At 50.6% G+C, this 204,821-nt stretch overlaps 2 protein-coding genes across 3 annotated transcripts; one reads left to right on the forward strand and one right to left on the reverse strand.

Moving 5' to 3' along the window:
- The first annotated feature begins 20,492 nt into the window (after nt 1-20,492).
- LOC144937846 (steroidogenic factor 1-like) lies at nt 20,493-109,274 on the forward strand. 2 transcript variants are annotated; one of them, XM_078865365.1, is made up of 7 exons: nt 20,493-20,910; nt 63,131-63,249; nt 64,382-64,523; nt 67,935-69,118; nt 102,467-102,586; nt 103,436-103,583; nt 108,860-109,274. In XM_078865365.1, exons 1-7 carry the CDS (start codon nt 20,862-20,864, stop codon nt 109,141-109,143), a joined length of 2,046 nt encoding a protein of 681 aa, XP_078721491.1. In that variant the 5' UTR covers nt 20,493-20,861; the 3' UTR covers nt 109,144-109,274. The 2 variants fall into 2 exon arrangements, with proteins under 2 accessions (XP_078721491.1, XP_078721490.1); XM_078865364.1 differs by lacking the exon at nt 20,493-20,910 and adding an exon at nt 42,607-42,730.
- A 10,972-nt stretch (nt 109,275-120,246) lies between these two features.
- Nucleotides 120,247-200,984, reverse strand: LOC144937848 (adhesion G protein-coupled receptor D2-like). Its single transcript, XM_078865366.1, is given in 26 exon segments — nt 120,247-120,470; nt 142,623-142,708; nt 143,960-144,206; nt 144,208-144,321; nt 149,734-149,787; nt 150,675-150,716; nt 154,376-154,496; nt 157,407-157,522; nt 158,807-158,940; nt 165,542-165,695; nt 170,804-170,906; nt 176,125-176,228; nt 180,329-180,455; nt 182,256-182,311; nt 182,432-182,555; nt 182,692-182,815; nt 183,910-184,047; nt 184,495-184,609; nt 186,626-186,910; nt 189,191-189,276; nt 190,314-190,565; nt 191,769-192,009; nt 196,728-197,158; nt 197,328-197,612; nt 199,086-199,119; nt 200,551-200,984. Coding segments are annotated over 26 exon segments (3,966 nt in total). The 5' UTR covers nt 200,746-200,984; the 3' UTR covers nt 120,247-120,272.
- Nucleotides 200,985-204,821: the final 3,837 nt, after the last annotated feature.

The following is a 204,821-nucleotide window of genomic DNA, read 5'->3' on the forward strand; positions in this document are numbered from 1 at the left end:
GACAGCGATATTCGTCAACAACGCGTTTTCGATTTCAGTATGCACGTTGAACTTCTTTCGCACCGCACGTAGCCAACCGCGCTAATCGGCGATGCAGGGGAAGGGCAAGAAACTAAACACAAAAATCAGTTCCCAAGATATGAGTTTTGCGATCTAGATGATGATTTAAAAGTGCATAGCTCCGATGGCTTCCGATTATATTATCGGAAGGAAGAGCGTTCCAGACAGCCGCAGAAGCGCGTCTGAAAGCGCGCGATGCAGTGACCGTCTTGTTGGAGCAAGTCAACAGTGGTTATCATATGGATAGACTCGCCCCCCGCCATAGCAATGTGGAATTTCCGCCACGTGCTCTGCAGGGCTGTAAACAGGAGTTGAACACCGAAGTTTGCATTGCTCTTTTGAGCCGCAGAAAATCACTCTCGACTGATATTTACACATTTAACACCTAATTTACATTCCATACGTTGGTTCCCGAAATTAGTGACTTTGCCCTGCAGCGGAAACAATTCACCCTCCACCCTCCTCCTAAAATGTCGAAGTGCCCCGCGCGGTGAGGACATGCAATGTGTCGGATCCAGTTCCTCGACTCTGCGCGACACTTTGCGGTGATGTTTCCGGGCGGTTTCACGAAGCGATTCGCCTTTCCTTCGTGGTCAAATTACGACGTTGGTTAGCGGTTAGCAGCCGCGCGATTGCTTCTTGAAGTACCGACGGTTCAATTGTAATGTGCAAAGTTGTTGAGGGACGGTGCGTTGTTGTTGTTGTCTTGGTGTGGTCTCGGACTTTGTTGTTGTTGTTGTTGGTGTTTTTTCTGGTTTGCCCCAACTTTGTATTTGCCCCAACCAGGGGGCGCCACGGTGGCTAGGAGATGTTAACTGCCTCGCCAGATATACAGGAGGTCGTGGGTTCGATCCTGACCCTGACGCCTGCTGTATATTCACAGTTTGCACGTCTCTCTCTATCCTCGTGGTCGCGTGGATTTTTCCCTGGGTCCTCCGATTTTTCCCCTCCACATGTAAAATCAACATCACGCGTTTAGAGTATGTGGCCGCTATACACTCCACATGATGATGAGCCACTTCGTTAGCTATCATTTGTGATAGCCAGGTCGCTTTGATATAGTTCAGTGGGCCTTACCGAGTGAAATACTTTTTGTTAATAGTTTTTTTGCATTTGGTGTTGACAAATCGGTATGAATGTATGTACTTGTGCAGTTTGTCATTCTATATTATATATTCATTTATTTTGAGAGACTGGATTCCCTTTCCGCTATCTTGCTCCCATATCGTTGTTTGATTTGTTCGTTGATGGATCTGTGAAAAAAGAGCTTCATAGCTCATCGGATTTCTTCTCCGGCATAGGTAAAGATGATCATTCCGAAGTCATAGTTTGGTTTCCTTCTTCAGTTTTCTCTCTTGTAAATCGTGGTGAAGCTTTTTGGAGACCACATGCAAAGTGTTAAAATGTGCTTCGAGGCACAATTGGATACGTACGGTGCGAACGAAGTTCAACATACGCTCTATTTAAAAGGCATTATGCAGGGATAAGTGATTATGATGAAGCTGGTGAAGTTGATAATCCGGTAGCTGTTTGCGTTAGTCTGACCAGATTTGTATAACTCGATTGGCACACGACACCACGAGTTTGGGGTGCGTTTTACTTTTACTCCTCCTGAGACTCGGGTCCAACATCGACTACCCCCCGATCCCTCCGTACCCCACACCCCCCCCCGCCCCCCCTGCCCCCACCTCCTCCAAACCGCACCCCCCCCCCCCCTTTCAAACAAGGCCACGCCACAGGGTTGATCCAGAACTCTGCTGCGCACCTTCAATCGTCACGTGATGACGAACGTCCATCATCATCACCACCACCACGTGCCACTCAGCACGTCCCCCTTTTTGAGACAACCACCCACCCGGAAGGTTACCACCACCACCGTCACCACCATCATCATCATCACCACCACCACCACCACCTCCTGCACCAACAACCCCCCCCCAGTCTCTAGCACCTGCAGGTTGCAGGAGCCCCCCCCCTTCCCGCGCGGCCCCCCAGGGGAACAGGAGTTCCACAGCTGGTGGGAGGGTGGGTGCAGGAGGAGATTGATTCGTGGTGGTGGTGGTGGAGCGTTCATTATCTCACTCACTATAAACTACAGATATATATATATTTTTATTTTACCAGGTAAGGTTTCAATGTAGCTCTTTTTTTTCGGAAGCGACCTGGCCACAACTGATAGCTCAACCGAGTGGCTTTTCACGTGGACATTTATAGCAGTCAAACACTCGATAATTTTCGTAACACTGCTAGGCTGGCTTGGCGTAGAGAGTATTGGCGTAAGGCACTACCACTAGAGTACAAGGTCTATCGTACAGTGCGAATATCAACAATAATCCTCTATTATTCTATTATTATTATACCCTGTTTTGCTAAGCACCTCAAGGGCATCTGGTAACAGGACCAAAGACAGAGATGCCCCGTATAGCCTTAACAAGACTTTTGTGGCAAGTGCTGTTAGCGAGCACCTATCAAGGCCGGTACGGCGCACGAATACGTGGCGTGACCAGTATACCACATTCGCTCGTTGTTGTGAGCGTCGCTCCTCTGCCCTCCGTTGTTGCTGGAGGGCGACTGCCTCCAAACTTCCCAGGCAGCGTCCTTCACGAGCCTCCTCCATAGAGGCCGATCTTGATACTGCTGATACCAGTCATGGGCAAGTCCACTCAGCCCGACATCCTTCTGTACCACATCAGTACATCTCTTCTCTAGCCGGTGCCGCGCCCGTTTAGCCACCCTCTATCTGGCCGAAAAAAACAAGCTGCTGGGGATGCGGCGGCTGGACACGCGGGCTACACGAACCAGCCACTGCAGCCTCGCCAGCCGGAGGAGCTCGTCGATGGGACTGTGTCCAGATCTTTTGAAGGATCTACACACACCACCGAACACACAATCACACCACCGCAGTACAATATTGAGAACAAACTAAGGGCGCGATGGGGGGTGGCGTTCCGGACTGTTGCGACTGCAATGAAGCACTCAGGAGGAGGTTTGTAGACGAGCAGGTTGATGGAGGAGTAGGGGGAAGGATGGTTGTGGAGGAGGTTGGTGGATCAGCAGGCGGGCCACACGAAGCGCAGAAAGACAAAGCGGGCTGTGAGCACGCAGACACGTGCGTCTCCCATCGTTATCGGCGCCGGAATTAAATCTCCCACTAGCCGTGCGCTCTGCCGACGAAGATGACCTTCATTGTGCGGGGAGCCGAGGCTGGGTCCAGGACCGTGAAGGTCGTTGCGCCACGCACGCACACGCACACACGGACACACGGACACACGCACACACGGGCACACGCGCACGGACACACACACACACGGGCACACGCACACACGGGCACACGGACACACGCACACACGCACACACGCACACACGGACACACGCACACACGGGCACACGCGCACGCACAAACACGCGCACACACGACGCAGAACACGCATAAGACACGCGTACGCTCGAGACACGCATGATGCATCACACAAGAAACATCACGCAAGACACACAAGAAACATCACGCAAGACACAGGCTATACATCACACACGACACACACGAGACACATCACACAGGATACACATCACAGGGGACACACAAGGCACAACACACACAAGACACACACAAGACACACGAGACACACACGCGGGCGCGCGCACGCGCTCTCTGCACGTGCGCGCGCGTGCCCCACTCTGTAATCTGGAAAGTCATCAATCACCAATGCGGCACTTGATAAGGGCGCTGTTTGCTATCATTTGAATGTACTGTTTGTAGTAGGGACCGTACGCGTTGTTTTGAGAGCTGACAGGCGCTCTTTTTGGAGGTTCTTTGTCTTTGATTTAAGATCCGTCCCCTTTTTTTTTGCTTGTGGCGGTGGAAATAGTTAGGGTCGTGCACTGCCAAAGTCAAAAGTCAAAGTGTTTTACGTATATTTGTATGCTCGAAACGTAAGGGCAATGCGTCTTATGCGGGGATGATTTCATTTCACACGGAGCTGTCCGGGGCTGAACTCCGGAAAATATTAACTCTCCATCTAACCCCCCCCCCCGCCCACCGCTCAGCCACCACACTGCTCTGTCGGGGGGAGGTGAAGGGACTATGTCTGGGGATTTGAGGGTTATCGGACCGGGACAATATTCCGTGAGGATTACGCGGTGTGTGTGTGCGTGTGTGTTTCTATATCATCTCGTTCATCTCAGTCAGTCGACCCGTGGCACCTGGGTCTGCCTCGTGACCTCCTGCCAGCGGGCGTTCGACACTTCACGTGGCCTCAAGGTGCACATGGCCTGGCACAAGCGTCGTGGTGACGTCACCGCCACTTAGTGGCGAATGGCGGTTGTTGTTGTTGTTGTATATCCTCTATTTAACCCAGACTAGAGGCAATTGAAACCAAGAAGTCGCGTCTTAAAGGGAGACGTGGACATGGCTCTCGAGTGTGTAGGCTGTACAGCTGCATCGGGAGGGGCATAGGGCTTGAAGGGGCTTTGGAGCAGACTCTAAACTATATTAAAAAACATTTTACATTTTACCAGGTAAGGCCCACTGAGCTATGTAGCTTTTTTTGGAAACGACTTGGCCACAAATGTTAGCGCAACGAAGTGGCTTATCACGTGGAAATGTATCGCAGTCAACAAATACTCTACTCTTTGTTTTTTTCGGCAAAGTCACGTAGACAAAAGAATAATAGATCACGACGTTTCGATCGCCAGTCAGGTGGAGGACGACCGCTTGTGTGGCGATCGAAACGTCGTGATCTATTATAATTTTTCTACGTGACTTTACCGAAAGAACCAAAGCATATGAATCCCTGCAGTCACGAAAGCTTCAAATCAAGATTCAACAAATACTTTAAACGCATGGTGATGTTGATTCTAAATGTGGAGGGAAAAACCGGAGGACCCGGAGAAAAATCCACGCGACCACGGGGAGAGAGACACGCAAACTCCGAATAAGTTGAAAGTCTAACGCACAACTTGGGCAGTGACATAGCCCAGCCGCAGCGCGTTCGCCATTTGTTGCAGAATTTCGCGGTTCGAACCTAGCGGCCGCCCTGGTTATTACTGCGGTGGTGTGTATATGTGTATGCACCGTAATAATAACGATAAGGCTACACGCCGTCCGATTCGCACTGGACGTCAAAGAGCCCCTGGTGTAGTTCGCAATCGTCGGCCATTTCGTGCCGACGTCAAGGTCAAACATTTGCCAAACAATAAAAAATGGCACCAAATCTAGGCATTGCCCATGTGGGACTAATGCACAACAATGATCGGCCCGTGAATCGAACCGGGGATTCTGGGTTGCTGGTCCACTGTGCTGACCATGACACCGCCACTGTAGCAGGATGCCTGTATTTTATTCATTTACAATAATGTACTTTTAAAAAAATGTTGTAATTTTTTTCCTTAAAAAAAACATTTTAGAGAGTTTCATAACTTTTCTCCCGAAGGGCAGATAGTGAAGAATCTTATCCCGTTCGAGGAGAATGCTTCCATCCCCATCTGAGGGCACTCGCCAGCGACCTGCGGTACAGCCAGTCTCCCGTGCATTTGTGATTTGCTCAGCTTGCGGGAATGAAAGTAAGCGAGCGGCTTCAACTCGTGGATATCTCTTGAAAGCGCCTCGCTCTGGGGGGATATGCCTTTTTTCCAGCGTGTGTCAAAGTCTGTGAGCCTTTTCAGATTTGAGTGAATGAAGTATGTTGTGGACAAACATCCATCTGCGATTGTTGTTGTTTGCCTTGCTGTCTCCCCGTGTCGTTCCAAGCGTGCGGCATCTTCTCCAGCTCACTCTTCATTGTTTTTGTTCCACTTCCAACAAACACACGCGCACGCACGCGTACGCAGGCTAAAGACATCGTGAACCACAAACAGTCGTCCCCCTTTGAGAGAGAGATGAGAGGGTCATTCCAAGTCAGTCGGGGTATCCAGAAACGGCAGCCGTCTCGAACGGTGCGGGAGAGACACGCGAGGCCGCGCGCGTGTTTCCACGTGTTCCTCGTGCCCGTCTCTCGGTGTCATTGCGAGCGTGCAGCTCTCCATGCTTCTTTGCACACTTTTCAGATGTTGTTCCATTTTAAACGTACGCAGAAATGTAATCGTAATAACGTACTTTTGTAGAGCGGCGCATTTCATCCGTAGATCCGAATGGGCCCGGTCTGCAGAGAGCAGGGCATCAACAGACCCTGCAGGCTAAGCAGCCAGGACTAGTGGGGGTTAAAGGCCAATTTTACAGAGGTGAGTTTTCAAGACAGGACTGAAATATATCTCACGACTCGGATTGTCTCTATTAGCGAAGGCAAAGCTGCAATGGCAACAGGCCGATCACCCCGAGCAGGCTAAAGACATATCGTTCACACTGTTGCGAACTAGTAAGGAGGCTTGGTTAACAACAATAATGACGTATTTACAAAGAAGTTAAATAATCTGTAAAGTGTGCAATGGTTGGAATTACATTAAGAGCCACAATGGGGAACATGTGGATCTTAAAACATATGCAAGTTGCCTTGCTGATCTCATCAAGGAGCATGCATCATCACGCGAACTCCGATCATCCTCGCATCGAACATAAACGGTGGTCACCGTATCGCGCGCTTTCAGTTTCAGTTTCATTTCAGTTTCATGTATTAGGTATAACCCTGTGAGCCGTGCGGCTCTTGACTCGGGTGCAACCGCAACAAAACAAGAAATGAACAAGAAACATCTTAAAGTGACTACACAAACAGATGCGCTTCTGCGGCCGTCTGGAACGCTCTTCCTTTCGATGTTAGGAAGCTACTGGAGCTGTGCACTTTTAAACCATCTAGATTGAAAACGAATTTCTTTAGAACCGCTTTTTGTGTCTTTAGTTTCATTGTTTTTCCCCGGTTGTCTTCGCAGGGTGCGAAAGAAGTTCAACGCACACACGCACACACGTACACACGTCACGTTGTGACTGTTAAGGGTGGTGAGTGGGGACGTGTGCAGGACACGTGGCGGTCGACGATCGAGAGTAAAGGAGGGTGGGGGGGTGACGGCCAAGGGACGGGAGCGCACGTGGGAGAACGTCGGCCCGGGGCGAGTTGGAGCCGTGAAACTCGTGCTCGTGCACAGGTGCTCGGTGGACTGTTTGCTTGTGGATGCCTTCATCTGGCAGTGGATAGGTCATGTCTGGTGATGAACGATGAATGAGAGAGAGAGAGGCCACATTTTGTAAAACAACACGAATTTACGCGCAGACAATGCATTCGTCAAGAGAATGCGCGCACTTCAAACTCGCGCGCTTGGCCTACGCTCAGCACACGAAGGCGAAAAAACAAATCACAGACACACACACACATACACACACACATACACACACACACAGACACACACATACACACACACACATACACACACACATACACACACACACATACACACACACACAAGGCGGCATTCAAATCTCGATATCATTGCGTGTTCCATAATTCCAGGGGGCCGTGACTTGTGCAACGGGCGACTCGCGCGTAATGGAAAACGCGAAGTCTTATCTGCATCCCCCCCCCACCCCCCTTGTCAGATGCGCTCTGAGAATTTCGGTTGGTGGGCGCGAGTTACAAGGTAAACGCTTGCGCACGAGCCGTCACGCGTGTCACCCTGGGGGCTGTGTGTGTGTGTAGAGGGGGGTGATTTATCGGCCGGGGCAAATTGAGACGTCGCGCAGAAGGGAGAGAGAGGTGGTGGGCTGGGGCGAGGGGGGGCATCACGCCAAACTCGCGCCACGAAGATAGCGCAATGTCAGGGTCTCGTGGCACGCTGATTTACACGCGAGCTGTTCCCCCGTGCAGAAGATCGCCTTGTCAACGCGCGCGGGTTTTTTTTCTCTCCCTCTCTCCCTCTCTCTCTTAACTTGTTTTAAAGAATGTGTTTGTGTGTGCGCGCACTTGTTTACTGGCACTTGTGTCTGCGTGAACAGTGACGCGCGCTCCAGCCCCGAAGCCTGCGACGGGAGGGTTTGGGGGGGGTGTGCTGGAGTGGCTGTGGTTGTTTTTTTTAATGTCCTTTCCCCGCAGCCACCGATTAGCACGGTTGGCTACGTACGGTGCGAAAGAAGTTCATTATGAATACGTACACGTGGTGGTGGTGGTGGAGGTAGTGGGGAGCGGTAGTGTAGTGGTTAGCGCGACGTGCTACCAACCTGGCCAACACCGGTGACGATATTCTGAACCGGTTCTAGGTCTCCCATAGATTGACTCAGCCTCAAATGAGTACCTGGTGCGGCGTGTAAACATCGCCGCTGGGGAGACAAAGGCGGTCGGACGTGACGCTGGCCACCCATCCCCTCGTGTACCGTTCCGATAGGGGGAACTTTGTTTTTTTGTGTGTGGCTGGGGTGGGGAGGACTGTGGCCCCCCACGCCCGATCCACACCCTGCTGAATCTCCAGCCACCACTTTCTAAATGCTTGCAGTCGCCACACACAAGTTGGGACAATATTTAGCACCAGTGGCGCTTTCTGTCTTCAAGAGCCCCCACCGATTGCACCTCGCCTGTCTGTAAACCAGTCTGTTCACATGCAGGCTCCATTCGACGCTATACAAACGGTCTGCTTGTAGTTTGTAAGGGGGCTGGACAAATATATTTAACACGACAAAAACGCGTCGCTTTTTTCTTCTCCTACAAGCTGCGCACGTGGCGGATGGCTCAGCGCTTTCTGATTTGTATTTCGGAGCGGGCTGGTGGCGGTGGCGGTGGGGGCTGTAGGGGTTGGCGATTGTGAACTCCTCGACAAAAAAGAAACCGGGTGGGCCTGCCTAAAGCCAGAGTCATAAAATCATTACCGCGAAGTTACCCGTGAGTTCTGATGGGCGCTCTTGTTTGACTGCTGATTTTACTGCGCTCATGTGGCCAAGCGTTCTTGTAAACACAGGGCGGGGGTCTTGTCGGTGGAGGGGGGGGGGGTCGTTACTTTCACCTGCAGGGCTGCCCCCCTCACCTATTTCAGGTTCTTTAAAGGCGAGCACGCTTCGTGGAAACGACCGACACGAGGTGGTGCAGAGTTGACCGTCAGCAAAAAAAGTCTGTACTTTGAACTTCTTTCGCACCGTACGTAGCCAAGCACGCTAACCGGAGGTACGGGGAAAAAGACGACAAACAAAGACCACAAAAAAGCAGTTCTAAAGAAATGAGTCTGTCAATCTAGACGATTTAAAATGCACCGCTCCAGTGCCTTCCTAATATCGGAAGCGAGTGCGTTCCAGACGGCCGCAGAAGCGCATCTGAGCGCGCACGACGCGGTGATCGTCTTTGTTCGACGGCTGGCCAAAAACCACCGCTGCCAGGATCGCTTGGACTTACAATCTTTAAATCTCAGCCCCCCCCCCAGCCGCCACCTCTATCCACCCAGCGGTGTCATTGGGCACATCCGTTAAGCGATCCGGTGGGGTAAAGTGTGGGGACTTCCACCTCCTCCAAGATGCCGAAGCCAGCCTGGAAGAGTCGGCCCCCTCTCGTGGAGGCCGTGACATTAGCCGATCTGTCACGTGTCAGAGGCAGCATTTATAGTGGCGGAATCCGATGAGCTATGAAGCTCTTTTTCACAGATGTCCTGTAGGAACATCAACAGTTCGGTGGCGGTGCCGGGTGTGGTTGTGGCCGCCCTCCCCCTCGTGTGCCGCTGTCAGCACTTGCCGCAACAGTGTGTTGAGGTTGTACGTGGGCGATCTCTGGTCTGTCTTTGTGGCGGTGGTGGTAAAAGCGCACAGCAGCAGCAGCAGCAGAGATGGTGGAGGCAGCCCGACGCGTGAAAGATTCTTTAAAAAAAACACATTTTTGAAAGCTGCTCATAAATTACCGGCGTTGTACGGACGCACCGCAGAGACGGCTCGGATTCGGGCAGCCGGGGACGAGGCTCCCGCCTTGCGGGAGCCTTTTCCGTCTCCCGCCGGCCTTGCGCCGTCAGATCTGGGCCACGCCGCTGCCAATCGCCCCGTCTTCTGGACGACGCTCAAATAAGGACTTTGTTTTACGCACGATCAGCTTTAAGAGAACATGTTGATGGCGGCGCTTGGGATTTTTTGTTGGCATTGGGGGGGGGGGAGGCGATTTTTTTTTCTTCTTTCAGGGAGGTCACGAGAGAGAGACAGAGAGAGAGAGAGACAGAGAGCGAGACAGAGACTTTTGACTTCTAAATAACTTTTATTGCCGCCAGCAGCAACAGCACTGGAGGCGATTCCGATATGAAATGCACAGTCACAAGCAAACAACTGAAAATAAACGCTATAAACCCACGCGCTTTGGCGCTAAATGCACCGCGCACAAAACGAAAGAAAAGTCACGTGGTGGTGGTGGTGTTCATCGCCACGGTGACGAGCGAGCGCTTCAGAAGGTGACAGAGAGGGAGACATAGAGAGACAGAGACACAGAGATACAGAGAGACACAGAGAGAGAGAGAGTGGAGTGGGACGGCTGTGTGCGGGTGGTGCACCGTGCATGGACCAAGGTGAATAAAGGCGCAGCCCTGCAATTGCCCGCTCAAGTCACTGCGAGTGGAAGGGTCTCCGATAGAGGGAGATAGAGAGTACCCCCTCTCTAGAGTAGGTTTGGCCTACTCTTCCACGCTGACCAGATACACCGGGAGTCCCCACTTTCTTTAACCCCGGCCCTGGCGACCCTCCGGTCGACTTAGCGGTGGTCGACAGAGGCGACAGGAAGATTCAAGAAAACTTACACCCCGTTGCTTCAACGGCCGCGCCGGCAAAGATGGACTCGGAATCGAACCTGCAACCTCCAGTCCATTGCGATAACCATTAGACACCCCCCTCGCCCACCGTGGCAGTAACCCAACACGAATGGAGATTTAACAGAGATTGTTAAAGTTGACATTTACACCTTTGTCATACCACATGCAGTAATGTTTTTTTTAAAGTAACGGATCGGGAAAGAGAAGAGGGAGCTCATGGCTATTGAGCTGCCAGAATTGTGCACCTCTTCTGTACTTGCGCATGATGGCAATGTGGTTCAGCAGCTGCATGCCAATGTCGAGGTCTGAGGCTGGCCGCAACGCGAGGGGGCATCTGGAGAGAGAGAGAGTTCGCGTCGATTTGCTGTTCCTCCGTTGAATGAGCGCAGACCACGGTGGGTGTACTACGTGGTCCGTAGTTTGGTTTGGACGGCCAGAATCGCACTTTGGCTTGTCTTTAGCGTATCTCGATATGCATCTGTGTGTTTGTGTGTGTCTCAATTGATCTCGATGGGGTTACTCGATGGGTCCACAGTTTGGGTGTCGCACGACTGTGGGTAGCTTCTCTTTACATTTCAATTTCATCGAGATGTGCACGGATCGTCGGCCTGGTGATGGGGCCGAAATTTGTGAGAGATGGACTGGTGAATGGGAAGGTGTTCTAAAACACCAAATTTAATTATGAAGTCAAAATAATAAAAATAACGATACGATTTTCAGCCAAGTAATTCCACTGCTGGATGAAAGCCTCCCTCAAACCGTGTCATTTATTGGGGGGGGAGGGGGGGGGTTGTTTCACCATACGGACACAATACCATCTCTAAGTGATCTGCATATTTTTTTTTTCTCCAGCAGCCTATGATCCATTCCACGAAAATGTTTCGCAACAAGAATTTAAGTGGTCAGAAAAACAAAAACTCCGGGCCAGTTTCAACTTTCTGAGGCTCATCAGCAGTGCATCAGGCCCCGTTACACAATGGCCAGCTGGTGGTAGAGCGAAAGGGGGTTGACTCAAACCCATCACACCGCTGGGGGTGGACAAAGTGAGTATCATTGTGAGGAAGTCAACAGTGGTTGTCCTATGGAGACCCCCCCCCTCCCCGCCGCCGCCATAGGAATGTGGAATTTCCATCACTGGCTCGGGGCCGTAAACAGGAGATGAGCACCGCGCTTTGAGCAGGAAATCGCGTTGACGAAACAACTTGCACGTGCTGTCGTGATTCCAAAAAACAGGCGGACCACCCCCCCCTTATCTAGAAATGACATGGTACATTCCGCGTTGTGAGGCTGCACAACGTGCTGGGGCAAACCATTTCGATGTTAAGGGGGGGGGGAGAGGATAGAGTGGGGGGGGGGGTTGAGTCGGGGTGGAATTCTCGTGCCCTCTCCACACTTCCTCCTCCTCCTACGCGGGCGGCTGCTTGAAAGTGCTTGCGCTGGCTGCTGTCACGGCGATCTTTAGCACAGTGGGACTGGGTCTCCTGTTTCCATCCTGGGGCTTGACATTCAGCCTCGGCCGACTTTCCAAGCCAAATTCCGGCCACCATTTAAAAAAAAAATAAGAATTGAGAAAATGAAGCTGCCAATTGTTTGATGTTGTTGTTCGCTGTGTTGTGAATTGTAAGGAGTTAAGTGGCAAAGTGATTGTGCTGCCGTCGATACATAATTTACACACTGTTAACTAAGTTGCACTGATACGAAACTTACGGAATTGGAGTAACTAATTTATTTTACCCCTGCTCTGTTGCGTGCGTGTGTGTGAGTCAGTTTAACAATAACCCCCCCCCCTCAAATCTTTGCATCTGACGAATTAATGAGTTAATGATGACGTCACCCTGCTGCTGCTCTATATAAGAACGGGAGACACAGCAGAGCCTCACCATTCTGGCGAATTGCCCGATGATGCTGGATGCAATTACCAGCGAAACGTCGTACTCAAATTGTAAATGTTGTGGTTTCACGCTTCAACACACCGGTGGGCTAAAGCAGTGAACTATTTGTCTTTTGTCAACGTGACACTTTTTTACTGATTGGCCGTGTCGGGTGGTGGAGGGTTACGACACATTTATAAATAACGCGATCTGATCCAAAAACGTTGATTATGAAGTGTGTGTGAGTGTTTGTCTTTGTGTGTGTAGGGGCAGCGGTAGCACAGTTGGTGTCCGTACTGCGCTCACGATCCCGGTGACCTAGGTTCGATCTCTGGCAATGGGTAACATTCGTGGCAAGTGACAGATACCCTGAGCTTTTTTCGAGGTTGACTCAGCCTTAAATGAGCACCCGGTACATTGTTGAATTATCGGCATTGGGGAGACAAAGGCGGACCTGGTGTGAAGTTGGCAGCTGGCCACACAACCCGATCGTGTGCCATGCCACCTTAAATCGGTGCTCGCTAACAGCACTGTCGAGTACTTTGGAGATCAGTGAGGCAGTGGTTAGCTCATGGCCCTATGAACCGGCGACCTGAGTTCGATTCTTGGCCACGACTAACATCAGTGGCAAGTGATATCTGAACGTGTCATTGGTCCTCCACCAACCTGCACTGACCAGCGTGGTGAAGTATGGTCGAACAACCCCCACGACTGACACAGTGTAGAGAATCCTTCAATCATTTTTTATTGATACAGGACCGTACATTATAATATGTATTCATTCATAGAACATTCACATTGAGTGCATACGACTAATTAAGGTTATCTTTGTGTCTGTGCGCCCAGTGATTGGACTTGCCGATGGACCGGCGTCGGCTGTGTCGAGATCGGCCTCTGTGCAAGAGGCTCGCGAAGGATGTTTGCCGCTCGGCAGTTTTGGGAGGCAGCCACCCTCCAGCGAACAACAGCGGGCGGATGAGCGACGCTCACAAACTACGAGCGGAGCTCCGAGCGGTCGGGGGAGCACACAGGTGGTGCAATCCGTCTGCCAGTCATCGCGGCCAGTAACCCCATCGCGCTTGTTGGGTCCGTCCCGTGACCTCCTGAGCGCCGGTGTGAGCCTCCGACACTTCACAAGGTCTCAAAGTGTACTCAGCCCGGAGCAAGTACGTACTGCAGTGACTGCACCGTCATTTAGCGTTGTGACGTTGCTTAGGGACACTGTCTCGACGTTTCGTTCCGAGTGCCGCGGGAGCTTCGTCGGGAAACTGGACTGGGTAGGAGCTCGCAGCACGTGGAGCGAAACGTCGGACATCGTGCCGAACAACACACAGCGGCGACACGTTCGGGAAGACAACAAGGGAGCACGTGGAGTTTGTCGTTTGTTGTTGTTGTTGTTGTGTGCGTGCAATGCAGTTGAAGCAAAGCTTCAGTGGGCAGTTTGAAATGTGAACCCAGCAAAGCCAGTGTGGCCTTGTGTTTAAGGAGGGCGCATTGGACATTTCCTGTGCAAGGCATCGTCAATAAAAGTCCAAAGTGGAGATGAGAATACACGCAGTGCACCGCTGCTTTCTATGAGACCAACTGTGCGTCCGGTGGATGCGTGGCTCGGTGGCTGAGTGGCTGGGTGGCTGGGTGGATGAGTGGCTGAGTGGTTGAGTAGCTGGCTGGATGAGTGGCTGAGTAGCTGGGTGGCTGAGTGGATGAGTGGTTGGGTGGCAGAGTGACTGTGTGGTTGGGTGGCTGAGTGTTTGTGTGGGGTGGGGAGGCTGGGAGGATGAGTGGCAGGGTGGCTCGATGGCTGAGTGACTGTGTGGTTGGGTGGCTGAGTGTTTGAGTAGTTGGGTGGCTGAGTGACTGAGTGGTTGGGTGGCTGAGTGACTGAGTGTATGGGGGGGGGGGGGGCTGGGAGGATGAGTGGAAGGGTGGCTCGATGGCTGAATGACTGTGTGGTTGGGTGGCTGAGTGTTTGAGTAGTTGGGTGGCTGAGTGACTGAGTGGTTGGGTGGCTGAGTGACTGAGTGTATGGGGGGGGGGGGGCTGGGAGGATGAGTGGCAGGTTGGCTCGATGGCTGAGTGACTGCGTGTGGCGGTAGCCGAAAAGACAAGAGTGAGGGTGGATGAGGCTGTGGAGGTGGTAGGGAAGGTTTGGCGAGTTGTCTGCGCTGGTGAGTGGGTTCGTTGTATTGCACGGGGCACTTGAATGGTCCAGCTTATGCTGCGTGCATTGAACTCGCTATTGGAAGGAGTGTCCGGGTGGCTTGGCTGTCGGAGATACCTGAGCCAGCACGGCTACGATCCTGAGTTTCAAACTAAGCGTGTTCAAACCGAGTTTTACAATGCAGTATCAGCTAATAATTTCAGCCTGGTCGCCAATTGCCGTACAGAAGACGAATAATTTTAAAATGTATTTTGTCTCCCAATTGTAACGTTTTTCTCTCTCTTACATTTATTTTAGCATCAAGCGAGAAACACATGGACCGTATATCAATATAATTTGGCCAATTTACACATATCAAAATTTTGTAAACATTGGTATGACCGCTATGGGGTCAAACATTTCTCTGTCGTGGCAGGGCACGTAAGGCAGTGGGGTGTCACTTGGAAGGGATCTCAGAAGTATCTCTGTGAAGTCTCTTTCTGCAGGCCATTGTACCACACCGGGGATTTAGGGGCCGTCCATAAATGACATCACGCACCTAGGGGAGGGGGTCTGGTCAGACATTTGTGACAATGAGTGACGAGGGGGGGGGGGTTGAGAAATGTGACGTCACATCAAAATGCGCAAACTTAAATAAATATAGACAACACGTTCTACTTAATTAAATAGACTTTTTAACAAATGTTTTCTCCTACAACATCAGAGTGCAGCGCCACATTAAATACGCACTACAATGACAATAGTTTAAAGCGATTTGAAGCATGTTTTATTTTTTTTGGAGGGGGGGGGGGGCAGAGCTTTGTGACGTCATATTTGAGGGGGGGGGGGTCTGACTTTTTGTGACGCCGTGTGACGAAGCGGGGAGGGGGGGGGTCAAAAATCGTCCAAAATCGCGTGACGTCATTTATGGACGGCCCCTTATTCGCTGCACGTGCGAGGACTCCGAGTGAGCACTTAATCTCACACTATCTCAAGATACCAAGCCAATAGCACAATCGAATTAAAATTCGGGCTAAAAAGCAAACATTTACTTAAGTGGAAAAAAATAATGAAATTGCTTACGGCAACTGGAATATCAAACTAAAAGTCCCTGCGGGCACCGCTGTACCCCCCCCCCACTGCAGTGCCCTCCCCTTCACGGTTGAATCTCGCGTGGCTTTTATTATCGAAGGGCGTCTTCTCAGTTACTGCAAACTTGGAATAAACTGCTCCTATTGATTTGATAAATGTTTGAAGTGCATCTGTTTATGATTTAAAAAAAAATGTTTTAAAATAGTATACAGTAATAATATAGCAGCAATAGCGGTCGTAATTAATTTTTATTGTGGTCTCCTAACAGTAGCTCAAATGAAGCCGGGAATCGTTTTTTCGCATCGTGTCTGTCCTTCAGCGCCTGCTGCTGCTGTTACTGCTGCCGCTGATTCTGCTGCTGCTTCTACTGCTGCTGTTTCTGCTGCTGTTGTTACTGCTGTTGATGTTTCTGCTGCTGCTGTTTCTACTGCTGCTACTACTCCTGCTCATTCTACTGCTGCTACTTCTGCTGCTGCCGCTGATTCTGCTGTTTCTACTGCTGCTACTTCTGCTGCTGCTGCACCTGCTGCTATTTCTGATACTGCTATGTGGAACGTCTCGCTTTGACAGATGCGCGTAATCCGCCGCCCGTTCGCGAAGCAAGCGGGGAGAGAGGAGGAGGTTTGGGGGGTAACGCGAGCGCCAAAGTAACTCCGGCAGTCACTTCGGGTCCCCCAAGTTGATCCCCAGCCGGACGAGCGAGCGAGCGAGCGTTCCTTCCACCTCCTCCGACGATGACGACGCTGACCCTTACCTCAACCCGGGGAGAGCACACACACACGCATACACACACACACACACGCGCACACACGCACGCGCACGCACGCACACACGCGCACGCGTGGCCGCGCGTGCAAGAGTGGGGGGGGGGGTCCGTGTTTTCATTTGGCAAATAACTGCGCTCGTCTCGCCGCGATAGCCTGGCTCCGAGACTTCAAACAATGGCCCGGGCGAGGGACAATTCCTGCCACCGCAGTCGGGAGTTTTCGCGCGTCTTGGGATTTTCGCGCATCTTGGGTTCTTCATGCGTCTTGGGTTTTTGTGCGTCTTGGGTTTTTGTGCGTCTTGAGTTTTCGTGCGTCTTGGGTTTTTGTGCGTCTTGACTTTTTGTGCGTCTTGGGTTTTTGTGCGTCTTGGGTTTTCGTGCGTCTTGGGTTTTTGTGCGTCTTGGGTTTTTGTGCGTCTTGGGTTTTCGTGCGTCTTGGGTTTTTGTGCGTCTTGACTTTTTGTGCGTCTTGGGTTTTTGTGCGTCTTGGGTTTTTGTGCGTCTTGACTTTTTGTGTGTCTTGGGTTTTTGTGCGTCTTGGGTTTTTGTGCGTCTTGGGTTTTTGTGCGTCTTGACTTTTTGTGTGTCTTGGGTTTTTGTGCGTCTTGACTTTTCCTGCGTCTTGAGTTTTTCGTGCGTCGTCTTGAGTTTTCGTGCGTCTTGAGTTTTCGTGCGTCGTCTTGACTTTTCCTGCGTCTTGAGTTTTCGTGCATCGTCTTCAGTTTTTCGTGCGTCGTCTTGAGTTTTCGTGCGTCTTGAGTTTTCGTGCGTCTTGAGTTTTCGTGCGTCTTGAGTTTTCGTGCGTCTTGACTTTTCGTGCGTCTTGAGTTTTCGTGCGTCGTCTTCAGTTTTTCGTGCGTCGTCTTGAGTTTTCATGCGTCTTGCATCCTCGAGCAGGTTTTTCTTTTGGTCGCGTTTGCACCGCACGCGGCTCTTCCGCGCCAGCTCTCGTTCCTCCTCCTCGACCGATCGTTCCCCCCTGAACGAGCTCCCGCGTCGTCGGAGATGGCGACCGCAGCCGGTGCTTAAATTTTTTTTTCCGGAATTGTCCACGAACGCTGTTCACGGAAATGCTTTTTTTTCTGCTTGGGGCAAGTCACAGCCATCAGCCGTCTCGAGTTATTTCGTGAGTGCTGGTGTCTAATTATTTTTTCATGCATCCGTTCTGATGTACAGGAATATAACGGAACGACATAAGTACAGTTATCGTGGATTCGACGTACGTTGTGTTCTGGTGGTAGTGCCTTACGTCGGTGAGAGATCTACTCCAGGCCAGCTTGGCAGCGTTCTGGAAATTATCGAGTGAGAAGTTAAGCCCCCGAGTATGGCCATCATCATCATCACCATCAGCCTTGATCAGTGGCAGTGCCGGCCCGGGGGGGGGGGGGCTAAGCAGGAATCACCCCCCCCTGCCCCACCCCCCCCCTTTTCAGCTTATAAACTGCAAGTGAGATGTCAGATATATACAAGAGGTAGCGATGTGCCGAGGTGAGGGATGAGGGGGATGATGAGAGATGAGAGAGTCACACACACAGGTGAGCCGGGGACGCAGTCAACTTGTGAGAGATGTCCAAAGGGCACAACGTTGGATGAGAGAAGAGAGATGTAGACATGATAGGGATTAGAACAATACATTTTTCTCTGTTAACGTCAATTACGTTTTTCGTTCATTTGGTTCACTATTTTTCATTGATCAAAGGGCCACCTTGAGCTACTTGGGACGCTAACCGTGTGCTTGTCTTGGTTATGCCCAGTGCCACAGCCAGCCAGGATCAATCCACTGCTGAACGAAGGCCTCGCTGAGCCCTCGCAAAAATTCGTCGCGGTCCTGCGATGCGACCGACCGCCCAGCGTCTGCGCGTGATCCAACCTCACCGCTCCGTCTCCGCGGTACGGACGTTCAGCCGTGGTGCCGTGTAACAAGTAGGAAGTGCTCACGAAGCCCACGACAACCGGATTTAGGTTATCTGGAAGTGCTTGAACGTCGCGTGGGCTTGCCGTGCTGGTCATGAGCCGAACTCCAGCCCCTCCGTCTCGTTCCCAACCCTGGCTCCGATACGCTTTTGTAAAATTCCCTCTACCCCTCACCCCGCGTGATTGATCATTCGAATTTGAGATTTCCGTGACATTCAAGCGAATTCATGAACACATATCCTCATCGTTCTCCACCGCCGTGTTTGTGTTTCAGGGATGCGCCGCACCGCGTGTTTGTTTTCGTCACGATGTCCGACGTTTCGCTCCACGTGCACAATGCAGCTTCGGACGGAAGCTCCCGGCACGGTGAGCGTGTTGCGGAGCAACAAACAAAAAAAATATTTGTGGTTGCAAAACCTTATCCTGATGCTTTTGATTTTTTATTGTTGTCTTTTCCAGGTCCTTACCACGGAGATGTTAACACAACACCAGCAGCCGAACCGTGCATTGGCAAGGTAATGGCCTGCGAACTTGAACTCAAAAAGTTTGCAATTTCGCTTGCATGCACACACACTGGCACGTGTCCCCCTCTCCTCACGGCGATCCCTGGCGGGCCCTCCACGTGTCCCTCCACGTGTCCCTCCGTCGCCGTCCTTCCGTCTCTATCCCTCTACCGTCCTTCCGCCGTCACTGCGTCGCCGTTGCGCAAGGACGACCATGTCCGAGCTCCCCCAGCCGCGCGCCGACAGCCCCCAGCAGAATGTGCTCAGCACTGCAGCCTCGGCGGTGGCGGCGCTCCCGGCCACCGGCTCTGCCAAGTTCCTCTTTGAGCCGCCGCTCCCATCGTGCCAAAGTCCGGAGACTCCTCCGTACAGGAGCGAGGCAGGGCCCCCCAATCTCCCCCGCGCCCTCACCCCCCCCCACCCCCCCAAGGCTTCTTCTGGCCTTGCTTCCCTCTCTGACCCGCGAGCCCCCCCTGCCCGACCCAGCCAGACCGCGCGTCTCGTTCGGTCTCCCCCCAATGCGTCTGCCCCTCTCCGCGCTCCACACATCTTCGGCTTGTTTTGCTCTCCTGATTTATTAGATTCTTTTTTTTGTCGCACACTCACGCTCAATTTACTGCTCCTCAAGGCCGCTGCACGAGATCCCACGTGCGCTGTGCCTGCGTGCGCCGTGCCCACTCGCGCCGTGCCCGTGCGTGCACTGCGCTACAAATCCAGCTACCCCGGTTTGATTCCCGCTCACGGCTAACATCGGTGATGAATTTTCTGAGCCGGTTCTTGGTCTCCCCGAGGTCAATCTCGGCAATAAGTGAGTACCTGGCGCGGTGCGTAAACTTCAGCGGTGGGGAGACGAAGGTGGCAGAGTGTGGTGCTGGCCACACCACCAACCCCCCCCCCCCACCTCGTGTGCTGCGCCGTGGGACTTGACGGGTGCCCCCTGACCGCGCTTGCCGTGAACCTGGTGGTGTACGACGGAAAGAGCTCGGAATTATCACATTTGGTGCCACCATCTGAAAAAGAAGGAAGGAGTCCAAAGAAGATCAACACTTCCCTTCATGGGGGGGGCGTGGGGGGTGGCTTTAGAGGGGGATCTTTGTCTTTGTACGTCCACCAATCACCCCGGTGAGTGACACCTGTCATTGCACCTATTTTTTTTCGTGCCCTCCCACTCCCGACTCCTGATTCTCATTTCTCCCCTCCCTCTGAACGCGAGTTAATCATTGCCGAGGCACTATCTCAATAAACCCCGAGCTCTTATCATCTGCTCCCCTCCCTGCGTGACATACAGCAACACGCAGAGGGGGTGCGGGGGGGGGGCGGGGGGCGAACACAAGTTTTTTTTTATCAGCGCACGGGCTCCATCACGTGAAAGTGAGCCATCCAATGGCGAGGGCGAGGACAATTAGTCTCCCCCTTCTCCAGCTCCGATTTATTCCTGCAGTAAAAACATAAAATTCAGTTTATAACTGAGCCAGAGCAGCGAGCGTGTTTCAGACTTTGACCATCGTGCCGACTTCCGAATTACAGCACTTCGATTTTCTCCGGGCCACGCGTCCGTCCGCTCGTCCGCTAGTCTGCCCGTGCGGCTTGCACAGCGAGGTCTACGGTTAAAACTCGAGAGCACGTAGTTTATTGTTTTCTCTCACAAAAAATTGTAACTCCTCTGCCGGATTATAATTTTGCGCCGACACCGTTGGCGGCTGCGGCGGCGGCTGCCGGCATCGTCCTTTTCATCGTCCTCGCCATCGTCGCTCGAGAGAGAGAGACAAACCGTTTGGGTTCTTTTTTGGCGTCGGCTTCGACGACGTTGGCCCCCGCGCGCCGTCTCGCCAGCGATGTCGGTGGTGGCCACGCCGGGGGGCCTCGTGCCGGGCCTCTTCCAAGGTGAGGTTCTTGCCACGCCGCTGCCGCTTGACGGATCGGCGGGTGCGCCCGGGCGAGTCTCGCGCAGTAGTCGGGAGCACGGCGGGGGCGGGGTGACTGACTCTGTGGTCCACAAGCGAAGCAAAAGCTCGGGGCACCCAAACAGCACGAGGGGGGACGGACCTTCCTGATTAGCACGGTTGGCGACGCACGGTGCGAAAGAAGTTCAACATACAGACATAAAATATTTTTTAAAAGTAAGAATTAACTAAATATCAGCTCAAATTGAGAAGTGTAGAATTTGTACAAATATTTTTCACTCATCTTGAACCTGTCGGCAGCTCTTTTCCCATCTCACTCCAGCCCCCGCGTCTTGTCCACACGGCTCATGTCACTGCATCTCTGTCTCATCTGTGTCTCTCTCATCTCGTGGCAGCCCTACCTGTTTTCCTCATCTCGCTACATCCACATCTCTCGTGTACATCTCGTCCATCATCTCACGAGGAGGGTGGACATTGAGAGTGTGGTTGGGGGGCGAGTGCGGCCCCGAATACCCAGCATCACCACCACGAGGCCTCTCCACTTGTGTCACCACAATACCCAGCAGCACCACCACGACTCCTCTCCACTTGTGTCACCACAATACCCAGCATCACCACCACGAGACCTCTCCACTTTTGTTACCACAATGCCCAGCATCACCACCACGACTCCTCTCCACTTTTGTCGTCCCCCGTGGCCATCCTCAGGGGTCTGACCGGTGCCCTCGAATAAACGCCGGCACGCGCGAGCGCTCGGCCGGCCAGACCGCCGTGCGTATTTACTTTTTAGCGGTGGCAGTGCGGAGCGTGGGTGGGTTCGTACAGCAGAATGGACGGTGCAAACAAAAGTTTACGTTCGTCACGCGGGGCAGAATCGCTGACAGGGGCGATTTACGTCTTTTTGTTTTCTAAGTTCCGTACAACTACGATCGTGAACCACGAGAGTGAACGGAGAACTTAATTCAAAAGTTGTTGGGGGCGATGCTGTTGCTGCGTTGGCAGTGGTGCACAAGCACCGATTCACAAACAAACAAGCCACGAGAAAAGTCAACACGTTTGTCAACAACAACATCGTGTGTGGCGTAATTTTTTTAAATATATATTGGTGACGTTTTGGGGAAATTTCCCTTCGTTGACGCGCTGTGCAGAAAGCCCATGCCTGAAACGTCACATTTTTTTCCTTCATTTTATGGCCACGCTGTTATTGATGAATGTGTTGAGTTTCTTCGGAGAATGTAATTGTCCTGTAGCTTCGTAGATGAAATAAAAACAAATAATGAGGTGGCGATGAGGTTTCAAAATGTACCTGGGAATAATCGCCTGAAATGCCGGGACTGCGGAATGTTTACAAACGCACTTTTTTATCTAACGCGTAACGCCAGTCATTAAAAATACACACACACACATACGGAATAGTTAGACGTGAAGGTAATTATTATTTTATACATTTAAAGACGTTTTCTCCGGTGCTTCTACATGAGACTGGTGTGAAGAAAAAGCTAAAAATTGTCAACCCGCAAGACAAAAATGAGATTAAAAACGCGAACAATAAAACCCAAAACTTTTGCGGAATCACTGCAACTCTGCGGCAATCATTACACGTCCACAGCTAATAACACCCCGAATGTATATATATATAATTTTGTGATACTGCATTGGCAGTGGTGCACAAACACAACTAATAAGCCCATTCATTGGTAACGCAGCCCTAACTTAGTAGGAACAACAACAAAAAACAACCCAATCGGCGACGTTTCGGCCAATGGGCCTTCTTCAGAGCAAGGCGGAATGCGTTGAGTTTATCGAAAACAGAAACTCGGCGATCAACACGAAGCTGAAAGCTCAGAACGTGAAGCGAACGCCGACTTTTCCTGACCTCTTAGAAATTTAACAGCCAGGGCATCACGTGTTTGGGGGGGGGGATGATTTAATTTCAAGTAAACACGTTAAGTTTTTTGGGTTTTTACCAAAAAAATCTATTTTTCAAGAATTGTGGCTCTTCACGCCGCTGCCGCTGTTTATACAAAAACCACCGTAGCAGAGGCGCTGGCCGATGCAATTTATTGTGTCAGCATCCCCGAATAACAATACCGGGAGGAGGGGGGGGGAGTGCAAAGACGTTGGATGCCGGCAACCAGCGAGAGTTCATCTCCAGCCGACGGCCGCTAGCTTCAGGAAAAAAAATCTACGCAGGTTTGATTTTCTTTTTCTCCGCACGCGGTTGCGCCGTACAACTTTCTCCCCCCGATGTGGCATCGGGTCGTGCCGCGCGCGTGGTCCCCGACGTTCCGCTCCGCGGAAGGCGACGACGTCGGAGAGGGGCGAGGAGGATAATTATTTTCGCGTTTGTTAATTGGCTTTGGAGCGCCGCGGCGATCGCGCAAAAGATCGCCTGCCTCGTGGACGACGCCGGAAATACTGAGCGGCGAATCCAGTTTCCGCAAAGGAGCTCCCGGGGATGTTGGCGCGCATCCGAGGGTTTGTTCGTGACGGGCGGCGAAAGAACGGCGCGCTGGGTGGTTTGCCCGCTCGGCAAGTGAACGCGGCCGAGATGTTCGCCTCCCGTTCACAGCCCCTCGGCCTGGTGGTTACAATTCCGAAAGCCTGTGGCAGGGGCCCAGTTATTCCACAGGGCAGTCGTGTACTGTAGGATTCGTGGTTCTGTCCAACTTTGGGGAGCGGGAGCCTCGCGGTTCAGCGCGCTCGTTACTATGAACCCGGCGACCCGGATTCCCTGACGAATATGTGAACTGGTCCTGTGTCTCCACGAGGTCGGCTCAGCCTTGAATGAGTACACCAGTGTCATCAGCACTTGGGGAAACACAGACGGTCGGGCCGTGGTGCCGGCCACCTCAACCCCACCTTGCGTGCCGTGCCGGCCTTCAGAAGTTGCTCGCTAACAGCACTTGCCCCAACACCTCCGATGAGCGCGTTTGTCTACGTACGGTCCTAAAGAAGTTCAACATACATACAACAGCCTGTCAAAGGCTATACGGTGATAGGGGGGGGGGGGCGGTGTGGATCTTTGTACAATTGGGCCGTGTGGTTTTACCCTCAAAAGCCCCAGCGCGGCGGAGGCTCGGCAGTAGAGGGGGGGGAGCAGGTTGTTGCCGCGAGCCGTTGGAGCAGCGTGGGGTCGCGGGGCCGAGTCGAGCGATGACCTTACCCCCGGAGCGGCGCGCGCCGTCCGTGACGCTCCGTTGGACGTCTCCCCCGGGCAGAGTTTAAGGGCAGGGAGGGACCCTCGCTCTCGTAGCCTCCCTTTGGCGTACCCTTGCACGGATGAGGAGGAGTTACCTCCTGGAAATAAATAAACATATATACACGTGTTGACAATTGCCACTCAGCATCAGTGTCAGGCAAGGTGCGTCAGAATTTGTGAGTTTTTTGGTATCTGAGCGGATGCAAATGTCAAGCGCTGTTCATCGGGAAATGTTTTTTTAAGTTGTAAGTTTCACCAGGCTCCATTGTGTGAACGAGTGTAGTCTCCAACTCGTATTATCCACTCTGCCTCTCCGGCATCTCTGTGTTTTTTTACGGGTGCCACAGTGGCGAGATGATAACTACCTCGCTTGGTACGCAGGAGGTCATAGCTCCAGACCCTGATGATGCCTGTATATTTTGAGTTTGCATGTCTCTCTCCCCGTTTTTCCCTCCACATTTAGAATCAACATCACGCGTACAGAGTGTTTGGCTGCTATACATTTCCACGTGATAAGCCACTTCGTTGAGCTACCATATGTGGCCAGGTCGCTTCCGAAAAACTGCTATATAGCTCAGTGGGCCTTACCTGGTAAATAAAACAAATATTTCAGTTGTAATTTGTACGTGCTTGCAAGAAGGGCCATTGTGGTGAAAAGTTGCCCATCGCAAAATAAATGTTTCCTTTTAAGGCGGCATTTTTATTTCCAAATGCGTTGAGTTTCTCGTTGTTACTCGTGCTGTTTGTGCACCACCGGCATTTCGGCAGCAGCGTTGCCAAATATTTGATTCAAGAGTTTGTTAACTACGTGGATGACACAAGTCAAGTTGATTGTGTGGCTATGGATGGAGGGGACATGATGGAAGAACAAAAAACGATCAAAAGTGGAGTGTAAGGTGTTCTAGTGGAGCTAGCAAGGGTTATGTTGAAAATGTATATGATGTAGGTAGGTGCAGTGTATCATCGTTGGCAAAAGACAGCGTCAATTGAGCTTTCATTTGCCGTGCCTTTCTTTCTGGTGTTAGCGAGTGCCGAATGGCGTTGTGATACTCATCAAAGCGAGCCTCCCCCACCCCCCCCCCCCCCGTGTAAAAAAAACTCACCACCTTCGTCATTAGCAGTGCCATATAACGCACGGTAAAAACAATATACAGGGGGCTAACGCGTGGGTCCTTGGACCCTTCTGCAGAGCGGAGAGCACAGAGGGGTTGACGGATCGAGAGTCGGCGAACGCACTTCGCTGACGACTCTAAACAAGTGGAGGGGTCTGAAACGAGTTGGTGTGTGAACAACTTTGAATTTAAACGAAAAGAGTTTTCATAATTTGCAAATGATTATCATCATTAGCTAATTATGCTGGTATTGATGATGATAATCATCATCTATTTTACAAGAGACCTGTGATAAAATCAGCGGCAGAAAACTGATGCCGAGTGGCGAACCCGTGATGTGTTTTCGCTCCACGTGCTGATGGCTTCTTCAACAAAATCCGGTGCCTGAAGAAGAAGCTTTCGGCCCGTGGAACGAAACGTCGGACATCGTGCCAATCAACACGCAACCAGAATGTGCAGTGGAGAGCTGTGCATCAGCAGCAGCAGGGCAGCCGCCAAAATCCCACGCTTGTGGAAGCTCTCTCAAAACAAGCGACGTCTTGAATTGTTGCGGTGCTTATCCCTTCTTCACAGCCTCGAGTCAGTGGTGGAAATTCTACGGTCTTGCGGTGGGGGGGGGCGAGCCCATAGGATAACCACCGTTGACTTTCCCACAAAGTGCTATTCATACAAAAAAAAACATCGCTTTTAAATCCAAACGATCTGAACCAAAAAGTGACCTCCCATCGGTAACAGCCGCGCTCTAAAAACAAAACAAAATGAAATTAAATAAAACGAAACCTCGGCCCAATTCGTCGGATGTGCCGGTTGGCCGGTTTGTTGTTGCCAATTGGCGATCGTAGATTGCGTGGCCACTGAACTTGCAGTCCGCTGTGTTTACGGTGACGCACGCCACGGCCAAGGGGCCCCCCGGCACTGCGCCAGGCGCGGCGACGGCGGAGTGGGGGGTGGTGACCGACATGCCAGGAGGCGGGGGGGGCGTCAAAGAACCGGGGGGCTGGGTCCAGCCACGGGAAGACGGTGACGCGGAGCCGTCCCCTAGAGAGGGTACATGGCAAATTTGGGGCGACTGTCCTGGGCCCCGCGCTTTGGAGGGGTAGTCCCCCCCTCGCCCCCCGTGCTTCCACATCAGGCTGTCAGATGTAATTCTCCCGGTGTAGTTTGAAGGCGTTGCCCCCCCCCCCCGCCCATGGATATGCCTGCCCGGACGCGGTTATGATTGTAACAAAAAAAATAACAACCACCACCACCACCCACCCTGTAGGCCACAACAGCCCCTTCTTGGTCCACAGAGCAGGCGGCTTTGCTCCGAGTAAGGTGGATTGAGTGGACCAAATGGAACGGGTGAGTTGTTAAGATTGGGGGGATGATGATACGATTACAAGTGTGGATAGTAAATTGTTGCGACGAGGTTAGCGTGAGTTATCCTGAATATATATTTTTTGCTTGTTTGTGGGTCATGACGTTTTTCTTCTTCTAATGATTCACCCACCGGTATTTTGATTGTCGCGATTCCAGCAATCCCTCAATCATTTGCCCCTTCTTCACCGTGGCGAATGGGAGCGGCCGCTTGTGGCTGTCGTGTTTCCCCGCACCTCCGATTGGCACGGGTTGGCTCCGTGCGATGTGAAAGAAGTTCGCCCGTTACAACGTACGCATCGTACCGTAGGTTCCTAAGCGCGCTCTTTGCCGCACGTGCGAACGAGGTGCCGAAGAATCGACGTGTCTTTGTAAACTTTGACCGCAAGCGAGTGGCCATCATCTGCCACGGTCAATCCACTGCTGGATGAAGGAACGCCCCCCCCCCTGCCCTACCACCAAGAGATGAGAATGAGATTCTCAGCCGCTGATTTCTACATCAAAAGAAACGCATTGGGAGGAGTGTGCGATCCAGACAGTGTACACTTCACCATCCCGCACGCATTTTGAGTGTGGCACCCGAAATGCATACCTCTACACATATGTAGTAACGCTCACGACTCGTTCACACCGGAGTTGGAGGCACACTTGTTTATTTTACACCAACGTTGTGACATACACATTTGAGGGGGTATCGGCCCCCTCACCCGTCTATCTGAGGACACACCTCTCTAGCTAACCCTAGCCTGCCTCTGAGTCCTCCACTAATGGGCTAGGGGAGGCTATCTTGGCCCGACACTGGTCAGTCGGGCCCGGTACCCAGAGTCCAGACCAGCACTGGCTCTGGCTCTGGTACCACGCCACTGGCTCGAGCCTGCGCGGTCCTGATAAGGACGGCGTACCAGGGGGAGTCCAGGGCTCTATCTCAGACGTCTTCCGCCTCCTCTTCTTTAGCTAAACATCACTCTCGAGCCCTTCGATACAATCCCCTTTTATACCCCACCCCTCCCTGAGGGGTGGGGCCCCGGGGGATCATAACGACCGAATCGACCCCCCAGGGTGTCTGGCGCGGACGTCGCAGAGGGCACCTGCTTGTGCACACATGTAGCCCCGCCTACTGTGTTTGTTTACCATAGGCTGCCATGCATAACGGGCTCTCTCTCTAACACCCCTACATCACTCCCCCCCGCATAGCATGCAGCCGTCCCGGCTGCCAACATACAAAAGTTTGACAATAAAGGTGCCTTCACCCCCTGACCGCGCGTGTGCCTCACTATTTTTGAACAATAACAGGAACCAGAACAAGAACGCAACAACAAGATGAGAAACAACCCGACGCACCCCCCCCGAATAAATACGAATTCCGTAAAAAAAACAGCTTATATACAACCAGCAGGGAACCCACCCCGCACACACAACAAACGGTGAACCCAGCATATGTACATCCGAGGAGCGGGAAACACACCATCCACACAACACCCAATAAACACAACAGCTATGTACACATTTTCCGGCCTCACAACAGTTTGCGCATTTTAGCGCGCGTCCTTGCAGCGGGCCCCTCACACGGGGTAACCCCGCGTGGCGGACCATCAGGTGGCGACTGTCCGTCTTGAGGTGAGCATTCCTCTGACTCCGCGTGACCCTCGGCATCCGCAGGAGGGGTGATCGGGCGTGAGCCCGTCACTCCTGATGCTCCTGAAGGTGGCACAGCCGGCAAGGCATTAGGTGAGAGCGACGGAGACGGACCCAGCAAGTCGGCCGACCCCCCACATGTTTGGCCACGCGCGTGTGAAGTGGGGTTGTGTACCGCAGCGAAGGGTTTTAATCTGGAGGGGTGCACGAACCATCGCCGCTTCCCCCACTTGATGCGCACGCACTGCGGACGTAACACCTCCACCACTTCCACAGGGCCCCGCCACGGCCGCACAAGTTTAGAGGAGGTTGCCAGTGGCACCTGGGGGCAGTGCAACCATGCCTTGTCCCCCGGCTTCCACTGCAGCATGTGCGCTCGACTCAATCTGAGGCGCTCATTTGCCTTCTGACGGAGGTCAGAGTTTTGCATTGCAGCATCCCGTGCCTCGGTCAATTTGTCCAGATTAAATTTAACGTGGTCAGCCAGATTAGTTTTTCCCTGCGGCACGGGGATCCGCAACTGGGCACGAACAGGCGGGTCTGGTTCTCGGCCGTACATGAGGTAAAAGGGAGAAAACCCCGTAGCCGCATGGGGTGCCATCCGGTACGCCGCCAAGACCCCCTGAATTTGTAGGTCCCAATCCGTTTGCGAGTCCGAAACTTGTTGTGATAACATGGACGAGATGGTGCGATGCAAACGTTCGACCATCCCGTCAGTTTGTGGGTGATATGGGGAGGTCCGAATTTTCTTTGTGCCCAGGAGATCGCAGACTTGTCTGAGTAGTTTACCGGAAAAATTTCTGCCCTGGTCGGTCAGCAGCCTCTCCGGAGCACCTTTGTCCAGGACATAACCCTGAACAAAGGCCTCCACGATGGCTGCTGCCGACTGGTTGGCCAAAGGCCAGGCCATAGGCCAGCGTGTAAAATACTCGACACCCGTCAACAAATATCTATTCCCTCTGGGGGTGGCGGGGAATGGTCCCAAAATGTCCAGAGCGACCAGCTCGTTTATCCTGGACACTTTGATCGATTGCAAGGGCGGGTTAGACTCTCGTGCCGGCGGTTTGCGTTGTGCACATTGAGGGCACGATCCCAACAAATCCCCCACATCCCTCGTCATGCCAGGCCAGTAAAAATCAAGTTGCAGCAAGGCGAGAGTCTTTTGGGTCCCCAGGTGTAGGAGGCGCTCATGAGCGGCCCATACCACCCTACCCCGCAACCCAGTAGGGACAACCAGCCGATGTCGACGTGACTTCCCGTCCCAATGCATTAGCAGACCTTGGCACATTTCCCATGCGTCGGAACCACCACTTTTTCCCCCCGCCGCACCGCCAACGCGACGTCGCCACCCGAGGAGGGAGACATCCTCCATCTGGAGGCGCCCCCATTCAATGACGGGCAACCCCAACAGGGAATCTTTGCCCTGCTGTTCGATTGAATTTGGAACCATTGCATCGTCGTCGTTGGCGGCCGCCAAGACAGGTACCGATGTGTCCCCTGGAGGCCTGCAACGTCCAGACCCCAGGAGGCATGCACACTCGGAGGTGGTTGGCAAGCGTGACAGAGCGTCCGCGTTGGTGTGGCGAACGCCCTTACGGTATGTGGTTTGGAAATCGTAATCCTGGAGGACCTCCAACCATCGGGACAATTGTCCCGATGGCTGTTGAACCCTCAGGGCGTACTGCAGTGCCGCATGATCTGTGCGGACGGTGAAATGCCGACCGTACAGATATGGGCGATACTGTTGGACGAAATGGACAATTGCCAACAGTTCCCTACGGGTGACACAATACCGTTGCTCCGCTGGAGACAACACCCGACTGCCGTACGCAACCACATGTTCCACGCCGTCAACCACCTGGGAGAGCACGCCCCCAATACCCGTGTTGCTCGCATCGGTGTCGAGCAAGAACGGTTTTGAAAAATCAGGGTAAATCAGGGGAGGAGCGTTTACCAAAGCATCCCGAAGGGAGCAAAAAGCAGCCTCCTCCTCCTGACCCCAGCAAAACCGAACCCCTTTAGATGTTAAAGCATGTAGGGGTTTGGCGATAGTCGCAAAATTAGCGACGAAGCGTCTATAATACGACGCAAACCCAATAAAACTCCTAACCTCTCCCACTGAGGTGGGAGTCGGCCAGGAGCTTACACACTGCGTTTTGGCGGGATCGGTAGAAATACCTGAGCGCCCCACGATGTGCCCCAAATAACGCACCGACTCGCGTAACAAATGGCATTTTTGGGGCTTAAATTTCAAATTAGCAGCCCGCATCTTTAGGAAAACCGCCCGCAACCTCTGGAGATGTTCCTCAAAAGTTTTGCCAAAGACAATGACGTCATCCAAATAAATCAGGCACGACTCCCATTGCAATCCAGCCAAAACCAATTCCATCAACCGCTGGAAAGTTGCCGGCGCTGAGTGTAAGCCCATCGGCAACCGGTTGAATTGAAACAGGCCGTGCGGAGTACGGAAAGCAGTTTTAGGCTTTGAATCATCGTCCAGAGGAAGCTGCCAGAATCCCGAAAGTAAGTCCAATGTGGAGAAGAATCGCGCTCCCGCCAAGGCGTCAAGCGATTCGTCCATCCGTGGGAGCGGGTATGCGTCGGCAACCGTAATTTTATTAAGGCGCCGAAAGTCAACGCAAAACCGCAACGAACCGTCCTGCTTCTTAACCAGGACGATCGGCGCTCCCCAAGGGCTGTTGGAGGGAGAAATTATGTCGGCGGCTAGCATGTCATCAACAGCCGATTTGACATGGTCCTTTTCGGCGGGACTCAACCGAAAAGGATTTTGGCGTATTGGCGCGCTGTCACCCGTATCAATATGGTGACGCAGCAGATGAGTGCAGCCCAAATCGTATTTATCCCGACTGAAAACGTCGGAAAATTCCCTCAGTAGTGTCTTAAGACGTTGGCGCTCTAAATTTGACAGGTCCGTCGATCCCGCGCAAAGCGCCTCGAGCCACCCTTCATCGCTGTCTGAATGTGGTCGCGGTGCAGGGGCAGCGCCGACATGACTCGCGACGGGTTCCTCACAGGGCACCGGCGTTGCGTGAGCAAGCACGGTCCCCTGTGGGACCACCACCGTCTGCGAGCCCACATTGAGGACCGCGATGAAGGGTTCTCCATCCCCTCTCACTATGGTCTGGGCCGGGAGTAAATTAGGTCCACTGACCCCGGCCCTAGACGGTCCCAGCAAAACCCCTTGAGCCCCAATGCCCTTAGCGAAGGGCCGCCGAAGTCTCAAAGGAATTAACATTTGCGCCCCCGGAGGAACGCGCACCGTTCTATCTACGAACGCCGGCACCGTCGCGAACGCCGTCCGGCTCGTAGCGGGGGATGGCAAAAACGCCATGCGTCGGCCCGATGGGAGCTCAATGCATCCCTGATCGATTAATATCCTAATCGGCATTTTGGCCAGGAAATCCGTCCCCAGCAGGCACGGAACCGCCAGCGAGGAGGAAACAAAAATCGGCCCAGATAATTTAATATCCCCGACACAAATTTGGGCTCGAATTTGTCCGATGATGCCAAGTGAACCCCCGTTAGCAGCAAAGAATGGCACATTAACAGGCATCAAAGGACGGCTCTGGGCAGGGAGAATGTTATAAATCAACTCCGAAATAATGGTCGCCGATGCTCCTGTATCGACCAGGATGCGCACCTCGACCCCATCGATGTGACCCACAACGGCCGACGACCCCGATGACGCGGCTACAACCCGATGGGCCAACACGGACCACTGGCTGGGTTCAATGTGAGTACCCAGAGCGGTGCGTGTTGGTGCCATGGTACGCGATATTTGCCCCCCCTTCGCTGCGGTGTTCGAGTGTGTGACGGGCGTGTGCGTGGGCCAAACATGAGGGGTGCCGCGACTCGCCGGATTATGATGGTGGAGCTTGTGACGAGGGCCGGCGTCCCGTTGAGGTGTCGTTCCGCGCTGCCGAGGAGAGCGGCACCCCGAGGCGACGTGGCCCCGGATGCCGCAGTTATAACAGCGTGGAAGCGCTGGTGGCGACGATGGACGTTGTAGACGGCTTGAATCGGCCCGGTCCTCCCGCGCTCCCGCTCCGTGCTGCCGTCGATGGTTGATGGCGCAAACCTCTTCCGCCGGGAGGGTGGCCGCAGCGACGGCGCGCCCGCTCGCCGCCTTGCTGGCCTTCCGTCGTTGAGAGGACAGGTTTGCGTGGAGGAGACGGGCCGCTTGGAGGGAGCACATTTCTGCATCGTCCTGTGCGACAATGACGATGTCTAAGTCGTCCGCCAGCAAAAGTATCTTTTCTGTCACCATGGCGTCGATCCCCTCGTCGTCCATTCGTGGAAAGGCTTCCTTTGCCAGCGCCAGGAGGCTTGTACGGTACGCCAGGGGCGACTCCTTCGTCCCCCGCTGGCGATCGTAAAAGAGTTGACGACAGTCCGATGGTGGCCCATACACAGCGGACAGCACTTGCATCGCCTTCCGCAGCGTGGAACGCCTCTCCTTCGTTGCCGATGTTAGTGTGGCGAGGGCGTCGCTGTCGAGGAGTGCTGGCAGTGCTCGGAGAGCCTCGGCGTCTGTCCACTGTGCCATCTCCTGGTGAGCGAGGAAGCGCCGCTGGAAGCCGCCCCAGTCGCCCTCCTCGCCCACAAATTCTTTGAGCGGCGGCAGTCGCTGATGTAAGGCAGCGGCTGCAGAGGACGATCGCGCTCCCTCGTCTCCCTCACTCGACTCAGCGTCGGCCCGAAGCAGCGATGGCATCGCCGGTCGCACCCGTGGTGACGCGGCAGGCACTGTACTCCCGCCGTTGGACGCGATGCTTAGAGCGGCCACGCCCTCAACAGCAGCTGCGGCGATGGCGGGAGTTTCAAAATGTTGCTCCGTTGAAATGGCGGGAAGGCGCTGTGGTCGTTGGCTGCTGTCGCCTCGTGGCGGTCCCGCAGCCCCCAGCCGCGTGATGTTGTCGAGCATGGCGGCTGCGGCGTACAGCAGCTCGGCCAGCTTCGCGTGCGCCTGCCTCAGCCCCTCCGTCGACGGCTCCCCTTCCTCCAGCTGCTGTGGCGTGGGTGCACCCAGCCCCGGCTGCTCGATGGCATCTTCAGCCATCTCGGGCCCTCCGACTGCAGCGGTGTCCTCCGCCCCTGGTACTCCGACTCGAGTCGTCCGGCGTGTATCCATGTTCGTACTTTGTTTCACTTCTGACGCCAGATGTAGTAACGCTCACGACTCGTTCACACCGGAGTTGGAGGCACACTTGTTTATTTTACACCAACGTTGTGACATACACATTTGAGGGGGTATCGGCCCCCTCACCCGTCTATCTGAGGACACACCTCTCTAGCTAACCCTAGCCTGCCTCTGAGTCCTCCACTAATGGGCTAGGGGAGGCTATCTTGGCCCGACACTGGTCAGTCGGGCCCGGTACCCAGAGTCCAGACCAGCACTGGCTCTGGCTCTGGTACCACGCCACTGGCTCGAGCCTGCGCGGTCCTGATAAGGACGGCGTACCAGGGGGAGTCCAGGGCTCTATCTCAGACGTCTTCCGCCTCCTCTTCTTTAGCTAAACATCACTCTCGAGCCCTTCGATACAATCCCCTTTTATACCCCACCCCTCCCTGAGGGGTGGGGCCCCGGGGGATCATAACGACCGAATCGACCCCCCAGGGTGTCTGGCGCGGACGTCGCAGAGGGCACCTGCTTGTGCACACATGTAGCCCCGCCTACTGTGTTTGTTTACCATAGGCTGCCATGCATAACGGGCTCTCTCTCTAACACCCCTACACATATGTAGTAATGATAGTATTATTACCGTTCAACAATAATACGTTCAGTTATCAAATGCCAACGTATCCAGGGGACTTAACGGTGTTCGTGCACTGCGCACTGAGGAATTGGTCAAACGTTCCAGTGCAGGGCCCTCTTTAAAAACTAAAGAGTCTTGGCCCCCGGTGATATTTAACCGGATAATCAAACGGCATTATTGTAATAATTGCAGGTAACTTTTTTGCATAGGTGCACCGTGTAATATATCATGACAATGCTCATGACCGTTAATTAATATGGGTAATGATTCAAATTTGTGTAGCGGTACACATAAATTTAAACAATCACGCGAGCAATTTGGGGTTAATATTTGTTTCATGATAGATTCGAAGACAGTTGAGTTTAGCTCAGTTGTCTGCTTTGTAAGACGCTGCAGAGAATCAAGACGGAGCCGGGGACTTCTGCCCGGTGTCATCGTGAAGCAAATCTGGTCACGCGGATTGTGAGACGCAAACCCCCCTCCCCAACCTCTCGCTTTAACACCTTCCTGCGGAGGGAGCTGGTAGGAACGTTGGGTTGCTCGGTCAATGGCCAGGGTCAACGGCGGCGTGGTGTATTCCGCAAATATGCCCGACTGTGAGGGCGGGCACAAGCCGGCGTGAGTAGGTTAAACGTTGAGTTTTATAAGGGCACCACGGTGTGACCAGACCCTCCCCACCCCACCCAGCCCCACCCCTCCCACCCCCCACCCAGCCCCTCCCCACCCAGCCTTCCCCACCCAGCCCCTCCCCTGCCAACGCAGCCCCTCCCTCCCCACCCAGCCCCTCCCTGCACGACGGACACAATAATCCCCTGTGGGCTGGTGGAACCAGTGGGCTCCTACCAGTAAAACTGCAAGCGTATTTAACCAGACAGAGAATTCCAAAGACCAGGATGTAAAGGGTGCTTCAAAAAAATGTGAACACTTTCGAGAATTTGCAACAACACCACGAGACATGTGCCGCCTCCTGGCCCTGCAGAACACCTGGAGAAGATTCCAGGCAATGCGATGACAACGGTGGCGAACAAGTAGAGACTCTTTGAAGCTATTAACATTACATTTGTTATCATGCCACATTGTGCTATTATCCGTTATTTTTCCATTAAAAAAGCGATAGTCCCATATAAGTGTTAACATTTTTTTGAAGCACCCTGTGTGTGTGTGTATACACAGTCGTCTGATTTGCAGGAGCGACCAGGTGGCATTGATCTGTCTGTGGGGGGGCTGTGAGTGCTGCCCGCTGTCTGTGTGGCCCCCCCTATCGGGAATGCGATGGCCCCACTCTTACCAGAGACGTCGCGAGATCTCTTAACGTCCACCGCGAAGTGGACGGCGCGCAGTATGGGGTTAATTTGTGTTCACCCGCTCATGGTTATTACGCCGTACATCGGCAGTATTAATCAGGGCGGCTGCTGGTCCCGAACCGCGACGCTGAGCGATCGAGCGGCGAATGCCCAAACCGCTAGGCCGCATCACCGCCTCGGGAGGGGCGGGGCTTGGTGGGGGGCGGGGCTTGATGGGCGGGGCGAGTTCAAGGGGGGAGGGGCTTGGTGGGTGGGGGGGGCTTGGTAGGGGGGCTAGTTGGAGGGGGGGGATTTGAGAGGTGGGGGCTTGGTGGGTGGGGGGGGCTTGGTGGGGGGAGGTAGTTGGAGGGGGGAGGGGCTTGGTGGGGGGGGGGCTAGTTGGAGGGGGGGGGATTTGAGAGGTGGGGGCTTGGTGGGGGGGGGGGAGCTAGTTGGAGGGGGGGGGGATTTGAGAGGTGGGGGCTTGGTGGGGGGGGGGCTAGTTGGAGGGGGGGGGGGGATTTGAGAGGTGGGGGCTTGGTGGGTGGGGGCTTGGTGAGGGGGGATTTGAGAGGTGGGGGCTGTGACTTTTTTCTTTAAGTGAGAATCATTAACTCCTGAACTACAGCGAGAATGGCTTCGTCACTTCGTACAACAACAAAAAAAAACAACACACGAGCCGGCAAGAGCGAACCCAGCACGAGTCGATTATAAAAGCCACCTTTAGATTCACCGAGACGGCTCCGTGAGAGTGGACACCGAGCGCGTGTGTGGCCGTGTGTGGAGCTCATGCAGCGAGGTGCTCGCCAACAGCACTTGCCCCTACAGTGTGTTAAGGCTACACGGGGGATCTTTGTCTTTGTAGCTCAGAGGTTAGCGCGCTGCGGCTTACGAACCCGGGCGAGCCGAGTTCGATTCCGTCTGTTAAGGGGCCGTCCATAAATGACGTCACGCACCTAAGGGGGGGAGGGGGTCAGACATTTGTGACGATGTGTGACGAGGAGAGGGGGTTTGAGAAATGTGACGTCACATCAAGATGCGCAACTCTAAATACATATAGACAACACGTTCTACTTAATTAAATAGACTATTTTTTATAAATGTTTTCTCCTACAACATCAGAGTGCAGCGCCACATTAAATAGGCACTACAATGACAATAGTTTAAAGCGATTTGACGCATGTTTTTGGGGGGGGGGGGGCAGAGCTTTGTGACGTCATATTTGAGAGGGGGGTCTGACTTTTGGTGGCACCGTGTGACGAAGGGGGGGGGGGTCAAAAATCGTCCAAAATTGCGTGACGTCATTTATGGACGGCCCCTAAGGCTACACGGGGGATCTTTGCCTTTGGTTGCAATGATGGTGTGCACCGTGCGATGTTGGCGATGGTAGGGGCTCGGGGGTGGTGTGAATGTCTGTGGTCGTGTTGGTGTTCGTGTTGGCGGTAAAAGTGGTGGTGGTGGTGGTGACCGTGTTGGTTTGCGCAATGGGTTTCGTCTAAGGCAGAGTGAACGAGTGGGCAGGCCGCTACGAGCTGTCACATGCGGAGGGGGACTGGGGAGTGCAGGAAAACGCGCGGCGGATGCCGAGGCCACACAAATCCCATCCCTTTCAAATGCGGCAAGTCCTCGCTCAACGCCTGTTTTCGCCATTAACGCGGTACTTTCATTCCAGAATACTTTTCGCACAACGCGGAACGCGCACCGTTATAACGCGGAACGCGCGCCGTTATAACGCGGAACGCGCGCCGTTATAACGCGGAACGCGCGCCGTTATAACGCGGAACGCGCGCCGTTATAACGCGGAACGCGCGCCGTTATAACGCGGAACGCGCGCCGTTATAACGCGGAACGCGCGCCGTTATAACGCGGAACGCGCGCCGTTATAACGCGGAACGCGCGCCGTTATAACGCGGAACGCGCGCCGTTATAACGCGGAACGCGCGCCGTTATAACGCGGAACGCGCGCCGTTATAACGCGGAACGCGCGCCGTTATAACGCGGCTGAGCGATGTTGTGATACGGCACGCGCAATGATGCAGTAACGTGGCGGCGTACCCTCAGTAACCTGTCCCGCCACCTCACCTCACTGCGAGGAGTGCGTAGTATTACTGTAGTAGTTCGGCCGGATCGAGGGGGCTAAACGGGCGCGGTACGGGCTAGAGAAGAGATGGAGTGATGTGGTACAGGAGGACGTGGAGCTGAGTGGACTTGCCGATGACTGGTACTAGCGGTGTCAAGATCGGCCTCAGTGGAGGAGGCTCGTGAAGGACGCTACTGGGCAGTTGGAGGCAGTCGCCCTCCAACAACAACGGAGGGCGGAGGAGCGACGCTCACAACAACGAGCAGAGTGCCGGGTGGCTAAAGCACAGCAAGTTGGCACAGTAGGGAGCACAGGTGGAGCATCAGCCAGTCGTCTCGGTCATCTCGGTCAGTCGACCCGTGGCACCTGGGTCTGCCCCGTGACCTCCTGCCAGCGGGCGTTCGACACTTCACGTGGCCTCAAGGTGCACATGGCCTGGCACAAGCGTCGTGGTGACGTCACCGCCACTTAGTGGCAAATGGCGGTTGTTGTAGTAGTAACATCGTCCCTCGCCAAACTTTATCGGTACGTTATTTATGGGGGAAAGTGTTTTCGCTTAACGCGTTTATCGCTTAACCGGGCACTTTTCAGGAACGCATCTGCTAACGAAGAGTTACTGTACATTGAAGCATCCATATGGTGGCTTGTGTGCGTACACTCGGTGTGGAGTTATCAATGAAGATGTACCGTATGTCTAGACATTTTTTTACGATACTATATATTTTTAATTTTACCAGGTAAGGCACACTGAGCTATTTAGCTCTTCTTTAAGAAGCGACCTGACCATAAATGATAGCTTATCGAAGTGGCTTATCATGTGTACATTTCTAGAAGCCAAATACGTACGTTTCTAAATGTGGAGGGAAAAACCGGAGGACCTGGAGAATAATCCACGCGACCGTGGGGAGAGAGACATGCAATCCCCAAATATACAGGCGTCAGGGTCGGGGTCGCGATCGAAACCCACGAACCTCCTGTATACCAGGCGAGGTGGTTAACATCTCACCACCGTCGCGCCCCTGATATCGACGCAGCATGCTTCGTCCGCATCCACGTGAACTTAATTGCCACGAGGTTGCACCACGTCCTGAGTGGTGGCGTCTGTAATTACATGTACACAGATCTGGTCAAACACGCACACACCTACCGGATTTTAAGACGCACCCCGATAACTTTTACTTGAAAAGTTCACGGCCGAAAAAAAGTCAATGGGCCTATCGCTGATGCCACCGCAATTGGCATGAATGATAAAAAAACAATGCTTGCAGTAATTCTATTTGTAGAATACTAACGGCTCCTTGTTTGAGTGACTAATATCGGGCTGATCCATCGTAGTCAGCATGCCCTGGCTCCCGCCTATAATTTTAAAGAACGGGGAAACTTTGTTACTGCCCCATCATGATCACAAGAGCATTGAGTGTGTGACTCAAAGATCCTTCCTCTTTTGTTGGAGGGGAGGGGTGGTGGGCGGGGGGTGAGAGGGAGGGGCTGGACAGGGAGGAGTGGATGTGACTGCGTATAAACTAGACACACTTTGTACCTATATGGTTTTCGTAAAAACATAGTCATATATTTTTTGTTATTGAACGATGTTAAAGGTTTAATGTGTGGTGGATAATCATTTATGTACAAGAGTACTGCGATATTATATCGTACGATATTCGATCCACGATAAAACCGTATCGATCGCTTTCTTCATGTTGCTAAATATATATTATACCAATTCAATGAGTTCGATGCAAATTGAAATGCAAATTCCCGTGCAATTGACGTTTCGGCGGGTGACATGACGTCATCGTTTTCGGTTGTCTGTTGATTCATTAATCGAGCACTGTGCTGCGTGAGTGACCTGAGTTGGGGCACGTGCGTTCTAGATTTGCGCGATTGTGAGATCTTCACGGATTAGAAGGGGTACCCACGGGGCTTATGTTGACCGAGATGCAGTTAAGGGATTTTTTAAAGTACAGTACTGGACTGTAGTTACATTTTTATTTGCACTCGGAAAGTACAGCGCAAAAAACTAACGATTATTACAGTAAATAATACTGTAACATAATTGGCAAACATTACAAAGATTGCGTGTACTTGATATAGTGGTCATCGTGGAAATTGATATTGTGGGAATTATTATAGTACCGTGAAATATTACATCAAGTTTCTCTCATAACGTACGGTGTACTAAACGAAAACTATATATATTTTTTTTAACCAGGTCAGGCCCACCGAGCTGTACATAGTTATTTTTTAGAAGCGATTTGGCCACAAATTATAGCTCAACCAAGTGGCTATAGCAGCCAAATACTCTAAACGCGCGTTTATTAATACGGAGGGAAAAACCGGAGAAAAACCCACGCCACCACGGGGAGATAAAGACACGCAAACTACAAATATGCAATAACAGGCGTTAGGGTCGAGATCGAACCCACGAACGCCCGCATACCCGGCGAGGTCGTTTACATCGCGCCATTCCGGCGCCCCAAGTATCCACTCGGGGCGAGTGGGAGGAGGGGTATGTGGATCGGACAGAAACCCAGAAAGGAAAAGCCTTCTCAACTTTAACGGAGTTAGGCTTGCATTGTGTTCACAGCTATAATACTTTTGAGAAAAAATCGCATTGTTCCTTGGCCAAGGGTTGTCTCTCTTGAGATGCCACAGTAATGGCACAGCGACAAACAAAAAAAACCCGCAAGTGAGAACTGTAATCGTACCTCTTGACTCGGCAGCTTGCGGCTTCTTTCCCAGTCGCCCGTTTTATTTCTGACAGCGCGTACCGTGGCTTTCAAGTGTATTTTTTTTTAAATTGCTATTCAGAATCGAGATATTTATCCTGGAGGAATCCGATGAGGTATGAAGCTCTATTATTCACAGATTGTCCAGTAAGGGCGGGTCAGAAAGTTACAGCGACAAATAATCGGCATGAAGTGGCGGTTATTCCAAAGCAAATAAATGAGGGAAAGCCATAGGACCTATGAAACGGGTCAGTTAAAATTAATCTAAAAACGAAACTACTTTTTATTTGACCAGGTCAGGCCCACTGAGCTATATAGATCTATTTCAGAAGCGACCTGGCCACAAATGATAACCCAACGAAGTGGCTTATCACGTGACAATGTATAGCAGCAGAACATGCAAACTCCAAATATACAGGCGTCAGGATCGGGATCGAACTTACGACCGCCTGTATACCGGGCGAGGGAGTTAACATCTCGCCATGCTTCTCACAGACACGTTGGTAGCATATAGCTGTGTATGCCTAAGGCTTCATATCTCATGGAATACCTCATGAGGAGGGAGGGGAGGGAGTGCTAGGAAATATTTTCCGGAGCTCAGTCCCAGCCAGCTCCGGCTGCAATGAAGCCCTTTATGCGTCCGTTTGTCTTGTGTTGCTGTAGACATTTAGGACGCAGTGTCAAGTCAGAATCAGATTCTGTATTTACTGGAGGAATCCGATGAGCTATGAAGCTCTTCTTCACAGATGTCCAGTGGGGGCAAGTGGAAGTGTAAATGAGCTACACATCACATGCAGTTGAATTCGGAGACTACTTTAAGAACACCACTCGTGGCGATCAAAGTAAAACGATTCAATGTTCTTCTAATTCACAGGGATATTCCCTCTTTAACAACATGCCCTGGCCAGTGTGGTGAAGTATGGTCAAACAATCCCCATGCCTGACATTGCATGGGAAGGGAAGGCCTTCACCCAGCAGTGGATAGACACAATGGGAAGGTTGCGAGTTCAAATCCGGTTTGGGAGTTGACTCAGCCCATCATCCTTCCGAGGTCGATAAAATTGAGAACCGCTCCGTGGAAAAGTGAACAGCGGTTGTCCTCTTGAGAGACTCGCCCTCGCCATAGGAACGTGGAATTTCCACCATCGGCTCAGGATTGTAAACAGGAGATGGGGGCGGTCAGAGGGGGGGCGGGAGGCTTAATTTCCAGGCTCAGCTGACCCCCAAACCAATCCGGGGGGGGGGGGGAATGGGAAATTGATAAACTATTTTCCGGAGCTCAGCCCAAGAGAGCTCGGGTTGAATCACGTACGAAGTTGTCTGCAGTTGTTTAATTGGCGATGGAGCGTTTCCGATTCGTAAACAATCGCGACCCGTCCCGCCGCAGGTTTTTGTTTTGTTTTTCGGCAAAAGACACTGCACCGCACGCACCGACACAGACAAACCACCCCCCCTCCTGCTCCCCCCCACACCGCCGCCTCCGCAAAGTATCTTCTTACAAACGTCAACACAACGACGGCCACTAACAAACGACCCCTTTTGTCAGCGCGGGGGTCTGTTGGGAGGAAGGGCAACCCGCGTGGACGCAAAGCGGTGTGTGTTGTCGTCGTCGTTCGAGTTCAACGGAGCGACAGGGAGGAGGAGGAGGATGAAGAGGAGGCGGAGGAGGAGGGAGGGAGGATGGGGTTTATTATTTGTTTAGAATATATATTATTATTGTGTCAAGAAGCGTCGTCAAAGGACGGCGATGATGCCATTGGGCTAGCGGTGGCGAAACGCGCGACTTGCTCCGGTGAGCGGGGGCGATTGGTGGGAGCTGTGGTTGGAGGAGGATGGAGGAGGGGGGGGGAGAGGCGTGATTATTGAGGATGCAAACACAGCACGCGGGGGGTTTTGTGTGCGAGCGTGAGCGGACGAGTGTGAGTGAGTGCGGGGTTGGGGTGGTAGCCGACAGAGCGGCTGCAAGTGCATGGATCTCGGGACTGGCGCGTAGTCGTGTCGGGGCTGGCGCGCAAACGAAACGCAAGCGACGAGCGGTGTTCCGCTACTCGGCCGTCGTGTTCTTGACCACCGCAGATCCATCGTTGTCGTCAAAGTCATCAGCATCGTCGTTCCAATCATAATTGTCACCGTCATCGTCGTCATCATCATCCCAGCGCAGCAAAGTGCTGCCACCACCAGCACCACCAGCACCACATCACAATCATCATCGGAGCAACCAATCAGCGTTGTCATCATTGTCCGTGTCATTATCATTAACATCATCATCGTCGTCATCCTCCTCCAAGCGCAGCAAAGTGCCGCCGCACACCAAAGAAAGTTAGACAACGGCCCGGCACTGCCAGCCAGCGGCTGTTCACCTCCAAACTCACTGCGCGCGCGGTCCTTACTCACCATCCTCCTCCTGCACCGCTTCTCTCTGCAAACTCCGGCTTCGCCCACGGCCAATACCCGCGCCGCGTGTCGCCAGCAGTCGTCTCGGACCGCCCGTCTCCGCTGTCTCCGCGAGAGAACAGCCCCCCGGCCATGCTGCCCAAGGCGTCCGATTTGCACTGCGATTTGTTCCCGGTGGGCCGCGCCATGGACTCGCTGCACGGGCACTCGATGGTGGGACACAGAGTCGGTAAGCGGCGGGAGGGAGCGGCGACTGGCTAAGTGACCGAGTGACTGGCCGAGTGACTGACTGCGCGATTGGCTTAGCGGTTGAGTGACTGACTGATTGGCTGAGTGGATAGTTTGAGTTCGCTCAGCTGACTCGAGAGGTGCACATTCACATATATATTTACTCGAATACACACCCACACCGAGATGCACACATACTCGCGCAGAGATACACGCAATGTACATACATACAGTATACGTTCATCCAAAACAGAGATGCACTTACAGGAAGTCTCATTCACTCGCAGATCCACACCCATTCAAACCGAGACGCAAACATACGCAGAGATGCATTCACACACTCACATACAAAGACAACGATCCCCACCGATATACTGAACAGACTGTTGGGCAAAGTGCTTGTTAGCACCTTACGAAGGCCGGGACGGTACACGAGGGGGTGAGTGGCAGAGGTGGGACAAAGTCATTGTTATGCAAGTCCAAGTCGAGTCGCAAGTCATCAAATTCATGACTCGAGTCTGACTCGAGTCCAAGTCACATGACTCGAGTCCACACCTCTGGTGAGTGGCCAGCACCACGCATCGCACCAGGTACTCATTTGAGGCCGAGTCGACCTAGGGGAGGCCCAGGACCGGTTCAGATAATCGTCGCTAGGCGTTGCACTACCGCTCCCCCCCCCCCCCACACGCACAGATACATTCACTCATTCTCACTGGTTCGCCTGACCGCTCGGTCACTGACTAATCTTTACGAACGCTGGAGCGTGCTCGCGCACACGCGTGCACACGTGTGCGCATGTGAATCGTCGCTATTGTAACGCCAGACTATGGGGGGGGGGGGGGGGTAAGACTGTGTTTGAAATACGTTGATGAAACTGTGTGTGTGTGTTACATTATCTCGGTAGAGTAGAGGGAGCGGTGGTGTAGCGGTTAACGCGCTGCGCTACGAACCCGGCGACACGAGATCGATTCTCGTTCACGGCCAACACCGCTGACGATCATCTGAACCGGTCCTGGGACTCCCCTAGGTCGACTCAGTCTCAAATGAGTACCTGGTGCGGTGTGTAAACATCGCCACTGGGGAGACAAAGGCGGCCGGGCGTGGTGCTGGCCACTCACCCCCTCTCGCGTGCTGTCCTGGCCTTCATAGGTGCTCGCTAACAGCACTTGCTCCTTCAGTCTGTTAAGGCTATCCGGGGGATCTTTGTCTTGTCCCTGATCTCCACGCCTGTGAATCGTTAACTCAGTCGGTGTATGGTGCTTAGCGAAGGTTCGATTCTTGACTCCCGCACTCACTCAGATATTCATTCATTCAGGAACGATACCACACTGGCAGAGAGACGCACGCGGACTCACACTCGCTCAGAGGTTCCACTCAGAGAGATGAACGCACTCGGAGACCCCCACACTCAGGGTTGTACATCACCATTAGTATCGTGAGCAGAGTCAGGCTGATCGATGGTCCAGAACTCCACCGATCCACTCCGGCCACTCAACTCACTTACCGGCGGTCAGTCGCCTCCATATCACTCTTCTATCGCTTCTACCATGTTTACCGTTCCCGTGAACTTCACACTCGTTTGATTCCTCCACCCGTCTCGACGACTCGGTTCTACCAGACACCGCCTCCTTCGTCTCATCCACCACACTGTGTTCAACCACCAACACTGCAACATCAGTGACAACAACTCACTCACTCGCTCACTTATTCACTCACCCAGCCACACTCACCGACTCACCACGCTGCAGGTTTACAATCCTTCTATTTACGATTATACTCTCACCTCACACTTCTCCACTTTGGAACCCCCCCCCCCCCCCCTCCTATCTCCATCGTTTATTTTCCCATTGATATAATTGTCCTCCATCCAAGAAACTATTAACTGTGATCTTCTTACATCTTAAATAGTGCTGTGTGCTGTGGGCCGCTTGGCGTTTGGGCCTTTGCCCACGTGCTCAGCAATCGTGACTTCAAAGCGTCATCATTCATCACGTGCATAGCGTCATCATTCATCACGTGCATTGCGTCTTCCACTCGCAATCCTCATCGCTGACCCACCTATACTGGGCATCTGTGAAAAAAAGCTTCATAGCTCATCGGATTCCTCCAGTCTATAATAAACATTCTTATTCCGATTCATTGGCACACACAAGCACACACACGCCGGGCAGATAACATTGCCCCAAAAGTATTTCAAAAAGTACCTGAAAGGAAGGCTTGGGTCTGGTTGCAATTCTCTCTTTTTACATGTAATTTCCAATGGGACAGAATCCTGCACGCACAGGATGTTCACTTTATACACGTGCATGATATTCACATTTCCTCCCCATAAATCTCTGCCTAGGTGAACCCACCGACAAACACGCGCAGCCTCCTAAAGTTATTGCGCGCGCCCCTCTCCAAGACCAAATCACCCACAACACGCGCTCGATCTCGCACGCTAAGCGGGCGTTGAGTCTGGCCAGCGCTTGGATGGTTGGGTGACCACCGCAGGCGGTTGTGCGACGTGCTTGGGCAGCACAGAGGCAGGGCAGCCTCATCAATTGTTGTACCCTACCGCTGTGTCCCCGCGTCTATGCTCAGAGCTTGCATCAGCCTGCGCTGACTGACTACGCCTGGCGAAGCAGAGCTTTGTCAAATAACCCCCCCTGTGATCCGTGGCCCGTGTGTACAGCTTGCACCGGCAGTAATAACAACGATACTTTACCGAAAGAATAATAAGAACGTGACTTTACCGAAAGAACCAAAGAGTAACGATACTGATTCTTATTTACAGCCCTTTGTAAATCCATTTCTGTATGAAGCTCTCCCCAGGCTGTTTTTGACCATACTTCACCACGCTGGTCATTACGAGTAGGTGAAGTGAAAGGGCCCAGGACCGATTCCGTCACCGTTCGCCACTAATATTGATAGCCGGGTTCATGGTGCAGAGAGTGCGTTAACCATTTGCGCCACCGCTCCACCGCAGCCTGCAGTGTGCGCGTGTGTGAGTGTAATTCAAAGTCTTGTCCGTTCCACAAATGAGAAAACAAGAAGTGAGTGGAGTGGGGAAGCCCTCTCTTAAGTGCTCGGTGTGTGTATGGCTTTAGCACGTGCTTCGTGGAACCGTGCCGGAGAACCCCCCTGGGTTAAGGCGCGAATGAGTTGGCATCCGAGCTAATAATGGTGATGTTACCACCACCAGCGGCAACAGCAGCACAGGGAGATTAAATAACAAACAGATGGACGACATCGGATGGGCCGGCTGAGTCCACATTCAGTGGAGGAGGATGGCGACACGTGAAGGCGAGGAGTGGTGGATACGCAGTCAATGGTCGAGACTGGTGACGGCATCGCGGTCAAAGGAGAGGGGTGGAAGGGCATCCGAGAAGACGACCAGAGAGCGGAGATGGTTGGGATGAGATTGGGATGAGATGAGCTTCAGGTGCAGGGGAGTAGAGGGCATCGCTGTGCCGTCAGCGATGCCGACTGTGGGTAGGAGAGGGAGCCGTTCGTCCAGAGGTGGATATGCCACGGCTCACGACGATGATGATGATCGCATGTACACGTTGTGTTAAAGTGTGATGACACGGCCATATGCGTGCTGCACACGTGTATTCTCACGTGTCGGGACGGCAGTGGCTGAGTGACTGATGCGGGATTCTTAACGGCGTTCTGGAAGTGCTACAAGGATTGCATCTGCCACAAATGCAGCGGAATGTATAATTTAAAACGTTTCTACAATATTCACATGTCTACTCGTGGAAATTTTTGCGACATTTCTCGGTAGACTGACGTCATCTTACGGTCTGCATCAGCAGCAGGCCATGCTTTACCACCTGACGACGGACGCTTGTGTTGCGCCCGAAACGTGGTGATTTATTTGAGTTGTTTTCATTCATTTAATTTATTTATTTTACCTACGTGACTTTACCGAAAAAAAACAAAGAGTATGAATCCTTGCAGTCACGAAAGCTTCAAATCTAGAGTCATCCTACGGTTTGAAATTTCTACCGGGCTCGTAGCAAACCCGATTTTTGTTGGTTGTTTTACAATTGCGTCATCAGTGAGTTCGCCCCCCCATTCGTTGCGACTGTAAAGTCGCAATGAAGCGGCGAAACCCGCTGCTAATGCGGTCGCCGCTTGTAAGCGCATTATACGACTACGATACTGTGCAGTGTACACGCACGGTGCGATACGCGTGCGTGCTGTCCACATTGAAGGCACGCACGTGTGTAGAGTTTGGTGGTTAGCGAGCTGCGCTACGAACCCGGCTAGCCGAGTTCGATTCCTGCTCACGGCCAACAGCGGTAACGATTGTCTGAACCGTTCATGGGCCTCCCCTAGGTTGACTCAGCCTCAAATTTGAATTCTAGATTTGAAGCTTTCGTGACTGCAAGGATTCATACTCTTAGTTCTTTCGGTAAAGTCACGTAGGTAAAAAAATTAAATGAAAATTTATAAAAATAAAACAATAAAATCACGACGTTTCGGAGGCAACACAAGTCTCCGTCATCAGGTGGGACCGTCACAGCATCAAGTGATGCAGCAAATCTGGCTGTGACGGTCCCACCTGATGACGGAGACTTGTGTTGCCTCCGAAACGTCGTGATTTTATTGTTTTATTTTTATTTTATTTTTTTACTCAAATTTGAATTTGGTGTGCCGTGTAAACATCACGACTGGGGAGACAAAGGCGGCCGGGTGTGGTGCTGGCCACCCACCCCCGCGTGTGCCGTGCCGGCCTTGGCCCAATAGTTTGTTCAGGCTATACGGGGGATCTTTGTCTTTGTGTTTTTTTGTATATACAAAGACACATATATAACGCAATTAAAAATTTAAACCGCGTTTCATTATAAGTCGTTGCTCAGCACAGTACAGGGCCTTTTCGCTATGTTATTGCACCTGGGAATGGATGCCATTGCCAAGGGGATGGTAGATGTGGGGGTGAGTGGTTGTGTGTGTGGTGTGTGTTGATGCGGGGTGGGTGAGTGGTGGTGTGTGGTGTGTGTGGTGAGTGGTGGGTGAGTGGTGGTGTGTGTGGTGTGTGTTGATGCGGGGTGGGTGAGTGGTGGTGTGTGGTGTGTGTGGTGAGTGGTGGGTGAGTGGTGGTGTGTGTGGTTTGTGGTCAGTGGTGGGTGAGTGGTGGGTGAGTGGTGAGTGGTGGTGAATGTGTGGTGTGTGTTGATACGGGGTGAGTGGTGGTGAATGTGTGGTGTGTGTTGATGCGGGGTGAGTGGTGGTATTGGGGTGAGCGAGGGTGGGTTAAGTGATGGTGAATGTGTGCTGGCATTGACGTGGTGGGGTTTGGCGGTGTGATATGGGGTGAGTAGTTGGCGGTGTTCTGGTGAGTGCCTGGTGTGGAGGCTAACCCACATGTTTCTGGCGTTGTGGTAGTTGCGGGTACAATGGTGGTGTGGTTTGAGTTGTTGGTGGAATGCCTGGTGGTTTGGGATGAGACATGGTTTTTGGAATTCCGTGGTGTTAGGTGAGTGCTAACATGAAGTGAATCATGGTGTTGGGTGAGTGATGGTGAGTGGGCGTGGGGGCGGTATTGTTATTGTGTGAGTGCTATTGTTGTATGCGTGGGTGTGTCGGGGTGGGCTGAGTGACGGTGGAAGGTAAGTGGTGGTGGCAGTGTGCGGGACGCTTCCGTAATGCTGGCTGTGTCACATGAACTGGGTCGGGGATTGGCATTGTGTGTTGTTCTTCGCGTCGAAAACCCTTTCAGACACAGTGGCTTAATGCGCGTGTCGGTGTTTATCCGTGCACCCTCACTTTCACCCTAAATACACGGCAATCACTCCTAATCCGGGATTTCTGAAACGCCAGTCTCTCCGGGACATACACCACCACCACCGCTGCAACCACGAGGGCAGGTTTCAATATTGACTAACCATCGGGTGCGTGCAGCGTGCAACATAATGCTCTTTCTCATTGCGCTTGTACAGAATTGATGAATGTGAAAAGTAGAACCCGAGAGGAATCCTCTTCTTAGGTTTTTTTTCCTCAACATTCCGAGAGGAATGTTGAGGTTTAAACGCTAAACCACAAATATTGTTTAAAGTAACTCTTTTTCCCAAAGTTGGTTCCATAGTTGGCTGCGTAGGTGACTGGTTGTGAAGTTGGTTGCGTAATTGTTTATGCAGTATGGTGGTTGTGTTGCTTAGTGAACGTGTAGTTATCTAGTTGTGAAGTTTGTTGTGTAATTGGTTGCGTAGAAAGGTGGTTGTGTTGTTGGTCATGGAGTTGAGTGCACGGTTGTGGTTGGATGGAATCCGAATATGAACCAATACCACATCTCTGCAATCGTCATATCATCATCATCCCAACAGCCACAATGAAGTCCACGCAGTCCACTCATTGCGCGTGACAGGTGTGTGTATACATTGTGCTCCCAAATTAATCACACGCGGTGTTAGCCATCAATAAATTCGCACGTGGGCAGATTACACATTCAGTCAAGGCTTTAACTGAGCCCACCACTGTAATCGAGATACGCGGTAATTACAAGAGGGGCGTTGTTCGATGAGATTCTAGACTCGTTAGGACGCGGGCTAAGAAGCCACGTTGTACGGCATCGAGTGGCTTGTGGGGAGTGGTGTGACTCAAGAGAGAGAGAGAGACGCCCGCGATACCGTGCCCATCACGAATACAATTGCAATCTCGCCGCATGTTTGCATTGCGAAGATGGAGCGGTGGCGCAGCGGTGAGCGCACCCCATCTGTGGCGAGTGCTATCTGAACCGTGCGTTTTGCTGACCAGCGTGGTGAAGTATGGTCAAACAAGCCCCCATGACCGAAAAGGCATTAGGGAGGCATTTATCCAGCAGTGGATTGACAAAGGGCTGTAAAATGCTTATGATATAGGTGAGAGGGAGGGAAACTGCATCCGTACATATGGCAGGGTTGCGGTTTTTGGCGCTGATGATGATGATGTTGCAGCTTCAGCTGATGGTGGTTGGTCGTGATGGTAGTTCCCGTCACATACATCTGGGCCCCCCACAGTCTGGCAGACTGCCCCCCCCCTTCCCCAACTGCATAGCAAAGTTTATTAACTGCAGTGGAGTCCATCACTAAAAAGGATGTGTCCATTGTAAAGAGTGTGGCCTTGCAGTGCATTAAACTCGCAGGCACACTTATGCAAGCTGTGGTGTGTGTGGGGAGCGGTGGCGCAGCGGTTAGCGCGCTGCGCTACGAACTTTGCCAGCGGGTATCGATTCCCGCTCAGGGCCAACAGCAGTGGCAATTATCTGAACTGGTCCTGGGCCTCCCCCGAGGTCGACTTGGCCTCTACTGGACATCGGTGAAAAAGAGCTGTGTAGCTCATCATCGGATCCCCCCCCCCCCTATTCCCTTAGCATAAATACATCTTCTTATTCTGATTCTCAAATGAGTACCTTGTGCGGTGGGTAAATAGCGCCGCTGGGGAGACAAAGGCGGCCGGGCGTGGTGTTGGCCACCCATCCCCTCGTGTGCCCTCGCGGCCTTCATAGGTGCTCGCGAACAGCACTTGCTCCCACTGTCTGTTTACGGGCGACACGGGGAGGATCTTTGTCTTTGTGCAGCTGCGTGCGGCGGCGTGACTTCCAGTGTCCGACGCGGTGGAAGTCTCAGTTCTGAACTAAATATACACACGGCCGCATACCCGCACATCCCCATATGCCTACTGTATGTCCATATCATAGCCAATTTTATCAACATAAATACGGCGCAAACGTTGAGGACGGACATTGGCGTTGTGTTAATTATGCCGCGCGAAGGCCACGCTGGGGAGGTTGGTCGTGGCGTGATGTGATGGCCCTGGTGCAAGGGGTGAAATGAGGGCCGGGTGCTTGTGGGTCTGTGGATCTCTGTGCAAGTCTGTGGGTCTCTATCTAAGTCTGTGGTTGTGTAAGTCTGTGGATCTCTGTGCAAGTCTGTGGGTTTCTGTGCAAGTCTGTGGGTCTCTATGTAAGTCTGTGGGTCTCTATGTAAGTCTGGTTGTGTAAGTCTGTGGATCTCTGTGTAAGTCTGTGGGTCTCTATGTAAGCTTGTTAATCTCTGTGCAAGTCTGTGGGCCTCTATGTAAGTATGTCGGTTTCTGTGTAAGTCTGTGGGTCTCTATGTAAGTCTGTGGTTGTGTAAGTCTGTGGATCTCTGTGTAAGTCTGTGAGTCTCTATGTAAGCTTGTTAATCTCTGTGCAAGTCTGTGGGTCTCTATGTAAGTATGTAGGTTTCTGTGTAAGTCTGTGGGTTTCTGTGTAAGTCCAGTGGTGAAGTGTCGAAGAGATGCCGGGTAGGGAATGACCTCGCCAGACGCGACCTGTCGATCATAGGTTTGTAAATATACCAATTTATTCTGCTGGATGGTACAGGGTCTGGATTTAAGTGTGTGTGTAAACCTTGTGTGTGTGTTCGTGTGTGTTGGCTGAGTGGCGCTGTGGTTAGCGCGCCGCTCTACGAACCCGGCCATCCGAGTTCGATTCCCGCCTACGACCAATAACAGTGGCGTATATTTGAACCTTTCATGGGCATCGCCTAGGTCGACTCAGCCTCAAATGAGTAAGTGGTGCTGCGTGTAAACATTGCCACTGTGGAGCCAAAGACGGCCGGTCGTGGTGTTGTGGCCACCGGCCTTCATAGGTGCTCGCTGACATCACTTGCCTCAACAGTCTGTTCCAGGCTACACGGGGCATCTTTATCTTTGTTGGCTGGGCGGTGGAGAGGCGCGTCACTCTGTGTGTACACGGCTCCTCGTGTCTGCTCCGCTGCCTCGGCGCTGCTCGCCGTGTTATCTCAGCTCTTGACGCCGCCACGTAGCGTAGCGGCCTGGACACACACACACACGGCTTGGACACACACACACACACACTTGTTGCGCAACCACTAACAACCACCACCACCACGACCACCACTAGCAATGCAACGACGAGAAACACAATCACGAGCCACAACCACGAGCGACACAACCACCACCATAACATTCACGAGGCAACAACAAAAAACGACACTGGAACTAACAAACAATCACAACCACCACCTCCAAAAACAATGGGACGTGCCAACAAGGCAGCTTGTTTCAAACGCGTCTCGTCAAGATGTTGGAAGACCAGAACTGCGCGGGGTCGCTCTAGGAAAAAAAAAGTTTTATAGCGGCGTGTGAGGCTAATGCGAGGAACAGGGCAGACTTAATGAAACCCGCTCTATCCCATGCTGGGTAATGGGTCCGAGCTGACAGTGAAACCCAGTCGGCAAATTTTGACTTGATACTTTCGTGACTGCAGTAATTCATATTCTTGGTTCTTTTGGTAAAGTCACGTCGATAGAAAATAGAAAATAATAAAATAATTTTTTAAATAAAAAAACTAAAAAGAAAATAAATGTAAAATAACAAAAGGAAAAAAAACCCAGTGGGTTTTTTTATTCTTAACTGTATTTGTATTATTTGTATTCCCAGTAGGCAAGTTACTCGGGCAAGCTATAGGTGGACGGGTAGTAAGTTAGTAGTAGGTCAGGCAGGAGGAGAAGGGGCAGTGGATGCGGGAGGAAGGTGCGGGCGTTAGGGGAGGGGGGGTGGAGAGGAGGGAGGGGGGCTGCCCCCACTGGCCTGGGTCGTGGGACTCACAGCTCTGTGTCCCAAGGGACAGCTGTCTTTGCCGGCCGCTCTGTCGTGGCGGGGCAAGTGGCGACTGGAGTGGGTCTTCTATCGACCCAGGGAGTACAGCGGCTCACGCTATACTCTTTTCCGCAAGAGAGCCCGAGAGAGAGTGTTACAGGGTGGAGAGAGAGGAGGGGCGGGGGGTCCGGGGGGTGAATGTAGAGATGTACAGAGGCTGAGGAAAATGGGCAAAAGGGGTTTGAGAGTAACCTGGGTCCATGTGCGATGCAGATGCACCGCACTGCACTGAGGTTGGTGGCGATAATTTCTCTCGAGAGTCGGAAGCAATTGGAGCTGTGCGCTTTCACATCTCGACTGAAAACTCATTTCTTCAGAACTGATTTTCGTGTTTAGTTTGTTGGCGTTCCCACGCAACCTCCGATGAGCACGGTTGGTTACGTACGATGCGAAAGAAGTTCAACAGAGTGCATAATTCTAATAGTAGGGGGAGCGGTGATGCAGTTGTGAACGTATTGCGATATTAATTCGGCTAGCCAAGGTTCCATTACCGGCTACAGCTAACAACGCAAAGATCTGTCAAAACTTGAACCCTCCCCGCCTCCCCGTACGCACGCGGACTTTTTACCCCCCCCCCCCCCACCTGCGTACGTACGCATAACGCACCCCCCCCCCCCCGAATCCCATAGAATGGCTGATATTTAATCCACGCAGAAACGATCAAGGATTAATAACATTAACGTGTTTAAGCAAACAGATAATCCACCCCGGCTACATTAAATAATTAAGTTGCGTACCCTGGCCACTTATTTTTCTGAGCTGCGTGATAGGTGGCACACTAGTGACACCTCTCCCACAATCCCACCTCTCCCGGCAGGACTTGTTTGACAGCTGGAGACACTGAACTGTGGCTCATTTGAAGGCCAATATAGACAAGTTATTATCGAGGCTTCACCCCCCAGCCCCCCGGTTCCTATGCGTACATTGTCAGTAGACCCCCCATACGCAAGGGTACGCATTTGGGTTAACCCCCCTTCCATGCGTTCGTACTCAATGGATGGCCCCAAACCCGCTCTACCCAAACCGCTTATCATCAACCCGCACTGACCAGCGTGGTGAAGTAATTAGAACATCACACGGTGCGCGTGAAGTTTCAGTGCGTGAGGTTCTCTCCGTTTCATATCGAACATGCGAATCGCTGACGACCGTATTCTCCCGAAGCTAAACGCACACCCCCCCCCCCCAGTCAGCCCTGGATTTTAAAGCAAATGTTTTGGGGTGCGTTTTAAAAATCCCGTAATTGTGTGTACGCGTGTGTGTGTGTGTGTGAGTGAGACCAGATTTGCGTAGCTTTATTGATGCCTGGTACAATTAGGGGTGCGTATTACTTAGAGGCGCGTCCTATAATGTCAGGAGAATAGGTAAATAAAGGTCGACAATAAAGGACTCGCATCATAAGGGGCACAGAAGTTAATAATTATAACATTTGTGCCATAAATATAATAATCGTTCTTACACAACAAATCCGTGCTATGTATACACTATAGATGTACCTATTTAATGTTCGTATATAATAAGCCCCCCATTGATCTTGTAATTGCATTGCCATTGAATCTCAGTTTGAAAGTAAAAAAGAAATAGGCATAGGATCGGTGTATTAGAGGTGTTAAACTACTTTTGCTGTTCCAACTTACTCAGCCTCATGCTGCTGGCTTCATGTCACAAAAGCGACGCATCACGCTCATGCATTCGTTTTCTGACAGAGTAGTTAACACTCAAAGAGGCATTTTCAAAAGTAGCTGTAAACTGGTGACAGGTCTGTGTAGCATAGTGTTAAAAAGCTTATTTTACGTGTATGCAATTTGTATGTGGGGACCGGTGGCGCAGTGGTTAACGCACTGCGTTACAATTCCATGGACACACTCACAACCAATAACAGTGGCGAATGTTGGAACCGACCCTGGGCCTCCCCTAGGTCGACTCAGCCTTTAATTAGTACCTGATATTAGTAAAATAATATCATCATACCCCCACCCACCCCTCGTGTGCCGTGCCGGGCTTCATGAAGTGCTCGCGAACAGCACTTGCCCCAACAGTTTGGTAAAAGGCTATACGGGGGATCTTTGCCTTTGCATGCAGGCCAGTATAAAGGGGATCGGTTAATAGCACTTGCCACATGCAGTCTGCATGGCTATACAGAAGTGGAAACTTTGTCTTTGTTATGGAGTGTAATGAATATGCATGCGACATGTCGCGTATTATGTAATACTTTGTGTCGGCCTTGATCGTATGGGTTTATTTCAGTTGTGATGAAGGCCCATCGTGCAGAGAGACGACACTTACCAATACCATCTGTTAAAGCAGCAGTATGTGTTTATTAGTACTGCAAAAATGTCAAAACTGGTCCATAATATGCTTGCTTAAACAAATATTGCTGCTGGTTAACACGAAGTCTGAAAGGCCGCTATTTACACGGACGAACATCCGTTTAATTTGTTTTGCTGATATATTTAAGTCGTATTTATTTAAGCGAACAACGTTACGTTTTTATATACGTATACAATTGCAGTGTATACAATTTGAATGTGTGGTTTTGACATTCAAATGCACGCTGGCAATGCCTATACAGTCATACAACATATACTGTATAGACTGTAGTGAAAGCGAGTGTAATTATCGTGACAGATGCACAAATGTTAGACTTGTACACACTGCAGTACATACACTCTATAGACTGCACATTCTTTGCTATATATATTTTGAAACGATACAAAATGTATTACATACTGTCAAACTGGTGTGTGCGCACACACCACAGTATCCTAAGCCGGTCAGATGCGTGTATGTATATATACACACACACACACGTGGCTATGTACACATTTTCTATGTGGTTGCATTCATGCGTTAATACGTAGTCAATATGCACTGCAGTGTATTTTATCGAAGTGGGGATGGCATAAATTGCGATGTACATTTTTCTCTATCAGTCTATGAACAAAAATAACCCCCCAACAAGTCAACAACACCGCCTTTAAAACGTATAAAATATTCGACGTTTCGGGCATCAGCCCTTCTTTTAAGCACTTAAAAGCAGCTTTTGAGCTTTCCTGAGCACTGTTTTGCCAGCATCGTTTTTATTAAGTGGGCAGATCCTCCGGGCAGGTTTTAACTTTTCTAAATATGATCATAATCTACAATATGCTAACGTTAACATGCACATACTGTCATAAGCTAACAGGTCTACATGTGTACGCATGTGCACGCGCGTTTACATTCATACGCGTTTAATAATAAAATAAATAAGTTTACAGCCCCTTTTTGAATCCACTGTTGGATAAGGACGTCCGGATAACATTGTCGGTCAAAAGCTGTTGTTGCATTTGACCATACTTCACCACGCTGGTCAATGGCGGTTGGTGACGTTTACATTTCTATGCATTTGTTAAAAACGAGCTCATACATACGCGTATGTGTGTACAGTCTATACGTCGGTCTGTATTGTACTTGTATACACAGTATATATGCGTATACGTTCATAATTATGTAGTATACATACAGTATATGTATACTGTCATATAGATATTGTAGTTCACTAATAACCACATCGGCACCTGATCTCGGGATGCAGCAGATTCTTAATCTCTGCGTTCGCAAGTCGAGGCCATCCGGTCTACGTGTAGACTCTCTGTAACTCTCTCACCACGAGATCCCAGCATCTCACCGTGCGCGGGGTAGTTTCAAAGCTCGCCTTAAACTAAAAGTTGTACAGCGTACGGTCGGTCGACACGCTGCCGTGCGTCCACCCCTTCTCAGCGCCTTGGGCAAACAGCTCTCAGCAATCGATTGTATTATTTCGTAAATTTTTTGTACTTTATAAGTTGCACGAGATTGTTGCGCCGAGCGCGTTTGGTCCGGCGCCTTGAGATCCTCTATTAATGTCGCGCGTCATACATAGAGACATCATTCTGATTATATTGTGTGGGCGGAGGGGGTGGCGGCTCCATCCAGCAGTGGATTGAGAAAAGTCTCCGTTGCTTTCGCGAGGATGCGATACGGCCACGTGCGCAGCGGTGGTTCAAACTAAATAAATAAACGAAGACTTACTTACGGCCACCTTTCCAATCGTATGTGTCCCTCTGCGTACGAGCAACATACACGTAACGTCGTTTTGTTTACACATTCCGTCATCGAACGGCTGCACGGTATTTTCCGAGTGACGTATAACGTGTACTTTAATTCACCTTTATTTAACCAGATAAAGAAGCAAATAAGTCAGAAAAAATAAATCACCACACACACAATACGAAATAGTACAATTACAATATGAAACATTAAAAACAAGTCCAATGCCATTTTCTTCTATCACAGCTTTGAAATCAGACGGTGATAGCCTCTTCTCCACTTTCAAAATCCTTTGTAATTCATTGCAGGACCGAGGAGCATGATAGGACAATTTTTGTTTCCACATTTTCGTCGTTGCCCTAGGAACTGTTGAAGAGAGAACTTACTGAGAACGAAGGCTGTATTCTTGTGATGTATATCTATATTTTAGCAGCCATTGCTTTTTTTTAATACAAGGAAGAATTGTTAAACCGGTCTCGACTATTATTTGTCTCATCAGCAGTGCCAAGCCAGGCCTGCTGCTTGAACGCACGCTGTTTGAACTGGCCCGATGTGCTCAGGGCAAAATGAGGACGTTCCTCTCGGCTCGAAACGGGGCCTAACCTGCTTCAATGCAAAACAAACCAAAAACAACTGTAACGCAATAACGGCAAGGATCAGGCGTTCCGTCTGCCTATTTGATCACTTCAATTCTCTGCACCACGGACGCTCAATGATCATTACGTCTCTCTTGGTTACCGATTCTAATGACTCATCCCCCCCTCCCCCCACTTAATTGTTATTTATATACCCACGTTGCCCACCAGCCCCCACCCACCCTGCTTAATGCATTGTTAAAGGCTTTGGCCAGCGTGCCACGGAATAATATAGAGTGTCTGCGGCGACACGTATATCACGAGCACACGCATTGTCCCCATTGTGTCGCGGCCAAATGTATGGGGCTCGCGGGTTGCTTTCAGCCACCACAGAATAGGGACCCCGCGAGCCACTCTCTACTGCTGCCCTACAGCGGCACATTCTCTCTCTCCCCGTCAGTTTCCGTCGGCCGTACGTGCGCGTGTCTGTCCCCCGAGGTCGACTCAGCCTCAAATGAGTGTAAAACGTCGCCACTGGGGAGACAAAGGCGGCCTGCGCTGTGCGTGGTGCTGGCCACCCAACCCCCTCGTGTGCTGCGCGGGCGTTCGTAGGTGCTACTCGCTAACAGCACTTGTTCCAACAGTCTGTTTACGGCTATATGGGGGACCTTTGTCTTTGTTCGTGCCGCGGCCACGCCGCCTCTGTTGTGTGACGGGCAGGCCTTAACACGTACTCGCAAACAGCACTTGCCCCAACAGTCGATGTAGGCCACACGGGGGACCGTTGTATTTATAAATATACACGCATACTACCAATCTTTACCCCTCTAGTATACGAAAGGAAATAGAAAGTAATCATCAGCCATGACCAACCCACTGCTGGAATGAAGGATTCCGCACGCGGTTATTGGTCGTGGGAGATGTTGTTTGACCATACTTCACCTTGCTGGTCAAGGGGGTGGGCGGGTGGGGGAGTGTTTCATCACCGGTTATAACTATCTCTCTCCACTGATGGCAATTGAGGTCTATAACGCAGACCGCTAACCGCTGCGCCACCGCTCCATCCGTTCAACACGTAGGCGCATAGGATCTTTTTCGTGTCGAGTATTCCCCAGATGAATGTTTCCCCACCCACGTGGATTTGTCACGTTCGTTGTAATGTTCACTTCGCGTCGGGGGTTGTCGCACTGCGCAATGCGATGCACCTCTCTTGACCGACGTTCGAGTCGCGGCTAACATCGGCTGGCAGGTAAAGTCTAAACCGGTGCTTGGGGTTTACCGTTAGCCTTCGCCCGCCTGCATCGAGCAGCCGTGGTGAAGTATGGTCAAACAACCCCCAGGAATGACACGGCTTCGGTAGAGGACTTAATCCAGCAGTGGGTTGACGAAGGGCTGGACATCTATGAAATAGAGCTTCATAGCTCATCGGATTCTTGCAGTATGAATACATATTCTGCTTCTGAATTATTGTGCGCTTTGTTTAAATATTTTAAATGTTGCGAACATCCACTACTTTTCGGGACGTTTCACATTTTAATCTCGTACACAGTTGCCAAGAAAATCTGCACGGTTGTGAAGCGTTTGGGAATAAAATTATCGGTACGCGATAGTTGTGCGTAATAAAGTAAACCAATGTAACGGAATACTTCCTTGGTGGCGCGGCGAGCCCACTGGACTTACAAGCCCAGAGTTTGAATCTTGACTTAAAGCTTTCGTGACTGCAGGGATTCATATTCTTTGGGTCTTTCGGTAAAGTCACAGATAGCTTCTTTTTTCTTTGAACCTATCTCCGTGATTTTACCGATTTCTACCGAACGACCCAAAGAATATGAAAGCCAGAGAGTTCGCCTCTGGGTCTACCCACGGCGGTATGAACGGGCGTACAAATAGAGAGTGGGTCCCTCCCATCTCGTCCAAGACATCTGGTGGTCGTGACAACATCGGCCAAGATACTGCAGCTCTCGAGACTCTCCCTGGAGTGCTCTCTCGTATGGAGGTCCGTCCATCAACAGTGTCATAAGCAAGCATCTGCAGGGCTGCACATTCATTTATACACCCTTGGATACCAACACATTAATTTAAAAAAACTGTAAAACTATAGAAACTATTTATTTTAGCAGGTAAGGTCCATCTTCTTGGTTCTTTCGGTAAAGTCACGTAGAAGGGAAATAATAAAATAATAAAAATAAAACATAATAAAATACAATTCTTATGTTTTTTTTCCCTTCTACGTGACTTTACCGAAAGAACCAAGAAGATGAATGCCTGCAGTCACGAAAGCTTTAAATCAGGTAAGGCCCATTGAGCTATGTAGCTAATTTTTCAGAAGTGACCTGGCTCTCACAAATTACAGCCCAACGAAGCGGCTTGTCACGTGGAGATTTATAGCAGCCAAAAACTCTGAACGCACGATTGTAAATGGGGAGGGAAAAACCGGAGAAAAATCCACGCTAGCACGAGGAGAGAGAACATGCAAACTCAACATATACAGCAGGCGTCAGGGTTGGGATCGAACCCACGACCTCCTGTATACCAGGCGAGGTAGTTAATATCTCCTAGCCACCCCGGCGCCCCACGGTGGCTAGGAGATGTTCGTGTGGAGATATGAACCTGCGATGTGAATTATTTACATCGCAGTGGATTGATCACGGCTGATGACGATGATGTGGAGTTACGGAGAATACCCATAACGCTGCCCACTAGAAATAACCACTCGTCCGAGGCTCTATTAACCCTAATAACGTTTTTTTTCACTTAGATTGCGTCAATATAAATGTATCGTTAATCCATCACCACCCGACACAGCCAATTAGTAAGGTTTGTCACGTGACTGCAGGGATTCATCTTCTTGGTTCTTTCGGTAGAGTCACGTAGAAGGGAAATAATAAAATAATAAAAATAAACATAATAAAATAAAATTCTCACGACGTTTCGGCCACAACGCAATCAGCCGTCCTCAGGTGAAGAACAGGGCTGTCGGAAAGACAGCGTCCGAAATAATAAAAAAATAAAAATAAAACATAATAAAATAAAAGTCTCACGACGTTTCGCCCGCTGTCTTTCCGACAGCCCTGTTCTTCACCTGAGAACGGCTGCTTGCATTGTGGCCGAAACGTCGTGAGAATTTTATTTTTATAATTTTATTTTTTCCCTTCTACGTGACTTCACCGAAAGAACCAAGAATATGAATTAAGTACTACTTCAGCACGCACCGGTGTGTTGGAGAGTACACCCACGACATTTGCAATCTGAGTACGACGTGTCGCTGGTGATTACATCCGGCTTCATCAGGCGATTTGCCAGAATTGTGCCCAGTGAAGGTTCTTCATCACAAATGCGGCTGCTGCTGCGTCTCCTCCTCCGCGCCGCGCGAGTGTTTGCCGAGCAAACACGCCGGCGGACAGGTTGATAAGCCAACACTTGGCATTTTCCCCCGCAGTGTCAGTTCTTCCACCAGGGAAAGTTGACACGTGTTACTGGCTGCCTCAAACCCACACACCTCCCCACCCCCCGTAACTTCCTCCCAATCAGCCGAATCTCCGACGAAAAGTTCAATACGTGCACAGAGTGACTTGTTTACACGGTGCCCAGGCACCACATTTTAACAGCTAAATTGTGCACACCACTGCCAGCGGAAGCTCCTCCGGCTAGAGGGACAGAGTTGTAGAGAAGCCCTCTCGAGGGCACAGTTGGTCAGCACTCCCACGTTGACCAACAGACATCTTAGAGAGGGAGTGGGAGTACTCAAATATCGTACACCCACCCACTCGTGACTTGCCGACTCACCGCCGATGGACACATCTAACCGGCGATCTCTGGATTGTAAGTCCAGGCGTGGTCACGAATACTCCACCGTGGCAGCTTGTGGTACATAGCTAGACAAGGTGGTGGTGGTGGTGGTGTGGTGGTGCATCGCGCTGTGAACCCGGCGGGCGATCTGAGCTCGGTTTATATTGAGTATTTGCCTTCGATAAATGTCCACGCAATGACGAGCCACTTCGGTGAGCTATCATTTTGCGATAGCGAAGGTCGTTTTTGAAAAGGAGCCACGTGGATCAGTGGGGGGGGGGGGGGGGCTTACACCTGGTTAAAATAATAAACATCTCTTCGTTTATTGTTTAAGTTCCTGGCCACGGCGCAGATAAGTGGCGAGCGATATTCGAACAGGTTGTTTGGCCTCACCGTAGCCAACCCGCACCGACGTGGTGAAGTATGGTCAAACAGCGCCGTCGGGGAGGTAGTCACATGCGGATACACGGAGCGTTTTTGCCCTCAGCCGCCCCTGATGAGGTTAATGGCAGGTCACCGAGGCACGCGTTGATAATTTAAAAGTGCTGACCACGTGGAGGAGGAGGGGGGTGGGAGGGGGGGTGTGCAACTCGTCACACGGTTGTTTGCGGTCAGAGTTATTCTTTTACAAAAATTGCCCATGCTATCTCGGAGTCCCAAAAACCCGTGCGGTCAGGCACTTCCCATATTTACCAAGTTTCGGTTGATACGCTGAAACTGGATGGGAGTGTTGCTGGGGAATTGGGGGGGGGGGGGGCTCTGATGGGAGATGGGCGGGGGGGGGGTTACCCGGGAGAGAGAGAGAGTGGGTTGGGATTTGGGCCGGTGAGTGATGGTAATGTGAGAAATATCACCGCAATTAAACCATCTAGTCCCTCCCGCCACCCCTCCCCGACTGTCTCCCCTTCCTCTGATCTTCTCCCTCCGTGCCAGATCCCACGGGATTAGTCTTCACCACCAACTCGCACCTTCGTAGAGCCTCTTCGTCGAAGCCATGGCCCCTGCAGAAGTGTAGTCGTTCACGACGAAGGAGGCGTTATCGTAGCCACTCCACGCTGCCACTCCTCAACCACCTCGATGCAAAAATTGTCGCTGATGCTCCCCAGAAATATCGGCCACACAAAATAAGTTAAAGTCACGATCATCGTCGTCATCGTGATTATGATCATCGTCATCATCAACCCTCCCGCAGCGCTCTTCTGCGCGTTACTTTGAACCAACGCACCCTGTATGTGGCCATTCCGCAGGGCTCTAGGATGCTAAGCAGGTTTGAGCCTGGTTGGGATTCAGCGCTACTCGCATTGGATACTGCCTGAAAGTTGGCAGGCATTTGTAGCCTTGAGTAGCGAGGCAGTCAGGCGATTGCAGCGCAACAAATGATATTTGAATCTGTCTGGGCAGAGAATTGAGTGTTTATGCTGTTCTATAAGTGTTCTGGGTTTTCCCAGGGTAGTCCGGATTACTTCCCACTCCAAGCCAAACTCTCATTGAATGGAACTGGCCAACACATCCCAGTTTAGCACAGAACCCTGCTGACATAAACAAAAAAAGTCCTGAAACTCCGTAAGACCTTTCTAAGGATCAAATATAGGCACGTGGCATGTGTTGGATATGTAAATAATGACCCTGTGAAATCTGCAAACTATGCCACGAGTGAGTGAGTCAGGCCCAGAGTTTGTGAGTCTGAGTAAGCGTTGATTGTATCATAATTATTATAACCATGGTTAGGCTATCAGGGTAGCAGCGCTTTGGTGGTTTATCTGTTGCGCTGCACTATGAACCCAGCCACCTGAGTTCAATTCCCAGCCGAGGTTGCCATCAGTGTCGCAAGACACCTGAACCGATCCTAGTCTCGCCCCCTTAAGCAACCCGCACCGACCAGCGTGGTGAAGTATGGTCCAAACAACCCCCGCGACCGACGCAACGTAGCCACACATTCATCCAGCAGTCGATTAACAAAGGAGAATTATTATCACGTGTTTTTTACACGTGCTCAACTTTGAGAATATTTCTCAACACTACATCGGTATGTCGACACGTGCGCGCGCGTGTGTGTTTATCTTTGTGGTGTAGAGTCGTGCAAGCGCACCTAGCCTGCCACTTGGGAGTCTGTGTGTGTGTGTCTGTGTGTTTATGTACGCGCGTGTGAGTGTGTCAGTCCGAAATGAGTACCTTGGGGGAGACAAAGGCGGCCGGCCACTCCCACAACCCCCCTCGAACGCAATCGCCCGGGACTCAGCAGGCCCTCGCCAACCGCGGCACTTGCCCCAACAGTCTAATAATGCAGGCTACCTGGGGGATCTTCGCCTCTGTGTTTGCGTGCGCGCCCCACGCAGGCGAGGGGCACAAGGTGCGCGAGTTTCCCTACGAGGAGGAGCTGGACGAGCTGTGCCCGGTGTGCGGGGACAAAGTGTCGGGGTACCACTACGGCCTGCTCACCTGCGAGAGCTGCAAGGTGCGCACACACACCTGGACACCTGCGTGGGCCTCTACAGGGCGGCCCGTCCACCTGTATACACTGACACAGCACACCTACAGCCTGCACGACACACACCTGGACACCTGTGTGGGTCTCCACAGGGCGGCCCCTCCACCTGTATACACTTATATTACACACCTGTACCCTCTAGAACACACCAGTACCCACTGATTTAAGTAGCTTTACAAGCCATCACAACATATTATTGTGTACACGCAACAGTTTCTATGAAACACCTGTGACAGTGTCTATTGTGTACCTGTGAGAGTCTCAATGATACGTCTGTACCACCCGTGTCAGTCTATGGTCTCTACAAACATGCCTAGGCACCCGTATGCACCGATAAAGCAGACCCATGGCATCTGTGAAACACCTGTGACCATTGGCTAACTCGACACACCTGTGCACCAGTGACAACAACAACAACAACACATACACCCGGGTTTCCTTTACAACACACCTGTTCTTCTGTTAAGATAAACAAACAAAAATGCACACATCCATATTGATATCATTTACTTAAAAAATGTGTAGAGTTTCTCGTAATAAAGAGTGTGATATTTATATATTTTGCACCCCAGGCATTTCTTGTAGTAGAGGCCCACTGTCTCAATGTGCTGTGACCTGCAAAGGAAAGTTCACTCGCTGATTGATTTATCGATTGCGGAGATACATTATCTCGCTTACCTACGTGTGTGCGTACGTGCGTGTGCGTGTGTGTGGGCCGTGGTGGCGTGTGGCTGATGGGTTCGTGCGGGAGTGGTAGTGTAGTGGTTAGCGCGATGCCCTATGAATGTTTGTATGCATGTTGCATTCCTTTCGCACCGAGCGTAGCCAACCGCGCTAAACAGGGGTGCATCGAACCCGAGTTCGATTCGGCCAACACCAATGCCGATTATCTGAACTGGTCCTGGGCCTCCCCGAGGTCGACTCAGCCTGAAATGAGTACCTGTGTGGTGTTGGCCATGCCAGCCATTCAGAGGTGCTCGCTAACAGCACTTGCCCCAAAAGTCTGTCCTTCTTTCGTATGGTCTGTTAATACTCTGTCAAGGCTACACGGGTGATATTTGTCTTGTCTTGGTACGCACACGTGTGCCCGCGCCTGCAGGGCTTCTTCAAGCGCACGGTGCAGAACAACAAGCGCTACACGTGCATCGAGAGCCAGAGCTGCCCCATCGACAAGACCCAGCGCAAGCGCTGCCCCTACTGCCGCTTCCAGAAGTGTCTCAGCGTGGGCATGAAGCTGGAAGGTGAGCTCTGTCGCTCTCTCTCCGGCTCAACTCGGGTGCTGTTGCTTTACACGCCCTCTATATATATATAAAAACATCGTTCGCAAGTTTATATTTCGCCACCGCCACCCGACACAGCCAATTGGTGAGGTGTGGCGTGTACACAATGCGTAGCCAATGAGTTGCTACTTGGGCACACACACCGCCGGTGTGCTGGAGAGCAAACCCACAGCATTTACAAGTTTATGATTCAGAAATAAATGGATAGCGTGGTTTGCTGGACCACAGCTCCAAAAAGGCGTCAATGAAATGACAAGTGGCCGGAAGCAGACAGCACCGTGAAAGCGCGTGGAATAAAATAATTAAACGCGTTCCTTGACTTGAGCAGGGTTATTCTTGTTATTATTATTATCGCTATATATATCCTAAATAGAATTAGAATTGAAAGTTTCCTGAAATAGACGATGGCGGTGAGGAGGAGAAATTCCAAAATGGAGCAGTGTGGAATTAAGGGTGCAGGTAACAAGGGGGAGAGAGACAGAGGGGGAGAAATTTCCAGACTGCGGAAGCAGCATGAGGAGATGGAGCGACGGAGGAGCCGTTAGTGCTGGGATCCGTGCCGGACACTTGGGTTCAGCGTCGGCAATAGCGAGTTGCCTGAGAGCCATTCAGCCAGAGTGTGTCATCAGACGTAAGGTAATGCTTTGGTTGGCATTATTACAAACCCTCTTTATACGTGTGTAAATACGGCTCGGTTTAAATACACACACATTTATATAAATACAATCCATGGCACAAAAGCTTTGCCAATTATTCTCCTATACAAATGTGAGTTTTTCAGCGTCATTTTTTGGAGTCTCCACGCCACCTCCCCCCCCCCCCCCACATTCCCGCTCGCGGTCAGTTAATATCGGCTCCTAACAAGCAAACAAAAAAACCCTACCGTTTTGTGAAGCTGCGTTAATGCAGAGACACTCCTTTCTGTCCGGCCGTTAATTAATTTAGCGTGAGTGCCCGATTGTGCCGGGACCTCGACACGGTGATGATGAAGCTGTGCCTCCCCCCCCACTGCACAGACCCCCCCCCCCCTCCGCCCCCCCAACACCTCGCACCGCCGCTTTGTGTGTGCGCCGAGTGTACGCGTTGCACGAAAGCACTCGGCGCCGAGGCCTCTGCGTGCTATTCACCGATTGCCGAGACCACGTGTAGCACAGAGACAAAGATCCCCCGTGTAGCGTGAACAGACTGTTGTGGCAAGTGCTATTAGCAATTAGCGCCTATGAAGGCCCGCACGGCACACGAGGGGGTTGAGTGGCCAACACCACGCCCGGCCGCCTTTGTCTCCCCATTGGTGATGTTTACACACCGCACCAGGTACTCATTTGAGGCTGAGTGGACATAGGGGAGGCCCATGACCGGGTCAGATAATCGTCACTGGTGTTGATGGCTGGAATCAAACTCAGGTCGCCGGGTTTGTAGTGCATTGCGATAACTGCTACACTACCGCTCCCAACATGCATGCAGGCACACACAGACACGCACATTCACCCTCGCACACACGTCATTCAGCCTAAACAAACATGCTCTCTCTTGCAGCACGTAGGCATTCGTTTTCATAATTTGTGAAATGTTCCCGATATGCTGAGGTCTGTTTCCAAAGCACATGTATGGAGGACAATAATTTCTATATTAAAAAAAAATTGTTATTGTTATTATTAAGGCAGTGCATCTGCGAGGACAAATAACACATTCTCTGAATTATCTATTTTTTCTGCTGTATTGCAAAGAAAAAGTTGCGGGTGAGTCTCATTGTCTGGTAGGTGTGAGTGTGCGTGAGTGTTAGTGAGCATGTGTGTTAGTGTGTGCACATGTTACTGCATGTGTGTGCATCTGTGTGTGCTGATGTGTGTGTACTTATCATAGAATTAGGAAAATACATAGGCTGACGTTTTGGCAACTTACCCTTTGTCAGAGAAATTGGCAGGATCATTGGCCGACATGCAGTTGGAGATCGTACTGCACACTGTGGGGCCCTTGGATGCAGTTGACAAATTGTCAACATTGACAATTTGTCAAATGCTTTTCTTAAAATAAAACCACACAAACATTTCCATTTGTCGACACTGAATAGCAAACAATCCATTCACATTTAGTTTACATTTTACACGTAGGCTTTCACGACCAATATTATGTATCATTCATAATGTTTTTTTTTTAATTTGGGGTAGGTCTTGCAAAACTTTGTCCTAAACCCTCCGCCACCCGACCGAGCCAAACAAATGAAGTTGTCACATGATGGGCAAAAATATGCCAATACATTTGGAGGAATATTAAAAAGTGCAAGGCTTTTTGTCAATTCCATGCGTAGACATTTCACCGGCGATTACACCGAGTAACAGCAGCATGATCATCATAATCAGCTGTTGCCTGCAGCTGAGCTCTCGCCAGATTAGCTCCGTCGGGCGGCGGTGGCTATCGCTTAAAAAATCGCCGTCCGCACCTCCGCCACGATCAAACCCAAAACAAAACCAATCGCGAGCCTAACCTCCCGCGCTGCGAAGCCGCCACCGAGCGTGGTGAGCCACAGCAAGGGAGGCGAATGCCGCCGGTTGGGGAAGTTTTAAGCGCACGAGGTCCCTGGCTGGGGGTAGCGCTCGGTCGTTTTTTGCCCGGAGAGTCTCCGCGACGGCTGCCGACTGGCACCTGCGAACAGCAGCAGAGACGGACGCTTCGGGCCAAAGACATTCTTGCCATCCCCCGCCCCCTCCCTCCCCCCCCCTGGGGGGCCGTAGGATGAGCACATTCGAAATCGCGCAAACGAAGAGGCCCAATTCCCACGAACCACGCGGCGCAGCGCGGGAGCCAACGTTTCGTGGTACTAGCGGGGGCCAAGACGAACGATTTAGGATTGAGTGTGGTGGGCGGAGGAGGGAGGAGATGGGGGATTGCAGTTGAATGGAGTTGTGCGTGAAGCAGCGTTTCATATCTGCCTCCGCTGTGTGTTTGCATCTGCGTTCGTCATTATCGCGGCGCAACACAAGTTTGTCGAGTTTTCATTTCGCATTGAAACCCGCGAGAACAACATTCTTCTTTTTTCTCGGTTGCAACGCGCACACACGCAGCCACCCTCTGGGAGTCCGTGCAGATGGAGTGTGCGTGTGCTTTGTAACGGCGTAGATATGCAGCCCCAGAGCAGCCATAAAAATGCGTTGCAGCTCGAGGCCCCCCCCCCCCCCCAATCGTGTATGGCACATGACAGCGTTTGCGTTACATCGCACGCATCGCGTTCAAAATCGGTTTAAATCTAATGGATTCCCTGCCACGCGCCACGCAGCTGAAACCGATCGATCATCGCCCCCCCCCCCCCCCCGGCCTCTCCCCATCACAATGGCGTTGCCGCTCACGGTTGATCCTTTTCGTTGTTCCCGCCAGCCGTGCGAGCCGACCGCATGCGCGGCGGAAGGAACAAGTTCGGCCCCATGTACAAGCGCGACCGGGCCCTCAAGCAGCAGAAGAAGGCGATCATCCGTGCCACGAGCGGCCCTGGCATTCTCAAGATGGAGACTTCGCCGGAGCAGGCCAACCACCACCTACCGCCGCTGCACCACCACCAGAACCACAACCACCACCAGCACCACCAGCACCACCAGCACCACCACCACCACCAGCAGCAACAGCAGCAGCAGCACCACAACCACCACCAGCACCACCACCAGCACCACCACCACCAGCACGATGACTTTGAGCAGTCGGCGAGCGTGACGCCGCTGTCGTACGGCCACGGCTCGGCGCGGTGCGGCTACGCTTTCCCGGCGGTGGCGGCGGCGCCCCCGTCGGCCGGCCCGCAGTCGGAGTTCGAGCACCGGGGTCAGTTCACGGAGTCGCCGGGCGGCGTGCCGCTGCCGTGCTCCTATCCCGCGGCGTACGTCAGCCGCGGCATCAAGTCGGAGCACGGCGACCCATACGCCGACGGCTCGCCGGACGCGTACCTGTCGTCGGGCGTGCCCGGCTACTCGCCGATAGAGCGCCACGCCGACCCGTACGGCGTCCACGACCACGCCGCCGACTCGCCCGTCTACCCGGTCCTGCGCGTCTCGCCGGGCTGCGCCGGGCTGGCCGCGTCGCCCGCCTACCCGGGCGCCACGGTGTCGCCGTCCTACCCCGGCGTCGGCGCTTCCCCCGGCTACCCGAGCGCGGCGGGGAGCGGCGCTTCGCCGCTGCTGGCGCCGCCGCCGCCGGCGCCGCGGGCGCCGCCGCCGGACGCCGCGGTGCCGCAGCTGCTCGCCGAGCTGATGCGGTGCGAGCCGGACGAGGAGACGACGCGGGCGCGCGTCACGGCGCAGCTGCAGCAGGACGAGTGGGGGGTCGGCGGCGGGGTCGGCGGAGGAGTCGCGGGTTTGGGGCCTGGCGCCGGCTGTCTCAACGCCTTCGCCGGGGCGGGCGCCGTCGGCCGGGCGCGGCACGCGGGCGCGGCGTTGGCGTCGCACCACCACCACCACCACCTGCCCCGCGCCGACCACCCCTCGGCGTTCGCCCTCATGTGCAAGATGGCCGACCAGACGCTGTTCACGCTGGTCGAGTGGGCGAGGAGCAGCGTCTTCTTCCGCGAGTTGAAGGTGCGTGGGTTCACAACGCTGCGGTCATGCTCCACGAGGAACCGAATTCGCGGCACGGAAGCCGTCGATGCAAAACACGCTGGCAAATTGTGCCTTGTTCTGCTCCGGTTCGTGTGTCCCCGTTTTGGTGTGTGAACCTTCGATCGATCTGTCCGGTTTTCAGTCCCCGATAGCATTGCAGCTGCACAAGTTAAACTCACGGTGGATCATCACGGACGGATGCGATGCGTGGACGCTCGCAACCTCAGTTGGCGTGCGTTAAAAAATCCGCCTGTGTGCCCCCGTTCGTTTATCGTGTACTTCGTGCGGGGTTGCGTAGGCCTTGTTTGAAACATTCACAGTCGCTCGGACGCTTAAAAATACAAAGGTTACTTAGAGAGAGGATGTTTTGCACGGCCACGTGTCTCTAAAGAGTGGTTGCAGAGTTGTTCCACGGTAAAAGTTCATAACGGGGGCGGGGGGGGGGGGTACTGGGGGCGGGGGGGCTTGACACTCTTTCTCGAGCTCGAGCAGCGGAGGTTGTTCGCTGCCATGAACATTGCTGCCGAAAAACCCACTGCCCATATGTTTTTACATCCAACATTTACTTTTTTACCAGGTAAGGCCCACTGAGCAATAGAGATCTTTGTCAGAAGCGACCTGGCCATCACTGATGATAGTTTCAACGATGCGGCCTATCATCGCGTGGACATCTACAGCAGCCAATCACCTCTGAACGCGGGACGCCGATTCTAAACGTGGAGGTAGCAAACCGGAGGAGCCGGAGAAAAATCCACGCGAGCATTGAAACAGGCCTCAAGAGATCTGGGCCTCGTTTTGCCGCTACGGCGTTGGCCCTGTGCGCAGGTGTCGCCACCTCTGTCCTTTTATTTTGCCACCTTTGTGTTTAACGCGCCGACGAGATAAATACGTGTGTGTGTTGCGTGTTGCATGCACGCTTTGTGGAAACCGTCGACCCACAAGTTCAATTCCCGCCCGTGGGTCGCGTCGGTGCCGAGTGCGATCCGGACCGGTCCTGGGTCATTTCCCGCGTGGTGAAGTATGGTCAAACGACGTCGCGTAGTTGCCGTGGGTCCTGGTGCAAGCGATGAAACACAGCCCCCTGTCAAATGTAGCCCGGTGGCCCGCCCCCCCCCACCACTGCCTCCCGGTGCAGTTACACCGCCTGCGAACTCGCTAGCTAGGCCACCGAGGACGCGGCATAATGGAGACATTCATCCAGAAGTGAATTTACAAAGAACAAAATATTACTTATCATATGTGCGTGTGATATATATATAAAATAGTGTGCGTGGATTGTATCTGTACGCACACACGTGCGTGCGTTTGTGTGTATATAAAACATTGGACGGAATCATCGCGGATTCTCCCCACGGAGGAGACTTCTCGAGAAGAAAAAAAGATTCCCAGCGCTCCACGAAACTTTAAAAGATAAAACTTTATCACGTGCATTAATGGGATAAGCAGATATCGCGAGCGTTTTCTTTTTTTTTCGACGAAGCGGAGGCGAGTTACCATCTGCGTGCTCCCCCCACCCCACCCCGCCGCCCTCCGCGCGAGCCGCGCCTTCCCGCGCGCAGTGTGAATTGTTAACGAAATCTGCCTCTGGAGGCGCGGCGTTAAGAGGCGCTGGGAAACTCAGCTGCGATCGGCCACCGGTGCTCGGAGAGCCATGGGGCTCCGCGGCATGGGAAGCAACGGGGCGGGGTGGGGGGTTGGGGGGGGGGTCACCGCCGGCGCTGATGCGCAATGTGCTCCGGCAGACCCCAACGCACGTTTGAGATTTCTACAAAAAAAAACTGAATCCGCGGAAAAAGAGTTGCGACGTCACTCCAGGGCGGGCGGGGTGGTGGTGGAGGGGGTGGGGTGACGAGCGAACGATCGGATAGCGCTCGTGTCTCTTTACGGCAGCCAGACGCTAAAAGGGCCCCCCCCCTCACCCCCACCCGACCTTAGACACTCGGCTCTCGAGACTCCAAAGTTCGCACCTGGGCGGACATTCGCTGCGTGAACGGAACGGGCACGAGCGAGCGAGCGCAAGGGGCGAGGGATGAGAGTCGCTCGCCCCTGGGGCGTCTCGCTCCTCTGCACCTGTCGGTCAACGCCGCCGCCGATTCGAGCTCCGTTTCTCAGTCGCAGCTCGGAAGGGCGCGGGTTGCTTAATCGCTGTGTAGGTTTTCTCGGAGCTCGACGTCCAACGTTTCGCAAACCACGTGCTGGGAAACTAACTTCTTCGGGAACGTCGTTTGGATAAAAAAAAAACCCACCGCGGCACTCAACTCGAAAGAACACAACGGAGAGCGCTACGGTTGTTCACATTTTTAACGCGCAACTCCTCTGGCAGCTGTGTGGAGCCAGTTGTTACACAGGTAGATCGATCAGCAGTGGCGGTGGTTCATCGCTGGTTGTTTTGTAGATAACGGGGGGGTGGGGGTGGGGCGGGAGGGGTGGAATCGACTTCACAGTGAATTAGCACACAGAGAAGGCACGTCAGCGTTTCAGCGTTTGGCTGCTGCCTCCCTCTGTTGCGTCACGCTGAAGACGTGTGAGCGTGCCGCACGCGGCCGCGTTTGTGTGCGTACAGCACTTGTGTGTGTGTACGAGATTTGGGCTTTGCATTGCGCAATGACTCTGATTGTGACCGGTAGCAATCCGGATAACCGCCAGCTTCCTCTCCCCGCGGGGTGGGGGGGGGTGGATGTGGGGGGCGGTGTTTTTTTCTTCTGTCTGGTTTGGAATAAATTCTGCGAAATAAAGGATGGTAACCGTTATTAATTCCAATTCCATGAGCACGCTGCGCCACTTGTGTCTCCTGTTGATCATCGTGGCGATTCGGCTTCGTGGTTCGTCTCGACATCCACCATGACACCGTGACATCACCTCGCTGCTCGCGTGTGTGTATCTGTGTGTGTGTGGGAAGCGGTAGTGTAGGTGGAGCGGTGGTGTAGGGGGAGCGGTAGTGTAGGTGGAGCGGTGGTGCAGCGGTTAGCGCTACGCTGCGCTACGAACCCGGCAACCCGAGTTCGATTCCCGCTCACAGACAATTCCAGTGACGATTATCTGAACCTGTCCTGGGCCTCCTCTCCTAGGTCGACTCAGCCTCAAGTGATTACCCGGTGCAGTGTGTAAAACACATTGCCACTTGGGAGACAAAGGCGGTCGGGCGTGGTGCTGGCCACCTGCCCCCTCGTGTGCCGTATCGGCCTTCGTAGGTGCGACTCGCTAACAGCACTTGCCCCAACAGTCTGTTAAGCCTACACGGGGGAACTTTGTCTTTGCACCGCGGCGTTAACGATAAACATCCGATGTCGCCCAGAGCTGTGGCGAGTGCATCAACTCTCGTGGGGGTATATTCTGCGGCTCCCCGACCTCCAATTCCCCAAACTCCCTCGCCCTCCCCACTCTCTTCTCCCTCGTGGGGGAGGCGGGGGGGTGGTGAGTGGGGGGGGGGAGTATTTTCTCTCTGGAGTTCAGACCTGGACAGCTCCTGGCTGATATTAAGTCCCTGGCCATTGCGCAACGATGGACCGACCCACTGGTACCGAGGGGTAGGCGACCAAAGTGAACAACAGGAGCAATTTCTTGCGAATTCGGTACAAAATTAACCCGTAAAAACAAAGTTTTTCACTCTAAATCCTTTATATGCGTGGCGGCTAGAGTCCTCTCGTCCTCTGGCTTGAGATGGCTGCCACCTATGGGTCAGATGATTGTCTGCCACCATTAAGCAATTGGTCATTAAATATTTAAAAATGTTTCCCTAAAAAGTGTAAAATTTAGGAAACATTTTTTCACGAAAATTAATTGTCACGCACAACGAGTCTGTGTGGAAAATGTCAGCTCGATTGTATCACGGGAAGTGAGTTAAAAAACGACCGAAAGATTTGCACGGTCGTAAGCAAGCAAGCAAGCACGCAAGCAAGCAAGCGAACTTAATATAAAAGATTTAATAAAGGATTTAAAAAACTAAAAAACCTTCAATATTGCAAGAGCCACAATGCACGCGGGTGAATGCGAGACTGGCGGTCCTTGATAGATAACCGTCGCGAAGCGGCGGTCCTTAAGGAGCCGGGGCGCGGCTCCGGAGCCGCGGCTTTGCCGACCCCAGAGCACTAGTAGCACTGGGGCGTCGGGGCAAGAATGTGCGTTTGAGATAACCGGCGCGAGATTAGGTGCGGGCCAATCCAGTTTTTTTTTATTTCACGCACGCACGCACTTGCGTTTGCACACGCGCATGCTCAGCGATGTTTGTTTGTTAGATTTTCGCTTCACAAGCGGCGGGCATTGTGCGAGCGTTTCGCCTGCAGCCTTTGACGCATTTTGCGGGAACTTCACGGCACCGCCCGTTGTGCGCGATCGTCCACAACGCAGGCGAGCGAACGAGCGAGTGACCGAGCGAGGGTGGCGGTTCGAGATTGAAGGGGCGGAGGCCTGCGAGGTTTCATTCGTCGCCTCTGGCATGGTGAGCCCGTCGGGAAATCTCACCGCGCGGGAATCGTTCTCGCGCCTCCTTGTGCGGGCTGTCGCTACGATGCGGACGATGACTACGACAACGACGATGACGACGACGATGCGTGCCAGTTGCAATTGAAGAGGGTTGTGCCGCTTGCTTCCGGCGGGGCTTGGAGAGCCACTCGGAGCTCGCACTCGAGGAGAGTCGGAACGATTCTGTGCGGCGAGAGGAGGAAAGCGACCGCAGCGGAAAAAAAGCGAGAAAATTTCACACGCTGCGTAGTCCCTCTTCATGACTGTTTACTCGAAGCGTGGGGAAGTTCACCCCCCCCCCACGTGCCCCCTGTCCGATTATTTGATTCACTCGAGCACGATTCAGGATTGCGATGGCATTCAAGAAGAATCGTTCCTTTTTCACATCTATTTCATCTGTGCTGTCTAATTTTATTTTACCACTGAGCTAAATGGCTCTTTTGCAGGAGCGGCCTGGCTGTTACAAATGATAGCTCAACAGAAGTGGCTTATCACGTGGAAATTCATAGCGTCCAAATACTCTAAACGAGTGATGTTGATTCTAAATGTGGAAGGGAAAAAAACTGGAGGACCCGGAGAAAAATCCACGCCACCATGGGGAGAGACACGCAAACTCCAAATATACAGGCGTCAATAGGTCGGGATTGGACCCACGCTTTCCTGCATACCAGGTTAACATCTCGCCACCACGGCACCCCTCATTGTGGTGAACGAAACTGGTCGCTGGCTGCAGGAGGTCACATGAACCAACAGCATACAACTTAAATATATATAAACAATTACAAATTTAGATTTAAAGCTTTCGTGACTGCAGGGATTCATATTCTTGGTTCTTTCGGTTAAGGCACGTAGAAGGGAAATAAAAAAATAATAAAAATATAAAACAATACAATTCTCACGACGTTTCGACCGCAACACAAGCAATGATCGAAACGTCGTGAGAATTGTATTGTTTTATATTCTTATGATTTTATTATTTCGCTTCTACGTGACTTACCGAAAGAACCAAGAATATAATGATACATTTCTCACGTATTTAACCGCATTGTGATCCTGAGCTTCAGAAGAAATGTCGAATTCACGCACTGTGACACCTCTTATTAATGGCATTTACCGCAGACATCCACAGACAGCGCCTCCGGGAAATGGATATCTTGAGGATAGGCAGCTCCCCTGCCATTGGAAGGTGGAATTTATGGCACTGGCTTTGGGTCACCTCAGCCAGAGCAAGAGACATAAGCTCATTCAAGCGCGGTCACATTCGTCACATTTTAATTCCCGTGACTTGGCCTTTCGTTGAAATCTATCGATGAGGTCTCCGGCGCATGGGTTCCAATTGATAAGTAGGAGCGATGGCTCGGATTGTTTGAATCAAAACGTGTTTCGCCCAAATGGAATTTGTTTCACCTTCGAGGGCTGCGACTGGCGTCCGTGTGCTGTGCTCCACGCGCTGGTGTCACGGGAACATCCGGGTTTGCGACAAAGCCAAAAACAGTCGAAAGTTATTTCCTGCACAGATGGCTGTTCAAGCTGCACTCATCTCCTGTTTACAACCCCTGAACCAGTGGCGGAAACTCCACGTTCCTCTGCTGGGGGCGAGTTTTATCAACAACCCCCAGCCATTCAGATTCTGTCTTTCCGACAGACCTGGTCTTCACCTGAGGACGGCTGCTTGCGTTGTGGCTGAAACGTCGTGAGAATTATTTTATGATGTTTTATTTTTATTATTTTATTATTTCCCTTCTACGTGACTTTACCGAAAGAACCAAGAAGAAGGATCCGAAGTCTCAACCTTCCCGAGCGCGAGCCGCTCGCTCTGTCGCTCATCGTGGCTCGCGACCTCCCCAACGTGCGTTAGAATTATCTCCGGCACGGCGTCAACGAGGGTGGACAAAATGTGGATTGCGGTACGAGTTGGTAAACTTTCCACGTCCAAGGGTGGGAACAACGATGGGAAAGAAAAAAAACAACCACTTCACGATTGGACTCGCAATCGCCCGCACCTCACAGCGCCCGAGCTGTACACGTCAGAAATTGCGCGTCCGCCTTCGCGCGTAAACACGCGCGCACAGCGCCCCGTCGATGCGACTCCACGGCCAAACCCGGTGTCATCCTTCCTGCCAAAAAAACTCCTCTTAAGGCAGCTCACGGATTTCCTTCCAGCGACTGCAGCGCCCGGTGCTCGTCGACTCACATGATTTGACCGGCAGTTTCCCCCCCCCCTCCCCCCCCTCGTGCCCGTTGATGTTTTGGGCACCGCGTTTCTGGAGGAGGGCGCTTCCACGCGGGGAAATGTGCGCGCGGGTGCACCGACGTTGATCGCTCGCAGGAGAAACTCCCACAGGCGCTCTCACAACCGGCCAGCCGCACGGCCACCCATGTACACAGCCATCTACCCAGCCACCCAGCCACCACGCTGTTACCTACTCATTCACTCAGCCACCCTACCACCCAGGTACACAGCCATCTATCCAGCCACCCAGCCACCCTACCACCCATGTACACAACCATCTACCCAGCCACCCAGCCACCGCACTGTTACCTACTCATTCACTCAGCCACCCTACCACCCAGGTACACAGCCATCTACCCAGCCACCCAGCCACCACGCTGTTACCTTCTCATTCACTCAGCCACCCTACCACCCATGTACACAGCCATCTACCCAGCCACCCAGCCACCACGCTGTTACCTACTCATTCACCCAGCCACCCTACCACCCAGGTACACAGCCATCTACCCAGCCACACCGCCACTCTGCCACTGGGTACCAGGTTAAAGTTGTTTGCCTCAGGGACACCGAAGCAGAAAGGATCCTTCCCAAACAAGTTTGCACTGCTCTGTTTGGTTTCGTGAGACGCGTGTATATAGGCAGACTCCATTCGGTGTCTCCACGTAAAATAAGATAGTTTTTAGTCCATCAGACAATAGCCAACAGGCTGATGGACTCAAGCAGTGGCATTACTGTGTTATAGTGCATTGTTCATATTGGCTACGATGAAGGGGCATTGCCCAAATCGATTGCCTCGTGTATCTATTTTCCTCTGCCCAGCAGTGTTAGTGATGAATGAGAGTTTTTTTACTACTTTTCTTTCAACTAAATGTCCCGTTTGCACACCACTGCTCTACCCCACTCCCCCCGCTTCTCTGTTCTTTACATTTCTGTTTTATCTCTCTCTCTGCTCTCTCTCTCTCTCCCTCAGCTCTCTCCGCACTCTCTCTCCGCTCTCCTTCTCCCTCCCTCCCTCTCTCTCGTGTGTTTTTTTGCCGTTCTTGTTGGGCTACTCAGACGGCCGCGTGTTTTGAGACGGATTACCGGGCTGTACCAACAGCTGTCATCCTCGCTCGCAGAAGCGGGGAGGCTCTGAGTGACCTTTGTTTGAAATGGGAATTACGCTCCACTCCAGGGGGATCTCTGCCAACAGGGAAGTGGGGTCCGTCGTCGTCCGTGATGCCACTCACACCGCCTCTGCTGTTTAACCTCGTCGTGTCCTCGTCATTCCGGTCTAGTCGCCCCCCCCCCTCTGATGCCTCCCTCACCCTCGCCCCCACCCACCACCCCCCACTCCCGCCCACCCGCCCACCCACCCACCCAACCAACCAACCACCCACCCACCTACCCCCCCACCCACCCGCCCACCCACCCGCGCCCCCACCCACCCACCCACCCGCCCACCCTCCCACCCACCCAACCACCCACCCACCTACCCACCGACCCACCCACCCACCTACCCACCCACCCATCCACCCACCCACCTACCCACCCACCTACCCACCCACCCAACCACCCGCCCACCCTCCCACCCACCCAACCACCCGCCCACCCACCCAACCACCCGCCCACCCTCCCATCCACCCAACCACCCGCCCACCCGTCCACCCACCCATACGAACGAACGTCGAGTCGTGGACGATCGTTGTCCGTGAGTGCCGTCGCGTCGCGTGTCGCGTGTCACGTTGGTGGGCACGCACGAGCACAAATGAATGATAATGGTGGTGATGAGAACCAAAACAAATATTTTCTAAGGAAGAAGAAAAGAAACCCGATAGTGACGTTTCAGGCAATGCGCCCCCTTATTCATAGTGGAGAGATCGCGCCCTTTTTTGTTGTTGTTGCTATGACTCAAGAGCCATTTCCCGAAGCGTCCGCCTGTCACGTCTTGTTTCCTCTGCTAGTTCGGGATGTTGACGGCCCTGCTGGGTGTTTGCTGCTTTGCGTTTTTTTTTTTTGGGGGGGGGGGTCAGGGAATGGTGAGACGACGCTTTTAATCCGACGGCATAAATAACTCGGAGGAAAGTTGTTCGTGTGCTGCATCGCGGCGCTTTCAGATGCGCTTCTGCGGCCGTCCGGAAATTCTCTCCCTTCCATAGATCATCTACATTGTTTGTTATTCGTTTACCGTGCCCCCCCCCCAGCACCTCCGATTAGCACGGTTGGCTACGTGCGACAACCCCTCCTGCCTACGTCTGCCCAGCGGGATGGGGTGTGAACGTGCACGCGGCACATGGGAGTCGGTTGTTCCACGTGGTGGGGTAAAGTGTGGGGTCCTCACACCTCTTCCAAGATGTCCAACCGGCGTGTAAGAGTAGCATACCTGTCAGCTCCTTCTCGGTGCCCTACCTTATTACACAGACTGATTCAGACTCTATTGGTCACCCCGTGCCCTTAACAATCTCAACGTCCATCCTACAAAGCCCGTGTTTGAACGGCTGTACGCCGTATGGGCCTGCAAACTCTATTTCTCTGTACAAGAGTACGGGGTAAACTGTATGGGTCGACATGTATGGAGTAGGCCGAACACATTCTGAAGGGGTCTCCTCTCCAGAACTCAACTCAAGTTGGAGGCCCTTCTGCCAGCGGGCGGCGTTTTAAGCAAAGCAATTGCGTGGCTGCAATTATAAAAAAAACATTTCATTCTGCCGGGCTATGCCTGCGGGTTTCCTTCTCGAGTTTGATGGCAGCAGCCACGTGTTCAGGAGCTAAGTTCCAATCTGCTGCTGGCCACGACCCGAGTCCTTCGGGGGGTCGAGAGTTCGTGTCGTTTTGCTGCTCCTCCTCGGTTGAAGGACCCACAGTGGGTTTACAATCCCTGCAGTAATCGTGAGAATTTCCCAGCTCTGATCCTCCACCCTCATCCGCTGTCCCCTTGCATCAGTAAATACCTCGCCGGCCCTTCGGTTTCGCGCATTTGCCTTGGCGTGATCTCTTTGAAACGTGACGGGGAGCGAACGTGTCGTTTGGCAAGTTATTCTTTTGTTTTGATATGATTAATGCTTGTTCAGGGCAAATGTTTACGTCTTTATTGTGTTTTGTAGTTGCACATTTTAACGGTTGAGGAGTTTGCGCGAGCCCGCAAATTGCTTCGAGCCGAAGTCCGTTCATAAAACCGTGCGGTAGTCTCTGATCTCGCGTGCAGCGTGCTCGTGATTGTTCGGTGCGTGCACTCACACGGCTGGTGTGTAGGTGCGCGCGCGCACACGCGTGCGTTGGTGCGTCGGTGTGCATGCACATGCGTGCGTTTGCGTGCGTGTCGCAGTGTGAGCGTGCCTGTGTGGTGCAATGTGTGTGAACATCATCACTGGGGAGACAAAGGCGTGGTGGTTGGCCACCCCCCACCCCCTCGTGTGCCGTGTCGGCCTTCATAGGTGCTCGCTAACAGCGCTTGCTCGATCAGTCTGTTAAAGCTATTTGGGGGATATTTCCCTTTGTTTACGTGGGGCAGTAGTGGAGTGGTAAGAGCTCTGCCCTACGGACCTGGCCACCCGAGTTCGATTCCCGCTCGCAGCCAACATCACTAACACCTGAAGCGTTCCTGTGCCTCTCCGAGTTCGGACCCAGCATTGCACGATTTTCCTGGCGCGGTGTGTGAACATCACAACAGGGGATACAAAGGCGGTCAGGGGTGGTGACGGCCTCCATAGGCGCTCGCTGACAGCACCAGCAGTCTCTGTAGTTGATATGGGGGGGGCAGGACGGGGATCTTAGTTGGCAGAATTCCTGTTTCTCTCGTGCGGTGTGATCATTAACCTCCCTGGCTGTAAACGTCTGCACAGAGCCCCACAATGAAACGATGCGACCCCTTTGCATGTTGTGAGACACTGTGCTGTTGCCCCCTTCTGCTCTCGAGCCTGTGTAAAGTCAGCGACGTTGCGGCAGCGGCGGCGGCGTAAGAATAACCAACGTGGCGGAAGAGCGAACATATTTAGATCCTATTGCGAGCGTTTAACGATGCCGCCTAGGGTGAGGATGTATATCCTTTCACATCTGACATGGTCGCGTTGAGCCCGAGCGCGCTTTGCTAAACGAATCAGCGGTATGGAAGTGTGATTATAGCTCCGAAACGCACAGTTGAAGGAAGGAAGGCGGGCGCGCAGGAAGGAGAGAAGCTACGTTATGTAACTTCAAAAAACGAGAAAATCTGACGGATCAGCATCCTGAGACATGAAAGGCGCAGACGGATCACGGCGCACTCTTCGTTTCACAACTGTGCCCATCGGTCGGTTTCCGCTCGAGGAAATATAATTTCATATTTCCCATATTATATCCTACCCGCGCACCTCTGATGAACGCGGTTGGCTACCTACGGTACGAAAGAAGTTCAACATGCATGCAAGATGAAGTGTGCGTTCGGAACTGCGTGTTTAAAAAACAAATTGTGGCCCGCGGAAGGAAATATCACGGAACAACTGCTGAGATCCCTTATCTACTGTAGAAATCAGCATCATGACAGTCAGACAAGGATTTTTATGAATATTCGTAGAAATGTAATCAAATTGAAAGATGCGCGATGTTGGGCATCATTCTCCTTTGGCGCGCAGTCATCGTCGACCGGCCCTGAGGCCATGAAACTCGCCGCAACTTGAGAACAATCCGCTTGAACGGCGGGCGGCAGGAACCCGGCTGTGAGTTGCAGGGCCTCTGCAGTACCGGCTCAGGTCTCTGACCTCCGAGCCGTCCACCCCGCACCTCCACCGGCGTTGTCCGTTTCGCGGGAGCCGTCTGTGAAAACTTAAGCAAGCGCGCGTTTTTCGAACGCGCTGTCGTGTAGCCTTCAGTCGAATTTGCCCGCCCCCCCCCGCCCCCCCCGAAATGTCACCGCTGTCCATGATGCAGGTTTTTTGGGTTAGATCGCGTACATATTACCGTGGGGATTTGTATTGTTGTTTCATTGAATCAGTTTTTGTTTTGTTCGATGGAAAAATTGTCGACAGCAGTGACAGTTTAACACGCCGGCTTTTGCGACCAATATCATGCATAGTATAGGTTTTTTTTGGGTTGGATCGCGTAAATATTTTCCATCGAACAACATAAAACTGCTTTATGTAAATAAACCAAAAAATCCCCACGGTGTAAATAGCGGTATTCATTTAAATAGGCGGATGATTAAATAAATGAAGCCAACGGAACGTACATGCACACAATGAGCTGGGAAATACTGACATCTCGAGCCTCGCCTGGGACCCGTCGTTGCGTTGTGCGCGGTGCTGCGGCGGCGTGCGCCTGGAGAGGGCTCGTGCTTGTGAGTGTGTGCGTGAGTGCGTGAGTGTGTGCGTGCTGGTGTGAGCGTGCAAGTATGTGCGTGAGCGTGCGTGAGTGTGTGCGTGCAAGTGTGTGCGTGAGCGTGCGTGAGTGTGTGCGTGCTGGTGCGTGCAAGTGTGTGCGTGAGTGTGTGCGTGTTCGTGCGTGAGTGTGTGCGTGCAAGTGTGTGCGTGCGTGAGTGTGTGCGTGTTCGTGCGTGAGCCTGCGTGTGCACGCGCAAGTGTGTGCGTGTGCGTGCGTGAGTGTGTGCGTGCGTGAGCGTGTTCGTGCGTGAGCCTGCGTGTGTACGTGTAAGTGTGTGCGTGTGCGTGCGTGAGTGTGTGCGTGCGCGAGCGTGTTCGTGCGTGAACCTGCGTGTGCACGCGCAAGTGTGTGCGTGTGCGTGCGTGAGTGTGTGCGTGCGCGAGCGTGTTCGTGCGTGAACCTGCGTGTGCACGTGCAAGTGTGTGCGTGAGCGCGCCCAATTGGGGCAATCGCATGCAAGATGTAGGCGAACAATTTGGCCGAGTTCAGTGGCAGCGTGGTTTTTCCGAACAACGGAATAATTAACGATCGTGATGGAACAATTAACTCGCCCTGAGCGGTAATTACGCTTGGGCCGACGCGAGTGCCTTTTTGTGATGAATTTTGAAATACAAATTTCGATAACGGTAGTTTATAAAAATAGAAATGTGCGCGGCTGCTGCGGCGGCTGCAGAAATGTTTCCCGCCGATATGTCTTTGTTTGTTTGATGAATGACAAGAGTGAAACTGTTTACAACTAATTGAAAAGCTTTTTTGCATTATTATTTTTCAACAACATGAAAGCTCCGCTAATAGTGCGGTTATAACGTAACGCACTGGATCGTGGCCCCGACCTTTTGAAGTGAATGTGTTCTCAGTGTGCACAGTGAGCACATACGGAGGCAGTTGTGCAAAACGTGCATTCTAATTTGTGTTTCGGTAGCCAAATACGATAACGTAATTGTTATGGAAAGTGAAAATGTTTAATATATATAAAATATATAACTGAACTCGTTGTTGATATTGTTGTAGATTCCACTCCCCATTAGTCACGGCCGAGCTACGAAGAGGGGGGGGGGGTGAGATATGAGACAAATTGGGTCACCCCCCACCGCCCCCTCCCAAATGTCATTCTTCTCACCAGGGCCCATGCCAGCCGCAGCACCGCCACTGGCCACGGCATCGCAGTGATGTGACCTGCAAGCGGACACCTCGGCAGATTCATTCCCATATTCAGGCCCGTGTACGGATAGACAGAGAGGCGTCAGGGTGAGCGGTTAGCGGTAGGGGAGATCTGTTGGGGAGGTCGCTGTTCTCGATTTTGTCACCCGCTCTGTTCAATGTCATTGCTGGATAGTGTGTTCACGGCAGGGCGAGATGTGTTCCCGCGATCGCGGTGTTCCAGCTCCCGGGAACAACATATTTGCTCAGCATCAGGGCGACCGGTGCCGCCTTTGTGGGAACTCGACAGCGGTAGTTGCCCGAATGGATTGCCCCCCCCCCGCCCCCCCCCCTCCCCCCACCACGGGAACGTGGAATTTCGCCCATCGGCCTGGGGCGACTGCGCAAATCAGCACGGCTGCGTGCTCGTTTTAGCGGGGGAGACAAAATGCACTTTATTTCGATCGTCTTCATCATCATCATCGTCAGCCATGATCGATGCACTGCTGGTTGAAGGTCTTCCCCCTCCCCCACCCCCGCCCCAAGCCGTTGCCATATCTCTCAGTCCTGTGATCGACGTAGCAATCGAATCCCTACCCTCAACGTTCAACTTCATCAATGGGACGACAATGTTTATTGGCAAGATCCTGCGGGGCAGGTGGCGACCATACAGCAGCAGCTGTACGATCTCTCACAAGTAATCATGACGGTCCTCTTTGTTTACCAAGAAAAACCTCAACTGAGTCTCAAGACCCCCTTTTTTATTGCAGGAGTGTCCTGCATTGGGACGTTTGGCTGTGCCACTTACTGGCCGATTAGCCGCACGTGGGAGGAAGTCCGGAGTACATTGCAAGCAATCCTACAACAACGTCCGTGATTCCCAGGCAGTCCCCAATCCAAGTATTAGCCAGACTTTGGAGCTCTGACAGAGTGGGGCGGGTGATGTGCTTGCAGAGGGAAGCAAGCGATGATGAGGTGGTGGAGGCGTGCGTGTTCGTTCGCGTTGTCTCAGGCTTGGTGGTGTCATCCCATTGGGGGCTCCGTAGCAGAAATAACTCCTTGGTTGCCTCACGCGACTACAAGCGTTCTACGCTTTGACAAGCTACGACGTTAAAACGTATGACAGTTGTGTGAAAGCATCATCATAATTAGCAGCAGCAGCAGCAGATTTGGTCAATCCACCGCTGGAGGAGGGACTCCCCCATGCCGCTGACAGCTGTCACCATCTTGCGATGTAACAATGTTGAACTGATTGACTTCGCTTGACCTGAAGCAATTAAGTTCACACACTAATTACACTACGTTTTAATAGTCGGATTCAAATGATCAGCGTCTTTTATTGTTTCTAAGAATCCGAATTTAGAGATGACATTTGGTGCACGCCTCTCTCTTGGTGAGGCCCTCTTTGATCGACTCGGGGCTGTGCGCGTGTTTGCTCAGTTTGCTCGCGCCTAGCATCACCCACCACCGCTCATCATGCCATCACTTTAGAATCGACACCACGAGGTAGGGAGCACACCACGGGGGGGGGGGGGCGGGGGGCTTGGCGAGACGCGGAGGTTGTGCCCGCGTGAGGCCTGCGACGGCGGCACGACGGCCGCGGGAAGACGGCACAACTCCTCGTGAGGTCCCTTCCGCCCCGGGGTCTCCGGGGTGCAATGAAGGAAGAGGGCTTCTCTGTAAATCTTCACCCCCCCCCCACCCCGAACCGCCCCACCGCTCCCATGCCTGTGAGCGGACACCAATCAGGAAGATGCACACGAAACTCTGGAGCCCAATTTTATACCATGGACGGATGCGCGCACGCACGCCGGCCGGCATTCGTTTTTAGCGCGGCTATAAATATGCACGCGTTGGCGGTGGTGGTGGTGGTATTTGTGTCAAGTGATTACACAGGCGCACACCTGGGACCTGTAAAGAAAAAAAAAACATGGTTTAAGGTCAAGCAACTATAGATATGCACGTGCGTGCGTGTAAATAGATACTCGCGCGCGCGTGTAAAAATATACATCACGATTGTTGTTATAAATACGTGCGCAAAATTACGGCGGGCGCGTCCGTGCGTGGAAAGGTACTGATTAGTCCCTCTCGGGAAGGGCAATCAGGTTTTGAAAATTACGCGAGAACCCTTGCGTCCCTAGAGTGCGACATCCAGAGGTCCACCGGCTTCTCCGAAGAGACGGTGCGATTCTTGAGATATTTCTATTCGACTTTTTTTTTATTGCTACGGAGCTCTGCAGAAATTTCCTCTGCTCGTTTTTAATATTACGCGGAGGGAAAAACCCAGAGAAAAATCCACGCGGCCACCACGGGGAGAGAGAACATGCAAACTTCAAATATACAGGCATCATCAGGGCCGCGATTGAACCCACGACCTCGATGTATACCAGGCGATCCAGTTAACATCTCGCCACCGAGGCGCGATCAGCAATTGGTCGGTGCTCGGTGGGCTAAGGATGACGCGTAACACGCCCCGGGCCCGTGTGCGTTCACACGGGCAGCAGGAGGCGGAGAGGCAGAGAAGCGAGGGCCTTGCCGAAGCTTTAGGGCTAAGCCAGAGATTGCCCAAGCGCTGTGGTTCTCTCACGCCCATCGGCAGACGCGCCACCGCACTCAGCCCCCGGCCCAACCCAGTCGCGCAAGCCAAGCTCGCTCCCCGCCTGCCCAAAACCGTTACGCGAATTGAACAGCGAAAGCCTCGCTGAGTCTCGCGACCCAAAAGTGGCAGCAGGGTCCCGGGTGTGGCTTGTTTGGCCGATTGCTTTCACGAGTGTTTGGCTTCAAGTGAGGTTAACGAGGCGTACCTGGAGGTAACCTACTTGGACAAGGTGGTAACGCTCAAAGGTCTGCACAGATAGTTTGAAGGATCCATGTCTGGCCTGGCAGTTCCCTGGGCGAGTCCCAATGGCACCATGATAACGATGATGTTACGGGTGGCAGAAATCAATGTGCGATCTGACACTTGTTGTTTTGTGACTATAAACGACGAAATTAATTGTTTCAAATTTTAAAGCACGCAATGCACATTCAAATAGTGCCCAAAGAAGCGTGAAGACTTTGGACATTTGGAATTACACTGAGAGACAGGAAGAGGAACACGTGGGTCAGAACTCATAGGCAAGCTAGATACGCCATAATTACTGTTTTGAAAAATATTTGAGCCTGGGCAAGATACATAGTTGGAAGGGTGGATGGCTGAAATCGTGAGATCAACGTTAAAACGCGTGGTGCATTTTCGCGACGCTGCCCTTCACGGCGGGGACAACTTTTGACGCGGCATTAAAGCGCCGCCGGCTGATCCGCGCGGAGACCTGTACTTAAGAAACAGAGAAAGAAAAATAACTCGTAGCAAAGCTCCCCGCGCACCAGAGGCAAGCCCTCCCTGCCACGAACGTGATATCCGGGCCAATTTTCGTGGCAGCGCTCAGCAGAAAGCCACCCCGAGATTACTGGCGGCTGGACCCGAGGGTACGCGATCGAGCGGTCGTGGTCAAGCCGACCGCCCCCCCCTCCCTCAGGGGGACGGAGATTCCTGCCTCGAGGGTGGGCCGACGCTAAATGCAGGGGTATCGCGCACACTTGCACTCCCGCGCCCTTCATGGCCGGTTGTTGGGGGTCGACCCGCTTTCGCTTTGCCTGTCTGTCTGCCTGAGCTGCGCAGGGTCTGCCGTCCTTGAGGCCGACAGACGCGCTGTGGTTTCACAGGCAGGGGGCGTCGGCCGAGACCGACATCTCCATTTCTCGCGACGTGCGACGCTGAGTGGCGCCGTGCTGCAGTTTTGCCTCCAGCGCGCAAGTTCCACGGCGAACTTTTAAGTCGCCAACAACAACAACAACTTCTTTCGCGCACCGTACATTGGTCGAGCGTGCTAGTCGGAGATGCGGGGGATGGACAGCGAACTGAAAGCAGTTCAGCGAGTTTCTTCTCGCGAGCGTCGTTATGTCAATTTTAGCGGCCACGTTACATTTCGTGTAAATCGTCCGGGCTTTTTATTTCTCTCTACTTGACCTCGTAAAGCACGCCGTGTCCCCCCACCCCCCCTCCCCCCTTTGTACTCTCCCCTAAATCACGGACATGTGGCTGAACGACGAACTAAGATTACCTCTGGGAACGTGGTAACACACACACACACATAAAACCCCCACACCTATGTATCCCACGCTCAATTAATGCCGGCGACATAAGCTGACCATGTTCACAGCCAAAGCGTACATCCACGGCCCGCTTGCGCGCGGGCGTGCGCTCTCCCTTCTTGTCGGATACGAGAGGAAGCTGTCGGGCACGGCGCGGCTCCCGTCGCGAGTAGTCGGGGCTGCTTGGGGAATCTGCGCGGGATGGGAGGTGGGGAGTGAGGTGGGGGTAGTGGGGAGGATCAGGGAGGGAGGGAGGAAGGCGGAGGAGCTACCGGACCTAACGTCTGTCTCTCCCCCGGTTACTTTGATTGCAGGGATATCCGCCCTCCGTCATTAACATTTCTGCCGTAAGCTGCTCTTTCTTGCTCGGAGCCCCCCGCACCATATCTCTCTCTCTCTGCGTGTCCATCTCCTCCCCGCCCCAGCTACTCTTTGGTGCCTCGCCAAACTTGTCCGTCCGTGCGTGCGCGTTCGTGGGTCCCACAAACTGGCTGGCTCCAAACGGAACCAAATAAACCTGTTGTTTAAACAAGCGGGCTACCCAACCCACCCCCCCCTCTCTGAATGTACCCCACCACCACCACCACCACAGCCCCGCCATCCTTTAAAATAAATAACCGTTTGAAACATTAACAAACAACCGCAAACGCAAACAAACGCACTCGCGTGCGCCTTCGCTTGACCAGCCGAGCCAATTCATTCGGAAGATCCGTCCTTGCGGCTGACGGTCGTTGACGATGACGTGCTAATTAAGTAATCAATGAAGTATTTGCTCGTTTACGAATTGTATCGGGCACTTCTGGAAGTTGAGTCCGTCTAGTGCTGCATTCACTAAGGTCAGCGAGACGGCGCATTGATGCATTGGTTAATTGCATCCAAATGCACGGATAATGTGCGATAGTAAAAAAAAACGCACCCTATACTTTTTACACTGACTTCATCATCATCATCATCACCGTAATCATCATCAACCCAATCGGTCACGGTCCATCAACTGCTGGATGCAGCTCTCTACAATGCGATGCCGCCTCTCACGATCGTGCGATGTGATAACAAAGACAACACAAAGATCCCCCGTGTAGCCTTAACAGACTTGAGAGGCAAGTGCTGTTAGTGCGTGGCGCTGATATAGCCTGCTGCCAGCCACTGTCACTCACTCATTAATTTCCTTTCAAACGCCATCGCTGTCTGAACTCGTTGATACACCGTACGCACGTTGAACTTCTTTCGCACCGTGCGTGGCCAACCAACCGCGCTAACCGGAGGTGCGGGATTGTGAGAAAAAGCAGTGACGAGAGGCGACCGATAGTTGATGTGGAGCGGCCGCGTTCTGGCACGGCCAAGCGAGTGCAGCGGGTGGCGTGGTGCCAGTTGGATGCCCTCCCGTGCCCTCCCCACATCGCAGGCCACTCGTCCCCTCAGCCCTCAGCCCGCCCGCCCGCTCACCAGCCGGCACTTAGCACAAGAGCCAAGGGGGTTGTTCCGTACCACTTGGGGTGGCGGATGCTACCAGTGTCCACCATGGGCATTGTCCACCATGGGCATTGTCCACCATGTGCATTGTCCACCATGGGCATTGTCCACCATAGGCATTGTACACTATGAATATTGTCCACTATGAACATCGTCCACCATGGCCATTGTCCACCATGGGCATTGTCCACCATGGGCATTGTCCACCATGGACATTGTCCACCGTGGGCATTGTTCACCATGGACATTGTCCACCGTGGGCATTGTCCACCATGGGCATTGTACACCATAGGCATTGTCCACCATGGGCATTGTCCACCATGGGCATTGTCCACCATGAGGCTTGGCGTATATCCCGTCTCTCTTGTAGACACGCTTCCTGTTTATGTCCATGTCCCGTAGATGTTTCACATCACATTCGTTTCCTCCCCCCCGACCCCGCACAAAGAAACCCCCAATATTCTATATCAAACTTACTACAACACCCTTACAAAGCTACCACGGAGACCTTGCTATCATAGACCATAATGTTCTGGAGATGAAATGCTTCAAGCTAATCTCGGGTAGCATTGGCCACCCTGGGTGGTACCGACAGGCCGCTTATTGGGCCGACGTCTCAAGGAAAGCAACTTTGGCCCAGCTGTTCGCACAAAATCTGTCGGCGGCGGGAGCGGGGGGGGGAGCTTAGAGGTCTCGGCGAGAGCGAGAGAGCGATCGGCTTTAACAGCGGCCGCCGGGGGGGGGAGGGGGATCTCGGCGGCTCTCCCACCCGTGTTGCCCGCCCCCCTGCCACCTCTGCGGTGGCCGATATAAAACTGTCAAACAGCGATTAGGGAGCGTCGTTTAGGGGGTGCGCATCAAAGAGGCGCAGGAAGCCGTGGAGCAGCACTTGGCTATGGACCGAGCAGTTCCTCCTCCTCCTGCTCCTCCTGATGCGTTCGCCGATGTACTGACTCGGTGTGTGTGCGCGTGTTAGTGGGGAGCGGTGGCGTAGCGGTTAGAGCGCTGCGCTACGAACCCGGCGAACCGGGTTCGATTCCCGCTCACGGCCAACACCGGTGACGGTAATCTGAACCGGTCCTGGGCCTCCCCTAGGTCGACTCAGCCACCAGGTACTCAAATGAGTAGGTGGTCCGGTGTGTAAATATCGCCACTGGGGAGACAAAGGCGGTCGGGCGTGGTGCTGGCCACCCACCCCCTTGTGTGCCGTGCTTGACCTTCGTAGGTGCTCGCGAACAGCACTTGCCCCAACAGTCTGTTAAAGGCTATACAGGGGATCTTTGTCTTTGTGAGCGTGCACGAATGCATGTGTGTGTATGAGTGTGGGAGCGGTTAGTGTAGTGGTCAGTGCGTTGTGCTACGGACTCGGGAGACCTGAGTTCGATTGCCCCTAACGGCCAGATGATTATCTGATGCATTCCCCGTCCTCACCTAGGTGGATTCGGCCTCAAATGACCACGTGGTGCGGTGTGTCAACATCAGCGTAGGGGAGGAGATAAATGCAGCCCGACATGGTGCTGACCATACCAACCCCTCATGTGCCGTGTTGGCCTTCATAGGCGCTCGCTAACAGCACTTTCCCCATCAGTCAATGCAGATTACCCAGGGGACCTTTGTCTTTCGTGCGCAAGTGTGAGCACACTCTGCAATGCGCAGGAGCAGGAGCAGGAGCTGCGGTGTCGCGGTTCGTGCATTTACGTGGCACGGCCAAGGCTGTAGCGAGCATCGGTGGGGAGTGAGTGACATCTGAACCTGCCCAGGATCCCTCGCGGTTCGACTCGGCCTTAAAAAAAAACACGACCGAGTGCAGTGTGTTAACATGAAGCACCATGGGGAGGAAAAGGCGGCCCGGATGTGGTGTGCCGGGATACACCAAGGCCCCCACCCTCAGCCTTAATAGGTGCTCGCGAACACAGCGTGTGTCCGAAACCCTCCGTCTCGTCTCCGTTGTGTGTGCGCGCGTCACTGCACGGTCAGGGGTTAATGCGTACGTAGGTAAATATTACGTAAAATAAATGAAAACAACTAAATTAAATCACGACGTTTCGGGCGCAACACAAGCGTCCTTCTTCAGGTGGGGACAACGTAGCGTGTCAGCCACACTTCAGCGGTTGTGCTTTCGTATTTATTTTCTTTTATTTTTTACCTACGTGACTTACCGAACAAAATAAGGAGCATGAACCCTTGCAGTCACGAAAGCTTCAAATCTCGAATTAATGGAATGTTTACTTTTTCTATGCGATGCTTGTGGTATCATTACAACGGTGTTTACATTTTTTTTTAATATAAATAAATGAAATATTGTTTTATATATACATTTATATATCAATTATCTAAGTTTTATAGAAGTGTTATATAAATTAATTATATATGAATGTCTATATTAATTCTCACGGGCTCGTTTTATTCTGAGCAGAATTGCAAGGTTGGCGGTTCAGTGCGATGTGCGTAATGCACTGCTGGACAACAGGGGAGTGCGATGTGACGCGAGATTTGCAAACTGCTTTGCCACGAAATGAAATCTCACCTGAAGCTTGGAATGAACGGACCGATGCAAAGGGGCGGTTTTTCTATTCATAGCCCATCACTGAGAGGCGATCCACTGAGAATCCCTGTAGCATGAAAGAGTAGAGTCAGGATTTAATGATTTGTCGGCTGCAATTAAACTATTATATCGTGCACTACAAAATAATTAAAAATTACGTTTAACAATGTAAGCCGCGGTATTTTCTAACCTGAAATTTGAAATACCATACAAAAGCACGTCCACGTTTGATGAAAAAAAAAACGTGTGTACAGTGTCTCTTCAATGTCACGATCATCATCAGCCATCGGCAATCCACTGCTGGATTAAAGTCTCCCTAAGCCTCCGCCACCTCTTCTTCGTTCTTTCGGTAAAGTCACGTAGAAGGGAATGCGTTCCACGGGGGGGGGGGGCAGGAAGGTCACGAAGACGACTGGATGCGTGCAGGAGTACGTGCAGTAGGGGCGCTGCGGTGGTGAGATGTTAACTACCTCGCCTGGTACACAGGAGGTTGCGGGTTTGATCCCGACCCAGACGCCTGCTGTATATTTGAAGTTTGCGTGTCTCTATCCCCATTGTGGCGTGGATTTGTGTTTGGGTCCTCCACTTTTTACCCTCCGCATTTCGAATCAACATCACGTGTTTGGAGTATTCGGCTGCTATACATTTTCATGTGACAATAAGCCACTTCGTTGGGCTATCATTTGCGATCGTCAGGTCGCTTGTGAAAAAAAACAGCGATATATCTCAGTGGGCCTTACCAGGTGAAAAAAAATCGTTTTCATAGTTTTAACATGACATCGTTCCGGACGTGGCACCCGCTGGCAGATCGACAAAGCGCCGCACGGGGGCCCGCGTCAAAAATCACTCGCGAGCGACTTTAAAATAATCTGGGGAAGAAACACGTAACGGGGGCGAGCAGGGGCCTCGTCGGAGGAATGTTCCGGCCCGTCCGTCGGGAAAGGGAACGTTTATTTTGGCCCGCTGCGGCGAAGCATTTGTGCCAGAGTGGACCACAGCGGCCAAGTGGTGTGAGACGAAGCGCGCGCAGAGGCTTGCTCGGGGAGTACAAGGAAGCGGACAGACAAGAGAGAGAGAGAGACATTATTATATTTTTATGTGTTTTTTTGGTTTTGTTTACGTGGGCGGCATAGTTTGCCGTGAGGATTTAAAAGCAAGCCAGGTGGCCGGGTGACTCGGAGGTCAGAGCGCTGAACTGGCGCTTCTGTTATCCTGGGTTCGAATCCAGCTATCGGCCACCTGCGAATACAACTGGGACTCGCGCGTAATCAGCTGGCGGTGTTGGTGCCTCGACGCCAATGACTGCACAATAAAAAAAAATCCATCGCGTTAATATTTGGTTCTGCACCTTATTTGGCCAAATTCCACCTCTCATAATTAACATATAGATGAGAAATGTTCTCTCATGTTCAGAGCGAGTACAAAAGTGGTCACTTGCAAGGATCTCAAAGGTAGCTTTTTGATATCCGCTTCTGTGGGCCGTTTTACTTTTTACATGGAGGGAGGTTCGCACTGCTGTGCCAGAGATCGGGATGGATTCTTCAGCTCATGGCAGAATCGGGAAGGAATTGGTAGAAAATGACAAAGTAATCCAACGTATCTTCTTTCAGAAATTGGCTTTGGGCAGCGAATGCCGGAAATTCCTTATTCCTTTTGCTGAGGTCAGGCTGTTCACGTAACGGCCATGGATAAATGTGAGGATTAAAAGTAACAATCTCCGTTGAATTACATCTTCTCAAATGTGTGCTGCGCTTGGGGCGAATTAACAAAGTCTATATTTAAATGATGTGACTCAATAGCGCACAATCCAGGCGGTGTCATGGAAAAACTTGATAACCTACACTTCATTTGTTATGTCATATTTAAAAATAAACCCAACTCAAAATGACACACGTGGGCTTCATTCCACTTGTGAGATGTTTTTTTAAATGGAAAAATCTCTCCACACGTGACCACATAAATGTGCTTAATCATTATTATCATTCTACCGAATCCACCTACTCCAAAAAACAAACCATATCTTTTGGGACGGTGGTTTGTGTGGAGTTAGCTCATCACTGCTTGAATGAGTCAGCTGTGTAAACTCCTTACACGGTGAAGTTGCCGCCCGCCTTGGGAGGTTTCACCGCTTATTTTCACACACGTGTTGAGTGGCGCTGCAGTGCTTAGCGCACCGCCCTGTTAACCCGATGACCTGAGTTTAATTCGTGGCCACGGCTAACATAAGCAGCTATTAATATCTGAACCGTTCCTTGGGTCGTCACCAAAGCCTTTGACCGGCTAATGGTCAAACAACCTCCACCACTGGCCCGGCATTGTGGGCCCAATAGTGTATTGATGACGGGGCAAACATTACGATTGTGTTTATGCACATACCGGACTTTATTTTAAATGAATTATATCACCTTAGGGGAACGCTTAATAATATGCATGCAGTATTCACCAGGTCCTGCATCTTTCTCCCCACACACACATTGACCGCATTGGTCAAACATCCGAATGAAGACGGGCTTGCACAGTGCTGCACAATGCAACACGCGCGGCTCTGGTGTGTCGATCCGCTGCTGGATCAGAGGGCCTCCTCATGCCATGTGCGGTCATTCGCCCCGTGCATCACCACACCGCTGGTGTTTCGTCACTCCGTCTCTCGAGGTGGACGTCCACCTCTGGGTGATTAGCTGTGTGTATGGTGCGAAAGAAGTTCAACGTGCATGCACGCAATGGCAGCGTTCTTTCTGTTGACCGCGCCACTAATAAATCCAGCAGTCGTGAACCCTTTCAATTGCGTTGCCTTGCTCGCAGCGGGCACAAACAGCTGTACGCTTCCAAACGGTGTGGGCTCGGTTTGGGTGCAAAAACGGGCAGCACGTGAAGTTTCAGTTTCATTGATTTGGAATAACCCTGTGAGCCACTCGGCTCTTGATTCGGGTGCAACCGCAACAAACAAAACAATTACACGATACATTGAAAGTTGCCCAAACGACCAAAAAATAGTGGGCGCTCTGCCGCACTGCTGCCGATTCTACGCAGCAGATTTATTGAGACTCGGTGTTCCAAGCTTTCCTGGGCCGGACTAATGAAATCATTGTGAACCCTTGAAGTCGGTGATTGTTCGGAGTGTGTGTGTTAACAATCAGACAGGAAGCGCTCCCGTAGCCGCCGCTGCTGCTGCTGTTGTCAGCTTCCCTCGCCCCCGCGTTTCCACCAAACCCAACCACCCCCCCCCCTCTCCCCCCCCCCCCCGAGTTCCCTCCCCCGGGGGGGTCCTCCCCTAGCCGCCGGGGGAAGTGTCGTCTCGCGTGTGTGGGGTTTGCACAGCTGCTGATGCTGCTGCTGCTTCTCCGCTGCTGCTGCTGCTCAACTGCTGCTGCTGCTGCCCCCCCCCCCGTGACTCAGCGGAAAGGCGCGCGCGCATTTTGACTGCCTCGCTCATGGACCCAGCCCGCACCCGGATGGAAAATGTTGCGTTAACACACAAACACACGTGTAACACACACACACACGTGTAACACACACACACACGTGTAACACACACACACACGTGTAACACACACGTGTAATACACACACACGTGTAACACACACACAAGTGTAACACACACACACACACACGTGTAACACACACACACGTGTAACACACACACACGTGTAACACACACACACGTGTAACACACACACACACGTGTAACACACACACACACGTGTAACACACACGTGTAATACACACACACGTGTAACACACACACAAGTGTAACACACACACACACACGTGTAACACACACACACGTGTAACACACACACACGTGTAACACACACACACGTGTAACACACACACACGTGTAATACACACACACACATACGTGTAACACACACACAAATGTGTAACACACACGTGTAATACACACACACGTGTAACACACACACAAGTGTAACACACACACACACATACGTGTAACACACACACAAATGTGTAACACACACACACATGTAACACACACACACACACGTGTAACACACACACGTGTAACACATACACACACGTGTAACACACACACACACGTGGTGTACAACACTCCCACTGCTGCCAGGGCTGTCCATGGTGCGGGCGCCTTCAAACCGAACCGAAAGTATGACCACCACCCCCTAAGCGCGGGGCCCGGGGCGGCCGCATCGATTCGCCACACCGCCAGGGGATGGCTCTGACTGTAAGGGCCGACGTTGTTGCCCCAGCGTTGGCCAACGTTTCCTGTCTTCGTCTTGTGTTAAGATGCTGTAATGTCAATTACCGAGGAATTGACCTATGTGGCATATCAAATTTGCCGTTGTTTTTTTTGGTAAGAGTCCTCAAGGCGCACCGCGGCAGAGTTGTTGACGCGGCGTTGACAATGTGCGGCGTGTACGCGTCTGTACGCGTCCACACGTACATGGGGAGCGGTGGCGCAGTGGTTAGCGCACCTCGCTTCGAACGCAACGGCGACGCGAGCTCGATTCCCGCTCGCGACCAACAACCAGCGCTGGATATTTGAATTGGTCTGGGTTGAGAATAAACCTTAAAAAGTTATTTTACCTGGTGTGGCGTGTAAACATCAGCACTATTGAGAGAGACAAAGGCGGCCGGGCGTGGTGTTGACCACCCACTCCCATGTGTCCGTGTTGGCTTGCATAGGCAGCAGCCAACAGCACTTGCCCCTAAAGTCTGTTGAGAGGCTACACGGTGGGTCTTTGTATTGTGTGTGTGTGCAGTACATCTGCAGGATTGAATAGGCAAAACAGATTAGCCAGTTGTATCATTAATGTGGAATGCGGTGAAACATTTTAACTATTTTTATTTAAGCACATGTATCCATGTTTTTGCGTGTGAGATTCTCTGGCTGGCTTTCCCCAGAGCTCCCCATAGACACGGGGCACTCAGCGCTCACACACGTGCACAAAGACAAAGATCCCCCCTGTAGCCTGACCAGACTCTTGGGGAAAGTTCTCTGAGCGAGCTTCTATGAAGGCCGCCAAGGCACACGAGGAAGGGGTTGGGTGGACAGCACCACGTCCCCGACCGCCTTTGTCTCCCCCAGTGCCGATGTTTTGACACACAGCACCAGGTATTCCGAGTATTTGGCCGCTGTGAATGTCCACATGATGAGCCGCTTCGCTGAGCAATCATTTGTGGCCAGGTCGCTTCTGAAAAAAAGAAACATCTACGTAGCTCAGTGGTCTTTACGTGGTTAAATTAAAATAGTTTCAGTTTTACTAGGTACTAATTTTGGGCTGAGTCGATCTCGGGGAGGCCCATTAACCGGTTAAAATGATCCGCCACTGTTGCTGGCCCTGAGCGGGAATCGAACTTGTAGCTCATCAGGTTCGTGGCGCTACCCGCGCTGGTGTGAGTGTGTCTGTAGGGGGAGCGGTGGTGCAGCGGTTAGCGCTACGCTGCGCTACGAACCCGGCGGCCCGAGTTCGATTGCCGCTCACGGCCAACACCGGTGGCCATTATCTGAACCGATCCTGGGCCTCCCCTAGGTCGACTCAGCCTCAAATGAGTACCCGGTGCGTTGTGTAAACATCGCCACTGGGAAGACAAAGGCGGCCGGGCGTGGTGTTGGCCACCCATCCCCTCGTGTGCCATGCAAGCCTTTATAGGTGCTCGCTAACAGCACTTGCCCCAACAGTCTGTTCGGGCTATATGGGGGATCTTTGTCTCTTTCTTTTTATATGTCTGTACCCGTGTGCCCGACTGCCTGAATTCGGATTCCCGCTGAATATGGTGAACATCAGTGACGAATACCTGAACCGGTCCCGGGCCTCATCTAGGTCAACTCAGCCTTAAATCACTGGCTATGCCACGTGCCCGTGAGCCCTACCGGTCTTGATGGGTGCTCGTTAACAGCACTTGCCCCTAAAGTCTCTGCATGGCTATACGGGCGGGGGGGGGGGATCTTTTGTCTTTTGTGTGGGTAATGAGACGGTGTGGTTTTTTTATTATTACACGCTTTTATTTAACTCACCCTGTCTGTCGTTGTTGTTGTATCCTCAAATCTTGTAACTCAATTTTAACCCACTTCCCAATGTGCTATCGACTGCAAACTTGGTATACTTATGTCATACTGATGACAATACTATATTCTATCATAACAAATTAAAAACATATTTTAGAACATTATTTTTTAGATGTTATGTTTCGGCTTGGGTCTAATTGTCCACGGTAAACTGACGTTGGCCGTAAATCACCACGGCCCCTTACGTTATGGCAAGCTTCGGGGCCACTTCCAGAAGTCGTGGAGTTATTCCATTACTAGTACGGTACATTTAATTAAAGCGTGTTTTTAAAAAAAAGTTTTTAAAAATATTACTTATTGCATTGGGCGGTCCGGTCTAGTTTGAGCACACGGGTGGCAAGGCTGCAGTCACTGTCAAGAAGACTGCTAGGCGAGCACGATGAGTACGGTTGGCTACGTACAGTGGAGAAGGTTCAACAAACGTGTACACTCGTGCTGTGAGCAAGATACGATTGAGGCCGGCCCCTGCGCATCATGAGCAGGTGGCGTGGAGAGCACCGCTTGCACCGTGAACCATGAGGCTGAGTCGACCTAGGGGAGAGCCGGGATCGGTTCAGACGGTCTCCATCGATGTTAGCCGTGGAATCGAACCCAGGTCGCCGGGTTCTATGGCGTGGCGATGCGCGAATCACCGTGCCATCTCTACATACACACACAAATACACAGATCCCCCGTGTAGCCTTAACAGACTGTTGGGGCAATTGCTGTTAGCGAGCACCTATGAAGGACGGCACGGCACACGAGGGGGTGGTTGAACAGCACCACGCCCGGCCGCCTTTGTCTCCCTAGTGGCGGTGATTACACACGGCACCAGGTACTCATTTGAGGCCCAGTCGATACATACACACTCGCACACATTCACTTACACACACATTCATACGGACATACACTCTTGCGCAAGTGCTCCCACACAGACAAACACTGATCTGTAGCACTAAAACGCATTCCCTATCTTTTCATTACTACCATATATATGAAGTGTTAACGCAACTCAGTGTTGTTAAAATCTCGTAGACAGGGCTTCTTCTGATTATGGGTTGATTTATATGTACATTAATGATTGCTTATTATTCGTGTTAAAAAAAATACTCGTTGCTTATATATGATTGCAGCGGTCGTATATATAAATGTTCTGACGTTATCTCATAGCTCCGCGTAAATCTACAACAAACTTCAACACGATCATCAATAACACCGTGACCGTAAATGGTAAAGTGTATAGGAGGCGACGTTTCGGGCAACTGCCCTTTTCAGAGCATATCGAGAGAGAGGCCAGAGATGTAGAGTTGACTCTACACCCTCCCTGGCTTCCCTTGAATTAAATTACAGGTCAGCACAATTTTTTTAAAGCGAGTTTAATTTAAGATTTATTTTAATTGTATTTTTTCCCGGCCGCAGATTTTTTAATTTAAATTATTAACTTGCTTTATTTTTTTCACTACGATAATTTTAGTTCCGCAATTCCTGGAATAACTCTTGGCATAGTTGTGACAAATCCAGTACGGTCCACTTGCTGCCTCCGCCGATGTTCTATTGGCTTGGGAGATAAGGCAAAGCGAGCGGATGGAGGGAGAGAAGATCGGTGGAGAATGCGCAGATCCCCCAACTCAACGCGGCAGCCGTTGGCCGCGTCCTGTGAACTGCGTGCCAGATGTTGAGCTTCGATACGTATTAAATGGGAAGTTGCCGGGGCTTTTTTTCTTTCTGTGCCCGCTGATCAACGCTCAGCGGTGGGACCGGCTCGGGCGCTCGTTCCCCACCTTCTCGTTTCACGCGATTGGACCCGCGACTCGCCCGCCCGCCCGCCGATGCAATATCCATCTGCAGCACGTGCGCCGGGCAAAAAAAAACCAACACGGCAGGCCTCGCGGCAGATGTCACCTCTTTCTCTGGCTTTCTCTCCGCGGCGCGCTAACTGTGGGAAAGACGATTTTGTCATTCCGTTCGCCCACTCTGCCCGGTTTTGTCGTTTAACCCCCCCCCCCCCAAAAAAAAAAAACAACGCTTAAATAGCGAACCCTCCCCCACTCGCGCGCTATTGAGCGTTGGTTTGATTAGCGCTCATCTCCCCTGGTGGTCCTCAATCAGTGGTGGATATTCCACATTCCTATGGCAGCGATCAGGGCGCCCATTTACGATATAACAAACATTGCTTGGATCACCATATGGCGCTCATTTGTACCGGCCCCCAGAGGGATGAGGATGAGCCAACCCTGTTCTGGATTTGAACTCGCGGTCTCAGGGTTGAGGCTCCCTGCTGCTCTGTCAAGTGACATCATCGCCTACCGCCATGTGCAGCTGTAATCCTCTCTCTCGTGCACACGCCTCTGGCGTTCCGTCTCCCTCTTTTCCGTCCCCGTCGTGTGTGTGTGTGATCCCTTCTCTCGGCTGCCACTCGATTTTTTTTTCTCATCGGTGATTTTTTTGTTTTGACTTCCCGCGCGCAGCGTCCTTTATGTTATTTTTGAGGCTTGAAAGCGACGAACGGTTACACGGCGTTGCAAACGCCGAGACGCGCGGGCCGTCTAATTCATCGACGAGCGTTGCCGTCAGCCCGAGTCGCTGCTCTTAGACACATCCGCGGAAAGCGTGGCCGCGAAATTCTGAAAAATGTTGTGCTGAAAAGAATGTTCTGGAAAATAGCTGAGGATGTATCTGAGATGAAATAATATTTGGCGGTCGTTCAAAGATTGTCTTGGGTAAAGGAAAAAAAAACAATCGTTGGGTTTTAGTTTTCAACGGCGCTTTCTGCTTGTCCGGACACGCGCGGAGAAGTGCAACCTCTGAATGCGTTCACGGGAAGGGGGCGGGGGGCGGATGGCAGTGCAGCTTTGGAGAAAGGTCCAAGCATCCGCCCAGCTCACGCTTAATTAAAACATTAAACAGTGCCCCTTTGTCGGTCCGGGGTATGTCGGTCCCGTGGGGCGGTCGCGATGAAGTCCGATAAAGGCTACAAGCCGCTGATAAACGGCGCGAGGGAGACGCCGAGTGAATCCTGCAATTCTCTGCCGTTCGGACGCTTTGCGCCGGAGAGAGAGAGAGGGGGGTGGGGGGGGGCAGGCTCTCGAAGCAAAACATTGACAACGACGAACTCATACCGATGAGCATTCGGACAGGGCCGCTACTGTTTAAGCCCTCCCCACCACCACGCGCACCTGCGTTTGGGAGAAATAATGCTCTTAATCAGGTGTTTATTTTTTGCACTTTCAAGTTCCCCACACTTTCTGCGCCTATCTCTCCCGCGTGCAGGCCCTCCTCCCCCTTTGGAAACATTTCATCGCGGACAGCGAGTGCCTCCCTCTCTTAATTAAAGCCGTTCCCACTGACCCGCCGGCGCTTTTCTCACACGGAGGAGGCACTCGGAGGAATCTCGGCTCCGCGAGCCGTGAAAATTTGAGCTCCGGCCGCCAGTCGTATATTCGTATATTTCTCCGCTCGCCCGGCAGTCCCACGCTTCCTTGTAGCGGTTTTCGCGTTCGTCCGCGTAGGTTCGCGGATTGCTTCATTCGTTATCGCGCCGATGAATGTGGTGCATTGTCAGAGTAACGTTTCCCCACCAACAACGGATTCCAGGGAAGGGCACGCAAACGGAATGCTTGTCCCAGGCCCAACACTTTATATATTTAAAGAGACGTGACTTTTTTTTCTATTATGAATACAGGCCCGAGAATAAGCTTCAAATCTAGGGTTTTTACCCTTTTTTCTGGCAACAAAACAGGTGTTAAGATGTTAAAACACCAAACTGAAACCTTTTACAAGGAATCATGTCCGCATTAACCACAATACTTGTGGCCAGAATGCCTGTTTACTTGTGTTAGAATTTCTGCTTTGCTTGTTATGCGAACGTGTTCGAGTGCAATAGACACGTGCGTGTGTGTTTGTACGGCAGTGGCATCTAGCCATTGCTTACCGTCTAGCTACCAGCGTAAAAGACGTGGAGATTCGTGTTTGCATTGGAGTGCGTCCTGCCAGCGACGGTGGGGGGATTTGTGTGTGTGTGTGTGCATATGTCAGGTCGACTCAAACATCACCACACGGGAGACAAAGGCGGCCGGGCGTGGTGCTGGCCACCCACCCCCTCGTGTGCCGTGCCGACCTCCATAGGGTGCTCGCTAACAGCACTTGCCCCAACAGTCTGTTAAGGCTGTACGGGCGATGTTTGCCTATGTTTTTTTGTCCACCGTCAATGAGTCATTTCATACTCTACAGCTTCATTTGAAAATTCTAATTTGGCTCTAAAATAAAACATTTTTTTCCACAAATCGAAAAGTTGAATATCTGATACATTGTTTGAATCAGACACTCAAAAATCTAATATCTGACGAAATGGAAGTTTCCAATTTAACTCCCACGTTGACTTTGGTGCCAAGTTGACCCGTGCTCCCAACACAGACAGCGGGTTCTGCGCGCCCGCGGCTCGCGTGTTTGCTCCTCGTTGCACGGCACACGTATTGCCCGCTCTTGTGAACAATGTCACCGGCTATCGCTATGCCCCGGGACGCGAGCAGACAGGACGTACCCTGTGCTGAACGCCGTGCTTGTTTGAGAATGTTCCCGAGAGACACTTTGATCGATCACGTGGGGTCGACGGGCCAGGTCAATGGCCATCGAACCTTGGACTGGAGAGTCGCACGCGCACCCCCAGAATGTCGGGAACACCCCACTGCCACCGCCACTACCGCCACCGTCCACCGCCACTGCCCAAAGTGAATCAAAGCTCTGTGGCATAGCCGTGGCTTAACATGGATGGACTCTCGTTTCGAAATGGACAATTTTTTTTTAAATAGAAACGTCATCATCATCATCATCACCATCATCATCCTCGTCATCATCGTCGTCATCATCATCGCTGGCCATAGTGTATCCATCGACATTTTACACGTTGCATCTAGGACTCCATTTAAGGCTGAGTTGACCTAGGCGAGGTCCAGGTCAGGATTAGAAACCGCTTGCCACTTCTTCTTCTTCGTCTTTCATATGGCATTTGAAAACAGCAACAGAAATATAATTTCATTGTTGATTTTTCGAGCCATTCCACGGCATCCATGGGTAGCCGAGTGGTGTTGTACGCTCGTCCCACCCGAATACGCGTGGTTGTATTGGGGCAGTCATCAGTGATGGTCTTCAACCACCGCCACTGCCCAACTGGCCACTGTTGTTAGCCGATATCCGCCGGTGAGCAGCAGTCGAACTTGGCTCGGTGGGATTGTAACGGAGGGCGTGGGTCCCAGCGGCCGTGCCGTGATGCACACGCAAGAGCTCACGTGTACGTGCCACGGAGTCGGCAAAAGGTCTGAATTATATAAACACATTTTTTTTTATCGTTGGTCAGAAAAAAAAATGCGGACAATATTTCAGCTGACGTGCCACCTTCAAATCTTCCCGCTAATCTCCTCGAAAGACCATTCGGAGGATCTTAAGCGAACGTGTTTGCAATGTTTCTTTTCAAGTTGTGTTTACGATGGTAGTGGTGGTGGTGGTGATAATTATTGCAAAGGTGCTAAGAGTGGTAGTGATGATGATGGCGATGATGTTGTTGATGATCCATACAAAGGAGGTGATGGTGGTGACGGTCATGGTAATGACGACTCGATCGTGTGGATGTAAAGATTTGTCAGATGTCCTTATCTTAACATATATTAATACGTCAATATATTGTTCAGGTTCCATGCTGTTACATATTATTTGCGTGATCGGTTCACATGCGCATTTTGAATGAGTTTCGCTGTTGGTACCATGTGTTTGCTTTCTTAAACAATTACTCTTATAAATCACTGCCGGATGAGGGCCCACCCGCACCGTGGCGTTACGGGGCTTCCCAGTAAACGTGGAACGTCGGATAGAGCGCGGCCTGTCGAACGGAGGCCGCCTCTGTTCGCATTCCCCGCTCGCCACTGCCGTTGTCCCTGGCTGACGCGTCGCGTGCGTGGCGTGCGTGGCGTGCGTTGCGCTCGTGGGCAGGTGGACGATCAGATGAAGCTGCTGCAGAGCTGCTGGAGCGACCTGCTGGTGATGGACCACATCCAGCGTCAGGTGCAGCACGGCACGGACGGCGCCGTCCTCCTGGTCACGGGGCAGCAGGTGCGTTGCCCTTGCGGCGGAGAGGATGATGATGATGATGAACTTGATGATCATGACCTGGTTCAGCAGTTCTACTGCTGGATTATATTTTTTACTGCCTGAGGACGACCGCTTGTGTTGCGATCGAAACGTCGTGATATATTATTTTTTTTTCATTTTTTTTTCTACTTACGTGACTTTACCGAATAGAACCAAGAATATGAATCCCTGCAGTCATGAAAAGCTTTAAATACATTTTTTTTATTTTTATTTTCATTTTACAAAGAAAAGCCCACTGAGCTATGTAGCTCTTTTTCAGACGCGACCTGGCTACAAATGATAGCTCAATAAAGTGGCTTACCACATGGAAATGTACTCCGAACACGTGATGTTGATTCTAAATGTGGAGGGAAAACTCGGAGGATCTGGGAAAAAATCCACGCGACCACGGGGAGAGAGACACGCAGATTCCAAATATACAGCAGCAGGCATCAGGATCGGGGTCGAACCCCCCACCACCTTCGTACCAGGCGAGGGAGTTAACATCTCCTAGCCACCGTGACGAAGGGTGAGCGAGTTTGTGCAGGACGCGTCGTTCGAGGGGATAACAGCCAATGGCCGAGATTAACGACGGAGAGTTATAGCTAAAGGAGGGAACGCAGTGCCGGGGTTATTGGGGGGGGGGGCGGGGGGAGGTTACGCCCTGCGCGGAGATGGAGCGACAAATTCGGCTCGTGCACTTGCAGCCGGACGGATCGTCACGTCGCGGCAACCGTGAGCGATGGCTTGGGGAGGCATTAGTCTCTAGGGGCGTTGATCGTGGCCGATCGGTGACGGTGGTGACGGTGGTGACGGTGGTGGTGGTGGCAGGTGGACCTGTTCTCGGTGTCGGCGCACGCCAGCGAGGGGCTGCAGTCGCTGCTGTGCCGCGCCCAGGAGCTCGTCTCCAAGCTGCGCTCGCTCCACGTCGACAGCCACGAGTTCGTCTGCCTCAAGTACCTGCTGCTCTTCAACCCCGGTGAGCCTCCTGTCCCACAGTCCCCTCTCTCTCCCGTCCCACAGTCCCCCTTTCTCTCTCCTCTCTCTCCTCCCTGCCATGCAGCAGGGCCACTGCCCGAAACGTCGTCTATTTGAACGTCCGTTATGCCACTGTTATCGACAAAAAAAAATCTGTCGAGTCTTTTTTTTTTTTGACGTTGGGCCCCAAGTGCTGCTTTAAAAGAGAAAGAATCTCGTCACTGATGAAGTGAAAGCAGCGCCGTGGCCTCAAGGCTGCGTGCGGGGAGGCAGGGAGCCGGAGCAATGATCCTCTAAACTCCTCCGTGAGAGACCAAGTTTCCCAATTAACGTCCTGCACCTGCACTCTCTGCTGCACCCCCATGGGGGGGGCGGAGGAGGAGGGGGGGGGGGACGTTCTTCTGCTCGCCCTGAATCCGAGTCCATCTGTGCTCCCACCAGACTCTTCTTCGGGGTTTACGCCGGAGAGTTCACGCACGCACGCGCGCATTCACGCGTGCGTGCGTGCGTTAACGACGCAGCTGCCGTGTTCGCCGCGCGAAGAATCCGCGCGAACTCTCCGACGCGATTTTGGGGTCGGGGCCGCGCGTTGTTCGGCGTGCGACGTCCGACGTTTCGGTCCACGTTGCTGGGAGCTTCGTCAGGACTGGAAATCTGGAATTTGGCCCAGATATTTGGTGGAGGCTATGCTTGCAGCTTGATAAATACGAATACTACTCTGTTGAACTTTTTGGCCTACAAATAATCATGAGGTTGGGATGTCAATTTGATTCACTCGTAAGGCAGGGTCGAGTCAGCCTAAGGTTACAAATAGTCATTTGTCTCCTGTAGAGTGTAAGACTGGCATATCTGTCAACCCAGACGGTTCTTGTACAGGGAAATTAAGTTTTCAGGTCCATATGGCGTACAGCCGTTTCAACACCGGCAAAAAAATATTTTTGTCTACTTGTCCGTGTTTCTCCCTTGTGATGGGATTTTGTAGGATGAATATTGAGAGTTATAAGAGCACGGGCTGACCAATAAGGTCTAAATTGGTCTGTGGTAAGGTAGGCGCTGATACGTGGTTGACAGATGTGCTAAAGCTATGAGAAAGCAGCCAAAGCCCAATATTTGTAACGAGTAATTCTATACACATTCAAGATGTAATATTTTGTATATTTTCATGGAAATGTTTCACGATATAGCAAATGGGTATCTATTTTCAATCCACGTTGAAAGACAGCAGCTACGTTTCAAACCAGTTGAGCAATCATCATCATCAATCACCATCACCACTCGTGGTCAATCGACTGCTGGATGAAGGTGTCCCAAGCCACCTTCATTCACCTCGATGTAATAATTCACGGAAGCACCTGCACACAAACTGATTTCATCGCTCCATCTCCCAGGTGCACGCAATCTCGGATGCGTTCAATTCCTGCAGGCAATGTCATGTAAAAAAAAAAACATTTAAATAAAAATGCGCTTTATCATTCCACGCTAAGCTCTTTTGGCATTGTGCCTTTTAACCAGTGCCAGAAGTCCGCACCACATTTGAACGAAGCAGTATAAAAAAATATTTAAAAAATATATACTGAAACATTTTCGCTGGGCTGTTTTAACAGCACGTGTTTCAGGCACTCGCCACCCAGGGGCTGTGATTTATTCCAGACACGCGGGGCCGTCTTTTCGTCTTCGGCATCAGTGGGATTTTCCGGCTCTCCGACTTTAGCTCTAAGCGGTCGTCGGCGCATCTCTCTGACAAAACGGGCGGACGTATCGGCCTCCCCGGTCGCATTCCCCGTTGGCATCGTCTCAAACGCCGCGCCTACGGCTACCAATGTACACGCGCGGCCCTTTGTGTCAATCCACTGCTGGATGAGGGCCTCGCGTGCCGTGCGGGAGGCCCTGACCGTCGTTTGAGGGGCTGGGCTGTGCGGGTCGCGTGACCGCAGTTGACCACGCTGGTCGGTGACGGCGCTGGGAATGAACGCAGCGGCGTAGAAGTACAGCACAACGATGGATTTTATTTTTTCCCGCGCTCAAAACCTGCTGCCCACCGTTATCGCGCCGCAACCTATAAACCCTGCTGTGCACGGCGGTTGTCAAACCAAGCACGTAACATTGATGTGATTAATATAAAATTGTATTATATATTTATAGAGCGCATTTATTCCAGGCGCTTCACACGTACAAAAACGGTATGATGATCGAATTATTTAGATGGCAGAGGCGTGCATGGGCTGAGGAATGAGTGGCCGCAATAGAGGGGTACTTAGGGGTCATGATCGGCTAAGAGAGAGACCGCAAGGAGTGGAGGGGCGAGGGGAAGGAGAGGAAGAGAATGGGCAACATGTTATCATTTGTGACATCCAATAAAAGGCAATCGCCCAAGCATCGGCTTTTCTGCAAAATGTTGTCGACGGAGTGGCAGCAGGACGTCCACAGAGAGAGATGGAGCAACGGAATAATTGCGCGTGCAGGTGCTCAGGTGGCGGATCCAGGGAGACGTTCATCCAGCAGTGGATTGAGCATGGCTGATAGTGGCAATGACGATGAACACTCGTGTTGCGATAAAACTTGAATAGCGCAAATGCTCACGCGCGCAGCCGTGAACGGTCCCGACTCTCCTATGGGCACGGTTAGCTACGTACGGGTGCGAAAGAAGTCCCACGTACGTCCACGCGTACGTCTGTGAGCTTCTGCGTGAGGCCAATATCCATGCACCTGCCCCGAGCTACAGAGCCAACGCACTCCCAGTCGAGCCAGTCCATTTAAATATATATCTGCGTGTAGTTTACTTACTTTTTTTGTAGAAGTAAATTATGCTCGAAACGACTGCGCCACATGATTTTGCCATTAGGCGAGAGGTTTTGTGTTGTAATCCTGTTGGCCAAGAAATCTCTCCAGTTATTCTTTCTTTCTTTCTGATTTTAAAGTTTTTTTTTTTAGTTTCTTTTTCTCCCCTCATCTCTCCGGAGCTGTGGTGGGATTTGTCGGAAACTTCTGGAATTGTGATTAAGGCTCCTTGGAGCTTCGGCCTCGTGGTCGACCGCTTTCATGTCGCCGTTGCCGTCACGTGCGTCCCAGAGATGCAATTCTTTTCTCCGAAATGGAATTTCAAAAATGCGTGGATGCTTTACGGAGTGATGTAATGAGAGCGGGGTTTTTTTTAACAATAGCAAAAAAAAAAACCCGTGAGATTTTAGTGTAACAAAAAATATTTGAAATAAACTAGGGGGGAAAAAAAACTCGCTAAATAATTAGTTAAATAGGGTTCCTTGCCAGCTGAAAGTTTTGGGAAAATGTGGAACGCTTCATATTTAAACAAACGGCGCAGAATCAGCTAAGAGTGTTCAAGATATGAGGTTGTTGATTTTCCGCAAATGAAGCAAAACGTGCGCAGCACATTTCGCCCCCACGTAAATAAAGGCACCAAAAAAATAAATAAGGAAAAACGCTTTCCGTTATCAGAATTGAAACACGGGGGCGCAAGAAGAAGAAAAAACAACCTCAACAATAAAATGTATTCCTTACATGTGTCATGCTAGCTCGATGGCGGTGGGCACCAAGCGTGTTTGGATTGCCGGGCCACTGATGTTATGGGAATGCTGGAGATGCTCTCAACCGAGTTCCACAACAAACACTCTGGTCGGTAAACAAGTCTAGACCGATTCTTAAACAACGAGGGGGGATCGGACTGAGACGCTGGCAGCGAGCGAGAGCTGCGCACATCCAGTGGGGAGCTCTCCCCCAAGCGCCCTGCCTGTGTGCGGGTTTTCTTTTCGTCGTATTTTAATATCGAGACCGAGTTACAGATTGTTTATCGAAAATGTAAAACTGTCGTCGTCATCGTCAAGCTCATAGCTGGCATTCTCAAAACATCGGCGTGCCGCGGAGGGCAATTAGAATTGTGGCATTTTATTTCAGGAAGGGGGTGCGGGGGAGGCAAGGGGCTGTTTTTGCAGAGTCTTTTGCAAGTCTCACCTAGTAGGAGGTCTGTATTGTTGGGCTGAAGATTGGGAGGTGTGCTCTGCGTAATAAAACGTCTATTTGCCATCGGTCTGAATTGTGTTTGCAGTGCTGTGGAGAAAAGATACGATGGCATGACGATGTTTGCACAGGATATTCATTCGTTAAACTGGTAATTAAATTATCACGTGCACGGCAATATATTTATATGACCAGAGCCTGTTTTCGTTTAAGTTCTTATTTGACGGTAATTTAACCAACCGGGTAGGTGATTTGTGGGACTTTGACCCTCCGTTTGGGGTTTAACGCTATCGGAAATTCTTTGCCCTGTGGAGCAAAGCAGCGTTACTGTACTATATATATTTATATATATATATTTTACCGCTCTTTTTAAATCCCTCTTGCAGTACGGCCTCGCCGTTAGAAATGTGCAATTAATGAGCGGGGCGATCTCTTTAGGAGATTTTCGCCGCGCAGAACAAACACGAGTGACGGGGTTTAACGTGAGGTTAAGTGCGTCGCGTCGCGTCACCCGAGGTTTTTATTTTTTTTAGAACCCAACGATTGGTGTCGCGCGCGCATTGGCATCTACGGATGCAAATTATCATCACGATTCTTATTGTTGTTGTTGTTCGCCTTCGTTAAGACAAAAACGATTCGATCGCCCGCCAATGCCCCCATTCGGCATCACCCCACTGACTTGGCAGGGCCGATGCAGGGTGCCCGGGCGTGCACGTCACGATGCCTTGGCCGTCTCTTTGTCAGCAGCAGCAGCAACAGGTCCAAAGGTCCTCGAGCTTATCTCTTCGTCGCAAGAGGCCGCCCTCCGTTTGAGATTCTTGAAGGAGCTTTCGTTACGGTAGCCTCGGCCGACTGAAGAACTTAAGCGTTGGGTGGGGGGGGGGAGAGTGGAAGGGAATGGTGGGACGGAGGCGGGGGACTTCACCTGACCGGGTTCCCACATAGTCGCACCGACGCTGCAGTAGACATCTTCCCTTCTACGTGACTTTACCGAAAGAACCAAGAAGATAGACATCGCCTGTGATTTAAAATGTAAGCACCGCAGTTGTATTTTTTACCTTAATGTGGCAATTTAGGTGTTGAGAAGCATTTAATCCGTTAGCTGATATGCTGGTTGATGCGTCGCCTACATTTGGCGAGGTCACGTGACCTTCGCCAAGCAGATAACCTTCCACCTCCCTTGCGGTTGTTATTCTTTTTTTTGTTGCTTACAAAACAATTGTTGATTCGTTTACCTATTGACCGTGTCGTCCCTCGCCCGCCCGCCCGCCCGCCCGCCCACCCGCCGGCACCTTGGCGGAGCAGACGTCAAGTTCCTCGAGAACCAGGCGCTGGTGGAGAACGTGCAGGAGCAGGTGAACGCCGCTCTGCTCGAGTACACGCTGTGCCGCGCCGCTCAGCCCCCGTTGCACCACCACCAGCACCAGCACCAGCAGCACGGGGACAAGTTCGCGCAGCTGCTCCTGCGCCTGCCCGAGATCCGCTCCATGAGCATCCAGGCCGAGGACTACCTCTACTGCAAGCACGTGAACGGCGAGGTCCCGTGCAACAACCTGCTCATCGAGATGCTGCACGCCAAGCAGGCGTGAACGACGCCCCCCCCCCACCCCGCACCCCCGCCGCCCCCTGCGCGGCAGTGGCCCCCCTTTGTGCCGCCGCCGCCCCCCCCACTCGCGCCCCCCCACTCGCGCCGTCGTTTGCTCTCCCTGCCGCCCCCGCACGCCGGTCGGGGGGACCCGCCAGCTCGTGGCCGGGGAAAGATGGAGAGCCGCCAGCGTCGAGATTCATCCGGATGGCGGTGCTGAGACGGTGGTGGTGGTGTCGTCGTCGTCTGACGATGACGACGACGATGAAGGCGGCTGCGTGGGAGATGTCCGGAGTATGCCTCTCGGCGGGCAACACGGCAGAGTCGCGCTTCGCGAGCGTCGTTTGGTCTGCGAGGACGTCGCCCTGCCGAGGGGGGAAGGCCCCCTGGGAGAAGGTGGCGGTGCTGCAGAGTCCTCTGGCAAGGGGGATGGAATGTGACTTGAATTGGGTATCCTGGGAGCAGCAGTGCCACGTCACACAGTCTGCCCGCGGAGGTGGATGTCATTCACATTTTTGTTTTTTTTTTCCCTTTAAAGCCTTCGTTCGCCCTTTCAGTTTTTCGGTTGTCGCTCGAAGTTTTGCATCCGTCGGTGAGACCGCGTTGGCCTCGGCCGTGAAGAACTTTCACTCGTGAAGCTTTACTTTCTTTCCTTAGTCTCGCTGAAACGTATTCGAATGGATAGCTGGATTTTAACAAATATGTATACGTGGATACGTTGACCCGTGACGTTGAGAAGGACTGCACAGCTGCTGCTGCTGCTGTTGCTGCCGAGAGGCACCGGCTGATGGTTTCACAAATTTGTTTGTTTGAACAAAAGAGAGAAATACACTGCCAATACAACCACCAAAGGTCCACAGGCGTCAACCAATGCCTCGACGACGATGATGATGATAGCCGTAGCGGATAACTATTGCCGACTAGTGTTACTCAAGTATATAAAAGCACATGGCATTTAGTTAAGTATTTTTTTTTCCATTAAGGATGCCAAGTGTGGGGTGAGCAACGACTGCAAGCTTATCCTCAACACAAGCCGATTGTTTTTGTTGTTAGTCAAAACTCGTCTATCTGTGGATAGGTTAAAGGCACAGCCCCTGAAAGCGCTTGCTCACACCGACTGCTGCTGGAAGGGGCCTCCACTAGACGGAGCTCCAGAGAGAGCCCCTCTCGAGGATATTTGGCCTACTCTTCCACGCCGGCCAGACGTCTTTGGAAGAGGTGCGAGCGACCGCAAATTTACCCCACCGCACGCGATGCTGCCGATCAACCGACCGACCGACTTATTTATGTCGTTGCAAAAAGAAAACAAACCCCCTCCCCCCCACACACGGATTGGGTGCTCTGACTGTCGTTTGATCTCCTCCGTGCGTCTTATTGCAACGCGCTCTCAAGTACAGGCGCGCGCGCAGCGACGGACGGCCCACGCGGAATAGGTACGGTAACATGTGGGGCTCCCTGTCGACTTTGCTCCGGAGAGAGAAACGGTGACGCCGCTCGCGTTGGCGCTGGGGGGACGCGCCGGGGGGGGGGGGGTGAGCGGCCAAGTCTCGGAGCGAGCGAATGTAGCGAGGCGATGAGACGATCAACGCGGCGACGCTGCCGACTCGGAGCGACGAATCGCGGGCTGCTGTTGCTGCTGTTGCTGCTGTTGCTGCTGTTGTTGCTGTTGCTGCTGTTGCTGCTGTTGCTGTTGTTGCTGCTGTTGCTGCTGTTGCTGCTTTTGCTGCTGTTGCTGCTGCTGCTGCCGCTGCAGTGTCCCGACTAAACCGTTGCGTTTGCTCATACGGCGCGGGGGTAACTCGAGAATTTGCGACGTCCAAAGCGGTTGTTGAGTTTTCGAAGTCAAGTTGTTCACCTGGGGCAATGCTTTTTACAGTCACAAAACTCATTCAATCACCAATCATCATCATCATCATTTAGCAGTAGCCATGATCAATCCACTGCTGGATGAATGCCTCCAACAAGACGTCGGGCCGTCTTAATGGTCCCGCGATGCGACAAATGCACGTGGCAACGTGCACGGAGCGGCGAGGAGGAGGCGACTTGGGAGTAACAGCTGATCGCCACGGCGCAGGGTCCTCGTCCTCCTCGACACGGCAAACGTCGTCCGTAAGGAGGCAGCTCGTCCTGCTGGAGTGGGAAACGGATGTATGGATACTCATACTTTGTATCGCCGCCCCCCCCCCCCCCATCTGCAGGCAAATCGGCGTGCAAGCCGCCTAACCAAGTTGCATCGTCCCCTTTTGCCTCTCAATGGCCAAAGATAACAATCGTCTGAAATGAAAGCTTGCCCCAGAATTCAGCTGCCTTTTGGCCAGGAATCAAAACCCGGCACCTTTGAACCTCAAGTCCAACGTGCCAACCTTTGACCCGTGGCAGTGACTCCCCGTGGTCTTTCCAGTTTGGCTGCGAAAATCACAATTCGGGGATGTGTATCGACGAACAAATTTTTTTTACCAGATTTAGTGTGGGTTAGAAATGGAAGGCATCTCACCAAATGCATCTCGAGTGTTTTTTTTATTTTTTGAAGCAAGAAGTGGCATTCTAGGGCGCATCCCTAAGTTACGTGTGTGGAACAATCGGTTGCGACACGCGCGACAGCTCGAGTGTCGACGCGTAATCGTGCCGTGGCGTTTTTTTCCGTCGCGGTCTCTTTACTTTGGTTGTCTGTCGTTAATGTTTCGAAACCACCGAAAACAAATCATTCACTGTCCAAGTTAACGTGAAGTCGATCCTTAATTTATTTACAACGCGAAGAGTCACTTGTATTGGTGAATAGCGCTTGATTGACAAAAATAATTTCACTTTCAGTGTCCGCCGCATCGATGGGATCGTGCGTTTTCTGTAAAACAAAAAACCCACTTACGACTGCGCAATTTACGCCAGAGCACTGATTAAAATTGCTCTTACCAGACCCGCTGCATCTTCTCAGATACGCCGCGTATTAGGCCAGGCCAGGGGAGAGTGTTTCCTTCGCTGAAGGAGAGAGATGCCCCAACGTCTTTGGCGTAGTCTCCAGCCAGTCGAACGTTACGTACTAACGTAACGTAACGGTGAACCTCTTTCGCACCGTATGTGGCCGATTGCGCTATTCGCGAGATAGCCAGTTTAATTCGGCAGCCTAATTGCGGCCTCTCTACATCACTCGCAAGTCGATGCGGCCGTTAGCGCAGTGTGTGGAGCGAGCAGATGTTGGCGTGAGACGACGCTGCACACAAGAGCGCCGCAGTCGTGCGGGATGGGTGGTGTGGCCGCCCGATGAATGTTTTAGGGTTGTGCCGCGCGTTGTTCTGCACGACGTTTCGCTTTCACGTAGCCGGGAGCGTCTTCAGGAAGCCTAAATGTCCCGCGAGAAATTTCAGCTTGTGACGAAAAGCTCTTGGCGCGTGGAGCGAAACGTCGGACGTGCGGCGCAACTCGAAGGCGAATCGGGGGAGCTGCACGGAAGCACAACCGCTCGAAACCGACGCGGCCGTCATGAGTGGCGTGTTTCCCTCTTGTCCGTCTCACACACACAGGCCGAAACGTTTGTCGAGAATGTCGTTTTTATTGTTGCTTTCAATGCCATGCATTGTTGTTCCTCTGTTTTTTTAATGTTGAGCTCCGAGTCCTTTTCGTTTTAACGTCAAGCGTAAACGCGTACCAACCCCGAGTATGTATGTATGTTGAACTTCTTTCGCACAGTACATAGCTAACCGTGCTAATCGGAGGTGCGGGGGAAGGACAACATTTTAATCACAAAAAGCAGTTCTAAAGAAGTGAGTTTTCAATCTAAATTTGAAAGTGCATATAGCTCCAGTGGCTTCCTAACATCGGAAGGTAGAGCGTTCCAGACGGCCGCAGAAGCGTCTTTGTTCGATGGTCAGACAATAGCCGCCACTGCGAGGATGACCACCGGAGTTCGTGTCATGGTTTTAGTTCCTTAAACTCAAAACTAAGAATTTTTTATTTTATTTTGCCAGTTAAGGCCCACTGAGCTATTAAGCTCTTTTTAGAAGCGACCTGGCCACAGCTCAACCAAGTGGCTTATCAAGTGTCAATTTATAACGACCAAATACTCTTCTAAATGTGGAGGGAAAAACCAGAGGACCGGAGAAAAATCCACGCGACCACGGGGGAGAGAGAGAGAGAGAAAACATGCGAACGCCAAATATGCAGCAGCAGGCATCAGGTTTGGGATCGAACCCACGACCTCCTGCATACCAGGCGACGTAGTCAACATCTGGCCGCCGCTGCGCCCTTTGAGAGTGTCGGACGTGGCGGAAGGCGAAGCATCGCGTGAAGCTTTACCGCCTGTCAACGTGGCTGGCTGGGGGAGGGGGGTGGTGCTAACCCAATTACTGGCGGCATGCACGGCGTGGTCCCCGCTGAGCTATCATCGCGTGCGAGGGCGGCCCTCGCTATTTGTTACCCCGCGTGGCCATTGCGAGCGCGCCGCAGTCATCGGTGGCGGGCGGCTCGGATTCGACGCCTCCGGAATAGCATTCCGGCACGCGTTGACAGCTCCGGGTGTACAAGAACAAATTTCTGTGATGGAGCGCATGAAACGAAAATAAAATAGCTGTTTGTGGAGATGCGAGCACACAATTCCATGCTCGATGAAAAGTACCAAACGTAGTTTGGGTCTGCGGAAAATAGCTTTAACTGGTTTTTGTTTTCAGTCTGCAAGCCGTTGGGTGGTGTTAAATGTGAAATGTTTTTTTTTTAAAGTGAAATGTTTATGCTGCAAGGACGCTAAATGCCACACGGACGTCCGGCGTGTTACCGTTGTGGTCTTTTTTTTTAATGAAGGTTCTACGTTTTAAATGTCTTATTTTATAACCAGTACAAGTTCTTTTTCGAAGTCATTGTTGCGCGTCATCTATAAATCGTTACGAAGGGTAATTCGTGCTTTATTTATTAGTTTATTGGGCAAAGTGTACAGATGAAATGCTCAGCCAAGAGTTACGAATGGCGATAATGCAAGCAATTAAAAACCCAAACCAACCCTTTGATGAAACCAAATGTTTTCAAAACAAGTGGGCTTAAAAAAAAGAATAATGTAAATATCTGAAAAAAAATACGAAATTATACTTAAGCGTATATGTGATTACGATTTAAACTTTACGTCACAGGATGCCTTAGAAAAATACAAGTACGAATTGTATATTACGCGGCAGTAATTTTTACAATGTGTTCTTCTTCTTCTTCTGGTCGTTCCACGCGAATGTCTCCCAAGCGGGTTCTTCGTTCCACGCTGAAATCAAACCTCTCGCTCCGCACCGCGCCACCGCAGTGTTTCTTCAAGCAAGCATTTCGTCTTTTTTAGCAGAGAAGAGGCACGTTCGGCGCGGAACGTTTCCCCCCCCCCTCCCCCAACCTTCAAACTGTTCGCTGAGAATCGCCGCGATTTCCGACGCCGCCGTTACGACTTTTCTTGCGTGGAGGAGGGTGCGTTTTTTTGTTTTCGGCTGCCACGGACGGACGCTGTTCAGCCTCTACGTGGCGTTCGCCTATCCCAAATAAGCTACGGTGCGTGTCTTAAAACAAGAAATTGCACAGCAGGTCTCTTGGTTAAAGGTAACAAAGTAACTAGAACAACCTTATTTTATTCTCAACTTGCGCTGGCCACTGTAGATCTTTTTACAGCTTTTAAAAAAAGAAAAGCATCTCAGACCCAAAACAGTGTGTATAATGTAATTATTGATAGTAAATGAATAAAATAAATCGACGTGCCTTTAATCAGCCGAGTGGTGGTGTGGTTTTCTTTTTTCACACGAGGCCGTGACGCTGTGCTGCTCGTGGCGTGTGCGTGTGTATGGAGTGGTGGTGCAGCGATTAGCGCAATGACTGACGGGCAAGAGCAGTGGCGAATATCTGAACCGGTTCTGGGCCAGGGGTGGTGTTGGCCATACCACCCCCTCGTGCACCGTACCGGCCTCAACAGGTGTTTGCTAAGTGCACTTGCCCCAAAGGCCTGCAAGGTCTATTCAGGGGATCTTTGTCTTTGTGCGTTGGTCACATGTTGACCTTTGTCGGAAGGCTGCACGGGGTTAAGATTAATTTTAAAGCCAGTACTCACTACTTGGGCGTGATAATCGCGATTTGAATTTGGGACGTTTTACACGGTTGTTTATTTCAGTATGGGAATTAACAGGAATGTGTGTAGACAACCCACGCATACAGTAGGCCTCTATTCCATTCGGGTGAAAATTGCATTTATTTAACCTCGATCCTTCACAACGGAGCATAATGAGTTTACTATTTTGTATGTATGCGTGTTGAACTTCTTTCGCACCGTACGTAGCCAACCATGCTAATTCAGTTTTTTAGCACTTAGCCCCATTGTGGAGGTTGGAGTGCTGTTGTCAGTAACCTCTGGCAAACCGGCAGTATTTGTTTAAAAAGCATGACTCTGCTGATGAGAGTCAAAAGATCGAAACCGGTCCAGAGTTTGCGCATTCGAACAATTATTGCTGGGAGACATAGGTCTACAAGACCCAATAGGGCGATACGATTTAAGTATATATTTACGTGTAAATACGGGCAGCGGTCTATTGATCTATTTTATGAGTTTTAATTAGCCAACAATACCTACCCACCAAATAAGCTAAACTAAACTCTTTTTTATTTCACCAGGTAAGGCCCACTGAGCTATATAGCTCTTTTTCAGAAGCGACCAGGCCATAAATGACAGGTCAATTAAGTGGCTTATCACGTGAAAATCTATAGCAGCCAAATACTCTTAGCGCATTTTTATTAAAGTGGAGGGAAAAACCGGAGGACCCGGAGAAAAATCCACGCGACCACGGGGAGAGCATCCAAACTCCAAATATACAGCAGCAGGCGTCAGGGTTGGGATCGAACCCACGACCTTCTGTATACCAGGCGAGGTAGTTAACGTCTCACCACCGTGGCACCTGAACAGTGTTCACAGACAGAGGAAGACGCTGATTGCTGTGCTGCTGCGTGGACTTTCGCGGCCACGCTCTGCGTTGTGGCCACTCTCCGGCGTGTCATCAGAAAGTGAAACCTTCAGCCCGTCAAGAGGCTCCCCGGAACGTGGAAGCGAAACGTCGGACATCACGCGCGGAGCGGCGCGTGGCACGGCTCGAAAGCCACACCGGAGGGCGAGACCTTCGCCGTTGTTGTTCTCCTTCGAGAGACGCGCGGACGTAATCCGCACGCGGAACTCGATCCGCCCGACTTCATTAAACGCGAGCATTTGCAGGTAGGTGTCGACACGCACGCGAACAACACGGGGGAGACCGGAGCGCGCGGTGAGTCACGTGTCCGAGGCACGGCGAGTTCCACCGGGGCCAATCGACGGAACCCCGCGGGGGACGCGGTTTCATTCGTTGCCTCGTGGTTCGCCGTTAGAACGTTCGCGTCGCAGCGCAGCTCTGGAATTTTGCGGGCCTTGCGTGGGCTCGGCACCGCTACGAACCGGGCAGCTCTTCGCGGTTGTGACGTCACGGCTCTCGCACGCGCGGTTTTCGGGGCGTGCCGCTGCGCGTCGCACGGCACGAAGTCCGACGTTTTTCGCCGCGTGCCGGAGCCTGACACTTTTTCGCGTTACGTTGGACGCCATGCCAGCCACACAACCAGAAAAAATAAATAAACATTCGAGACATTGTAGGTTTTTTCATATATATTATTAACGACTGTCATTATTACTTTCACTAATGTTCTGTTTTTTGACACGAGGCCGTGACGCTGTGCTGCTCGTGGCGTGTGTATGGAGTGGTGGCGCAGCGATTAGCGCAATGACCGACGAACCCAATCGCTCGAGTTCGATTCCCGCTCATGGGCAAGAGCAGTTGGCGAATATCTGAACCGGTTCTGGGCCTCTCCTAGGTTGACTCACTGGGGGAGACAAATAGGGCCAGGTGTGGTGCTGGCCATACCACCCCCTCGTGCACCGTACCGGCCTCAACAGTTGTGTTCGCTAAGTGCACTTGCCCCAAAGGCCTGGAAGGTCTATTCCACGTCACCCATTGGATACGGAGAACGAGTCAAACTCCACTAAGTCGAGCGAGGGATAGCACACGAGGGCTCTGTTAGGACACTTATCAACCGTTCCTCTGGGAGATGAAAGGTACCACGAACCCAGTTTCAACTTAACGATGAACCAAGTTCGTGTTATTAGAGTGCCGGCGATAGGCGGTGCAACCTGGCCTGCAACTTGATGGCAAATGCTGCTGCTACGTTTTGGCCCCTGTCACCAACATGTTGGTGTTGATGGGGCCACGGTGGTGAGATGTTAACTACCTTGCCTGGTATACAGGAGGTCGTGGGTTCGATTCCCACTCTGACGCGTGGATATTTGGAGTTTGCGTGTTCTCTCCCGGTGGTCGCGTGGATTTTGCTCCGGATCCTCTGACATTTTTCCCAAGCGTTTCGAGTCTAGTATTTGGCTGCTATAAATTTCCAAACGACGATAAGCCACTTCGTTGAGCGATCATTTGTGCCCATGTCACTTCTAAAAAAGAGCTATACAGCTTAGTGGGCCTTACCTGGTAAAGTAAAAAGAGTAGATTATCGTACAATATCATCATCATTTTCAAGCTGTATATACCGGCGTCCATGCATGGCTCATCTCGAAACGTCGCTATGGAATTTGAAAGCCGCCCAGTTTTCCCACGGAGGCCTGGCGCGGGGAAGCCAGAACCGGCGCTTCCAACAGCGGCAATTGCCCGCGTTCTGTGGTTCTACATTGGAATGTTTGGCCGCCAACCCCGTTAATGAGTGTTTACACTCGTTGGTACAGAGCCTCAAACGGTGTTGCAGCCCTGGAGGGTTTAGGCAAAGGGTTTTGTTTTCATGATGTTTTGTCGAGCCCCATGCAATGAATACCCCAGCAGCCAGTCTCCCATTAATTAGCCTCTGGAATAGAAGAAAAATAACCCCACGGCCGTCCAGCGAGCCGCCTTGCCGTGTGTGAAAGGGAATATGTCACGGGCGAGCAAAAACAATTTTAATTTACGTTTATGCACGCGCCTCCGCGAGTCTGGAGGTGCGCGCTTGGGACGGCGACTCCAAAAAACAAGGAATTTTTTCCCCAAGGCCAAGTTGGTGATAATTGTGCACGCGAAGAGATGTGGGGGTTGAAGGGGAGGGGGAAACGATGGAGACTTGGAGACTGAAACAGGATGGTGCGGAGGGCAGCGGTGGCCAGTCCCTCCAGTGTGGAAGTCCGAAAAACTCTGCGTCAGGTTGTTTTACTTATCAGGCAGCACGTGCAGATAGTGTCATGGTGTTACTGCTACTACTACGTGGGTTGTAGGAGATTGCGATCCTTCGCTCGCTCTCTCGCTCTCTCTCTCTGCGTTGTCGAGTTGTCCATTCAGTTGCCGAAGAAGCTCCCGACGGTTGGCATTGCGCCAAGCTACACAACGGTGGGCGGTGCAATCCGGCAGCACGCACACGTGGAGTTCGCCGTGTAAATTGGAAGGCGACATCCGTGGCTTTGTCGTGGCTTCCTCCACGCGGTACAGACAACGGCTTCCCAAGAGAACCAGGCATGCCCATTACCGATACATTTTGGTGGGAAGTCGGCGCTGGCGGTTTTATGGACAGGATAACATCTGCCAGAGGAATGTTGAGTTTTCCAATACTGGCTCGGGACAGCTAACAGAAGTGAACACGAGCAAATTATCACTTTCATTTGGAGAAAACCTCAACTTTTATCTTGGTACGTGTTGCATTCCAACGCATTCCAATTAACCATCTGCACCTCTTGGCCCATGCCACTGGAATCTGGGCTGAAAAAACAAACTCCCGACCTGCAAATGCTTCATTTGCGTTGAGTTTTGATGAAAATGGGCCAATGGACTCCATCGCCAGGAATGGGGCCAATCCGTGACCTGGCCGGGTGGCTCAAGGGTCGAGTATTGAGCTGGCACCGCTGAGATCCTGGGTTCAAATCCAAGTCGCCACTCGAGATTACGGTGACAAAACAACTCAACACGTTCGTCGTTGGCAGCGCGTGGTCTGCAGCGGATGAATATGATGGGCGACGTATGAGGGGCTATCGCCCTTCTTCGTAGCAATGGAATGACGCGATTATATTCGGCGCTCGCCACGTGCAGCAGGCTCATGGATTCAGCATGGTCACTAACGACCGCAAAAAAAATGAAAATACCACGCATTTGGTTTTTCACCGAATTTGTCCTAAATGGTCGGTTTGTTCGACGCGCGCCGAAAACGTAACTAGTTGCAGGACATCACGAGGTTCATCTCGTGGAGGGGGAGGGGTAATAAATAAAAAGTAAGTTGATTGAAGTGACTTCGGAAGCAACTGCGCGTTGCCATCGCTCAAGGATTGGTCTCCGACACGTGGTGATGCACTGCTAAGATTGCGAGAGCTCCCGACGGCGACGTCGCCATCCCTACGGCGTGACACCAGTGAGCACAATTGTCAATACATTTGGGGAAGAGATGAAAAAAAAGCCACGATCGCAATTAAAACAAAGCGAGAAAACAATGTGTGTGCGCGCGCGCGGATTACATGACGCCTGCCAACGCGCGATTGTCTTCAGTCGAGAATGAATCGGCGGTACGGAAGGCGACGGACAGGTCGGCGTTTGGGCAAAAATGCATTTGGCTAATTTTCAAAATGTTACTTTTTACGCTGGCTTGTGTCTCACAGTTTTTCGGAAACACTTTGATCAAAGTGGCCAGTTTTCAACAACAGGGTGTTTAATAGCAACACAACTCTATGCTACAGGTCGGTTCATATTGGTTCATGTTCACGAGCGTTACAATGGTCCCAGCGCCCTCCCCGTGCCCCCATCACGGACGGACAGACAGACAGAGCTAATGGACAAACACTTTCAACCTTAGTTGGAAGGAATGAAAAACACAACGGCATATTTTCGCCCGGGCGCTCGTGGTCATTTCGTCAAGACAAGGATTTGCATTTCGAGGGGGGCTCGCTGAAATGCCTCAGCATCCCATCGCGCCTGACACATCCCATCTCCCCTCAACAACAATTGCAGCGCACCGCTACGGTCCCGGGGCCCTCCCAGTGGCAGCCGTCTCAGCGCGCGGCACGACACGTGAGTGTGGAAAGTCCGAGACGGTCGTTTGCCGTCGCCCATAAAAGCCGAGCCATCGCTCTGCCGCTGCCCGATGACAGCGTAGAAGAGCTCCTCACTCAAGGAAGGTGCTGCTGCTGCTGCTGCAGCGGAGGCCGGCGTCGTCGGCGGCGGGCGATGAGGAGGAGGCGGGAGATGAGGAGGAGGGTGATGAGGAGGAGGATGAGGAGGAGGAGGGCACCCAGTCGCGGTCTGAGGGCACGTGCAGGCTGCAGCAGGGACCCAGCACGCCGGGCAGAACAGCCTCACACACCTGCAAAGTACACGTGTGCACGCGTGGTGTGTGCGTGTACGTATGAGTGTAAAAAACATTGAAAATGTAAAAGAAACAGATGGAAGTGCAGGGAGACAACAGAAATATTGAAAGGTCTCATTCATGTATTAGAAGGCAACACTCACCCGCATGGCATGTGTAGAGAGAATGGTGAAATATTATTCTGCAAATTACCGCAATATGGAATATTTATCACAAAATCCATAATACAGGTTTTTTGGGTTCACCAAATATCGGCAGCGACCGCGTTTACACCGCCGTGTGTCAGGTCAGTGGCAGATCCAAGGAGGGAGGCGATGGAGTCGATAGCCCCCCCCCCATCCCCACCCTCTTCAGACCCAGAGAATTTGTATTCTATTGATATTTATGAGAGAAAATAATTTGTTTGTATTCAACTAATGTAGGGCCCTATTTGATTAGTTTGGCATTTCAGGACCGTCGCCTCCCCACCCCCCTTCCTTGAGGCGTTTCTGCATTCGCCTCTCTCTCTCTGTGTGCGTGTGTCAGGTCCGTAGCATTCAGCGCGGAAAGATCCAGGCCTGTGTTAATATTCAGAGACCAGGCCTGCATACATTTTAAACAGAGCAATTTTAATGACATTATTTCATTGGCTGGTAAAGTGGTTGGCAGGCTGAGCTACAGTGCTCTGAACCCAGTGGCCAGAGTTCGATTCAATAAATGGCGAGCGATATCAGAACCGAACCAGCCCCACCTCGCTCCCACAACTTGGCCGACTTGCACTGACCAGCGTGGTGAAGTATGATCAAGCTCCCCTAACCCTACCCCCCACCTCACATGTTCGACACTGCCTTCATCGGTTGGCGGATTTAGGGTGGCTGCAATTGATTGTTTTTATTATCTTGTTTTAAATGTATTACCCCCAATCACTTGTTGGATGTTTACATGTCTTGCATGAATGTGCCATATATTGGACGGCAAATCGTTTGAGAAAATCAGTTCGGACGCAATTAATGCGTTTTTAGTGTGTGACGAAAAATTATTTGGGGAAGTAGAGCCGCATTTCATGGATCCCGTCCAAATTGGTGGTTATAAACGGGACGCTGCTGTAACACCAGAGAATAAATCACAGCGCACACTCTGCCAGTAGCAACTGATGAAGTGAAACGCTTCTGTTTTGTTTCTAGGTAAGCCGTGTCACTTCTCCATCTTCTTAACTCAAAGAAAACCCAGCGAATGTTTTTTTTCTTCTAGATTTGAAGCTTTCGTGACTGCAAGGATTCATACTCTTAGGTTTTTTCGGTAAAGTCACGTAGGTAAAAAATAAAATTAAAAGTTAATAAAAGTAATATTGGAAATAAAATAAAATAATAAATCACGACATTTCGGAGGCAACACAAGTCTCCGTCATCAGGTGGGACCGTCACACCTTTTGTGTGCGAGCGATGCGAGACAATGAAATGTGGCGAAGGTAAATGTGCAGCCCTCTTGCATTTGCTTGATCACGCCACTGCTTCCAGAAGGGCCACCACTACAGGGAGCTCTAGGGAAAATATGTAGAGAGTAATTGGCCTACTCTTTGACGCTGGCCAGACGTCTTTGAACAGGTGAGAGTAGCCACACTTTGCCCCATCCACGCGCGATCTGCCGACCCACTCACTGCGGTGTACACGTTCACTGTAGACTGGTGTGTGACCTCTGGATTTCAAAATCCAGCGTCCTGACCATTACAGCACGCCAGCATCTCGAGACTTAATCTACGTAAACTGGTTTGTTCGCAGACGGCCGTCATTTGATATCACGTAATGAGCATTTAAGTGGTTCAATCATCTTAATATTGAGTGCTGGACGAATTGTCGCATCGCAGGACAGCCAGAGATGGCAACCGCTTGTGGGGGCCTTCATCCAGCAGTGGATTGATCATGGCCAATACCACGATGGATACGATGACGAAGGAGCACTTTTCCTGGACATCTGTGAAAAAGAGCTTCATAGCTCATCGAATTGCTCCAGTCGAGGTAAATATTCGAATTCTTCGTTAAAGCCACACCTAGCCCCCCATCCCCCCCCCCACCCAACATCTTTGCCAGCAGTCCCCACCCCACCAACACCCACCGCAACCCTCGATTCCCAATGGACAAATACAGCAGCCGCCGTTCTTTGACTTTCAAGACTCTCAAGGCACCGGGGCGCTAATGAACAATCACCACGCTACGCGGCTGCCGCTTCCGCTGCACGGGGCAACGCGAGGGCACTCGTAGGGGAGACGCCGAGTGGCTCGGCCAGAGTGTTTGCACGCACGCGCGTTTTGCCGTGCCGTGCGTGCAGGGTTGGCCGGCTGGCTGGCGGCGCGGCGGTGAAGTTTGTCCTGAACGCACGTACGCGCGTTGAACTTCTTTCGCACCGTATGCAGCCAACCGCGCTAATCGGAGGTGCCGGTTGGAGGGGCAGGGAAGGGCGTTTGTGCCTCACGGCAAGGAGGGGCTGCTGGGTTCGATTCCCGACCCGGGGCGCTCTTTGTGTGTGGGGTTTGTATGTTCTCCCCTTGTCCTGCCTGGGTTTTATCCGGGATTTCTGGTCTTTTCCCATATGTAAAACAACAACAACAGCAACAAACCATGCAAGGTTTTTTTGGGCCAAAACTCCCAATGTTCCAAAATTACCAACAAATCGCTCACTTGGGATTACACAGCAGCAGCAACAACCCTTCTGACAAAAAGAGTCTTGAGACAATGGTAGTCATCGTAGTAACAATAATAACAATAACAAGGGGGGCAATCAATCCAGTGGCAGAGCAAGGTCGGTGGGCCATGTGCCCTGGCGCAAGGAGAGAAATGAGGCCTCATCGAAACTTCGTCGCTCGACACCTTAGGGCCCAACGCCTCCACTCATCAATGCAAGTCACCCAAGAGTTGACACTTGACCACACGCATCATGAGCTGTTCTTGTATCAACGAGACCTGTTCAACGTGGGCTCAGAACGAGTACCTACAACAGCACTATTTCATCGATTTTTTATTTTTAACTCATTTTATAGGATGAGTGGCAGAAATGGCAAGGTTAAGGTGGGTAGGTGGGCAGGGATGCCACTGACCACGCGGTGGTGGTCTCACGAGCTCAGGAAATTTGACAAATTATTTGGCACTACGTTGGCAGTGGTGTACAAGCACGAATAATAAAAAAAATCTATCTACACATTCGTCATTAGCACAGCGGCCTTAAGTATATGAGAGGTGACGTTTCGGCCAGTGGCCCTTCTTCAAAGCACGTACATTAATTTAGGACGGAAGTCTTTTTTCAAACTGCAATGCAGCCCAATGCATTAATTCCATAGGCCAAAGGAGAAACTGGTATCATCTGAGGTGGTGCCAACTGATGTCTACGTCTAATGAGAATGCATTACTTGATAACCTCACTGATTTCAAATGGTCATCGCGCAATCCACCGTTCTCTGGCCGCGTAAAGGAACTGAAACCACGAAACGTTACGGTCACCGCGGGCTCGTGCACTAATTGTCAACACGAAAAGTGAGTGGGCCAATCTCTAAAGCTAACGTTCCCGCTGAGCCGAAATGATCGAACAATTCCGTATCGGAGCAGACCGCGCTTGCCCGTCTACTCGCGCTGACAAATCTCCATCAAGTGCAGGGCTTGACTGATTGTGTCAGGTAAGAGTTATTTTTCTTGCCGCGGAGAAAACTGCTTTTAGTCTCGCTCACGCAAATAAACGAGGACCCTTGAGGATAATTGCTTGGCACGTTTCACATGAATTGGGGCATCAGCATAACACACAGATGGTGCAACGTAATAATGATAAGAATGATATATACTTTTGACAGCCCCTTTGTCGATTCACTTTGACTGCTGGATAAGGGTCATGCTGTGTGAATTGTGCGGGTTGTTTGACCAAACTTCACCATCCTGGTCAGCGCTGCCCGGTTGCGATATCATTCGCCGCTCATGTTAGCGGTGGCTGGGGATTGGTTTACTCTTTCTTCTAAATGAAGTAAAGTGTTTGGTGCCGCTGTCGGAAAGCCTCACACGTGAGTCTCAAGACTCTTTTATGTTTTTGTTTCAAGAGGGTCCTGCCAAGGTATCGCAGTCGGCGGCGATGAAAGCCACGTGTAATCCCCGTGCAGTAATTTGCGGGTGAACATTTAGTGTTAATTTCCAGCACGCCGCCACTCCACCCCAAATGAACTCGACGTTGTTTTTTAACGCTTTTTTTATTTTTGTTTGCAAGTGGCACACTGGCACCTGGGCCGTTTCGCACGCACCCACGCCATGCGCGCGGGTGCGATCGACGACTCGAGCGAGCTGCGACCGCTCGTCGTTGGCGGCGCCAGCTCTGTACAGGCAGCAGGAGATCGGTGTCAGCTCGCGGAGCGAGACAGCGCATCGACCGGCGTGTAGGTTCTCGCGGTTGTGGGCTTGTTAAAGCTCTCCGGTGTGTTTTGTTGTTGTTGTTGTTTGTTCGGGCTTCTACCGCGTGTTTTGTTTCGCCCCACCTCCTCTGAGCTTGTAAGAAGCTCGGAGGAGAGGGCGCGAAACGTCGGACGCCGGACCAAAAAACACGTGCCTACAACCCGATACCACGTCGGAGAGCCGTGCTTCGATCCATCAATTCTTTATTACGTGCGTCGAACTGCGTATGTATGGATCGATATCTTCATGCATGTTGCATGTAATGGGTTCACATGATCCCCCCCCCCTCAGCCACTAGAGGCCGCTACATCGAGAACGCTCATTAAATCACTGGAGGAGTGAAATGGCATGCCCCTCATGTATACTACCCGTGTGTTTATGTTAAATAATAAATATTAGCAAACAGCCCTTTGTCTATCCACTGCTGGACGAAGGGCTCTCCTTCCCGTCTCCATCATGGGAGTCGTTTGACCATTCTTCACTACGCCGGTTGGGGAAGGGTTGGTAAAAGTTGGGTAGAGGTACAGCACCAGCTCAGATATATCTCACCGAGTCGACACTGATGTTAGCCGTGGCTGGGAGTCGAACCCAGGTCGCCGGGTTCATAGCACAGCGCGCTAACCAGTGAGCCACCACTCTTGCTCCACCTTATCACATCTCTGGATTCCTCCACTCGTAGGTGGCTGGATTTTTTTTTGGCCAGAAGCACGCCGTTTGGAAAGTTACTTGTTCGGCTAAAAATAGGCCTATCGACGACTCTCTCGCGAGGTTATAAATAAAGGGCGCGAGCAAATAAAGAATATAAGTTAATGAATGAATACATCAAACAACGATCTCACCACATGTTGTGTCTGCAAGTGGTGGGGCGTTAACTGTCAGTGGGGCGGGGGGGGGGCAATATGGAGCCTAGAATTGGAACATTTTTCCATAACTGCCCTCGGACCCCAGATTCACCCACCCAGGCAAACATTGCCTCAGTCTGTCTTCATCTCAAGGCGTTTAAACAATCATAGTTGACACTTAGAATCCCACCAAAAATCTTGTTGTCTCTCGCGTCTGAGTTTGCGCACCCTTAACTAACTCGTAAACGCGCTGCCGATGTAGATTGTCCCTTAAACAAGCATCCAAGCCGCCCAAGCTTGACATATTTAGCATTTTTAGATAACAAAAAAAACACACAAGCCTGGCTCCATAAAAAAAAGGAGTGGAACAGCCAGACTATTGTTGTGTTTTTTGGGTTCGGTATTTACCAACGCCGGCGTTTCTCGAGAGTGAGGCTCGTGCGAGCCGCGCGCGTTACCGCTGATGATGACTTCGTGTTTGGCGTCGACGTTAAAAAAAACGCAAGCGAGAGAGTTAATAGTTACAAGCGGCTCCGCAGTTTGACTTTGTAATAAATTCTTTGGCCCTATGTATTTTTGGCTGTGTAGGTCAAACAAGCGACTCAAGTTGGCTAACACGATGTAGAGCATTTATTGCATTTATCGAATTCTCGTTTTGCACCTACTGGGTCGATCGGCAGGTCACTTGCGGTACACTTATTCACAAGGCCACGTGACCAGCGTGGACCATATTTAATAGGTCCTCCTAGAGGGGTTTTTGTTGAGCTAAACCAAAGTGGAGGCCCTTCTACCAGCGGTTGCGTCAGCAAGCTATTGCAGGGCTGCGCATTTACCACCCACGCACTGAAGCTGGTTAAATGTATGTTGAACTTCTTTCGCACTGTACGTAGCTAACCATGCTAGTTGGAGGTGCGGGTGGACAACAAACTAAACACAAAAGGCAGATACACAGATGGTTTAATCTATAATAGATGGTTTAATCTATAAACGATGGTTTCATCTATAATAGATGGTTTAATCGAAGGCGACGCCTCGGTATTTTTTTATTTTCAATAAAAAATCACAACTTGGCCTGAGCAGGCCATTGCGGCCTTCATGTGGTCAGGATAATAATTTGCAGTATTATCTGCAAATACATTCGTGAGTCGGCGAATCACGAATTAACTTCAGATTCATAGTCTTTAATCCTAGAGCAATCCGACGAACTACGAAGTTATTTTTGCAGAGATTGAATGTGCTGGCTTAAAGTGGCCATGTTGGCCTCATGCGGCCAGCAATAATTTCAATCGGCCCTGTGAACGCTGAGGGCAGTAGTGCAACGTTGTCTCTTGTGCACGTCACAGTCGGCCACTCAACAGTGAACGCACACGTTGGCCTGAAACAGAGGGCCATCGCGGGCCACGTGGGCCACGTGCGGCCACGTGCGGCCAGCATTTTGTTTTTGGTGCAAAGCCAGGAGGCCCATGGCGCACACCGACGGTGTCCGCGAAACGTCTCGCTCGCACGTCTACGGACATCGCCGTCTCAAGAGGAGAGTTACCATGCTTACACTGGTCAACAAAAATTAAATTTATTTTTTCTGGCCTGGACTTTTGCAGCTGTTCTAGACTAATTTCTGGGTGCTGATTCCAAATCTGATCTCAGATTTGCTCTATCACATCTCATTTTTATGCTATCGGCATACCCCATTTTCATTAATTTTACCCGAAATTAACCCTGTCACTTATGATTGCAAGTTGTTGCGAGTCAGTGACTGCTTTAGTGTTAAAATATGGTGCTGTATTTTTAGGATAGTGTGTTTATAATATAATTTTATGTAGATATCCACATTTATTTAATATTTTTCTTCTGCAGTTTTTATTGAAAATGCAATATTTGATATCTCAAAAACCTGATGTGATCGACAAAAACTGATGCCAGATTTGAAATCAGCACCCCAAAATTACCTTAAAACCGTTGGAATACCTTATGCCAGAAAAAGTATGTTGACCAGTGTTATTAGTTATGTGCCCCCAAGCTACGGCGGGATATTCGAAACAAAGAGTGGACTGTATCCTGTAAGAGAAAGACACGTCCCGTGTAAACTCTCCCTGGGGATTGGGGGGTGGGGAGGCGGCCGATGCCCAACTGGCGGGAAAAGACAAATACATCGTGGTGCTTGTTTCGGTGTCCTGACGTAATTTTTGTTTTATTTCACCTTTACTTAACCAGGTGACAAAAAACCGTTGAGGTTAAACACCTCTTTTGCGTGGGGGACCTGGTAATAAGTCAGCAAAAATAAATCACCACACGCACACATACACACACACATACATACACACACACACATACACACACATACACACATATACACACACATACATACCACACACTCTGATACACAACATGAAACACGTGCCTGGCTCACGCAGACACACAGATACAACACGAACACAAGACACACCGATACGCAACATGAAACACGTGCCTCACTCGTGCTCCGTTGACTGCAGGCGTGGGACACGTGGTGTAAGTCCGTTTATGTTCGCCTCAGCCAGGATGAGAACGCTAGAGGCCAGGATGAGTCTCGTGCACAACGGCGACTTGCGGCATTAGCCTGCCAGTAGGGGGCGATGATCGCCGCCGTGTGTGCGATCCTAATTGAGTCACGTGCCAATCTCTCTAAGACTGACAAATTTGGACCGCGACGCTAGCACACACAGTGGCCTATGACGTCGGGGGATCTTTAAACTCCACCGTGAAGGAGACATTTCGTCGTATTGTCGCGAAGGCTCTTCGAGCCCGCAGTTGTTTCATCAGCAGGGCGGCCGCTGGGTTCGAACCGTGACCCGTCTTCAACAAGCGGCGAACGCGCTACCGCTGGGCCACGTTACTAAGGTCACGTATCGTGACCTTAGTAACCTGGCGCGGGGGAGCGGGGTGGAGGGGATGACGCATGGGCTGGTGGGAAGGAGGGGGGCAGGAACCAGTGGTCTTGATTGGGAGGCCACTCTACCAAAAATGTTGAGGACCACTGGGCTCATGATAGGCCCATTGAAGGTGTGGGAGGCCTGCAGCAATATGCCAAATGAAGCCCCCTTTGAGGCCCCCTTGGCTGTTAATGAGGCCCTCTTCACTACCCGTGGCCCCCATACCCTCCTGTGTACCCCCCCCCCTAGAACTATAAACTAGACATAAACTTGTTTTAAACCAGGTAAGGCCCACTGAGCTATGTAACTCTTTTTCAGAAGCAACCTGGCCACAAATGATGGCTCAACGAAGTGACTTATCACGTGGAAACGTATAGCAAGCCAAATACTCTAAAACGGCGTGATGTTGATTCTCAATGTGAAGGGGGAAAAAAAACCCGGAGGGACCCGGAGATACATCCATGGAGTGAGAGACACAAAAAACTCCAAATATACAACAGGCGTCAGGGTCGGGATTGAAACCGACGACCTCCTGCATACGAGGCGAAGGATTTAACATCTCGCCACCGACGCAGAGCAGAGCTCATGCATGGGGCCATTTGCACAGTGCGCAATCTGTGGTCCAATAGCGCAGCGAATGGAATGCCGAAAATTCGTGACGGCAGCTGGGGGGGGGCAGGGTGGGATGGTGGCAGGGGGGGGGGGGCTTTAAAGGGACGTTGAGCCGTCACGATATCGGGACAACGAACAAAGTCTGAAATAAGGTGGCTGTTTGTACAGCAGGTTACATGCATGTCGGCATGCTTGTGTAGAGAAAGATCCCCCCTCCTCCCCCACCATATACCCATAGACCGCTGGGGCGAGTGCTGTTAGCCGACACTATTATGGACACATTATTTGACGATACCGCGTGGCCAATGGTGCACAAGCGCATAGAACATCAAGCTCAGAGCATTTGTGTCAATACCACTGGACATCGTATGCTATGCAGAAGGGCCATTAGCCCCAAATGTCCCCTATTGTCAATATCTTTTTTTGGCGTTTAAGGCCACGGCTTTATTGACGAACGCGATGATTTTGTTTTTTTCTGCTCGGGACGGCACGGCGTACGAAGTGGCAGTGTGGCCAGCACCGCGCTTGGCTCGCCGGTGCCTGGCCCAGTGCTGCACGCTCTGCGAGCCCTATGGATGCGTGCGGGGAGCCTGCCGATCTTGATTCCCTTTAACCGCATTGCAAAGTTCCGAGGAAAAATGCGTTAGAAGGAAATGTCAATGTTCACGAATTGGTGTGGTTGATTTTGCAAGGCGGGTGGTACGCCGATAAAAAGTTTGAAAAGCGGCAGCTTACCGCGTAAATCCGCAGGGTCGCAAAGTACGATGCTGATGTTTGCAACAAGGTAGTCTTTTAAGGCTGAGTCAACCTAGGGGTAGCCCAGAACGATTTATAATACCAACGCACGAACCGCTAATCCACGGACGCGTTCACGCGCGTTTCATTTTGAAACGTCTCCCTCGCAAAGTGAAACTCGTTATCGCGACGAGTGTCCACCTGGTCAGACGTGAAGTCGAATTTTGCATCTCGATTGAGGATGTTGTGAGCTTTAGCAGTGGCGGTTGCTGCTGCTGCAGTAGCAGCAGCAAGATCAGCAGCCGTGTGCGCTTGTGAACAACACTCGGGGAGTGAATGCAAATCACCGGACAAAATGAAGAACACTGCGGTCAATAGACCTTCAACCGTACAACGCGGAAACGTTGACGATCACTCTTCTTCTTTTCCGAGCACTCAACGATTGCCTACTTCTTGAATTTATTCTGTTTCACTGCTGCAAAATAACTATCGCGGCCAGCGTCCAAAAATACGAATGCTAGTCACGGCTGGTTTTTTTGTGTTTTTGCGGGAACCTGCGAGAAAATATGAATTTAAATCGCGTGTGGATGACAACTTGATTTCATACATATAATTGTTTTGACATATCACCGACGCGGTATCTGGTTGAACCGCGTGCTGTTCGGGACGATGCCCGGGCTGCACGACGCTTCGCGTATCGCGAAACGTCGAACAGCTCGCGGTACAAGCCGGCAGCGCACCAGAGAGCGATGCACCAAATTCGTTTTTCCATAGAACTACTGCGCATGGGGGTGGGTCAGGAGGTTAAATAGCCCCGACGTTCGAATCGAACGTTCAGTGCAATACTTGGATGATCTCTATTTAAAGCTTTCGTGACTGCAGGGATTCATCTTCTTGGTTCTTTCGGTAAAGTCACGTAGAAGGGAAGTAATTAAATAATAAAATAAAAATAATGAAAAGCTTTTCATTCAGACGCTGTCTCCTCGACAGACCTGGTCTTCACCTGAGGACGGCTGCTTGCGTTGTGGCCGAAACGTCGTGAGAATTATTGTATTATGTTTTATTTGTATTATTTAATTACTTCCCTTCTACGTGACTTTACCGAAAGAACCAAGAAGTTGGATGATGTCGTCAAGGAGCATCAAGCATCACGCGAACTCCGGCCGCCTTCCTCGCAGCGGACAAAGACGACGGTCACCGCACCACGTGGCGCTTTCAGACGCGCTTCCGTGCGGCCGTCTGGAACGCTCTTCCTCCCGATATTCGGAAGCCGGAGGGAGCTGTGCATTTTTGAATCATCATCTAGATTGAAAACTAATTTCTTTAGAACTGCTTTTTGTCTTTAGTTTGATGTCATTTCCCCCACACCTCCGACGAGCACGGTCGGCTAGGTACCGGTGCGAAAGAAGTTCAACGTGCACACACACGCACACAACCGTTATAACCCCACGCAGTCGCCAGATTCTCTTCCGTCTCGCGTCGCCGCGGAGCTCGCGTCGGGGCGAGGAATAGGACGTCGCCCCTCCCCCACCGGCGAGCGCACGGCACCGCATCCAGTTACCTTTCTTTGCACGCAGACGTGAAACTTGTCACGCGTGCGCGTCTGCAAACAAAGTACAAAAGCGTCCCCGTTCCGCACACGCGTGTTGGGTGAAAACGAGAGCCGCGCTGTGCGTGTGGCCTGGTTTTTGCTTTCGTATGTCTAAGGCTCGAGTAGCTGGCCAGAGGTTGTTTTCTGAGTGTGTGTGTTTTTGTGTTGATGTGCGACACCCGTCTGCGCGTAGCGTTGTTGTGCGGGTTGGTAAGGGCCCCCTGGTGTAAGGAGTGAAATGGGGCCAAACTATTGTCCGATTCACGACCCCTCCGCGCCCCCCCCCCCACTGCACCCCCACCTCCTCGTCCCCTTCGAGGTAGCCCGGTGCCCTGGGCCACGTGTCCCTGTTGGCACCGGCGCAATTGCACCGCCTACACACGCGACATCCGGCGCAACTTATAAACGTGCGTTTAGAGTATGTGGCTGCTGCTGCTGCTATACATTTGCACACGACGATAAGCCATTTCGTTGAGCTATCATTTGTGGCCAGGTCGCTTCTGAGAATGACAATTATTCCACGTGACTTTCCAAAGCCCTGCCTCGCAATTACACTCCGCACCCTACTTCGCCTCCCGTTGGCTGGAAGCCCGTTTGCCCACGAGCCTTTCCCCGTTCAGCCGTTGCCGTCGAACGAAAAGACAAAAAAGACAACAACAAAAAAACCCACGCACGCCCTGTACACAAAGTCCATTTGCCACGTGGAGCGACGGTGGCAGTTTAGCGACGATGCATTACACGCAGCGGTTAAGAGCGATACCTCGCAAATACGACGCACATGCATCGTACCGCGTGGGCAATAATACGGCACACGTGATCCTTACAGCCCACTAGAGGTGCCCAGATTCCACGCGTGCGCACACGTGCAGGCCAATTTGTCAATCCGCCGCTAGATGAGAGAGCCCCCCCCCCAACGCCTTGCAGGCACTGAGGGTTTGTTTGACCACACTTCACCACGCTGGTCAGCGCCGGTTGGTGAAGGCGAGGTGAGTACAGAAGAACAATGGATTGTGCTGCCCTGACCTATCTTGCCCACAGTGCCGACTGCACCTGTCTTACGCGTGGTGGTCGGCCATCCAGGCTCTATCCAGGCTAAAGCCTGCTTAGCTTCCGAGGGCTAAAGAGGGATCCGGCGGGTTCCAGGTGATTTGGTGATAGGCACGCACATTCAATGCAGTACAATACGACACAACAAACACAGTCAATGCATAGGCATATTCAGTCGAAACAATACAACGCATTCAATACCTCGGCACATTCATGACAACATATACAACACATCGAATACACAGGCACATTTCATATATAGGCACATTCAATACAACACACTGAATACATAGGCACATTGAATACAAAGGTACATTCAACACGTAACAAAACATTGAATACACAGGCACATTTCATATATAGGCACATTCCATACATTGAATACGTAGGAACATTCAATGCATACACACATTGAACACAACACAATCAGTGCAACACCATCTGCATTTACGTAGCATCAACATGCAAACAACATCTCGAGACGCTGCAAAATGTGGTGGTGACACTTGCATCATCATTGGGAAGATTGTGTATCCAAATTATATGTTTTTGAGAAGCTGGTACCGGATATGAAAACAAACATCTGTATGAACACGACTGAACATGTTATTCTTACAGCTCAAGAAGCAGCAAGCGGGCGATGGCGCGAAGCAGACTGAAGCCACAGCAATAGCAACAAAAAAACCCATGGAATCTTGATCCGAATCCTCGCCGTGGAATGTGAACAATCATTAAAGTGCAGGTGTGGGGGCGGAAGGTGAGTGGGAGGGGGGCGATTTCAGCGACCATCCGTGGTGCTGAGAAAGCTCTCCGACAGGATCGTCCATGGGGGGGGGGGGGGTACGGGGGCCCGGGGCAACCCCCCCACTGTGTGGGCCCCTCCAAGGCCTTCTAAACTAAACCGGAAGTATCTGGCACTGTGACGTCGAAGCGCCGCCCCATACCCCCACCACCCCCCAAAGCGCGGGGCCCAGGACGGTCGCCCCCAATTAGTCGTGTACCCGAGGGTACGGCCCTGCTTTTGGCAGAGTTAGATTTTGAGCGATTTGTAGTTTGTGCACGGGGGGGAGGGGGGGTCGGGGGGGGGGGGGTGTTACCTGTCGCTTTGTAAGATGTAAGCTGCACAGCCTAAGAAGCAAAAAAATAAAAGAAAAAGAAACAAAAAAAGGAGAAAAATAATTAATTACAGCGGATGGAGGAAGCGGCGTGCAAACACACAAACAGACAGACACACACACATACACAGACACACACACACACAGACACACACACAGACACACACAGACACACACACATACACAGACACACACACAGAGACACACACAGACACACACACACAAATGATCGTAAACAATGAGGGCAAATTAGAAACGCGACAGACATCTGCGCAGCAAAACAATGGGCCAGCAATGCGGGGATATGAACACCGCTGTACGCACGTGGGCATGCTGTCTGTACGTGGGCATGCTGTGTGTACGTGGGGGTGCTGTGTGTACGTGGGCATGCTGTGTGTATGTGGGCACGCTGTGTGTACGTGGGCATGCTGTGTGTACGTGGGCATGCTGTGTGTACGTGGGCATGCTGTGTGTACGTGGGGGTGCTGTGTGTATGTGGGGATGCTGTGTGTACGTGGGCATGCTGTGTGTACGTGGGGGTGCTGTGTGTATGTGGGGGTGCTGTGTGTACGTGGGCATGCTGCCCTGTCGGCGCAATGGATAGCACCGTTGGATCTGCAACCCAGGGGCCCACGGTTCGATATCACGTGTTTTTTTTTTCAAGCGTTCCAACTGAGCAGTGTCGTATATGCGGGTACGCCAACAGTCGATCGGGCAGGTCAAACTCATGGGTACTCCCACCTATCGTGCAAGATATCTGGCCAGGGTGGAAGAGTAGGCCAAAAACCCCCTCTCTGGAGGAGGAAGTTTCTTTCGAGCTGCCTCTTCTCTCGAGAAGGCGTTTCTGCCAGAAAATAGGTGAGCAAGAAAACTGCAGGGCTGCACCTTTGCCTTTTTTCTGTTGTCGTTACACCACCTATATACATGGCGCGTCATCTCTTATCACGGACGGAGACGTGTGGGTGGCGGCCCACGTGTGCGCGTGTGTGGTTTCTTTTTTTTCCAGGGATTAGCAGCCTGTCCCACGGACCCGCTGGCTTTGCCGGCCCCATCGCTAATGAAGGGATTGGTGCGGCAGCGCGTACGGCGGCTACCCCCGTTGGGGGGGGGGCGGGGTGGAGCGGTGGATCGGTCACACGGCGGCTACGACCGCGAACCTCGCATCTGGCGCGGAGCTTTCGCCCGTGGGGTGCAAAGTGCGTGGATGGCGGACGCGCGAGATGGGTGCAGGAACGTGGCGCGGCCACAGCAAACAAACGACACACCGAGAGACACACACACACAACACGCACACAACTGCCAATGGTCACGTGGTACATGCCACGCAGGTAAATGGGTGGGTTTTTGTTTTCGCCACTGCGCTGAGTAATTTGGATAATGAAACTCTCACGGGCAAGTGATACGAAAGGTTTACGCGCTCCGGGATGAGGTTTTTACGCGAGATTATTTTCACATTTTTTGGGACTAAATTTTTTTTGCCACTTTGTTTATGCGCCAAATGCCATTATTTTAAATGTGAAAAGTTTTATTTTCAACATGCAGGAAAAACACAAAAGTGATGTCACAGCACATTTTTGGATCGTTCAAAAATGTCTATCGTGGTTCAAAATGTACGGATTTTTTTGAATCATTCAAAAAAAAAAAGAATCTGTACTATGCAGTCATTGGATGCCTTGCAAACGTTCGTGGTTCCAACCCAGCGGCCACCCTGGTTAATACTGTGGGTGTATTAACCACGCTGTCAGGGCGAACGTTGTAAACATCCTAGCGATGTCATTTCAAAAAGGATGCCACAGATTCCGCCCCAAATGTTGCACGTTTGACGATTTTGCGTACTCACAAATCACTTAATTGGGCAAAAATCACACAGCAACAACGTACCCGCCATGCTAGCAAACTCCACTCGTCTGTGCAACAGGGCGTCTCGAGCTGCCACCTTTGGTTCAACAAATGAACTCGATAGCCGTGACAGCCTCGAGCTAGCAGAAGGGCACGTAAACCAAACGGCACTTTTTGGTTTTCTCCTAGCCGTGGGCTTCTGCAAACGCAGTTCTTCCGTCCCTCGCGATGGGGTGGCGGCAGTCGAAGGGAAGCATCGGGGTAACTGGGGGTGGGGGGCATTAGGGTGAGGGGCAGTGGCGGGGGTAGATTTCCCTTGGGGGTTGAGGAGGGCAGCTGTCTCACCTTCTCCCATGGCACTACGCGGGACATGCCCCCCCCCCTCCCCACGCCGCCACCTCCTGCCCTGCGTGGCTGCCTCCAAGTTTACTAACATTGTTAAGAATACAGAAGCTCGCGACGCTAACCAGAAGCAGCACACGGACGAACTGGAGTTGGCTGATGACGGACGGCCGGCAGGCGTGCGTCTAAGTATTTCTGTCCCACGCAAGCAAAAACAAAACAGAGAGGCCATGAAGGAGCTATACCCCTTGCGCAAATCTCAATGGATGTCGAGCGAGAGACAACACTACGATGGGAATCTTCCGCGGGTTTAGAAACGCGTGCCACGCTTACCCCCCCCACCCACCCCGTGCCTTTGGTGGCATTTCCCCCTGCAAGTGTTGTGCCGCGTGTGCGTACGTGCACAGCCTCGTTTTGTCAATCCACTGCTTGGATGGAAGGGCTCCTTCCCGCAGCATGTGGTCGGTTTTAACAGTCGATTCCCTTTTCAACACTGCGGTGAATGATAGCGGCCTCTAGTGGCTGAAACGATCCCGTTTGTCAATCAACGACTGGACGAGGTCGTCCTCACACCTGGCGGCTCTTGGGGGTTGTTTGGCCGTACACGACCATGCTGCTCAGCAAGGGCTGGTCAAGGCATGAAGCCGCACTGTCCTCTGCTGGCCACAAGGTAGCCCCCATAGCCTATAACAACCTGTTGTATGCATGGCGGTCAGCCGTCTAAGCACAATCCATTATAGAGGGGCTCTCTAGAACTCCTTCTAGTGGTGGCCCTTCTGCCAGCAGTCGCAGTAAGCAAGCAGTTGCAGAACTGCACCTTTGCCTTTAACTTTTACATGACAATAACAACAATGGCTATTGTAAAAGTGATGGAAAAATCGGCCATTGCTCAGTGGCCAATGCTTAGTGACCGTGGACAGGTGGTGCTTCCCAGTCGATTTTAACTGGAATGAGAAACAGCAGAGAGACTCTGCTGTCTCTCTGCTGTCTCTCAATGCTGCTCAACGGACCAACAAAAATATCGTTGATTGCCATTCCGAAGAAAAGTAAAACAAAATAGCAAAACTTCCCACTTTCAATATTTTTAACGAGCCTCCGTAAAACGGAACGCAGCGAAAAACAAAAAACGCCACGTGCTGAAACAAAAATGGCCGCCCTCTGCTCACCTATAAACAAAAGCCACCAGCTCATTGTCGCTGTTTTAGCAGAGCTCCCGCTGGCAATGTTGGTAGGACACGTGGTGTGCACAAGCACTATGTTATCTCGCTTTCTTGAGTTTTGTTTGGGCTTGGGTGAAACCCGTGAAAGATTGAACGGCAAACAGAGATCGAGACTCGTTAACCACAGACAGACAAGCAAGCCATTAAAGGCTCAGAGCCAGCTGATGCCATAATAAATCCATTTTACATTATTGTGGGCCGAGTTTATTAGGGCCGTCTGATGCAGGGTTGACTCAGAATCCATGTCAAGGATGTTTGCTCCCGAGTTAAACGTTGCTGCAGGGGCAGCTTCGCTCAGACGCTCGTGCCCACCATTTGTGCTCCCTGCAGAACCATGGGTAGATGTATCCATCAATGACATCAGACGAGTGAGCAGGCACAGGCCGCTAGAAGGGATGACAGACGATGGTCAAGAATAATAACGGAGTGGCGGTCGAGCAGTGGGAAGCTTCCAAGAGGAAGTCTATTGAAGAGATGGAGCGATGAATTCAGTTCGTGTGCAGGTGCTGGGCGGATTGTTGCATCAAAGGAATGGTGAGAGGTGGTGGTGGTGGCCTGGGGAGGCCTTCATCCAGCAGTGGATTAACCATGGGTGATGATGATTATAATATACAGTGCTTTGTCAATCAACGCCTGGATGTTTCTATTCAAGAACCTTCATACTGCCAAAGTGCAGACTGAAAACGTTACTCTTTTGTGTATACAACTAACATTTCTCCACTCATGAACCTCAAACTATATTTGTGTGCTGTGTCGGTCATCAGCTGTTTGTTTAAACACATGTCACCATGCAGGTCAGCAAGGGTTGGTGATAAGTGGAGGGGGCACAGGAATTGTTCCGATATCACTCGCTGCTGATTTATCCGTGGCCGGGAATTGGACTCGGGCCGCCGGGATGAGAACCTTTCAGAATCAGAATTGTATTAATCCTGGAGAAATTCGATGAGCTAATAAGCTCTTTTTCACAGATGGCCAGTAGTCACAGATGTCCAATAGCGCGGATTATGGTGCGGTGCATGAACGACAGCCCCGTCGCTTGAAAATGTTCTTAAATTTGTCACCCGCGAAATATTTTTAAACCGTACATTTATGCGGGCAGATTCTGTTTTTGTGTGGAAGAATTTGAGGCCCGAAAATGTTGTGAGGAATTTTGTTATCCATACATTTTGTGAAATACGCTAAAACACGTTACCTAAGTCACAAGCGGTCGATTTCATTTAAGGTCAGGCTCATAGGCGATGCATTTATCTACAAGGTTCATGGGCTGCAAACGATAACGCGTTATTCCGCGCTTGTTTTTATGTCCCAAGCTGTTATGCAGCAATGTGTGTTGCGGTGGAAGAAAAATAGGTTAGCCTTGGCTGATGCAAATTATTTTATGAACCAGCAATGTGCAACCACAAAATTTCAAAAACTGCAATTCATGGCCTATAAATTGCTAAGCAAAAAAAAGAATTGACCGACAATTTCCCTTTGAAAGCTGTTCACTTAATTATTCGAAAAACTAATGAAGGTTAAATAACGAAAGCGAGATAGAATACGTGGATTCTGAAATAGCCCAAAGAGCTCAACTGACCGCATGTGAAAGACAGTGCTGAGACATTACAAAGCTGACCCTACATCCTGTCTAGATTTGAAGCTTTCGCCACTGCAAGGATTCATACTCTTAGTTTTTTTTCGGTAAAGTCACGTAGGTAAAAAAAATTATTATGATAATATAATAATGAATGAAAATAACTAAATTAAATCACGACGTTTCGGAGGCAACACAAGCTTCCTTCATCGGGTGTGAAAAAGGCACAGCAAAATAACTGGTCTGTCGTCTGGACAGACCTGTTCTTCACCTGAGGACGGCTGCTTGCGTTGTAGCCGAAACGTCGTGAGAATTATTTTATTATGTTTTATTTTATTATTTTATTATTTCCATTCTACGTGACTTTACCGAAAGAACCAAGAAGATGTAGTGAGAGTTATTTTTGATGGGACATTTATTGGCTCCTCCCCCTCCTCTTACCCTATATAACAAATGTCCCATCACAAATAACTCCCACTACAGTTATTTTGCCGTGCCTTTTTTACACCTGATGAAGGAAGCGTGTGTTGCCTCCGAAACGTCGTGATTTAATTTAGTTATTTTCATCTATTATTATTATTTTATCATTATTTTTTTCCTACATGACTTTACCGAAAAAAACCCCTAAGAGTATGAATCCAGTCTTCTAGGTTCTTTCGGTAAAGTCACGTAGAAGGGAAGTAATAAAATAATAAAAATAAAACATTATTATTTTATTACTTCCCTTCTACGTGACTTTACCGAAAGAACCAAGAAGATGAATCCCTGCAGTCACGAAAGCTTTAAATCGAAGTATGAATCCAGTCTCTTCGTCGAGCTATCATTTGTGATAGCCAGGTCGCGTCTGAAAAAGAGATATATACACGTGGTAGAATAAAAAAAAAGTTTAGTTTAGTCTCGGTTAACAGCATCGGGATTAACCAAACGTCATGCGGCCAGGTTGATCGATGATGCAGCACTCGCTAATTCACTCCTGTCGCTCGCTCGCCAGCGGTCAGTCACCTTCTCGTCACTCATACTCTCGCTTCACTCACTCACTCATTCCTCCACCCATCTTATCCACACAACCACCACCGCCGCACCGCAGGCCACAACGCTTTTCCTTCTGTTCCTTCCCTCGCACTGCTGCCCTTTGGAATGCCCTCCCATCATCGTTGTCTCTTTCCTCGAGCTCATAACATCGCAAAATTCAGGAAACGGGTTCACTCTCATCTATTACGTCGTTGATGGTGCTGTTCGCTGCTGGCCCCTTAATGTTTTGGGCCTTTGGGCCCTGCGCTCAGCAACCGGGGTTCGAGGTCAAAACCAACGCACCTGCAATCTCATCTGAACTCCAAGCAAGTCATGCCAAATGGAAGCTAAGCAGGTTTGAGTCGGGTCAGTCCTTGGATGGGGGTGGCCAGGGCTTGCCCCGGGCTTTGCCAGGTGTTGTAGGCATGGGGTTACGAGGTGCGGCCAGGAGATGGTGTGCGTGAGCAATGCCCCATCGTGCACCTGGTGGGTCCTCTCAGGTTTCTCCGGCCTCCTCCCACGTGAAAGCCAAATTCTCATTCACGGAGTTGAGCACAAGTCAAGAGTCGAAAGCCTCCTAGTAAGGAGGCTTGACACTCAGAAAGACTTTCTTGGGTAAATTAGTGGCGCATTATAATTATGATCACTCTTGGAACCTCATTTGGCAGTAAAAAATATGATAATTGTTTTTTTACCCTTTTATCTGGCAACAAAACTGACGCCTTTTTTTTACAAGGAGTCATGTTTGCATAGACCACAATACCTGCAGTCATAATGCAAACAAAAAACATAACTCTGATAATATATGCACTGTCCTTGAAGTTGATTGGTCCACACCCGAGACAGCTTTCCTTAGAGCCTAGTCTCACATGGTGTTGGACCAGATGACGCCAAAAGGCCTTTTTTTGGCGTTATGACTGCAGGTATTGTGGTCTATGCAAACATGACTCCTTGTAAAAAAAAAAAGAGGTGTCAGTTTTGTTGCCAGATAAAAGAGTAAAAAACAATCATCATGATCACTCTTATTAAATTAAATGGTCGCAGGGTGGGTGCCGTGCTAATGCTTGTTCCTCAAAGCAAGAAGAACCTGGGTTCGATGTCCTTCCCCCTGTTCTGCATGGGTTTGTTCTGTGTCATTTAGTTCTCTCCCATAGCTAAATAGAACTGGCATTGGCCACACATCCCAATGTTGAAATGTTACCTGCAAATATGACCTACTCAATTACACAGCAGCGACATCGGCCCCTCTACTGCAAACACATCACAGGATCCCCCCAGCAAAGAGTATGGAGACTCAATAAGGCTTTCTTGGCTAAACAAGTGGGGAGATATAAACCAAAATTATAATTTTATTGGATCAACCTAGCGGTTTGGTAAATAAATACAAATGCATACCGTGGGTTTTATGGTAACAGAGTAACGTATGCGAATTTCGCATGTAATCACACACCGGTTGATTGCTTAAAGTAACTTCTTATGCTCATGATACGTGCATACAGCGTGGAGTGTGCATGTTCATATTATTTATGAGCTATGCAAAACAGGGCAGACGACTAACGTGCATATTCGTAAAGTTGCGTTGAGGCTCATGGAGCGAGCACAACTTTGAAGACGAGATGGAAAGAATGAAAAAGACTACAAACTAGACGGTAGAAAAAAAGAAATGAAAGTAATGGATTAAAAATAATAATCTTAAAGTCTGCCTGTGGGGAGCAGGGTGATCTGATCCATGCCTAGTGTGGATGTTGAGTTTCAATCCACTGACGTGCATTGCATGTGCGTAGTCATTAAACACAGCAGGCTGGAACCAACTCCAGTTGACAAGGGTTGGCCTGATTTCCCCCAACATTCGAGTTGAAGGGCAAATTGGGGTGGGTAAAAAAAACGTGACCATTATATAATATCTCTAGTTGCTCGCGTGGTCATGTGAGATGGGCACGGCTTTCCCAGAAACACTTCTGAGATAAGACTTGTCTGGAAATTATCGCGAGTTAAAAGCCACGACCGGGTTTTCTGCCATTTTTTTTTTCACGCCACCGCCGATTTAGGCACGGCTGGCTACGTACGGTGCGAAAGAAGTTCAGCTCACATGCATACGTAGATCTGGTGATGTCAATTGTTAGGCCAGTCCCTGAAACGACACCGGCCCATGGGAAATTTGAGCTGGGGCCAGAATTCACGTCTGACTCTTGTTGACAAAATATAAAAAAAAATAATGCGTAAATGTGCCACTGGGACGGCAGCTCAAGCTCAGACTCGGGTCACGTGGCTCATGGAGACCGCGTATTATTGTTATTTGCGTCGAGGATTTTTTTAGATCCACTGCTGGATGAGTGCCCTCCACCCACGCCGAATAAGTTTCACCTGGAAAATCCCTTGAGGTGGAAAATCTCATTTTCAACAATGTCCAAGGTGTCAATTGACGCACACATAGCAGGCACGTAATGACACGTATATAAATATTGCGTGGGGGTTATTTTACCATACTTCACCACTCTCGTCGTTGGGGGTTGATGGACGTGAATAGCGCAAATGTGGGAGCATAGATGTGCAGTACAATACCTACGCTGTGGCCAGCAGTGAGCTCTCTATGCTCTCCACAGCATGGGTACGAGTTATCAGTGGTGATGAGCGATCGTTAGCACGAATCGTGTTAATTATTTCATTCTTCACCTGAGGACGGCTGCTTGCGTTGTGGCCGAAACGTCGTGAGAATTATTTTATTATGTTTTATTTGTATTATTTTATTACTTTCCTTCTACGTGACTTTACCGAAAGAACCAAGCAGATGAATCCCTGCTGTCACGAAAGCTTTAAATCGAAATTATTTCATTGTTTAAAAAAAAACAGCTCTTACGAATCGAGTTGTAATAGTGTTTCGGGCTCTGTGTGTGTGTGTGCGGTGGCACGCACCTGTTGTGAAGTGTCGTGGCTGGGGGGGCTGTAGGCGGAGGCTCCGCCGGTCCCCGTGGGCCCCAGGCTGAGCGTTGACACCTGTCCTGAAAATGAAACACGCATTGGCGCTTTCAGTCTTAGCGGAGAGACATGGGAGAGACAGAGGAGAGACAAAGGGAGACAGAGGAGAGACAAAGAGAGAGAGGAGAGAGAGAATGAGAGAGGAAAGACAGAGAGAAAGAGACAGATGACAGACAGAGAGAGACACAAAGAGAGAGGAGAGACAGAGAAAGAGAGACACAGATGACAGAGAGAGACAGAGGAGAGAAAGAGAGACACAGATGACAGAGGAGAGACAGAAGATAGACAGAGAGAGAGAGGGGAGACACACGGACAGTTCCACCACACTTCGGACACTACTTTTGCGGACGCTTTAAGGATGTGAGTAATCGTACGCAGTCAAGAGTGATTTCCTGCTCGAATGACTATTTGCGGCGAAGATCATCTCCAGCTCACAGCCCTGAGACGAGTGGTGGGAATTTCACATTTCCTATCGTGGGGTCGAGGATATCCATGGAACAACCGCTGGCGACTTCAGCCAAAAAGTGGTACTCATTTTATTGAATCCAGCGGAATGATGGGCTGCGTCAACCCCTCACCAAGATTTGAACTCGCAACCTTGCGATTGCGAGCCGCTCGCTCTGCCCTCGAGCTTGCGTTGAGAAATATGTGTGATACAGGACAGAATTGAATCTCGTGGCAGATTAACATCGAATTCATGATCGATCGGGACTGCCCATTTCATTTGTACAGAGTCTTTTCCAGTCAGCTGGAGCTGGTGAGCTGTCGGCAGCAGGATTATTTCACGCAATTTAATCTTCGCTGCATAAGCACCGGTCACTGAACGAATCAACAACAGAGAGACAAGTTGCGCGGGAGAACGCCTCTTCCGCGCTCCGTTCTTATCTTCGAAAACTTCCGAGTGCGTAAAAGCAGAATGTCTGCCCCTTCTCAGATGTGCGCTGAGCACATGATGGAAACGAACTCCGCACTCGCGTAGACTGTCCTGAAATAACAATTGGTTCACACAGACACCCACAGATGAGGATTTACGAATGAGCACGCGCAAGGCACTTGCTCGAATGCCTCAGAAAGCCACGGCACCTCGCATCGAATCAACCCCGCTGCAGTCTAGCCAAGGGGCCCCCTTAAGCGGCAGCTGCCTCTGTGCGGCACGAGGTATTACGCCGCGGCGCCGGCTTGCGAAGCGTTCATTGGTGGGGGGGGGGGGCGTGGTGGGGGTGGTGGGCGAGGAGGGGAGCGGTCACCGTTACCCACGCGGCCGCGCCACTCACGCTCCATGACGGGGTTCTCGTAGTGGTGGCGGCGCCGGGGGCTGTCCTCGCACGCGAAGCCCCCGCGTGGGTCCAGCGCCACGTGCTCCGACAGCCGCCGGATCGACGACGGCGGTGCCAACGGCGGCGTCGGCCACCGCTGCTCCTGCTGCTGCTGCTGCGCCGGCAGCGGCGGCGGTGGCGGTCGCGGGGAGGCGGCGGGGGGGAGAGGAGCCGCGGGCGGCCGCTCCGAACCCGCAGGGGGGGGGCAGCTCAGGGCTGCGGGCCGAAGGCCTCGCGGCGCCGTCGCCGTCCGGGCCGGGCGCCGTGGTGGGGCGCGAGCTCGTGAGCGAGCTGGAGGGACGTGAGCTGGCCGCGCAGTTCTGGAAAGCGATTCGATTCGTTCATTAGAATTTTGGTTTCGATGGCGTCCACCGGCGTGGCAAGTTATGGGTGCCGGGAGGCTGCACACTCGAAAGCAGTGGTTCTTAACCTTCACTGCAGACTTGCACCCCTTTGGTTCTCAATCGTAATTGTTTTTATGTTCACAAATACACAGGGGTTTGATGAAACAAAGCAGTTGAACTCACATGCCCGTGCTTAACCCAATGTTAAAAGACCTTGCATCTTGAAATTTAGACTGAGGGCATCGCTAAGGTCACGGAGGTCCTGGAGCTTTTCTCTGAGAATCAGATCAGAATCATTATTTATACCGGAGGAATCCGATGAGCTATGAAGCTCTTTTTCACATATGTCCAGTCGGGGCACGGGGTAAGGACGTCACGTGACCCCGTATTTGAAGTGCAGCAGTTCCTACAACCTCGTCTCCCACCGCCGCCTTGTAGGAAACATACAGTAGAATGTCTTCGTTAGGACAGTAAACACTTACCGTTGTTATAAGACATTATTATTTAAATTTACGAAATAGTGTTTACCATCTGTATTATTAGCACTATTACGGATGCCCCAATGAAGCCCGAGTATATTGCTCATACGAAATAAATAACGCTGTCGGGAACACATCCCCATATAAGCAATGATATAACGACCCCTTTTAGCGCTGATTCGATTAGTGCTCACTTCTCCAGGAGCGCATCTTGAGCGCTAAGCGAGGTGTGCTTGTGTATGTATATGTTTCGCAACAAAATACGATTTCTTTCTGCCACTGTATAGCACGCGTTTGTCGTGACTTAAAAGACCCCCATCAGTAGCAGCAGCAGATGATGATAATGATGATAAAAGCCTAGCGTTTACAGGCCCCATGTTTCGGCTATGATACGTTAATTAACTCTTAAACTGCGGCTTTTCAAAGTCGACGATTTTCGCAACGTCTTTCAGAGATGACTCACTGGGAGAGGACAAGAAAAATGTAAACGATTCTACGATGACCACCGCATGAGTTCTTTTTAGTTTTGGGTTCCCACCACACATCTGTCTTTTTTTTGTTAATTCCTGCACAATTTCTTTTTTTTCATCTGAAACGCACGCGGTGCCGATAAACATCGCTGTGGCTTTTTATTTTGAAAGGATTTTTGGGTGAAAAAAAAATGCTGCGGTCTTTAGTTAGTTACGTGCGTGTGTATAATATGCAGTGTAATGACTGTTTATAGCAATGTAGTAAAACGTTACGGATGAGAATGTTTTAACATTATTGTTAGGTTTTTACTTTTCTTGTGGCTGCAAAACCCAAACGATGTGGACCATATCGGAAACCCATAGAGGTACAGGTACAGAGACTCATTGAGATACATAGAGACCCATAGAAATAAAGAGAGACAAATAAGGACCACAGAGACACATAGAGACCTACAGAGACACAAGGAGATACATTTAGACCCAGAGGTTAACATAGAGACTCATAGATATACATAGAAGCTGGAGCTGTGTTTGGCTTGCTGCGCTATGAATCCAGGCGGTCCCGAGTTTGATTTCTAGCCGTGGCTAACATCAGCAGTGAGTGGTATCTGAACCACCTTTTACCAACCTGCATTGACCAGCGTGGTGAAGTATGGTGAAACACAGCGAGGTCCATTCAGTACACCTTGAGCTGCTAGAGCTATGGAGCATTTGAGATCATTATCTAGGGCTCAGTACCAGACGCACACTCAATCATGGTTTCATGTCCAGGAAATGAGAAAAGTCATTCAGGAGTGGATTGAAGAAGGATGGTAAATTGTTATCACTATTATTATTATTACTACTATGTAGAAAGCATTCGGCTAATTGAATGTGCAAGTTAATGTCAGCGATGAGAATGCAGAACTGGAAAGTGCAACACGTGCATCCGAATATGTCCCGTACCCGTGTTCTCCAAAGCGTTTTTTTTAACTGCTCTCCATATGCATGTAGGCAGACGCGTCGGCCATCAAGTGAACAATGTTGACGCATCATTTCCACAGATGCATATCGCCTTAAATGTCTTATCTTGCTGGGTGTAACGTGAGTGCATCGTCGACAAATCAACACGTGCCGGACATAATACATCTAAACGTATTTTGAAGGGGGAAACAAAATGAATTATGCAGATGCAGCGCTCGTATATATATTTTTTTGCCGCGTAAAGATAATCCCAATATTTCGTGGAAACTGCAAACAATCCTCTGAACCCGGAGCCCGCATGCAAATCCTGTTCTTTCCTGCAGTTTGGTGAGTCACGGAAACCAACGCTGGTATCAGCTTCAATAACAAAAAATTTAGCCATCACTTTAAACGGGAGCCTTTCGCGGCCCGAACTGTTTATAAAACATTTCCCTGCAATAAAATCTGAGGGAAATAAAAAAAAAGAAGACCACGGGGTAGATCGCCAAAGAGTTGCTGCAGCTGTGAATCGCCCTCTTTTCGTCGGCTAATTATTTTTTTTGATCCGAGGTGCGTTTCTCTCTCCCTAACGCGAGACAATGCCGCCTGTTTGTTCCATCGCTGCTCACACGCGCACAAACGCGCGCACACGCACACACACGCGCGCGCGCGTCCGTAGACCAAACAACGCGTTGGGTTTTTTTTGTATTTCCGCCGCTTTGGTCACCCGCTCGCCGGCCGGCCGTGGGAGCCACTTAAACGTGAACACCTTGTTTTTTGTGCCACCTTTGACCTCTGACCCTTGAACTCGCGCCGGACACGCGGCTTGCCCAGGGATGGAGGCTGCTGTGTTGGAGCGACGTACACCTTTCGGAAGCATTTTCTACGGATGATGTTACAATAAAAAAATAATGTTCTGGCAATACTCGACGTTTTGTTTATGCAGCCGCGAGATAATTAATAGCTCTTAAGTAAAAGACTTAAAACAAAAAATACATTTCTCGTGTTGGCGTTTTTAGTCATATATTGCAATTGTTCTGTGCCGGTGCATTTTGGTTTAAATGTTTTATCCACTTTGAACCATATTTCCATTTTATGTCTTACTATTGAATTTGCTCACTTGCTGTGGTTAAACTCTAAATGATTCAAATTTGTATCCGCGTTATATGATGTACATAGTTATTCCTCTACAGAGTCTAGAGATGCTCCCAGTATTAAGACGCTACATCAATTTAAATTCTCATTCTCATATACATCACCAAAGCTTGTGTCACATGCCTCATTCATGTCATCATTTTTTTACTATCAATTAAAATATTTCTCACATCATTATTTTCTCTCTCTCTCAAATTAAATGCACACAAACCCAAATGACACTTGCGAGTACATTACAGTCAACATTTATGCAAACAGACCTTTAATCAGCCTGTCCGGAATTTGATTTGTCTCAGTGCGAGACAGCATTTGCAACTCTGTCACATGTTTTCCCCAAACAAAAAAAAGCACCAACGGCCACAGAGTGCGAGAGAGAGAGAGAGACGGAGTAAGAGGGGAGGGGGGAAGAAAGAAGCGGTGTCCATGTCAGTAGTTTTTGCGAACACACTTCACATATCTTAACATCATTAGGATTACAGCAGCAGCAGCCACCACATAGCCAAACATAAACAGTGCGCTGCCAGGCTTTGCGTCTGTTAAGTTACTAGCATCTGGGAGTCAGACCACACTCGGGCGGGTGGGGGAGATCGCATCGGACGACACTTCGCTCGCTAAACCCGATCCGTCGATCCTTTCTTCCCTCCCGGCCACCCCTTGCTTGGTCTTTGAGCCATTGCCACCGAAAATAGATTATTGGGTACCACCCAGGGAGGCAAATGCTTGCCATGATTTTCTTGAAGCGTGTCATTTCTAGATCACAAATGTCTATGCTAGCAAGGACACCCCAAGGGCAACACAGTATGTTCGATTGAGAACACTATGAAGAAAATACAACAACAAAAAACCCCGAATAAATATAGAGGTGTGACTATAAAACAGACACTTGGCTTTCTTCCCAAAGTGAACACTTCCCATGGTGAACACTGCTCGCATTCGCCACTCCAGGTGGTTCCGACCCCCCCCCCCCACACACTGCCCCCGTTTCATGGGCTACTGCTCGGCCGCCACCCAGTGCTTGCCACAAACACCCGCACCCCCACGACTCCAACCCAGACCTCCACATCGCCTCCTCATCCCTGCCACTCCCCCCCCCCCACCACCACCACCACCACCCCCCGAGCACAGCCCACCACATGCACCCTCCCTGGGGTGCCGCGCAGGCCGCGATGTATAAACTTTCGCTTCCGAGTGAAATTAGCGGCGGCGACAGGTGGCGGAACTCTATTCGTGCGATGAAAAGCGCGCGCGCTCCCGTCGGTGCCCTCTGGGGTATTTAGCCTGTCGACGATGACGACGACGACAGGACCGGGGGGGGGGGGGGGTGGGAGAGCCGCAGCGGTGGGGGCCTGGAGGATGAGCGGTGGCCCGGGAGGGTCGTGGGCAGCCACCGGAGGCCACAGCGCTCGTCGGAGTTTCATGACGGTGGCGGCCGGGGGGTGGAGGAGAGGAACGATGTCTTGCCGACGGAGGTGCCGGACCAACAAAGTGGCGTCTGGAATGAACTCTTTCGTTGAAAATGAATTATTTTATTGGGAGTAAGTCACTCAGTAATGCATTCCAGTCGAAGTTTAAATTGAAAATTGATAGGATGGACTGTAAACATCCTGTCTAAAGGCGTATTCGACTTGCGAGCAGAATGAATATCGGTACATCCTTAACGGTTCAGCAGAATAAATTGATTTAGATTTGCGGCGAAGAGATTTGAATTAGAAAAATGTCACGTGACCGATTCCGTCCATGCTCTGTCTCCTGCTGGATGAAGGCCTCCCCAAGTAAATCGCCACTCCCCTCCCCCCCCATTTCCCCGGCAACATCACGGTCCATCTCACTCCTGCACGTGAATTGATTTCGTAGCTCCATCTCTCCACACCGAATTTCCTCTCCGGTGCACACAACTCTCTCTCTCTCTCCCTGCTGGCTGGCTGCCCCCATTCCATCGGCAGGCTCGTTCGAGCGGCCTCAACTCTCGCAGCGAGTGACGTGTCCTGCCCCCCTCCCCTCTCTGCACACTTTACTTCGCTCACCGCACGACGTCTCCTGCTTCGGACGCCTTCTCACATCCGCGTCTTTCTCTTTTCGCGAAAATGGAACGCGTAGGCTCGAGGAGCGCGCAAAGAAGCGAGTGGGTGACACAGAGAGAGAGGGGTGTGCACAACTTGGAATCGTGCCAGGCAGCGAAACGGGGAACGCACGTGGCCGGTGAGATTGTAGCATCGCACGACTTGTGAGGGATGTTTGACGACTTAGGCCTTCATCCAGTTCGTGGATTGATAATGGATGATGATGATTGATTGATGGTGATTAGGTTGTTTTATAAATAAGTTAACCGGCGTTTTACTCACCGAGAAGGAGAGAGCTTTGCGTCTTTCCTTCATTCTCTTGATTGTGTTCCGTACCTGTAGCAGTAAAGTCACAAACATGAAGGCATGTAAACCCCGCCACCACTCCACGTAATTGAAACTATTTTAACAACTTTGCATGGCCCTTTAAAAAATAACCTAACATTTCTCCCAAGTTGAGATATTATATTCATTATGATTTACAGGTTAATCTTCTACATGTTTCGACCATTAACAAACTTTATTGTTCCTAGCAAGAATGTGGATTCATAAAAAATTGGCATATTTTCTTTATAGAGTTGGCAAATGTTACCCTCTTTGTATAACGACTAGGGTGGAGTGGTGACGCAGTGGTTAGCACACTGCCATATGGATCCAGCAAGCTGAGTTTGATTTCCAGGGATGGGGTTGAGAAAGTATATACATTATATCGAATAATTCAATAGGATATAGCATTTGGATGGTTGTCTTTTTTTTTAAACCATGAAACCTAGGTTAAAAGTCATAGGTTGTATAACCACTCATGATGAAAACCATGGGTTCCTGATTCCTTCCGGTTAGAAGGGTACCCTCATTCTCGTTTGCACGATGACTGACTCACCGGTGGGCAAATTAAGTTATAAAGTAAAAGTGACACTGCATTGGCAGTGGTGTACAAGCACAAATGACAACAAATCAACACATTTGTCAATAAGACTTCACTAAAAGTGATGTTTCAGGCAATTGCCATTGTTCATGCCATCTATCAATGGCCTGTTTTCCTCGAGTCTCTCTGATATGAAGGGCCATTCCCCGAAACCATCATCCATTACATAAATTTTTTCGCTTTCAAGGCAGTAAGTCTTCTGATAATCGAAATGTAGACCTGGGCAGTCGTTTGCCATGGGTTGCCCGGAGCCTCGTTACTAAACACGCGGCAAGCCCCAGACCGCTCACGCACTCACCTCTGTGTTGTACACTCCGTAAATGAGGAAGATGAAGAGCCCCTGTGGTGAACAAAACCAACAAGAACCAACAAAGCATTCTCAAGAGATCCGGTGATAGGGTTCACAAGAGCGGACCCGTGTCTGTCAGGGCAAAGGGCTCAAATTCACAAATCCAATAAAGCAGTCAAATTAGTAGCACACGACGTATCATTGTTTTCTAATGCCAGGGTTGGATGTTATTTTTGTTGAATGCGGTCAGGTGCTGATACAGTTCAGCTATTGATCTGACCCTGTGAAATTAGCTGCACGAGTCTCACAAATCAAACTTCCCCTGCCGATTTCGGACATTGCGGTGAATGAGATGCGAAAATCTCTCCGGTTCTCTCTCTCTCTTTCAAGGGAATACATTCTCTTCAAAAATAACCGCTATGGAATTTGGATGCGGAAACAAATTCCCGCTGCGAAGTGTCGCCGTGGGTGGTTGCCGTGGGGCATAAAGGCAGTGGGTCGGCACGCTGGACTTGCAATCCGGAGGTCGCCGGTTCGATTCCGTCTCCCGGCGGCGCGGCAGTCAAGGCGACGGCGTCGGTTTCTGAACTCTCCCCACCGTCTCTGTCCGTCGAGCCTCATGAATGGGCTCGCCGCGGTTCTAGAATCGGCAGTGCGCGTGTGGTGGGGTAAAGTGTGGGCACTTTTGAACCTGAGATTGAAAACTCATTTCTCTGGAACTGCTTTTTTGTGTTTAGCTTGTTGTCCTTACCCCCCCCCCTGCACCGCTGATTAGCGTGGGTGGCTATGTACGGTGCAGAAGAAGTTCAACATACGCACATACCTACACACTTTCATTTGGCAAGCGTGAAAGAGGAGGTCAAATACCCCGTAGAGCTCTTTCTGCCAACAGTGGCGAGAGATAAGAGATTCGTAAACCGCACGCCGACTCCTGCTGTCAACCGAGCGAAGTTACAAATCAGTGTCGCGAACTTTATTTCAACATTATTTTTTTTGTATTCAATAAAAAGTTCACATTGTATCTCTTGTTGTTGCTGTTGTTGAAACAAAACAACGTCGTGCGCTTGAAATGTAAAAATCGCGCGCGGCGGCACAAAAGGTGTTATTTTTCTCTCCTCCATTGAAAAACAAAACATTCAAAATAAACGTCGCAATGTCATTCGTGCACACACTCGCCCGTCGCGTGCTGCTCCTTCGTTGGCTGCCTTATCACGGATATGGGATGCCGCGGGGATGCGAGAGGAATTCACGGATCTGACCATTAATATTCATCAAGACGCTCGTCTCGGCCATGCCAGCAGCGGTGCATAAAGTTACGTGGGAAAGCTTCAAATGAGATCTTGCCTTGTTTGTCGCGAAGACTGAATGTATGCTGCCTCGTGATTATGAGTTGTAAAGAAGATTGATGGTGGCGCTTGTGGTGCTTGTAAGTAAATGTAAAGCATTAAACATTTGTGCGTCGGCAATTTAGCAACGCGAGTGAAAGCATACAGGGGTAATCTGTGGGTTAGTATACAGTCAGTAATAACATGAAACAAAACCAATTCGTTATACAGAAAAGCCCCGCCGAGTCTCAAGTGTGTTTTGCAAGAAGCGTCCTGCATTGGGATGTTTGTCCAAGATTATTGATGGCAGTCTGGCTTCATTGTCGGAGGAAACCTAAGAGTATCCGGAGAAAACCCACTCATAAGAGGGGGGTAACACGTGATTATGTTCTCATTAGATTGAGGGAAAGAAAGAGAACAACATGGGGTGATGAAATCAGCTCGTGTGTAGGTGCTCGGCAAATTGAGATATGGTAGGATCACCAGAAATGGCACGGATTGGAATGGCCTTCATCCAGCAGTGGACTGATCATTACTGATGATGATGATGATAATGATGATGGCTACGAGGGGACAGGCAAAGTGTGGAAGCAAAGCACTACGTGACCTCAAGCAACAGGGGCCCCAAACACAGAGACGCGAGGGGTCACGGCTCGTGGGTGGGGGTCACGTGGATCTCTGTGTGGCGTGCTTCCTTGCCAGAGCACCGTCGCGGCTAATCCGGCTAGCCGCAACCCAAGCGCGGCTCGTCTGTAGCCCGCGATGCCGGATTACTGCCGGATTGCTGTGGGATTCATTGTAAGGCGGGGGGGGGACGCCGTGGCCTAATTAACCGGCCGCAGTTTGTTTTCACCGCCGTCGATGGGCCCGTCGCGTGTGATGGGGTTACGGTGGCCGACCGCGCCGGACTTGCGAGTCAGAGGTCGCCGGTTACATTCGAATAATCTAACCCTGCACAGGAATTGAAATAACGAGGCAGTTTTTTTTTTGTTCTGTTTCTTTCAAATGCCTTCTCTGCTGTCCACACGGCAGTTTAAACGGGTACGGTGCAGTTGCTCAATCGGCTGGTCATGTGTGGTGGGGTAAAGTGTGGGTACTCGGGACCTCTTCCAAGGCATATTGCCAACGTGGAAGAGTAGACCAAAATGCCCACTTAGAGGGGCTCTGTGGAGTTGTGCGAGTGAGCGGTCGCTGCTGTTTGGCTCGCCATTTGTGTTTCTGTTCCAGTGAAGTTATCATTAAATACGTTTCACAGACGTTTCAACTGCACTTTATTTTGTGTGACGCAGCCCTTCACGCCGATTGGGGACAAAACTAAAAAAGTAACAATTTGTTGGGAAGCCCAAATTGGTTGTTCTATAGACTGAGCCCCACCATAAACTCCGTGGGTACTCCACCGCCACTCCTGTGAAGGTTCTGCAAAATCCTGCGAAATGTTGGGATCGTGGTCTGGGCGGTACGGAGACTGAACGGATTTATTTATTTAAATTAGTTTTCTCTAAGATTATTTTTTTCTTGGAGTGTGTATTTTATGTATCCCTTTTTTTATTTGCTATGTAGTAAGGTTTTGTATCACCTGTGTACGGAACTGGATAATTCGTGTGCAGCGTTTTGGGATGCAATTGCATGAATGACCCTATATAAAATGAAATTATTACTATAGCAATGTGGAATATCCACCAGGGCTGTAAACAAGAGATGAGAACATATGCTTGATTTTTTGTTTAAGCAGCAGGTCAGCCACTTAGATTTTTTTTTAATCTGTATGTTAAAAAAACGTCCCCTATTCAACGGAAGTTTCTCCCCGACACAGGGCAATAGCGTCAACAGCATCTCGAAACGCTGTTGACGCTGCAGCCGACGTAATTTACCAGCAGCGTGGGCAGGTAGTGATGAGCAACACACCCATTGCTTTCGAGGCGGGCGCCTGCAGCGCCGACAAATCTCGCAATGACCGCCGAGGTAGCAAGACGTTAACTACCTCCCCTGGTATACAGGAGGTCGTGGGTTCGATCTCGACCCTGACACCTGCTGCTGTATATTTGGCGTTTGCGTGTCCTCTCTCTCCCCGTGGTCGCGTCCCTCCGGTTTTTCCGTCCACATTTAGAATCGACGTGCTGTTAGGGTATGTGGCTGCTATACATTTGCACAAGATGAAACTCCACTCCGTTGCGCTGTCATTCGTGGCCAGGTCACCTCTGAGCTACGCAGCTCTTGTTCAGACCACGGGGAGAGGCAGCGCGCAAACTCCAAATATACATCAGGTGTCAGGGTCGGGATGGAACCCACGACCTCGTGCTTACCAGGCGAGGTAGTTAACATCCCGATAGAGAGAGGGGGGGGGCGGCGAGCGAGCGAGCGCGAGTGAGCACGCGAGCACTCTACCTGAAGCGAGTTGAGAGCGATGAACAGGTAGGCGAGCGCGGGCGCCAGGTGCACGAGCACTCCGCAGAGCCACGTGAGTCCCAGGATGGGCAGCAGGACGATCACCGCCTTGATGGCCGCCCTGCGCGCACGTGACAGCGGGCACAACGGAGCCCTCGTCGTCCGTCACGTGACAGGGCTCAATGCTAAGGTGTGTGCGCGTTATAGCAGCACGTGGCCTGGCACACGTATTGGAAAACCTCTGTTCTGTACTCGGCAATGCACAGGTTCACTACCCCTTGTTGAAAATAAATGCACTATTTGTGGCTGATAGCGTGAAATCAGTTTCCTTAATGTGTTATCTAAAGCGCCGTAAAATAATTATTTAAAAATATAGTATTTTGTTTGAACTGCCAATAAATTAAGATGTGGGATAGAAGCAATAATGCGGTGGTTAGCCCACTGTGCTATGAACCCAGCAACACGCGTTCAATTCTCTGCCACGGCTAACAACATCTGTGGTGAGCGATATCTGAACTGGTCCTGGGCCCACCTCCAGTCTCACCGCTCGCCCCACTCCCCAACACAGTATGAGCCCGGCCTACATTCAGCAGTGGATTGACAAAGGCAATAAATTATAACCGCATTCTCTAGATTGCAGGAACCACTTTCCCCTCCCTGCATTTCAAAGCGGAAGTTTTAAATCGTAAGTTAAAGTTTGAGAGGTAAGTGGTGTGTGTGAGAGTCTGCATTTGGCGTCACAAGTTTCAAGTGCGGCTTACTTTCCAAAGCCTCTTATGATCCAGAACATACTGCACACTTAGTTGTATCCCAACACACAAGCCGCACGCTGTTGTTTTATTCAGTGCATGCTGTTTCTTGATCATTTCTGCCCATGTTTAGATTGGGTTACCCTGCTATTCTGAGATGGTGTTTTACTGCCATCATGTGGTGAGAATGCTCATAGACACTCTCTCTGACCCTTGACTGCAATTGCTAATGCTGTACGCTCGCACAATTTGAACACTTGCATATATCGTCACTTTTATAGGTGACCGGTTAGAGCTGGGGTCGGCAAGCTACGGCTCCGGAGCCGCATGCGGCTCTTTACGGGCTGCTTCTTGACGATATGTACGTATGTACATAGATGCATTGCGGCTCTTGAAATACTGAATTTTGTACCGAATTGGAAGGAAATGGCTCTTCTTGTTGTTTTGGTTGCCGACCCCTGGGTTAGAGTATATGGTGGCCATTCTAGCAGCGATAGTGGAAGTGATGCCTGCGGAAAAAGCGCTGGTGTTGGTATTATTGCGGTGATTGTGGCGGCGTTGTGGTTGGTGGTAATGTTATTGTGGTGGTGGTGGTGGTGGTGTTAATGTTGGTGGTGTTCATGATAGTGGTGGGGATTGGGTGATAACACTGGGAAGCAGTGACCGTCGGGGTGCTGTTCGTGTACGTGGTAAATTGATTTTTAAAGTGCGGGAGCGGTTGGGAAACCATGGCGACTCTTGTAAAATCACCCAGCAGGGTTCCAGAGGGTTACGGAACACGGATTGCCTCTCATGTTCAAAAAAATATTTGCACACGGGGAGGGCTGCCCTCCCTGCCCTCTGTCCCCTGCCCAATTTTCCCCCATGCTCCTACCCTGCCACTGACTTTAACTGCCCCCCCTCGTCCCCTGGCTTCTCTCTCGTTCCCCAGTGTCTCTCCTCGTGCTCCCCTTCCTGCTGCCCAGTGCTGCCCCCTCCCGCTTGCCTGAGCTGTCTCATTGCGAGCTGTGTCCTCCATCGGCCATGAGCCAAGGCGGATTGGTCGGTGCCACCCAAGGGGTGGGACATGCTGCGAGTCTCCACCACCACGGGCAGAAATCTTAGCATATATCCTCTCTGTTTTATAGACACAATTCCTCTTAATTTTCATATTCTGTACACGTTTCATATCACATTAGTATGTGCTTTTTTAAATGGAGAATTTATTTTACATTCTCTTTCAAACGCACCCCGATACCATTTTTATTACATTTCATTTTCTCACAAAAAGCTACCACCGTGACCTTGCTATAGTATAAATTTGTGATCAAGAGAAACTAAATGCGTAGAGATAATGACAGAGAGCATTTGCTACCCTAGGTGGTACTGATGAGTCGTTTTAGGGGCCAATGGCACACAAGAGACCACTGTGCACTGTACTTGGGGCGGTGGCCAGCCATCAGATCGGGGAGAAGAAAATTGCCTCTAGACCTATGGAATACATTATTTAAAATCCGAGAGACATCATCGGGATTGCAAACGTTGAATTGCTTAAGTGACATCACAAGAAATCAGTTTCCCATGCCGTGTATTTTGTTATATGGTTATATCAGCAGAACATAATATGTCGCATTTAAATAAATGCTCCGCGTCCTAAGGGGCATGCATCTCAATAGACTTTGACCTGATCTAAATAAAGGACATCGAAATTAACCCATTCGTGCATTAATTGTCAAAAGCAAAACCAACTACGGTATAGATTTGGTTAAATGTGATTTTTAAACGTCAGAGGAAGTCATGCAAATGTGTTTTCAAATGTTTTACGAGACTCAATCGCCGTCAAATAATTCATAGCAGTCCACCACAGTCGACTTGATGCACGAGAGGAGTACACACAGGCAATGTAGTCTGTAAAGAGGTTGGTGTACTTAATTTTTTTTTATCTGCTCTATATATTTTTAAAGAAAGCATAAAAAAAAATCAAAGCAGTATAACTAAAAATATACATTCAATTGTAAGGATAAAAAAACAGACTGTCGCAATTCGCCAGCAGAAAATATTTCTTATAAAAACAACCCCCCGCTCGTTTATGAACTGTAAAATTTTAACGAACATTAAAAAAACCTACCCAGAAAGCCCTCTAAATCTGGAGGTAACCCCCTCCCGCCCCCCCACAAACCCTCTAATCTCGAAAGCCTGTCCGTAGTCGTGGCAGCTGTCAGCCAATGACAAAAGAACCCTTTAATGTACTCGCCGGTCGGTCTTGGTGGCCCTGGCCGTGCACACACATGGCGAGGCTTCACCTTATTTGATCGTAGGCCTGCTCGCTGGGACCACTGCTCACGGCCAACATGATGGAGCGCCGCTTGGCCGTTGCCATGGTGATAGCCAGGACCCGACCCAGCACGAGCACGTTGACCTGCGGCGAGAGGACACTGGTAGCAGTTGGGGCAGTAGCAGAGCCAGCGTCCCGATCGGGCTCTCGGCATCGTGTCATAAATCATACAGAAGGAATTGCAAGTCGCTCACGAAGCCGCGCAACCCTTCGCCTCCAAGGAACGGCCCACGAAAGTAGATTTCACAGAGCTATCTGCGAGACCTCTGGCCCACGCAGAAGATGTGACAGCACTTTTGAACGTGCCCTTCCACACAGAGTATTTTTTTCCTCACATGGCAATCAAACTGATATTTAAAATTCGCAGAACTGGAATCTCACCAAATCAAGCGCAGGACCAAATTTAAAGCGATGGCTTTTGTGTGCAATCATTGGTGACCGGGGCTGAGAACATCAACTTTCTCCACGCAAGAACCCAGTTGAATCATGGGTATCTGCACCATTGTTTGCACCTAGGATCCTAGCGGTACTGCACGAAAAGGAAATGTTAAAGTTTTTAGTTGCACTACTCTGTTCTTGCGTATGATGGCAATCTATTCAGGAGCTAAATGCCAATGTAGAGCTTCAGGAGAGAGTACGTATAATTGTGCTGATCCTTCATTTGAAGGAGCGTAGCCTACGGTGGCTTACGATAGGGTCCACAGTTTGGGTTGCATTGCCACGATTGCACCGTGGTTTGTCTTTAATTTTACATTCATGAAGGAGATGTGCGCACCGGCCTGTTGACGTTCTAATGCGGTTGATGGCTACACCACCGGTGGCTTCGAGGAGGAATGTCAAAGCCAGGGGGTGCGACATTTGGGTCCTCGAATTTATTTTCCAAACCACGGCAGTGAGACTTCACGCGAGAGCAGAATCAACATTAGAGTTTATACTGGAGGAATTCGATGAGCTGAAAAGCACTTTTCAGAGATATCCAGTAGGGGCGGGTCAAAAGTTTACAACAAACAAACAAAACAAGAACACAATACGAGTGCAAAGTGGAGAAAAGGTAAACAAATCACAACAACAAAAATAAACTAAACTATTTTTTTCATTTCACCAGGTAAAGCCGACTGAGCTATAGCTTATATTTCAGCAGTGACTTGGCCACAAATGATAGCTCCACGAAGTAGCTGATCACGCGGACATTTATAGTAGCCAAATAATCAAAAAAATAATCTAAACGCGCTTTTAGTCATCGGGTCTAACCACGGGGCAACTGAAACCTGGATTCGAACCCAGCTTCTCTCAGCGGTCCCAAGCTCCTAGCGACGTGGCCCAGGCGAGGCGCACCCCCCTCCCTCCCATCCCCAACCTCGGGCTCACCGCGATGATGAAGAGTACGGGCCCCACGAAGGCCCAGATGACCCCGCTGTGCACGTTGAGCCAGCAATGACGCGCGGCCGTGTAGTCCTCGTGCGCGGCCGCCAACGTGATTGCCACGATCAGCACCGGGATTCCTGAAGCGGTGAGGCCGGGAGGGTGGGGGAGGGGGGTGGCGCAAGCAGAATGAGAATCGGAATCTTCCTTTGTGCTGCTGGAGGAGGAAATGCGATGAGCCATGAAGCTCTTTTTTCACAGACGTCCAAGTAAGTGAAGGGGCGGGTCAGAACGTTACAACAACAAACGATGCCAAAAACGTGATAGGAGCGTAAAGTATGGGAAAGGTAAGCGAATCACTCGAAACAACTTTAACAAAAAATCTTACCAGGTAAATCCCACTGCGCTCTAAGCTTATTTTTCAGAAGCGTTATTGAACGAGTCATCATTGTTCATTTTTTGGAACGGTGTCTGTTCACCTATAGGGATGTGAAAGCTGGTAAATTATACATACTGTACCCTACCTACAAAGCAAACTCGAAGCAACATAAATTATTTTTTATGAAGGTTGTTAACAATCTTCTTGGTTCTTTCGGTAAAGTCACATAAAAGGGAAATAAATAAATAATAATAATAATAAAAAAAATACATTATTTTTTATTTCCCACCTGATGACAGACGCTTGTGTTGCGCCCGAAACGTCGTGATTTATTTTTTTTATTTTACTTTATACCTACGTGACTTTACCGAAAAAAACAAAGAGTATAAAATAATAATACTTAGATAAAGGCAAGTTAGATCTATTGGACATGTAATGGGAAAACAAGCAACTGAATATGAATGTGCTTTGAGTAGGAAAATGCGAGGTACAAAAAACCGGGAGAAGACAGCTAATTAAGTAAATAATCAATTTGAACAATTAGATGCAACGGGGAGTATCTCATGCAAAGTTATTGGGTAACATCACGGACAGAGATCAATGGAAGGCAATGCTCACTGACGTATTTGAGAAAGGACGATGGCTCGTAAGATACTTTATTTAATCCGTAGTCTTAAGCCGGGCTTCCGTACCGGAGTTGAGATCGGTTGAGCGACCGAATTGCTCTCGAAATGGCACGACTGGATCACGTGCTTATTGCATATCACAGATTCAGAGAGTCGAGTCGCAGTGATGTTCCTATTTAAATGAGCCCTGAGGTTGGTGCTCACCACCCGTTTACAGCCGTGAGACGTTGGCGGGAATTCCGCGTTCCTATGGCGGGGACGGGTCTCTCCGTAGGCACCGTCGACGATTTTTTTTAAGCAAAACGCTTTTTATCGCGTTCATTTTTTTCTCTCTCTCTCTCGATAATTTCGGGGGAAACAAAAAGTTGTGGAGCAGGGTTGGGGGGCTGGATAGAAGCGGAGTCAACGCAGATCTTGCGTAAAACTCAGCGACTAATTTACGTGTTTGGCAAAATGAACGAAACGTGACACTTTTATGCAGATTTAGCCCATTTAGCTGTTGAAAATTGATGGGAAAATGTTTCCTGCCGATGTGTAAATTAGGTCTTGAGCCCTTTCCGCATGAAAGGAAATGCACGTTTGTTGACACTGTTTGGAGTACATTACCAATAAACGGCGAGTTAAAAACAATTTACCGTTCAAAATGTCGCATCAAACGTATCGTAAGTTTAAAAGGGGGCAGTTTATTTTTTGGGAAAGTTTTGGATTAGATTTTTTGCTCTTAACTTCTAAACCAGGACAGAAAATGAGCTGGCATCACGCAAACCAATTTTTTTTTTAAAATCGCATTTATTTTAGATAAACAACTTTAATATGATGGCCAAAACTGTTCGGCTCCAGCCAGTTTATTTTCCGCTACATGAAAAAAGGGTCTATATCCAGTGAACCTCATGACCAGTATATAGCAGGGTCACCAGGGGTTGTTATGAACAGAGACCACAATAACCCCACTATGCATCACTTTTGAAAGCTCACAGCACGTTGAGAACAAAATAATGATACCGTTAGCTCACGAGCCCTCGCTGACGATCCCGTTACATATCGTACAAAGGATGGAACATGTACGGCGACGTGAATTTTGCGGGCGGTACTGTGTGCACGTGTGCTACTTTTATTTTAATTTTTTTTTATAAAGAAATGTTTCAATCGGCGTGTTTCGCATACTTCAGGCTGCTGCGTTGTTATGTGCCATTCCTGAAGGTTTTGAGCATTCATCATCGGGCCCTGGGCGATGCGTACTTCCAAGTGCCACCCTGACTATCACTCCAGAGATGTTGCGTGTGAAAGGGAGGACGGACAACCAACCGAGGTGTTCCCTGCGCCCGGCAATCAATCAAGCAGGGGGAGGGGGTCCTAACGCGAATGGCCAAATTTGTCCGACAACTCGAGTATATATATTAAAAAAAGTACCTATCAAGAATCAGTGGTGTAGCCCATGCTCTGGAAGTTATCAGAATCTTTAATTAGGCTGGAGGAATCAGATGAGATATGACGCTCTTTTTCACAGATGTCCAGTAAAACAGATGCTGCTAGTGACTGGTTCCTGGTGGTAAGTGGATAGATTATAGACAGTAGCTGCGACGTTGACTCCCCAATTAATCACGGATAAGAGCAGTCCCCACTGCACTACGATTGCTGGAATACTGACTCGGTAGCGAGTCTACAGTCCGTGCACCACCGGATGTATCTTACCAGGGTCCGTCAGCAGCCACAATCAGCATTTGCGTCACCTCGTTGCAGGGAGGAAAACATACCTTGAAACCTGCACAAAATATTAGCCATGTCTAAAACAAATTCTGGGCGATCCCTATCCATATAAAAAAAACTATTAAACTATTTTTTTTATTTTACCACTGTGCTATTTAGTTATTTCTCAGAAGCCACCTGACCACAAATGAAAGTTCAATGCACTTGTTTATCATGTGGAAATGTATAGCAGCCAAATATTTTATACGGATGTTTCCAGGTGTGAAATGAACTGGAGAAAATTCCACGCGACCACGGGGAGAACAAGCAAGCTCCAAATACGCAGCAGGCGTCAGGGTCGGGATCGAACCCACGACCTCCTGTGTACCAGGCGAGGTAGTTAACATCTCGCCACCGTGGCATACACCGTAAAGTATGTATATAAGACTACGTGGGTGTCTCTGAGCTACAGCATCGGGCAGCAAAGCGCAGCGGCCGCGCACTGCGCGAGGAATCACCAACAGCCGACGTCACGGCGAGAGGGACTGGGGGCGAAGATAAGGTGGGGGGAGGATTTTCCAAAACAAGGAGAAAAAAAACGAAAGTCTCCACCGGTGCAACAAAAAAAAAGGAGGGAACGAAACCTTCCCTGACCGTCCGCTACGAACACGTGCACGCTCTGACACCGACACGCGTGTGCCACGCGTGACCCAGCACGAGGTGGGGGGGGCGGGGGTGCCTGTTAATCCCCAATGACGCGTGGTGTGAGGAAAGGAGAGAAGAGGTCGTTGGGATTTGTGGTTCTCCTTGAGGTGGTGTGTTTGTTGTTGTTGTTGACAGCTGCAAGTAACTAATAAGCTCCGCCAGCAGGGGGAAGGCGTTGGAAAGAATCACGGCGGAGCGGGGATGGCTTAACGACGACTGCAACAACACTGGGGGTTGGGGATTTGTGTTTATGTTGGATCAAACGTCCATGTAAATGAGTGAATTATACAAAAAGGCTCAGTTGTATTACTCTGGGTCTGAACGATGATGCGGTGACCGGTACCGCCGTCGTGGTACGAACCACGGTGACCCCGAGATTCGATACCCGACGGCTGACGTCCGTAGAGTGACAAACACACCGGGCAAATATCATGGAAAGGATAATGGAGTGTGCGAGTACCTCGTCTTGAACGGTGTGTTATCACGCGGCTGACAATAACTGGGATTTGTGTTTTTAATGTCCCGGGAAAACTGACAGATAGCCCAGGAAAGCGGCTACCTGGAAAAGTAGAGGATTCTGGGAGAAACCAGTACAGGTGGCGACCCTCAGGTATCACGTGTGTCGAACTTCTTTCGCACCGCACGTAGCCAACCGTGCTAATGGGGCAAGATACACAATCCGTTCCTGGGTGGGGATGGTGCCCCCCCCCCCGCCCCCCCCCCACCTTTCACCAAACCGGCACAAACGAGCGCGGTGAAGTATGGTCAAACAATCCGCTTGTGTGTCTGTCTTTGTGTCTCCGTGTCTGTGTCTTGTCTCTCTCTCAAAAATGTCACACTTAACTTCTAATTTAGCAAGCTTTGGAAGAACGTAATCAACCAGGCTATGCGTTAATTGTGTGTTGATCGACTCTCTGTGTTGCATTGCATTGCATTTCAAAATTTTGCTAAGTTTGTTTGATTAAGTGTGTTTCTCTCTCTCTCTCTGTGTCCTCGTGTTGTAGTATTTCCTGCAGTCACGAAAGCTCCAAATCTCTCATTGACATGCTAATTTCTCTACCCCCCCCGCCTCTCTCTGCCCCCCTCTTTCTCTATTTAAGGCCTCGACACAGAGGCGTTGTTTCTCTGTGTGCCTGTGTGTCTCTCTTTGTGTGTATCTGTGTTATATCTCTCTGCTTATGTGTCTGTTTGTGTGTCTCCGTGTCTGTGTTTTGTCTCTCTCAAATTTAGCAATCTTTGGAAGAACGAATTCAACCAGGTAGGGTGTTGACTGTTATGTTAGCCGACTCTCTGTGTTGTATCGCATTATATTTCCAAGTTTACTAGGTTTGTTTTCTCTTTCATTTGTACCTGATGACGATTGCTTGTGTTGCAATCGAAACGTCGCATGCTATTATTTTACTTATTTTTTCTTTCTACGTGACTTTACCGAAAGAACCAAAGAGTAATCCGCCAGTAGTCGACGCGGCAGTGGATCCACGTGATTCTCTCGACCGACTCGTCACAACCCCCTTCTTCCCCTCCTGCCTCACATTCGGCCCGCGTCCCGTACGCCACCGAGCAAACACAACTCGGAAGCGGGCGGTTCTATTTTTTTTTTCTCGCTGTAAAATTTTATTTGGGAGTCTATGAAGGGAGTCTACAGTTGGTGGATCCTTGACCTTCCGCAATCACCTCATCTATATGCAGAGCACTTGACCTGCGCCGCGTGCGACGAGGGGAGGGCGTGAGTGCGCCGCTAAGATTGGGGTTATCCGAAAGGTGCTCGGGGTTTTGACACTTAATGTCCCCCCACCACCACCAGCCCCACCACCAGCCCCCCCCCCCCCCCCCGTGCCGTTCAATCGCGGCGTTTTCCGAGTCAATCCCCTCCGTACTCTTGCCGGGACAGACGGAATGCGCTGGGGCGTGTTTCCAATTACTCTGCCCGTGAGTGTGGAGTGTGTGTTTTAATAGCGCGCACACACACACACACAAAAATCAATATATGCTGAGAATGAAAAACATGATCGCGTGCGTTCCAGTTGACGGGCTTTCAGGAGAGCTTCAGAATGTACCGGTATAGGCTGTCTCGATGTCTTTTGCACTCTTCATGGTTTCCTTTTAAAACATTTGCGGATTATATATTTTTATTCTTGTGACGTATGATTGATTTTTTTTTTATCAAAGAACCCGCTGGAATGTTTGTAACGAGAACTGCACACACCGATTCTGCTAACATTATTAAGCCATCATTGGAACCTCCTTTGCCAGTTGAAAAATATGATAATTGGTTTTTTACCCTTTTATCTGGCAACAAAACTAACACCTTTTTATTTTTCGTGAGACTAGGCGCTAAGTAAAGCTGTCTCGGGTGTGAACCAATCAATTTCAAGGACAGTGCATACATTATCAGAGTTGTGCTTTTTGTTTGCATTCCGACCGCAGGTATTGTGGTCAATGCAAACATGACTCCTTGTAAAAAAGGTGTCGTTTTGTTGCCAGATAAAAGGGTAAAAAACCAATTATCATTATTAAGCCAGTCACCGATATTAACTCGTGTGAGTAAAGCCCTTTGCTGCACGAGTGGCTACCCACAATGTATTGGGTGTCGGGGGTTGTGTGACCATACTTCACCACGCTGGTCATTGCGGCTTTGGTGAAGAGTGGATCACCCAAGGACCGGTTCGGATATCACTTGCACCTGTTGTGAGTTGTGGCCATGAATGGAACTCAAGCTACCACGTTCATGGCACACAGTGCGCTCGCCATCGCAAATTAAATTGTCACGTGGTCTATTATAGTTTCCGCTCACTCAACCGTTAAGCTAAAGAAGGATTTTCGCAACCAAGTGTAGCAATAAGATACGACGTTTTGCTTTAAAGCATCGTCAGGACAAGATCCAAGCGGTCATAATTAAAAAAGAGTTAATCAGAATTCTGAATTCACCGAGTGCCGCGGTAGCAAGACGTTAACTCCCTCGCTTGGTACTCAGGAGGTGGTGGGTTCGATCCCCATCCCGACCCTGACACCTGTACATTTTAAGTTTGCGTGTTCTCTCTCCCCCGTGGTCGCGTGGATTTTTATCCGCGTCCACCGGTTCTCCTCGCCACATTTATCATCGATGTGCGTTGAAGAGTATTAGGTTGCTATAACTTTCCACACGATAAGCCACATCGGTGAGCTATCAATTGTGGCCAGGTCGCTTCTATAAAGGAACTATACAGCTCAGTGGGCCTTACCTAGTCAAAAAAAAATAGTTTATAGTTTTTAAGAGTTAAAGAAATAACGAGGCGACGTTTGTCGATGCCGTCGACTAATGCGGTGGGTGGGTTGGGGTCGTGGTCGTTTTTGGCCCAGGCTCACCCCAGCCGATGAGGTAGTAGTGCTTCATGCGGCTCTCCTCGCTCAGGTTCACCGTGACCACTTTGCTCCACAGGAGGAGCCCCTCCACCAGCATCCACATGAACGCGGCCATGAAGAAGAGATGGAGCAGAGCCGTCACAGCCGTGCACGCCACCTACAGCCAGAAGGGAAGGCAGCGGCACGCGCAGAGGCACAGGTCACCCGTGTAGCCGCGGTGGCTAGGAGATGTTAACTACCTCGCCCGGTATGCAGGAGGGCGTGAGTTCGATCCCGACCCTGACGCCTGCTGTATATTTAGAGTTTGTATGTGGCTAGGAGATGTTAACTACCTCGCCCGGTATGCAGGAGGGCGTGAGTTCGATCCCGACCCTGACGCCTGCTGTATATTTAGAGTTTGTATGTGGCTAGGAGATGTTAACTACCTCGGCCGGTATGCAGGAGGTCGTGAGTTCGATCCCGAACCCTTGACGCCTGCTATATATTTCGAGTTTGCGTGTTCTCCCCGTGGTCGCATGGATTTTTCTCCGGGTCCTTTGGTTTTTCTCTCCACGTTTAGAAACGTGCATTTCCAGTATTTGATTGCTATAAATGTCCACGTGATAAGCCACTACGTTGAGCTATCATTTGTGGCCAGGTCTCCTATGAAAATAAGCTTTTTAGCTCACTGGACCTGACCTGGTAAAACAATAGTTTGTTAAGTTTTTAGTTTAGACTTTAGACTGTTGGGGCAAGTGCTGTTAGCGAGTAGCAGCTACGAAGGACAGCACGGCACATGACGGGGGTGGGTGGTCAACATCACGCCCGGACGAATTTGTCTCCTGAGTGGCGATGTTTGAGGCTGAGTCGACCTAGAGGAGGCCCAGGACCGGTTCAGATAATCGTCACTGGTGTTGGTGGTCATAAGCGGCACACACACAATACACATATCCCCCTGTTGTAGCCTTTCACAGACTGTTAGGGCAAGTGTCGTTACCAAGAACCTATTAAGGATCATAATGGAAAGGTGTATGGGTGGGTGGCCAGCACCACACCGGGGCCGCTTTTGTCTCCCCAATGGTCATGTTTGCACACCGAACCAGGTACTCATTTAAGGCTGAGTGGATACGGGAGAGGCCCAGGAATGGTTCAGGTGTTTGTCATCGATGGTGGCCGGGAGACGGAATCGGACTCGGGTCGCCGGGTTCGTAGTGCAGTACACTAACCACTGCATTGCCGCTCACAGTACTTACACGCTCACGTGCACAAATCTCGTGAAAGCATTTTTACCACTCAGATTGGGGGTGGGTGTGAGTGGAAGAATTCTCATTTCTGTTTTACAGCTCAGGCAGTGGCAAAAAAAAATCGATATTTCTGTGATTGGGGGTGAGTCAATTCATAAGACAAACTGTACTTTTGGACTTCTTACAAAGTGGCTCTTAGTTTATCTACCCCCGGAGAGATTAAAGGCTGAGTCGCATTCCTACCGGGAATTGAACTTGCAAGTTTATGATTGTAAGATGCTCGCTGTAACCACTCTCATTATCTCCATCGTTAACCATCATTATCAGCCGTGGTCGATCTACTGCTGGATGAAGGCCTCCGCAAGCCGCTGCCTCTCACGATCCATTCGATGCAACAACGATCCGCCCAGCAGATGCCCAACGTCGCCTTTGATTTCAAACAAACATTCTCAGCGAGAATGTTTGTTCATTGCCAGTGGTTGAATGCAGAGCGTGCGAGACGCAAGTGCGTGACTGAAAGTCACCTTGCAGTTTATTTACCCTGAGCCACGACCAATAAATCACGATGTAACACAATTTTTGTTCCTGGGTAGGAAGTGTTATTTCGTAATTGCTCATGCTTAAAATGTATAGAGAATGGCTATTATTCCCCACAAACTTTGCTTTTGTGAACAGGACAGTGATATTTTGAAATGCACCTATTTTTAATGAGAAAACGGGCGAATTTGTGTCTTTTACCGTTCGCATAAAGGCAGAAAAAAAACATATGAATCAAAATTTACATGTATTTATACTAAAGTAATACAACAATTCCTACAAAATATTTAGAAGTGAGTAGTTTTTGGAGATGTACGATTATACTGTAAATCACTTTCACGAATTAGGAAATAACACTTACTACCCAGGAACAAAAATGTTAAAAAATTTTGTTACACAGTGAATCACAATTAGAGGGTGGAGAGGTGACTCGGGCACGAGCGCACAATGCTACGAACCCCAGCCAACGCGAGTTCAAATCCTCTGTCACAGCGAACATCAGCCAATGGTGATGAGTAATTTCTGAACCAGTTCTGTACCATAGAGGATTCGTTAACAAGTCAATTTCTCTCACCTGGGACCCACCCAACCCCCCAGCCCCCTGTCTGCATTAAAGCAGAGAGCCACCGTACTACAATAATAATAATAATAAAACATTAAGGCTCCCAGCGTTACACGTCCCGGGGACTTCTCAAGCTGCACATTTGTCCTTGTTATCCCGCGTGGGTAAGCCCGCTACGATTGCACCGTCTCGCCCCTGCAACAACGTTGGCCCGATGCTCTTTAAATGTCGCAGGTAATTGGTGACCTTCGGGAAGGTCGCATTTCCCCACAGCTGCTGCCCGTCCGTCCCCCGTGACGAGACGGAAGGAAGCCCTGAGCCGGGCGGGGAGTGGAGTGAGGATGGCAGGACTACTCGCTGTGGGAAATACCACCATTTGACAATTGAGGGGGGTAACTGACTTGATAACTGGGCAGTGGGGGGTGTGACGATGCAGATGTTAAGTCGACAAAATGCAACGTCTACTGTGTGTGTGGGGCGCTGTAGCCGAGGGTGATAGTACGCACGATTGGATTAACACACAAAGGCGACCCAGGTCCAAATTTCCTGCCTGCAGCCCCCCCCCCACTCAATCGCCTCAACTGCAGCATCCTGCCACTGCGTGAGCTGTCTGTCCTGAACGAGAAAGGTAAGAATCTACGTGGATTTTAATCGTAAAAGAAGAAGGTCCTTATTCTTGATGCTTTCGGTAAAGTCACGTAGAAGGGAAATAATCTATCTCGTCTGCCCGATTTTTATTATTATTTCCCTTCTACGTGACTTTACCGAAAGAACCAAGAATATGAATCCCTGCAGTCACGAAAGCTTTAAATCAAAAGAAGGTGCTTGTTAATAATGCATACTTTTTATGCCTCAAGCCTATGAACCCTAAATTTGCCCGATTTATATTGGATCTGCAGGTGCTCAGCAGAGCTGAGCCCGGTTCGTAATTGTTTGAGTGACCACCACCACCACCACTACGAGGGCATGCCAGGCGTTGTGGTCGTGGGGCTGCGAGCTGTGAGCTACGGAGACGCAAGCCCCGAGTGTCCCCCCCTCGTGTAGGGCAGCGCGCCCATTCTCTGGGGGGGTTCTCCGGGGGGGTCATCTGGGGGGTTCTCTCCTCCAAACTCCCGTCGCCAATGGGACTGGTGGACGAACATCCCAGTCGGAGGCCAAGACCCATCCTAAAAGAAAACCTAGTCTTGAGACTCGGGCTATGAGGGCTTCAGAGTGAGGCTGGGAAATCAATGTCCATCTATTCCCCCTTCGCCCGCAGGGGATTTTTAGTGGGGTAGGCTCCAGCGGATTTCTCGCCCCCCTCCCCTCCCCCAGCTGCATAGCCGTGACCCTGTTTAAAGGCGGGGGTTGGTGGGGGGGGGGGCACGGCAAGGCACAGTCAATGTTAAACAAACAGCTAAACTAATTTGAAAGCTAAACAGAATGAGTAACGATACGATCTGCCTTTATCTACCGTGCATTGGTCTCTAGCTCTCTCACCCCCCCGCCCCACCATGTGTGTGTGTGTGCGTGTGTCTGTGTAACCAAAGGGCTAAAACAAAATAAAACGCCGCTGGTGCTCGTAGATTTCGCAGCAACATTTTTTTTATTGACTTTGAGAATTTGGAACGGGGGTGGTTGAAGGGGGGTGGGGGTAGGGGGGGGGCTCAGCCCCCTCTTAACCCCCCCCCCCCGCTAACGGGACTTGCGTCGTACAACCAACCGGTCTTCTAGGTGGAGGTGGAGGTGGTGGTGGAGGTGGAGGTGGTGGTGGAGGTGGATGTGGAGGTGGAGGTGGAGGTGGTGGTGGAGGTGGAGGTGGAGGTGGTGGTGGAGGTGGAGGTGGAGGTGGTGGTGGTGGTGGAGGTGGAGGTGGTGGTGGAGGTGGAGGTGGAGGTGGTGGTGGAGGTGGAGGTGGAGGTGGTGGTGGAGGTGGAGGTGGTGGTGGAGGTGGAGGTGGAGGTGGAGGTGGTGGTGGAGGTGGAGGTGGTGGTGGAGGTGGAGGTGGTGGTGGAGGTGGAGGTGGAGGTGGTGCAGGTGAATTAATTCTACAGCTCCCTTTGTGAATCCACTGTTGGATGAACCCCCCCCCCCCACACACCATGTTGGTCGTGGAGGATGTTTGACCATACTTCACCACGCTGGTCAGTGTGACTTCGTGAGATTGGGAGAGGGGAAGGGGACGAGTGGGGAAGGGGGTGTAATCAGGGCCGGTTCAGATATCATTCGCTACTTTATTTTCGGGTTGGATGTAATTGGCGTGAGCCTGCACACGTGTGTGTGTGGAGCGCTGCGCTACGAACCCCGCTACCCGAGTTCGATTCCTGCTCACGGCCAACACCGGTAACGATTATCTGAACCAGTCCTGGGTCTCCCCTAGGTCGACTCAACCTCGAATGAGTAGTTGGTGCGGTGTATAAAAACTTCACCACTTGGGAGTTAAAGTGTCCAGGCGCGGCGTTGGCCAACCACCCCCTCGTTTTGCCGTTCTGGCCTTCATAATTGCTCACTGACAGCACTTGCCCCAACAACTTGTTAAGGCTATACGGGGGATCTTTGTATTTGTGCGTTTTGTCCAGCGCCTTCTCATCTCAGGGTGAAAGGCGCTTTAGAAGTGTACATCATTATCATATTCTTTGGGTCTTTCGGTAAAGTCACGTGGCTTTACCGAAAGCCCCAAACGAATATGAATTCCTGCAGTCACGAAAGCTTTGAGTCAAGATCATTATTATAATCATTCCTGATGGCAGCCTTGGCCAGGAATTGAATTCTCGCGACTCGGCTCGAAGCACGGAGGGTACGTATACCCTCACCATTGGAACCTCCTTTGCCAGTAGCAAAATATGATAATTGTTTTTAACCCTCTTATCTGGCAACAAATCGGGTGTAATCAGGGCCGCATGTATTGTGGTCAATGCAAACATGCCTCCTTGTAAAAAAAAAGGTGTCAGTTGTGAGACCTACCCTGTTGGTGGTGGTGGAGCCACTGCACAGCAGCACGATCTGAGCTGCGGTCAGCGCGAGGAAGAGGTTCTTGTGGATGGACGTCCGGTCGGACTTGGGGATGCTGCGCACAGCCACGGCGCATAGAACACACCGAGGGAGATCCGACGGAAACACGTTGAAGATTTCGACACTTTTAGACGCGTTTTTGTCGAAGACAGGTTTTGGGTTGGAGCGAGAGGCCGCAACGATGAGCACGCCACGCTATGAGCCTGGGCGAACCGTGGCTCAATGATTGTTGTTGTAACGCTTTTACCCCCCCCCCACCCCCCTACTGGACATCTGTGAAGAAGAGCTTCATAGCTCATCGGATTCCTCCAGTATGAATACATCCTCTGATTCTGAACCTGAGTTCGATTCCCGCTCAATGGTTAACATCAGTGCTAAGCCGAGTGATATCTGAGTCTCTCCCCCTCCCCCCACGTCCCCCCCAACTTTCACCAAACCTGTACTGACCTGCTTGGTGAAGTATGGTCAAACAACCCCAACCGCCCAGGTCTACACGTGGTGCAGAGGGCTTCATCCAGCAGTGGATTGTCAGAGGGCTAAACCTTATAGTTATTCAAATGTAATTATTAAACAGATTTCATGACAAAAATGTGGCTACATTTTGCAGTAGTGCAATTGACCAAATATAAACATTCTACACATCATTTGTCTCATTCAAATAAAGTATCTGGTTAGCCAACTCGGGAAATCACTAAACAAAATGACAGCCCTTTGTCAATCCGCTGCTAGATGAAGCTCTCCCGACACTCCGCCGGTCACGGACGCTGCTTGACCATACGTCACCATGCTGGTTGACCATACTTCACCATGCTGGTTGACCATAACTTCACCATGCTGGTTGACCATACTTCACCATGCTGGTTGACCATACTTCACCATGCTGGTTGACCATAACTTCACCATGCTGGTTGACCATACGTCACCATGCTGGTTGACCATACTTCACCATGCTGGTTGACCATACTTCACCATGCTGGTTGACCATACTTCACCATGCTGGTTGACCATAACTTCACCATGCTGGTTGACCATACTTGACCATGCTGGTTGACCATACTTCACCATGCTGGTTGACCATAACTTCACCATGCTGGTTGACCATACTTGACCATGCTGGTTGACCATAACTTCACCATGCTGGTTGACCATACTTCACCATGCTGGTTGACCATACTTCACCATGCTGGTTGACCATAACTTCACCATGCTGGTTGACCATAACTTCACCATGCTGGTTGACCATAACTTCACCATGCTGGTTGACCATACTTGACCATGCTGGTTGACCATACTTCACCATGCTGGTTGACCATTACTTCACCATGCTGGTTGATCATACTTCACCATGCTGGTTGACCATAACTTCACCATGCTGGTTGACCATACTTCACCATGCTGGTTGACCATACTTCACCATGCTGGTTGACCATAACTTCACCATGCTGGTTGACCATAACTTCACCATGCTGGTTGACCATACTTCACCATGCTGGTTGACCATACTTCACCATGCTGGTTGACCATACTTCACCATGCTGGTTGACCATAACTTCACCATGCTGGTTGACCATACTTCACCATGCTGGTTGACCATACTTCACCATGCTGGTTGACCATACTTCACCATGCTGGTTGACCATAATTCACCATGCTGGTTGACCATAACTTCACCATGCTGGTTGACCATAACTTCACCATGCTGGTTGACCATACTTCACCATGCTGGTTGACCATACTTCACCATGCTGGTTGACCATACTTCACCATGCTGGTTGACCATACTTCACCATGCTGATTGACCATACTTCACCATGCTGGTTGACCATACTTCACCATGCTGATTGACCATACTTCACCATGCTGGTTGACCATAACTTCACCATGCTGGTTGACCATAACTTCACCATGCTGGTTGACCATAACTTCACCATGCTGGTTGACCATACTTCACCATGCTGGGTGACCATACTTCACCATGCTGATTGACCATACTTCACCATGCTGGTTGACCATAACTTCACCATGCTGATTGACCATACTTCACCATGCTGGTTGACCATAACTTCACCATGCTGGTTGACCATACTTCACCATGCTGGGTGACCATACTTCACCATGCTGATTGACCATACTTCACCATGCTGGTTGACCATACTTCACCATGCTGGTTGACCATACTTCACCATGCTGGTTGACCATAACTTCACCATGCTGGTTGACCTTACTTCACCATGCTGGTTGACCATACTTCACCATGCTGGTTGACCATACTTCACCATGCTGGTTGACCATACTTCACCATGCTGGTTGACCATACTTCACCATGCTGGTTGACCATAACTTCACCATGCTGGTTGACCATACTTCACCATGCTGGTTGACCATACTTCACCATGCTGGTTGACCATAACTTCACCATGCTGGTTGACTATACTTCACCATGCTGATTGACCATACTTCACCATGCTGGTTGACCATACTTCACCATGCTGGTTGACCATACTTCACCATGCTGGTTGACCATAACTTCACCATGCTGGTTGACCATACTTCACCATGCTGGTTGACCATAACTTCACCATGCTGCTTGACCATACTTCACCATGCTGGTTGACCATAACTTCACCATGCTGGTTGACCATAACTTCACCATGCTGGTTGACCATAACTTCACCATGCTGGTTGACCATACTTCACCATGCTGGTTGACCATAACTTCACCACCATGCTGGTTGACCATAACTTCACCATGCTGGTTGACCATAACTTCACCATGCTGGTTGACCATAACTTCACCATGCTGGTTGACCATACTTCACCATGCTGGTTGACCATAACTTCACCATGCTGGTTGACCATACTTCACCATGCTGGTTGACCATAATTTCACCATGCTGGTTTACCATAACTTCACCATGCTGGTTGACCATACTTCACCATGCTGGTTGACCATAACTTCACCATGCTGGTTGACCATACTTCACCATGCTGGTTGACCATAACTTCACCATGCTAGTTGACCATACTTCACCATGCTGGTTGACCATACTTCACCATGCTGGTTGACCATACTTCACCATGCTGGTTGACCATATCTTCACCATGCTGGTTGACCATACTTCACCATGCTGGTTGACCATACTTCACCATGCTGGTTGACCATTACTTCACCATTCTGGTTGACCATAACTTCACCATGCTGGTCGGTGCAAGTTGGTGGAGTGGGGTACGAGGTGGGAAAGCATCGGTTCAGATATGACTCGCTACTATTGTTCTCATCATCATCATCATAATAGTTTATTATGTACTATTGCAATTATTTGTACCATTCCTCTCATGCAGTAAATCTCAAAGCGCCACGGCTGGGAATGGAACTCGGTCCATTGAGCTCACAGCGCAGCGAGCGAACAACTCGGCCACGGCTCGTCAGCATTTATAATGAACTCGACTTCACGACTGTTTGTGAATCCCCTTGCCACACAGGTTCAGAACTTGCAGTCAAACGGAGACTTTTCAACGCCGGCATAAGACCCGACCACCTGTAACTTTACCGAAAAAACCTAAGAATATGAATCCTTGCAGTCACGAAAGCTTCAAATCTAGAATTAACAAATCCCCTTCTCTCTCTCGTTCTCTATCTCGTCTCTTTAAGACTTTCTCTCCCCGATTACTTCTCACCGATTCTCCTCCGTTATACGCATGGCCCTATGAGATCCATTGTTGAAGGTCACCTTATGAATCTAGTTCATTTATTCAAATTTTTTGTTTTGGGGGGAGATGGCCGTTCTTTCAGAGCAGGTAGCGAGCCAGAGTAGGAAAGACTGACTCGTGTAATCGCAGACCGCTGTTTGCAGTGCCTTGTCTATGAAACAAAAACGAAACCCCGTTGAAAAGCGTTGAACTTGGAAACGGGTTCTGAATTGATATCTGAATAATTTAATGACGAACCGAGAATTCGATGTTTTATTTTCTAATTACCAATTGTAACAAAAACTAAAAACTTGTGCGGTAGAATTTTCTGCGTGAGCCGATTCGCCACATGGCTGTGGTTAGATAAAAAAAAACATCTTGCCTGTGTACATTTTCCCCAGATATTCTGAAAATGGTATATATATTATTGGGTCTTTTAGTAAAGTCACGTAGATAAGTTCAAAGAAGATAACAAAAAATTAACCCGTAAAAACAAAGTTTTTCACTATAAATCCTTTATATGCGTGGCATCGGTTTTATTTTATTATTCATTTCTGTTTTTCTTGAGTAATAGTTTCATTTTTATCACATTGGTATTTTAAATTAAATATGACATTTTTTTTTTCCTAAAAAGTGGAAAATTTTGGAAACAATTTTTCAAGAAAATACATTTTCACGCACAACGAGTCTGTGTGCAAAATGTCAGCTCGATTGGATCACGGGAAGTGGGTTAAAAAACGACCGAAAGATTTGCACGGTCGTAAGCGCACAAGCAAGCAAGCAAGTGAACTTAATATAAAGGATTTAAAAACGACGACGTTTCGATCGCAACACAAGCGTTCGTCTTCAGACGTGACTTTACCGAAAGACCCAAGAATAATAATTCCTGCAGTCACGAAAGCTTTAAGTCATGGTATATATATATATTTATAATTGCCGCAATTTTGCTAAACATTAATGTCTGCTGTGAGTAATATTCAGCAGTCGGGAAAAAAACAATGGCACGGACCCTATAAACTTGGCTTTAAAAAAACACACGGCATCGTTGGTTAAACATAAATTACATCCTGCGTCCGCTGCAGATTGCCACGACGCTTTCATCGAAACTTGGGCAGGCAGCTGAGTTTTGGCAAAACATCGAGGCCCGTGAGTCTCGAATAAGAGACCAAGAGTGAGGGGTGGGGGTGATCGCTGCCCTGACAGCGTGGCTCTGTTCCACGTGCGTTTGCACATCAAAGTCTGGGGGTTTTGTAACTTTGCTGAAACAAGCCGGCTCGTACGTCTGTAAAATAAACACGTGGACTGGATGCACAACGTGCGGTGATTTGCTTGAGTGAGTGTGTTGCTGTGACTACCAGTGTGGTGAGCAGGTGAGTGAGTGTGCTGTTGTGACTACCAGTGGGGTGAGCAGGTGAGTGAGTGTGCTGTTGTGACTACCAGTGGGGTGAGCAGGTGAGTGTGTGTGTTGCTGTGACTACCAGTGGGGTGAGCAGGTGAGTGAGTGTGCTGTTGTAACAGTGACCATGGTTGTAGCGAGGAGGCGGGCGAGCGAGCGAGTGGGTGTACACAAAAAGGCGTCTCACTCGAGCACGACGAAGAGCGTTAGGGTGACGACGAGAGCGCAGAGCGAGGCTCCGGACCCGACGAAGGTGAGCACGTTGAGGATGTCTTCCTCGGCGTCTGTCCGCTAGATGGGGGGGGGGGGGGCACAGGGGAGCGCTTTTATCTCACGCAGAGTCACGACCACACTCACCCACTCCCGAGAATACCCAGGGAGTCGCCCCTGCACACCACTCCGATCTCACCCCACTCTACTCCCCTCCACGCACTCTCATACCTCTTTCCTATCATCTCACTCTACTCCCCTCCACGCACTCTCATACCTCTCCCTTTTCATCTCACTCTACTCCCCCTCCATGCACTCTCCTACCTCTCCCTTCTCATCTCACTCTACTCCCCTCCACGCACTCTCCTACCTCTTCCCTCTCATCTCACTCTACTCCCTCCACGCACTCTCCTACCTCTCCCTTCTCATCTCACTCTACTCCCCTCCACGCACTCTGCTACCTCTCCCTTCTCATCTCACTCTACTCCCCTCCACGCACTCTCCTACCTCTTCCCTCTCATCTCACTCTACTCCCCTCCACGCACTCTGCTACCTCTCCCTTCTCATCTCACTCTACTCCCCTCCACGCACTCTCCTACCTCTTCCCTCTCATCTCACTCTACTCCCCTCCACGCACTCTCCTACCTCTTCCCTCTCATCTCACTCTACTCCCCTCCACGCACTCTCCTACCTCTTCCCTCTCATCTCACTCAACTCCCCCTCCATGCACTCTCCTACCTCTCTCCTCTCATCTCACTCTACTCCCCTCCACGTACTCTCCTACCTCTCCCCTCTCATCTCACTCAACTCCCCCTCCATGCACTCTCCTACCTCTCTCCTCTCATCTCACTCTACTCCCCTCCACGTACTCTCCTACCTCTTCCCTCTCATCTCACTCAACTCCCCCTCCATGCACTCTCCTACCTCTCCCCTCTCATCTCACTCGACTCCCCTCCACGAACTCCCTCACTCTCCACCGCTCATCTCACTCAACTCCCCTCCACATGATCTCTGCTCCAGAAATAAACGCCTTCTCTCGAGACCTCCACTCGGCCTTTGTTCAGTGGGACGTCGCTCATTCTCTTCTGCTGCCCTCATGGCCGATTGCTCTTCCTATGACTGACTGCCTTTATTTATTCAAATACAAAAATAAACCGACACACATTCAGACCCATTTTCCATATGAAGCCTAAATACAATTTTCTGTAAGCAACATGCTCCGATAAAGTTGCATTTTTATAATAATTATAACTTATTACATTTGGTACTCATGCCCTCCTTGTCACGCAGGGATGTCACCCAAGCGCTATGTTACACAGACACAGTGTGGAGTAATTTCAAAGCAGGGGGTGATGTTGCGACGTGTAATCCCAATTGAATAATTTACAGGTAGATAAAAAAAAATGTGCACAACGACACTGGCACACGATGGCTTACGTTCTTTTCGAATGCCGCCACGGGACCTTTAACGCCCACCGCGAGTGAAGCAGACGCCGTGTAGTTTACGCTTGATATACACCGCGCGGCATTAGCCAGGGCGGCCTGCCGGGGTCGAACCGCGAACCTCTAGCAACGAGCGGCGCTACCGAAGGTCCACGTCACAGCCCGCACTGCTGCCTCCGCCGCCGCTGTATAAATCCAAACCGTATAGCGCTCTCTTGTTGTGTTTTAAGAGAATGATTTGTGCGTATATCACGGGAGGCTGTAAAAGCTTGTCACGCTGAAGGCTGAGCAGTGGGAACTTAGGGCGGGGTGGGGGGGGGAAGTTTGTTCATTCAAAGAAAGTGCGCAGAGAAACAATGAGCTGCACATTCGTCAGCTGAGACAGAATCACGCCGTTTTACAGCCGAGTCAAAGGGGCCGCGGTCAATCGCGCGAGCGGACCGCCGCCGCAGCGTGTCGAATCTCACGGTGGATTTTTACGATGATATTTTATGTACAATTTTTGTTATTATTATTATTATTATCATCGCCGCAATGAAATGCTGTTTGGGACGTCGTGAGCTCCTGGCAATCTGTGAACCGGGTTCCTCCGTGGGCCTCGCTTCAAAGCACGTGCCAAAAAATGCGAACATTGCCTCCTGCAAGGCGGACAGGGCATATAAATCGAAGCTCTCTCAATGATCTCAGCCCGGGTGCCAATAAATGCTCGCGATAAACCTGTCGCGGAGTGAATGGCCGCGCATGATTTGGTCATAGGGCTGCAAATGGGCAGTGGCTGGCCGACTGCCCGGTGCAGCATTGGCAGAGGTTCCATCCATGGGGCTCTTTGTTGCACAGGGTTCGCACGTGGCCTGTTAGGCGGTGGTGGAAACGGAATTTTTACAAGTCGCGATATTAAACCTTTCGATTTAAAGCTTTCGTGACTGCAGGGATTCATCTTCTTGGTTCTTTCGGTAAGGTCACGTAGAAGGGAAATAATAAAATAATGAAAATAAAACATAATAAAATAATTCTCACGACGCTTCGGCCACAACGCAAGCAGCCGTCCTCATGTGACAGACATATTCTTCACCTGAGGACGGCTGCTTGCGTTGTGGCCGAAACGTCGTGAGAATTATTTTATTATGTTTTTTTATTATTATTTTATTATTTCCCTTCTACGTGACTTTACCGAATGAACCAATAAGATATTAAACCTGTTTGTCCGGGCAGCCTGCGTTAGCTGCCATTCCCCTCCGTGGAAATTCTGCCGTGTAGGCAAAGGAATCGTTCTGAAAAGTGCCGTTGTGGTGTGCGTCGCATGTACTTAAATTTCCACCACCGCACAAGGCGGAGGAAAGTGGAAACGAATGACAACCTACGGGCTATCTGCCCATGGATAGTGACAGAGCCGGCCCAGCCACTAAGCGACCCTTGCAATTGCAAAGGGCCCCGTGGCCAGCAGAGGGCCCCCTAGAGTCACTGCTAGCTAGTGGGTGAAAAAAATCATACATCAAAGGGGCCTGCAACCAAATTTTGCTTAGGGCCCCCAACGGTCTAGGGCCGGCTCTGGATAGTGATGATGATGTAGTGTAAAATTTGCTCTGCTTGTGATGATTCGTCGTTGATCTGATCCGTGATCCGTTAACCCCGCTGGGTACTCACTGCCAGCCACTCGTCTCTCTTCCTTCCTCCTCTTACTTCTCTCTGAATGTTCCTGCCTCCAGCCCTTCGTATTTCCCTCTCGTCTCCTAGATCACAGCTCTAGGCACTTATATTTTCACATGGGCATCCCGATCGCCTTCATTCCGTGGACTCTCTTTTGTTGTTGTTGAAAAATACAAAATAGAATGGGCAAAGGTTCCGCCAGTACCAGAATGGCAGAGACTGCGGCTTAAATTGGCAAAAAATTGGAACAATGAGGATGAAAAGGTCGCTCTTCCTTTTAACCGTAACTGGTCAAACCTTTTGCTGGCGTGAAAATCAAACGCCGGATTTTTTTTCCGCAATGCAACAGAAATAGGAGAAAAAAATAATAATCCGATGATGTCGTGGGGGGGGGGGGGTTTGAGCCACTACAAACAAACACCGTGAAAAATAACACGTGATAATAAACAATAATAAATAAATAAAATGTATCCCGCGTACATTGAATTAGCAACGGCAAGGTGACATTTGATGTTACAGCTCGCGGTGCAAAATAGAAAATTTAAAATAAAAAAAATTGCGAGCTCTAGAAGGTCAGCGCGTGCCTGATGATGAAGGCAGAGCGGCAGTAAAGAGGAACTCGTGAACCACGGAGCAAAATATCAAATTGAAAATAAATTAATGTAACAACATTGGAAAGAAAAATTGAACTTGCATTCCCGGTACGGCTCTGCGCTGGGTGTGGAGGGGCGTGTGTCTCGCCGGCCATGCATGCTGTATGAGGTTGCCACCTGTTTTCATTTTTCCCAAAGACCGTCCCCTTTTCGAGGCAGCTGTCCTGGGAAATCTACGAGTCTTCCGGAACATTAAAAGCCCCGGCTTTTATTATCACTTGCATAATAATAATCCACAGCTCAAGATGCCTCATTTACATGCATCTTCTGCCTTCGACTGCTATTGTGCGATATTATTCTTCCTCGCGGCATGTGCTGGATTGTCTTTTTTTAATATCCCTGAGGTGGCAACCCTCGGTATTATATACGGGCAGGAAGTGATGTAAATCGGACCGTCGTAAACCGGATCCGGCCTGTGTAGAAGGTGCACCGTCTTACCTCGACCTCCACCACTTGCAGGAGCACGGCGAAATTGGTCGTGTGGTTGCAAAAGCACGATGTGGATTCAGTGCCGGTACGGATCAGCTTGCAGCCTTTGTCTGACCAGCCGCCCCCCGATCCCATCCTGGAAAGGCAGCCAGCGAACAGTCGTCAAAATATAAGAAATAATACTAATAATAGGTTTTACCATTGCTGGCAATGAAACAGGTATTCGTATTCTTGGGTCTTTCGGTGAAGTCACGTGGATAGGTTCAAAGAAAATAACAAAAAAATAAAACAGGTGTTAAGATATTCTTGGTTCTTTCGGTAAAGTCACGTAGAAGGGAAATAATAAAATGATAGAATCATATTTTTTTTATTTCCCTTTTACGCACGTAGAAGGGAAATAATAAAATAAAAAAAGATATTTTTTATAAACTAATAAAAAAATATTTTATTTTTATTTTATTATTTACCTTCTACGTGGCTTTACCGAAAGAACCAAGAAAATGAATCCCTGCAGTCACGAAAGCTTTAAATAAAAATGTAGGTGTTAAGATGTTCAGAAAGGTCTGCATTAACCACACATAGTTGTGGTGACCATGCAAACAAGACATGCTCTGATAATGTGTGCATTGCCTTCGAAACTGATTGGCCTACACCAGAGACGGCCTTGTTCTTTATGGCCTCGTCTCACCAGCGTCAGGCCAGCGAACGCCAAGAGACGAGCAGTACAAAGACTATGCACGTATCAGAGCATTTATAGCTCGGGGCGAACAGCTATACCATGGCAGACCTTTTGATACTGGCAAAAAGGTATCCCATGAGTCGTCAAAATGCACGACTCGCATGGCCGCATGCCACCCGGAATGACAAAACACTGAGTTTTGGGTTTTGTTTACGTTTTTCTTAATTAGGATTTTTCCACAATTTCATCCCAATGGTGCTATCGGCGATTATATCATGAGGCAAGGAAAGTCTGCATTCGGATCATTCGCAAAACAGCGCTGACACTCTGTGTGTCTTTCAGATTTATATTAAAACACTGTTGTTTATGCTGTTTTCAGTTTAGCTGTGGCATGGGTTCCTTGTAAATAATTGCGGTTTTTGCTCTTGTTAGTTTGTACGTTCCCACCCTACGATGTTTTGTAACGGCCGCCACTGCTGCCCGTCTTGGGCTGTGGTCTCCGAGTCTCTATGCAACTCTATAGATCCCTAAGAATTCGTCTTTCTATGTAACTATATGGATTTCTGTGTAACTCTGTGTTACTACAATGTCGTGTAACTGTCCTTGTAACAGAGCTGCTAAGCTCAATGAGGCCTTGCTAGCTGAAATAATGCAGCCTGAGTCACAGTGCAACCGGGGCCTTACATTTAACTCGATCTGTCTGGGTCAGCGACCCAGCAGATATTTCCTTATACGGCACACCGCATCCGGTAATGTATACCTTTAGCTATGGCTGTGGCTACTAGTCATGGTGCCTACTGAGGGCTACTGGCGACCGACCAAACATTCAGTGAGAAATGAAGTCCGAAGAGCACACTTAGATCTGAGAAAATCGCTCACGGAAGTGGATATTACAGAGCTGCCACAGATGTCTTCCAGTGACCTCTCGTCCACCCACTCTTCCTCTTGGGAGTGATAATCTTTGTATGACAATCGAACCAACATTTGTAATTCTCAGCAGAGGAATTTGGCCAAATTAAGTGCACAACAAAATTAAATATCATGGGGTTGTTTCACACTCTCACTGGTGACTTGGCGGCTGAGCTCATTAACTCACCACACTTGAGAAACGGCTGAAACCTGAATTCAAACTCAGCTTCTCAGCTGTGTCGGCTTGGCGCCCTTCACATTCGAGCCACGTGGCCACTTCAAATTTTTATAGTTTTTTTTTTTACGTTCAGAACGAAGCAAGGGTGTATGTTGACAATCGGTACTCACTGTGGCTTAAAATCCCAGAATACACACATGGGTTTCGCAGGTTTTAGAGACACGGCCTGAAACAAGACGAGAGAATAACTGCTTTATTGAATGACGCCAATGGGATTATGGTGTTTGATTTCGTTGCTTTTCTCATGCCCAGGTGTTGATGTCCGTGCCGTTTGCGAGCGGCGTACCTGAGTGACATGATGCAGCGTGTACTGCACGGATGTTGAGATCTCAGTTGGGGCCCCGCCAAGAACTCTGGGTAATCGCGTTGAAGATGAAACGACAGATGTTCCCAGAACTCTCTGCTCTCTCCTGGACATTTAACGGAATTTTGGATTTTACAAACATCGCGTTGAACTCGTGAATCAAAAAACACACTTTAATTTGTTCCCATTTTTCCCCCCGCGACTCGGTTTTATAATGCGGGAACCCTTTAAGGCAGACTCACCGTGTTCTGCCATCCTTGGTGAGGAACACGGGCCCCCTGCTGTACTGAAGCAAGGCAGCGTCAGAGCCAAGTATAGCCGGGAGGCTGCTGTAATGAGCGTGAATGAAGGTAAGCGCTTCATGCCCTAGTTGCACACACATTCAACAACAACATCATCATCATCCCCAAGGATCACTGCTGTACGAAGGCTTCCCCCAAGCTGTCGCCATCCACAACGGTTCTGAGATGCAACAATCCAGCAGGCAAAACAGCATGCCAGTCGATTGCATCGCCCCACCTCCGCGATTGACGTCCTCACCTGCACCTACCCTGATGAAATCTGAGTTGCAGGTTACTGAACATCAGTGAAAAATAGCTTCATACCTTGTCGGATTCCTCCAGTTTCAAAACAAATATTCTGATTCTGCTCAAAGGGACTGCGTACCCGGCTGCACTAGCATTGTGAGAACGATACGTGACCACGTTGGACCAATGCTCGACAATCATTCCCCATATAAACCAGACTGTTGGGGACAGGCACCGATAGCAGACGCCTATTCACGCTGGCACGGCACACAAGGAAGTAGCATCGCCAGTACCACGCCCGGCCGCTATTGTCTCCCCCAATGCCATATGTTCACACACCACACCCGGTACTCGTTTAAGGCTGAGTCAACCCTCGGGTAGACCCAGAAAGGTTCTGACACAAATAGCCATCGATGTGAACCGTGGCGGCGAATCGAATGTAGGTCACTGGCTTCTTAGCGCAGGCACTGGAACACCACCACCACCAACAACAAAGATGCCCCTATAGCATTAACAAACTGTTGGGGCAAGCGCTGTTAGCGAGCACCTATGAACGCCGCAACGGCACACGAGGGGGTGGGTGACCAGCACGACGCCCGCTGCCTTTGTCTCCCCAGTGGCGGTGTTTACACACCACACCAGGCACTCATTTGAGGCTAAATTGACCTAGGGTAGGCCCAGAAACGGTTCAAATAATCGTCACGGGTGTTGCGCCGTGAGCGGCAATCGAACTCGGGTCGCCGGGTTCGTAGCGCTCACCGCTACACGACGGCTATTCCCCCAGGACCACACAAACCAAAGACAAAGATCCCCCAAATAGCCTTAATAGCCTGCGGGGGGCAAGTGTCGTTAGTGAGCACCCAGAAGCACACACACGCAAAACAACGACACAGAAACACCGATGTGAGCGGTCTGCGCGAGAGAGATCCGCACCTGCGGAGAGCAATCTCTCAACCTCTGCGGCGGGTATCTCGATCTGGTTGCTGCTCTGGCTTTCGGCTTCATCACTGGGGTTGAAGACCACTCCGCTCACTCGCACGCCCTCCAGCTCCAGGCGCTCAATGCGCAAATCTGAAAGTGTCAAACACAACGGCGCCTCCAATCACCGTGGCACGGCACGGACGCTGGCACCTTAAAATATAAAAATAATTTATTCTAGATTTGAAGCTTGATACAGTAAATTCAGCTGTGACGGTCCCACCTGATGACGGAGACTTGTGTTGCCTCCGAAACGTCGTGATTTATTATTTTATTTCTATTATTATTTCTATTATTTATTTTCTTTTTTACCTACGTGACTTTACCGAAAAAAACCCAAAAGTAATAATAATTTAGAATTTTTTTTTACGCGCATATTTCGTTCAGCTTCAGAGAGAGAGAGCATGATATCTTATCATTAATTCGCCCGCAGTATTAACCAGAGCGGCCTGCGGGATTTGAACCGTGAATCGGCGAACGCGCCTCTCGCCCCGCCGAGCCACCGCCCCGAACTGTTGGTGCCGCGTGCGAGGTCCTCACCGATGTTCTCCTCGCTGAGGGTGATGTTGAGCTTTTCGGACGACAGCGAGTCGGCCAACTGAAACGCGAACTTATCCAAACTCGCCACCACAGCCATCGGGCCGCCGCCGACCACCTGTACAGCAGACGCAAAAAAGACGAAGGTCCCCCGTATAGCCTTGCCAGACTGTTGGGGCAAGTGCCACTAGCGAGAAGCCTATGAAGGCAGCAACAGTACACGAAGGGGTTGGTGGCCAGCACCATGCCCGGCCGCCTTTGTCTCCCCAGTGGCGATGTTTACACACCGCACCAGGTACTCATTTGAGGCTGAGTCGACCTAGGGGAGGCCCAGTACCGGTTTGGATCATCGTCACCGGTGTTGGGCCGTGAGCGGCAAATCGATCTCGGGTCGTCGGGTTCGAAGCGCAGCGCGCTTACCGTTGCACGACCGCTCCCCACACACAGACACACACACACATACACACGCGTACGCATGAACGCGTGTTGATTAAACCGCACACCGAGGGTCGATGAACAACCGCTGTTTGACAAGGCACAGGTCATGCCCTCCATGGTGATCAGTCTCAGCACCCAGGCTCAGCTCCACGTTCGTAGTCACGGCTCAGCCTAGACTTGGTTTACGGCTCCAGCGAGCCGGCTCTGAGCCAAGCACTCAACGTGAGCCGACTCTGAGCACGGTCCCAGCAACGCCAGCCAGAGCCGAGCCACGGCCGAGCCGCTCGCGCGTATTCAAAAGCACCGGAGCGGCTCAAGCCAGAGCTGAGCCTCGAGTGTTCGAGGCTTAGCCAGAGCCAAGCCGCGACTGAGAAGAATACGGCCCTCGGTGTCGCCCCGTAGCGATGCAGCGGTGGCGGTGGTGCACGAGCACAGCTAACAAAAAGCTCAGCCTATCCGTACATGAACGCGAAACAAAGGTGCAAGGGGTAATGTCTCGGCAATGGGCCCTCTTAAGAGAAGCGTTATTTGAGTTTCGAGTGAATTTGGCTGACCGGGTGAGAACTCGAGTGGCAAGCATCGTCTCATTGTCGAGACTGAGGGCGGTGTGGGGGGGGGGGGTACTGCCCCTTGGAATGCGTTGAGCATTTCTTCTTTGGGCTGCTTACATTACATTTCCACCGAACTGCACTTCTACGGACGTTTTATTGCACTTGCAACGAAACAGTAACATCCTGAAGCCACGTGACTGGGCTGCACCTCCGATTAGCACGATTGGATACGTATGGCGCGAAAGAAGTCCAACATGTCGACAACATACAAAGAAGAGAGCTGAGCTGGTACGGCTGAGCCCGTGGGCAACTCAACCGGGTTCTTGAGTGAAAGTGAATCGATGGTCTCAGCGCGGCCACCAATGAGTGCATAGCAAAACGATCTCAATCAATGTGATGCTGCGCTTAATTTGGCCAAATTCCAGCTGTGAGAATTAAAAATATCGGATTGTGCATCGTGCGATGAACATCACCCTCCGTGGTGGGGTGGGCTGGGTGGGAGATTGAACAACTCTGAAGCACTTTTCATCCAAATGAACCACATTGGAGTAATTGCTCATACCAAAAAGTAATGCATCGATTTCACGCATCCTTTCCGCGAAATAGTGGTGCAACAGGTACGTTGAACCTCTTTCGCACCGTACATAGCCAACCGCGCTGATCGGAGGTGCACGTGTTAGATATTGCATTATCATTATTACTGCTCTGATAGCGCTGTTAGTTGCTGGCCATTTGACGATTTGGCTCATCTTCTTGGTTCTTTCGGTAAAGTCACGTAGAAGGGAAATAATAAAATAATAAAAATTAAACGTTTCGGCCACAACACAAGCAGCCGTCCTCAGGTGAAGACCAGGTCTGTCGGGGAGACAGCGTCATTCAGACGCTGTCTCCCCGACAGACCTGGTCTTCACCTGAGCACGGCTGCTTGTGTTGTGGCCGAAACGTCGTGAGAATGATTTTATTATGTTAAATTTTTATTATTTTATTAAATATTATTTTATTATTTTATTATTTCCCCTCTACGTGACTTTACCGAAAGAACCAAGAAGATCAATCCCTGCAGTCACGAAAACTTTAAATCGAGATTTTGCTCATTTTCAGTAACTTACGTGAACAAAAAAAAAAAGACAAAATCCAAGGCGCACCTGATCAATGCGCTGCCACTGCCCCGAGTTGTTTGGGGAGAGACAGCCGCTGGCGAGGGCCACAAAGCGGCCCGCCAGGTCGCCGGGGGCCCCGGTGTGGGGCCTTCCCTCCACCAGGCCCATGTCGGCCACGCTGCCCAGCAGCCGTGCGACGGCCAGCAAGTCGGCCGGAGCCAGCGCCATGCGGTCGCCCTCCATCGCCTGCAGGGCGGCCCCCAGAAGCACGCCCGCCTCCGACGCGTTGGCGAGCGACTTGGTGCTGTTCAGCGCCAGGTAGTCAGACACCTGTGGGGAGGTGCGATCGTTTGGTCGTTTTGTCATCGGTGAGTCCGCTATGCCCCTACCCTCTAACTCCTTGCCCACGGCAACTCTGCCTGGGCACCGCTCCCTCACATCCCTCCTCTTCAATCCTGCGCCTTCACACCTCCTGCATTACTTCCCGTATCTCTTGAGACGCTGTCTCCCCGACAGACCTGGTCTTCACCTGAGGACGGCTGCTTGCGTTGTGGCCGAAACGTCGTGAGAATTATTTTATAATGTTTTATTTTGATTATTTTATTATTTCCCTTCTACGTGACTTACCGAAAGAACCAAGAAGATGATTCCCGTATCTCCTTCTCTCCAGAGAATGAGTGAGTGTGTTAAGTGGGTGAGTGGGTGAGTGAGTGGGTAAGTGAGTTGGTGAGTGAGTGGATGAGTGAGTGTAGGAAATCCGATTACTGCTGTTTGTCAATCCATTGCTGGATGAAGGCTCTCCCCAAGTCCCCGCCATCTCTCACAACCCTGCGATGTTACTAGAAGACATTGCCGTTTGGCAAATGAAACTTTTGCCAAATGCTGGGATGCAAGAAAAGTGCAAAAAAATGTGGACTGTGTGTGTGTATATTTAAAGTGTGGCACATTCCTGGACTGAACGCCCTTTATTCAGCATTGCCAACCAGTTCCTGGAAAGTAAAGCCGCACATCTGGCTTCAGGGAAACACGGCCAAGGGTAGAGGAAGGGGGAACGGGGAAGTGTTTTTTTTCCATTCACTTGTTCTGTTAAACCATTTTGATTGCCTGCTTGGGCACGCTTTAGCTTCGTTTTCTCATTAGGCGCAAGACAGTAACTCCTGAGCAGGAGATGCGCTAGACTCAAGCACACAAAGCGAATGCGTAGGGCCCCGATTATGTTGAGTTGAATAAAAAACGTAAAATATAGTTTAGTTTTATTTAAAGTGATTCGTTTACCTTTCCTATACTTTGCACTCCTTATCGTGTTTTTGTATTGTTGTTGTTGTTGTCGCGTTCTGACCTGCCCCTACTGGACATCTGTGAAACAAAAGCTTTATAGGTCATCGGATTCCTCCGGTAATGAATAAATATTTAGATTCTGACGTCACGTTGGACCTGGATGCGTGAAGAAATAGGGCGCATCAAATACCATCTCGAATTGAAATTTGAATAAACATCACCAGCTGATTAATACAACACCAGGCCAATTAATCTCTCTCACCTCGATATAGTCTGCATCTCTCTCATCTCAACTTACTACATGTATTGTCCTACATCTATATTATCTCACAGCATCCTCTATCTTTTGTCCATATCACTTCTGTCATAGCACTCCGAATTTTATAAATGTAAAGCCTCCCCCCCCATTGGCTAGCACAGGGGTCGGAACACCGACATAACGAGAAGGAGGTAATTTTGTTTTCGAATTCGGTTTCTATAAAAAAACTTAATATTTCAAGATCCGCCATGCACGTGGTGAACACGAAAGTACTTGAGTACCATTAAAAACATTTGGCTCGAGGGGCCGCGTTGCGAAACGCCGTTTCCGATTTCAAACGACTCGGTGTGCAGCCCCCTTCCTGCAGGTGAAATCACTGCCGGGAGAGCTGATTGAGCCGCGAAACGCCGAGACCCAGGGTTTCGAATATTGTTACTCTCTGGTTCTTTCGCTAAAGTCATGTAGATAGAAAAAATAAAAGAACCCGACGTTTCGGTCGCAACACGAGCGTCCGTCAGCTGATGACGGACGCTTGTGTTGCGACCGAAACGTCGGATTCTTTCTATCTACGTGACTTTACCGAAAGAACCAGAGAGTAGGAATTCCTGCAGTCACGAAAGCTTCAAATCAAATACGAATATTGGTTTCAGCTGCCCGTGGATTAAACCGTGTCCTCAAGTGTGATGAGTTGATGGTCTCGATTGGTGGGCATTAACAAAAAAAGAATTCATCTTCAAAACGCGTCTCTTTCTGCTTCTTCCCTCGCACTGCTCCACTTTGGAATTCCCTTTCGCCCACATCATTGCCTCTTCACCCCCCCCACCGCCTCCCTTCCCGTGAAGCTCTTAACAGTAATAAAATGTATTAATTGTAGGAACGAGTTTAACTCCTATCCAATACAACTTCGTGAGAGTGCTGTTCGTTCATGGCTGTCCTGACGTTTTGGGGCCTTTCTCTGCCAGTGCTCGAGCAAATTGTGTTTAAAAAAAAAATCTATAACCGCGACGTTCGGATTTTACACACGCCCTGAAAGCGTCGCGAGAGTGATTTGCCACAAAAAAAAGTGAACCCACCAGAGAGCCACCGATGAGACCGTTGAGTTTGGCAGCAAACGGCGTTTCGGACTCCGTAGCCAGCGCCTGGTTACTGTCGTAGGCACCTACAACGACCCAGCACACGCAGGATGATGTCAGGACTCACTGTTCTAGACGACACCTCTGGGGCGGCAAGGTGGCAGGAGCAGTGGGTTATCCTCGTGGCTCACAGCAAGAAGGCCCTAGGTTTGATTAACGATCCGGACGCGTTTCTGCGTGGGACTTGTGTGTTCTCCCACTGTTCGGCATGGATTTTTTCTGGGTTTTTTCCACAGATCAAAAACATACATTGTATCTCTGGGACCTTTTTGTCACTATCAAAAATGATGAAAAATAAGAATAGGTTTAACCCTTTCTGGAAATGAAACAAGTGTAAAGATGTTCAAACACTATATAGATACCTATTGCAAGGAATCAAGTCTACATTGACCACACATACTGATCATTAGTTATGTATTGTCTTTGGAACTGATTGGCCTACACCACTGGCCAACATCTTAATGCTGAAAAAGAATATTCGAGGCTGAGTCGACTTCACTCACAAAGATCCCCCGTATAACCTGCTTAGACGATTGAGGGCAAGTGCTCTTAGTAGCGAATATCAGCACTTCTGAAGGCCGGCACGGTGGCACACGAGGGAGGGTGGGTGGCCAGCACTACACACGACCACCTTTGTCTCCCCTGTGGCGATGTTTACTCATTTGCGGGGGGCGGGGGCGGCAGAAATGGTTAAAATATTCGTCACCGATGTCGGCCGTGAGCGAGAATCGAACTCGCGTCGCCGGGTTCGTAGTGCAGCACACTAACCGCTCCACCATTGCTCCCCATACGCAACCACCGTCGTTCACCAATAAGTAGCGGTGGAGTCACCACGGCGCCTGTGCCAGGCCAGGTGCACTTTGAAGCCACGTGAAGTGTCGAAGGCTCGCTGACAGGGTGTCACGGAACAGACCCAGCAGGTTGCCATGGGTCGGCCGAACTGAGACGACTGGCAGATTTACTGTGCCGACACTATCGCTCAAGCACACACACACGTGCACACGCGTATTCAGCACACACGCACGCGCGCACACGCGCACGGACGGACGTTCGCGTGACGCACTCTGCCGGTACTCGCAGAGGAAGGGCTTCTTGTCGTCGCAGCTCGAGACCTCCCAGCGGCCCGTGGCCGGGTGCAGTGCGGCGCAGCCCCCAGCACAAGCGCCCGCAGCGCCGCCACCGCCGCCGCTCACGTTGTGAAAGGTCGACACGGAGCCGTCGGCCCAGGTCACGGTGACGGGAGGCGCTTGCTGGTGGGCGCCGCCACCGCCGGCAAAGCCGATCGCCGCTCCTGCTCCGGGCGTGGAATCTGACGCTGGAAGGTTTGGGGGGGGGGGAGAAAGGAAACGGGGGGCTCACAAGCAGCGGGTTTACGCGCATCGCCAGCAACTGCCCCGCAATATTTGCAGGAACTTCTTCTTCTTCTTGACTTAGTGCTTTCGTGACTGCAGGAATTCATGTTCTTGGGTCTTTCGGCAAAGTCACGTACGTACATAGGTTCAAAGAAAATAACAAAACAACAAAAAAACGACGACGTTTCGATCACAACACAAGCAAGTATGGTATACATTGTCCAACGTTGGTACGCTGGCAACACACACACGCAACTTTTCTTAACAGTTTAACCTGCGTGTGTGCCTCACTCTCGATGGCATTCTACGCAAGCGGCGCATGGATTATGCAACGCTCTCTAACGTAAGTATTCGTGGGCGTTTGATTTAACGGGTGTAATTTCAAGCATGCATGGCACATTGACATTGAACTATCGGTACACATCTTCTTGGTTCTTTCGGTAAAGTCACGTAGAAGGGAAATAATAAAATAATAAAATAACAATAATAAAACATAATAAAATAATTCTCACGACTTCTTGGTTCTTTCGGTAATGTCACGTAGAAGGGAAGTAATAAAATAATAAAAATAAAACATATTTTATTTTATTATGTTTTATTTTTATTCTTTTATTACTTCCCTTCTACGTGACATTACCGAAAGAACCAAGAAGATGAATTCCTGCAGTCACGAAAGCTTTAAATCGAAATTTAATTCTCACGACGTTTCGGCCACAACGCAAGCAGCCGTCCTCAGGTGAAGACCAGGTCTGTCAGACGCTGTCTCCCCGACAGACCTGGTCTTCACCTGAGGACGGCTGCTTGCGTTGTGGCCGAAACGTCGTGAGAATTATTTTATTATGTTTTATATTTATTATTTTATTATTTCCCTTCTACGTGACTTTACCGAAAGAACCAAGAAGATACATCCCTGCAGTCACGAAAGCTTTAAATCGAAATTTATCGGTACACAGGTAAGGATCAAAGTTTCAAATCGAAATTTGCAAATGTGTCTGCTGTATCGAGCACTAATCTTCAGCGTCACGATAATTTTTTTTAAAGCAAGATTGACGATGTGAAGGGAGGTAACGAGGCTCTTCCAAAAACGTTGGCGCTGCAACGGCAAAGGCTTTGTGAGCTATTCCGATTCTTGTTCAAGGTGTCCCCCACCCCCACCACCCGCGTACCGTTGCATTGGAGGACATGCTGTGAGATCCTCACGGAGCTCTCCACCTCCAACTGGCACAGGTCCCAGGAGAAGAGGAGCGACGTGTCGCTGGCGGCGCTGGCGGCGTGGGGCGGTGCGCACGACGATGCCAGCGCGGCCACCTCGCCCTCGCCCAGCTCGCGCCGCCACAGCCGCAGGTCGGTGAGGTTGCCGCTGAACGCCTCGTCGCGCTTGAACGCGCCGCCCAGGGTATCTTGCTCCTGTGAGGAGCGACGTCGATGACGACGATGATGATGATGACCATGGCGATAATGACGATGATGATGACGACGACGATGATGACGATGATGATGACGACGACGACGATGATGACGACGATGATGATGATGACGTTGATGACGACGATGATGACGACGACGATGATGATGATGACGACGATGATGATGACGACGATAATGACGATGATGATGACGACGACGACGATGATGACGACGACGATGATGATGACGATGATGACGACGATGATGACGACGACGACGATGATGATGATGATGACGACGATGATGATGACGATGATGATGATGACGACGATGAAGATGATGATGACGACGAAGATAATGACGATGATGACGACGACGATGATGATGATGAAGATGATGATGACGACGACGACGATGATGATGACGACGATGAAGATGATGATGACGACGACGATAATGACGATGATGACGACGACGATGATGATGAAGATGATGATGACGACGACGATGACGATGATGATGACGACGATGATGACGATGATGACGGCGATAATGACGATGATGATACCAAAAAATATTGATAACAACGATAATGACGATAATGATGATGACAAAAAATGTGGTAACGACGATGATGACGGTGGTGATGATGGTGATGGTGGTAATGACGACAGTCAATGGAGCACCCAGAGAAAAATATAATGGTTGTATTTTTCTGGCGTCATTCATGCTTATTGCCTCCCACAACTGTTGTCCATTGATTATATATATCCGACAAATCCCATTTATAGCAACTGTCAAGCAGATGAAAACCCTCAGAAAATGGAATTGAACAAACAAATCAAGAAATGGCACGAAAACTAAAGGCACAAAAACATTTCACAACAGAGAAATTAGTCAATTCAGTCTCAACCCAGACTACAATCCCAACTTCTTGAAACATGCCAAATTGTTTTCCCGGAATGAATGCCATTTCGTCAATTGAACCTTTCTCAATTTTTTTTGTTATAAATGATGATGAAAACATATATATTTCCGTACGTCCAATATGGTGTGGTGCGTGAAAAACAAGATGACAATTGATACCATTTGCCAAAATATCTATCCTATCCAAAAACGAGGTGAAACAAAAGACTTGGGTATCCTTTTTCAAAATAATATATTAATGACTTTAAGATGCAGTAAATCGATTGCAAGTTGAAATCAGATCTACGTGACGAATCCTGTCCCATCGCAAGCACAGGTACGGCTCGTGTGGGTTAATTCCCACGCAGGGAAATGCGCCTAAAACTATGAAACCTTTATATATTGTTTATTTTTTACCGGGTAAGGCCCGCTGAGCCTATATAGCTCTGTGGGCAGCGGGGGGCGGGGTGGGCGAGGGGGGGTCTCCCACGCCTTGAATACATTTTGTGGGCAAACAATTTCCATTCGCCACCCTTAGCCCCCAGTCCACATCTTTGTCGACATGGGATAGGAGCTAATTGCCTTCATTTTAACAGTCAAAAGTCAACATGTTTAATGCGCACTCTTTACTATTGAGATGCTGTCTAGCGCAGTTTGCGCAATTGTTTTTAGTAATTTAAAAGCCCGATCGCTCAGTGGAGAGAGAAGCGTTAGCAGCAGCAGCAGCAACCACTCCATAAGGACAGACCAATGCCCCGAGCGACTTCTGCAAACGAGACTCATCCCGACCTCTCGAGTTCTCATCTGGGTTAAACACAAGCAAACCCGTCGAGCCTTAGGGGAACGCGGTTTGAACAAAGGGTGGCCAGGAGCCAGATTCGAACGCGGGGGGGGGGGGCTCTCTCTCTGCGCGGTGCCAACTTCACCGTCTCTGACCTCCGAGCCACCCTGCCTGTCCCCTCCCACGCGTCCGCTGTCGTGACACGGCACGGATGCCAAGGCCTCCAACAAAAACTGCTGCACGTCATCCACCCACTACGCTTAAACAAAAAAAAAATGTTTCGGAAAAAATAACACCGAATACACCGAGGAGTCTTTACGGTTATTTTTCTATAAAAAGTGTTCCGTATCAGCCAGTTTGCATTGTTACTTAGGAAACTTGCACACGACCGCTCGTGACGCGCACGCACGCGCGCGTCACGAGCGTCGAAACGAGGCGCGCGCTTGTGCTCGGGGGAGTTTTACTGAAAGTACGGGATTGGAAAAAGTAAAACATAAATTTGTGTTTCAAAGGCTAACTCGGGGAGGAAGCCCAGGAGAGGCCCTTTCCTGCGATCATGACCCCCTTTGCCCCCCCCGGCTACTTACGGAATGAGCCGCGGGTCTCCAGAGGGAAGCTCACGACTCGCTGCAATTTGTTGAAAGCCGTAATTTGTTGGCGGGCGTTAACCACGGGAAGAATGAGAAGAAGGAAAAAAACTTTGATTTCATTCCCTCCCTCCCCCCCCCCGTCGATTCATTATTTATTTAATCACATTCTCATTTGTCTAGCGAGCGGGGATTTACTCTTGCTGCTGTTGGCCCGCTCTCGTTCAACAGCTTCAAAGGAAATCTCGAGTTATTCGCAATTGATGGGGGGGGAGGGGGGGAAACAACCGTGTCCGTAATTAAACCTCGGTCGTACAAACGCACCGCATGTGCACACGGAAACAAATATATATTTGATATTAACACGTGCGGTAGTCGGTCGATCGGATATAGGTTTCGTCATTCAAAGAACAACAAAAAAAACTTGACCTTGTGCGATAACGCTGTAGGGAATAATTCATTCCCGCCGGTATTTAAAGATTTATGGCTTTCGTTGGCAAACAAGAAAAAAGAAACCCTCAAGAACTTGCGTGCCAGTTTCAGGGTCAAACCTGGAAAATCACCTACAGAGACAAGAACGGCGACGACGACGATGATGATGATGACGATGATGATGACGACGATGATGATGATGACGACGATGATGACGATGATGATGACGACGATGATGATGATGATGATGACGACGATGATGATGATGATGATGGTGATGACGACGACGATGACGACGACGATGATGATTATGACGATGATGATGACGATGATGATGATGACGATGATGATGAAGATGATGATGACGATGATGATGATGACGACGATGATGATGACGACGATGATGATGATGACGATGATGATGATGACGACGATGATGACGATGATGATGACGATGATGATGACGACGATGATGATGATGATGATGATGGTTATGACGACGACGATGACGACGATGATGATAATGACGATGATGACGATGATGATGATGACGATGATGATGATGATGATGAAGATGATGATGAAAATGATGATGATGACGATGATGATGACGACGATGATGATGACGACGATGATGATGATGACGACGATGACAACGACGACGATGATGATGACGACGATGATGATGATGATGATGATAATGACGACAACGATGATGATGACGATGATGATGATGATGACGACGACGATGATGATGACGATGATGAGCATTCCTCGCATGCTTGCCGCACTCCGCCGAGACGCCGGCGGTGACCTCTGACATCAAGAAATTGCAACTTGTGCACTAGACGAAAGGTTGCGGCGCGTTCCTTTAGCTTGCTGCTGGTGAAAGCTGCCCGAATGTTAATATCCTGCCGGCGAATTAACACTTTCAAGCGCTCGTCAGGTAACCCCGTGGACCTCGTCTCCAGGTGACGGCAGTGGGGGGGGGTCTCTTAACCCTCGCCCCCCAGTACACATCTCTGTGGACATGGGATAGGAGCTCATTTGCCTTAATTTTAGCAGTTAAAAGTAAACATGGTTAATGTGCACTGATTACTATTGCGATGCCGTCGAGAGTACGTTACGCTTTTTTGTGGCGTAGTAATTTAAAAAGCGTCATCGCTCAGTGGAGAGAAGCATTAGCTTGCGAGGATGGGTTAACAATAAATCTGAATCTCAGACAGGCATTCATCTTCTTGGTTCTTTCGGTAAAGTCACGTGACTTTACCGAAAAGAACCAAGAAGATGAATCCCTGCAGTCACGAAAGCTTTAAATCGAAACTCAGACAGGCATTCGAACTCGCGTCATTTGCATGTTAAGCTAAGCAGCGCTGCGTCCTACCCACTCGGCTACAACCACTTCGCACAATTAAAGCTAAACCAAAAGTTTTAATTTTATCAGGTAAGTCCCGTTGAACTGTATAGCTCTTTTTCAGAAGCGACCTGACAGCTGAATGAAGTGGCTCATCACGTGGCCATTCACAGCAGCCAAATACTCTAAACGTTTGTTTGTAAATGTTGCGGAAAACAAAACACAGAGGGACCCGGAGAAAAACCCACGGGACTATGGGGAGTTAACCTGAGTGGCGCACACCCACTCACCTACCCACCCACTTACCCACCCACCTACCCAGCCACCCACCCACCTACCCACCCACTTACCCACCTACCCACCCACCCACCTATCCACCCACCTACCCACCCACTTACCCACCTACCCACCCACCCACCTATCCACCCACCTACCCAGCCACCCACCCACTCACCTACCCACCCACTTACCCACCCACCTACCCAGCCACCCACCCACCCACCTACCCACCCACTTACCCACCTACCCACCCACCCACCTATCCACCCACCTACCCAGCTACCCACCTACCCACCCACCTACCCACCCACCTACCCACCCACCTACCCACCTACCCACTCACCCACCCACCTACCCACCCACCTACCCACCCACCTACCTGCGCGATGATGAACACCCCTCCGCCGGCGATCTTGCTGCCCGTGTTGAGTCCGTGGCCGGACTCGCGCTTGGCACCGTCCACGTAGATGGCCCACGAGCCGTTGCGTCCGCCCCACGCGACGCACACGTGGCGCCAGCGGCCGTCGGCCAGCGAGCGCAGCGGGCGGTAGGGGCCGTGCTTGCCGTGCACGATGAGCGCCACCTGGAGCTCCTCGCCGGCGGCCGAGGGCACGTTGGCGCGCAGCTGGAAGGCGTTGGTGAAGTCGGGCGCGGCGTACGAGAAGAGGGTGAGGATTCCCGGCTGCGGGTCGAGGCACTGCACGCGCAGGCACGCGGTGACGGCGTCCAGGTCGGGCACGGGGACGTGCAGGCGAGCGAACTTCTTGTCGGTGCGCTCCGGGAACTCCAGCACGGGGACGCTGGGCGGGTCTGCGGAGGGAGACGCCAAATGTTGCCCGCTTTGTAAACGCGTTCCCGACGGACGCTTCGTCTCGCGCCGCCTTTACCGATGAGCGCAATTTCAACTGAAAATTGCGAAAGACCAGCGACGACCAACATTTTTTTTTAAGGGAAAGTTCAACATCGCAAAATCGCGTACCAAGGCCACCGACGGAAGAGGCTTGGGAAGGGGGGCGTCCCGGCCTCCCCGAAGCGTCGGTGTCGCCGTGCACGGCCCAGCTGACCCGCGCCCCGATCCAGAGGGAAGGACGAGATCCCGGCGAGCCGCGCGGGCTCAGAAGCCGTGCCAGTGCCACGTTGTCCGCGGCCGAGGTGACGCTGGCCAGGTGGCCGAAGCGGCGGTGGCATGCTCGCTCCGCCGCTGCCCATCGCTCTGGCCTCACCGTCTCCTCGTAGTGGGAGCCCAGGCGCGAAAATTGCCCGCCTGCGAAAGTCGAAAGTCGTTTTACGCGAGCTTTTCTTGCCTTGACGCCGCGGTGATTGTCGTCGTTGTCGGGGGGGGGGGGGGGAGTTGTTCTACGACCGCCGTGAACTTCACGCGTTGAAAGGGGTTTTTTGCAGCGGGTAACGTTACGATTCGTAAAGAGATTTTTGTTGTTGTTGTTGTTGTTTTGGGTTAGGCCACTTTACGATCTGACCCACGAGTGTGTGTGCGCCCGTCGTGAACCCTTCTCCATTTTTTGTTAGATGTATTTGTTTCAACGAAGAAACCGTGAGAGAAACATTACCCCAAGAGATAGCGGACAAGACAAAGAAACGGCGAGTGGCATTAAACTGATGGCACCAGCCGGAGTGTCATGATAGCATGCTGAACTTGCGTCAACATTCCGTAAGATCATGGGGGCATGCCGTCAAAGGGCTCGCGGGACTACGTGGTGTCCAGTAGAGGGCAGCGTAGGAACGCATCCCTTGCAGGCTTCGCTTAACTCGTGGCGGTGCTCACACTACAACGCGTTTTCGCTATAACGCGGTTCTTACTTCCGGGAACACTTTTTCACACGACGTGGAACGTGCCCCGCGGTACAACGCGGAACACGATGTAACGCGGAACGCGTCGTAACGGGCGTCAGGGTCCGGATCGTACCCACGACCTCCTGTATACCAGGCGAGGTGATTAACATCTCGCCACAGTGGTTCCCCATTATTGGCGAGGCCCCCAAAATTTTTATTTTCTGCGTAGGGCCCCCCATGGGCCTGCACCACCACTTGCCCACGGGAGAGGCAATACTCTCCTCCACCTCCATCGTTCAAAATCTGTGGTCTCTCTATGAATCCAAGGGTCAGAGCAGAAATCGGTACCACCAAAGGTAACAAAGCTTGAGTCGTACTTTTATATTCATGTGGCCAATAAGAGTGAATTTACTTGATAACCCACAAACGTCACCTAGTTATTGATTCATTCACCGTTATTGGCCGAATACAGTCAATGAATTGGAACCAACTGAAGTTATGCAACATCTCCGATTTTCGCATCTCCAATTAGTACGGTTGGCGACGTACGGTGCAAAGGAAGTTCAACGTACATACAACGGTGGTACCGACAAATTAAATATTTGGTCTGGGCATACAGACTAATCAATCCCCTCTTTACTCATGATCACAACCGCCCCCCCCCCCTCTTCTGCCCAGCACATCTGCCCAGATGGAGCAATGGAACTCATCACGTAGATGCGTCTGGTCGTTATACATTCGAGGTGTGGAACACCAGCCCGTTTAATGCAACATTACACAGCCAGCTTAGCATAATGTCTACGGCGTGTTCAGCGTTAATATGCAGCACTACGATGTACCTCACTCACCACTTACCCCCCCACCACCACCACACACATCCCAAGACCCTAACACCTCTGGCTATAATCCGAGGGTAGATTTATTGCGATGAAAAGTCAGGTCTCACCGGGGCTTGTGTGAACGCAGGTAAACTGGAACACCTTGGGGCGGGGGAGGGGGGATGGGGGGAATGAGATGCGAGTTATTTAGCAATGCAAATGTACTCAAGTCATCATCAGTAAAATGGCACCTATGGTGATCCGTCTATAGATACCCCACGGAAATACCATGGAGACATTTGCCAAGGGGATTTTCAACGTTTCATTTCAAAGCTTTGAAGGTGTCTCCCACATTCTCCTGTGTATGAGCCGTCACTCCTATCACAATATCTAATCGCCTGCTATCAACTGGGGCAATTGGCTAAAACGTCGCCTATTTTGCTATTTCTTGTCAGCTTTTAGGCCACTATTATTACTACGTATGGTGCGAAAGAAGTTCTACATACACACGAATGTGTTGAGCTTGGCCAACGCAGTTTCACAAAGCGCGTCGATTGAAAGGATGGGCTTTATAAATGAATGGGGTAAGTATAAATAAATATAACTATATTTATAACTATAAATCGATCACCACGCATAATATAATTAACAGAGGAATACCGAATTAAGGACTTATCGGCCCCGCCACCATATTTATTGACCGATCACGGCCCATGTACAAAATTAAGTCGTTACACGCTTCGCGCTTCTGATGATTGTTCAAGCACGTCCCAGGTCGAGGCAGTGTGTGTGAAAGGGCACCCCCTGTGGCAGCTGCCCCTGTGCGACACAAGATGACCTTGCATCTGGTCTGCAAGCGGGCATCAGTCTTGCCAATATGGGGCGATGCTTGCTGTGTGTACTGTACTGTAATCCCAACCGCGTAATTTGCGACTAAATTTATCGAGTTCGGATGATGACGCAGGCACATGATGGCCTGCTCGTTTTTAATGACGCCACGTGATCATTCAACTGGCCACAAACGATAGCTCAACGGAATGGCTTATCATGTGGAAATGTATAGCAGCTACATACTCAAAACGCATGTTGATTCTAAATGTGGAGGGGAAAACCGGAGGACTCTGAGAAATATCCACACGAACACGGGGAGAGAGTCACAAAAACTCCAAACATACAGCAGTCGTCAGGATTGGGATCGAACCCACGACCTCCTGTATACCAGGCGAGGTAGTCAACATCTTGCCAAAATACCGTCTGTATAGGGGCTCTCTAAGAGTTCCCTGTATGTGGTGGAGGCCCTTCTGCCAGCAGTAGCGCAAGCAGGAAATTGCAGGACTGCTCCTTTACTCACTTTTTTTTTACATTTGCAAGCAAATGTTAAGGTTACATTTAGGTTAACGGAGCGAGCAAAATTGAACAATCGAGATGGTAAAAAACATCGATTGTTGAATCGAATCTTGACCTCGGATCCTGGCAGTTCATGGAATAGCTTGACAGGGGGTAGCTGGGGGATGGGTGAATAGCGGAAGGTTAAGGGGTCAAACGCGACATGCCTAATACCGATGTAAATGAGAATTCTCAGCTTAGACTCACTTGGAATAAGGCGAGCGTGATGGTGGCACATCCCGGGAGCAGTGACATCCTGAAACCCAAAGGAGCACACGCATTCTCAAGGTCACCACCACCATCATTATAATTGTCATAGAAAGGGCCCTTTATTCCTGAAGAACACAGTGATACCCAACTGTATTTATTTATATTTGCGTCCGCTGCGTGGAGCATCATCATCAACAGCAGCAGCAGCAGTCATGGCCAATCAACTGTTGGATGGAGACCTCCCAAACTCACCACCAGCCTCTCACTATTGTTATGCAACACACCCGGCAGTGCCTTCACTCGAACTGATGTCATCGCGTCAGCTGATGTCATCTCGGGCACGTTCTATCACTTGGCCGGCGCTCGGTTATTCCTCTTGACAACCGACAATAATCCCGCCACAGCGGCTCATAGCTCAGATGATTTTCAGATGACAGAGCTCAATAATTAATACTCTTAGGTTGTTTCGGTAAAGTCACGTAGGTAAAACAATTTTAATTAATAAAAGTAAAATAAAACAAATTTAAAAATTCACGACGTTTCGGAAGCAACACAAGCCTCCGTCTTCAGGTGGAACCGTCACAGCCACGACAGCTGTATCAAGTAAATGAGAGATGGCTGTGACGGTTCCAACTCAATAATTAATTTCACTCTGGAGGGTAATAGTGGTGAATAACCGGCTGTTATGCAACACACCATTTTGTTGGTGTTGCTACAGAAATAAAAGGCAGGTGGCAGGCAGTAAGGGCTGAGGACACAGGCCCCCTGTCTCTGCAAACAAAGTTTTTCCTCGAAGGCTTAGGGAAGCGGCTGACGAACGTTTGCGAAAGAAGAAGTCAAAATATAGCTTTCTCATGAAATCCTGATTCTCTGATTCCCATCTCTCGTGCCAATTATATCCACAGGAAATTATTGAAAATGCGTGTTTTGCTTTTTTTCTGCAGGAAACTGCGCCGGGGTTAATGAAATGTTGGCAATTTTCAAAATTACAACAGCCACTTAGAATACGAGTGTATGGTGGGGGCCAGGGGAAAGGGGGGGCTGGGGGGACTGAAGTGAACACATTTCATCCTCTCGTGTAAAATGCTTAGTCAACATAGCTGCCGCTGACATGCCATTATGCGCCGAAAGAGAGAGAGAGAGAAAGAGCCCTTTGCTAACTTATGATTCAATTTTACGTTAGCAGATGAACGACAAACAAACCGGAATATATCGCAGCATTATTTACAGCTTACCTTCTCAAGACGGATGGCTCTTTATGCGTGTACCGTCCAGAGAGAGAGAGAGGGAGAGAGTGGAACGAGCCCTCAGCAAGAGAACTTGCCCGTAGCATCAGCAGCCGCGGCAATAGTTTTACATTATTACTGCACGCAAAAGACGCAACGTTGATGACGATTCCGGATTTGGGTTGCCAGTCATGTCTCCGAACTCCTTGCAGAAATATCCACCGACGGGGTGGACTGATGAACCAAAAAAAAAAGAGCTTGTGATTGATTCAGAAAAAAAAACAGACCCACCCGCGAATAAATTGTATAGTAAGATTCTTTTTTTTTATAAACAATAATACGACTACATATCACGCCTTGAAAACTCCATAACTACAAACGGGACTACAACGGCGGGGCTTACTTACACAAGCCCCCTGGCTTCAGACACGAACTACTAGCACCAGCTACGGGAGAGGAGGGTGACAAGCATTCAGTGTTGGGGCGGGGGGGGGTTGTGGCGTTGTTGGGGAGGAGGAGGTGGTGGGTGGTGGGTGTTCAGATTTTTTTGTAGAAACCGTAACCCGTTCCCAGAGCACAGCCCTTTCAGATGGTAATGAAAGCCATCAATCCAGGGTGGCGTTGCATTCCGTCTCCAAACAGCGGTCTTAATGAGCGAGATACGGCAGAGAGACGAGAGGGATGGTCATGGACACAGATGTTTGCCCACAGAATGTGTGTGTTCGGGTTTATTTATATATATATATATATATTCCCGTACTATTTTGTTGGCCCTCAAGATGTGAACAACACAGAGACAAACGCCATCAGGCTGAAAGTTTGCTTGACTTTGCAGAAAGTTGAATTACACTCTAATGGCTTGATGTAACAATCCAGGTAGATCGCTGTCCGTGCAAAAGAGACAATGTTTCATGTGTCTCGACGGGCCCCCTGTTTTATCTCCCGGTGAAATGAAATATATTACTGCTACGGGAAAGACCGGCGCTTCGTGGACATGCGCTCTTCATTACGATCACCCTCAGCCATCCTCAATCCACTGCTAGATGAAGGCCTCACCAACCCTTCGCCATCTCTCACGCGGTCCTGTGATGTAATATCCCACGTGGCATCCAACCTGACACGAGCTGATTTAATCGCTCCGTCTCTCTCGTGAACTGCGTTCCGTGTTTATTTACGGATGTGTACGGCGTATGCACATCTTTGCTGTGGATGGATGCATTTACCTAGACCAGTACGGATAGTTAATAAAGCCTAATTAGAATATTGTATATTGTTACTAATAATGTACATTGATTATGCACAGGCCCTTTGTCAATCCACTGGCGGATGAAGGCATCCCCATGCAATGTCGGCCGTACTTGACCATACTTCACCACTCCGGTCAGTGTGGGTTGGTCAAGTCGGTAAGGACCAGGGCCAGTTCAGATGTCACTTGCCACTGATGTTGGCCGTGGCCGGGAATCAACTCTCAGGTCCGCCGGGATCGTAGTGCTTTGTGTAGAAGTATGGTCAAACAATCCGCCTGACCGACAGCGTGGGGAAGCCTTCATCCAACAGCGCACTGACAATGCATTCTCAATAAACCTTGTGTATGACCAATACGCAATGTAAAAATTCGTGTCAGTCGTCGCAGATGGCTGATTCAATATCAAGACATCTGATTATAGATTTTAGTGTTCGCTGCAGAAACATATCACCACCCCCCGCCCATCCAGAACGTTTCAGGGTCTCGAATGTGAGCGTCTCGAGTGGCTGTAGTGGTTCGAGGTGGCTCGTAGCACGATCTATGTATCCACTGGCGTGTACGAAGCCCTGTATAAGTAGTGCGGTCATAACAGCGACATAACACGTGTTTACAAGAGCGCCCGAGACGAAGATCGTCTTGTACGAGGCACACATTGAAAAGGAACATAATTTAGCCTCGGGGAAATGACTCGAACATGTGGGATAGGTTTTACAAAAACAATAATACACATTTTCCTCGGATCGAGCCCCTCATTTTAAAAGCAAATTTCGAGGCGCGTTACGGAATAACGGCAAATTGCAATGCGGCGATGTAGGGCGCAGAAGCGAGCGGCATTAGCACGATGAAACAAAACGATATGTCCTGACATTAACATGTGAATTATTCTGGGTAGAAAGGCTTGTGGTTTCCTTCTTCTTCGTGTGCTGCCAGGTACTTCGTGCCAAAAGTTTGTTGCGACGCAGGTGAATTCAGGGTCACCCCATTGTATGAAGTACCTTTGGCAGAAGGTGCTAAGAATTGCGTATAATTGTTACCATCACCGCCGCCACCACCACCACCACGACAATCATTGCCATTATTATCACCCCCAGTACTGTCATCATCATCGTAACCACTTCCGCCATGATCATCGTAATTATCATCACCGCTACTCAACACCAACACCATCATTATCGCCACCCACATCACTATCGCCACTGTGATCATTATCACCACCACCAATTCCACCACCATGATCATTATTTTTTATTTCGCACCTCCGATTAACACGGTTGGCAACGTACTGTGCGAAAGAAGTTCAACATACACACATCATCGTAACAACCACTACCACCACCACCAAAACCATCATCACTACGATCTTAGCCCATCGGTGTGACGTTTCTTTGACGTGGAGACAAATGTGTTGCCGCACTGCATTGCACGCCAGGAATCGGCGAGCGGAGGCGCGCGCCTGATGCCGCTAATTGCGCCGCTGACACGCAAGAAGGCCGTGCCGGGCGTGCAGATGAGACGCACGGCAGTTTATTGTGCCCGCCGGAGCTGTCGGGGCCAACGGGGAGTGGAAGCGACGAGGCCGTAGCCCACGCGAAGCGCAGCGTGGGTCCCGGCTCGGATTCGCATATATAAAAAAAAACAAGGTTAGAGCAGTGGTCGTCGCCCGAGCAACCACGCACACAGCAGCAGCGGCGGCATCATCCTCGCAGCATCACCAAACCACTTGCAGTACAGGTCTAAAAAAAATTACTGTGCGTGTGTGTGTGATAGTACTGCGTTGGCAGTGGTGTTCAAGTACA

This window comes from Lampetra fluviatilis, chromosome 20 (assembly GCF_964198595.1).
Source record: "Lampetra fluviatilis chromosome 20, kcLamFluv1.1, whole genome shotgun sequence".
Lineage (NCBI taxonomy): Eukaryota > Metazoa > Chordata > Hyperoartia > Petromyzontiformes > Petromyzontidae > Lampetra > Lampetra fluviatilis.

Coding starts and splice junctions, on each gene's coding strand:
- LOC144937846 (XM_078865364.1), top strand. CDS start 42,634: ATGCTGCCCAAGGCGTCCGATTTGCACTGCGATTTGTTCCCGGTGGGC. Junction 64,524..67,934: donor CGTGGGCATGAAGCTGGAAG/GTGAGCTCTGTC, acceptor TGTTCCCGCCAG/CCGTGCGAGCCGACCGCATG. Junction 69,119..102,466: donor TCTTCTTCCGCGAGTTGAAG/GTGCGTGGGTTC, acceptor GCTCGTGGGCAG/GTGGACGATCAGATGAAGCT.